The sequence below is a fragment of the Rhinatrema bivittatum genome, chromosome 5 (genome assembly GCF_901001135.1).
Source record: "Rhinatrema bivittatum chromosome 5, aRhiBiv1.1, whole genome shotgun sequence".
NCBI classification, from domain to species: Eukaryota; Metazoa; Chordata; class Amphibia; order Gymnophiona; family Rhinatrematidae; genus Rhinatrema; species Rhinatrema bivittatum.
This window is the reverse complement of record NC_042619.1, coordinates 274,458,804-274,747,161: the sequence shown is the minus strand read 5'-3', so window position 1 is coordinate 274,747,161 and position 288,358 is coordinate 274,458,804. Positions and strand designations below refer to the sequence as shown.

Here is a 288,358-nt window from a genome sequence, read left to right as displayed (position 1 = left end):
TGGGGTGGGTTTAGGGATTATTTTTGTGTGCCGTTTTTCCCGCCTTCCCCCAAAACGATAAGAGAACCCCTATGATCAATATCGTGGGGTTTATCCTATCATTTTGGGGGAGCCCCCGATTTCTGTCGATTTTGAAAATATTGTCCGATATTTTCAATCGTCCGAAGCCCGATTCACATCCCTAATATCTTTGTGAAAGTCCGGACTTAATAAATTCAAGGAAGGAGTGACTGTGGATTGCTCCTGCCCCATGAAGATTTGAATGGATTTTAAAGACTTCCTGCCATAAGATGCTCCAGGAAACTGAGAGAATCACATAAAGGTCAAAGAGGTTTTTGTTTGTTTTTACAGCAGGGCAGGGACCAGACCATTTGTTGTTTTATTTTTTTATGTTTATTTCACTTGTTGTGGTGTTTTTGTTTCAATTATATAAAATGATTAAAAAAGTAAAAGAAAAAAATCTGTGCACACTCCTAATGAAAACATCAGCAAAATAAGTTGCTTCGGTTCATGTCATTTGAAAACAAAATGGAAAAAAAAAAACCCACTACTGAAATTTCATTTTGTTTCATTTCATTTTCCATTTTTAGTGTGTACTATCTGCAAACAATGGACAGTAAATGCATTTCATGCACACAATAAATGGAAAACAAAATGAAATTTAATTTAATATGACACAATAAAATGACCCTCCTCCTACAAAACATGATTGTTTAGACTGCACACCCACAGTAATCAGATTGTTTGTTTTTTTCCATTGTAAATATTTTCTCTTGCCATTTATCCTTAATTGAAGAGATACACTGTGTCCTGTGTTGTATTTTGACAAGTGAAAGAAAATGTGTCGTCTGCATTTCACTAGAGGTCATTTGAGAGGTCTCGTTTTTTCCCCCACAAGAGATATGAACCCCAGTATTACACGTTCTTTTTATATGACCAACGAGCCAGGAAGTTATACATAGTTAAGTTTACACAGAGTGGCAGAGTGCATCAGCGGTTACCAAGGGAGAATGACGAACACACATTCTTAAAAACTAGATTATGAAACATTGCTTTACTATAATGGGATGAATATGCCCCATAAATGTTCTGACATTCAGAACATGACCTACAGCCCCTCACAAGTCTGCAAGCATTCAGAGCAGTGTCACTGCAGGGAGGTAGAGCTACCAAGTATGGCTAATAAAAGCAACACTCTTATAGAGAATGTGATAAAATATTATTAGATCTTTACTCCACCAATCTCTGAAGGTATTTAAGATCAGTTTTAGGACAAACTTATGAGCTAAGGTAATCTTTCTAAAAGCAATACCTTGTTGCTCTAAATTCTGCATTGCTTGCTTTTACATAGTAAGCTCTAATATTAAGGGACAGTACTTGTGTTTTGCTGAGCTTTTGTTTGTTTCATGAGAGGGTCTGAACTGTATGTAATCCCCAGACCTGCAGGAACTCCTATGACTCTTCTCTCCTTTGAAAGACCCAGGATGCTGATTGCAATATAAATATTTGTTTTGTTTTTCAATGTGAGACTGACTGACTGACTACTACCATCTAGCACCACACCAGTCAATTCTATCCAAGCACATATGCAACAGAAAAATGGTGCTTGCAACCTTCCCTTCAACAAATAGACCGTATTTTTAAACCTGCCAAATTAATCCTGTTTATAGATTTATGCAAACATATCCAGTGAATATTCATCAGAAAGGGGGACCCAGGGATTGGGTTTGAGAACCACTGCAATAGATGCTCACTGGGAGGGCAATTTTCAAAGACATCTCCATGGACAAATATCGATTTACCTTGGTAAATTGGCCTGTTTGAAAATCATCAGTCCAAAAATGCATGCAAAGCTTTACAATGCACAAACTTTCAGCCTGCTTCTCTGGGGTGTGGGGTGCAGAAAGCAATGCACAGAAACTGTGTTTTGAAACCTGTGCATGTTGTTTTCAAGAAAAGTTTTTCCACACAAAAAGGAAATGCAAAGTCTGTTGGTACTTTTTATCCATGGACCTTCTAGGCAGTTTTCAAAGGGAAACTATCCTCATTGTCAGGGCCAGTGGAAGCACTAGGAGGACTGGGCAGTTGGTGCCACAATCCCAGGAGTGGCAGCAAGACAGGGATGGCTTTAATTAGGCTTGTTGGCCAAAGCTGAGGCAGCAATGGAGAATAATCCTATGACAAGCACTTCTTGTCACCCCATCCCCATCCATACAGTAGCACCAAACGTCATCCTTGGGTGTCTTGAGGTTCTTAAGTGTGCAGATGCAGCAGAGAAACTTATGCTACCTGCTGCGTGCACACTCAGAGACAACAGAAGTAGGATTTGAACAGGGCAGTGCAGAGGTCTACAAAATCATGAAAGGACTTGAATGATTAAATGTGAAACAGTTATTTACCATTTTGGATAATACAAGGACTAGGGGGCACTCCATGAAGTAATCAAGTAGCACATTTAAAACAAATCAGAGAAAATAATGTATCACTCAGTGTACAATTAAGCTTTGGAATTCCTTGCTGGAAGATGTGGTTACGGCAGCTAGTGTAGCTGGGTTTAAAAAAGGGTTGTATAAGTTCCTGGAGGAGAAGTCCATAAACTGCCATTAATCAATAGGGAATGGCCTCTGAATGTTGCCAACATTAGTAGCAAGGGATTTATTTAATGTTTGGGTACTTGCCAGTAGGGATGTGAATCGTGTCCTCGATCGTCTTAACGATCGATTTCGGCTGGGAGGGGGAGGGAATCGTATTGTTGCCGTTTGGGGGGGTAAAATATCGTGAAAAATCGTTAAAAATCGTTAAAAATCAAAAAATCGAAAAACCGGCACATTAAACCCCCTAAAACCCACCCCCGACCCTTTAAATTAAATCCCCCACCAAATAACTTAAATAACCTGCGGGTCCAGCGGCGGTCCGGAACGGCAGCGGTCCGGAACGGGCTCCTGCTCTGAATCTTGTCGTCTTCAGCCGGCGCCATTTTCCAAAATGGCGCCGAAAATGGCGGCGGCCATAGACGAAAAATATTGGACGGCAGGAGGTCCTTCCGGACCCCCGCTGGACTTTTGGCAAGTCTCGTGGGGGTCAGGAGGCCCCCCACAAGCTGGCCAAAAGTTCCTGGAGGTCCAGCGGGGGTCAGGGAGCGATTTCCCGCCGCGAATCGTTTTCGTACGGAAAATGGCGCCGGCAGGAGATCGACTGCAGGAGGTCGTTCAGCGAGGCGCCGGAACCCTCGCTGAACGACCTCCTGCAGTCGATCTCCTGCCGGCGCCATTTTCCGTACGAAAACGATTCGCGGCGGGAAATCGCTCCCTGACCCCCGCTGGACCTCCAGGAACTTTTGGCCAGCTTGTGGGGGGCCTCCTGACCCCCACGAGACTTGCCAAAAGTCCAGCGGGGGTCCGGAAGGACCTCCTGCCATCCAATCTTTTTCGTCTATGGCCGCCGCCATTTTCGGCGCCATTTTGGAAAATGGCGCCGGCTGAAGACGACAAGATTCAGAGCAGGAGCCCGTTCCGGACCGCTGCCGTTCCGGACCGCCGCTGGACCCGCAGGTTATTTAAGTTATTTGGGGGGGGGGTTCGGGAGGGTGGGGGATTTAATTTAAAGGGTCGGGGGTGGGTTTTAGGGGGTTTTAGTGTGCCGGCTCACGATTCTAACGATTTATAACGATAAATCGTTAGAATCTGTATTGTATTGTGTTCCATAACGGTTTAAGACGATATTAAAATTATCGGACGATAATTTTAATCGTCCTAAAACGATTCACATCCCTACTTGCCAGGTACATGTGATTTGGATTGGCTATTGTTGGAGACAGGATATTGGCTTGATGGACCCTTGGTCTGACCTATAATGGCATATCTTATGTTCTTATGTTTTTAGGAAGAAGGTGGAGGAGACACGACCGACCAAGCACAAGAAGAGCATAGAATGGGCAGGCTTCTTTCAGGCAGTGCATAGCAACTTCCCTCCTTGTATAGTTCAGGGCCATCATTGGAGACTAAACTGAAACCCTCTGTGACTGCCAATGGAGACTAGGTAATGTCTAATCTGAGGAGGACTGAAAGCTGGTACATAGCTAGGTACCTCCTTCCTGACCTTACCTGCATGGAAAAAAAATCAGGAGGCTGGTCCTTCCACAGGATAGTTAGCTGGGCTTCTAAGTTCCACAATGGTACTTGCTTTTCTCCCTGAGTGTGTAGAACCAGTAGGGATGTGCAGAGCAAAATTTATGTTCATATTTTTTATGTCCGAAAGGGGGTCCCACTTGCGGCCAATATGGACATAAAAAAAATCCAATGAGTTGGGTATATGTACATATGTGCAAAAAAAAAATTTAAACCCCCTCACCCTCCTTAATCCCCCCCCCCCAGACTTACTACAACTCCCTGGTGATCGAGCGAGGAGTGAGGACGTCATTTCTGCAATCCTTGGCGAGAAGCATGTGACGTCGGCGGCACGTCGAGTGACGCCGGCGTCACGTGATTCCCGGCTCGTTCGCGCCGGACGGCTCGTTCGGCCCAAAAAGAACTTTTGGCCAGCTTGGGGGGGTCAGGAGGCCCCCCCAAGCTGGCCAAAAGTTCTTTTTGGGCCGAACGAGCCGTCCGGCGCGAACGAGCCGGGAATCACGTGGCGCCGCGTCACTCAGACGCGGCGTCACGTGATTCCCGGCAAGTTCGCGCCGGACGGCTCGTTCGGCCCAAAAAGAACTTTTGGCCAGCTTGGGGGGGCCTCCTGACCCCCCCAAGCTGGCCAAAAGTTCTTTTTGGGCCGAACGAGCCGTCCGGCGCGAACGAGCCGGGAATCACGTGACGCCGGCGTCACTCGACGTGCCGCCGACGTCACATGCTTCTCGCCAAGGATTGCAGAAATGGCGTCCTTACTCCGCTCCATCACCAGGGAGTTGTGGTAAGTCAGGGGGGGGGGATTAAGGAGGGTGAGGGGGTTTATATTTTTATTTTGGCTCAACAATCGCGATTTCCCACATATCGAACATATCTATGTTCGATATGTGGGAAATCCGATCGTTTATGTCGAATCAATTTTTTAAGTAAAAAAAAAAAATGAGTTGCGTTTCACTAATGCGGTCAATCCGAATGCACACCCCTAAGAACCAGTACAGTCCTGCGTTTATGAGAGCATGTGAAAAAGAGAGAACATGTGTATGTGTGTAAGAAAGAATATGTATGAGACATAAGAACATAAGAAATTGCCATGCTGGGTCAGACCAAGGGTCCATCAAGCCCAGCATCCTGTTTCCAACAGAGGCCAAAACCAGGCCACAAGAACCTGGCAATTACCCAAACACTAAGAAGATCCCATGCTACTGATGCAATTAATAGCAGTGACAATTCCCTAAGTATAATTGATTAATAGCCATTAATGGACTTCTCCTCCAAGAACTTATCCAAACCTTTTTTGAACCCAGCTACACTAACTGCACTAACCACATCCTCTGGCAACAAATTCCAGAGCTTTATTGTGCGTTGAGTGAAAAAGAATTTTCACCGATTAGTCTTAAATGTGTTACTTGCTAACTTCATGGAATGCCCCCTAGTCCTTCTATTATTCGAAAGTGTAAATATCAGAGTCACATCTACTTGTTGAAGACCTCTCATGATCTTAAAGACCTCTATCATATCCCCCCTCAGCCGTCTCTTCTCCAAGCTGAACAGCCCTAACCTCTTCAGCCTTTCCTCATAGGGGAGCTGTTCCATCCCCTTTATCATTTTGGTTGCCCTTCTCTGTACCTTCTCCTTCGCAACTATATCATGTGAATGTGTGAGAGAGCATGTGAATGTATGTGTAAGGGAGAGCATCTGTGTGTGTGAGTGTGTCTGAGTGAGACAACATGTGAGAGAGTGTGTACAGATGAGAGAGTGCAGAAAAAGTATGTGCATCTCCTCCCCCCTCCCCCTCAAACTATTAATTCAGGACAATCTCAGGTGACTGGAAATAAAAAGTTCCTTGGTATCGAGAGTGAAGAATTTGTTAATATCCTTATTAGTTTTAATCATTGTGTGTTACTTGATGGGTCTGCTCTTTTGAAATATTTTATTGGTGTTTGTGAAATTTTAAAAAATTGGTATAGGCGTTTTTAATTATTAGATGTTATTCTATTCATTTGTTTTAAAATATTTTTTTTCTTTTTATTAGTATGGTTTTACTATTATGATTAATGTTTTATATTTCTTGATTTTATATTTTTATGTTTTCTGAAGAATGGTAGTGATTTTGTTTTTCAATTGCTGCACTACATACAGAGGGGCCGATGCAATAAAAGACGTGCAGAGAAATTCCGTTCATTAGGAACGCATTCAGTTTAAACGTGCACACAATTTTTCTCCAGCACTGTGGATACAATATTTAAATTAATCTGAAATGAAAAGCACGTGAAAAAGGTGCACATGGTTTGAAACAGAGCGTCGGTAGTGCCATCGATCTTATTGCATCAGACATTCAATATTGCATCACTCGTGCAATCAGTCTCCTTCTATCTGTCAAAAACGGTTTGACAACTGTAATACAATTGTTGATGTACAAAATAATGATATTTTAAGTAGAAAAGCATATTTGAAATCAGCTTTGCTCCCCCACTTTGATGACAGCAAGCAAGTCATAATTCTATCAGCAGCAGGATATATAAATCGCTGCCACGAGGCAAACTGTCCTTTTGTGCCCAGTTTGATTGGACCTGTACTGGTTACAGACTGGTGGTGTGGTCCCTTGAATTCTTGTGATTTCAGTTTTATTTAATCTATTCAATTCCTTCATTTTCTAAAGGTAAGAACTGGTTGCTTTGTACTTATAAAAACATTTACTATATTTATTATATTTTGTTTGTCGATGTGTAGTAAATGTACATCCTTGAATATGACATATGAGGATAGAGCGTGTCAAGGATCGACGTCCAAGAATGGGGCGTCGCAAAATCAATTATAAGGGGCCCGTGATGCAAGGATATTGAAAAAGTAGATAAGAATGTTTTAAGTGTCCAGAGGCCACAAGTCCACCATCCATTATCTAACTTTTTTCATTGTCTTTATGTTACGGTTCCTGGAAACTGCTCATTTAATTTTTTTTTTTCTATTTTTCTCGGCGTGTAGTAAATTGTTTTAACCGACGCCCGATTCCTGTGTGCTCAACTCAGACATCCATTAATCGAACAACCATAAAATTGTGTTCTGCTGATCGACGTCTCATGATTGAATGTTTAAAATACTGAAGGACCAACATCCAAGAATTGGGTGTCGCTAAATCAACATTAGGGGGCTGGGATGCAGGGATGTTCCAATTCTGGAAATGCTTTATAAATGATAGGGATGTGAATCGTTTTTCAACGATTAAAATTATCGTCCGATAATTTTAATATTGTCTTAAATCGTTATAGAACACAATACAATAGAAATTCTAACGATTTATCGTTAAAAATCGTTAAATCGTGTAAGTGCGCACTAACAGAAAATGATACAAATTGACACTTTCCAGGTAAGTAAAGGTCAGTTAGGAATTAATATGTATTCCTATTGGCTGACTGCCCTCTTATCTACTGATGTTACCAAGGTTCCCACTGAGGTGATGGTTGGGGGGATGGGAAATGGAAACTGTTGGTAGTTGACAAAAAAAGTAATGTGATCAGTCAATATGACTAGAACTTGTGCCCTATTCCTGATACCAGGGGTGTTGTGATCTTCCTGCACACAGTGCCCTAACCCTGACACCAGGGGTGTTGTGATCTTCCTGCACACAGTGCCCTATCCCTATTAATACCAGGAGTGTTGTGATCTTCCTGCACACAGTGCCCTAACCCTGATACCAGGGGTGTTGTGATCTTCCTGCACACAGTGCCCTAACCCTGACACCAGGGGTGTTGTGATCTTCCTGCACACAGTGCCCTAACCCTATTAACACCAGGAGTGTTGTGATCTTCCTGCACACAGTGCCCTAACCCTGATACCAGGGCTGTTGTAATCTTCCTGCACACAGTGCCCTATCCCTATTAATACCAGGAATGTTGTGATCTTCCTGCACACAGTGCCCTATCCCTAATACCAGGGGTGTTGTGATCTTCCTGCACACAGTGCCCTATTCCTGATACCAGGAGTGTTGTGATCTTCCTGCATGCAGTGCCCTATCCCTGATACCGGGATGTGTGCAAGAAGATCACAACACCCCCGGTAACCGGGATAGGGCACTGCATGCAGGAAGATCACAACACCCCCGGTATCAGGAATAGGGCACTGTGTGCAGGAAGATCACAACACCCCTGGTATTAGGGATAGGGCACTGTGTGCAGGAAGATCACAACACTCCTGGTATTAATAGGGATAGGGCACTGCATGCAGGAAGATCACAACACCCCTGGTATCAGGGATAGGGCACTGTGTGCAGGAAGATCACAACACCCCGGAGGAGTGAGGGTCAGGCAGCTCCCCCCTGTCTGTGAAGCCAGCCTCTCACTAGTAATGCAGAGAGGGAGCTGTCTCAGCCTTCACCATCCTCCCCCCCCCCCCTCACCCACACACCATTTACTTGCTGGACATGGGGGAAGGGAGGAGTGAGGGTCAGGCAGCTCCCTCCTGTCTGTGAAGCAAGCCTGTCACTAGTAATGCAGGGAAGGAGCTGTTTCAGCCTCACCATCCTCCCCCCCCCCCCCTCATCCACACACCATTCACTGGCTGGGACATGGGGGAGGAGAGGAGTGAGGGTCAGGCAGCTCTCCCCGTCTGTGAAGCCAGCCTCTCACTAGTAATGCAGGGAGGGAGCTGTCTCAGCCTTCACCATCCTCCTCCCCCCCCCCTCACCCACACACCATTCACTTGCTGGGACTTGGGGGAAGGGAGGAGTGAGGGACAGGCAGCTCCCCCCTGTCTGTGAAGCCAACCTCTCACTAATAATGCAGGGAGGGAGCTGTCTCCGCCTTCACCATCCTCCCCCCCCTCACCCACACACCATTCACTGGCTGGGACATGGGGGAGGGGAGGAATGAGGGTCAGGCAGCTCCCCCTGTCTGTGAAGCCAGCCTCTCACTAGTAATGCAGGGAGGGACCTGTCTCAGCCTTCACCATCCTCCCCCCCCCCCTCACCCACACACCATTCACTGGCTGGGACATGGGGGAAGGGAGGAGTGAGGGTCAGGCAGCTCCCCCCTGTCTGTGAAGCCAGCCTCTCACTAATAATGCAGGGAGGGAGCTGTCTTCGCCATCACCATCCTCCCCCCCCCCCCCCCACTCACCCACACTCCATTCACTGGCTGGGACATGGGGGAGGGGAGGAGTGAGGGTCAGGAAGCTCCCCCCTTTCTGTGAAGCCAGCCTCTCACTAGTAATGCAGGGAGGAAGCTGTCTCACCCTTCACCATCCTCCTCCCCCCCCCCCCCATCACCCCACACACCATTCACTGGCTGGGACATGGGGGAGGGGAGGAGTGAGGGTCAGGAAGCTCCCCCCTGTCTGTGAAGCCAGCCTCTCACTAGTAATGCAGGCGGGAAAGGGCACTGCATGCAGGAAGATCACAACACCCCTGGTGTCAGGGTTAGGGCACTGTGTGCAGGAAGATCACAACACTCCTGGTATTAATAGGGATAGGGCACTGTGTGCAGGAAGATCACAACACCCCTGGTGTCAGGGTTAGGGCACTGTGTGCAGGAAGATCACAACACTCCTGGTATTAATAGGGATAGGGCACTGTGTGCAGGAAGATCACAACACCCCTGGTGTCAGGGTTAGGGCACTGTGTGCAGGAAGATCACAACACTCCTGGTATTAATAGGGATAGGGCACTGTGTGCAGGAAGATCACAACACTACTGGTATTGATAGGGATAGGGCACTGTGTGCAGGAAGATCACAATACCCCTGGTATCAGGGTTAGGGCACTGTGTGCAGGAAGATCACAACACTCCTGGTATTAATAGGGATAGGGCACTGTGTACAGGAAGATCACAACACCCCTGGTGTCAGGGTTAGGGCACTGTGTGCAGGAAGATCACAACACCCCTGGTATCAGGGTTAGGGCACAAGTTCTAGTCACATTGACTGATCACATTACTTTTTTTGTCAAGCTACCAACTGTTTCCATTTCCCATCCCCCATATATTGTCAGTGGGAACCTTGGTAACATGAATAAATAAGAGGGCAGCCAATAGGAATACATATTCATTCCTAAACTGACCTTAACTGACCTGAAAAGTGTCAAATTGTATCATTTTCTGTTAGTGCGCACTAACCATTGTTAGTGCGCACTAACTCCTGTTAGTGCGCACTAATCGGAAAAAACAATTTTTCTCCTGCCAGACGATTTCAATCATTAAGACGATAGGGCACACGATTCACATCCCTAATAAATGATGGGTGGCCACCCCCTGGCACTGACATTCTTATCAATGATGGGTGGCCACCCCCTGGCACTGACATTCTTATCAAATTTTCGAACAGAATAAAAACATAAGAAATTGCCATGCTGGGTCAGACTAAGGGTCCATCAAGCCCAGCATCCTGTTTCCAACAGAGGCCAATGCAGGCTACAAGTACCTGGCAAGTACCCAAACACCAAGAAGATCCCATGCTACTGATGCAATAGCAGTGGCTATTACCTAAGAAACTTGGTTAATAGTAGTTAATGGACCTCCTCCAAGAACTTATGCAAACCTTTTTTGAACCCAGCTACACTAACTGCACTAACCACATCCTCTAGCAACAAATTCCAGAGCTTAATTGTGCATTGAGTGAAAAATAATTTTCTCCGATTAGTCTTGCTAATTTCATGGAATGCCCCATGATCCTTCTATAATCCGAAAGTGTAAATAACCGATTCACATCTACTCGTTCTATACCTCTCACAATTTTAAACACCTCTATCATATCCCCCCTCAGCTGTCTCTTCTCCAAGCTGAACAGCTCTAACCTCTTCAGCCTTTCCTCATAGGGGAGCTGTTCCATCCCCTTTATCATTTTGGTTGCCCTTCTCTGTATCTTCTCCATTGTAACTATATATTTTTTGAGATGCGGTGACCAGAATTGTACACAGTACTCAAGGTATGGTCTCATCATGGAGTGATATAGAGGCATTATGACATTTTCCGTTTTATTAACCATTCACTTCCTAATAATTCCCAACATTCTGTTTGCTTTTTTGGCTGCTGCGGCAAACTGAGCTGATGATTTAAATGTATTATCCACTATGAAGCCTAGATCTTTTTCCTGGGTGGTAGCTCCTAATATGGAACCTAACATCGTGTAACTACAGCAAGGGTTATTTTTCCCTATATGCAACACCTTGTACTTGTCCACATTAAATTTCATCTTCCAGTCTTGCAAGGTCCTCCTGTAATGTATCATAATCCGCTTGTGATTTAACTACTCTGAATAATTTTGTATCATCTGCAAATTTGATAACCTCACTCATCGTATTCCTTTCCAGATCATTTATAAATATATTGAAAAGCACCGGTCCAAGTACAGATCCCTGGAAATTGATATTGTGATGCCCTTCCCTTGTAGTTTGGTAACTAGTTAAGGATGTCTGTTAACAAGCCTTTCTTAAAGGATGCTCAATCCATGTAGGCCAGTGATTCATTTTTTGGCGCCATTAAAGCCTGCCTTTTTTCTTCTTCTAGGGGAGCAATCTGGGAGGCTTTTCTCTCTCTGTCCATGTTCTCTGGGTGGCCTGTGTTTCTTTGTCCTTCCTATAGTCTATTTTTCTATCTGTCCATGCTCTCTGGAAGGCCTTTTCTCTCTGTCCATGATGTCTGGACAGCCTGTGGCTTTGTCCTTCCTATAGTCTGTTTTTCTATCTGTCCATGCTCTCTGGGAGGCCTTTCTCTCTGTCCATGCTCTCTGCATGGCCTGTGTTTCTTTGTCCTTCCTATAGTCTGTTTTTCTATCTGTCCATGCTCTCTGGGAGGCCTTTCTCTCACTGTAGTCTTTTTTCCTATCTGTCATATCTGTTTTTTCATGTATCATTGCTGTTCTTGAAATTACCAATAACTGGTATACAACACTTTTGTTTCCTGTCTCTGCTTCGGCAGTGAGCCATTGAAATGGAGAACAATGGTCGAAATGCTGGTGGTCAACTTGACGGACAGCTGAGTGGAAGAAAACAAACTTGCATCTGGAAGACAGACAGGGAACTGTGCAGGAAGAGCTTGCAGGCCCCAGTGGTGTCCATCTTCCACAGAGTGTGTAAGTGATATGCGCTTCTTTAATTCAGAGAAGGAGCAGCTCTGCTGGAGCATCTGCAAGACCTACAGGTTGCTCTTCAAATCAAAGTGTTCACAATCTACCAGAAAGCAAATCTGGGCATGAACTGCATGAGAGGTCAGTCTCCAGGTGGGTCAAGATTAGGGATGTCAAGCAGATTCAGCAGCGCTGGCGTGACGCCCGCAGAAAACAGGAAAAATTGTGGCATCATGAAAATAGTCGGATGGTGGACCTGCTTATACTCTGAGATTGACTCCCCTGGAGGAGCTAATCCTCTCAACATTGTGCCCAGAGGCGCTGGACGGAGTGACTGCACCTGACCAGTGTGACTCAGGGTGACCAGAAGGTACAATTTTCGAAATGACTACCATGTTTGCATTGGTTTTTTCTTTTGTCTGTGCTTAAGCAACCAACATAACTAATTACTGACTGTTTTATCCATTCCTGCAGCTGCAGTGGCAAACAACGAGAGCGCTCACAATATGGATGAAGGTGTGGAAGGAGATTCAGACTCTCTTTCACGCCTGAATTCATGTTCCCCGACATAACAGATGAGAACCCTCCCACTGAGACCGAAGTGGTCGAGGAGTCGCAGCCTGATGAATATTGACCCTGCAGGAGGACACCCCTCCAGAGGACATCGCTGAAACACAGTCGGCAGAGACTACAGGGCTTGAATAGAGCAACTGGAGGAAGTGGTTGGCATGCCCATCATCTGCCTGGATGAACTGGCCAACAACATTGCGACCGATCTGATCGAATGGCAGCAAGGTGACAACACTGCTGTTGCGGAAGGGTGGATCGGAGTCCAATTGGTCATCCAGCAGATGCAGCAGGAAAATGCAGAATTCCAGAATAACATATTCGCACTGGTGGGCCGACTGGCTTTGGCCACAGAGGCCTTAATCAAAACCTTCACGTCATCGAACCCACAATGACAGTTCAATACTTTTTTGTTTTCACAATAAAATAGTACTGTGTTTTTTAAAGACTGCAATGTCTTTCATTATTCCAGTGTTTTCAAGTTGTCTATTTTATACCTTCCTAAGCTTTATTCGACTATGATTAAGTGTTTTCCCAAGCATGGGAAGCCTGCAAATAAAAATACAGGCGATAATGACACATATATATCCACGATCACCAGGAATTCATTCTACAAGCTTCAACTTCTGAAACGGCTCCACCCTCTACTTTTCTTTCATGATTTCCAGACTATTCTTCAATCACTTATCTTTTCCGGATTTGATTATTGTAACTCTCTATACATAGGTCTCCCAGATAATACACTTCACTCACTCCAATTGATCCAAAATGCAGCAGCACGTATTTTAACAAACTCTTCAATAAAAAACCATATTACTCCGATATTACAATCTCTACATTGGTTACCAGTTAAATACAGAATACAATTCAAGATCCTGACCATTATACACTCTCTCATTTACACCCTTAATTCTGTTACTTTATGCTCTATTCTTTGAAAATATAAACCTGCTAGGCACTTAAGATCCCTGGACAAAAATCTTCTAGATATCCCATCACCTCGACAGGCCCGTCTCGATATTACCAGAAAAAGAGCATTCTCAGTCATCGGTCCAACCCTATGGAACGCACTACCAGACTCACTAAGATCCATATCCAATTCTAAACATTTCAAAAAATCTTTAAAAACACACTTATTTCAATCTGCATTCCATATATCACTTACTAAATAACATAATTTCATTTTTTACTTTGTTTGTAAATGATATGGCATGACATTATTATATATTGGTTTGTTTTATATTAATTAATTTTATTTTTTACAGTTATTTATTTTTCTATTGACCATTTTTTGTAATTTTATACTTTTTATAATTCTACGTTTTTTAATTTCTTTCTGTTTACACTTATTTTATTCAGCTATGTAAACCATCTTGATTAAACATTGTTTGTAAAACGGTATACAAATACTTTTAAATAAATAAATAAATAAATAAATAAATAAATAAACCTCAGATTTTCTTCCCTTTTCTTACTTCTTCCCCCAACCCCTAGACATCACCACCTAGCCATCCCTACCACTTGCCAGGTATCTTCACCTATCCTCTCCCCAGTTCCCACCCAACTGTGGAATTACCATTGTTATCATCCTCTCCCCTAACCTCTTCCCATTCTATCATATTTCTGGCCTTGCACATTACTGGGACAGCACTGGAGACCAGTGCTGGTCATAATACCGAAGAGCCAACAGGACAAGCATCAAATTTCAAAATCTTAATTATTATTTATCTATGAATAATAAAACAAATAAAAAAAAAAAAATATATATATATATATAAACAGGATGGGTGTTGGGATGGAAGACAGGGATTGAGTAGGTGTCCCTGAGGGATGAGAAGGAGTGTCACTAGTGGGGTGGTGGGGGACCACTTGGCCGGGGCTGGGACAGGACCAGCAGCGATCCAGTTCCTGCTATGAATGACAGAAGCTCAATCATCTGCTGCTGGCCTTGTACCAGCTCTGCCAAATTGACCCCCACATACACCAGGAGCCTTTGCATTATGTCCGTCCTGCAGTCCAGCTGACTGAGCAGTGTGAGCACAGCATCCAGTAATGCCTCGATTGAAGAAGGCCTTCCTTCCTTACCCAGCATGTCCTCAGATGCTGCCTCTTGCTCCTGCCAATCATGGGCCGCAAATGGAACTTCAATGGAGGGCTCCTCATCATCAATGACGACTACCTCATTGTCCCTCTGGGGCATGGGGCGGGAAATGGATGGGGGGGTATGGGGTCTCGGGCCATGATGGTATTGGGGGTGGCAGTGTTAGGGGTGGCTCTGTTGGGGGTGGTTGAGAAGCATCTGGTGGTGTTGGGGTGGTGGTGTTGGGGGTGGCGGTGATGGCTGTTCTTCTTCTTCCACCTCCTCCTCTTCCTCATCCTCTGAGTTTGAGGTGTCTGAAATAGGAAATAGAAAAAAGTGTTAAGGAAAAGGAAGATGGAAGGATGGTCAGAAGGAAGGTAGTGTTCAAGATGCATTGAGTTTACACAACAGATATAAATAAACCTTATTATTTCTACTCACAACAATAATTTTATTGGAGAAAGAGAAGTCAATGAACTAGCGTGCCCATCAATCGCTATTTTCTCAATTTAGGGGGTGGAATAATCAGCTGTAATTCTTAATATACTCACCAACTAGCTGCCCACGTCTGGCGTGGAGGGCCAGGAGCCACTCCTTCTCCTCCCATCGTAGACACTTGGCCCTCTTTTTCAAAGCCTCCACCTGGCGGCAAGAATTAAAAATGCAAATATAACTATATACAGTAAATAATGCAGGGACTGCACCTCCCACCCATTCTACAATTCAAGCTACCAATGGCCTCGCCCACAGGGTAGGAATTAAAAATGCAAACATTACTATATAGAGAAAAAGATACAGGGCATGCACCTCATACCCATTCTACAATTCAAGCTACAATTCCAGGCCTCACCCATACTCACCTTTCTTGGGTAGGATGCTTGGGCATTAAATGTCACCCTGAGTACCAGCCAGGTAGCATCTGCCCTTTCTTGGTTCCGCCAGTGCCCAGGGTGAAAGAAGAGGTGCCTTTCATTATCGATGATGAGTAGAACTAGCAACTGCACATCTCCTTCTGTAAAATTTGGCAGATGGCCTCTGCCTTGCAGCATGCTGCCAACTGCCAAGAGTTCAGCTCAAAATGGACGTTTCGGGCATGGCCACTGGGGATGGACATCATTAGACATGCATTCAAGGAATCGCGTGTGATGAAGAAAAGGGACGTCCAAGTCCAGAGTGTCCCTTAAAGGGGCAGGACAGACATCCAAAGGACCTGAAATCAGCGGCTCAAGCTCGGTACCTTTAAGGGACACCTTGGACTAAAGCATATGTTCATGCGGCCCCTCATGGGCATTGATGACTACAACATCCCTTAAAGGGGTCGATTTGGGGGCAACTGAAGGACTGTTCATGCAGCCCCTCATGGACGTCAATGACTATGCGTCCCTTAAAGGGGTCAATTTGGGCTTTCAAATGACCTGAGATCGGCGGCCCAAGTTTGGTGCATTCAAGGGACACTTTGGACGTAAGCGTCCAAGTTCAGGACATCAGTAAAGATGTTAAGAAACTACATTAAACCACAGAAACACTCTGTAGAAATGTTATTTATTAACTTAAAAGAAATCATAAAACAAAGATAACATTTGAAAATCCTGGAACATCCTTCAGTGTCTCTCAGACTCTAAGTACAACTCCTGGAATAGAAAAAACAAAAGAATGGATTTAGATTATTGGAAATATCTTAGACAGAGTTGAGAGGTTATTTGTAAGACCTCTAAGAACCTACATGAGAAATACTCCTCATGACCCTTCAGCAAACCTCCAAGCCTCGCACTGTGTTGTCCACTTCTGCAGCTGGTTGTATAGGTGGATCTGGTGGCAAGCTTTTTGGGACCTCCACTTCCAGTCCAAAGCGCAATGTGAGGTTATGTAGCATGCAGCAGGTCATAACCATGCATGCAACCTTTTTGGGACTGAACTGGAGGGTACCACCTGACTGGCCCAAGCATCTGAATCATCATTTCAGCATGCCAAATGTCTGCTTGATGACAGACCTAGTGCTGGTATGTGCCTCGTTGCACCATCTTTCCACCGCAATGTGCAGAAATTGGATGTGCAATCTACAGGTTTCATTAAAAAGGAATTTATTTGCTAATCAATGACTGTTCCACGTGGTCTGCATGGTCCTCTGGTCTTCTGTTGTTGGCAGGGTTATTTGCTATTGCCCATATGGTTGCCCTAATTCTTGCTCACAGATGCAAGAAAAAGGTCAACACAACAAGGAAGTAAACAACATCCATTAGAAAAACAAAAAACCAGGAAACCCTCAGGAACCGCCATCTACCACTAGCTCCAGCACAATAATGCCAGTGTAAAGCAGGAACAAAATTTCAAACGAAAAAAAACTCGTTAAAGACACACAAAATTTCAGTGCGCGTTACTGCATCGAGTACTAATACCTAATTGGTGCATTTAAATAAGATTTGCATGTCATTGGCACTATTCCCTATGCACAGAGTTGGCAATGCTTTATGGACACGGAAATTCAGATATTGCATACACGTTCGTTGCCCTCGAAAAATGTGCATCGACTGTGTGCTTAGTGCCATGCTAAGCCGAATGCACCTTATTGCATCAGCCCCAGAGTCTGGCTTATTGCGGTTTCCAGCTCAGTTTTGTTTGCAAGTTTCTATTTACGCTATATGGTCACTTTTTTTCTGTATTTAAAGAGAGTCTGTGTGTTTTCGGCATGTGTGCCTCAGGTGAGGTGTTCTGCTAGTGTGTAGAGATGTGGTTCGGTTTTTTCTGCCGGGTCATTTTTTGACTCGGATACCTCGTGGTAAATTTCGGGTTTTCTCGTTCCGTTTTTTGAAAACCGGAATGAGGAAACCCGAAATCAGGCCAAAAAACGAAACGGCAAAGAAAGCTTAAAAAAAACCCACCACAAGCATTTAAAATCCGTTTTCTACGTAAATACAAACTACCCCCCCATCCCGATCCCTCCCCAAGACTTACTAAGTACATCCCTGGTGGTCCAGCGTGGTCCCCGGGTTCCATTTGCCGTGCCGTGCCGTGCCCATGATAATTCAAGCCGTGCTCTGTAAAATGGTGCCGAATAGCCTCTGAACTACCATGTCACAGGGGCTACCGGCACCATTGATCAGCCCCTGTCACATGGCCATCGGCGCCATCTTGTGCTCCTGTCATGTGACTGGAGCTGACCAATGGCGCCGAAAGCCTCTGTGACATAGTATGGGCAAAGGCTATCGGCGCCATTTTGATTACTGGCAGCCGACAGCGAAATCGCTTTTGGACCCCTGCTGGACCCCCAGGGATTATTGGCAAGCCTTGGGGGGGTCAAGAGCCCCCTCCTGACCCCCCCAAGGCTTGCCAATAATCCCTGGGGGTCCAGCAGGGGTCCGAAAGTGATTTCGCTGTCGGCTGCCAGTAATCAAAATGGCGCCGATAGCCTTTGCCCATACTATGTCACAGAGGCTTTCGGCGCCATTGGTCAGCTCCAGTCACATGACAGGAGCACAAGATGGCGCCGATGGCCATGTGACAGGGGCTGATCAATGGCGCCGGTAGCCCCTGTGACATGGTAGTTCAGAGGCTATTCGGCACCATTTTACAGAGCACGGCTTGAATTATCATAGGCACGGCACGGCACGGCAAATGGAACCCGGGGACCGCGCTGGACCACCAGGGATGTACTTAGTAAGTCTTGGGGAGGGATCGGGATCCGGGGGGGGGGGGTGTTGTATTATAGCTTATTTAAATGTTTGGGGTGCTTTGGGGTGGTTTTTAATTTAAAAAAAAAAAAAAAGTGTCCCTCTCCCCATGCAAACCCGAAAACGAATTTTCCCCGAAATTCGGGGAAAATTCTTTTCGGGTTTCGGGTCTCCGAAACCACAACGAAATAGGAAATTTCGTTGTGATTTTCAAATTCTGGTGATAAACAAACCACATCTCTACTAGTGTGTAGTTTCTATGTAATGATATTCCCCAAGAGTTCCCCAAGGCTCCGCCCTATCTGCAACACTCTTCAACATTTATCTGCTCCCGATATGCCACTTCCTCTCAAACCTTAAACTGACCCACTTCATATATGCGGATGATATCCAAATATTAATCCCAATACACAGCACTCTGGAAGACACCTACAAAAAAACTGCCACTTACCTCACCAAAATAAAACTACTAACCAACATGAAACTCATCCTAAACTTTGATAAGACAGAAATAATCATACTGGACAGAAAGAACAATGCTCCTCAACTACCACCTCTCAACTTAATGAACCAAAAAGCTGCAATCTCACCTGTCACTCATGCCCGCAACCTAGGAGTCATAATTGACAATGAACTATCCTTCAAGAACCAAATCACTTCTAAAATCAAAGACGGATATCACAAACTCCTAACCCTACGCCGTCTAAAACCTTTCCTATCCCCTGACTTCAGAACAGTCCTTCAACTACTCATCTTCTCCAACCTGGACTACTGCATCTCCCTGCTATTCAACTTACCTCTCACTACCATCCGACCACTCCAAATACTCCAAAATACAGCCACCAGAATACTCACTGGAACTAAAAAACAGGATCACATTACTCCTACACTTATCTCCCTACACTGGCTCCCAATAAAATTCAGGATAGAATACAAAATACTATCCATATTACACAAAATAATATATGAAAAACAAACAAACTGGCTAAGTACATCTATAAAACTACACTCCCCAAACAGAAACCTCCGCTCAGCTAACAAAGGTCTATTAAAGATTCCACCTACTTGTTCAAAACAACTTACTTCAACTCGGAAGAGAGCCATATCCCTAGGAAGCCCCAAACTCTGGAACATCCTACCAACCGAACTTAGAACACAGCAAAATCTAAAAACCTTCAAAAAAGAACTAAAAACCTGGATGTTTACCAAAGCCTACCAAAGCACCCAATGACTCTCAGATATTACTTCACTCCTACTGGCCCTATGCAAACATGTGGAACCAATGCAAGCACATAATACAAACATAACTGAAATTGCATAGTTTGAAATACGATCTACGTTTATAAAGCCTACAATATTTATGTTGACAATCACATGAATCTTTGGAAACTCTGTTAAACATCAAAACTTTGTAAACCATTGTGATGGCAAAACCAAACGACGGTATATAAAACGCGTCAAATAAATAAATAAATATATATATATATATATATATATATATATATATATATAAATATAACAGCTTGGCTTATGGTGTATTAGTGTCTTAGGACCTGATGCAATATTTTCAGGGTTGCCTTTTCATAGGCAGTACTATTGTTACTGTTTGAGTGATGGTAGGTAGAGTTGTTTTTGGTAAGGGAGTTTTACTATATTGTAATTATAATTCAGTTTACTCATAGCTTCCTGAGGGCCAAGCCCACACTCAACATGCATTACAATAGGTTTAGTACTGTATGGGTTCTAAGTGTCTTTTTTAGCAGGGTTTTCTGATTGGCACCAAAGTAGTATATATAAATATAATATACATATTGTAAGCAATATTTTGATCTTAGATTGTCCTTTTTCATGTAAAAAAAACTATTATAACTACATAATTTTGTATGTGTGTATGGAGGACGGGAGTGGGGAAACATGCAAAGCTGTAAGGTTAGCTTAGGGTACCTAACACCCTTCCACTGGCTCTGTTTATAGATTCCCTTTAAAACTTAGCTACAAGGTCCAAAGGTAGAAAACTACTTACAGATTTTGCAGCTAGTTGAGTTGTTTGAAAACTGACCACTTGAAGATAAAATGAAAGGGCCATTGTGAGATGTAACAAAGAAGGTATGAGAATCCAGAAAGCTGAAAAATTAAGAGTTTAATGAGCTAACTGCCTGGTTGGGTTGGACACCACAGTCTTCAGATAACTGAATTTAAGAAGTAGCATAAACAGACTTTAAAACCCTGTTTGGCTTTTGGGCAATGACTCATTATATATATGTTTTTGACCTGTTTTGTTTTATATTGTATATTTTGTTTTAATTTTTATTGTTTTACTGAATGTTTAATTTATGATTGTTAACTATGCACTCTGCATTAAATTAATTGTTTTGCAAGTTTGAAAAATGTAAGATTTTAAATAAAGTCATCTTAAGCCAAAACTGAACATTTTGCCCTCGAAATCTAGTGCAAACACTTGTGAATTTCTACAACTCACTATGGAATGACTGTAGATTTTTGCCAGCATGTTATACCTATCTCTTTCTCTCACATACTGAAGCACCTGATCGCCCAGTTATTGCTTAATAATAACCAACCAAAGAGGTCTAAAAACACAAAGAGAAATGAAAGCAGATGCTTTCTTTCTGAAGACTGGAATAATAAATTGATTTAGGCTTTTCTTTCAGCAGAAGCTAAAATTAACTTTTAATCCAGTAATTAAAGAGCAGGTTTAAAGGATTGTTTTTTAATCTTATTTGACCATTCACCTTCTATGGATAAGGCTGTGAGGGCACTTGTTTGATTATCTTGCTAGTCCCCTTTTATAACACTGCAGTTCTTTCCTTTCATTCATTTAGTAGTGGTGTCTGCCAGATCACTGACTGGCAGAGTCAGCCCAGCACATGCACCACAGCATGTAAGTGGGGAAAGAGAGGTTTCAGTTGCTAGAGGGAGAGAGAGAAGAGAGCAGGACTAAAATGTGTACAGCATATGTATGACCGGACACCATACACAGGGAATTTATCAGAGTTCTGCTTAAAGTCTGAGCAAAACTGGGCATATGCACTCAATGTCAAGTTAAACTAATTAACCCTTTAGTTCTCAATGTCATATTTACTGTACTTCATAATACAAGTGTTTGGTTCCTTAATAATTAATTAGAAATATAGAATATGATGGCAGATAAGGACCACACAACCCATCTAGTCTGCTCAATTAACCATAAATAGACCCTAGCTGATCTCTGATTTTAACTTCACTTTTTCACAACTAAAGATCATCAGAGCTTACCTCACAATTTCTTCAATTCACTTACTATTTTTGCCTTTTCTAGGAGGCTGCCCAACCACACTTTCCATGAAGAAACATTTTCTAATGTTACTCCTCAGTATCTCCTTTGATCTTCATGTTATAATCTCTTATTCTTGAGTTTTCTTTCCACTGAAAGATGTTTGATTCTTGTGCATTGTTTATATCTTTGAGGTATTTGATATCTTGTATTGAACTAATGTAAGAACTATCCAGAAATTAACTCAAAAGCTTGGTATATCTTAACATTATGCTTTAGGTTCATTGCAGGTGTGGCAAACAGTGGGAATGGAAGATGTGGGTGTAGTGGAGTTGGCATGGAAAGGAGAGGAAGTGGTGACTACAGCAGTAATAAGAGTTGATAGCATGGCCAACAGGTTAAGAGGGACAGTGGTTAGAAGGCATTCAATAGCAATATCTAGGATAATCATGATTTGTAGAATCCCAAGGAGAATCCGTTGCATTTGTTTCTGATTATCTTTGCAAATTTGTCACTATGTGTTGCAAATTCAGCTTTTAACTTTGAAAGAGGTTTGTCAAGGGCTGGCCTGCTGGCTCAGTGGCAAGTAGCAGACTGGTCTGGGTTTGATTCTTTGCTCAGGGTCTTCTGATTCCCAAGTTAGCCAGGAAGGGAACTACTGCTGAGGCAGCATTCACAACCCTGACATCTAATGGTCAGATTTAGGGCCCATGAATGCAGAATTCTGGAAGGAGCCCTGGTGCATGCCCCTGCTGAGGACTGTTGTGGGCCTAGCAAATCTTCTGCCCTCTTGGATTCTTACTTGTGGAATGCCACAGGGCTCTTTTCTTTCCCCTTTTTAAGCATAAGCTTAAATTTAACCCTGCCAAATCTGAATTCCTCTGGCTGAGCCACCTTTTCCATCCCCTACTTGCTCAACCATCCCTTCCAGGAACTTCACTCCATCCGAAAGCAACTGTCCAGAGCCTAGACGTCCAACTAAATCCTAATATGTCAATGACCCCTCAAATCACCAAACTTGAAAGGCTTACAATTCATATAAAGCACAGCGCCCAGACTTCTGGTGTTAATATTTCCAGCTCACGGACTGCCCATGTGAGCCGGCTCACTCACCCCTCACTGCCTGGCAATGAGGTCCCGCCACTTCGAGCGGCCTGAGAACACTATCAGGCAACACAGCCAGAGGCATTGCCACTGTCAACTGCTGGGTGCGCTGGGTGGCCCCGCAGTGAAAACAGCATGGGCCAGTGCCTCTAGATGACATCCCACAGACAGGTATTTTAAACCCTGGCCATGCAACGCTGCAGTGCCTCGGCAACGGGTCGACTCTTCTGAAGATGCAAATTGCTGCTTCGTTGTCTTCAGCCTCATCCAGTCTTGCCCTTCATCTTCACATCCAGCCTTGTCCTGTATCTTCAACCTCAGTTTTGTCTTGTATTCCCACCTTATCTTCCTCTCTCTTCTCTCAGCCTGCCTGTCCTCAAATTGATTCTCAAAACTGACCTTCGCCTGTGACCTGACCATCCTTGCTTGTCATCTGCCTTGACCACAGCCTGATTATCAACCATCCTTGCATGCCACCTGTCTTGACCACAGTTTGACATCCGAACCCCTCTTCAGCTTACCTCAGAGACTGCCACCTAACACCTGCCAGCCCCTGGAACCTAAAGATTCAACCTGAAGGGAAAGAGACTGTAAAGGCAAAGTTCCAGCTCAGTTTCTGCTAAGCCAGCTGGTGGCGAGGACCTACAGGGTCTTCCTTGTAGGTTGTATCAACCTCACCCCAATGCTAGAGTCTAGAAACCTAACACCTATTAGGTGTCAAATCCTCAGACCATATTACGCTCATCCTTCACAATCTTCACTGGCTTCCTATTGAAGCCTGGATAAAATTTAAGACCTTTATTTATTTATTTAGACATTTTTAATACCGTTATTCCATGTGTAGATATCAATGGTTTACAAAGTGACATTAATAGTTATAACTTAACTACTAAGTAAACAAAGATTGGTTACAGAGCTGGTATTCATAGGCAGGCATTAATATCAAGTGAAATGTTCTAGTACATATTAAAAGTGATCTAGTACATAAGGCAAATAGTATGAATAATTAAAACAAAATGATAGTTTTCACATGTTAGTTAGTGGGTTGTTTTCAGAATCTTGCATTCTCTCATGCAACTTGTTCTTCATGATTCAATTATTATCTTTTATCCTTCTTGTCTGGTTCTGTATATGCTGGTGTTTTTAAGTTAAATTATATGAATTTTTGAATAGCCATGTTTTTAGTTCACATTTAAATCCTTTGTTTCATCTAAAAATGCATGTACAAACAGGAGTATCTCTTGCCTCTGTTGCGCTTCCTGGCCGCGTTGGTGCCGTGACTGGGCCTGCTGACCTGGCACGACCATCTACCAGCTCCTTCCTCAGTCCCTGCGCTGCTTGGCCATGGCCTCCAAGGGCGTCCCCAGGCCCATCGGGGCCTTCTCCCTCACAAAGCTCCTCTGGGGCTCGGCGTCCTCCTCGGTGTCGGCCCCACCCCTTAGTGCGAGCACGCGGAGCTCCTCTAACTTTAAAGGGCCAAGCATGGGAAACTAACAGGCAGTGCCCGATTCTGACATCACCTGAACCAGGTATATATAGAAGGGCTCAGTCCCTAGCCCAGTGCCTTAGCAATTGGCTCGTACACTCCATTGTTCTCTAGTTTACCTGTTCCAGTATCTCCTGTTCCAGTGTCTCCTGTTCCAGCGTCTCCTGTTCCTGTGTTTCCTGTTCCTTCGTCTCTCCTGGTAGAACCCTTCGGACTGATCTCATGGTACTGACCTTTGCTTGCTCCTGACCACATCTAACTGCCGCCTGGAACCGACCTCTGCCTGTACCCTGACCACGTCTGATTGCTGCCTGGAACCGACCTCTGCCTGAACACTGACCACTCCTGACCGCTGCCTGGAACTTGACCTTTGCCTGATCTCACTATGCCCTGACTGAATACAGGTACGGACCCCTGCTTCGCTGTCCATTCTGGACTGTTACTCTGGCCTTGATCCTCGCTATCCACTCGGACACTCTATTCTTGCCTATTCTTTCTTGGACATTGACCGCGCACCTTGTTCGTGGTGGGCACTCCCCTGCGCTTCCTCTCTAGGAGACCTTGCAAGGCCCACCTAAGACCAGGCGGCCCGGGTACCCAGAGTCTCAACCTGCAGAAACTCCGGGTTACTATTGGTGAAGCTCCAGCTAGCCTTTGTCTCCTCCTGTGCTCCGCCTCCTGGTGGCAGGCACACTCTGGGTCCGACCAGAGGGCCATACCAATCCTGCACCAGGCAAAGGGTCCACCTCCAGTGCAACAGCCTCTTCTTGCTCCCTACATCAAATCAAGAGAGCTTTGGTTCTCATAGATGGCTCTTCTTGACTCCTCTCTTCTGACATCCGTAAAACTAACCTGCAAAAGAAAAAAGGCCTTCAGCTGCTTTGCCCCCAAAAGTTCTGCTTCCCATAAGCCTTGAATCATGCTACCTCACTTTCAGGAAGAAAGTGAGGTAGCATGATTCAAGGCTATTTAACCAAACGCTATTTAACCAAACCCTTTCTCAGTCTGTTTGTTAAATTCACCTAGTCCCATCAGCCATGAGCATTTATCATGGAGTGCAATTACAGCCACTGTAGACTCTGATTCAGATCCTGAACTTCTTGTCCATTCGGAGATACTGTAATCCGTCTGCTTTCTTAAATTAACTAAGTTTTGCTGCCCTGAGCATTCGGCCAGGAGGTCAATAAAGCTATTATTTATTAGTCTGATTCTGGTTTCATTTTATACTGTATGTGAAAATTAAATTAAATTAAATTAGTTCTGGTACTGTCTGTCAAAGTTCAACCTTGCACTTTGTGTTAAGTTAAATCAAAATAATTTTGGTACTGTTTTCAAGTTCGAACATTTGCTCTGATACTGAATTGTTAAGCCATTCTAATTTATTGTAATTTGATTTGAGTCTGGTCTGGATACAAGTATAAAATGTTTGCAAATAAACAAATAACTAAATATGTAAATAAATAATTAAAGATGCATTTAACAAAGTACATGCATCTCTATCCCACAACATATGTGTGTCAGCTTGCATGCAGATACATGCAACATTGAAACCATTTATATTAATGCATTGAACATGCATACTTTTCCTATCTATTTTAACAATATACATGCATATATTTTATGTGTGAAAGTAAAGTATAACATACATGTGCAAGCTGACCTATTTCAAAATGTGCACATAAATAAAAATAGCCATTTTACCAATTAGTCTATCAGTTCAGTCCTTCTCTGGGTTATTGAGACCTTCCTGGTTTTTCAGCCTGAACTCCCCCCAGTTCAACCAGACCTCCCATCCAGTTAATACTAGGGATGTGAATCGGGCTTCGGACGATTGAAAATATCGTCGATATTTTCAAAATCGTCAGAAATCGAGGGCTCCCCCGAAACGATAGGAAAACCCCACAATATTGATCGTGAGGGTTCTCTTATCATTTTGCGGGAAGGCAGGAAAAAAAGGCACACAAAAATAACCCTAAACCCACCCCGACCCTTTAAAACTAATCCCTTTGCTTCCCCGACCCTCCCGACCCCCAAAAAAACATTTTACAGGTACCTGATGGTCCAGTGGGGGTCTCGGGAGCGATCTCCTGCTCCCGGGCCGTCGGCTGCCACTAATCAAAATGGCGCCAATGGCCCTTTGCCCTTACCATGTGACAGGGTATCCGTGCCATTGGCCGGCCCCTATCACATGGTAGGAGCACTGGATGGCCCGTGGGGAACCACAGTGATAGGCTATACTCAGATAGCAGACACGGAATGAATGGAAGGCTTTATTGTACTGCTGTAGATAGATGGTATGAAGCAGGAAGGTAAGGCACTGAGGTCCATGAGGTGCCAATATATTCAATTGTCTCAGATGAAGAATCTCACCCAGATGTTCAAGAGAGGTGGGGACCCGCAGTGGGTGGAGTTGGAGTACCGGATCGTAGAGGTACTCACAGGAGTGTAGGCGTCTTCCTGATATTGAGATGGTGGGACCGAAGGTCCATGGTACAGGATACATAGACTGATGGGCTCTCGAGGAGCGAGTACCTGATAGTCTGGATATCCTAAAAAGAATAAGAGAAACTCCCGAAGAGTGGTTGTCTCAGTTAGTAGAGGCCCCGAAGTGTGAAGGAAGCGAGAGACCCCCGAGGAGCTGGTGTCTTGAGCTTCTAAAGGAGCAAGGCCCTTGGAGTGTAGAGCGGCATCTAAGCATGCAGCTTAGAGCGGTCAGAGTAGCTTAAACCGAAGTCCTTGCTAACACAAAGGTGGTAGCGAAGCGGAGGCTTTAAATACCCGGAGGTATTGACGTCATGCGGTGGGGACGCCCCCGAGGTTCCCACATGACGTGTATTTGAGCATAGGAGATGTGCGCGAGCGCGCGCCCTAGGAGGCCACGAGAGTGAGCATGGTGGACTGGAACGCCCATGCTATGTTGGAGATGCCGAGGCCCTCGGCACTAGGCACCGGAGGCAGCCATACTTCCCAAGGAGGAGGAAAATGGAAGAAAAGAGGTATGGCAGAGTGGTCGCAGCCGTCTGCGACCGACGGATGCAACAGTACCCCCCTTCAAAGGGCCCCCTCCAAGACCTCTTCCAGGTGGTCTGGGTTTTCGTGGGTGTGGCAGATGGAATTGACGTACCAGCTCTTTATCTGTAATGTTGGCCAGTGGTTCCCAGGAGTTCTCTTCTGGGCCATAGTTCTCCCATGAGATGAGATATTCCCATGTCTTGCCTCTTTTACGTACATCAAGGATGTCATATATGGCATATTCGATTTCATCTTCAGTATCTAGACTGGGGATTTCCTGGAGGTTCTGGGGATTTCCTGGAGAATTTGGAGAGCATCACTGACTTTAATAGAGATACATGAAATGCATTATGTATCTTCACTGATGGGGGCAGTTTTAGACTGTACGTCAGATCCCCTAATCGCTGAAGGATGGCAAAGGTTCCCACAATACGAGGTGCAAATCTTGCGGAAGGAAGCTTAAGTCGAAGGTACTTGGTGCTTAACCAGACTTTGTCTCCGAGCTGAAACTGTGGTGCCTTTTGATGATGAGCATCATAGGTTCTTTTTGCCCTTTGGCCTGCATTGAGGAGAAGCTCCTTCGTTTGTCTCCATAGTTGGGTTAATTCTGCTGCAGTAGACTGGGCAGCAGGAGATGTCACTATCAATGGAATTGGCAGAGGAGGTAATGGTTGTCTTCTGTAGACAAGCTGAAAGGAGGAAGACCCCGTCGCGGTAGAAGGATGCAAATTAATGGCAAATTCTGCCCAAGTTAGTAATTCAGCCCAGTCGTTCTGTCTAGAATTGACATGGGATCACAGAAATTGTTTCAGCATTCTATTCATCCTCTCAATCTGACCTTTAGACTGAGAATGGTAGGCAGAGGTTAAATCCAAGGCGATGTCACATTTTTGACATAATGCTCTCCAAAACTTTGCAGTAAATTGTACTCTTCTGTCAGATTGGATATGCTTAGGCATTCCATGAAGGTGGAAGATGTGTTTAATGAAGAGTTTTGCTAACTCTGTAGCAGAGGGCAATCCTGGTAGTGCTACAAAATGTGCCATTTTGGAGAAGCGGTCAACCGTGACCCAAATGGTGTTATTTCCATTGGATGATGGCAGGTCCACAATGAAATCGGTTGCTATATGCATCCATGGTTCATCCAGCGATGGTAGAGGCTGTAATAGGCCCCAAGGATGCCCAGGTGTTGGTTTTTGCTTGGCACAAACTGCGCAGGAACCCACATAAACCCACATTTATTTTATTTATTTATTTAGAGTTTTTCTATACTGGCATTCATGACAAAGTCACATCATGCTGGTTTACAATTAACAAGGGGTGTCAGTGCAAATGAACCTGGAACAAGTATCTTTGTAACATAGCTAGGGTATGACTCTGTCCCGGATGGCCTGCCAGATGGAATTGTGTGCCCATTTCAACAGCTTTTTCCTTAAATTTCTGGTGACCACCATCTTCCCGGTGGGTATTGTGTGAGTGGCTGTGAGGACCACTCTTTTGGGATCAATGATATGACGGGGTTCATCCAGCACATCCTGAGGGGAGAAGGATAGTGAAAGGGCATAAGCCCGATTGTTCTTCTCTCCTGGAAGATACTTCAGAAGGAAGTCAAATCTGTTGAAAAACAGAGACCATCTTGCTTGACGGTGATTGAGTCATTGAGCATGTTGAAGGTACTCCAGATTCTTGTGATCGGTGTACACTACAATTTGGTGTTGTGCGCCTTCTAGTCAAGGATGCCATTATTCAAAAGCCAGCTTGATTGCGAGTAACTCCTTGTCTCCTATCCCATAATTTCTCTCAGTAGGCGAGAATCACCTTGAGAAGAAGGAGCAAGGATGGAGCACATTGGATTCACTGTACTGACTTAGAACCATCCCCATCCCCACACCAACGCCTGATACGTCGACCTCCACAATGAAAGGACGGTGTGGGTCAGGATGGTGGAGACACGTCTTCTTCTGAAAAGCCTCTTTGAGCATCAGAAAAGCTGATATGGCTTCTGGAGACCAATTGGCAGGGTTAGCTCCCTTCTTGGTCTTAGTGGTTAGAGGGACTGTCAATGATGAGTAGTTTTTAATAAAGGACCAGTAATCATTGGTGAAGCCCAAGAAGTGACACAGTGCCTTCAGGTCTGTAGGTTGAGGCCAGTCCTGGATACTTTCTAATTTCTTAGGGTCCATTTGAAAACCATTCTTAGAAACAATGTGTCTCAGGAAGGGTACAGACTCTTTGTGGAATTCACACTTTTCAAGCTTTGTGTATAAGTGGTACTCACGCAGGCATCTTAGGACTTTCTTGACATCCACCTGATGAGTTTGCAGATCTTGAGAAAGATCAGTATATCATTGAGATACACTACCACACATTGATAAAGTAAGTCCCTTAATATGTCGTTCATCATATTTTGAAAGACTGCAGGTGCATTACACAAACTGAAGGGCATGACGAGGTATTCAAAGTGTCCATCACGGGTGTTAAAAGCAGTCTTCCATTTGTCTCCTTCTCGAATACGCACCAAGTTGTAAGCTCCCTTAAGGTCTAATTTGGAGAATATTTTGGCTCCTTGGAGCCTATCGAACAGTTAAGAAATTAAGGACAGGGGGGTACCTGTCCTTGATGGTAATCTCATTCAGAACCCTGTAGTCGATGCAGGGTTGTAAGGTGCCATCTTTCTTCCCTATGAAAAAGAAACCTGCACTGGCAGGAGAATTGGAGGGTCTGATGAATCCCTTTTGTAGATGTTCTTGTATGTAGGTAGACATCGCTTTAGTTTCAGCTACTGACAGAGGATAAACTCTTCCTTTGGGAGGTTCTGAATTAGGTTGCAGATTTATGGCGCAGTCAAACACTGTGCGGTGGAAGAACGTCAGCTGCTTGTTTTAAGAAAACATCCTGGAAGGAGGCGAATTGTGGAGGTAAGCCAGGTAATGATGGAGTGCTGGGCATGCAAATGAGCGGTGAAACTTCCGCAAGACACCAACCATGACAGTCTGGTCCCCACCGGGACAGCTCCAATGTGGCCCAATTAAATTGTGGCATATAGTCTTGAAGCCAAGGCAGCCCCAATACCATCTAGGGATGTGAATCGTTTTTTGACGATTTAAAATATCGTCCGATATATTTTAAATCATCAAAAATCGTTATAGGCGCGATACAATAGGAATTCCCCCAATTTATCGTCAAAAATCGGGGGAGGGGGGAGGGGAAGGGGGAGGGCGGGAAAACCGGCACACTAAAACAAACCTAAAACCCACCCCGACCCTTTAAAATAAATCCCCCACCCTCCCAAACCCCCCCAAAATGTTTTAAATTACCTGGGGTCCAGTGGGGGGGTCCCGGTGTGATCTTCCACTCTCGGGCCACGGCTGCGTTAATAGAAGTAGCGCCGGCACCATTTTGGTTCCTGTTCCCTGACGTCACGAGCACAGGAGATCGCTCCCGGACCCCCGCTGGACCCCCAGGGACTTTTGGCCAGCTTGGGGGGCCTCCTGACCCTCACAAGACTTGCCAAAAGTCCAGCGGGGGTCTGGAAGCGACCTCCTGCACTCGTGCCGTATTGCAAAATGGTGCCGGCCGTATGGCCGGCGCCATTTTGCAATACGGCAATACGGCCATACGGCCAGCGCCATTTTGCAATACGGCAATACGGCCATACGGCCGGCGCCATTTTGCAATACGGCACGAGTGCAGGAGGTCGCTTCCGGACCCCCGCTGGACTTTTGGCAAGTCTTGTGGGGGTCAGGAGGCCCCCCCAAGCTGGCCAAAAGTCCCTGGGGGTCCAGCGGGGGTCCAGGAGCGATCTCCTGCGCTCGTGACGTCGGGGGACAGGAACCAAAATGGCGCCGGTGCTACCTTTGCCCTGTCATACGACAGGGCAAAGGTAGCGCCGGCGCCATTTCTATTAACGCAGCCGTGGCCCGAGAGTGGAAGATCACACCGGGACCCCCCACTGGACCCCAGGTAATTTAAAACATTTTGGGGGGGTTCGGGAGGGTGGGAGGTTTATTTTAAAGGGTTGGGGTGGGTTTTAGGGTTGTTTTAGTGTGCCGGTTTTCCCGCCCTCCCCCGATTTACGATTTAAACGATTTAAAAAAAAAAACAAAACCTTGACGATCAGATTCCCTCCCCCCCCCCAGCCAAAATCGATCGTTAAGACGATCGATCACACGATTCACATCTCTAATACCATCAGACGCATGACTTTTTCCAATACTAGAAATGAAATGGATTCTGAATGTAGAGCTCCGGTGCACAGGCCAATGGCCTGGGTGGTCAATGAAACTTCTCCAGGAAGTGGTTCTCTCAGGATAGAGGACAATAGCACAGGCTTAGCTATTGGTGTGGTAGGAATCCATAGATGTTCAACTAAGCACTTCAGAATAAAATTACCTCCTGCACCGGAGTCAATGAGAGCAAGAATCTGAAATTCAAGACCTCCGCAGAGCAGCGATACTGGTAAGGATAATGGAGGATTAGGAGAGGTGAGGCCCAGGAGAAGTTCTTCTGCAGATCCTAGGCCCGTCAGTTTCCCGGACAGATGGGACTAGTTTGGACTGTGTGACCCGATTGTCCACAATACATGCATAACCCCATGTGTTTGCGGAAATGTCTTTCCTTGGAAGTCAAGTGGCTACGGCCTAACTGCATACGCTCTTCTTCCTCTAAGGATGCAGATGGTAAGCTAGAAGCAATCGGCACAGGTTTAGGATGGTTAGCCCCCACCGTAGACTTTCGTGGACTCTTTGCCGCCAGAGATCGGTCGTGGATGCGGCGGTCAATTCTCCCAGCCAATTCCATCAGAGACTCAAGGATATCAGGCAAATCATGAGCCACTAACTCATCCTTTAAGTGAGAGTTGAGGCCCTCCATGAATATGGCACGTAAGCATACAGAGTCCCAATGTAATTCGGATGCTAAAGTCTTAAATTCAATTGAAAGTCTGTAAGCGGCATGTTTCCTTGCTGAAGATTGAGCAAAGCAGATCCAGCGACAGTCTGGCGAGCCGGGTCATCAAAAACAGACTTAAAAAGTTTTAGGAATCCTGGTAAGTCATTCAGGATAGGATCTTCATGTTCCCATAACGGTGAAGCCCAGGCCAGGGCTCGTCCTTCTAGGAATGATAGGATGTAGGTGGTCTTGGAAGCTTCACTGGGAAAGAGGGTAAGCTGTAATGAAAAATGCATGCTGCATGGATTAACAAACCCTCTGCACATCTTGGCTTCACCCATAAAGCAGGTAAGTGTGGATAAAGGTACAGTGGTCTTGAGGGTTACCACTGGGGACAGCAATTCCTTCACAGAAGGAGCTAAAGAATTCAGTTGAGCATGTAACTGATTGAAGGCAGTAGCTAGACTCTCCAAAGACTTTTGTTGTTCCGTGATCCGCTGGGCTAGGCCAGGGATGGTCTGCAGGACTGCGAGCTGAGCCGAGTCCATGGATTTAGCAATCTATTCTGTTTGTGGCATTGTGGACCCTTGGTTGCTATGGAGATGACTCCGCCCATGGGGAGGGGCCCCGTGGGGAACCACAGTGATAGGCTAAACTCAGACACGGAATGAATGGAAGGCTTTATTGTACTGCTGTAGTTAGTTGGTATGAAGCAGGAAGGTAAGGCACTGAGGTCCGTGAGGTGCCAATATGTTCAACGGTCTCAGATGAAGAATCTCACCCAGATGTTCAAGAGAGGTGGGGACCCACGGTGGGTGGAGTTGGAGCACCGGATCATAGAGGTACTCACAGGAGTGTAGGCGTCTTCCTGGTAGTGAGATAGTGGGACCGAAGGTCCGTGGTACAGGATACACAGACTGATAGGCCCTCAAGGAGCGAGTACCTGATAGTCCGGAGATCCTGAAAAGAATAAGAGAGAGAGACCCCCAAGGAGACGTTGTCTTAGTTAGTAGAGGCCCCAAAGGGTAATGGAAGCGAGAGACCCCCAAGGAGCAGGTGTCTTGAGCTTCTAAAGGAGCAAGGCCCTTAGAGCATCTAAGCGTCTAAGCATGCAGATTAGAGCGGTCAGAGTAGCTTAAACCAAAGTCCTTGTTAACTCAAAGGTGGTAGCGAAGCGGAGGCTTTAAATACCCGGAGGTATTGATGTCATGCTGTGGGGATACCCCCGAGTTTCCTGCCATGAAGTGTATTTGAGCGTAGGAGATGTGCGCGCACACACACTCTAGGAGGCCACGGGAGTGAGCATGGCATACTTGAACGCCCATGCTATGCTGGAGACACCGAGGCACTCGGCACCGGAGGCAGCCATCCTGCCCAAGGAGGAGGAAAATCGAAGAAAAGAGGTAAGGCAGAACGGTCGCAGCCGTCTGCGACTGACGGACAACAGAGGTGAGAATTGAAACAAATTATCTCAGCTTCAGGAAAAAGGTGAAGATATGGCTTTTTCCATCATAATAATAGTCTCATCATTTTCATTTTTGGGGTGGATTAAATCCAGAGTGGGTACATGATGGTTTTGTTAAATATGTTATAGGGTGTTTGTTTTAATGGGAGTTAGATGGTAATTTTTATGGTTGGAAATGATTGTAATTTTTATAATAGTATTTTGTATTTGTGAACCGCTCTGGCCAGATCTGGTATCTGTTGTGCAGTATATATGAAATAAATAAATAAAGTAAATAATTTTTACATATATAAAGTGATGAAAATTTACCCCTAAGGCTTATGCACAAAATTCTAGACCTGGTTCAGCTTTAAGCTACAAACACAAATAAGCAGGAGGAAACTGTAGGGCCGATGACTCACAGTTAATGATGACTCACTCAGAAAATATAATCTGAGCACTTATCTTAGCGATATGCATTCATATTAAACAGAATGAAAGAAGCCATTCTTGGTTCATTCAAATTGAAACAAACTGAAAATGGCCACTAATGAAAATATCCAAAATGTTTTGTGTATTTTCATTCTAATAGGGGGGACTGCTGGTTTGATAAAAGGTCTCCTGGAGGCACTCCTACACCGCCACTCCCAACAGAAGCCTCAAGGCCCAGACCACATCCAGCCAGATCTTCCCAGGACCCTTCGATCCTACTCCTATTACAAAATAAGTCTGGTCCTGGGCCTACCTTGCTTGTTCTAGCTGCTCCCCTCTGACTCCCATCTCCTTCCAAAAATGGCTAGGGCCAGGGATCCTTCCATTGGGATCTCGTGCTGGTAGCTGTAAAGGACAGTAGGGCCAGTGGAAGTGCTAGGCAAACTTGACAACTTCCTAGAGTGTCGCAATGCCGGGAGCACAGTGATGGCATCTCATCCTTCCCATCCCCACAGCCTGGAAGAGGAAGTGGTGTATCACAAGGGTGGAAAGGAGAAGTTTGCCACAGTGTCACAACTACACTGGCTTATTTGAAGATATCCCCTAGGCAGGGGTATGCAGGGGTCAGGAGTAGGCAGATCAGGCACGAGGTTTCCTGCAGGGGTCAGGAGTAGGCAGAACAGGCATAGGTCTTCTGCCTCACCAGCTACCTTCCCTTCAAATTGGGATCTCAGTTGCTGGTTAGAGGCAGTGTGCAGGCCAAGGACATTACACCCAGTAGAACAAGAAGGCAGCAAGGGATGGCAAGGTGCCCTGGCCACACTGAATGCAACTAGAGGTGAGCATGGACAAGACAGGGATAGAAAAGTAAGCAAAAGACAGAGTAGGTCCAGAGACCAAACAAGGAACCAGACAAAGCATGGATCAGCAATAGATAGGATAAGGGGTCCACTGGAAGGCTTAACATAGGATAGAGCAAAGAACTAGGCAAAGCATACAAAAAAAGGAATCACTAAGCAGCAGCACTAGTCAAAGACAAAGACCACAAACAGAGCAGAGACTTCACGTTGAGATGGGGAGTAACCTGTGAAGGATTGTTTTATAAGGTTGGCCTTGCTGCATCTGTGGCCTTCAAGGCAGAGCCTAGAGTGGGTCTGAGTATAGCCTAGTGAGGGTCCCTGCTTGCAGGGGGACTACCTAGCAGCCAATATCATTACACATTGTTAGCAGGAGCTGCAGGTCTATGGTGGCAATCAGCTGGAACTGTGCTGCAGGCCATGGCAGTCAGCGGCTGGAACAGCATGGCCATATGGCCTGAGCAAGAGCAGGATGCAGCAGCAGAGTCCCGCAACTGTCAGAAGTGGGAGTAAGGGGGCCACATGGGCCGACCCATTGAGAGCTGGAGCAGCAGGACATATGAGCAGGAACAAGCTGGACCAACCTCCATGGAGCTGTCAGGAGGAGGAGGAGGAGAAGTGTTGCCTAGGTGGCTAAGAGAAGGAGGAAGAAACTTGTCTGTGGTCAGTACTGAAGATGGAAGCTGCTGCTACAACTTGTGCTTCCAGAAATGGGAAAATATGAGTGAGTGAGTTAGAGAAGCAGACTGTGTGTTGTGGGAATGAGTGTGTGTGTGTGTGTATCTGGGTATGCCTCTGTGTCTGTGTATGTATGTGAGAGAGAGGCAGTATGAGTGTGTGATTGAGTGTATAATGTGTGTGTGTATGTGAGAGAGAGGCAGTATGAGTGTGTGATTGAGTGTATAATGTGTGTGTGTGTGTGTGTATGTATGTGAGAGAGAGGCAGTATGAGTGTGTGATTGAGTGTATAATGTGTGTGTGTGTGTGTGTGTGTGTGTATGTGAGAGAGAGGCAGTATGAGTGTGTGATTGAGTGTATAATGTGTGTGTGTGTGTGTGTGTGTGTGTGTATGTGTGAGAGAGAAAGATTTGGCCCATGTAAGTGTGATCAAGCATGTGTCTATGATGTGAAAGAGAGACTATGTATGTGATTATGTGTGTGTCTGTTCTGTGTGTGAGAGAGAGGCAGTGTGTAAGTATGTGATTGAGCATGTGAATGTGTATGTGTGTGTGTGTGATTGAGCATATATGTATATGAAAGAGAAGAGAAAGTTTATATGCAACAGACTCCCCCTCCACACACACACATACACTCTCTCCCTGTTAATCCATGACAATCACAGGGCATTTGGAAATCAAAAGTTCCCAGCGGGGAAATGCTTTTATCCTTATTAGTTTTAATTATTACATATTATTTGATGTGTCTGCAGTTGTGAAATACAGTATGTTAATGGGGTTTGGAAAATGTTTATATGAATTTGTATTAACTGGATGTTATTCTTTTGCCAGCTGTTTTGAAATATGCATTTGTTTTATTAGTATGATTTTACTATTATTGATTTATATTTGCAGTTGTTTTGTGAGGAGCATAAAGTTTCTGTTTATCCAATGTTGCACTACAGATGGAGACTGGCTTCTTACATTTTACAGTTCAGTTTTTATCTGCATGTTTCTATTTATTCTTTATTGGCTCCTTATTCTGTATTTGGTGAGGGTCTGTGTTCTATATATGTGACTGAGAAGAGATAATCTGCTAGCATGTAGTTTCTGTGTAGAGGCTTATAGTAGCTTGGCTTATTTTGTATTCTGAATAGGAGGTGTATTGGTGTTTAGAGCTTGGTGTAATATTTGCAGTGTTGACTTTTCTTAGGTAGGCTTGTTATTGTTTAAGCACTGGCAGTTAGTGTTGTTTTGGTATGGGAGGTTTACTATATTATAATTGAAATTCAATGTATTCATGCTTTCTGAAGGCCAAGCCTAAATCCAACATGTGTTACAAAAGGCTGAATGTCATATGGACTCCAAGCATCTCTTTTTCAGGGTTTTCTGGTTACCACCAGAGCAGTGACTAAAATATACATGTTGTAAGTGACAGTTTTTACCTCAAAAGATTGTATTTTGAATGTTCTTTTTCATGTAAAATCAGTTTTCATAAATACATGATTTTATTGTATGGGGAGAGTGCAACGGGGGTGGGGGGGAGGGGAGGTGCACAAGGTTGTAAAGTTCACCTAGACACCTAATATCTTTGCGAAGGCTCTGGGCATGAGTGCCAGCTATTCATTTCTGCCCTGTCACAATTTCTGTAGAAAGAGTGGCACCAATCCTGCTGAGAGGCACCAAAGTGCTGTAGATGGCTGTACCTGAGAAACGTTCCAAAGTAATGTCACTTCAGTGCAATTCAGGACAGCTGGCACTGCCATCTCTATAGAGACCACAACAGGGCAAGAGTGAATGCACGTCAATCCTGCCCTTTATGACTTTTGACATTAAACCCCCAAAGAAAGAGGAATGTGAGGTCTGGGGAGGATCCTAGCACCTGACCATTTTTGGAAGGAGAGGGAAGAGGTTTGGAGGGGGCCTGGCTAGCTCTAGCCAGGTAAGCCCAGGCCTCACTCTATTTTGAAGTAGAAGGAGGGTCAGAGGATCCTGACGAGACTAGGCCTGGAACCCAAGGCTTCTATTGGGGTGAGAAATAGGTTGCAGGGCCTCTGGGATGCTTGTTTAAATAACCTTTTGTTTTGGGGGATTGTTTTGGATTTTAATGCTATTTTTTGGGTTCGGCAAATAAGCCAAAGGTAAAAAAAAAAACATTAAAGGAAACAAAAAATAAAATAAAATAAAACCAGGAAACAAAAAATTGCAACAAAACAAAAATCTTTGGCATACACATCGCCAGAGCCTAATTTAGTTACACTTCTCATGGTTTCTGTTATAAAGTTTTTAATGTGACATGCATTGTTAAACAATGAATTATGGTTACATTAGACATTACTTAGATTTGTTCTTTATACCTATTAATCATTCTGAATCTAGAAGTGCCTTAAAACTTTATGTCAAATTAGTTTTAACTCACCCTTCTCACACAAAATGCAATATATATACTTAGCATAAAAGATTAAATTAAACAGATCTTAAATATACTTGGCAGGAGTGTGCAGGTGTCTGACAGTCTCTCCTGAAAGGGTCAGAGGTCTGGTTTCAGTGGCTGTTAGCACACACACAGGGGATCAGCTATACCCATAGCTTAGGCAGGAGACAGATCCACTACATCCATGTAGCCCAAAGACATCTCTAACGGTACAGGGACTCTAGGCAGTTCTCACAGCATTGACAGACAGCTTTTGAAAATCTTGTAAATGGCTTCCAAACGTTTAAGCAGGCAAGGACCATGTCAGATAGTACCATTGTGGTGGACAGAAACTTGGCAGGCAGGCAGGCATGGACAGGGATCCAAAGAAGTAGTTAGCAGAGAGTCTGGTTTTTTTCTTTGTCCTTTCTTAAAACCTTTAGGGTTCTAATCAGTTTCTTCACGTGAAGGTCCAGCATCCAATCTGGTTTGGATATACCGCAGTCCATTGGTGTATGTTTGGTGAGTTAGAAAATGTTTTCTTCTTAACTGGCATATTTACAGCCCGGTTCATGTGACAATGAGCACGTGCTCATCTAGACAAATTGTTTAGCAGCATATACGACTTAAAAGAATATAATGTCTGTCAGGGCCATAGCAGCTACAAAAAGTTTTTGTCCTGCTATATCAACTTCTTTCAGCTGTTCAATGTCCTGTGAATTGAAAAATAGCAGTTTTTACAGTTCTGCAGCAGCCATCATGTGTTGCTCAACTCCATTTTGTTGGTTTACGCAGCACATCTCCTTTAAGGGTGACCTGGCTAAACCATACAAAACTGCCAGGTCACAAAAAAAGGGGGTGTCTAACTCATTTGAGAAATATGGAGGGGGTTTTTTTCCATATGTTTGTCAACTCATGCTGTAAAATTTTTCAAAATGTTCTAACCTCCCCAGTAACAGATGAGAGCATATGTCTCATAGTTAGGGCTGTGCTAAGTTTAATATTTTATAGTAAGGGTTTCTCAAAATTCTCTACTAATCTACATATTTAAAAAGAAGCCTAGCAACATTTATCAGTACCCTAGTTTGAGATGTTTTGATTAGCTAGAGACATAACATTTGGGAACAGGAACGTGAAGAACAGCTTAAAATGATAAAAGAGTCAGTCATTTGCGACTACTACGACTACTACTACTACTACTTAACATTTCTATAGCGCTACACGAAATATGCAGCACTGTACAAACAAACAAAAAGACAGTCCCTTCTCAATAAAGCTTGCAATCTAATAAGTCAACATACAGGGCAAGAGACTTGGGGTATAAAGCAAGGCAATGTTGCAAAAGAAAAGAAAGTTAACAAGACTAAAAGCAGACAACACAGGCATAAGATTTAAAAGCAGTTTCAAAAAGGTGAGTCTTCAGATGGGATTTAAACATGGCAAGAGAGGGAGCATGACGCACCAGCTCAGGAAGACTATTCCAAGCACAAGGGGCAGCCAATAATGGAAGTGTTTCTTAGTGTTTATTGAGTACAAAGTGAGCTAAATGCTCCTTTGGCTTTTTTTCCTCTCTCAGATAAAATTGAGACAAATTTGTATGCTTTCCAGGATATCTTATGATGCTTTTTATCTAGTGAATGAATATTGTATGTTCTTCATCTGCTGTGAATGGTGGAGGAACAGCTGGTATACCGCTGTAGCGGGTGCTTGCAGATCATTTTTCTCATGATTTGGTGTAGCAAATTTCCATTTGCTCAGATTGGACAGGATTCAGTTTTTTTTTGGGTTGGAGAATGCAGGAGGCATGGGGTGGCAATGGTAAAAGGAGCAAGCTAGCTTACCTTGTATTGTACAGTACAATGTTTTATGGTCACCATATTCCAAGCTATGGAAAGTTATGCGGCCATAATAGTATGTATTGCCTTCAGTTATGGGGTGAGGGATGGTTGCTTTTATTTTACTGATGAAAAGATGAGACACTCTTCCAAAATCCTTTGTCCCCTCTAGAATTTCAGATATCATCCCATGTCCATGTGGCCTGTAATTTTCATAAATCTGAATCAGGTGTATGAAAAATCAAGTTCTCAGCAGGTTTAGGCTCATTAGTACTTCAGAAAAAAAAAAAAAAGATCTATTTCCTCACAGCACCTAGCAGTTTTATTAATGTGCTTCATATTTATACACCTCTCATATTTTATGATGCCATTATGAGGAAGCAAATGCACAGTTATGGCTCTAGGGCCTGTTTACTCCATAAATACTGATTGCTGAAAGTATGAATCTTTCCTAGAGCTTCTTTGTATAATAATTTGAGGCCAAATACTAAACAAAAAAACATGCTTAAAATAAATGAAATAATAACCTGCCCAGAATGACAAGTAGGAAGACGCGAGAACAATAGCACGGGTTTAAAATAAGCCCTCGGGAAGCTCTTCTTACTGACACTCACAGTAATGGAATGAACTGACCTGCAAAGCAAGTTTTCCAACAAACATGCACAAATGATCTATTGTAAAGAAGACTCATACACAGGCAGTACAAGGAGGGCAAAATTCATCAAACTCAAAACCATGCACCTTGACAGGTTAGGTCAGCCAATCAATCCCACCTAGACCCCACCCTCTCCACAGAAGAGGATGGACAGTAGCTCCACCCACTCCTACCCAACCACACCCCGTCCACCCCAAACCGTGCCCTCAATCACTTTTGATTTAAGTCAATAGTGATCACAATGCAATCAAATTTGATGAAAAATAAATAAAACTAATGCAATGACATAGAACTTTAAAAAGGGAGATTATGATTACATGAGGGAACTAGCTGGTAAAATGTCTCCAAACTGGAGCAATTTTTTGACGGTTCCTGTGTTTGCAGTTCATGTTTGTTAAGTGATTGTACATTGTTAACTGTGATTCAGTAAAAATCAAAGGAAAAACAATGAGGGGCCTAGTTAGAAGGAAGCTACAAGGAGTACTTACAAGGGTTAGAAGTCTGCACGACACATAGAGACTATTTAGAAACATCATCTTGTAAGTACAGTTAAAATGTTTTCCACAAATTAAAAAATGGTCAAGAGAAAAACAGGCAAATGCTAGTATGGCTAAATGTGCTGTGAAAGAGGCCATCAAAGTCCAAAAAGGCATCTTTTAAAAAATGGAAAGCCCGAGCTAATGAGGAAAATGGGAAGACACATAAGTAATGTCCAATTAGATATAAAGCATTAATAAAGCAGACCAAGAGAGAATTGAAGGAGAGATTTGTCAAAGAGAGGTAAAAGCTAATAATAAAAGCTTGTAAATAATAATAGCTTATTAGAAACAGGGAATCCACATTTCAAACCTGTTCGCAGGGACCCTTATACACATAGGACTTCATTTATATATGAGAGATCATGAAGATTAGCCTAAGTGTTTTAAAACTTGTGTGGCAACATCTGTGCAGGTTTTAAAATACACATACCTCTTCCTGAAAAAATACGTATGTACTCTGGGATAGCAAGTTTGAGCATACTATTTTATGCACGCATACTTCCGGTTACACAGGGGCAGGTTTATAGCAGAAAGCCAAATTTCTCTGCAGCTTGCATGGCCAGGCTGGAAGAGCTAATTACCCACAATGAGAGCATCCTGTACCCCAACACACAAGGTACAGTGAAATGACTGGCAGATGATCCAAGCGATGCAAAGCTTTCAGCTTGAATTCAGTCAGAGAGTGCTTCATAACCCAGGGAGGTAAGTACCCAGAGGGAAGCAGATGGGCAAGGAGCTCAGTAGGAAAGGACAGCCATGGTGCTGGTGCTAAACTAAATGGCCTACTTGAAGGCTCTTGCATCCTGTACTGCAGAGAAAAGGGTCACCTATGTAAAGGAGCTTCCTGTCACATGGACACGCTCTGACAGCCTGCAGCACCATATCCAGAGGTGTGGGAGAAGTACTCAAAAGCAGCACGAGTAAGGGGGTTCAGAAGACATCGCCACAATGCTCTTTCAGCATAAGAGCAAAACCCAGGTGGCAGTGGTAGGCAACAGACTGGCAAGAGAAAAACTGTTGGCATAAAAGGGAAATTACTAGAGACAGATATATATGTGGGGGGGGGGGGGGGGAGCACAAAGCATGCATAGATTGTCTAAAGGGTAGGGAAGAGCCACAGATGGGGGAGGGGGAAGGGGGTCAAAGGTAATTTGGCATCTACATAAATGCACTATTGTGCGTGGCCCATAAACAAAATATTAAATCTAAAAGAATATCATCTGACTTTTAATTTCTACTGGTGGAAGACCTGAAGAAAAAGGTCCAGGAGTTGAGCAAGGAAAACCAAATTAATTAAAAGAATAATTATTTTAAAAGAGCTGACAAATAAAATGACATTCAATAATTGTTTATTATTTTATTTGTTTATGAACATCTGAAATTCCACCTTTTCCCAAAGTCAGTCTCAAGGCAGATGACAATAAATTTCAATGAACAGAAGCATTAGAACATTAGAACAACTTACAATAGACTCTGTCTTTGCAATTAACACAGCATTAGAATCCAACATAGGAAAACCCATTTGTAAATAGTTTCAAGACCAGGTTCTGTGTAACACATTCTCCTGTCAGAAAGTTGGGTTGAAGATCAGTGGCATACTAAGGGGGAGCGAGGAGGAGGGTCCACCCTGGGTGATAAGAGGGGGACGGGTGTCATTGCCACGGTCCTGCAGTGAAAGAAGAGGCCCTGCGGTGCCTCTGACCTTTCCCCAGAGCTGGCGGCAGATGAAGAGGCCCTGCTTTGCAGCCAGTCACCAAAGAAGAGGTCCAAAATGTGTGAGTGAGAGATTAACCATGTGAGATGAGTGCCTGTGTTTGAGAGGGGGGTGAGTGTATGCGAGGGTGCCTGTGTGTATGAGAGGGTGTGTGTGTGGGGGTGCATAAGTGTATGAGAGGGTGTGTGTGTGTGTGTGTGTGTGTGTGTGTGTGTGTGTGTGTTTGAGAGGGAGCCTGTGTGTGTATGAGGGTGTGTGTGTGGGAGGGTGCATGAGTGTATGAGAGGGTGTGTGTGTGTGTGTGAGAGGGCACCTGTGTGTATGAGAGGGTGTGTGTGGGGGGTGCATGAGTGTATGAGAGGGTGTGTATGTGTGTGTGTGTGTGTGAGAGGGCACCTGTGTGTATGAGATGGTGTGTGTGGGAGGGTGCATGAGTGTATGAGAGGGTGTGTGTGTGTGTGTGTGTGTGTGTGTGTGAGAGAGGGCACCTGTGTGTATGAGAGGGTGTGTGTGTGGGGTGCATGAATGTATGAGAGGGTGTGTATGTGTGTGTATTTGAGAGGGCGCCTGTGTGTAAGGGGGGGGTGTGTGGGCATGAGTGTTTGAGAGGGGTGCCTCTTAACTGCAACTACACAGTAACTATCACACAATGGGGAGACTAAGAGCACTATTCACAGACAGAAAACCTTATAGCAGAGATGTGGTATAATAGCTATATAGGTATGTACTCCTTTAAACAACAGCCATCTGCCTCAAGTTCTAATCATTCACCTTCACCTCCCAAATGTTAGTGATGTAATGGGAAACATGGCCATAAAGGTTCCCAGATACCATGGTGCCAATGGCCAATCACTAGTTAAATGTAAGGCTAACTTTATTAAGGGCCCTGTCTACACCATCACTCTCATACACTGGGTTACCACTCTGGTAGGAGGAAGCTTTCCACTACAAGGGCCTCACCGCACACCACACACCATAGGTATCCTTAATCACCATTTCAACACATCAGGCAAGGGATGTGAATCGTGTCCTCGATCGTCTTAACGATCGATTTCGGCTGGGAGGGGGAGGGAATCGTATTGTTGCCGTTTGGGGGGGGTAAAATATCGTGAAAAATCGTTAAAAATCGTTAAAAATCGAAAAATCGAAAAACCGGCACATTAAAACCCCCTAAAACCCACCCCCGACCCTTTAAATTAAATCCCCCACCCTCCCGAACCCCCCCCAAATAACTTAAATAACCTGCGGGTCCAGCGGCGGTCCGGAACGGCAGCGGTCCGGAACGGGCTCCTGCTCTGAATCTTGTCGTCTTCAGCCGGCGCCATTTTCCAAAATGGCGCCGAAAAATGGCGGCGGCCATAGACGAAAAAGATTGGACGGCAGGAGGTCCTTCCGGACCCCCGCTGGACTTTTGGCAAGTCTCGTGGGGGTCAGGAGGCCCCCCACAAGCTGGCCAAAAGTTCCTGGAGGTCCAGCGGGGGTCAGGGAGCGATTTCCCGCCGCGAATCGTTTTCGTACGGAAAATGGCGCCGGCCATACGCGTATGGCCGGCGCCATTTTCCGTACGGAAAATGGCGCCGGCAGGAGATCGACTGCAGGAGGTCGTTCAGCGAGGCGCCGGAACCCTCGCTGAACGACCTCCTGCAGTCGATCTCCTGCCGGCGCCATTTTCCGTACGAAAACGATTCGCGGCGGGAAATCGCTCCCTGACCCCCGCTGGACCTCCAGGAACTTTTGGCCAGCTTGTGGGGGGCCTCCTGACCCCCACGAGACTTGCCAAAAGTCCAGCGGGGGTCCGGAAGGACCTCCTGCCGTCCAATCTTTTTCGTCTATGGCCGCCGCCATTTTTCGGCGCCATTTTGGAAAATGGCGCCGGCTGAAGACGACAAGATTCAGAGCAGGAGCCCGTTCCGGACCGCTGCCGTTCCGGACCGCCGCTGGACCCGCAGGTTATTTAAGTTATTTGGGGGGGGGGGTTCGGGAGGGTGGGGGATTTAATTTAAAGGGTCGGGGGTGGGTTTTAGGGGGTTTTAGTGTGCCGGCTCACGATTCTAACGATTTATAACGATAAATCGTTAGAATCTGTATTGTATTGTGTTCCATAACGGTTTAAGACGATATTAAAATTATCGGACGATAATTTTAATCGTCCTAAAACGATTCACATCCCTATCAGGCATAGGAAGCTCTACATTCTACAGGTAGTCTGCTTGCCCTTACTGGATCTTATTGAGAGCTCCCCTCTTTGACCTGATAAATTGGCAAAAGACCTCCATTAAGGCATCCAGAGAAAATACAGCTGTGAACTATATGGCACTGTTATTGCTGATGCTGAACATTCATTACATTGCCACATCACCTGACCTGTTAGAATGGAGATAGACCCACATAAAGCTGCCTTAGGAGTCCAAATGGAATCACCTGAAGTAAGGTCTGCATTGACAGTGCCCACACCAGCTCGCCATACAGGCATATACATTTACTATTTATTTAACCAATTTCTAATCTGCCAATCTGGAAATCTTGGCAGATTACAGCTTCACAGTTATACAACAATAAGACTGCATTACATAGTAATAGCATATTTGGGCTGCTGTAGCCACAGGAATAATTCAGGAATATAATGAGACTAGACCAATTTAGTTATCATGTAGATATTTATTTACAGTGATTCAAAGATACAAGAATTAAAATAGTTTCTCACCTATTAATTAAGTTGACTTAGAAAATAGCCACTGCTATTACTAGCAACGGTAACTTTTGGGTACTTGCCAGGTTCTTATGGTCTGCATTGGCAACTGTTGGAAACAGGATGCTGGGCTTGATGGACCTTTGGTCTGACCCAGTATGGCATGTTCTTATGTTCTTACCTTGCATCATGCACAACTACGAGGTATATGTCCACCGTCTGAGTGTATCATGAGGTCCTACCAGCTCTCTGGGGCCTCCCCAAACCTTTCTAGGCCTGGGTTCCAGGTGATGGGAGCCTCCCTTTTCCCATAATTCCTTGCAGTGTTCTGCCTTAAGGAGGACTGGGTTAAAACCTTGAACAGTGCTCCTTAAAGTAGAATGAGGGAGTTGTTGGTATACTCCATCACAATAATGAAATACGATAAAACATGATAATACAAACAACACAAAAGAATGCAATAGTAGTGTAACATCTGTAGTGAAATTCAATCTGGAAAAGCATGCTGAAAGAGATACATTTCTAGGGACTTTTTCAAGTGGGCAAAGTCTCCCTTAGCCCTAATTGCTAAGAGGAGGGAGTTCCAGAGTTCAGGTCCAGCAATTTGAAACAAATGAGTTTTTGTCTCAAATAAATGGCCCACTATAAGGAAAGGGATGTCCAGAATATGCTGTTGGGTTGATTGGAGAGCATGGGAAGGTTGAGTTCTCTATAATGACTCTGTCAAGCAAGGACCCAAAAAACAGAGCAGAAGCCGATCCAATATGGCTAGCAGTGATAAACACGAAGAGAAGGATTGGCAAAAAGGACTTTTATTGAATCTTGCCCGACTCTGGCCGAGTTTCGCTCTTCTAGGAGCTGCCTCAGGGACTTATCAGCCACATCTGTTTGCTCTTCCATGGGCAAGTTACTATACTCCATGAAGTGCCGCAGCTTTGCTGCTAACAAACGAGTATAAATTGGTGTTGAAACAATCATTATATTAGTGAAGTTACAAGCAATGAGTATACTTCTCATACATAGTTCCAATGTATGAAAAGATACAACTTTCAATACCTTATAATTCTTAAAAAATTGTGTGCCCGTGGAAGAGCCAACAGATGTGGCTGATAAGCCCCTGAGGCAGCTCCTAGAAGAGCGAAACTCTGCCAGAGTTGGGCAAGATTCAATAAATGTCCTTTTTACCGATCCTTCTCTTCATGTTTATCAGTCAAGCAAGGGGCAGATGTGCTATGAAGGGCCTTGAAAATTAAGGACAGAAGGTTAAAGCGTATCCACCAGCCAATGGGTAGCCTGTGAAGACTAGTCAAAACTGGGGATATATGTGCACAAGATGAAGAGCCTGTAACTAACTGAGCTGCTGAGTTCTGGATAAGTTGCAGTGATCTAATGTAAGAAATGGGCAGGCCCAGCAAGACAGCATTGTAGTAGTCTAGTGAGGCAACAATGATGGATTGGCTTACCGTACAGAAGTCGGCAGAAGAAAGTACAGGTTTTAAGGGTCTTAGAATTGGATATCATCTGCGAAAATTTTGAATGACACTCCTAAGTGGCGCAGTACGGAACATAGTGGGGCAAGGTACAAATTGAAAAGCAATGGTGAAAAGCAATGGTCAAAGGATATGGGAAAGAATATATACCATCCATGTTTATTGTATAAGAACTATCAGTTCGGAAGGAGGAAAACTAGGCCAAGACAGAAGACAGTGGAAGAAATACCCAGTGTTTCCAATCTGTTAGTCAAAATTTTATGGCTAAGAGTGTCAAATGCTGCCGAAATATCTAAGCAAACCAGAATAAATTATTTTCCTGTGTCAAATCCGAGATGGATAGTGTCAAGGCTTGATACAAGCAAGGACTCTGTATTGTGGCACAAAAAGCCAAACTGTGAATTATCCAGGAAGCCATGTAAGTCAACAAACTTCTGTAACAGGGAAAGCACAATGTTTTCCATGATTCTAGACAGGAGGGGGAAGCTAGAGATAGGATGGTAGTTGACTGGATCAGTGATGTCCTCGTTGGATTTCTTGAGAAGGGGACAAACTACAGCTGATTTCAATGGTGCAGGAACCAGACCCTCAGAGAAAGAAAAATGAATGATTTTCGCTATTACATTTTCAATGTCTGAGAGAAGTACTTTGATGAGGGAGGAGGAACAGGAACTGAATAGGCAAAATCCATCCTTTATTTTTCCTATTACCTCAATTACTTCAGAGGTGCAAGTGGGTACAAATTCAGCCAATGATGAAATATAACTGGGAGATTGCTGTGAAGGCAATAAAGGCAAAATAAATTGGCTATTACTGAGAGAGGTGCTGATTTGAGCTACATTGGACTCTTTCACAGAGAGAAGTAGAAATGGATAAGCTTGATGGGCTGGGTGCAGTGATCAGAGAGTAGACTATATGAAATAACTCTCAAAGTTGAAAAACTGCCCTGAGAATGTGACCAGAGTACCATTCCTGTTTGGCTTGGTCTATTGATGTCTTATAGGAGCATAGCTTACCTTGATAAAGGGAAAGATTAGTGTTACTCTCATTTTCCAACTACTTGAAAAAATACACACTGTGAGTGGTAGGAAAAATATAAGAAAAAAAACCTCACTCTCAAAAAAGATCAACTGTGTAAGGTTATCTAAAAGAGATCTCAAACATTTACACCTCATAACCTGAGTGCTGTGGGGAAACACTATCATCATCAGTTTCTTATTTTTCCACCACTGGCCTTCGGTTCTTCGAACCTCCCTTTTGTGACTAGGCAAGGAAGCTGAGAACCAAGGGGCATTGCTGCTTTGAACAAAAGTGAATGATTTCAAAAGGGCCATCACGTTGAAGGAGGAGTGCAGTGAATTTTTCCCATGGTTTACCAAACTCATATCTTCTTGAGCATTGACCTCCAAAAGCTCAGATAGCCAATTGTTGCATAAGTTGTCCATGTCTATAGGAGGCCTTTTAACTACCGTGCGAGGATTTGAAAGAGTAGAGCAATCAACAAGCATGTTGAAAAACTGCATTTCTATTATCTACTTTAAAGGTAAGTAGAGTGTCAATGAAGGATGACAACTGTGGAAACACCCTGGGTGAGCACAGACCAGTCCAATATACCAATTTGAAGGGGAGGCTAAAAAGAGACATTCAATCAGTTCAATGTCATCCAGGGGCAATAAAGATAGTTGTAGATGAGATTTAGCAATGATTAACAATCCTCACCCAGTTTTTCCTGTCCAGTGTTTAGAAAAGATAACATATTTAAAGATACACAGTTGGTTCAGAAAACAGAGTCAGATGCCTACAGCCATGATTCAGTTATAGAAACAATATCCCAAAGTGCTGGTACACCTGGTACTTTCTTTCAGTTATAGAAACAACATCTGGGGATTCATCTCTAAGCAGGTCAATCAAAATAGGACTCTGATAAGTGCGGCCGACCATGGGCTATCCCCGCAGCCGGCCACCCCTACCTCCAATGACAGGAACCGCCAACAAGACGCCCTCTTGATCCGAGACACAGCAGGTCGCTGCATGTCTCTGGCCACACCATGCTGGGGACCCTGCTCAGCTTCCCAGCACATAAAGGGCCTGCGGCGGAAAATACTCCACGGCGCCCTCCCACTGACATCATTAGGGCTTCCTTTATAAGCCCAGACTGGACCTGATTTGGATACCTCAGCAATAGGTCCCATTCATTGCGAGTAGCTAGTTGCTTTTCTGAGTTCCTGACTCCTACGTTCCTGACTCCTGCGTTCCTGTTTCTGTCCTGCCCTTGTGCTTCTGCTCCCTCATCTTCTGCATTCATCACCTTAGATTGGTTCTCTGGTTTGGACCTCAGCTTGCCTTGACTCCTCTTCTTCTCAGCCTGACTTCTGGCTGACCTTGGACCTCCTCTCAACCTCGCTTTTACTTCTGCCTGCCCTGACCATAGTTCATCTTCACGTTTGCTGTTCTTCTGCCTGCCCCAACCCCGGCCTGTTTGGATCTCCTCTTAGCCTGCTCCTTTCTTCATATAACCACGCTTTCCAGAGACCTGTGCCTAAGTCCAGCCGGTCTCGGCACCCAAGGGCTCAACCTGTGGGAAATGTGGGCTTGTAGTGATGAAGTTCCTGAAAGGCCTCTGCACCTGCCAAGTTCCGCCTGCTGACAGCAGGGACCTACAGGGCTCCTCTCTGTAGGTGGCACCAACCTCGCTTTGGCGCAAGGGTCCACTGTCGTAACAGAATCTTTTTGCGAATGACTTGAGTATTAATCAACAACAGGGATAGAGGAGTCAAAAAAGAAACATGATAACAAACTTGGCAATCACATGAGATAGGGATATTAAAGGCTCTCACACTCTTGGACTGGCTAGAAAATTAAGAACCATGGTGAATGTAGAAAACATAGATCAAAGGAAGCATTCTGGAAAATAATACTTTGACATCTTCTAGGAACCATCTATCATAAGATTATACACATGAGTTAATGAAGCAGATTGAAGACCAAGACAAGCTCCAAAAAATATCTCCTATAAATGTTGTGAACTAGGACCAATCAGAGAAGGGAACAAGCTTCAGATGATGGAACCATCATTCACCATGCCTTGGAATCTTCACAAAGTTGTGCACAAAAGACAACACTACACAGACTTACTAGAAAATATTAGTCAGAAAAAAAGGAGGCTTATACATACAGGGGCGGATTTTCAGAGCCCTGCTCGCGTAAATCCGCCCAAAACCGGGGGAATTTACGCGAGCAGGGCCCTGCGCGCCGGGAAGCCTATTTTACATAGGCCTACCGGCGCGCGCAGAGCCCCGGGACTCGCGTAAGTCCCGGGGTTTTCAGAGAGGGCGTGTCGGGGGGCGTGTTGGGGGGCGGGCCAGGCCTGTCAGGCGCTCCAGGCCTGTCAGCAGGCCTGGAGCGCAAACAAAAGTAGGCTATTCGCGCTCGTTTTAAAATCCGCCCCACATTCTTTTGGAAAAAGTACATGTGTATGTGTACTGCACACATTTTTATATAATAATTTATAAAAGAACATGGAATTCATACCCCCATCAGCATGCAATTAAGCATATATGCGAGTATATAATATGTGGTCTTTTAGCTAATACTCTAAAAACCACAATGCCGGCCAGAAAGGGATCTCTGAAGAGGAAGCCAAACAATTCTGGTTGCCGTATCTCAATTAAGACATAGTTGTGATGGGGAAGGTACAGAGAAGGGTGACCAAAATGATAAAGGGGATGGAACTGCTTCCCTATGAGGAAAGACTAAAGAGGTTAGAGCTGTTCAGCTTGGAGAAGAGACAGCTGAGGGTGTGTGTGTGTGTGTGTGGGGGGGGGGGGGGGGATATGATAGAGGTCTTTAAAATCATGAGAGGTCTAGAATGGGTAAATATGAATCAGTTATTTACTCTTTCAGATAATAGAAGGACAAAGGGGCATTCCATGAAGTTGGCATGTAGCATATTTAAAACTAATCAGAGAAAATTCTTTTTCACTCAACGCACAATTAAACTCTGGAATTTGTTGCCAGGGGATGTGGTTGGTGCCAGGTAGATGGGTTTAGAAAAGGTTTGGATAATTTCCATTACCTGCTATTAACCAAGCTGACTTAGAAAATAGCCACTGCTTTTACTAGCACCAGTAGCATGGGATATACTTAGTTTTTTGGTACTTGCCAGGTACTTGTAGCCTGGATTGGCCACTGCTAGAAACAGGATGCTGGGCTTGTTGGACCCTTGGTCTGACCCAGTATGGTAATTTCTTATGTTCTTATGACAGATTGGAGGTCAGTCTGGCAGGAAGAATGTGAGAGCTAATTTTAACATGTACATTCTAATGTCCTCTGAGCCTAGTACAGTCTGCATGCTGGGGTTTTAGCCTATTAATTTGGGTATACACAATGAAATTTATATCCCTTTCCCATGTCCCCAAAAATGTATTAAAATGTATGCTTAATCAAAATATTACATCCAAAACTACAAACAATTAACATTCTAGTGTCTACATTCTTGTTTTTTAATTAATTCCCTAAAGTTGCTTACTAAGGAGAATTCTGTCATTTGCAATTTTGCTTTTAGGGAAAAAAAAAGGATCTTTTTCTCTTAATTAAAAGTCACTATAAATAATAGTCTTTGATTGCATGGTCAAATACAGATATATTTATTCCAGCCAACCACATACAGAATATTCAAGCTGCTTTTTATATTATTATTTTGTTTATATAATACATATTTTCACTTATTTGTCTAAATAATGTATAAATCGCTGCAAGAGTGTTAAAAGGTAGTTGGCAGGGTCAACCCATATATTTGGAATATTTGTCATCTAATTACCACCAATAATTGTTCCCATTGGAAGGTGGTTCAAAAGGTTACCATTTGCTGTGGCTGTTCGACATTGGTTGAATGAAAAATGATTTAATGTTTACCATTGCCACTTACACAGAACACGCTAGCAGAAGTGGAAGTCTAAAGAAAAAGATGGAAAGCCTTTTTTTTAATCAAATCACATAGTCACTAAACTTCTACTTAAGACTATTTACACTAGCCAGACAGTTATATCAACATGAAAATGTTCCTTTTAAGCGTAGGAGTCTGTAATTCCCTCTTCCATAGCTATATCAATTATTTAACTATTAAGTGAAGTTAACCTATTCCTTATTCATAAATATTTTAAGGGACAAATCACCCTTGAGCATTCAAGCATATATTGTATTCGAGGTGCAAGCTAAGAAACAGCTAGGTGTTTGTGAATAAAAAATTGTGATTTTCCTTCAGAATGATGGAATATCAAATGCCCAAACAAATAAATAAATAAAGTCATGCAAGTGATTTACTAAGGGTTGCCTACTGTCTTCATTATGTTCAAAGGAAGGTGAACCAATCCTGGCATGCATGGACCAGTCATTCTGATTTCCCTAAGACAAGCAGTAAACTGCAACTGTACGGATGCATTGGAATATGAGGAATGGAAAAAACCAGGACTGGATCGGCCTGTCCTGAAAAAAAAATGGATCTAGTTGGGGCACATTCAGTTTCAACTTTTAGAAAATGTATTTAAGCATACACAGATTTCAATAGGAAAATCATTGCCTTTGAACTTAACATCAAACAAACTGTTCACCACCATTTAATGTCATTAAGGAAGCACATTTCAAAACAGTGCAGGCAGGAAAGAACTCCACGGGTACATTTATCTACAGATTTTGCACCAGTTTCCAGAGAAAATATGTGCATATTTCCCTTTTTGAAAATTGCTCAAGGAAAAATTACTTGCAGATATTTGCACCTGTTTTTCCTGTGGATATTTTTCTTGACCAAAACAACATGCATAGTTTTGCAAATCCAAAACTGTGTGCATTCTTGCCTCCCCTGACCTAAACCCATCCAGGGAGCACCTCCATAAAAATGTGGGTAATAGCTTGGAATCTGATCTCATTTCATTTCATTTTGTTTGGAAAATGAAACAAAAGACAAATGAAAGACATTTCATTAATTTTGCATTTTGTTTCATTTCCCTCACTGAGCAGTCACCAGTCCCTACCCAGGTCACCTGCCGCTCCTTGCCTTTGCTGGAAAAATAAAAAAATTCAAGGCTATCTGGGCCTGTTTCCCTACCCCCTCCCGGATGCTTCTTATCCCATCATTGATATAGTCAAGATGAGACAGGAGCAATTCCCAATCACGGGCTCTGCATTTTTAGTATGGCACAGGCCAACCCTGAGGCCAGTGGCATCTGGGCAACAAAATGTCCATGTTACCAAATGCCAACATGCTCTGGACCAGCTGGCACCATCTTGGAATACCAATCTGGACTACTACTGCTGCTTTTGGGCCTTTAAAGCCCAATAATGGGGGTAAGAGGCATTTGCAGGGATGGTGCACAGGGTGGGGGAGGACTAGAGAGCCTTGAATTTGTTAATTTTTGAGATGGTGAGGGATTTTTTTTTATTGGAGCGAGGGCACCTAATTAGTTTTGTTTTTATATTTGTTTTTATTAATATTTTCTGTTTCATTTCAAATAAATGAAAAATAAAACAAAATAAACAGTACAAAAAAATGTAAAAAAAGAAAATGAAAAAATGTAAGTGCACACTATTATTAATAATTCTCCTCATGAAAAGAAAAATAAGATGTGCTTTCATTTTCAAACTGACAGGGAAATAAAAGCATTTGTTATCTTGACTTCAGTTATTTTGCATCCAAATTGGTAGAAAGAGCTAGAAATGTACAGCTTGAAATGACCGAGAAAAATATCAACACATTTTCATTTTTCTGTATTTACTAAAATTTTAAAAAAAAGTTAGCAGCCAACAGTATACAGTCTCCCCCTCCTGTGCCAAAAATATTTTAACAAAAGGTTCCCCAGGCTTGTCCTCCCCAATCCATTCTTGCCTTCAATGCTCTTCTGAGTTCCAGGGTCCAAATGAGGCAAACATAATTTCCAGTCGTGTATGACCACTGGTGCTGTACTCCAAAATAGTGCTAACCTCAGGTCATCTGGTACCATTTTGGAATATGGAGCTGACAGGTTAGGAGTGACTGCAGATCACTCCTGTCCCCTTTGGAATCCTGGACTCAGGAAAGGAAGAGGTAGGGAAATGGCAGGTAAGCCTTGGAGAGTTTCTAAAAAACGTTAAGACATGAATTTAATCAGCAGGAGATGTGGGTGTGAAGCTGACTGCCTTCTTTACCTGCATGCTACTTGACAATACTATGCACTAAAGAAAAAACCTGGAAATATGAAAAAAAATGACAACATTAAATAATTGTAAAAACTGGAAAGTGATTTATAAATGTAAATAACCAAAAAACAGTGAAAAAGTTTAGTCTGCACACTCTTGTAGAAAAAAACAATGGAATACCATTTTGTTTCATTTTTCTAATTTTGATATATGCTAAACTGTTTTTAGTTGGTTGACCAGTGGCCATTTTGTAAAGCTGGAGCAACAGGGCAGAAGCAACTGGAGATTGCTTCTGCCCTGAAAGAACCCATACCTGATGATGAGTAAGATCTGGGTGGGAGAAGGTCAGGGGGAGGGTCCTGGACCTGGCCCAGCATCAGAGTTTTTTGTTTTAACACTTTTGCAGTGAAAATTTAAAATAAAGCAAAAAAAATAAACAAAATAAACATTTGTTTTTCTTTCATTCTACTTTGAAAATGGGATGAAATAGAAAATGTCATTGACATTTCCTTTTTCATTTCAAATGAATGCACATTCCTACAAAGTAATCAACATACATTTACATCTGCTTAATGCAGGGTGTAACTTTAAAATCTAAACTATAGAGTGAATATTCAAAAGCATATACACAAGTAAAACACCATTTTAAATGCTTATATAATCCTTTTGAAAAATGTTCCCAGGGGCTGTATGCATACAGATACACACAGAAGTACTTTCACATCTAATTTTCACATGCTTGAAAGAGGTTGGGACACTCAGCCGCAGCTTAAAATCAGTCCTTATGTTTTAAGATCTTCTGTATACTAGATTAATTTGTGAGACTGTACTCTCTGCGTAAATCTTTCCTCAGTATAATTTTCCATTTTTCTTATGTGAGGGGAGGCCAAATGTGCCTCTTACATGTGTCCTTGATAGCAGAGTCAGTGATCTCAACAGACTTTGCCCCTGTGAGTAATGTCAGACTTGGTAGGTGTATTTAGTAGGGATGTGAATCGTTTTTTGACGATTTAAAATATCGTCCGATATATTTTAAATCGTCAAAAATCGTTAGAGCCGCGATACAATAACAATTCCCCCGATTTATCGTCAAAAAATCGTAAATCGGGGGAAGAGGGAGGGTGGGAAAACCGGCACACTAAAACAACCCTAAAACCCACCCCGACCCTTTAAAATAAATCCCCCACCCTCCCGAACCCCCCCAAAATGCCTTAAATTACCTGGGGTCCAAAGGAAGGGTCCCGGTGTGATCTTTTACTCTCGGACCTCCGTGCATTGTAGAAATGGCGCCAGCGCTACCTTTGCCCTGTCATATGACAGGGCAAAGGTAGCGCTGGCGCCATTTTGTTTTTTTGTCCCCCGACGGCAGGAGCATAGGAGATCGCTCCCGGACTCCCGCTGGACCCCCAGGGACATTTGGCCAGCTTGGGGGGGCCTCCTGACCCCCACAAGACTTGCCAAAAGTCCAGCGGGGGTCCGGAACGATCTCCTACCGCGAATCATTTTTCCGTACGGAAAATGGCGCCGGCCGTATGGCAACACGATTCGACTGCAGGAGGTCATTCCGGACCCCCGCTGGACTTTTGGCAAGTCTTGTGGGGGTCAGGAGGCCCCCCCAAGCTGGCCAAAAGTCCCTGGGGGTCCAGCGGGGGTCCGGGAGCGATCTCCTATGCTCCTGACGTCGGGGGACAAAAAAACAAAATGGCACCGGCGCTACCTTTGACCTGTTGACAGGTCAAAGGTAGCGCCGGCGCCATTTCTACAAACGCACGGAGGTCCGAGAGTAAAAGATCACACCGGGACCCTTACTGGACCCCAGGTAATTTAAGGCATTTTGGGGGGGTTCGGGAGGGTGGGGGATTTATTTTAAAGGGTTGGGGTGGGTTTTAGGGTTGTTTTAGTGTGCCAGTTTTCCCGCCCTCCCCCCACTGGACCCCAGGTAATTTAAGGCATTTTGGTGGGGTTCGGGAGGGTGGGGGATTTATTTTAAAGGGTCGGGGTGGGTTTTAGGGATGTTTTAGGTTGCCGGTTTTCGATTTACACGATTTACACGATTTACACGATATTTAAAAAACCCAAACTGCGACGATCCGATTCCCTCCCCCTCCCAGCCGAAATCGATCGTTAAGACGATCGATCACACGATTCACATCTCTAGTATTTAGAGTGATCAGACACTCCCATGTGTGAAGAGTCATAGTTTTAGCAATACTCCTGCACTCGTGTGAATTCAGAGAGTCCTGGAGGGCCAGTCTGCAGTCAGCTAGGCCTCTGCAGTTCTCTCAGGCCTCTTTTTTGTTGATTCCATCATTTAAAGAGGCGAAGAAATCAAAATTGTGAAGTTGGCTGTTTTCTATGCTATTCCAGCACTTTGGAATAAGCCTCCTCTGGATATTAGGGCAGAACTGAGCTAACTGACTTTCAACAAAAAGGAATTTAAAACATGGCTCTGTCTTCCAGAAGAATAATTCTACTGCAGAGGTTGCCAAACCTGTCCTAGGGGACCCCCAGTCAGTCGGCTTTTCAGGATAACCACAATGAATGTGCATGAAATACAATTTGCCTTCACTGTCCTCATAACATGGAAATTTTACTTTATGCATATTCATTGTGGATATCTTGAAAACCTGACTGGGTGGGGGTCTCCCAGGACAGGGTTGGGGACCTCTGTTCTACTGTAACAGCTGATGGGTTCCATCATTTTCTAGTTTTGTTAGCTGGTCTGGTTTGTTTATATGCACAGTTTTTTATTTGTATTGTGTTGTGTACACCCCTATGAGCTTCCATTTTTTGGTGGGCAGGTGGTACTGAACCATTCCAAATAAAGAAAGGGTGCTACCTCTTCGTAGAGTGGTGCTGATATGTGGTCTTTAATTCCACAGGGAGGAGAGATGCTAGAGAAGAAGAATTGTTCCTGTCCTGGAGGTATGGCTGGGGCCCAAGATCAGAGATCCCAGGCCTTCAGGTTCCAGACAGTGAATTCCCAAAAGGTGTGATGATAGGAAGTAGTCTGCAGAAGAGAGCTGTAAGTCCCTAATCCTTACTTGTCTTACATTTTGGTCTTTACCTGCCGACATTTATTATGTTAATATGTTATTATGCACAATGCAGGCTCAAAAGGAAGGGTTTGAATCCACATTTATTCTTTGTCTATCAATAAACATTGTTTTTTTTAAGCTGTATTTATTTCAGTAAATATTATAATGGCTTTAACGAAAATAGCACATTTTTTTCTCAAAATGCTCAATCTTTTTCAGAATTCATCATTAAGTGCTACAGAAAGAATTTTGATTAATATTTGGCTTTTCCTTCGAGCCAAATGTTGGCCCAGCCTTAGTATCTCATGCTTTCTAAGCCACTGATGCTTGCTCTGTGTACAGCAGCAATCCTTAGCAAGAAGTTCAATTTTTCCTTGATATCCTTGTTAATGTCATAGTAAATATATTTTCTCTGAAATAAATGGAAAGGAAGATACCCTGTTCTATCAGTCTGTCAGGAATTTGATATTAAGCTTTGTTAAGAAAGGCAAGACATTGGCAAACATTTTTACTCCAAAAGGCAAAAGTAATGAACCTGGAATATACTCAATTTGCAAATTATTACTGAAAAAAAAACCAATCTATTTTTTTCCTTCATTTTTTTGACTCAACTCTTAAAAGCATGTTGTGAACCACTCATTTATTTCACATTTCCTTTAGAAAACTCATTGTAATTCTCCTACAATTACATTGCAACAATAAAGGGCTGTACATTTATTGTAACATGGTTTGCAAAATTATTACTGTAGAACAGGTTTTTTGCATTCAACCCTTTGGTGAAAGGTTTTGCATAAAGGTGAAAAAAAGAATTGTTGCAAAATTCATCACAAAGGGAAAAATTTTCTTTTGCGTGTTCTTAGTTAGGACCCAACAGTCACGCATTTCCCTATTCCAGCTATTTGAGAATTGCACACTTTTTAATTCAAAGAATTTAAAAATGGTAAAAACTGTTTATTGAATGGAAATAATAATATATATTCTTTATTTATATCAAAATTAAATTTTCTTTTTTTGCCCTGTAGCTAAAGCAAAAACAACAGGAGATTTTTTTAATCTTTGGTTTCATGCTGTGAAGGCAAGAAAGGTTGGTTTTCAATCTTTGCACTGTTAGAGCTAGATTTGCAGAACAGTTGCATGTCTTCATCACACACAGTGTACCACAAACAGAAGGAAAACAAATGATGGCATAAATACCTCACTGTGCAATGAGAACTCCTTTGCTGCAGTCTCAACTAACTTCCCTGGCAAACCAGCGCTAGAAGGCAAGACATTCTTTTAAAATATCCATACCCCTTACCTCCCTAGAGGCCCATTTGCTGCAATATGATGATGGTATTAATATAAGAACTTAAGAAATACCATACTGGGTCAGACCAAAGGTCCATCAAGGCCAGCATCCTGTCTCTGAGAGTGGCCAGTCCAGGTCACAAATACGCAACAGGATCCAAAAGAATGGGTATAGTCCTTCTTGCTCATAATCTGGGATAAGCTATGGCTTTCCCAAGTCTACATGGTTAGTTGTTATGATGCTGCTTGCGGGCCTAGCTGCAAGCAGCCTCTCACCTCCGCGGCCAGAGGCCGCCACCGACGTCGTCTCTTCTTGCAGCCCAGAGGCCGCCACCGACACTACCAGAGTTGCGGCCCAAGCACCACCGCCTGCCCCTCGTGGCGGGCAGAGCTGCCGCCAACATTGCCATCTCTTATCCTCGGCCTGGAGGCTGCCGCCGAACACGGCCTGAGCCCCGCCACTTGTTCCCGTAGCTCAGAGCCGCCGCTGCTGTTCCCAACATGGCTTGAGCCACCGCCATCGTCTGTCTTTGCAGCATGGAGCCACAGATGTGAAGACTCCACTTTGTGGTCGAGCGACTCCTCCAGCTTGATCTTCACGGTATGGCTGCAGCTATCCCCGGTCCTGGCCTTTCTCTAGGCACACGGCCGCACCTCTCTCTGTTATTTAAAGGGCCCGTAGCCCTGCCTGATGATGTCTCCATGTCATTTTCTCTTCAGCCCTATTACAGGGTTCCTCGTCAGTCCCTCGTTGCCTTCGCAAGGAGCCAGTCCACTCTTGGATTCGTCTGTTCCAGCTCATCGGTCCAGGAGGCTTCTGAGGTCCATCGCTTCTTCAAGGTTCTTTGTTCTTCATGGGACCTCCCTTGTCTTGTCCGTGGTTCCTGGTCTCCCGTCAGATCCTGTGTTCTCTTCATATGTTCCTGTCTCCAGATGTTCCTGTCTCCAGATGTTCCTGATATCCCGTGTTCCAGTCCTTATCCTGATGTCCTCATCTCCAGCTCTTCATCCTGCTTCCAGGTTCCTTACTTGTTTATTCTTCCTGGCATGCCACTGTCATGGTCCGTGACCAGCCCATGGGCGCTTCGTGGCACAGGGCCTATCTTTGCCTCTGCAGTGCAAGTCTCCGGAATGCTCCTGTTATTAATGCCGAGGTCTGTTCCTGAATCCGAGTTCTGAGTCTTGAATCCTGTTCCCAGTCTTTGGAGTAGCTTGTGTCTGCTTCCGTCCATGCCCATGACTCAAGCCAGAACCTGCTCCGCTTTAGCATGGTCCGCAACCAGCCATGGGCAGCTGTGTAGGGTGCACCTCAGTGCAGGCCTCTCTTGAATCTTCGACATATCCCCAGATCCAAGTCCCCACTTCCTCACTTGGGGACTTGGATCTGGAGTGGTCCACAACCAGCCATGGGCGGATGTGTAGGGCGCGCTATGGTGCAGTACTCAGCCCGTACTAATGTCTGTATCCTGAGTCCTTTCCTAAGTCTCTGAGTATTCTGAATTCTTGTCTAAGTCTCTGAGTATCCTGAACCCTCATCCAAGTCTCCAAGTGCCTATGTTTGTTCTTGCTCCAGTACCATCACCAGTCCTTGACCTCTGTCCATCCTGTCGCACCTGCCATTCCCAGATGGCGGGTCCGAAAGGGCTATTGAGTGGCCGGAGGGCTACCCGAGAGACCAGCATTGCATTGTTGGGTCTCTTCTGCTGTATTCAGGTTCAGCAAAAGCCCGTGCTCGGACACATCTTGCCTGCCTCGGCGCTTCTTTCTCTGGAGTCGTGCCGTACTCTATCACACTATCCTCCCAGAATCAGGACCGCTCCCGCAACACTAGTAATGGTTCATGAACTTTTCTCCAGGAACTTGTCCAAATCCTTTTTGAATCCAGCTACACAATTTTCACCACATCCTCCGGTAACAAATTCTATAGTTTGTGTGCTGAGTGAAAAAAATACTTTCTCTGATATTTTTAATGTGCTCCCTAATAGCTTTGTGGAGTGTCCCTAGTACTAGAACTATTGCAAAGGGTAAATAACCATTCTCTGTTTACCTGTTCTATCCTATTCATGATTTTGTAGATTTCTCTCACATCTCCTTTCAGCCATCTCATCTCCAGGTTGAAGAGCCCTAATCTGTTTAGTCTCATTTCATAGGGAAGCTATTCCATCTCTTTTATCATTTTGGTTGCCCTTCTCTGTACATTTTCTAGTTCTGTGATGAGATGTGTGATCAGATTAATAAAGGTGCAGGAGCACCATGGATTGATACAAAGTCACTATGATATCCTCTGTTTTATTTTCTGTTTCCTAATAATACCTAACATTCTGTTTGTTTTGTTTACTGCCACAGGGGCAGATTTTTAAAAAGTACGCAAGCGTGTACTTTTGTTCGCGCACCCAGCACAAACAAGAGTATGCTGGATTTTAATAGATATGCGCGTAGCCGCGCGTATCTTTTAAAATCCGGGGTCAGCGCGCGCAAGGCTGCGCAAAATCGGCAGCCTGTGCGCGCCGAGCCACGCAGCCTGCCTCCGTTCCGGTGCCCCCCACCTTCCCTTTCCTTCCCCTAACTAACCCGCCCTCCGGCCCTAACTAATTCCCCCCCCCTGGCTTTATTGCAAAAGTTATGCCTGCCAAAGGCAGGCGTAACTTGCATGCGCCAGGCCGGCGCGCCATGTTCCGGTCCAGGGGCTGGTCCAAAGGCCGCAGTCACGCCCCCGGAACACCCCTGGGCCGGAACCATGCCACGGCCCCGCCCCCGGAACACCCTCGATGACGCACTGGCTGTGACATGCCCCCAACACGGCCCCCAGGAAAGCCACGGGTCTTATGAAAATCTGCCCCACAGTGTACTGGGCCAAGGATTTCAAAGTATTGTCCACAGACACTCCAAGAACCTTTTCCGGGGTGGTGAATATGGAACTCAGCATCATATAGTTCGGATTATTTTCCCTTTATTTCCTTTTATTTATTTATTTAGGCATTTTATATACCATCATTCCAAGAGAAGATCACAACAGTTTACAAAAGCAATATTCACACTATAGGTCAACACAACTTCAAAACATGTTAACTACACAGTTAAATAGTAATTCATGATAAATTAGTTCCTTTTAAGTAACCTTCATGAAGTAGTCAGACTCTTTAAGTCTCTTAATTACTGTCTTTTGTTCATCAAACAATACCGTTCTGGTTTCCTACAAGTTGTTATTTTATGATAGATCATACACTTTTTTAAAGAGCCATGTTTTCATTTCACGTTTGAAGCTCATTCTTTCTGTGATCAGATGTAACGACTCAGGTAGAGAGTTCCATAACTTGGGGCCTGCTATAGAGAACATTCTGCCTCTTATTTGCATTAGATGAGTGTTCCGTGATGTAGGTATTGTTAATAGTCCTTTGTTTTGTGATCTAAGTGTTCGTTGTGATGTGTATGGTTAGAAAATCATGCCTAATATGCAGGAGTTTCTGTCATTGATTATGTTGAAGATGAATGTTAGTACTTTATAGTGTATTCTTGACTGTACTGGCAGCTAGTATATTAGATCCATCAGTGAAGGGGTGATGTAGCCAAATTTCCCTTTCCCTAACAGTAGTCTTGCAGCAGCATTTTGAAGTAGCTGTAATGGTTTTAATTGTTCTGTTGGTAGCTCTAGTAAGTGAGTTGCAATAATCTAAGAGGGTCATTCATCAAAATGTATTAACACCTGTGATAGTAATGTGTGGCACAAATGCAAATTTTTCAAAGGGGTGGGATTAGTGAAGGGCATTATGTTATTTTTTGAGAGAGAGAGAGAGAGAGTCCTTATAAGGTTCTTATATAAGTAAACTATTTATACCACTGTAAGAGGGGCAAATTGTAACTAGATGTGAGGTTTTGGTGGTGGGCTAGGTTTTGGGGAGCAGTTTTTCATGCACAATAAAAGGTAAGAAAGAGCACAGTAGACATCAGTGAAGTTTTAATGTGATTTGGAGTGATGACAGATACACAAAGATAAGATTTGTAAATTGTCCTCTTGATCTACCTTGATAGCAGCTAGGTAGAGAGTGCATCAAACTAGGTCGAGAGTAGAGATGTGAATCGGGTGCCGGAATCGGTTCTGGTTTCAGTATCGTGGACCCGCAGGAAATTCCGTTTCCCATGGTCCAGACGTTTTTTTTGGCTATCCCGAGCTGAAAAAAAAAACACCCGACCCTTTAAATCTAATTATTTACAATCCCCCCCCCCTCCCGACCCCCCCCCCCAAACTTTCCTAAAGTACCTGGTGGTCCAGTGGGGTTCCGGGAGCGATCTCCCACTCTTGGGCTGTTGGCTGCCAGTAAACAAATTGGCGCCGAAAGCTCGTTGCCTTATCATGTGACAGGGGCTATCGGTGCCATTGGCCGGCCTCTGTCACATGGTAGGAGCAATGGATGGCCGGCATCATCTTAAAAAATGGCGTGGGCCATCCATTGCTCCTACCATGTGATAGGGGCCAGGCAATGGCACTGATAGCCCTGTCACATGGTAAGGGCAAAGGGCCATCGGTGCCATTTTGATTAGTGGAAGCTGATGGCCCGAGAGTGAGAAATTGCTCCCAGGATCCCCGCTGGACCACCAGGTAATTCCCCCCCCCCCCCCCCCCAAAATGATAAGAAAACCACACAAAAATTTCATGAGGTTTTCCTATCATTTTTGGAGACCCCCGATACATGACGGATTAGAAAATATCGTACGATATTTTCATCCGTCAAAAAAACGATGCACATCCCTAGTTGAGAATACATTGTTCAAATCTCATATTTATGTACCTGTCATCACTCAAAATCGCATCAAATCTTCACTGATGTGTACTGTGCTGTTCGTACCTCTCACTGTGCATGTAAAACTGTCCCCAAAACCTAGCCCAACACCAAAACCTCACCCCCGAGTTACGAGTTGCCCCTCTTACAGTGGTATAAAATGTTGACTAATATGTGTGTCTCTGTAGAGGCTCTGGCTCTCTCTGTCTCTGTCTCTCACTCTCCATTCCTACTACAGGTTTTGTAATTTTTAGCACAAATCCCATTTCTGGCATATCAGGCATATCACACAGGATAGTGACAGGAAAAATGGTGTAGTTATTTCCAGCATTAAAACCTACAATAATGTGTGTTACGGTAAGCACCCATTATTTTAATTTACTCCACCCAAACTCCTCCCATTTCTACAATGTTCTCTCACCCTAGCTTGATAGTACCCTGGTATAGAGTCCTTCAAGCTAGGGTGAAAGAACATTGTAGAAATATCATCTTTAACAAAGATGATATGTTTCCTAACCTAAACAATGTTAAATCTTCACTGAGGAGTACTGTGCTGTTTGTACATATCACTCTGCATGTAAAACTGGCCCCCAAACCCTAAACCACCACTAAAACCTTACCTGAAGTTATTAGCTGGCCTTACTATAGTGATATAGTTTACTACTATGAAGTAGGGATGTGAATTGTTTTTTGACGATTTAAAAAAATTGTCAGATATTTTTTAAATCGTCGAAATCATTAGAGTCGCGATACAATAGAAATTCCCCCGATTTATCGTGAAAAATCGTAAATCGGGGGAGGAGGGAGTGGGGAGGGCGGGAAAACCGGCACACCAAAACAATCCCTAAACCCACCCCGACCCTTTAAAACAAATCCCCCACCCTCCCGAACCCCCCCAAAATGTTTTAAATTACCTGGTGGTCCAGTAGGGGGGTCCTGGCGCGATCTCCCACTCTCGGGCCATCGGCGCCATTTTGGCTGCCACTAACATAAATGGCGCCAATGGCCCGAAAAAAAAAACCCCACCCGACCCTTTAAAATGACCCCCTTAGCCTCCCCCCCACCAAAAAAGGTTTTAAAATTACCTGGTGGTCTAGCAGGAGCACGGGGAGCGATCTCCTGCTCTCAGGCCATCGGCTGTGTTAATAAAAATGGCGCCAATGGCCCTTTGCCCTTACCATGTGACAGGGCAAAAGTAGCGCCGGTGCCATTTTGAATACTGGCAATAGGGCCCGAGTGCAGGAGGTCGCTCCCGGACCCCTGCTGGACTTTTGGCAAGTCTTGTGGGGGTCAGGAGGCAGCCAACGGCTGCCACTAATAAAAATGTCACCGATGGCCCTTTGCCCTTACCATGTGACAGGGTAACTGTGCCATTGGCTGGCCTTTGTCACATGGTAGGAGCACTGGACGGCCGGTGCCATCTTTAAAAATGGTGTGCGCCATCTTTAAAAATGGCGTGGGCCATCCAATGGACGGCCGGCGCCATCTTTAAAAATGGCGCTGGCCATCCAGTGCTCCTACCATGTGACAGGGGCCAGCCAATGACGATTTAAAAAATATCGGACGATATTTTAAATCATCAAAAAACGATTCACATCCCTATTTAGTGTTAGCTTAAGCTGAGATAACTTTTGCTGTATTACCTTCATGTATGTTGAGAGTTTTGCTGCTGTATTTTCAATTGATTTGGTGATAGGAATGAAGAACTGTATGTCATCAGCATATAGGAAGAAGTTGATTCCTAGTTCTGCTCGTAATTTACAGAAAAGAAGCACATAGATTTTGAAAAGTGTAGTCGAGAGTGCAGAGGCTTGGGGGACACATGTATCGATTGGGAATGTGTCAGATAGGTGGTTGCCCAGTTTGACTTGGAAAGTCCTATTTTCACGTAGATAAGGAGCTGAATTAGCCTTGCTGTCTGGCTACGTTTTCCATGCCACTAGGTGACGGAGCTCTCTAAGCCTCTCAAAGTCTTTCAGCTAGGTGTTCCCTCCTGCATCCTGACAGGATTACGTCAGTCTCCTGTCAGTTTCTTTCCACGAGACCGTTAGGGTATGTGGAGCTCTTTCTCCAGAGAAAGTTATATTCTGTGAGGAAAAAAGTCTTTAAAAAAGTTGTTAAAAGAAATGATTACTACAGGAAAAAACATCTTAACATCCAAACCAGGAAAGCTTCGGCTAGGCTTAAAATTCTGTTCCTGTGGTAAGTTAATGGCGGCTACAGATAGCCACATCTCCTGCCACTTCTGCCTCAGGACCCACAACCAGTCGACTTGTGAGGACTGAAGGAAAATGTCAGGACCAGAGGCAGAGAGAACATCATGAGCTGAGATCTAGGACTTTGGGCTCTTATGCCTTTTCAGAAGTCTCTGTCATATCAGTTCTAGTTCCAACATTGAAGAAAAAGTCCCCTTTGAAGAAGAGGGCCTCTTCAGTTGACCCCCACAGGTCTGGACACCATCCGCTAAGCGCCAGCCAAAAACCGGCTCAGAATGTGGGAGATGCGTCGGGGCATCACGGCCGCATGCATCTCTGACGCATGCGTCGAGATCGAAGCATCGATGCATCAACGCCGGACTCGACATCGAAACATTGATGCACCTACACATCAACGCATTGCACCGACGCACTGCCACATCGACGCATCGACTCAGGGAAATGCAATGTTACCGATGCAGACGCCTTTGCTCGACACATTCGACTCTACATCGACGCATTTGATGCAGAAACACCCTAAGAAGCATCACTCAGGTCACAAAAGATGCAGAGAAGCTTCTCCAACATGAGATGAGTAGCGCTCAACCTACATGTCCACTTTCTATGTCAGACGAGTCCCCATCTTCACCTGGGGCACTGTCTCATATTTCCATTGACTCCAAAGGTTCGGATAATCCTCCTTTACCATCCAAGGAGCCTCTTCCCCCTGCTCTTCCACCCCATGTAAGACACTTACAAGATCAGTCTACATCGGGCTTAGCAAACCAAACTATTTCTCAGATTACTACTCTTCTGACTCAATTTCTACAGTCAATAGAGCAATCTCAGTTACCACCGAAACTACTTCCGTCTATACCACAAGAAGATCCTGTACAACCATCTAAGATTCCTCTAACGCCATGGGATGTCCCAATCTCCCCAGTGTCTCCCTTGGAGGATCCCTCCAGATTCATCCATGGGTTACCCATCTGATCCAGATGAGATACCTCCAGAGCCTTCATCACCACCAGTGGACCTTACCTACTCAGTTCATAGACAAGGTGGGTCAATTACTCAACATACAGACCAAGAAGATACCAGATCCTCGTCAAGAGATGCTGGGTATCCTTAAAATCTTGGACATGCCATCTGACCAATGGCCCTTCCACAACACACTGCATTGACAGCTTTACTGGAGAAATCTTGGGCTACTCCCTTGACAGTTCCTCCAACATCTCATAAAGTTGACCTGAAATACAGAATGAAGGATTCTTCTTTCTATACCACTGTTCATCTTCCACACCAGTCAGTGGTAGTTGAGTCAGCGATGCAAAAGGCTCGCAAATCCAGAATTCACTCCAACACACTGCTGACTAAAGATAATAAGATATTAGATGACTTCGCAAAGAAGGCATATTCCTCTGCGATGCTCAATGCCCGCATTCAAAACCACCAGTTTTACATAACACAATATCTTTTTGAGAGTCTGCAAGCATAGCAACCACATCTTCAGCAATCCTCTGCAGATACTATCTTACCTCCTCAATACCTTGAGAAAGGTTTGCGTCATTTACTGACATCCATCTACGAAGGTTTTGATGTTTCATCTAAGACTTCAGCAAATGCCTTATCAGCCAGACGCCTCACATGGTTGCGATCTAGTGCCATAAGGGATGATGTTCACAACAAATTGGCTAATTTACCATGTCATCCAGACAATTTGTTCAGAGATCAGTTCACTGATACAGTAACAAAACTCAAGGAGCAAAAAACAGCAGTTCTTGTCTTAACATCGCCGCAACATCCACATACTGCACAACATCGGCATACTGCCTCAACTTCTTATCGTAGGTCTTCTTATAAGACCTTTAGACCTTACACTTATTATAAGGCTCAGTAAAATCAGCCATCAAGGCAACAGACTTATCAACAGCAGCCAATATGCCAGCATACTAGAAATCCTAGGCAATCATGGCCACAATCCAATCCTAAATCGGCAAATGCCCAGTCGAGTTTTTAAAAATGACAATGCCACCGTCATCACCAGTCGGAGGAAGGTTATCCAATTATCTTCCAGCCTAGAATCATATTACTTCGGATCAATGGGTTTTATCAATAATACAGAAGGGCTATGCCCTTAATTTCTCAACCCTCCCATCCCTCCCACACTGGGTTTCTCAGAAGTTCGTATTTCAGAAGGAACATATCCTACAAGAAATCCAACTTTTTTTTTTTTTTTACAAAATCAGTGCATCCTGAAGCTACCTCCCCAGGAATTTCATCAGGCCTTCTATTCCCAATATTTCCTAATTCCCAAGAAAACAGGAGGTTTATGCCCGATTCTGGACCTACTTTCCATAAACAAACACACAAGGAGAAGTTCAAAATGACTTCTCTCAAATCTATTCTTCCATTCCTTCAACCCAGGGACTGGATGTGCTCACTGGACTTGAAAGGTGCTTATGCTCACATACCAATGCACCCCAGTTCCTGGTGTTACCTTTCTTTCCAGGTAGACAATCATCATTTCCAGTACAAAGTTCTTCCATTTGGCCTGGCTTCAGCCCCCAGAGTTTTCACCAAATGCATGGCAGTGGTAGTGGCGCACCTTCGTCGTCAGAAGGTGCAAATCTTTCCCTACCTGGATGATTGGCTCCTAGTAGCATCCAACCCAAGAATACTACGGGATAATCTTCTCAAAATGATTTCTTGCCTGGACAACCTCATCAACTACGAGAAGTCAAAACTGGAGCCCACTCAATCTTTACAATTCATAGGAGCCTACATCGATACGATCCAAGACAAGGCTTTCCTACCTCACCCGAGAGCACTAACTCTCTCTACAACCTCTATGACACTACTTCACAGTGCGACAGTATCAGCTTGTCAAGTGGTCACTGTTCTGGGGCACATGGCGGCAGCCATTTATGTGGTTCCACACGCCTTCAAATGTGCCGCCTACAATGGGGTCTCAAACTTCAATAGACTCAATATCTACATCCATTGTCCACGCCCGTTTCCTTGACCACCAGCATGAAACGGGACCTACAATGGTGGTTTCTCCCACAAACACTTACTTTGGGTTCACCACTGAGACCCCTTCGACATCAAGTGATACTCATCACAGATGCATCTCCCACAGGATGGGGAGCTCATCTGCAAACCTTACAGACGTAAGGTCTATGGACCCCATTCGAGCGGACACTTCATATCAACCTTCTGGAGCTCAGGGCAGTAAAAAACGCCCTTCGAGCCTTCAAAGATTCCTTACAAGGAAAAATAGTCATGGTGCACACAGACAACCAAGTGACCATGTTTTATATAAACAAAGAAGGAGGGTCCAGTTCTTGGAACCTCTGCAAGAAAACAGTGCAAATGCCGGAATGGACTCATCAAAAATCCATTTCACTACAGGCAACTTATCTGCCAGGGATTCACAATTCCAGAGCGGACAAACTCAGCAGAATTTTTCACCCACTTGAATGCAAACTGGATTCAGAGGTGAGACTCAGAAACATTTTGCGACATGGGGTTTCCCCCTACAGTCAACCTGTTTGCAATAGAGAACAACAGGAAAGTAGATACATTTTGCTCGGTTTACCCAAGCCCCCTCAGGCTCGCCCCAGACACCTTTCTCATTGATTGGTCACAAGACCTACTCTATGCATTCCCCCTGATACCACTCATCTCTTGAACACTTCAGAGATGCATCGAGGATCAAGCGGATCTAATCCTAATTGCACCAGCATGGCCTCGTCAATCATGGTATAGTTACCTACTACAACTATCAATCCATAACCCGATTCTCCTGGGCGAGAATCCACACCTTCTCACCCAGGACAAGGAAACACTGCTACATCCTCTATACTCCACGCTACACCTCACGGCGTGGAGATTGAAAGGTTCGCTTTCCAGCGTCTAAATATTTCTCCTACTCTTCAGTATATACTGCTGTCCTCTAGAAAAATATCAACCAGACTGAATTACCAAAGAAAGTGGACACGCTACACTTCTTGGTGTACATCACTAGGTATCGACCCGTTAACTTGCCCACCAGAATGGCTACTTACATATCTCCATCTACAGTATAGCAAAGGACTTGCTACGTCCTCGCTTTGAGTTCATTTAAGCGCTATAGCTACTTATCATACCCCTCTCATGGAGAGCCTATTTCATGTAATACCTTAGTATCCAGCGGTACTGTGGGACATTAATACAGTTCTCGAACAGTTGATGCTTTCACCCTTTGAACCCTTGGAAACTTGTCACCTGCGCTACCTTTCCTGGAAGGTAGTTTTTCTGGTTGCTTTAACTTCTGCAAGAAGAGTTAGTGTATTGCAAGCCTTAGTTCACTACCCTCCTTATCTTCAATTTCACCATGAGAAGGTGACCCTATGCACTCACCCCCTATACACTGGACCCCCGCTGGACCACCAGGGGCTTTTGGCAAGTCTTGGGGGAGCCTCCTGACCCCCACAAGACTTGCCAAAAGTCCAGCGGGGGTCCGGGAGCGACCTCCTGTACTCGGACCGTCTGCTGCCAGTATTCAAAATGGCGCCAATAGCCTTTGCCCTTACTATGTCACAGGGGCTACCGGTGCCATTGGTCAGCCCCTGTCACATGGTAGGAGCACAAGATGGCGCCGGCCATCCAGTGCTCCTACCATGTGACAGGGTCCGGCCAATGGCACAGGTACCTGTAAAAAGTTTTTTTGGGGGGGTCGGGAGGGTGGGGGAAGCTAAGGTATTAGTTTTAAAGGGTCAGGGTTGGTTTAGGGGTTATTTTTGTGTGCCGTTTTCCCCACCCTCCCCCAAAATGATAAGAGAACCCCCACGATCAATATCCTGGGGTTTTCCTATCATTTGGGGGGAGCCCCCAATTTCTGACGATTTTGAAAATATCGTCCGATATTTTCAATCGTCCGAAGCCCGATTCACATCCCTATTACACATTACCTGCTCAATACATCAGCTGGGGACTCCCAGACAGCATGGCTAATTCAGCTGCTTATCTACATGAAAAGAGCAAATTTTCTTACCGTAAACGGTGTTTTCCGTAGATAGCAGATGAATTAGCCATGCCCGCCTCCCCGGACAGTTCTAGCATACCTAACTTGCTTTGATACTGACTGAGGAGACTGAGGTAATCCTGTCAGGATACAGAAGGGAGAACCTAGCTGAAAGACTTTGAGAAACATAGAGAGCTCCGCCACCTAGTGGCACGGAAGACGTACCCTGACAGCATGGCTAATTCATCTGCTATCTACGGAAAACACCGTTTACGGTAAGCAAACTTGCTCTTAGCTAGGAAGGAGAAGAACCATTTGAATATATTTCCACCTATCCCAGTGTTTTTCATCTGATGGCATAGCAGTCAGATTATGGTTGACCATGTTGAATGCTACAGATAAATCTAATAGTACCAGCTTGGAGAAGAGATGGCTGAAGGGGGTTATGACAGAGGTCTTTAAAATCATGAGAGATCTAAAATGGGTAAATGTGAATCAGTTATTTACTCTTTCAGAAAATAGAAGGACTAGGGCGCACTCCATGAAGCCAGCATATAGCACATTTAAAACTAATCCAAGAAAATTCTTTTTCACTCAACGCACAATTAAACTCTGGAATTTTTTGACAGGGGATGTGGTTAGTGCAGTTAGTGAATCTGGGTTTAAAAAAGGTTTGGAGAAGTTCTTGGATAAGTCCATTACCTGCTGTTAATCAGTTTAACTTAGAAAATAGCCACTGCTATTACTAGCATCAGTGGCATGGGATATACTTATTTTGGGGGTACTTGCCAGGAACTTGGAGCCTGGATTGGCCCCTGTTGGAAACAGGATGCCGGGCTTGATGAACCCTTGGACTGATCCAGTATAGCAATTTCTTATGTTCTTATGTCTGTGCTAGGCTTAGGTTATCAGCAATATCATTGACGATTATATCCCAGGAGTTAAAGGCATAGGTGGCATTAGTTTGATTGAACTCAACTAGCTTATTTCTTAATGATTCTTCAAGGATGTCCAGTTTTATCTTCTTTCTGAAGGTGAAAGTTTGATTATTGTTTGAATGTGTTTGCTTTGTGTTGAGGAATGTTATTTCTGCTTTTATTAGTTGGTGATCAGACCAGGGCAATGTATTATGGGAGGTATTGATTAAACAATTATTGCCATTGGCAAATATTTGATCTAGGATATGACCAGCTTTATGATTGGGGTTGGTTACAAATTATCACCATCCCATTGCTTCCTTTGTATCTAAAAAGAATTCACATGTTGAAGTTCTTGGCTATCTACATGTAGGTTAAAGTCTCCTACTATTATTGTTGAGTCTGGTGATAGAAATGCTTTAGTGCATTACTGTGCATACTAAATTTTTTTGTCTTTGTTTCATAAATATGTTTTTCAGGGATTTTTTTGTTCATTTTCAGGCTTTTGTTTTCATTTTTAGGAAATAGTATAAAATTATTTGATAAGTGAAGCATTGCGGCATGGAGGAGTATCCTAGTGGTTAGAGCAACAAGCTATGAGCCACGCAAGCCAGCGTTCAATACTTGCTAACACACCTTGTAACCTTAGGCAAGTCACTCTTCATTGCCTCCAATGCAAACTTGAATTTTATGGCATCTGCAAACAGGGAAATATTTATGGTACCTGAATATAATCCACTGTGAAGTGTCACAAAGGGTGGAATATAAATAAAAAATAAACTGCCAAGATTACATGCTATTTCTCAGAAATTAACAAAATGTTTGTTTTTCTTATCTTCTGGTTTGTTTGAAACGAAACAAAAATGGCGTCATTCATCCTGTTGTACAGTTTCAAATAAATCCTAGGGATGTGCAGGCAAAAAGTTTTAGTTGCGTACGCGATACGTATTCGTGGGGGGTCAATTCCGTTTCATGCGGAAGTATGGAGAATTCAATAAGTTGTCGATCTGTAAATACGTTACTACTAAATTAACTACAACCTCCCACCCTCCTGACCCCCCCCAAGACTTACCAAAACTCCCTGGTGGTCCAGCGGTGGGGTCCGAGAACTCACTCAGACCCTCGGTGCTAGTTTCATCATGGCGCCAATAGCCTTTGTCACAGGGGCTACCGGTGCCATTGGTCAGCCCCTGTCACATGGCCATCGGCGCCATCTTGTGCTCCTACCATGTGACAGGGGCTGACCAATGGCACCGGTAGACCCTGTGACATAGTATGGGCAAAGGCTATGGGCACCATTTTGAGTCCTGGCGTCGGACGGCAGGTCGCTCCGGGACCCCCGTTGGACCCACAGGGACTTTTGGCCAGCTTGGGGGAGCCTCCTGACCCCCACAAGACTTGCCAAAAGTCCAGTGGGGGTCCGGGAGCGACCTCCTTGCACGCTGGCCGTCCGATCCCAATACTCAAAATGGCGCCGATCGCCTTTGCCCTCACTATGACGGCGATCGGCTCCATTTTGACTATTGGCGGGACGACGATTTTGAGTCTCAAAATGGCGCCGATTGCCGTCATAGTGAGGGCAAAGGCGATCGGCGGCATTTTGAGTATTGGCGGGACAGCGATTTTGAGTCTCAAAATGGCGCCGATCGCCATCATAGTGAGGGAAAAGACGATCGGCGCCATTTTGAGACTCAAAATCCCTGTCCCGCCAATACTCAAAATGGCGCCGATCGCCTTTGCCCTCACTATGACGGCGATCGGCGCCATTTTGAGACTCAAAATCGTCGTCCCGCCAATAGTCAAAATGGCGCCGATCGCCGTCATAGTGAGGGCAAAGGCGATCGGCGCCATTTTGAGTATTGGGATCGGACGGCCAGCGTGGAAGGAGGTCGCTCCCGGACCCCCGCTGGACTTTTGGCAAGTCTTGTGGGGGTCAGGAGGCCCCCCCAAGCTGGCCAAAAGTCCCTGTGGGTCCAACGGGGGTCCCAGAGCGACCTGCCGTCTGACGCCAGGACTCAAAATGGCGCCGATAGCCTTTGCCCATACTATGTCACAGGGGCTACCGGTGCCATTGGTCAGCCCCTGTCACATGGTAGGAGCACAAGATGGCGCTGATGGCCATGTGACGGGGGCTGACCAATGGCACCGGTAGCCCCTGTGACAAAGGCTATCGGCGCCATGATGAAACTAGCACCGAGGGTCTGAGTGAGTTCCCGGACCCCACCGCTGGACCACCAGGGAGTTTTGGTAAGTCTTGGGGGGGGGGGGGGGTCAGGAGGGTGGGGGGGGCTACATTTTTATTTAGGCCGAATAAAACAGAAATCTGTTTAATACGTGGGGAGTTGCGATGCGTTTAGCCTCCCCACATATTTAACAGATAGCAAAAAATAAGTTGCGGATTACAAATACGTGGAAAACGGATGCACACCTCTAATAAATCCACATTCCTATTGTACACATTAAATTACATCTGCTATTTAGATACCCAATCCTCAGTCTCTTAGTATAAACAGCAGAAAAATATCCAAGTGGTCCAACCAGTCTACCCAGGAAGCTTGTATTTATTCTTTTAAATTATTTATTCTTATTCTTTTAATGTAGTAATTTTAGCTTAGAGCCGGCTACTCCTATCTCTTCTTTCAAGGGTAGTAACTGCTGCTCCATGCAGGTTACCCCAATGCAGGTTATCCCCTATTGTAAGGTCGTCTTGAAATTCCTCATTTTTTAATTTGGACTTCTCAATCATCACTCCCATTTGTAGATTATTTATAAATATATTAAAAAGTACTAGTCCCAGTATAGATCCCTGCAGCATTCCACTTTATCTCCATTGAGAGAAAAGACCATTCAGGGCTATTCTTTATTTGACAAAGTGGACTCTGTCCTCAAAAGCTCAGGCCTCCATACATTGGTTTGTGTATAAGGTGCCACCCGACTCTTGTCATTTTTGCTACACAAGTCTAACACGGCTATCTTTCTGAAGGGCTGCTTCCTGCTTTATTAGTCAGTTACCAATCCACAGTAGGATATTACCTCCTATCCCATGACTTTTTAATTTCCTGATGAGTTTTCCATGAGGAACTTTGTTAAATGCCCTCCAAAAATCTAGATACACTGTATTAATTGATATACTCTTATGTACATTTGTATTAACCCTTCAAAAATTCTTAACAGATTTGTAAGACAAGACTTCCCTTTGCGAAATCCATGTTGGCTCTGCCTCAATAGTCTGTCTGTCCACATGGCCAGTAATTTTGTCCTTCAGAATAGCTTCTATTATTTTGCTCTGCACCAACATCAGGCTCACCATTGTGTAGTTTTCCAGATTACTCCAAAGCCCTTTTTAAAAATGGGCATTACATTGGCCACCTTCCTATCCTCAGGTACTCTATCTGATTTGAATGAGAATTTAGAAATTACTAGTAGTAATTTTTCAATTTCATTTTTTAGTTCTATCAGAACTCTAGCCAGGACAAACTACTCTAAAATGGATCTTAACGTCAAGCTTTCATGAATATTGTTTGCACTTATTTTGCATTTTGCAATATAATTATATGCTAGAATAGAAGAGAACAGGTGATTATGCAATCCATCAGCTGTTATCAAAGGTGGCAAAGCAGATGCATACCGTACCAGTTAATGGAATATCAAGATATTCATACTATGTAGGCTCCCTAATGATGCACTGTATGAGTTATACAATAACTTTAAGTCATTCATTTATTGCAGGACTTCCAGATTTTCTCCTAGTGATCCAACAGCCAGTCAGGTTTTCAGGATATCTGTGATGAATATTGTCAGGAGAAGAGTGACAAACTCCTAGCACGGCAGGATATTCTACAGGTCCCCGTTAAGCAGAGGTCCAAAGATACCAAGGGGAAACAGCAGGGGGCGTGGAGACACCCTGTGTGGACTACAGTTCCCAGAATCCCAGAGCGGCAGGGGAAGGCTCCTAACCAGAAGGAGGCTGAGGTGACGGCCGAGGGTAATCTGGAGGAATTAGAGGCAGCTGAGAGCATGCTGTGGGAAGCAGAGGGTGTGTCCAGGAGTGAGGAAGAAAGCTCAGAGAGCAGTAGCATGGAGAGTGAGGAGGAGATGGACTGGGAACAGCCGTCTGAGGATTCATCTGCGTCTGACATGGAGACGGAGTGAGTGTGTCCTGCAGCATTGGTGTTACCTGCTTTCACTACACACTTACAAGGAGGACAAGGTGGATTACCGCAAGAGATAGAGGTGAGACAGGACGGGGAGCACAACTATAGGGGAGAAGGGGTGAGTTGATGCTGGATCCCCACGCTGGGTAGTCAGTGCAAGGTTAGAAGCCTGACTACAGACATTTCGATTTCAGTGCAGAGGCAATAGTGAATTGCAATTTCTGCACACTCTTAGGAAAGGAAAAAAGACCTGGATTTTTGATAAACTATTATATGTTTGTTTGTGAATCCTTCCTCAGTGGAGGAGGAGGGGGAAGAACTGATAATTGCCTCTCGGTGAGAGCTCAGGAAAAATACCTGACTGGAGGAGGGCCAGTCAGAGACAGAATGGGAAACCTCATGCAAAAGGTTGACTCCTAAACTGTTTTAAAGAATTGCCAGAACATCTGAATTTGCAGCAGAGCCCAGCCGTTTCAGCCTTGCTGCGATGCCTAGAGGGATGACAGCCCTGTGAGTGAAGGAACTACATCTCGCTGGTGAGAACTCAAGAGGTGCCCGCGACAATATGTATAACCCAGGTGCTGCATGTTTGTTTGTTTGTTTTTATAGTCACTGTATGTTTGATATTCGGTGCTATTCAGCCTGCCTGCAGAGATTGTTGGCCCACTGGTATTTTATACTCATGGGTCTTCAAGCCAATTTTCAAAGGGAAATTCCTTGCAGTTCTTACCTTTGAAAATGTGTGGCAGCCAGTGTTGGCAGAGAGTCTTTAACCCAAAAATCCATGAAAAGTAAGCATCTGGATTGCAAAATGAAATCCCTGCACTTGCTTTTCCAGGCTCACCCTTTCCCCACCCCTAGCGATGTCTCTTTATTCTGGAGAAGGCCTGGGGGAAGTTTTAAAGGGGCCTTCTCAATGGGAAACACTCATTTATACTTGGAGAATCCCTTTGAAAATTGCTCCAATATGTAGCAAAACTGTTATGATAGAGATTGTAATATTTCAGGTAATTAAATAACCTGTCATGGACAGAGCATATAATAGCAATTAAGACAGTGTCCAGTGTAATTTCACCCTAGTCAAGGTAGTAGCTGAGAAAAAAACATTCTTTATCGGCTATGAATTGTTGCTATTATAAGATTAAATAATTTTCATATTTTCTTCATAAAAGTTTTGAGGAAGAATCGGAAAGCATGAATATTCTTTTGGTGAATGGTGAACATTTTTAGGAGATTAACACTTCGAGGTCCATTTTCAATAGGTTTAGCTGGCCAATTTAGGAGATTGGCCTGTGAAACATTACTGGTTAGACATGGCCCCCTTGGACTGTCCATATTTAACTGACTATATGTGCAAGGCACACAAATGTAGCCGGTTAAAAGATGGGAAGAGCAGAAGGCATTCCTGAAGCATGCTTATGACTTAAGTCAGTTAATGCTAATTTTCAATGTTTAACTAGCTAATAGGGACATTTATCAAAATGTGTTAGGTACCTAACACCCACAATCAATACTGTATCACAAATTGTGTATGCAAATGATTCATTTGTATTCAAGTGGGAGGGGTTGGGAGCAGTAAATGGAAATGAGGGTCAGTCAGCATGGCATGGGATAAGAGTAACTCTGGTTTTAATGCTGGAAATAATTACACCTTTTTCCTGTGCGCTGTGCCTGCATTAGCTGAGCATTACCAGCTGAAAACATTTTTATTGTGAATTGAGGTTTGGGAGGGAAAAGGGGAAGGAAGAGGAGGAGAGAGAGAGAGGGGAGAGGAGAGGGGAGTGGAGGAGAGAGAGAGAGAGAGTCTCTGTGGAGGCACACTTATATCTGAACTTTTTATACCACTTTAAGAGGGGGCATTATGAACTCAGGGTGAGGTTTCGGGGAGTGAGTTTGGTTTTGGTGGGCAGTGTAACATGCACAGTCATATGTACAAACAACAAAGTTACCATCAGTGAAGATTTAATGTGATTTGGAGTGATGAAAGGTGAAAGAAGAGTAGATTTGTACTATGTTCTCTCTACTTTGCTTGATGCACTCTTATTCTGTTCATATCTATGACTGTGCTTATAAAACTGCCCCCCAAAACCAAACTCACCTCCCAAACCTCACCAAAGTTATTAGTGCCCCCTCTTACACTGGTATAAATAACTTTTTGGTGCACCTCTACAGAGGTTCTCTTTCTCTCTATCTCTCACATGCGATGTCTCTTTTTATTTATTTCTTTTCCCAACAGCCCAAAATGCAATAAGAACATAAGAACATGCCATACTGGGTCAGACCAAGGGTCCATCAAGCCCAGCATCCTGTTTCCAACAGAGGCCAAACCAGGCCATAAGAACCTGGCAAGTACCCAAAAACTAAGTCTATTCCATGTTACTGTTGCTAGTAATACCAGCGGCTATTCTCTAAGTGAACTTAATAGCAGGTAATGGACTTCTCCTCCAAGAACTTATCCAATCCTTTTTTAAACACTGCTATACTAACTGCACTAACCACATCCTCTGGCAACAAATTCCAGGGTTTAATTGTGTGTTGAGTAAAAAAGAACTTTCATGGAGTGCCCCCTAGTCTTTCTACTATCCAAAAGAGTAAATAACCGATTCACATCTACCCATTCTAGACCTCTCATAATTTTAAACATCTCTATCATATCCCCCTTCAGCCGTCTCTTCTCCAAGCTGAAAAATCATAACCTCTTTAGTCTTTCCTCATAAGGGAGCTGTTCCATTCCCCTTATCATTTTGGTAGCCCTCCTCTGTACCTTCTGCATCTCAATTATATCTTTTTTGAGATGCGGCGACCAGAATTGTACACAGTATTCAAGGTGTGGTCTCACCATGGAGCAGTACAGAGGCATTCTCACATTTTCCGTTTTATTCACCATTCCTTTTCTAATAATTCCCAACATTCTGTTTGCTTTTTTGACTGCCGCAGCACACTGAACCAACGATTTCAATGTGTTATCCACTATGACGCTTAGATCTCTTTCTTGGGTTGTAGCACCTAATATGGAACCCAAAATTGTATAATAATTATAGCATGGGTTATTTTTTCCTATAAGCATCACCTTGCACTTATCCAAATTAAATTTCATCTGCCATTTGGATGCCCAATTTTCCAGTCTCACAAGGTCTTCCTGCAATTTATCACAATCTGCCTGTGATTTAACTACTCTGAACAATTTTGTGTCATCCGCAAATTTGATTATCTCACTCGTAGTATTTCTTTCCAGATCATTTATAAATATATTGAAAAGTAATGGTCCCAATACAGATCCCTGAGGCACTCCACTGTCCACTACCTTCCACTGAGAAAATTGTCCATTTAATCCTACTCTCTGTTTCCTGTCTTTTAGCCAGTTTGCAATCCACAAAAGGATATCGCCACCTATCCCATGAATTTTTACTTTTCCTAGAAGCCTCTCATGAGGAACTTTGTCAAACGCCTTCTGAAAATCCAAGTATACTACATCTACCGGTTCACCTTTACCCATGTGTTTATTAACTCCTTCAAAAAAGTGAAGCAGATTTGTGAGGCAAGACTTGCCCTGGTAAAGCCATGCTGACTTTGTTCCATTAAACCATATCTTTCTATATGTTCTGTGATTTTGATGTTTAGAACACTTTCCACTATATTTCCTGGCACTGAAGTCAGGCTAACCAGTCTGTAGTTTCCCGGATCACCCCTGGAGCCCTTTTTAAATATTGGGGTTATATTTGCTATCCTCCAGTCTTCAGGTTCAATGGATGATTTTAATGATAGGTTACAAATTTTTACTAATAGGTCTGAAATTTCATTTTTTAGTTCCTTCAGAATGTAACCGTCTCTTTTTTAGTCAGTAAGGAGGCCCAGACAACTGATCCGTAAAGATAGACTTTTATTGCCAGCAAGATGCAGCTAAGACAACGGCTTAGCTGCATCTTGCATGGGGTGTATACCATCCGGTCCAGGTGATTTACTACTCTTCAGTTTGTCAATCAGGCCTACCACATCTTCTAGGTTCTCTGTGATTTGATTCAGTCCATCTGAATCATTACCCATGAAAACCTTCTCCATTACGGGTACCTCCCCAACATCCTCTTCAGTAAACACCAAAGCAAAGAAATAATTTAATCTTTCTGCGATGGCCTTATCTTCTCTAAGTGCTCCTTTAACCCCTCGATCATCTAATGGTCCAACTGACTCCCTCACAGGCTTTCTGTTTTGGATATATTTAAAAAAGTTTTTACTGTGAGTTTTTGCCTCTACGCCAACTTCTTTTCAAATTCTCTCTTAGCCTGTCTTATCAATGTCTTACATGTAACTTGCCAACGTTTATGCTTTATCCTATTTTCTTCTGTTGGATCCTTCTTCCAATTTTTGAATGAAGATCTTTTGGCTAAAATAGCTTCTTTCACCTCCCCTTTTAACCATGCCGGTAATTGTTTTGCCTTCTTTCCACCTTTCTTAATAGAGGCTTGGTGGTTCATGCTTGCACTCATGGTACTGGACCAATGATGTTTAGCTATGGTATTTGAAATTGATCATATGTATTATCGGTGTTGCCACTGTTCACTTGTTTCTGAGCTACTCAATACAAACCATTGACCGTCCCACCTTTCTTAATATGTGGAATACATCTAGACTGTGCTTCTAGAATGATATTTTTTAACAATGACCATGCCTCTTGGACATTTTTTACTTTTGTAGCTGCTCCTTTCATTTTTTTTCTAACAATTTTTCTCATTTTATCAAAGTTTCCCTTTTGAAAGTTTAGCACGAGAGCCTTGGGTTTGCACACTGTTCCTCTTCCAGTCATTAAATCAAATTTGATCATATTATGATCATTATTGCCAAGCGGCCCCACCACGTTACCTCTCACCAAGTCCTGTGCTCCACTGAGAATTAGATCTAAAATTGCTCCCTCTCTCATTGGTTCCTGAACCAATTGCTCCATAAAGCTATCATTTATTCCATCCAGGAACGTTATCTCTCTAGCGTGTCCCGATGATACATTTACCCAGTCAATATTGGGGTAATTGAAGTCTCCCATTATTACTGCACTACCAATTTGGTTAGCTTCCCTAATTTCTCTTAGCATTTCACTGTCAGTCTCACCATCTTGACCAGGCGGACGGTGGTATATCCCTATCACTATAGTCTTCCTCGACACACAAGGGATTTCTACCCATAAAGATTCAATTTTGTATTTAGTCTCATGCAGGATGTTTATCCTGTTGGACTCTATGCCATCCCGGACATAAAGCGCCACACCTTCTCCCGGGTGCTCCTCTCTGTCATTGCGATATATAGCACTGCCCATTGGTTATCCTCTTTCCACCATGTCTCTGAGATGCCAATTAAGTCTATGTCATCATTCACTGCTATACATTCTAATTCTCCCATCTTACTTCTTAGACTTCTGGCATTAGCATACAAACATTTCAAAGTTTGTTTTTTGTTTGTATTTTCATTCTGCTTTTTAATTGATAGGGATAAGTTAGAATTTTTTAGCTCAGGTGAGTTTTTAGTTACAGGCACTTGGACTACTTTTCTAATTATTGGAACCTCACTGTCGGGATGCCCTAATTCTAATGCATCATTAGTATCCTTTGAAGATACCTCTCTCCGAACCATGCGCTGCTGAGCGACTGTCAGCTTTCCCCTTAGAGCAGCTTTTAAACTAGAACAATCTCCTTTTTAAAGGTTAGCGCCAGCAGTCTGGTTCCACCCTGGTTAAGGTGGAGCCCATCCCTTTGGAAGAGACTCCCCCCTTCCCCAAAAGGTTCCCCAGTTCCTAACAAAACTGAATCCCTCTTCCTTGCACCATCGTCTCATCCACGCATTGAGACTCCGGAGCTCTGCCTGCCTCTGGTGACCTGCGCGTGGAACAGGGAGCATTTCAGAGAATGCTTTAAGCTTTCTAAGAGCCTAAATTTGGCTTCCAGAACCTCCCTCCCACATTTTCCTATGTCATTGGTGCCCACATGTACCACGACAGCCGGCTCCTCCCCAGCACTGTCTAAAATCCTATCTAGGTGACGAGTGAGGTCCGCCACCTTCGCACCGGGTAGGCATGTTACCAGGTGATCCTCATGCCCACCAGCCACCCAGCTATTTACATTCCTAATAATCGAATTACCAACTATGACGGCCAACCTAACCCTTCCCTCCTGGGCAGTAGGCCTTGGGGAGATATCCTCAGTGCCAAAGGACAATGCATCACCTGGAGAGCAAGTCCTTGCTACAGGATCCTTTCCTGCTGCACCTGGTTGGTGATCTCCCATCATGAGACCTTCTTCCTCCAAAGCAGCACCAGGGCTGTCAGTCTGAATTTGGGACTTCAGACTGACTGGACCAGTAGGTGGTGAGAGTGAGGTCAACCCAACTGGAGCTTCACCTAGTCCAACCCTCATTCCCCGCAGGTTGAGCCCTTGGGTACCGGGGCCAGCAGGTCTTAGGTGAGGGTTGCCTCGGCGAAACAGGGGAGATGAGACGAAGATGTGGTCAGGAGTCCGGGTCAGGGCTGGCAGCAGAGATGCAGAATGAGAGTCCAATCTGAGGATCCGGGGCAGGCAGCAGGCAAGCAGAGATGAGGAAACCAGGCCAGTGGTCGAGATGGGCAGCAGACGAGCGAAGACAAGAAGCAAGCCAAGGGTCAGAACCAGGAAATCAAGCCGAGGAGGAGTACACAGGGACTGGAGCACAAAGCAAGGAGTGAGGACTGGAGCAGAGCAGGAACAGGAACGGGATCAGGAACTGGATCAGGAACTTCAGGCAGGAACCAGGAGACGACGGAACACAGCAACTAGCACTCCGAGGAGACGACCTGTTGCTAAGGCAAGAGGCTGAAAACTGAGGCTGGGTTTAAATAGCCCTCCTCTTAGATGTCATCAGAAGAGGCTGGACCAGAGTTTCCTACCCTGGGCCCTTTAAGAGATGGAGCCTCCCATGTGCGCGTGCCTAGGGAGAGCTCCGCAGGAAGCAGGGCTGCGGCGTTTGAGCCACGTGGGAGGCCGCAATTGGTTGGCCCCATAGCGGGGGACGCCGGGCCGACCGGGAGAAGCGCCAGCTCGCAGCGGGAAGGTAGGAGGGGCCGGCCATGGTCTGCCGCGGCCAGGATCCACAACAAAAGACAATAGTTTATTTTAAATGGTTATCTTGTTCACTTAGTGCTTGTTTGAAAATGAATTCCGTCCTTTGTGTACTAACTAGATAGCTTGAAGTCAACATGAATTTAGCTAGTTCATGCTAACTCATTTCTTTATAGTGAGCAGGATGTAGAAGCAGAGGGCAGAGCTAGTGGCAATTCCCTGTCACTCTATACTAAGGCAAATGTGTCACTCTTGGTTTGTTTCTCTAACTCTCATGGCTATATTTCCAAGGTGAAAGTCCAGCACCAGTGTTACCAGTTCCACATCAAATCCATTTCAAACTCAAAAATAGGCCACAGGGATTATCATCCTTTTCATGAGTCGATGATTGTATGCCTGAAGCTATCTGACCTCGTAGATCCTATTTGCATAAGGCAATTTCTAACATGCCAGGTTTCATGAAGTAATCAAGCAATTTACCACAGTGAAGTATAATCTTAATTTTAAGTTCCTCTCAAGTGAGTTTAAAATGCATTTCCAGTTGAGTTTCAAAGGCATTGGAGGTGAACGACCAAATCTAGTGGGAATGCTATTAATTCATCTTAAATTCCCTATTTCCACTGATTTTCACAGTAATTGTGAAAACATGAACAGTTTTTCTGTCTAGCTTTTTGGCCTGATCCTCTAAAGCTTAAGCTCAAGTTTCTTTTACAGATACAAATGGTATATACTTGAAATGTTTACTTGCTCTGAAGTACAAATTATTAAAATCCCTGTACATGATCTGTATCATTTCACAAAGAATTGCTTAATATTCTAAAAGCTTTTAGATTACTCTTGACTTAAATCTCATCCTTCTCCACCCACTCATCCTTACATTTAGAAGCCTATAAAATAAAACCCATGCTATAAATGTTTTAGTGTGTACCTTGATAACATTTTTACATGCATGTTAAAATGAGACTTAATGTGCTATATTTTTTTTTACCAAGGACACATTAAAACTTTCCATCAATAGTGTGGCTTTGCTACTAATGTGGATATTAACATACCACATTCACACTCATTGCTGAGAAATCTCCTTTGCAAAGGGCTAGTTAGCAGGGGAGATTTTCCCCACCAACCTCCGTCATATAAAAAAATGTAATGACACCGCCTACCCAACCCAGTATCACAGGTCCTCGGGAGCAGTGCTCTCCTGATCATCACCCCACTGTGACAAATAGAGGCTCCTCTCCACAACTGTGGCAATGTCAGAGCCATGTCTAGGGGCTAGCCAAGATCCCTTATCCGCCAGAATTGTCACATGCTATTCTAGAGGTGCCTTTTTCCTATCCAGCAGGATGGATTGTAGAGCCCTCCTACTAGTATGGCTATCAAACTCATGTTGATAGCCATACTACATGTCAAGCATAGTACTGCTTACTTTGTACTGAAGTGCCATTAGATAGCATCATATTGTGTTTAGTGGTTGTGCCAGCTGGAGAACTCTGAAGGTGAAGAAAGAGGCACCTCCAGAATGGTAAATGGGCCTATTCCAAGAGTCCTCCAGAAAGAGCTGGAGGACTCTTGTAGGTGAAGAAAGAGGCACTTCCAGAATGGTAAATGGGCCTATTCCAAGAGTCCTCCAGAAAGAGCTGGAGGACTCTTGTAGGTGAAGAAAGAGGCACCTCCAGAATGGTAAATGGGCCTATTCCAGAGGTAGGGCTGAAGTTGGGGGACTTGGGTAGCCCTCAGAGTTAGTATGTTAGTGCCATTGGGATAGGGAGGGAAGAGTTTGGAAGTATGGTTGCTTCAGAGGGAAATCTGTCATTGTGAGGGTGGTGAATCAGGATAAGAGTACCCTGGAGGGGATCTGTGATGCCAAGATTGTGCAGACACATTCTTTCACTTTGGGCTAGTTAACACTGAGATTTATTGAGGCAGCATGCACACTCAAAATTGCATACCTGGTCCAAAGTAAGTGTTAAATTTTTCACATTAATGAGCTATCAGTATGTGAAGAGAGCATTTAAAGCTATTCATCATGCAAACCTTAAAGCTTTATTTGTGTGTGATTTACATTTAAGTTTAGTTTAGTGGATATAGGTAATGTTTTGGTCGACTGTCTTAACATACATGTAAAGGCCTTATTATATAGCACACTATTTTTAGCATGGACAAAAAGCCCTTATTTTGCATGTTTAGCTATATTGTATAGCACCATAGAATCCAAAGTCCTATGATATGTATACATATATTATGTTAACAATAGGAGAAAAAAAATGAAGAAAATTAGTTTTCTTTAATCTAAAAGAAGAAAGTGTGATGTGTTTTGTGCCCCTCATAGGATTTTATCCTGCTGCATGCATGAAGATATTGCCTTGACTTTTATTAGGGAAATGGAACTATATCTCCATGTATATAATAGGCTTAGCCTTTAGGGGTTGACTTAGTTTTAGGATGTTAAAATGTGGTATGCTCCAAGGCTCTATCTTCTTCTCTTTAACATCCACTTGGGCATATTGGGGCAGTGATTGACAATTTTGGTGTAGATTTTTATTTATTTATGGATGATAAACAACTTGTCTATATAGGCAAAGATCAAGTGGCAGATATTGATAATTTGAATGCATGCTTGGATGCTGTGTCAGAATGGCTGTTTTGCCATAAATTGAAATTTAATCCCAAGAAATCCATAGCACTTTGGATAACAAGGAAAGGAAGACATCTTGAAATATTATTATGAATTTTGAATATATTGGACTCAAAGATTCAGAACTAGTTTGAGGATAAATCTTAATGTCCATTTATCAATAATATTGCAGATATCGGCAGAAGTTTGATCACATTTCTGCCAGTTATGTCCAATTCATAAATTGCATCCTTATGTGAATCAATCCAGTTTAGCTGACATTATTCATTTATTTGTAACAAGTAAACATGATTATTGTAGCTCTTTGCACTACAGTTTTTCTGAGACAAGTCTTAAGAGACTTCAATTGTTACAAAATATTACAGCTAGACTGCTTGTAGGGGAAGGTATTATGATCACATAACCCCAATATTTGGTTGCCGACAATAGTGAAGAGATCCACATATGTTTAATTTTTAAGTGCTAATACAAATAGGTATCCAATTTAGCAGCATCCTTAAATAGGACTGAGACTTGCTGATCAATAAGCTGTTCAGAGCAAGGTTTGCTGGTGTTACCACCTCTGAACGATATAAGGCTGACATCTACATGACGAATGGCATTTAGTTATTATAAGCCCCGGGGATTTCTATGAGAAGCTGAACTATTGGAGTTGTAGAAAGATTAGATCAGTGCTATTCAAGAAATTATATGGGGAGTTCAATGGAGTAGTACTGATTTAAAATAATGTTTGTAAAATGGGTAAAAGAATAGGGCAGGAATAAATACTGAATGTTGAAATGTGTAAGGCAGTGAGGTTAGCAATGAAAAATTTTGTTTTATACTAGGAACTATGCCCCACTAACTTCACTCGCCAGTCCTACTGGTAGGTTCCTCTCTGTGGACTCTACACTCATACCTAGGCAGAAAAAGTAAAGAAGGGCTGGGTAAGGGTGAATGACTGATTTGCACTACTTGGTGACTTAATGAAAGGAAGGGTGGGGCTTGAGCTGTAGAATTCTTGATCTCATTCCTCTTTTTTCTTCCCGTGACTGAGTGTGTGTAGTCTTTAAGGCAAAATGCCCAAAAGAGAAGCTTATAATTGCCTGCCAACTTCAAAGAGCTCAATTTATGATGCCATGACCTGGATGTGAAGGTCATAGAAGCTCTAGATGTGTGGTTGGATCAATAGGGTTAGATATGTGTGGGGAGTGCAGTAGGAAGGTGTGTGGGTTGTGGGTCTGTAGGTTTGCAGGAAGTGTGTATAGGTAGGAGTGATGGTACAAGAGGGATGTTTGCTCAGAGTGGTGGTGTAGGGCCCCTGCACTCTCCATTTCATCCCTCTACCCTGTTATAATCTCCAGTTTCTTCCCCTTTCCTCCTCCCTTCCCCTCTCCTTATCTCCCATGTGTGGTGGGGAGAGTGGTCATAGAGTAGAGAGTAAATGTGTGTGAGATGGGGGGCATTCTTTCCTTTATGTGTGGGAGTGAGTAGTGACAGAGTGGAGGAAACTTCTTCCTCCTTCCACTCTGCACTTTGTCTCCCACCCTCTATTTCCTTCCACTTTCCATTTTCTCCACATCCCCTTCTCCTCTCTCACCCCTCACTCCCTCACCTCCTTTCCCACTCATGCAGATCTTCTGCATTCTTTCCCCTCTCACTCACCTCTTCACCTCTTTTCCGTTCATCCTCTTTCCCCCTTGCACACTCCACTTTCTTTCATCCTTTCTCCCAACTATACCACTATGCACAGCAGAGTAGTGGCATAGGTGAGGTGTATGTGTGAGTGAGTGGGAGGGAAGGCATCGGTGATGTATGTGGGCTGTGATCGGGTGGGGAGGACTGCGGGATGTTGTGTATGATGGGGGGAACTCTTTCCCCCTTGCACTCTTCACTTTGTCTCACTCCCACTCTTCACTTCCGCCTAGGTGTAGAGGTGGGGATGAGAGAGGCGAGTGGCAGTGTCGGGCACTCTTTCCACCTAGAAACCTGCGACTATCCATTTTCTCTCCCTCTACATTCCTTCTTATTGCTTTCTGTGTTAACCATAAACTCATTCACGCTACTCATCTTCTACTCCTTTCACACTGCCCTTCCTTCATCCCCCAGTCCGTGTTGCCTTCCCTCTCATTCTTTCCATCCCCCTCCCTTCATGCCCCTCCCCTTGTACTCTCTTCTGTCTTTCTCTTTCCACTCCCTTTCCATCCCCTCCGCCACCATGTGCAGGGGTTTTGGTGTAGGGTGTTTGAATGCATGTTGGAGAGCATTACAAGATCAGCATACAGAACTTGCCACCTCCAGTTTTCAACACAATTGTGGTGTCAGCCAGCTTACACGGAACAGAGTAGTATTCATTGCGTGGGAAAAGCTCCTGTTGCTCCTAAAACTCTCCTACCTGGTCCTGTGAGGTGCACCACTTCAGTAGACAACCGCCTTAATGTTAATGATTGTGGTGCCAGGTGCTGCTGCTCTCCTCTTGTGTGTGAGAGGAGGGAAGCTTTGTGCGGGAAGGTTGTAAGCTGTACACAGCCACACACATGCGCAGCTTACAGGAAACAGTGGTTGTGTGCCACACAGAGACGGTAACTTTGAAAGGGGCATGCGGGGTGCACATGTGCATGCGTTCATAGTCCCGCACCGAGGGATGCGCCTGTTTTATAACTTACGCGCATAGATGTGCACGTGTTATAAAATAACTTGGCCGTGCACGCAAGTGCACTTAATTTTAAGCGGACGCATATCTGTGCGCAAAAGCCTCTTCTACTGCGGAAGTGGGGGAATTTTAAAAGGGATGCACGGTTGCACGCCAACTTAATTGCCTGTTTTACCAGCTTCTCCCCAGTTCGCCCAGTTAACAGATAGTTCCTTCAACCCCTGTCCCCCACTCTTTTTAATATTTATATGGCCCCATTATGTAGATTTTTAGCTGGATTGGGATTGGTTCATTATCTATTTGCAGACGATGCCCAGATTTTACTTCCCATAAATGATTCGATCCATGCCACTTTGAAGGTATGGGAAGTATATTTTACATCAATAAAACAGCTTCTGACACACATGTCATTGTCCCTAAATAGTTCAAAAACAGAAATATTATACTTAAGTAACAAAGTAACGGAAAAAATAAACTTAGAAATAAAGTCACTGTTGCCATTGTATGAGGTAAGAGACCTAGGCCCTATCCTTGATGCTGGGTTAAGTATGAAAGCCTCAATAAAAGCCATAAACAGAGATGGCTTTTATAAATTGCAAATCCTGAAAAAAGTAAAACCTCTGCTACATACAGGAGATTTCCTCACAGTGCTACAGGCCATTATTTCACCAAAATTGGATTACTGTAACACTCTGTTGTTGGGAGTACCAAATTCAACATTACAACCTTTACAGTTATTGCAAAATGCCGCAGCACGGGTATTGGCCAACAAGAGAAAATATGATCACATCTCACCTGTTTTGAGAGAGCTGCATTGGCTACCAATACAAGCAAGAATCCAGTATAAATGTTTAATGTTAACACACAAAACAGTATATGGTAACAACACTGAATGGCTAAACGCCTCATTGCGTATACATACCACGGCACGTAATTTAAGATCTTCAGGGAAAGCATTACTTACGATTCCCTCACCTAAATTAGCACACCTGAGCTCAGTCGGAGAGAGGACTCTCTCTCTGGCTGGCCCAAAAATTTGGAATGTCGTTGGATATAAAATCAGAACCATGCATCCAGAAGTTTAAAAAACTCATAAAGACATGGCTATTTGAACAGGCGTTTAATGAAATAAAGGAAGATAACAGCTAATTATGAGCATAGATCATTAAGACGCCTATGTCATCTCAGTATTAGCCATATTAGAGAGAGGCTTTAAGACATTAATTATGGGAGTAAAATAAGGGACATTGAGAGTTGGGAATGGGTCGAATTAGCGATATATTAGGTGATGAAATAATACATAGAGAGCAGTTATGGGGAGTGTTTTATTAAGTTTAGAATTAATTTTATCGGCTTATTGTTTTATATTTTTACACATAGTTAGGAGTATTTCATTGTTTTGTATTTGAATTGAAATGTATTGTAGGTATCGACAATTATGTGTTGTGCTGTTAACCGACTTGATATCTTGTGAGGAAGGTCGGTATACAAAAATGATCAATAAATAAATAAATAACCCCACCTTGTTTAACAGCCTGTACAAACCCCATTTACCCTAGACCTTTTACACCCCTCAGATATGGCTCATTATTTTTTTTTATGATTGCCATCCATATCAGAAGTAAAGTTACATGGCAGGGAACTTCTGTACCTGTCGGATCACGTAAGTATAAACGCATACATTTCTGGTTCAAATATCGAAATTCCCATGTACTGCCCACACCCCACCCCTTTTTCAGAAGTTCTGAGATGTGCATGCAGTGGCATATATGCGCGTATCCAGACGGCTTTTAAAAGCCGCTCGGCACGTGTGAGCCCGGCATATTCACTTATCCCTAATTAATGTGCGTCGGGCTTTTAAAATTCAGCGTAATATTTTTATTAATTTAGATGTACCTTAGGCTCAGAAAGATTGAGAAGCATTGATGTAACGGGTCTTACTGTTGAGATTTAACTCACTCAAGTAAGTATTCCTCACCTATGAGGAGAGGCAAATCAAAGGAGACATCACCAAAACGGTGTCAGTCCCGCAACATAAACCTTACTAGGAGATGCTTAAAGGGGTAAAAAGCATAATTTCTTGAAGAAAACAGGGAAAGGGAAGATGCGATCAAAACATTCAAATATATATACCATACTTTAATTACAAGAGAATTACATTTATTTTCATAAGATGAGTGGCCAAGGCCATGGGGTATCATCACATGAAGCAGGAGGAAGAATGGGAGGCTCATAAGGAATGTGAGAAGATGCCCTTTCATTGAGAGGTTGGTGCATCCTTGAAGCAGAATTCCAGAAAAAGTGATAGGTGCCAAAAACGCCCCAGAATTTAAGAAAGCTTAAGACAGACACCACAATACTTAAGGGCAGGGCAAGGGTTTGAGGGAATCAGGGTGTGCTAAATCAGGGTACAAATTATATTGTAATGATAGGGAGGATCAACTTGGCGGGGGTGTGGTACTTTATGTCCGGGAGGGTATAGAGTCCAACAGGATAAAGATCATACAAGAGACTAAATGCTCAGTAGAATCTATATGGGTAGAAATCCCATGTGTGTTGGGTAAGAGTATAGTGATAGGAGTATACTACCGTCCACCTGGACAAAATGGTCAGACAGATGATGAAATCCTAAGAGAAATCAGGGAAGCAAACCAATTTGGAAGTGCAATAATAATGGGAGATTTCAATTACCATAAACATAAATTAAAGACGTGATGTCATATGCTTTTAAGCTCACAAATGCTGTCTCTCCTGTAATATTTTACTCAAAACAATATCTTCATCCAATAACTTAACGTAAAGATATCTATATTGAATTAGGGACCATCATACCACCCACTGTGCTTGCAAGTTAAAACTTGTATTTATGCACTTTGTTGGGTCTTTTTTAATCATCGGTCCAAAAAGTGCAGTATTTGTATTTTTTAGTTTAACTTTATAATTAAAATATAGGAGATATGACTTCCCTTAAATGAAGATCGGAGTCAGTGGTCCGACGCGTGCATTTCGCGGTCCGCTGCTTCAGAGACATGATTCAGCTGACTCTCCTGGTCCAACGCTCCCCATATATCTCAGGGACGGGACTCTAGCCAAATACTTTAATCCGGTGCTCTTTAAATCGCCGAATACTGCTGAAGGCGACTGAGTAGAAGTTAAAAGTCCCTTATAATTTGTATAAGATTTAAAAACTTTATGTTAAATCATCTTTATAACATTCTTGACATTTCTCAGCATTTTCTAACATTTTTCTGAACATGTTTTAACGATGCATTTTTTCACAGTTAGGACAACATTGCTTGAAGAAGCACTTACCGGACCCGACGCTATTTCTCTGCTTTGGTATTTAGCAGGGAAACGGCCGGGACCGAGTCTGATTTTAAACTGAGTGCTCCGGATTCACCTGACATCTGGTTCATTCCTGATTTTGGCGGGAAATCACAAAGTGAAACCATTCAATTTCTTTATTCAGTCCACCAGGAGTAACTGATTGTAAATGAAAAATCCATTTTTGCTCACATTGTCTTAGCGTTTTTTTTACTCAGTTACCTCCTCTCCAGTACTGATTAACAATCTCTAAGACAGTCCATTTAATATCTTTAAATTCATGTCCAAACTCTTTGAAATGTGCAACTAGAGGTTCCTCTAGTCTATCTGTGTTTAAACAGCACTTGTGTTCTGTCAAGTAGACTCTGACTTGCCTTTTGGTCATGCCCACATATGTCAGCGGGCATGGACAAAAAATAGCATAAACCACATGTGTGGAATGGCAAGAAAAATCTGGCAGCATTACTACTTTGCCTGTTGCTGTTGTAATATTAGTCTGAGAGGATTTTAGTGGACAGACCATGCATCTGTTGCATGGTTTCAAAGGTTCCAAAATTTTTATAGGTTTAGAGCAACTTGCTCGCACGATATAATCTCTGTTGTTACTACCCCGGGAGGAAGAGATCCTTAATGGTTGATTCAATAAAGGATGAATTTGTTGGACAATTCCCCAGTGCTTCCTCATAGCTCTACTGATAGAGGCTGACATGTGTGTGTCTCAGCACAGCAGTCTGTGGGTTTGATTCTGGTTCAGTTGTTTTTGGCAAAAACAAATATTCTCTATTGGAGTATAATGCCCTCCGATAGGCATTTACCCCAATATTGACTGGGTAAATGTAACATCAGGACTTGCTAGAGACATAAAGTTCCTGGATGTAATAAATGATTGCTTCATGGAGCAATTGGTTCAGGAACCAACAAGAGAGGGAGCTATTTTAGATTTAATTCTTAGTGGAACGTAGGATTTATTTATTTATTTATTTAATGTTTTTTTTTATACCGACATTCATGAAAAATCATATCATATTGGTTTACGTGGAACAGGGGAATGATAACAAAATAACAATAACAATGCAAGCGCAGACAGGGAGTGATGAAAGTTACATTGAACAGGGGAGATGTAACTAGGGAGAAGAAGAAGCTAGTGGAGGAAAGATAACTCAAAACTAGAACAAAGTGAATACATAGTATGAGATAGCGTGTAATGGGTGGGCGGAGCTACGTATGTGACTGGGGCATGATTGACAGCAGTCTAGGTTGGGGGAAAGGCTTGTACTAACAGCCATGTTTTGAGTTTTTTCTTGAATGTCAACAAACAAGGTTCCTGTCTGAGATCAGGAGGGATGGCATTCCAGATGGCTGGTCCCGCACTTGAAAAGGCCCGTTATCTGGTGGTTGTCAGATGGGTGGATCTTGTGGGAGGGGTATGTAGAGATCCTTTGTAGGCTTCCCTGATAGGTCTTGCGGAAGTATGGCTTCTGAGAGGATATTGGAGGTCAATGGGGACCTGCTGGTGGATGGATTTATGGATGATGGAGAGGGATTTGTGAAGGATTCTGAAACTTATTGGAAGCCAATGTAAATCTCTGAGGATGGGCATGATGTGCTCTCTTCTGTTTGTGTTTGTCAAGATCCTGGCTGCCGCGTTTTGGAGCATCTGGAGGGGTTTGGTGGATGAGGCAGGAAGACCAAGCAGAATGGAGTTGCAATAGTCTACCTTGGAGAACAGAATGGCCTGGAGAACTGATCTGAAGTCTTGGAAGTGTAAAAGAGGTTTAAGTCGTTTTAGAACATGTAATTTATAGAAGCAGTCTTTGGTGGTGTGATTGACAAACTTCTTTAAATTCAGATGATTGTCGATTATCATTCCCAGGTCTCTTGCTTGAGTGATTATGGTGTTGGGTTGGGACTGCTGAAGTATATCGCAGCTTTCCGGTGAAATGAGGAGCAGTTCCGTCTTGGCAGAATTACGGATCAAATTGAGGCTGGAGAGGAGGAGGTTGATAGACTTGAGGAGGTTTTCCCAGAAATTGAGGGTTTTAGTGAGGGATTCAGTTATGGGGATTAAAATTTGCACATCGTCTGCATACAGATAGTGTTTTAGCTTAAGGTTTGTTAGCAGTTGGCAGAGGGGAAGAAGGTAGATATTGAAGAGAGTGGGAGACAGCAATGAGCCCTGAGGATCTCCAAGAAATGAACTGATGCGTGGGGACTCTTTATTATTGATTTTGACTTTAAAACCTCTACTACTGAGAGAGGATTTGAACCATCTAAGGGCTGTTCCTGTTATCTCTATATCGGCTAGTCGTTTTAGAAGAATGTTGTGGTTCACTGTATCGAATGCTGCTGAGATGTCGAGGAGCACAAGTAGGAAGGACTGCCCTTTGTCTAGGCCCATGATGAGGTGGTCGGTGAGAGAGATGAGGAGTGTTTCCGTGCTTAGTGATTTACGGAAACCGTATTGGGAGGAGTGGAGTATTTTGTGGTCTTCAAGATAATCTGAAAGTTGAGCGTTGACTATTTTCTCCATGATTTTAGCGACAAATGGCAAATTGGAAATAGGGCGGAAGTTGTTCGGATTGTTAGTGTCTAGGTTCAGTTTCTTAAGCCAGGGTTTGAGGGTGGCGAGTTTAAGAGCATTTGGGAATATTCCTTGTGACAGGAGCAATTCATGATGTCAGCCAAAAACTTGGAGATGGTATCAGGCACCAGAAGTAGTAGTTTCGTTGGGATTTGGTCAGAGAGATGAGTGGAGGGTTTCATCCTCTTTAGTATAGTTTTTATCTCTTTGGAGGGAGTCAGTTCAAAAGATTCAAATGAAGCTTCCGTGTTTGTGAGGGAGGAGACAGCAGTGGGGGTAGGTGTGGAGCTAGGGGGAAGGCGAGTTAGAAGATTTGAGATCTTGCTCTGGAAGAAGGATGCAAGATCATTGGCTTTAGATTAAGCCTGGTTGTCCGGGATGGACAGGAAGGTGGATTTTTTAAGTTCCGAGATGTAGGAGAACAAGGCTTTGGTATCAAATATGAGATCATGAATCCTGATAGCGTAAAAGTCTCTTTTTGTTCGTAGTATTGTGTTCCTATATAAGTACAGGGAAAATTTGTAGGCCATTAGTGTACTGGAGCAAGGGGTCTTGCTCCAGTACACTAATTTGATTTGGTGTACTGGAGCAAGGGGTCTTGCTCCAGTACACTAATTTGATTTGGTGAGAGAGGTAACAGTGGTGGGGCCACTTGGCAACAGTGATCATAACATGATCATATTTAAACTAATAACTGGAAGGGGGACAATAAGTAAATCTGCAGCTCTAACACTGAAGAGGTTAGGGCTGTTCAGCTTGGAGAAGAGAAGGCTGAGGGGGGATATGATAGAGGTCTTTAACATCATGAGAGGTCTTGAACAATTAGATGTGAATCGGTTATTTACACTTTTGGATAATCGAAGGACTAGGACATTCCATGAAGTTAGCAAGTAGCACATTTAAGACTAATTGGAGAAAATTCTTTTTCACTCAACGCACAATAAAGCTCTGGAATTTGTTGGCAGAGGATGTGGTTAGTGTAGCTGGGTTCAAAAAAGGTTTGGATAAGTGCTTGGAGGAGAAGTCCATTAACTGCTATTAATCAAATTTACTTAGGGAATAGCCACTGCTATTAATTGAATCAGTAGCATGGGATCTTCTTAGTGTGTGGGTTATTGCCAGGTTCTTGTGGCCTGGTTTGGCCTCTGTTGGAAACAGGATGCTGGGCTTGATGGACCCTTGGTCTGACCCAGCATGGCAATTTCTTATGTTCTTATGTAAATTGTGCAGGATCTCTGGCAGTACAACAAGAAAGTACAAATGTCCTACAGGATGGTCCAGATGTCTAGCTTTTATTGGCTGACATCTAAAAAATAAATAAATATGAGGCCAATATTAAGTAAGCCAGTGAGCAGACAAGTTATCCAGCTAAAATTAGCCGAAATTCTTGTCCCAGATATTGATCAGGGTGTTTATCCTGCTGAACATACTAAGCTACCTGTAGCCAGATAACTTTAAAATCTAATTGTCTATGTCTGAATATAATTGGCTAGGTTTCAAATGTATCTGTTCATGTGTAGTCACTTAACTGGATATAGTCTAAAGATATCCAATGGAAGCCAAAACAAACTGGGGCCTTTAGGCCTGATTCTCAAACCCCCAACTGCTGAAAACAAATAGCCAAGAATTGCTGTAGCAACACCCTTTCCCCTCTCCCCCAAACCCACCAAATAAAAAAAATATATATATATATATACAGCAGCAGCTTGTGCCTTGGCCTCCACACCCTTTCCACCAATCCACAACCTCACTTCCCATCTGACTCCCCTCCCCCAGGAACCCAGAACTTGTCAGAAGAGTTTCTGGCAGCAACCCTGGATTCCTGGCTGGAATTGTGGGGTTCAGGAAAGGGGTGGGTGAGAGATTGGTTGTGGAAGGAGGAAGAAAAATTGGGTGGGGGGGGGAGGGGCGGGTAGGAGGAGAAATTGTGATGTTAATTTAAAAAAAAAACAAATGGGGATGGAGAAGTTGCTGGCCTTGGGGCACCAGCTGCTGCTATATGTATTTTTTATTTGATTGGTTTTGGGAGAGGGGGATAGGGAGATGCTACAGCAATGATTGGTGCTTGCTTTCAAAGGTAGGAGGCTGGAGAATTGGGCCTAAAGGCCCCAAAGTTATTTTTTGTGGTTCCAGTTCACTGCCACTTAACAGAACATCTTTTGAATATACATGGTTATGTGGCAAATAATCCAGCCACATGTGCCCAATAGCTTTAGGACTGCTCTGAGGCAGGTCTAAAATTATCCGACTAACTTAACTGGATGCATCTGAAAATCAACTAAATTATCTGGATAACTTTACCCCTCCCTGGAACTTTGTTGGAATGACTGATCCAGCTAGAATCTAGCTGGATAAAGGGCCCTGGTATTAAAAAATATTAGACCCCCAACTACCTTCCCCAACTTATTAGCATTTGACGCCCTCCGCTTGGAGGGCAGTTGCCACTGCATGCCCTATGAAGTACTGGCGGACATACACCTAAGGTACACATGCACTTGACACACAACTTACGCACACATTGGCGGGAAACCTTGGCAGCCATTCCATGATGATCTCAAACACCTCTGGCTATTAATACTTGCTTGGACCAGGATTCTTTGCCTTGACAATGTTGCACCCGTCGGTCGCAGATGGCTGCAACCTCTCATGCTCACCTCTTTTTTTCGCTGCACCATCACATCTAGGAAGAGTGGTAGCTTCCGCCAGTCACTGCCGACCTCCCTGACATTCCTGGGGCGGCATGGGTGCTGCCGACCGCCATCTTGCTTCTGAATTCACATAGGCACGTGCGCACATGGGCCAGCTATGTACACATTGTGGCGGGAACCTCAGGGGCATCCCCTCCGGATGATGTAATCTCGCTACCTGTACTTAAGCAGACCGGCCCAATGCACAGACAATTTAGCAAGGAGTTTCCTCATTGCTGAATCCACTTCTCTTGGACTACCGGTTCCAGTTCATGGCTTGCTGTGTGAACGCTCTGAGTACTCGCTCCTCAGGAGCTCTTCCACTTTCCTAGGCTATCCGCTCCTCGGAGGGCCTTCCTGCCTTTGAACTTCTGTTTGTTCTACTTCTCAGGACTTCCTTGGAACCATGTCTAGTGAGTACTTTCTTCATACGTCAATTACCCTGCGCTGCAGATTGCTGCCTTAACATCTTCAGGAACTTTCTGAGCTTCCGTACCTCTGACTACCTCAGTATCACCATCATTGTACAGTCATCCTTGGCATACCCCGCGCTGTGGGCCACTACCAGATCTGCACACCTGAGGTAACTGCTTCACCACTGAGAGGGTTGTCTGACATACCCCGCGCTGCGGGCCACTACCGAATCTGCACGCCTGAGGTAATTGCTTCACTACTGAGAAGGCTGCCAGGCGTACCCTGCTCCGTGGGCCACTACCGGATATTCTCATTTGAGGTACCACCCTGGTCATACCCCTTGCTCAAGAACTATATTTCAACTGCAGTCTCCGCTCCACAGGTTCTGCTCTTTCTCCTCCCTGTGGGCGGAGACATCTCTCACCTTGGCCCAGGGTTCACATCCATACCAAAACATAACAGACAACAGTTCTCCTGAGTAGCCTGATTCTCAGTGTGTGTTGCTAGTTCTTGTCTCCTGTTCTTGTACTTCTCTTTCCTGCTTCTGTATTCCTGCTCCTTGGTTGTTATGTGCTTCACTCCTTCCCCGGCCTCTCATCTTTTTGTATATCTTGCTCCTGTCTCTTCTTGGCCCTCCTTGCTCATTCAGATTGTCTTCCTCATTTGACCTTGGCTTGGTTATGGACTCCTCTGATCACTTCCTGGACCTGACCCTGGTTTAAACCTGACTACTGCTTGCTCTCTGCCTGCCCTGTCCCTAGTTCATCTTTTGGGTTCTGTTGGCTGATGCTGGCTCAAAACTTGTCTCATGTCTTGGATTTTCTTGTTTTCCACCTGCCCTGACCTTTGCTTGGATATGGACATTCTCTTTTGCCTTGCCTCAGGATCCCTCCTAAGTCATGCTGGCCATCCGCACCAAGGGCTCAATCTGTGGGAGCGACGGTTGGTATAGGTGAAGCTCCAGCTAGCCCCATTCAGGCATTTCCACCCGTGGTTGGTGTAGGCCACACAGGTTCGCCCATGCAGCAGTCAACTACCCCACCACACAGGGGTCCACATCCCTAGCAGAAAAGTTGGAATTTAGCCAGATAACTTGTGAATTATCCCATATTTGTTTGGTATAGCAAAAATGAAGGACCCTCTGCCTCATCTCTAGAATGGCAAACAGGACGATCTCCCATGGGCTTGGTTCTTCATAGATCTTACTCTAATTCTGAGAACAAGCACTATTAATTTGTATCTGCTGCCATTTTGTAATGAGATTAATTCTGTAACCATAAATCTATGATGAGAATCTAATTCGAATCAGTATTCCTTCAATGTATTTTTTCCTAGCCACACTTTAAGTTCCTTGTGCTAATTGTATGCTAATGCATGCCAAATAAATTAAACAGCAGATTCCTCATGAAAGATTTATAAAGATGCTTAAAGAGGGCTGTTTCAACAAAGACTACTGTTTCAAAATCTTTCACTGAAATCTTCATTAAATCATAGAATTGATTATGCTTAATTTCTTTTAGCTTTTACATCCAGTTCTCAACTGTGTCAAGGGATTCAAACTCATAAATTGTAAATAGCTACATATATAGTGTTGGCTAGGAAGGCAGGGAACACACTCAGTGAGGGGGATGAGTCCTGACAAATTCTTACCAGGATAAGACAGTCTTATCCTGGAGGTATAGCCTCCCCAACGCTGGAACTCGTGACGTCACGTCTTGAGCGTCTTGAGCGGCCCAATTGCACGAACAGGGGCCACTTTCGCCCATACAGGCATCTATCTTTGCGGGCAGCTGGAGGCAGGGAGCCGCGGTCGTCCTCGCCGATGTCCGTCTCCGGAGGGGGGGGCTGCAAAAAAAGTAAGTCGCTTCATCGCTTTACACTGCCAGTCCTCTCTCCCCTCCTCCCTGAGCAAGGCTGCTTTTCGCGCCTTGCCTCGGAGGAGGGGAGAGGGAATTGGCAGTCCCGAGCGTAGGATTGCCCGTCCTCTCTCCCCTCTCTCTCTTGCAACTTTTTTTTTCGCTTTTTTTTTTTTGCTTGTTGCTTCGGGAGGAGGGGAGAGGACTGGGACTGCCCCAGAGACCAGCACCCATGGACGCGGCCAGGGCAGGTGAGCGGGGGCTGGGGGAAAGTTTGCCGCCTACCCTTACCCCTGCCTCTAACGCAGGGGTAAGGGTAGGCGGTAAGTTAGCAGGTTAAACGTGCGGCAAAACGGCAGGTTAAAAAAGTGATAGTCGGGGCGCGCGTTACTGGATGGTAGGGAATAGCTAATTCGATCGTTCACATGCAATATACATGCCGCGTGCGGAAGGGGTTGCCCGGGGATTTAAGGACGCGGTAAGAGTAGGTTAAAGGGGATTGGGGATCGCAGGAAGGGCTAATGCGGCCAGAAAGTGAGTAGAAAGTGGGTTAGGAACGGGGAAACCGTGGACGCACTTTACAGGATTGACCTGAATATGAATGTCGCTTTTGTAAACTGTTGTGATCTTCTTTTGAAATGATGAAATATAAAATGCATAAATAAATAAATAATTTTCCAACATTACTTTACTGATAGATTGTTGCCAAATGAAAAAAAGTTCTGGTTCACAAGTCCTATTCTTAACATAGTCTGTAACACTCAATATACATTCCCAACCAGATTCCCTCCCAACTTAGTCACAGTTTTGAAGTTTCCTCCTTGAGGTAGCTGTTCTGGTGGGGTGGTGGACCAAATTCAATTCCCCATTGGATGTCTTGATATTCAATTCTCATGTTCCTCTGGATTCTCTGTTAGTCCTTGTTGTACCTACTACCTATGGGGTACTTGTCCATTTGCTTTCCCCAAATATCTAGTAGATATTTGTTGTGGATCTATACTAGATGGATGCCACCCTTCTCCTTTACTCTTCATTCCTATCAGACATTGGATAGATATCCAGCCTTCCTTCCAAGCCTTTGATGGTTATATGAGTCTCATAGCGGGAGATACTCAAATGGAATAAAAAATAAACCAAATAACTATCTCCAGAAGAGGAGAAAGAGTGGATAGTAACTTCCTTCAACTGAATAAGCAATAGGGAAAAGCTTTTCTTTCTCCAAAAAGGAAACTTATTCAAAATCCTTACTATAGTTCTACTAAATCCCAAAATATAGGGCTAGAAGCACTTCACTTATTCCCAAAAGGAAACAAAGAGTGCCTTCTCTTTCCAGAATAAAATTAAAAATCCACAGTATTTCTGGGTCTCTGTCTTTTATAGAAGCAGGCAGCAACTGTTACATTGGGGAACTGGCAAATAGGTGATATGCTTTCCTCTACCTACACTGATGGAATAGTCTTCTTAATAGAGACCTAGCGGGGCTCTGCACATACTTAATCCAACACCCTCACCTGCCTCCCCCATGTTTTACCACTAAAGCATTGTAATCTAAACAGCTACTAACCTAGTGAGACTGTTGCTAGAACATCTAGTCTCTTAGGTCCTCATGATATTGTTGGATGGTACCCAGCTTTCCAGCATCAATCTACTTGGCTCCTTAGGAGTTTTACCTGTTGGTTTCAGCCGGCCTACCCTACAGCCGGTGGTGTCTCTAGGCCCTTAATTTTCTCCTTAGCAATCTTAACCTAGTTGACTACATGACCTCAAGAAATATTCATTCAAAGTATGGAGACTGCATACTTGTGAGTCAAAACACAAATCTCTGTTTTATTTCATCATTCAAGGCGATGAAAGAAAAGGCAGAGTAACCTCCAGTTCTTCTATTAGACAAAGTAGGCAGTCACCTAGAGTGCCAAGTTGAGAGGGGGCTAGACAAAATGCTGTAATGGGGTCCTCAGATTAGAACAACGATCTCACTCCATCCTTCTAGCCAGACTCATTGGGTAGCAATTCCCCAAAATTGCCTCTGGTCTGCCCCCCAACAGCTGACTGGGTGGGTAATACATTTCCTGCTCACCTCCTTAGGTCTGACATTCACTACGACTGCAAGCCCTGGCATCCTTGCTACACAAACAACATCCCTGCTTCCGTGTGCTCCTAGCCAGGACAAGCAGTTAACATGCCAAATAAAGAGACCTCTGCCACTAATGACAGCTGTTCCCTGCTCCTGACAGAATAACAGCTGATCAGGAGACTGGCTTTCTTCAGGTGATTATTTTACTCTCCCTGAAAACAAGCTGCCTCTAACTCAATGGCCTGCCTAGGCCTCTTAATGGGACAGCACTTTATGGTATTGTAGAAGGTAGACTGCATGCTGGGAGTTGTAATTAGATATGATGGAAGAGGATTGGAGAGAGAGAGAGTGTGAGAGTCTGTGATTTTCATATGGTAGTGAAGACTGATAGTTGCTGTTTACATGTCAGCCTTTGTTTCTGAAGAGTTCGTGAAACAAACTTCTTTGATATTGTTAATTGGTGGTCTGTAAGTATTTATAATTTATACATTGGCAGTGAGAATGGGATGGATCTTCTACCTTTGTCCTCCACCATGAGCTTCCATTCCACATCCAGGTGATCCTGCAATTCTGTTTGCTGTTTAGGATAAAATGTTTGATACCTTAATGCTGAATATTCACAATAAGGAACTTCCAGAATCTAGGAATGTACTCTACTCATTCACTGCCTGGGAGCAGAAGATGAGAGGATTTTCTATAATTTGTTTGTGACAGATGATAAATATGAGAGAGATTTAGCTGGTCTAAGGAACTTTTTTGTCTCTAAATTTAATATAGTGGCAGAACGTGATATGTTTTGCCAGTGGTGACAGAACAAAGAAGAAACTAAAGATCAATATATTGCTGCTCTAAGAGAAATGATTGTTACTTGCAATTTTGGAACTATGTCAGAGGAAATGATTTGGGATCAGCTAGTAGAGAAGACAGTGATGCCTCATATCAGGGAAAGCTTCTTGCTATATCTGACCTTATATTGCAAGGCAAGACAATTGCCAGCCAGATAGAAACCACAATTACAGTCAGAGGCAAAGATAATGGGTCAAGGTGTAGTAGAATCAGTACAAACTGTGCAGCCTTGCAACTGCAGACTGTGGGAAAGTCTTTGGAGAAGCATCAAGTCAGTGCAAACATGAACCTGCAGACCCCTGCAGGCAATATATTATCGATGTGGATCAAAACAACATAATGTCAAAAAGGTCCAAAAAGAAGAGTGTGCAGAAGAACAATCTCAGCAACCTCTCACTTTAGTTGCTGTACCAGAAGTTACTGTTTTAAGTGTGGATGACCTTAATAAATCTTCTGTAATGGAAATAGTGAGTTGTACTTACAGTATCCAACTTGTCAGAAGGGTTTTCCCAGGACATTGAACTGATGTTGGATACCAGCTCAGCAGTCTCCATACTTGCAATATTTCAGTAGCTCATGACTGGCTGCACCTAAGCCCTGCCTAATAAATTACTCAAGAAGCCTAATTTCAGTCCGTTACTTGTTTTAGTATTTGAAAGTGTGTGCTATGGTCCGAGTGCAGGAGGTTGCTTCCGGACCCCCACTGGACTTTTGGCAAGTCTTGTGGGGGTCAGGAGGGTCCCCCAAGACTTGCCAAAAGCCCCTGGTGGTCCAACGGGGGTCCGGGAGCGATCTCCTGCACTCGGGCCATCAGCTGCCAGTAACCAAAATGGCACTGATAGCCTTTGCCCTTAATATGTCACAGGGGCTACCGGTGCCATTGGTCAGCCCCTGTCACATAGTAGGAGCACAAGATGGTGCCGGCCATCCAGTGCTCCTACCATGTGACAGGATCCGGCCAATGGCACGGATACCCTGTCACATGGTAAGGGAAAAGGGCCATCAGCACCATTTTGATTAGTGGCAGCCGACCGCCCGGGAGCCCGAGGATGGCCCAGAGCGGGAGATCGCGGGAGATCGCTCCCGGGACCCCCACTGGACCACCAGGTACCTGTAAAAAGTTTTGGGGGGGTCGGGAGGGAGGGTGAAGCTAAGGGGTTACTTTTTAAAGGGTCGGGGTTGGTTTAGGGGTTATCTTTGTGTGCCGTTTTTCACGCCCTCCCCCAAAATGATAAGGGAACCCCCATGATCAATATTGTGGGATTTTCCTATCGTTTTGGGGGAGCCCCCGATTTCTGACGATTTTGAAAATATCGACAATATTTTCAATTGTCCGAAGCCCGATTCACATCCCTAACGGCTACTACCTGGAGGTAATACCCTTAGGGGCGGATTTTCAGAGCCCTGCTCGCATAAATCCACCCAAAACCGGGCGGATTTACGCGAGCAGGGCCCTGCGCGCCGGGAAGCCTATTTTACATAGGCCTCCCGGCGCGCGCAGAGCCCCGGGACTCGCGTAAGTCCCGGGGTTCTCCGAGGGGGGCATTCGGGGGCGGGCCCGGTCGTCGCGGCGTTTCGGGGGCGTGTCGGCAGCATTTTGGGGGCGGGTACGGGGGCGTGGCTACAGCCCAGGGCAGTCTGGGGGCGTGGCCACGCCCTCTGTTCCCGCCCCCAGGTCGCGGCCCGGCGCGCAGGAGGCCCGCTCGCGCGCGGGGATTTACTTCTCCCTCCGGGAGGCGTAAATCCCCGGAGAAAGGTAAAGGGGGGGTGTAGACAGGGCCGGGGGGGTGGGTTAGGTAGAGGAAAGGAGGGGAAGGTGAGGGGAGGGCGTTAGAGGATTCCCTCCAAGGCCGCTCCGATTTCGGAGCGGCCTTGGAGGGAACGGGGGTAGGCTGCGCGGCTCGGCGCGCGCCGGCTATACAAAATCGATAGCCTTGCGCGCGCCGATCCAGGTTTTTAGCAGATACGCGCGGCTCCGCGCGTATCTACTAAAATCCAGCGTACTTTTGTTTGCGCCTGGAGCGCAAACAAAAGTAGGCTATTCGCGCGCCTTTTAAAATCCGCCCCTAATTCAATAAACATTAGAGATGTGAATCGGAACCAGAATCGGATCCGATATCAGTTCCGATTCACATTTCTAATAAACATACACACGGTTAATGCAACTCCAACATTGCTCTAAGACTCCAATATTGCTCTAAGCTTCAACGGCAAGATGAAATGTCGAAAAAAGGATTTGCATTCACAAAAAAGCGGGGAGTAGCTTGCTTGTTACGGCAGTTACTACCCCAAACCAAATAAGTCTGATACTTCACTTTTAATGCATATCCAGCATAGCTCTCTGCTTCAACGGCAGGGGAGAAAGTCTGATACTTCACTTTCAATGCATATCCAGCATAACTCTCTGCTTCAACGGCAGGGGGAATGAAGAAAAGTTGATCTATATACAGACAACAACCAACAAGGACAGTCTGGGTAAACAAATAAGCATGGGTGTAGCTTGCTTATTGCAGCGGTTACTACCCCTAACTAATTAAGCTAGATATTTCACTTAGATGCAGTTCCAACACCGCTCTCTCCATTAATGGTGGGGGTGAAAGGGAAATAGAACCAAAAGGTTACTAAGAGCCAAGAGTAACAGATAAGTATGAGAAAAAAAAGTGTGAAACTTGCTGGGCAGACTGGATGGGCCGTTTGGTCTTCTGCATGCAGAAAGGACAGAGGCCATGGTGATGAAGGCAGAGTCAGGTGGTTTAGGGTTAGAGGCCTGTGCTGGTCCACATGACAGCCCTGACTTATGGTCCTCTCAGAGGAGTAGCTATCCTATAAGCTGTGTCTCATGTGGCTGCCCTGATGGCTTATGCACTTTCTGTGTTGGTCTCTTATAAGACACGCCTTGAGGGGCCCATGTCAATACCTGAGACGTCCCATATATGCCTCGGACAGATTTGTGTCTGGTGTGCCATGAACCCATCATACTCCTGCCTTCTAAGGCTGAATAACAAGACTTGTAGGCAAGCCTGGCCAGGCCTCAGTATAGAGTTCCTGTGCCAGCTAAATGGAAGAAGCCTGCTGGGCCTGTCCTGACATCAGAATTCCTGTGTCAGCTAGATGATGGTGATGGCCTAGATTTATCAAAATGTTATATTTATAGCAGAAATAGCACCCATGATAAAAACGGGGCATGGTTAGGGTAATTTCCCAGCTCCACCATCGTGTAGGTATTTTTTGCGTTACGGTACCACTTTGTAACAGTCATCAAACCATGGAGCTGTACCTCACAACTGCCACAGATGTCCTAGCAGAAAAGCTTCAGGCCCCTGGGATGTGTTGTGGTACATCTCCTCTTTGTTGTGTGGTGGGATGATGGCTCCCACAACATTTGGAAAATGTACATTGGCATAAAAGGCTCTCTTGATATCCATCAACTGCTGCCTATCTTGAAAAAATACTATGTAGCGATCAAGGCGGTTGGATACAGCTGTTATGACCTGGCCCAGACAGTCAAAAAAGGTGCTTTGGGACATTCCCCCCAACTATTGTTTGAAAGAAACCAGATGTCAGGAAATGCAGGGTAGCCAATAGTTTGGTGAGCCCAGGTGTAGTGAGAGACCGTTCCTTGTCCAGATCCAGATCCTCTCTGATTTCGTCATATAAATCCATGATAGCCCAAGAGATGAAGCAATATCTGCTCACCACATAATCTTCTGGAATGCCCAGGAAAGAGGTTCGTGGAGGGAAGATGCTCCCTGTATCTCCTGTGCCATGGCCACCTGTGTGGCAAACCCTGTTGTAGGCCCCGACACTCTCCCTTTGGTTCACACTCAGGTGCTGGGACTTCCCAAGGAGGGGCTGGATATTCCCTTTCATGTTATGCTTGTTGTGGTTGGTCTTCTTCTTCTTGTCTATGGTGATCCCCCTCAAGCATCCAGTATCCCCTCACAAGTACACTAGCCACAAATACAATGGATGTAGTAAGGCAGGCCAGGTAGGAAAAGCTGTTTTCATTGGCCCAGGAGGGCCTAGTAGGTGTGTTTGCAATAAGGCCCAAAATTATCATGTACAGGTATAGCCGCAAAATGCGGTATTGGCTGAATGCGCACGATAAAAACCTTTTTCCTTCATACTGCCCAAAAAAATAGGTGTGCTTATTTCTGACATTATTTTTTGCATTACTGTGTGTTAATTGGACGCTGGAAGCAGTAGAATACCCTCTTCAGCATTTATTCCTCTCACTCTCCTCCCACTTGCATAACCAAGAGTATATTTACATACTCAATTGCGTTGCGGTATTTATTACACATGTTAGGGCTTTATCGCATGCATTAGGTCATTATCATAGAAACAGAGAAACATAGAAATGATGGCAGAAGAAGACCAACAGGCCCATCCAGTCTTCCCAGCAAGCTCTCACACTTATTTTCCCATACCTTTCTGTAACCCCAACTGCTGAGTTCAGGGCCCTTATTGGTAACTTTTTTATTCCAGTTTCCTTCCACCCCTGCCATTGATGCAGAGAGCAGTCAGTGTTGGAGCTGCATCAAAGTGAAATATAAGGCTTAATGTTTGAGGGTAGTAACCTTCATAATGAGAAGTTGCCCCGATGTTTGTATACTCATACTGCTCAGATCAATGCCTTGTTAGATGTTGTCTGAATGTAAATCCTCTTTTCCTCATTCCCCTCAGGCCGCTGAAGCAGAGATCCACGTTGGATATGCATTCAAGGTGAAGTATCAGGCTTGATTGGTTTAGGGTAGTAACAGTCTCAACAAGCAAGCTACTCCCACGTTTATTTATTTAACCAGACTGTGCAATTCAGTCCGTGTTGGTTGCTGTCTGAATGTAAATCCTATTTCTTTATTCCCCCTGCCGTTGAAACAGTAAGCTGTGCTGGATATGCATTCAAAGTGAAGTATCTGGTTTAATTGGTTAGGGGTAGTAACCGCCACAATAAGCAAGCTATTCCCATGATTATTTGTTCACCCAGACTGTGCAATACAGTCCTTGTTGGTTGATGTCTGAATGTAAATCCTCTTATCTTCATTCCCCCCTGCCATTGAAGCAGAAATCAATGCTGGATATGCATTGAAGTGAAGTATTAGGCTTAATTGGTTTGGGATAGTAACCGCCGCAACAAGCAAGCTACTTCCACGCTTATTTGTTTACCCAGACTGTGCAGCACTATAGCCTTGTTGGTTGTTGCCTGAATGCAAATCCTCTTTTCCACATTTCCTCTTGCCGTTGAAGCATAGAGCAATGTTGGAGTCGCATTAACCATGTGAACGTTTATTGAACAAGGGTATTAATACCAGTTTGAATCTGTCATTCCCACAAGCCACTCCCATGCCTCTTCTCTTCATTCCCAACCTCTAGGCTTTCTGATCCTCTAGGCTTTATGGATCCACAGTGTTTATCTCACACCCCTTTGAAATCCTTCACAGTTTTGGTCTTATCCACTTCCTTCAGAAGGGCGTTCCAGGCATCCACCACCCTCTCCATGAAGAAATACTTCCTGACATTGGTTCTGAGTCTTCCTCCCTGGAGTTTTAAATCGTGACCCCTGGTTCTGCTGATTTTTTTCCAACTGAAAAGGTTGTCATTGAATTTAGATCATTAAAACCTTTCAAGTATCTGAACATCTGTATCATATCACCCTGCTTCTCCTTTCCTCCAGGGTATACATATTTAGATTCTTCAATCTCTCCTCATAAGTCATTTGATAAAGACCATCCACCTTTTTGGTCGCCCTTCTCTGGATCGCCTCCATCCTGTCTCTGTCCCTTCAGAAATATGGTCTCCAGAACTGAGCACTACTCCAGGTGAGTCCTGTACAAGGGGATAATCACTTCCCTTTTTTTTACTCGATATTCCTCTCTCTATGCAGCCCAGCATTCTTCTGGCTTTAGCTATCACCTTGACACATTGTTTTGCCAACTTCAGATCGTTAGACACTATCACCCCAAGATCTCTCTCCTGCACCATGCACATCAGCCCTTCACCCCCCATTGAATACATTTCTTTTAGATTTCCACATCTCCATATGCATGACTCTCCACTTCTTGGCATTGAATCTCAGCTGCCATATCTTCAACCAGTCTTCCAGCTTCCTTAAATCCCGTCTCATTCTCTCCACTCCTTCCGGCATGTCCACTCTGTTGCAGATCTTAGTATCATCCGCAAATAGTTGTGAAATGATAAATGACCTGGATAGTGTGCACTAACTCAGTGCACACAAAATAAAAAATAGAGCCATTGTTCGGCCCCTGTCACATGGTAGGAACAATGGATACCCAGTGCCATCTTTGAAAATGGTGCAGGCCATCCATTGCTCCTTCCATGTGACAGGGGCCAACCAATGGAACCAATAGTCCCTGTCACATGGTAAAGGCAAAGTGCCACCAGCGCCATTTTGATTAGTGGCAGCCAACGGCCCGAGAGGGAGAGATCGCTTCCAGGACCCCACTGGACCACCAAGGTTTTTAGTAAGTCTTGAGGGGGGGTCGGGATGGTGGGGGGGGGGTGTTTGTAATTAAGTAAATTTGAAGGGTTGGGGTGGGGGGGGGTTAGGTTCGAAAAATCTGCCGAAAAAATAAACGACCCGTAGGAAAACAAATTTTCCCTCGAAGTGCCTGACCCGAAGCCCGACCAAAAAGCTTAAAATGAAGCACATCTCTAGACAATCCAATTTTTCTTTTACTTTTATCCCAATGCATTGTGGTATTTGTAGTCACTGTTCCTTCAATTTGCAATCAGTATTGCAGATACTATAGTGTATCAAGTGGGAGATGGAGAGGACAATGTCAAAACACGAGGGCTGGCCTAAATCCACCTTGAAGATTCAGGGTTATATTATATCCCTGATGTACAGTAGCAGTTTAGTGGCCAGTCGTCCATCTGGGAAAAAAAAACCAGAATTAAAATCCTGCTTTGCTGAATACATCACGTATCTAATCTCTAACTAGAAATACATTTGAAAGGTCAGTGTTGCTCATTCTTCAAAGACCATTAAAGCATAAGCATCCATTACATGGCCTCCATAGCCTATTAGAAAGGTCAAATACTTTAAGAGTGCATGCCTTTTAGTTAAAAATGTAATCACATTTCCTGAAAATCACATCCCTTGAATTCTCTTCACATACTTAATTAGATTTTCATAAAGTAGCATAGCTACTAACTTTTTGAACTAAACATGGATATTAGCACTTACGAACAGTGTGCAAGACAGCCACAAATGCATGTGTTTCATATTATCTGCATAAACTAAGGTAATAATGCTTCAGCATATGCCATAGCTTAACAGTAGTTGATACTTTCCCAATCAGAAAGCAAGAGGACAAGTGGGAGAGTGCAGAGACACTTTTTTTTAAATAGATCAGCTTCCTTAGACAACAATGGACTATCTTCTTAGTGTAGACTATCTAAAGATATTTTTACCGCCTTATCATTGTTTTCTGTCTTTTGTCTTTGCCCAAGGTAGATGTTAACCAGTGAGATAATGTCTCAGACATCTGTGCATGCTAAATGGGTAAAAACCTGGTCTTTATCTGCCACCATTTACTATTTTACTATGATGTTCAAATACCAGTAGCTGTTACTATTATGTGGTGTAGTTGTAATGAGTTCATCTCTATGCTGTAGTCATACCAAAAACCTCTGGCTGTCATTTTTCACTAACACACAACACTATTTTTTGGAGGAGGACAGGGAGGGGCAAAAGATGTACGTCAGTGTTATTAAGGAAGAAAGTAAGGTCTATAAAATCAATGTTATAATTATTATGGGGACCAAGAACCTCACTGGAAACAGACTCCGGGGAAGCAGTTTAAGCTAGTGGCAAACAGTATTTGCCTTTTCAGAAGAGTTACCTGTTCACGGTAAGGGAAGGAAAAGGCTAAGCCATATAGACAACTTTAATACATGACTCAAAATCTGGTGCAAAGAAGAAGGATTTGGATATATTGGGAGCTGGGACTGTGCATGGAATAATAAATGACTATGCAGAAAAAATGGTCTACATCTATCTGTGGCAGGAAAAAGGATCCTAAGCAAGAAACTCAAAACATATGTCATAAATTATTTAAATTAAAGGATGGGGGTGGCAAAAGGAAGCCAATGCAGTTGGAAAGTTGCTCCCAACACATACAAATACAGAAAGAGAGTGGAGAGAAAAAAACAACACTGCTCCACTTTTAAGTATAATAGTAACATAGTAATGAAGGTAGATAAAGACCAAATAGTCCAATCAGTCTGCCCAGTAGGGATGTGAATCGTTTTCCATATCGTCTTAACGATAGAAATCGTGTGGCAGGGCAAGAAAATCGTCTTAGGCACGATTTTTTAGTTAAAAAATCGTTAAAAATCGTTTTTTCCGATTAGTGCGCACTAATGGGAGTTAGTGCGCACTAACTGAAAATGATACAATTTGACACTTTTCAGGTCAGTTAAGGTCAGTTTAGGAATGAATATGTATTCCTATTGGCTGCCCTCTTATTTATTCATGTTACCAAGTTTCCTACTGACAGTATATGGGGGATGGGAAATGGAAACAGTTGGTAGCTTGACAAAACAAGTAATGTGATCAGTCAATGTGACTAGAACTTGTGCCCTAACCCTGATACCAGGGGTATTGTGATCTTCCTGCACACAGTGCCCTATCCCTATTAATACCAGGAGTGTTGTGATCTTCCTGCACACAGTGCCCTATCCCTAATACCAGGGGTGTTGTGATCTTCCTGCACACAGTGCCCTATTCCTGATACTGGGGGTGTTGTGATCTTCCTGCACACAGTGCCCTATTCCTGATACTGGGGGTGTTGTGATCTTCTTGCACACATCCCGGTATCAGGGATAGGGCACTGCATGCAGGAAGATCACAACACTCATGGTATTAATAGGGATAGGGCACTGCATGCAGGAAGATCACAACACTCCTGGTATTAATAGGGATAGGGCACTGCATGCAGGAAGATCACAACACCCCTGGTATCAGGGATAGGGCACTGTGTGCAGGAAGATCACAATACCCCGGAGGAGTGAGGGTCAGGCAGCTCCCCCCTGTCTGTGAAGCCAGCCTCTCACTAGTAATGCAGGGAGGGAGCTGTCTCAGACTTCACCATCCTCCCCCCCCCCTCACCCACACACCATTCACTAGCTGGGACATGGGGGAAGTCAGGAGTGAGGGTCAGGCAGCTCCCCCCCTGTCTGTGAAGCCAGCCTCTCACTAGTAATGCAGGGAGGGAGCTGTCTCAGCCTTCACCATCCTCCCCCCCCCCCCTCACCCACACACCATTCACTAGCTGGGACATGGGGGAAGTCAGGAGTGAGGGTCAGGCAGCTCCCCCCTGTCTGTGAAGCCAGCCTCTCACTAGTAATGCAGGGAGGGAGCTGTCTCAGACTTCACCATCCTCCCCCCCCCCCCTCACCCACACACCATTCACTAGCTGGGACATGGGGAAGTCAGGAATGAGGGTCAGGCAGCTCCCCCCTGTCTGTGAAGCCAGCCTCTCACTAGTAATGCAGGGAGGGAGCTGTCTCAGACTTCACCATCCTCCCCCCCCCCCCCCTCACCCACACACCATTCACTAGCTGGGACATGGGGGAAGTCAGGAGTGAGGGTCAGGCAGCTCCCCCCCTGTCTGTGAAGCCAGCCTCTCACTAGTAATGCAGGGAGGGAGCTGTCTCAGACTTCACCATCCTCCCCCCCCCCCCCTCACCCACACACCATTCACTAGCTGGGACATGGGGGAAGTCAGGAGTGAGGGTCAGGCAGCTCCCCCCTGTCTGTGAAGCCAGCCTCTCACTAGTAATGCAGGGAGGGAGCTGTCTCAGACTGGTATCAGGGTTAGGGCACTGTGTGCAGGAAGATCACAACACTCCTGGTATTAATAGGGATAGGGCACTGTAAGAGATGACTGTAGTAGATTGAATAAAGATCTGATGTTTCTGCTCTCCTCACACCAAACAAAAACAACACACAAGCAGAGAAGCCCTTCTTACAAAGCTGAGCTAGTGAGTTAAGTAGGAGGAAAAGTAAACATACTGGTGCCAGTGTGGCTACTTAAAAAATACACTTACCAACAATCAATTACATATATTTGAACTGTGTACAGTTCCAGCCAGGACCACCTTTCTAAAATGCACAGTGATTGGCAAATTCAACATGCACTAGCATTTCAGGTGCCTGCTAACAAAAATAATAAACAAACAAGTTCTAGTCAGGTGAGTGCTGATCATTACATTACTTTTTTTGTCAAGCTTCCAACTGTTTCCATTTCACATCCCCCCAACCATATTGGTAACATCAATAGATAAGAGCACAGCCAGCCAATAGGAATACATACATACATATTCATTCCTAAGTGACCTTTACTGACCTGGGAAGTGTGAACACTTTGTTTCATTTTCTGTTGGTGTTCGTTAGTTTCCAGTTCCATTTCCCATCCCCCCAACCATCACCTCAGTGGTAACCTTGGTAACATCAATAGATAAGAGGGCAGCCAGCCAATAGGAACACATATTCATTCCTAACTGACCTTCAATGACCTGGAAAGTGTTTATTTGTATCATTTTCAGTTAGTGCGCACTAAATCGAGTTAGTGCGCACTAATGGGGAGTTAGTGCGCACTAACACGATTTAACGATTTTTAACGATAAATCGTTAGAATTTCTATTGTATCGTGTTCTATAACGATTTAAGACGATATAAACATTATCGGACGATAATTTTAATCGTTGAAAAACGATTCACATCCCTACTGCCCAGCATGTTGCTCATAGTAGTAACTGTTGCTACATGCTGGTTATCCCCATGTCTTCTGCAAAGGGTAGAAATTAGGGATGTGAATCATGTGCCCGATCGTCTTAACGATCGGGTTCGGCTAGAGGGAGAACAAAATCTGATCGGTGGAGATGTGAATCGGAATCGGTTCCGATTCACATCGTTAATTTTTTTTTAGGGATTAGTTTTATAGGGTCGGGGTGGGTTTAGGAGTTGTTTTGGTGTGCTGGTTTTCCCACCCTCCCCCAAATAACTCCCGTTAGTGGACACTAACGGGAGTACCGATTTTTCACGATAAATCAGGAAAATTTATATTGTATCGTGCACTCTAACGATTTTTGACGATTTAAAAAATATCGGACAATTTTTTAAATCGTCAAAAAATGATTCACATCCCTAGTAGAAATAACAACAAGCCAAGAAAGATAAACTGGAAAACTTTGGGGTAGATTTTAAAAGATTGCACGTGCGCATCCATGTGCATGCACTACCCGGCGTGCACACATGGCCGTACGATTTTATAGCATGTCAGCTCGGCGCGTGCAAGGTGGAAAGGATTTTCGATGTTATGCGTGGTGATGCATCGGAGCCTTTCCCAATTCCTTCCCAGTCCGCTCCAATTAAGGAGCGGACAGGGAGAGAACTTCCCAACCCGCTAGTCTGACCTCCCTTCTACTTCCCCTATCCTGCCCTCCCCCTATCCCTATCCTAAATCCCCAAATGCGTTGTCTTACCTTTTGCCCCTGCTTCAAGCAGGCAGAAGTTGCACAAACCAGCATCTTGCGGGCACCTCTATCCCCACCCTGCTCCCGGACTGCCCCTTTCACTACCCCTGGGACATACATGCATCCCGGGGGTTTACGCACATGGCCGGGCCTTTGAAAATTGGCCCAGTGCATGTAAGGCCCAGGCTTAAGCGTGTAAGTCTTTTAAAATCTATCACTTTGTGCATAAATGCTCGTAGTCTCAGCAGCAAAGTTCTAGATCTGCAGGTCCTAATGGTGGAGGAGAACTTGGATATTGTTGCTATTATAGAGATATGGTTCAATGTCTCTTATAAATGGGATATGACCATCCTAGGTTATAACTTGTTGAGGAAGGATAGAGAGGACCAAAAAGAGGAAGGAACAGTTTTTAATGTCAAAAACAGTATCCTAATAACTGAAATGCAAGGGGTGTGGGAAAAGGATAAAGCCCTGCTGCTGTCTTTAAAAAAAAAATGATGCTACATCCATTTACACCTGTCTGGTTTACAAGCCTCCAAATCAGACAGAAGAATTGGACATGGAACTACCTGATGACACCCAAAAGGCAGGAAGAAAGGGCAAGATGTTTCTTGTTAGAGATTTTAATCTGCCAGATGTGAATGGTATATCTCTGTCACAAAATCTATAAGAAATAGAGAGATTGTGGCTGCCCTTCAAGATGTTCTGCTTAGACAAATTATGATGAAACCCATGAGGGGAGGGACAATACTGCTCCTGGAGCATCAGATATTATGGTTTGATATAGCAGCCAAGACAGAGAAAAGTTGCATGAAGATCAAAATCTTAGATTTAAAAAAATATAGACTTTGTTAAAATGGGAAGATCCCTTTAGGAGGAGCTAGAAGAAGGTAAAATTGGGTGAAGTGGAGCAACAGTGGGTCAAATTAAAAGGATCTCTTATAAAGGCAACAAATCTTTATGTAAGAAAAGTAAAAAAAAAAAAAAAAGGAAAAGGAAACCAATATGGTTCTCAAAAGAGGTAGCAGAAAATAAAGGTAAAATGATTGGCATTCAAAAAGTACAAAGGAACTCAAAAAGAGGAACACAGGGAAGAAGAGAGACCAGGAAAGAAATCAGATTGCAAAAGCTAGAGTGGAAGAAATGATTGTCAAAGAGGTAAAGCAAGGTGACAAAACATTTTTAAGATATATCAGAGAAAGGCCAGAAGTGATATTGCAAGACTGAAAGAAGACAAGGATCATTGTGTGGAGAAAGAACAAGAAAATTCAGAAATATTAAACAAATACTTCAGTCTGGGGTTTACTAAAAAAGACCCTGGAAGAGGACCATTGCTGGCTGGCAAGAGTGCGGTTGGGAGTGAGATAGATATAACCCTATTTATAGAAAAGAGTGGGTGGAACTAGCAAAACTGAAAGTGGACAAGGCTCTTGGACCTGATGAGATACATCCTATGATACTAAAAGAAATCAAAGAGGTGGCAATGCGTCCACTGAAAGATGTATTGAATAGTAGAGATGTGAATTGTGTCCTCTATCGTCTTAACGATCGATTTCGGCTGGGAGGGGGAGGGAATCGTATTGTTGCCGTTTGGGTGTGTAAACTATCGTGAAAATCGTTAAAATCGTGAGCCGACACAATAAAACCCCATGAAACCCACCCCCGACCCTTTAAATTAAATCCCCCACCCTCCCGAACCCCCCCCCCCCCAAATGCTTTAAATAACCTGGGGATCCAGCGGTTGTCCAGAACGGCGGCGGTCCGGAACGGCCCCCTCAATTGAATCCTGTTGTCTTCAGCCGGCGCCATTTTGCAAAATGGCCGCCGCAAAATGGCGGTGGCCATAGACAAAAACGATTCGACGCAGGAGGTCGTTCCGGACCCTCGCTGGACTTTTGGCAAGTCTTGTGGGGGTCAGGAGGCCCCCCCAAGCTGACCAAAAGTTCCTGGGAGTCCAGCGGGGTTCAGGAAGCGATTTCTTGCTGCGAATCGTTTTCCGTATGGAAAATGGCGCCGGCAGGAGATCGACTGCAGGAGGTCGTTCAGCGGGGGTTCTGGGGTGGGTTTTAGGGGGTTTTAGTGTGCCGGTTTTCCTGCCCTCCCCCTTCCCCCGATTTACGATTTTTTTAACGATAAATCGGGGGAATTGGTATTGTATCGTGGCCCTAACGATTTTTGACGATTTAAAATATATCGGACGATATTTTAAATCGTCAAAAAACGATTCACAACCCTATTGAATAGATCCCTGGAAGCAGGATTTGTGCCATAAGATTGGAGAAGAGCAGTGGTGGTCCTGCTTCACAAAAGTGGGAGCAAAGGCTGAAAACTATAGCCAGTTATTTTAACTTTGGAAGTGGGAAAATTTAAGGAGAAACTGCTGAAGGAAAGGATAGTCACCTATCTACAGTCTAATGGGTTACAAGATTCAAGACAGCATGGTTTTACAAGAGGAAAATCACGTTAAATTAATATGATTTATTTCTTTGGCAAACTAGAAAATTAGATAAAGGATGAGCATTCAATGTGATTTATCTAGATTTCAGCAAACCCTTTGATACTGTCCCACATAGGAGGTTCATGAACAAAATGAAAAGGCTGGGAATGGATTGATTGACCTACAGACAACAAACAGCAAGTGGTGCTAAATAGAACCTAGAAAACACACGATCTCTTGCTTGCAGCAGATGTGTACTCTGTATTGTAACTTCAGTCAATATTCCTTTATTTTGAGATCTTGCTGTTCTCTAAGGTGTGTATGGTTGTGATGTCATGCCTATCAGACTGGTATTACTAGAATGAATGATTTTGAATATTAATGTTAATATTTTATACTAGATTTGGGACTGAACTAGCAGTGAAATCAGTGAAGGTATAATGTGGTCAAATTTCCTAGATCCAAATAAAAGTCTTGCTGAGGCATTTTGTAATAGTTTTAATAGTTTTAAGAGACATGTGGGAAGATTGAATATTAGAAAGTTACAGTAGTCTAGGTTTGAGAAATTTAGAGTTTGCAATCCAGTATTGAACTCAATAAAGGTTTCAACCAAATTAATATTTGCAGTTTGGCATAACCTGTATTATTTAATTTATTGATGTGCTTTTTCATATAAAGGTTTTCATCTAGCTGGATACCTAGATCTCGTACTTGAATTGAGGGAGTAATTTGAAAATTACATCCAGTTCTAGAGCCAGAAGTTTAACTATAGAAGAATTTCTATTTAACCAAATGATTTCAGACTTTTTAGGGTTTGATGTTAGTTTAAGTTGAGATAGTTCTACCTGTACTGCTTTCGTATAGGTTGAAAGTGTTGATACTGTATTTTCAAATGATTTTGAGAATGGAATATAAAACTGTATGTTATCAGCATACAGAAGAAAGTGATCCCTAAATCCGCCAGTAATTTACACAATGGGAGCATATATGCTGAGAAGACTCAGCCCTGAGGGATACCTGTATCAATATAGAAAGTATCAGATATGTGATTGCCCGACTTGACTTGGAATGTCCTATTAGCTAGAAAGGAAGAGAACCATCTGAGAACATGACCATCAATCCCAATTTGTTCAGCTGATGGCACAACAAGGTTTGGTCCACAGTGTCAAAGGAGGCTGTTAAATCAATTAGCACAAGATATTAGGGATGTGAATCGTTTTTCAACGATTAAAATTATCGTCCGATAATTTTAATATCGTCTTAAATCGTTAAAGAACACAATACAATAGAAATTCTAACGATTTATCGTTAAAAATCGTTAAATCGTGTTAGTGCGCACTAACGGGAGTTAGTGCGCACTAACAGAAAATGATACAAATTGACACTTTCCAGGTCAGTAAAGGTCAGTTAGGAATGAATATGTGTTCCTATTGGCTGGCTGCCCTCTTATCTATTGATGTTACCAAGGTTTCCACTGAGGTGATGGTTGGGGGGATGGGAAATGGAACTGGAAACTCACGAACACCAACAGAAAATGAAACAAAGTGTTGACACTTCCCAGGTCAGTAAAGGTCACTTAGGAATGAATATGTATTCCTATTGGCTGGCTGTGCTCTTATCTATTGATGTTACCAATGTTCCCACTGAGGTAATGGTTGGGGGGATGTGAAATGGAAACAGTTGGAAGCTTGACAAAAAAAGTAATGTGATGATCATCACTCATGTGACTAGAACTTGTTTGTTTATTATTTTTGTTAGCAGGCATGTGAAATGCTAGTGCATGTTGAATTTGCCAATCACTGTGCATTTTAGAAAGGTGGTCCTGGCTGGAACTATTATACACAGTTCAAATATATGTGGTAATTGATTGTTGGTAATTGTATTTTTTAAGTAGCCACAATGGCCACCAGTATGTTTACTTTTCCTCCTACTTAACTCACTAGCTCAACTTTATAAGAAGGGCTTCTCTGCTTGTGGGTTGCTTTTGTTTGGTGTGAGGAGAGCAGAAACATCAGATCTTTATTCAATCTACTACAGTCAGGCAGCTCCCTCCTGTCTGTGAAGCCAGCCTCTCACTAGTAATGCAGGCGGTAGGGATGTGCAGAACAAAAGTTTAAGTTCATAAGTCCATAAGTCGAAAGGGGGTCCCATTTGCGGTCAATATGGACATATGGAGAATTCCATAAGTTGAGTCTATGTCCATATGTGCAAATAAAAATTTAAACCCCTCACCCGCCTTAATCCCCCCCCCCCCCCAAGACTTACCAAAACTCCCTGGTGGTCCAGCGGGGTCAGGACGCCATTCCTGAACTCCTTTGCAAGGAGCACGTGACGTCGGCGTCACGTCGGAGTGACGCGGCGTCACGTGATTCCCCTCGGGTTCGCTCCGGGACCCCTCGTTGGGCTCAAAAGGAACTTTTGGCCAGCTTGGGGGGGCATCCTGACCCCCCCAAGCTGGCCAAAAGTGCCTTTTGGGCCCAACGAGGGTTCCGGGAGCGAAACCGAGGGGAATCACGTGACGTCGGAGTGACGCGGCGTCACATGATTCCCCTTGGGTTTGCTCCGGGACCCCTCGTTGGGCTCAAAAGGCACTTTTGGCCAGCTTGGAGGGGCCTCCTGACCCCCCCCCAAGCTGGCCAAAAGTGCCTTTTGGGCCCAACGAGGGGTCCGGGAGCGAACCCGAGGGGAATCACGTGACGTCGGCATCACGTCGGAGTGACGCGGCTTCACGTGATTCCCCTCGGGTTCGCTCCGGGACCCCTCGTTGGGCCCAAAAGGAACTTTTGACCAGCTTGGGGGAGCCTCCTGACCCCCCCAAGCTGGCCAAAAGTGCCTTTTGGGCCCAACGAGGGTCCCGGGAGCGAACCCGAGGGGAATCACGTGACGTCGGCATCACGTCGGAGTGCGCACTAATCGGAAAAAATGATTTTTAACGATTTTTCAACGAAATAATCGTGCCAAACACGATTTTCTTCTCCTGCCACACGATTTTAATCGTTAAGACGATATGGCACACGATTCACATCCCTACAAGATATGATTAATTTGACATGCCATCTATGCTTTCTGGGTGATTGGCTATTGGATGTAGATTTGTGCTGGAGCAGTTTTGGGCATACCCTATTAGTCTCTAATTTCTGTTACATGTGCAACGAGAAGATCTCCCACATTTTTTAGTCTTCTCTGTCTTGACTAATTCTATGAGAGGAACTTGGAAATTTTTGCATAGGATGCTATGCGCATATCTTATAAAATCCGGCGTATTTTTGTTCGCGCCTGATATGCGAACAAAAGTATGCGCGCACGCTGTGTTTTAAAATGTACCCCTTAAGACTAATTGGAGAAAATTATTTTTCACTCAATGTACAATAAAGCTCTGGAATTTGTTGCCAGAGGATGTGGTTAATGCAGTTAGTGTGGTTAATGCAGTTAGTGTAGTTGGGTTCAAAAAAGGTTTAGATAAGTACTTGGAGGAGCAGTCCATTAATGGCTATTAATCAAGTTTAGTTAGGGAATAGCCACTGCTATTAATTGCATCAGTGGCATGGGATCTTCTTAGTGTTTGGGTACTTACCAGGTTCTTGTGGACTGGTTTGGCCTCTGTTGGAGACAGGATGCTGGGCTTGATGGACTCTTGGTCTGACCCAGCATGGCAATTTCTTATGTTCTTATGTTCTTATTGGGAATGGCATCAGTGCATGCCCTTTTTAAAAAAAAAACCCTATTTATGTGGTATAAGTGGAATTTGCATGCACATGTGCATACCCACTGAAAATTTAGTGCACATGTACGTGCGGCCAGGCTGTTTTGCAACATGCATGCATATATGGTTGTATGTTATACAATAGTCTCTGGGCACAAACCAACTTAGGCACGCAAATGTGTGCATATGTGCCAGTTTGAAAGTTACCATCCCTTAGGTTTGGGTTAAGACAATTTTCACCAATGCCACTCTTCCATACAAGGAGACTAGGAGAGATTACGCCCTTCAAATTTAGTAGCAATGGGGCAGATTTTAAAAGGCCTGCGCGCGCCGGCACGCCTATTTTGCATAGGCCGCTGGCGCGCGTAAAGCCCCAGGACACGCGTAAGTCCCGGGGCTCTGGAAAAGGGGCGGGGAGGGGGCGTATCGGGGGCGTTCCCGAAACGACGCGGCGTTTCGGGGGCGTGCCGCGGCGTTTCGGGGGCGGGCACGGGGGCGTGGCGCTGGCCCGGGGGCGTATTCGAGGCCTCCGGACCAGCCCCCGGGACCGGAACATGGAGCGGGGCTGCCGGCCGGCGCGCACAAAGTTAGGGGGGGTTTAGATAGGGCCGGGGGGGTGGTTTAGGGAGGGGAAGGTGGGGGGAGGGTGAAGGAAAGTTCCCTCCGAGGCCGCTCCGAAATCGGAGCGGCCTCGGAGGGAACAGGCAGCGCGCGCTGGGCTCGGCGCGCGCAGGTTGCACAAATGTGCACCCCCTTGCGCGCGCCAACCCCGGATTTTATAAGATTCGCGCGGCTGAATAAAATATCCAATAATTAAAAAATGTTCTTCCCCCCCCCAAAAAAAATAATATTTTGAAAGAGCAGAATTATCAAATTACACCCAATGATTAAAGCTAATAAGGATTACAAAATCTGCTCTCCTTACCTGGGATCTGATTTCCAGTCACCCTGAGATTGACATGGATTGGAGGAGGTTGGGCCACCTAAATTTTATCTTCTCTCACACACATGTACACTAACACATTGATTTTCTCACACACTCCCTCTCTCTAATATAAGATGCTGTCTCTGTCTCACCCACACATGTAGATTATGTGTATGTGTGCCTGTGAGAGCCTATATTGACACATAGGCTCTCACAAGCACACAAACAAACAAGCTCTCAGACAGACTCATTCACAGACACACAGGTTCTCACACAGACACACACATAGGCTCTTATACAGTCACACACACACACACACATATATAGGATCTCACACAGATACACACATGCACACACAAACAGGCTCTCAGACACACACAGGTTCTCACTCATTCACACATACATACAAGCACACACACACACATTTACACACACATACATGTTCTCCCTTTATCATCGGGGCATGGTGGGATGAGTTCCACCAATGATCCCGTGGGCCTCCTGCTGTCTTCGGGTTGTATGGCTCACTGATCTTCCTGCTTGGCAGGGGGAGGGAGTGGAAACTGTGTGCGGGCGTACATGCACACATGCTCATACCTGTCCGGGTATGGACATGCTTGCGCGCATGCCCGTGCACAGCTTACACTCCCTCCCCCCCAAGTAGGAAGATTGGTGGGCCGCAAGGCTCAAAGATAGCAGGAGGCCTGTGCTCTCTCCTTCATCCGCCAGCTGGTTAGGCTTTGCTGGTGGCCCGCAGCTTCTCTTGCTGCCACCATCCCACTGCTTCCCCTTTTCCTTGTGTGTCGCTCCATGCAAATGCATGGTATGCAACCCTGTTGCACCAGACCTGTGAAGGCTGAAACCACATATGTGTCTGTGAATTGTTTCAAAAGTTCTTTTGCTTTAACTTCAAGGTCTAGAATAAGCATCTCGCCTTTATGACATAAATACAGTTTGCTAGATATAATAGTGTGAACCTGATATCTCGTTTTATCAGCTCCGCACAGATCGGTGAGAATTTGCGATATTTAAGTGACACTGGGCAGTGAAATCTTGAAAAAGCAATATTTTGATGCTTTTTAAAGAAATATCTTTTAACTGTCAATAGGCTTGTATAATTTGCATTTTATGTGCATAATTAAAAAATTTAACCAACACAACTCTAGGTTTAGTGAGAGAGTCTGATTTCAGTCCGATATGGAGGGCCTGTTCCACTGTTACCTGACCAACCAAATCAGAAAGATGTAGTTCCTGCAGTAGCCAAGTTTCAAAAAACTTTCTGATATGCCGACAAAGTCCATATTATTGCACTGTAAGCAATTCTCCAGGACATCTAATTTAGTATCATAGTTGGCCGCCATCTTTTCCAAGGCCAGCAATAGGGATGTGTAGCCGAAAATTTTCGTTGCATTGGTGATACGTATTCATCGGGAGTCATTTCCGTTGCATTCGGATGTATGGCGCCCCCGATACGTTAATACGTGAATTTGTTTTCCGGTTCCCATTAAAGTCAATGGGGGAAGGATTTCCAGCCTATTTTTGGCTGCAGAATTGGGGTTTTATTATCAATTTTGATGAAACTTCTGAGGAGCAATCATCAGAACAGGAAAACAGCTCCAAGGTACTTAGACTGTGGCAAAGTGGCACCAAAGTGGCATCAAAAGCCTAAGGCACTGGAAAGGTGCAAAGGGGTACCAGAAGTGGCAAAAGTGCTTTAACAGAGGCACAAAGCAGCAGCGAGAGTGTCAAAAACACACCACAGCTTCAAAAGAGAGCACCGATAACAGATGCATGAACTCTCAAAGGCAGCACGACAGGCAAAGCGGCAAGACAAGTGGCATTGACATCCTACAGCACAATGAAGGGGGAACATAGCAAGCAGAAAGACTAGCACCAACACACTGAGGAATCATGATAGTGGCAAGAACACCACAAGGAGTTAAGTGAGTCATCTGGTGTATGGCAGCAAGGCAGAGTGGCAGAAAGCTGATAGGGGCAAGACAGGCTGGCAGAGCGGAGGTTGTCTGGTCCCTGTAGTTTTGATAGGGGAAACACAGGCTGGCAGAGCTGAGGTAGTCAGCTCCCTGTGGTTTTGATAGGGTCAAGACAGGCTGGCCCAGGAGAGAGCTCCCTTTCCTTTGTGCAAGAAAGGGCTCCCTAGAACGGGTTCGCCCCTAGAGTGGGGTGTTTCCGTTGGCGTCTAGTGAATACCCAGAAGCTACTGACTGTATTTATGCACTTCAGCAGATGACAAAGGAACTTGAACAGCTCTCAGAAATAAGAAAACTGCTACTCAAGTCCAAATCTACAATATCAACCTATGTTGACTTTGTACCTAACAGTGCCTCTGTAAACAATGAGAACACAGAGGATGAACTAGAGTACAACTATCACCAGTTTTCAATAGCACTAGAAACATTAATGTGGCAACTAAGAAACATCTAGGGAAAATGGCCCGTATTATGAAGGTCATGAAAACTATATCCTAGCTCCAAGCTGGACAGACAGGCACAGCGCTAGAGGTCAAGCCCTGGTAGGGACGTAAGGCCTGGACGGACAGGCACAGCATTAGAGGTCAAGCCCTTGTAGGGATGTAAGGCCTGGATGGACAGGCACAGCAGTCCAGGACAGAGGTCAATCCCACCTAGGGACATAAGACCTGGACTGACAGGCACAGCAGTCAAGGACAGAGGTCAATCCCACCTAGGGACATAAGGCCTGGATGAACAGGCAGAGCAATCGAGGTCAAACACTTGTAGGAACATAAGGCCTGGACGAACAGGCACAGTAGTCGAGGACAGAGGTCAATCCCACCTAGGGACACAAGCCCTGGATGGACAGGCACAGCAGGTTTTTTTTCTTTATTTATTTATCTTGCTATTTTCAAATGTTTCCAGCACTTCATAGTTGATTACACTCAGGTACTGTAGGAATTTCCCTATCCCCAGAGGGCTTACAATCTAAGTCAAACCCTTGTAGGAACACAAGGCCTGGACGGACAGGCACAGCAATAGAGGACAGAGGTCAATCCCACCTACGAACATAAGGCCCGGATGGACAGGCACAGCAGTCGCAGACAGAGGTCAATCCCACCTAGGTACACAAGCCCTGAATGGACAGGCGCAGCAGGGTTTTTTTCTTTATTTATTTATCTTGCTATTTTCAAACATTTCCAGCACTTCATAGTTGATTACACTGAGGTACTGTAGCTATTTCCCTATCCCCAGAGGGCTTACAATCTAAGTCAAACCCTTGTAGGAACACAAGGCCTGGACGGACAGGCACAGCGAGGACAGAGGTCAATTCTACCTAGGGACATAAGGCCCGGATGGACAGGCACAGCAGTCAAGGACAGAGGTCATTCCCACCTAGGGACATAAGGTCTAGATGAACAGGCAAAGCAATCGAGGTCAAACAATTGTAGGAACACAAGGCCTGGACGAACAGGCAAAGCAATCGAGGTCAAACCCTTGTAGGAACATAAGGCCTGGACAGTTGACGGTCAGGCACAGCGTTTGAGGTCAGGCCCTTGTAGGGACGTACTGCCTGGGCAATGGATGGTCAGGCACAGCGTTTGAGGTCAGGTACATGTGCTGCACTGCTTATATTATCTGGAGCATAGGAGGCAGTTGGAGCTGCTGCAAGGCTTTGAATTGCTTTTATTCATCTTGCCATTCACAGGGAAAATTTGGAAACCAAAGCAAAGGCAGGTTTACTTTCAAAAACACTAGCATTTCCATCAACTCTGATGCCAGCCTTGAGCGGTGAGGGCTCATGATATCCCCTGTCATTGAAAAGACATGTTCACTGGGCACACTGGTTGGTGGACATGACAGATATCGCTGAGCCACTTTGGCTGGGTTTGGCCAGACAGTGGACTTGCATGCCCAATATGTCAGCGGATCTGTCTGCATGTTCTTTATCAGCTCTGAGAGATACCATGTCACTGACAGCTGTGCTGGTGTCTCCTTTGCTTGGGCGGGCTGAGAGTCACTCATGCCAGCTGCTTTCTCTCTCGCCCATTGCACAAAAGATGAATCTTTATGGGCATCATGCCTTGGGGGTTCTGACGTGGAGGAGGAGGTACTATCTGTTACTGTCACAGTGCTGCTCCTGCTTGGGCTAGCAGCACAACTCTCTTAAGTGCCCGCTGTTTCCACCTCTGCTTCAAGCCTAATTTGTCCCTGCCTATGGCGCTCCTGTTCACGGACGTTTGCTAACAGCAGGTCCTTCACCAATAAGAGACAATCATACTGTAGGGCAAGTTTCCCTTTCACACAGGGATCACAGACTATGGCGAGTATATATGTGTTCTGTTCTGTTAAAGGCCTTAATCTCTCTTTCACCTGCTGCTGCAAAACATCCAGACAATGCAGCACCTCAACTGTCATTCCCTCTTCCTGTTTAAAGGCCTCCAAATGTTCATCCAGGAGATGAACTATAGGTGAGTTCCAGAAGTGCCAAGGTGGCACTTCTGGAACTCAGCTCCTCCGTGACATCCTTGAAGGGCTGCAGGATTTTTACCAGCTGACTCATGACTAACCAATCATGATGCCCTAGGGGATTCTGCACACCTATGTCCATTGTACCAGAAAGTTCATGAAGGGGTATCTGCAGCTCCACTAACCTCTCCAGCATCATAAAGGTGGAATTCCACCGGGTGTCAATGTCTTGAATGAGACGCTTGTGAGGCATCTCCTAATCAGTCTGCTTTTTTCGGAAAACCTGCCCCGCCTTCACACTTCTGTGGAAGTGCGCTGCTATGTTCCTGCACTTGTGTATTAACCTATGCAGGTATTCTTTCTCTTTGTCATTGGAATCCAACCCCAGAGCTGACTTCACTACCAGGTGCAGAGTGTGTGCAAAACATCGGATGTTCTTAAAGTGCCCGTCGTTTATTGCCTTAACCATGTTTGCACCATTGTCTGTGACAAAGAACCCTGCCTGAGTTTTCCTGTCTCACTGGGGCTGACCTTTCTACTAAATGAGGTTCTGGAGGGGACTTTGTAATTTGGAAGTATGACCTTGAGAAAATGCTTGAAACCCACATTCTTCACTAACTGCAAGGGCTGGTCATCAAGGGCAATCATTTCCCCAATGATCCTGGTTACAACTTTTGAGTCTGCCTGCCTCCTACCCCGGGATAGCGTTACCGCACTCCACCCCATTTCCTCCATGGTGGATTGTCGCTTCTGCCATATGTCAGGGGGTTGCTGGCCTGCCACCTGACCGCTAGAAGGGGATGAGGGCGTGAGCTGACTCTGCTGCTTTTCTACCACTGCACACTGCTTGGAAGGGGTCCCCCGACTGATACTGCCACCATCCCCAGATGGTAGTAATCTTGTTGGGTGTTGCCTCTTCATATGATGGTTCATATGAAGAGGCAATAGATGTCCCATTTGCTTGCCTCTGCTAATAGCCCTGGCACAGTAGTTACACCAAGCATAATGCGGGTCTTCCGTCACTTTAAAGTGGCTCCATATCGCAGATGTCTTTCGGATCCTCCCCTCTCTAAAGCCTGGGGTGTGGAAGCTGCCACTGGAGCTGAGGTAGTGGGTGCACCCTGAGAAGCATTAACAGGGGCGGGGGCTCAGTCACTCTCTGTGCCTGTGCTGACTGCTCTTACTCCTCCTCATCACTTTAATCTCTCCCTGCTGCACTGAAGTGGAGGCTAAGACAGGACTAACTGATCCTACCGAAGATTCTTCACCTATTACTTCTTCCGTTTTTGATGAGAATCCCACACAAGAAGATTCTTCATCTGAATTTGAAGCGAACAGTGACTGCGCTACCTTGGCAACGCTAAGTGTTACTCGAGACTTCTGTCCCCCTGCTGCTTTTGGGTTTCTACATTTGGTCTGGCATGACTCTGCCTCCCCTTCCCTCATCTCCAAAACTACAGGGCCAGAAACATGTGGTGGCGATGGTGATGCATCATGGTCAGATTTCATTTTTTTCGGGATGGAACTGCCAACCCCTACAAAAGAGTTTAGATTGTGACAGGTGCCTTTTTAACTGTACTGGTGGTGTTGCACTAGTGTCTTTTGAGGTGCCTCCTCTGCCAGTCCCAATCACTTGACTACATCTGTCTTTCACTGTCATTATGGATTTAATGTCACTGCCTACCACTGTCATAGTGCCTGGCTGTGCACTAATGTGTGTGGTGTGCACACAGAAGCTGCTTGCTTGTAAGCACAAAAGAGGCAGACTCCCTGGGCATTTGACTGCACAGACCCACCCAATAGTTAGGTTAAGTTTGTTAAAAATACCCACTGCCCACTGTCATGGTGCCTGGCTGTGCACTAATGTGTGTGGTATGCACACAGATGCTGCTTGCTTGTAAGCACAAAAGAGGCAGACTCCCTGGGCACTTGACTGCACAGACCCACCCAATAGTAATGTTCAGTCTGTTAAACTAACCACTACCCACTCAAGCTCAGTGCACAGAGAGACTAAGTGACTTGAATTTTAAAAAAATCAGTTTAAAAAAGCTGGAATTTTTGTCACTCCAGAAAAATGGATGAAATTGAAAATAACATATCTCTCCAAGCCAGCCACAATACCCTAATGGTGAGTGGTAGCTGCTTCTCTTCCTGGCATAGCTTCTCTTCTCAGTCAGAGAAACTCAGTCACCTAAATAAACAGCTTGAAAGAAACAGGACTAGCTGGCCCTGGCACTGCAGCAAAATAGAAACCAAAATAGAAACCAAAGCAGAAACCAAGATCCAACACAACTACTAAAATACAAATCCCAACTCCACCAGTACCATAAAACTACAGATGAATCCAAGAAAAACTGTTATACAGCAAGAATCTATCAATACCAGTTCAACCCGCGTGCCCTCTTCCAATATGTATCTAGCATAATTACTCCCACCATAAACACCAACCCCATCAACGAAGATGAAAACAAATGTGAGAAACTAGCCACCTACTTCCACGACAAGGTTGCTAATATCATGGCTCGCTTCACTAATCCAGCTCCTCCAGTATCCCTACTGACCACTAACACCATGATCACCTCAACCACACTTTCAAATTTCGAAACAACAACAGTATCAGAAATTGAGGGGATCCTCAAAAAAATCAAACCTGCCATGCACCCTATTGATATCATGCCAACCAAAACACTCCTCTCTATTCCCACAAGGATTGCCACCCCCATTACTAACATTATCAACAAATCTATATCGTCTGGAGTTTTTCCAATGCAACTCAAACATGCAATAATAAAGCCTACTCTCAAAAAATCTGACCTGGATCCCTCAGAACCTGCTAACTATCGTCCAGTCTCGAACCTCCCATTCTTGTCAAAAATCTTAGAGAAAGTCATCAATAAGCAACTCACAGACTTTCTAGACGATAATCTATTACTTTTCCCATCAAATATGGTTTCCGTAAGAACCATAGTACAGAAACTCTTCTAGTTTCACTCTCAGATTCAATACTAAAAACCCTTGATTCTGGTCATTCTTACTTACTTGCTCTCCTTGATATTTCATCTGCATTTGATACGGTCAAACACAATACCCTCCTTTCCCGACTCTCACAAATTGGCATTGCTGGCACTGCCCTATGCTGCCTCCAGTCGTTTTTGAAGGACAGGACATACGGTGTCAAAATGGACTGCCATGTTTCGAAACCTAGAAAACTAGCACAAGGTAAATTCCACAAGGTTCCTCGCTTTCATCTACACTCTTCAATATATACCTATCTCCACTCTGTCAACTTCTGGTGAAACTAGACCTTCCACATTTCATATATGCAGATGATGTACAGATCCTCATCCCCATCAATGATTCATTATCTAATGCCCTAAAAACTTGGGATTCGGCCCTGATGGAAATAACAAAACTTCTTACTGAAAACTTCCTAGCAATAAACACTACCAAGACAGAGCTCCTCATCATCACACCACACAATAATATCTCCTTTAACCCATCGCTTCATTCACCTTCGGACTCACTCAATTTACGACAAGTCCGCAGCCTTGGCGTTATAATCGATAATCATCTCTCCTTAAAGAAATTCATCATGGCTACAATCAAAAACGGATTCTTCAAGCTACATACTCCAAAAAGAATTAAACCTCTGCTACATCCTCATGACTTCAGGACAGTGCTGCAAGCCACAATATTGCCAAAACTGGACTACTGCAATGCCATACTACTAGGCCTCCCTAAAAACACACTACAACCATTACAGATGTTACAAAATGCCGCGGCACGCCTACTCACTAATACTCACCGCCATGAACACATAACACCAGCTCTCATGATCCTTCACTGGCTTCCTGTAACATTTAGGATTCTTTTCAAAGTTCTCACCCTTATTCATAAGTCGATCTATAACCAAGATATGCAAAGGTTCCACGATCACTTTACATTCCACACTTCTAAGAGACCAATAAGAAAAATGCACCAAGCCAAACTCGCTTCATACTCACTTAAACACATCAAACACGCGGCCACTAGAGAACGCTCTTTCACTATAGCCGGAACTAACATTTGGAACAAAATGCCCACTGATCTGCATCTAGAACCCTGCCACAAGAAATTTAAGTAGGGATGTGAATCGTTTTTTAACGATTAAAATTATCGTCCGATAATTTTAATATCGTCTTAAATCGTTATAGAACACGATACAATAGAAATTCTAACGATTTATCGTTAAAAATCATTAAAACGTGTTAGTGCGCACTAACTCGAGTTAGTGCGCACTAACTGAAAATGATACAAATTGACACTTTCCAGGTCAGTAAAGGTCAGTTAGGAATGAATATGTGTTCCTATTGGCTGGCTGCCCTCTTATCTATTGATGTTAACCAGGTTCCCACTGAGGTGATGGTTGGGGGGATGGGAAATGGAAATGGAAACTCAGGAACACTAACAGAAAATGATACAAATTATTGACACTATCCAGGTCAGTAAAGGTCAGTTAGGAATGAATATGTATTCCTATTGGCTGGCTGCCGTCTTATCTATTGATGTTACCAAGCTTCCAACTGAGGTGATGGTTGGGGGGATGGGAAATGAAAACTGTTGGTAGTTGACAAAAAAAGTAATGTGATCAGTCAATATGACTAGAACCTGTGCCCTATTCCTGATACCAGGGGTGTTGTGATCTTCCTGCACTCAGTACCCTATCCCTGATACCAGTCTGAGACAGCTCCCTCCCTGCATTACTAGTGAGAGGCTGGCTTCACAGACAGGGGGGAGCTGCCTGACCCTCACTCCTGACTTCCCCCATGTCCCAGCTAGTGAATGGTGTGTGGGTGAGGGGGGGGGGGGGGGGGAGGATGGTGAAGTCTGAGACTGCTCCCTCCCTGCATTACTAGTGAGAGGCTGGCTTCACAGACAGGGGGGAGCTGCCTGACCCTCACTCCTGACTTCCCCCATGTCCCAGCTAGTGAATGGTGTGTGGGTGAGGGGGAGGGGGAGGATGGTGAAGTCTGAGACAGCTCCCTCCCTGCATTACTAGTGAGAGGCTGGCTTCACAGACAGGGGGGAGCTGCCTGACCCTCACTCCTGACTTCCCCCATGTCCCAGCTAGTGAATGGTGTGTGGGTGAGGGGGGGGGAGGATGGTGAAGTCTGAGACAGCTCCCTCCCTGCATTACTAGTGAGAGGCTGGCTTCACAGACAGGGGGGAGCTGCCTGACCCTCACTCCTGACTTCCCCCATGTCCCAGCTAGTGAATGGTGTGTGGGTGAGGGGGGGGGGAGGATGGTGAAGTCTGAGACAGCTCCCTCACTGCATTACTAGTGAGAGGCTGGCTTCACAGACAGGGGGGAGCTGCCTGACCCTCACTCCTCCGGGGTATTTTGATCTTCCTGCACACAGTGCCCTATCCCTGATACCAAGGGGTGTTGTGATCTTCCTGCATGCAGTGCCCTATCCCTATTAATACCAGGAGTGTTGTGATCTTCCTGCACGCAGTGCCCTATCCCTAATACCAGGGGTGTTGTGATCTTCCTGCACACAGTGCCCTATTCCTGATACCAGGAGTGTTGTGATCTTCCTGCATGCAGTGCCCTATCCCTGATACCGGGATGTGTGCAAGAAGATCCCAACACCCCCGGTATCAGGAATAGGGCACTGTGTGCAGGAAGATCACAACACCCCTGGTATTAGGGATAGGGCACTGTGTGCAGGAAGATCACAACACTCCTGGTATTAATAGGGATAGGGCACTGTGTGCAGGAAGATCACAACACTCCTGGTATTAATAGGGATAGGGCACTGTGTGCAGGAAGATCACAACACCCCTGGTGCCAGGGTTAGGGCACTGTGTGCAGGAAGATCACAACACTCCTGGTATTAATAGGGATAGGGCACTGTGTGCAGGAAGATCACAACACCCCTGGTGCCAGGGTTAGGGCACTGTGTGCAGGAAGATCACAACACTCCTGGTATTAATAGGGATAGGGCACTGTGTGCAGGAAGATCACAACACCCCTGGTGCCAGGGTTAGGGCACTGTGTGCAGGAAGATCACAACACTCCTGGTATTAATAGGGATAGGGCACTTTGTGCAGGAAGATCACAACAACCCTGGTGCCAGGGTTAGGGCACTGTGTGCAGGAAGATCACAACACTCCTGGTATTAATAGGGATAGGGCACTGTGTGCAGGAAGATCACAACACCCCTGGTGCCAGGGTTAGGGCACTGTGTGCAGGAAGATCACAACACTCCTGGTATTAATAGGGATAGGGCACTGTGTGCAGGAAGATCACAACACCCCTGGTGCCAGGGTTAGGGCACTGTGTGCAGGAAGATCACAACACTCCTGGTATTAATAGGGATAGGGCACTGTTTGCATGAAGATCACAACACTCCTGCTATTAATAGGGATAGGGCACTGTGTGCAGGAAGATCACAACACTCCTGGTATTAATAGGGATAGGGCACTGTGTGCAGGAAGATCACAACACCCCTGGTGCCAGGGTTAGGGCACTGTGTGCAGGAAGATCACAACACTCCTGGTATTAATAGGGATAGGGCACTGTGTGCAGGAAGATCACAACAACCCTGGTGCCAGGGTTAGGGCACTGTGTGCAGGAAGATCACAACACTCCTGGTATTAATAGGGATAGGGCACTGTGTGCAGGAAGATCACAACACCCCTGGTGCCAGGGTTAGGGCACTGTGTGCAGGAAGATCACAACACTCCTGGTATTAATAGGGATAGGGCACTGTGTGCAGGAAGATCACAACACCCCTGGTACCAGGGTTAGGGCACTGTGTGCAGGAAGATCACAACACTCCTGGTATTAATAGGGATAGGGCACTGTGTGCAGGAATATCACAACACTCCTGGTATTAATAGGGATAGGGCACTATGTGCAGGAAGATCACAACACCCCTGGTGCCAGGGTTAGGGCACTGTGTGCAGGAAGATCACAACACTCCTGGTATTAATAGGGATAGGGCACTATGTGCAGGAAGATCACAACACCCCTCGTGCCAGGGTTAGGGCACTGTGTGCAGGAAGATCACAACACTCCTGGTATTAATAGGGATAGGGCACTGTGTGCAGGAAGATCACAACACCCCTGGTGCCAGGGTTAGGGCACTGTGTGCAGGAAGATCACAACACTCCTGGTATTAATAGGGATAGGGCACTGTGTGCAGGAAGATCACAACACCCCTGGTGCCAGGGTTAGGGCACTGTGTGCAGGAAGATCACAACACTCCTGGTATTAATAGGGATAGGGCACTGTGTGCAGGAAGATCACAACACTCCTGGTATTATTAGGGATAGGGCACTGTGTGCAGGAAGATCACAACACCCCTGGTGCCAGGGTTAGGGCACTGTTTGCAAGAAGATCACAACACTCCTGGTATTAATAGGGATAGGGCACTGTGTGCAGGAAGATCACAATACCCCTGGTATCAGTGTTAGGGCACAAGTTCTAGTCACATTGACTGATCACATTACTTGTTTTGTCAAGCTACCAACTGTTTCCATTTCCCATCCCCCATATACTGTCAGTGGGAAGCTTGGTAACATGAATAAATAAGAGGGCAGCCAATAGGAATACATATTCATTCCTAAACTGACCTTAACTGACCTGAAAAGTGTCAAATTGTATCATTTTCAGTTAGTGCGCACTAACTCCCGTTAGTGCGCACTAACTCGAGTTAGTGCGCACTAATCGGAAAAAACGATTTTTAACGATTTTTTAACTAAAAAATCGTGCCTAACACGATTTTCTTGCCCTGCCACACGATTTCTATCGTTAAGACGATATGGAAAACGATTCACATCTCTAAATTTAAGCAGAACCTCAAAACCTGTCTGTTTGAACAAGCTTACTTTCATTGACCATTTCTTCTCCTGAATATCCGATTAATCGTTCCTGTTTCTTCCTGTTTCTACGATCCTCTTCCGCTCATCCGTTTAGATGTTTCTCGCTGCTAAAATTGACAATATCTGTCTCTGATCGCCCGGTTAATACTTAATTTGCTATTAACTATGGAATGTGTTTATCTTTGGTTTATTTTATTTGTTCTTATTCTTGTTATTAATTGATTTATATTATGTCCACTGTAGTTCATTTTGACTGTAAAGCTTATTGCTGATTTATTGTTTATTGTAAACCGAGATGATGTTTTTAACGTGCCACGGTATATAAAAAATCTCTAAATAAATAAATAAATAAATAAAGAATAATTAGCTTTTTCTTTCCTTAACTAGCCTATCTCTCAGTGCAGCCTCCTCTTACACCAAGCCCTCCTCCCCACAGTATCGCTGGAAATAAAATGCGTGGCTCTCTTCGTGCTGATCTTTATATAGTGCTGGCTCATCAGTAAAATCAACAGAAAGCACTGAATGACAACGCGATTGGCTGCATTCAGTGCATTTCACAAATTTTCAGCACGGATACGCTGCATTCCGGTATCCATGCCAACCTGTCTGACCCTTTCCTTTGAGTCACAGTGACTCACAGGAAAGGGACAGACAGGTCGGCATGGATACCGGAACGTAGGGCATGGGTGCTGCCAATTTGTGAAAATCCTAAGCTAGCTAGTAGCTAATGGGGACGAAGAAAAGCCCACGCCGCGGGGCGCACCGAATTAAACGGATAATACGGTACATACATGGGGAGTCGCGATGCATTTCGCCTCCCCACGTATATAACGTATATGGCAAGATACGTTGCGGATCGCCAATATGGCAAAAACGAATGCACACCCCTAGCCCGCAACTTCCCAGTCAGTTTGGAGGTTTCATCTTCGAGTACTGGCACTCTTGCCTCAGCATCATCCAGCCATTTGCCAATGTCTGCCATAGAGGCCTTAATCTCATGGAAATCATCATCAATTGTCTCAAATTTTTATTCAAGAGCAGAAACCACTGACTTGGCAAAGCTTGCTTTAATTTGTTCTGGTTCCATCTGCTGCACAGCCTCCCTCCAGCAGAGGGCCTCAGTAAGTATTGCTCACAGCTGCGCAGGTTGACTCCTCCCTGATCACCTGATGCCTCAGCCCCAGGCTTATTTATCCTAGCCTGTCCAGTCCCTCAGTGCCTCTTCATTGAGTCACCACAGCTCTCTGAACTGGCCAGCCTTGCCTTGTTTTGCTACTTTTAAATGTGAGCTAAAAACATGGTTGTTTAAAAATGCATATAACCTTGTTTAAGAGAGAGTGTGGGAATTCATTGAGTTATGAACAGTAAATGATGAGAGTTACATTTAAGTTGGAAGTAAGAAGGATTAAATGTGACAATCGATGTATTGATTATTATGTTTTAGTTTGTATATTTTTTACTGTATTATTGGTTTATGCTATTTTATTTTATAAATATTTAAACTTTTTATTTTTAACACTATGTATATTATTTTGTAAACTGACATGGAACGATGGTATATAAAATGTCCAAACAAATAAATAAATGAATGTCTAATGCCCCACCTCTCCGGGGTGAATTAGTAGTGACTCTCCTGTTGTGGTGGCAAAACAGCGTTGGAACAGCAATGAGGTTTCAGGTGGTATCAGAGAAGCCACAAACTGTAATTCCCTAGAGGGGAAAGGATAGAAAAGGAATTTTCCTTCTTACCGGGTCTCCCAATATTAGGAATAGGATCCGTAACCCTCCCTGCAAGTCTCCCAGGGGAAGGGAGAGAAGGCAGAACCCAAATAGAAAAAAAAAACTTGAAAGTAAGCACGTAATTTTACAAATTCTAAGCTAGGACTCAGATTTACTATCACAAGTTTAAACAATGAAAAACAAGTAATGAAAATATTATAAATGTACTGTAAGTTTTCCATAGTTAACACAACTTGGATTTCTTTCAAATCCTGGTTAATAAGTATTTTAAATGAAAAGAACCTTAAAACAATCAGATAAGTGTGGTTTGAGTATTAACTGCTATACTTTCTATATCAAGAATTTAGTAATTAATAGGGGTGTGCATTCGTTTTCGCCGTATTGCCGATCCGCAACGTATATTGCACTATTCGTAGTATTCGTGGGGAAGTGAAATGTATCGCGATTCCCCAGGAATACACGAATCTTCCCCGAATTATACGGCCACCTAAATAAAAATTTAAACAACCCCCCCACCCTCCTGAACCCCCCCAAGACTTACCAAAACTCCCTGGTTGTCCAGCGGGGGGTCTGGGAACCATCCCCTTGACTCACACCCTCAGTGCCAATTTCATCATGGCGCCAATAGCCTTTGTCACAGGGGCTACTGGTGCCATTGGTCAGCCCCTGTCACATGGCCATCGGCGCCATCTTGTGCTCCTACCATGCGACCTCCTGCACTCCGGCCATCCGATGCCACTACTCAAATTGGCGCCGATAGCCTTTGCCCATACTATGTCACAGGGGCTACTGGTGCCATTGGTCAGTCCCTGTCACATGGTAGGAGCACAAGATGGCGCCTATGGCCATGTGACAGGGGCTAACCAATGGCACCGGTAGCCCCTGTGACAAAGGCTATCGGCGTCATGATGAAACCGGCACCGAGGGTGTGAGTGCAGGGCATGGCTCCCGGACCTCCCGCTGGACCACCAGGGAGTTTTGGTAAGTCTTGGGGGGGGGGGGTCAGGAGGGTGGGGGGTTGTATTTAATTTGAATTTTAGCTTGCACACGAAAAGAAATCGCCGTATTAACGCATCGGGGCGCCATACGGCCGAATGCAACGTATCTGCTCCCTGACGAATCCGAATCACGTATGCAACGTATGGCGTCCCTCTGCACATCCCTAGTAATTAATGCTACAATGAAGAAAGTGAATCTTTGTGTCCCAATTCTGTCTTGTAGGTGCAGCAGGACAAAATCAACACACTAATTGCAGGTAAATAGATAACAAATGTTTTGTATTGTTCTTTCTGTGTTGATGGATTCTTTATGTCTATTTAACCCTTTTTTTTCTTTCTCTGTCTCTTTCCAGTGAACTCTCTAGTCCTTGTGAATTTTGAGGCTTCTATACCACGTGTCCTTCACTTATGTCTCTTAAGGATGTGCAGAGGGATGCTATATGTTGCATTTGGTATTCGTATTCATTGGGGGGGGGGGCAGATACATTGCATTCGGCAAGGGGGGCCCCCGATACGTTCATGTGTTAATTCTTATTCGTTTCCCGGCTAAAATTGAATTAACTACAACCTCCCACCCTCCTTACCCCCTCCCAAGACTTACCAAAACTCCCTGGTAGTCCAGCGGGGGGATACGGGAGCCATTTCCTGCACTCACACCCTCGGCTGCCGGTATTCAAAATGGCGCCGATAGTCTTTGACCTTACTATGTCACAGGGGCTACCGGTGCCATTGGTCATCCCCTGTCACATGGTAGGAGCAATGGATGGCCGGCGCCATCTTGTGCTCCTACCATGTGACAGGGAACGACCCAGTAATCAAAATGGTGCCGATAGCCTTTGCCCTCACTATGTCACAGGGGCCGATCAATGACACCGGTAGCCCCTGTGACATAGTAAGGGCAAAGGCTAACGGCGCCATTTTGAATACTGGCAGCCGACGGCCCGAGTGCAGGAGGTCGCTCCCAGACCCCCGCTGGACCACCAGGGACTTTTGGCAAGTCTTGTTGGGGTCAGGAGGGTGGGGGGGGGGGGGTTGTTTAAATTCATTCCTTTAGAAGGCCGAATAATTCAGCGAAGATTCGTTGTATTCATGGGGAATCGCGATACGTTTCGCTTCCCCACGAATACAACAAATATGGCCTTATACGTTGCAGATTACCAATACATAGGAAACGAATGCACACCGCTAATGTCTCTGGCACAATTACTTAGGACAGCTGCTGCAGTGTTTCTGTACTCTCTTTCTTTATGGTGTTGGAAAAGTTTCAGTCTAGCTAGACTTTTTGGCAGGTATACTATTTTAGCTTGGATTGCTGTAATTCTGCTTGCGGGCATGGCTTGAATGCCAGAAGATCCCAGATGCTGCTCCCAGACTAAGATCATCATGCTGTATTGGATATACGTTGTGTCTGGAGCAGTCAGAAACCTATCTATGTAAACTGATATGATATGACATTTGTCATGAATGTCGGTATAGAAAAGAATTAAATAAATAAACTATACTTTTTAATTAACAAAATAGTGTGACCCTCCACTACACTAACTGTGTTTATCTTCCAGAGTGTACTAGGAGTGCTCCCTCAGGGGTAGATTTTAAAAGAAGCGCGATCAGCCTACTTTTGCTTGCGCATCAGACTCAAGCAAAAGTACGCTGGATTTTAGTAGATACGCGCGGAGCCGCGCGTATCCACTAAAATCCTGGATCGGCGCGCGCAAGGCTATCGATTTTGTATAGCCTGCGCGCGCCGAGCCGCGCTGCCTCCCCCCGTTCCCTCCAAGGCCGCTCCGAAATCGGAGCGGCCTTGGAGGGAACTTTCCTTTGCCCTCCCCTCCCCTTCCCCTCCCTTCCCCTACCTAACCCACCCGCCCGGCCCTGTCTACACCCCCCCCCTTACCTTTGTCGGGGGATTTACGCCTCCCGGAGGGAGACGTAAATCCCCGCGCGCCAGCGGGCCTGCTGCGCGCCGGGCCGCGACCTGGGGGCGGGTACGGAGGGCACGGCCACGCCCCCGGGCCGTAGCCACGCCCCGTACCCGCCCCCAAAACGCTGCCGACACGCCCCCGGAACGCCGTGACGACCGGGCCCGCCCCCCGACACGCCCCCCTCCGAGAACCCCGGGACTTACGCGAGTCCCGGGCTCTGCGCGCGCCGGGAGGCCTATGTAAAATAGGCTTCCCGGCGCGCAGGGCCCTGCTCGCCTAAATCCGCCCGGTTTTGGGCGGATTTAGGCGAGCAGGGCTCTGAAAATCTACCCCTCAGTGTTTAATTGTGGCAGCTAACAAGAACTGGACTAGCTGATTGTGGAAAACAAAAGATAATTAAATATCCTTATTTTAGCTAGCACAGAGGAATTAAAGTCACACTTTCTTTCACTCTCCTCTCACACTATTAACACAGTGCACTGAGTAAAGGTTCAAGTTCTCATCAATAGGTAGTCACAACCAGTGGCTGTATATTTACATATGTAATCTGAGAAGATGCCACCAACTATTTTCATATTGGGAAAGCTATAAGTATTAGGGATGTGCAGCAGGGATAGATTCATCCCATTCGGTATTCGTATTCGTCGGGACCCAAATCCATTGCATCCATTCTCGGGGGACCCCGATCCGTTCATTAGTTACATATATATTCATTTCCCAAAAAAAACCCCATCCCAACCCTTTAAATTTAATTTACTACAATCCCCCACCCTCCTGACCCCCCCCCAAGACTTGCCAAAAGTCCCTGGTGGTCCAGCGGGGGTCCTGGAGCGAACTCCTTCAGTTGGGCCGTCGGCTGCCAGTATTCAAAATGGTGCCGATAGCCTTTGCCTTACTATGTCACAGGGGCCGACCAATGGTATTCAAAATGGCGCCGATAGCCTTAGCCCTTACTATGTCACAGGGGCTATCGGCACCATTTTGTATACTGGCAGCCGACAGCCTGAGTGCAGGAGATCGCTCCAGGACCCCTGCTGGACCACCAGGGACTTTTGGCAAGTCTTGGGGGGGTCAGGAGGGTGGGGGTTTATTCGTTAGTGATACGTTTGTGGGGGTTCGCCATACGTTTCGTGACCCCCACGAATACAACGAATATGGCATATACATTGCGGATTGCCAATATGTTGCAAATGAATGCACACCCCTAATAAATATTAAAGTACTATTATCTATACTTCTGTATACTCAGACTATATTCTCAGCCTGTGCACACCGATGACTCACAGTCTCAGACTGTTTCTACTTACAATAAATAACAAAATGGTTCCTCTTACTTTAGCAGCAGCTCTGCTGCTTTATCACCCCTTTCTTTTCTTTTAGCTTTCTCAGTGGGTTCTGTTATAAGCTTTGCTATAAGCAAGCTTACAATTTCATATATCCAGTCTGTCTCTCACTGCAGCACACCACTACAGTAAAACTAGACCTTCTCCTGAAATAGACGCTGGTTCTCCTAGATCAGTTCAATAAGAAAGAATATACTTCTTTAGAAGATATGAATATTCTCCTATATTAGGGATGTGAATCGTTTTAGGACGATTAAAATTATCGTCCGATAATTTTAATATTGTCTTAAACCGTTATGGAACACAATACAATACAGATTCTAACGATTTATCGTTATAAATCGTTAGAATCGTGAGCCGGCACACTAAAACCCCCTAAAACCCACCCCCGACCCTTTAAATTAAATCCCCCACCCTCCCGAACCCCCCCCCAAATAACTTAAATAACCTGCGGGTCCAGCGGCGGTCCGGAACGGCAGCGGTCCGGAACGGGCTCCTGCTCTGAATCTTGTCGTCTTCAGCCGGCGCCATTTTCCAAAATGGCGCCGAAAATGGCGGTGGCCATAGACGAAAAAGATTGGACGGCAGGAGGTCCTTCCGGACCCCCGCTGGACTTTTGGCAAGTCTCGTGGGGGTCAGGAGGCCCCCACAAGCTGGCCAAAAGTTCCTGGAGGTCCAGCGGGGGTCAGGGAGCGATTTCCCGCCGCGAATCGTTTTCGTACGGAAAATGGCGCCAGCCATACGCGTATGGCCGGCGCCATTTTCCGTACGGAAAATGGCGCCGGCAGGAGATCGACTGCAGGAGGTCGTTCAGCGAGGGTTCCGGCGCCTCGCTGAACGACCTCCTGCAGTCGATCTCCTGCCGGCGCCATTTTCCGTACGAAAACGATTCGCGGCGGGAAATCGCTCCCTGACCCCCGCTGGACCTCCAGGAACTTTTGGCCAGCTTGTGGGGGGCCTCCTGACCCCCACGAGACTTGCCAAAAGTCCAGCGGGGGTCCGGAAGGACCTCCTGCCGTCCAATCTTTTTCGTCTATGGCCGCCGCCATTTTTTGGCGCCATTTTGGAAAATGGCGCCGGCTGAAGACGACAAGATTCAGAGCAGGAGCCCGTTCCGGACCGCTGCCGTTCCGGACCGCCGCTGGACCCGCAGGTTATTTAAGTTATTTGGTGGGGGATTTAATTTAAAGGGTCGGGGGTGGGTTTTAGGGGGTTTTAATGTGCCGGTTTTTCGATTTTTCGATTTTTCGATTTTTAACGATTTTTCACGATATTTTACCCCCCCAAACGGCAACAATACGATTCCCTCCCCCTCCCAGCCGAAATCGATCGTTAAGACGATCGAGGACACGATTCACATCCCTATCCTATATTATGAGAACTGTAGCCCTCTCCTTGTTAGAGAAAGTTAGTGTAACCGTCTCTTTTTAGTCAGTAAGGAGGCCCAGACAACTGATCCGTAAAGATAGACTTTTATTGCCAGCAAGATGCAGCTAAGACAAAGGCTCAGTACAACTGCATGCCCCTCCCCTCCAGGAGCAGACTCTTATGCACTTTACAGTTCTTATCTTTTACACATGCGTTCTAAGCATTGCTGAGCAAGCATATTCCGGCTGAAGGGGCTACTGACCCCCTCCCTAGACACCCTGGAACTTTCGTGAAACTTCTCCCATGTTCTGCAGGAGAGGCTGCTGGGACTTGCAGTTCTGGAAAGGAATTTGCGAGTCTGCAGTAATACAGCCCATCACATAATACATCCATTGTTCTAATCTAGGTTACAGCAGTGAAAGCTTATCAGAGAATAAGAACAGCGAAGCCAAAAAAATGAAAATGTGCAATGTGCTGACAGAGAGTTTCTCAATGTCCTAATTACAGCTGTATTGCAGACTGTAAGTAAACCCGTCATGAAGCAGGGAATTCTGGTACATGAAGTCCTTTGTCAGGTTGAAGCGTTCAGACTCCTTCATTAGGATCACTTATTATTATATATTTCTTCAAAGCGATGACACAGCAGTGGCATATACTGCCATATGAAGGTATAGTGATTGGAAAATTACTCATTTTATCAACATTACATTTGTAAACTTTCCAGCCAACACTTATAATGCTGTCAATGGCTGATGAAAATTCACTGCGAAACAGACAGGTTCTTTTAATATTAACAATTAAACTGCTTACCCTGATCCTTACCTGGAATTTACCTTATTTTTAAACAAATATCACACTAACACAGTCACACATACTTCAAAAATTCTTACTGGAGATGTGTGCCTTCCTCTCTGTTCTCCACTGTTGTGTATTTCTGGGATTTCAGAGCAGTCTCTGAAGAGAACTGGCAGGTAGGGATGTGAATCATTTTAGGACGATTAAAATTATCGTCCGATAATTTTAATATCGTCTTAAACCGTTATGGAACACAATACAATACAGATTCTAACGATTTATCGTTATAAATCGTTAGAATCGTGAGCCGGCACACTAAAACCCCCTAAAACCCACCCCCGACCCTTTAAATTAAATCCCCCACCCTCCCGAACCCCCCCCAAATAACTTAAATAACCTGCGGGTCCAGCAGCGGTCCGGAACGGCAGCGGTCCGGAACGGGCTCCTGCTCTGAATCTTGTCGTCTTCAGCCGGCGCCATTTTCCAAAATGGCGCCGAAAAATGGCGGCGGCCATAGACGAAAAAGATTGGACGGCAGGAGGTCCTTCCGGACCCCCGCTGGACTTTTGGCAAGTCTCGTGGGGGTCAGGAGGCCCCCCACAAGCTGGCCAAAAGTTCCTGGAGGTCCAGCGGGGGTCAGGGAGCGATTTCCCGCCGCGAATCGTTTTCGTACGGAAAATGGCGCCGGCAGGAGATCGACTGCAGGAGGTCGTTCAGCGAGGGTTCCGGCGCCTCGCTGAACGACCTCCTGCAGTCGATCTCCTGCCGGCGCCATTTTCCATACGGAAAATGGCGCCGGCCATACGCGTATGGCCGGCGCCATTTTCCGTACGAAAACGATTCGCGGCAGGAAATCGCTCCCTGACCCCCGCTGGACCTCCAGGAACTTTTGGCCAGCTTGTGGGGGGCCTCCTGACCCCCACGAGACTTGCCAAAAGTCCAGCGGGGGTCCGGAAGGACCTCCTGCCGTCCAATCTTTTTCGTCTATGGCCGCCGCCATTTTTCGGCGCCATTTTGGAAAATGGCGCCGGCTGAAGACAACAAGATTCAGAGCAGGAGCCCGTTCCGGACCGCTGCCGTTCCGGACCGCCGCTGGACCCGCAGGTTATTTAAGTTATTTGGGGGGGGGTTCGGGAGGGTGGGGGATTTAATTTAAAGGGTCGGGGGTGGGTTTTAGGGGGTTTTAATGTGCCGGTTTTTTGATTTTTCGATTTTTCGATTTTTAACGATTTTTAACGATTTTTCATGATATTTTACCCCCCCAAACGGCAACAATACGATTCCCTCCCCCTCCCAGCCGAAATCGATCGTTAAGACGATCGAGGACACGATTCACATCCCTACTGGCCAGGTGCCTTCTGCTCTCTCACTTAGTGAAACCCAGACTAACTGAAATCTCCAAGTGCCACCCAAGAATATCAGTGCTCCTGTGCTGACCTCAGCAAAAAATAGTTCTAAGAGGCATTTAGGATCAGTTTTAATATACTTTTGACTTCTTGACAACCCCCATTTTTGTATGAAGTTGTAGAAAAGAAAAATTGGGAATTTTGAGACATAACTTGAGGCTGAAGTGGAATCTGAATTTCTCTATCAGTGAGAAACTTATATGTATCAGTCCCTTAGCCCCTTCACATAATTTTCCCTCCAACACTGGTTTACAAAATGGTGTCACCAGCTCATTTGCATAGACACTTTCCTCAGGATTTCAGTGTCAAAATGGAGTTTGATTTTTTTTTTTCTCTTCCACTGAGAAAATTTGTTTGGGAATCCAAATATTCTCTTTCAAATAATTTGGAAAGGATTTTGAAGTGATTCACAGCATTTTCCAGATTCCCTCTACCATAAAACCTACTTGTTATAATACAATAATGTATTTTAAAATTTCCACTCAAATTCTCATTAAAATAAAATATGTAGAGGGTCCTCTTTCTCCATTTCTGCTCATCTCCAGAGCATAGCCTTTGAAACTCCACAAAACCCCTCCAAATACACAGGATGTATTTAGTTAGGCATCTCTGCCCTGGTCAGTATGGATCTTCAAATCCACCTTAGGCACTCTGGGGTAACTGTGGGTACCTGTTCTAACTGGGGTATTTTTGACACATTTTGAGTTCAAGACCACCTTTGGCTGCCTGCAAATCTTCTCCAGCTTTGCCTCAATGCATATTTTGTCACAATTTTAACTTTAAAAAGGGCTCTGAGACCTATCCCCCCCAAAATTGATTTTGGAAAATTAAATTGAGGCTTTAAATGCAAAGCGGGAGCTCAAGCAGGCTTTCCCCACCTAGAATCTGCCCTTTTTTAATTTTTTCGTTGCTCAGATCCATTTTTATAAACTTTTAAAAGTTCTTCTGATCTCTGTAAAATGAGGAAGTACCTCCTCCAGGTCACTTCCAAGTTGATGGCTCAATGTCAATTCTCCTGCAACTTTATTGCATCTTACAGTTGCCTGCACATCATCTGCTTCTAATACAATACCATACTCAATGAAAGAACTGGGAAGAAAAGCATGCCATATCCCAGCAATGCTTTCTTAGAGCCCAGGTCTCAGGTCAGTAAAAAAGAAAAATGTTTATCTCCTTATTTCTGTATTTAATCTCTAATTACAAATGAATAAATAAATAAATACCTTGCCTTGTGGCCCACATTGGCCTGCTACCTTGATCTATGGCATCCCAGTTCTATCTGCCTTGCTCAGGGCTCTTTGAGGCCTTCAGGGCCTACTTTGTCTTGCTCAATGCCCTTATGGGCTTTCCTTTCCAGCCTTGCAACTATTGGGCCTTCTCGGTTCAATTAATCAGCCGTATGCCTTGTTGGACTTTCCTGTTTATTGTTGCCTGTTCTATCTAGTCCTTGTTTAAGTCCTATCCTTGTCCAGTCCTGTACTTGACCAGTTCTTATCTAGTCTTGATCAGTCCTTGTGCTGCTCTGCCCAGTCCAGTTTAATTCCTTGTCTGTTTTCCAGGCCTTGCCCTTGTCCTTTGTCTCCAGCCTGCCCTTCAACCTAGTCCTTACATTTAGCCCTGCCTGTATGTAGCCCTTGTCTATCTTTAGTACCAGCTTCCAGCCAGTGTCTGAATTCAGCTCTTAGCCAGTACCTGGATGCAGCTTTCTGCCTGTCTTAGCCTATGCCTGACTCCAGCTCCCAGCCTGTTCAAATCTTCCAGTCTGTGCCTGCTCCAGCCATGATATTCTACAGAAGACAAGTCCTACTGGCCCCAAGAATTCAAGGGCTAAACCTGTGAGGGAGGGACTGGTCAGGCAGGCGACCAGCTCCAGTCCTGCACCTCTGGTATGGGGGTGTTCCCTGATTCCTGCTTTCCAGACTGTGATATTGCTTTATCTAAGACCTTAGTCACACCATCATCATGAGAGTCCACCATCTTGGAGTCAGCTAGTTTGCTTTTATTTTTGTCACATTTTGGCACTTTAGAAGCCATCTCCATATCATTTTAACTACAAATATGTCCATATACCTGTCCAAAATAGCTTCAATTGACAAATTTGCAAAAATTGCTACAAATTTTAGTGGTGTGCATACATTTTTTTTTTTTTTGCAGTTTCATTTTCGGGTCCGAGGTTGGCCATTTTTTAAGATGGTGCCAGTTGTCCATTGCTCCTACCATGTGACAGGGGACGGCCAATGGCACCAATAGCCCCTGTCACATGGTAAGGGCAAAAGGCCCTGGCGCCATTTTGATTACTGGGAGATCAATCCTGGGACCCCCGCTGGATCACCAGGGACTTTTGGCAAGTCTTGGGGGGCTGGGGGGGGGGGGGGGTTGGGGCAGGTTTGGGGTTTTTTTTTTAGTAGATGTGCCCTTCCTTCCCCCAAAAAAAACAATAGGAAAACCACACAAAATTTTGTGGGTTTTCCTTTCATTTCTTTGCTTACCGAAATGCAATGAAATAGTAAATATCGTCTTTATTTCCTATTTCATTGCAAATGAATGCTGATCACTAACAAATATGGACCAAACATATAAAAGTCAGATGGTGGCATCCAGAGTTCTCAGCACACGTGACCTGCTGGGCTCACTGCAGTATGTGAGCTCAAGTTTGGGGTATTTTTGTAATAGCCCAGTTTTGTTTCATTCCATTCAGAACAAACTCAAAATAGCCTCATTTTTCAAATTTTCAGCATTTGTTTGAAACAAATGCACATCCCTAGTAAAGATATAGTTTACCTTCACCTGCCTGCTGATGGACCTCAGAGTCCATTTGCTACACGAGGATTCCATAGACAATGAGTCTAGCCTCTGGAATGATTTACACTTGTAGTTCACTCAGATATTAAGTACATATAGTCTTTTATATTTTCTGTCAAAGACCTTGAGCCTATTTTGCCTTAGGAGAAAAGCAAGTTAAGGGAAATGTCATGTAGCATTGTACTACCCAAGAGAAGTCATGGATACAAAATAAATTTGATTACAGTTTAGATTTTTTTTATTTTTTTACATATTTAAATCATGAGTGACAAGGTATGACACATTATGTTGAATTCCTTGGAATGGCTACAATCAAGCTTCAAGCACAGGTCTTTCACAGACACACAATTCTGTTGGAAATGGCCGATTAGTTTTAGAACAGTAATGATAATAGCAACTTCTGTTGCTAATATCTTGCTTAGAAAGCATTTGGTAGTTATGACTATGATTTCCTTTTGCAGGCATTGTGGGCTGTGAATGCTCATTGAATGCAAAAAAAAAACAAATTCAGACCTAACAGATTGATTTTAAATAGTCTACCTAAAAGTGGTTGTCTCTGGTACAAGAACAATTAGCAAAGATTTGCTGCAAGTTTTTATCCTGGGCCCCTATTCCTTTCCTTTATTACATGTGAGCTATCCAATGTCTATATCACCATCATGTCTATTTATAATAGGATATATACTGGCCTATTGTAAAAATTTATATAATTTTTATTTATAAATTTTTATTTATAAACGTTTCTAGCCCTTTATTACGCAACACTCTAATATATATATAAGATCTAGAAGGCTAACTTTAAGGGTTAGGTGCTTAGATCTAGAAAATTGAATTTATGCTATATCTGAGCTCCTAAATTTAGGTGCATTAAAAATAGGCAGGGCCAGGGTAGGGGCCAGGTTTAGGGGGTTAAGTTAGGAATGCAGCACTCATTTCCAGAATTGGGTGCCCATAGAGATGTGCATCGTTTTTTGTGTTCGTGTCGTTCTTCGTTTTTCGGCCGCCATGGAAAATGTCGTTTTTTTTCGGTTCAGGTCTTTTTTTTCGCGAAAAATCGATTTTTAGTTAGTGCGCGCTAACTCCCAGTTAGCGCGCACTAACTCCCCATTAGTGCGCGCTAACTCCTGTTAGTGCGCACTAACAAAAACCGTTAGATTTTGTTAGTTTTTGTTACTTTTTGTTAGTTTTTGTTAGTGCGCACTAACAGGACTTAGTGCGCACTAACTGGGAGTTAGCGCGCACTGACTCCCGTTAGTGCGCACTAATCGGAAAAACGAATTTTTGCGAAAAAACAGGAAAATCCTGATTTTTTTCGGGCTCCCTGAAACATGCCGAATTGGACAATTTCGTTGCAATTTTCCAATTCGGCAAAAACGAATGCACATCTCTAGTGCCTAACTCACAGAGTCATTCATCAAAATGCATTAGGGCCCTAATGCCCGCGATAATGCCATAACACATAAGTTATTTACATGCACAGTCAGAGGTACGAACAGCACTGTACACATCACTGAACATTTAATGTGATTTGGAATGTACTCAAAGATGAGATTCCTACAATGTACTCCTGCGCTAGCTTGATAAGTACCTAGGTAGACAGTGCATCAAGTTAGGGTGAGAGTACATTGTAGAAATCTCATCTTCGTGTACCTTTCCTCATTCCATATCACATCAAATCTTCACTGTGCATGTAAAACTGGCCCCCAATCCCCAGACCACCACCAAATCCTCACTTGGAGTTACTAGTCGATCCTACTAATGTAGTATAAATAGATGACAGATTACTGCAAAAGTCTAATGTTGTCCAGGTAACTCATCATCCACACAAAATGTAGCCATGTAAAAAAAGAGGCAGTGTTGGCCTATTCCAGGGGCGGAGCTTAATTTGAACCAATTAGTGCTTACAGTCAGCACTATCCAGATAAGGTTATTTGGGCTAGTCTGGTTGTGCTGGGTCTTGATAACTTTATCCAGGTTTCTCTGACTTCAGCAGGGGTATATTCAGCAGAATGCATATCCCATTTTGCTCTACTAAATATGGGGTAGATTTTCAAAAATATGCACGGGCATACACGTGTGTGCGCTACCCGGTGAAGTTAGGAATGCAGCACTCATTTCCAGCATTGGGTGCCTAACTCACAGGGTCATTCATCAAAATGCATTAGGGCTCTAATGCCCGCGATATTGCTATATCACACAACTTAACAATGTGAAAAAAAAGTGTAGTCATAACATGCATTACGCTATCACATGCAATGTTAAACACTTCTCATTTTCGTAACCCCCCAAACTCCTTCCCTTTGCCTAAATTTTCAAAATTTGCATTTGCATCTCACGATGCAAAAAATAACACACATGCGTTATGGAATTTTCATGGGTGTTAGGGCCCAACGCCCACAATAAGGCCATAATGCAATTTAAAAAATGATCCTGTTAGATTCCTAAAGTTAGTCTCTGAGCATCCTCTAAATATTGGGTTCTATGTAATCATTAAACACTGTTTGTTAGGCTTTAAATTGTGTGCACATATTCCGAACATCATGGGGACAATTTTCAAACTATCCACATTAGGACAAAGACCAGGCACACTTTTCCCTTGCAGACTTTATACCAACACTCAAAGTGAAAGTATGCATATTGTTGTTTTACATTTATATTCCATCTTATCAATTCCAATGATTTGTCCAAAGCTCTTACAAAAAAACACTAGGGAAACGCGCGCATGTTATAAAATTGGGCGTAGATTTGTGTGCGCTGGCGCATAAGTTTTAAAATCTGGCCCATAATATTTTGTACCCTATAAAACCTCATGGACAGAAGCCCTATACACTGAAACCTTATATATAAATACCATAGATAGCGGTTATCTCACAGCCACTTAAAACTAAATCCCAACAAAATTGAAATTCTATTCCTCAGCTCAATTACTAACCCCTCCAATGGTTCCCCTTCACACCTATTAAATGGTATTTCTATACCAATACTTACTTACCAAAGCCCGTAATTTAGGAGTTTTACTCAACTCTGACTTGCCAATATCCCAGCACATTTCTTTAACAGTTAAACATTTCTTTTACAAATTACATCTTTTAAAATGCTTACCTCCACTTCTATTCTATCAGGATTTCCGTTCCGTCCTTCAATCCATAATTTCTTCAGACTATTGTAATGGCCTTTACCTGGGATTTCCCGACTCGGCAATCAAACCTTTACAACTGATTCAAAATTCAGCTACCCTTATCCTAACTGGTTCATCTATCAAAAATCACATCTCCCCCACATTATTTACTCTGCTTTGGCTGCCTATTAAATTCAAAGAACTGTATAAAATCCTGTACATTCTCTACTACATAATCCATCCTCAATCTGGCTTTTCACTATTCTTCGAATCTACAAACCATCTAGACACATAAGATCTTTGAACAGAAATTTGCTAGACATGATAAAGGGAATGGAACAGCTCCCCTATGAGGAAAGACTAAAGAGGTTAGAACTTTTCAATTTGGAGAAGAGACAGCTGAGGTGGGATATGATAGAGGTGTTTAAAATCATGAGAGGTCTAGAACAGGTTAATGTGAATCAGTTATTTACTCTTTCGGATAATAGAAAGACTAGGGGGCACTCCATGAAGTTATCATGTGGCACATTTAAAACTAATCGGAGAAAGTTCTTTTTCACTCAGGGGTAGATTTTAAAAAAGTGCGCCTTCGCGTACTTTTGTTGGCGCACCAGGCGCAAACAAAAGTACGCTGGATTTTAGTAGATACGCGTGTAGCTGCACGTATCTGCTAAAATCCAGGATCGGCGCGCGCAAGGCTGCCGATTTTGTGCAGCCGGCATGCGCCAAGCCGCGCAGCCTGCCTCCGTTCCCTCCAAGGCCGCTCCGAAATCGGAGCGGCCTCGGAGGGAACTCGCTTTCGCCCTCCCCTCACCTTCCCCTCCCTTCCTCTATCTAACCCACCCCCCCGGCCCTATCTAAACCCCCCCCCCCCTACCTTTGTCGGGGGATTTACGCCTCCCGGAGGGAGAAGTAAATCCCCGCGCGCCAGCAGGCCACTAGCGTGCCGAGACGCGACCCGGGGGCGGTTCCGGAAGGCGCGGCCATGCCCCCGGGCCGAAACCACGTCCCCGGGCCCGCCCCCGAAACGCCGTGTCCCGCCCCCGAAACGCCGTGCCGATCGGCCCTGCCCCCGACACGCCCCTCTCAAAAAATCCCGGGACTTACGCGAGTCCCGGGGCTCTGCGTGCACCAGCAGGCCTATGGAAAATAGGCGCGCCGGCGCGCAAGGCCCTGCTCGCGTAAATCCGCCCGGATTTACGCGAGCAGGGCTTTTAAAATCCGCCCCTCAATGCACAATTAAACTCTGGAATTTGTTACCAGAGGATGTGGTTAGTGCAGTTAGTGTAGCTGTGTTTAAAGAAGGATTGGAGGAGAAGTCCATTGCCCGCTATTAATTAAGTAGAAAATAGCCATTGCTATTACTAGCAACAGTAGCATGGAATAGACTTAGTATTTGGATACTTGCCAGGATTGGCTATTGTTGGAAACAGGATGCTGGGCTTGATGGACCCTTGATCTGACCCAGTATGGCATGTTCTTATGTTCTTATGTTCCATTGAAATGCTTATCACGTCTAAACATCACAAGAAAAAGAGCATTCTCAGTAACTAGTCCACAAATATGGAACTCATTCCCTTCTCCCCTTTGTCAAATCATAAATCCAAAAGAATTTAAGAAATCATAAAAACCTATCTTTTTACAAAAGCATTTGTCACCCTGGATACAAATCTTTCATAACTACATTATACACAGCATTTTTCATCATGTACTCCATATCCAATTTAAATTGTCTTTCTTTTCCTATCTCTTGTTTTTAAAGTTAGATATTTTATTTTAAAATATTTGATTTTATAAAATTTCATGAGTGTATCTTTTTTCTTGCTTTTATTTTTGTTTGTTTATGTATATTGTACTGTTTTGATCAATACTTTATTGCTAGATGGTATATCAATAATTTTAAATAAATACAAATAAATAAATTAAAATGCATAGTGCTCAGGTTACTATGTCGCTATCTTGGCTGTTAACAAATAGGATTCTTTTTGGTCATTGATGGCCAATGATAGATGATTCTGATACTTCCGGATGACACATACTGGTGTATTAATGCTGGCTTCAAGTACTTCTCCCACTTCTCCTTGGGCTGGCAGATTCTGGAGGTGAGATCACCTAGAGCTCACCTTCTTTGTCACTGTTTCAAGAGGTTCAACTCTTTGGGCACTAGCCACTAAAGGTAGTGTTCTTACTCTCAATGGGCTTCTATACTAGTCCACACATCCCAGGTGGCAGAATTTCCTTATACATCATCTGACTCCTCCCCACCTTTGCTCAGTGGCAGCCATATTATGATCCTGGGCAGCAATGTTGGCAAGCACAATGTTTCTCAACTGATATTGTCTAGCAGGGGCATTAAAGCAATTTAATTTTCTCCCAAGATTATCCCTGCCTTCTCCCCATACCAAAATGTATTTATTATATTCCACTTTTTGGCACTTCAAAGTAAATTATATTCACTCAGGTACTTCCTTATCACCACAGGGCTTCTACTCTTACTTTGTGCCTAAGGTTTTGAACACTGCTTATGGGGGGGGTCGTAGCCCACCACTCTAACTATTCCTCCACTCCAAATAGTAGTTGATACAATCTACTCTTTCTTAAGTCCTGTAGTTTGGTATAAGAGAGCAGCGTATTAATTATTTTCTCAATTATCTATTCAGACTCTTGCTGCTGTGAAGTGGAAGGTCATTGCTGATTACTCAGACAAAATATAGGCTCTGAGAAGCATACCTGCAAAGTTATTTTTTAAAAAGCAGTGCCGTAAACTAGCAATTACCCCTTGGTGGCAAGATATTTTACTTAGCCATGCAGAGCCCTCTGCTCCAGGCAGTGAAGTCTTTTATGAGTTCAATGACTGTTCATTACTGCACAAACATTCTTCTGCCTTGAGGTTAATGCTTAATTAAACTAGAAGCAGTGATGCAAGGTAAATAAAATAATACTTTATGGAGATAGCCATAGCCACCAATCTAAAAACTTATCCTCTCTAACGATCGTTCACTTCAAAGATATGGGGCCTTCATCAATAAAGATTTTTATTCTATAGGCACAGAATAAGAAAAAAGTCCTTTTCTGAACAGGACTTTGTTCCATCTAACTGCAAGTTTCAGATTTTGATGAAACCATTTGAAATGCAACAATTCAATGCTAGGAATATTTAATCAAAATCCATAGTTAAAATCCATTGGAAAATAAAGATGACTAAAGGCCAATTTAGTTTTCATTACACATCAGTATAAAAATGAACACAAAAAATAATCTAAATGCCTTGCGTGTCCCATAATATGATGAACACATCATGCTACTGATGCATGATGCTGGAAAGATCTTTAATGGTCTTTTGAACAAAATGTCTATATTCAGCAACACGGGGAGTGGAACTAAGCCCATTACCTGTGTAACTGGAGAGGGGAAATTCTGCAGGACTTTCCTGGGTAAGGCGACCGTTAAATATACTCAGTTACCTGGGTAACTTTAGATGACAGGTTTTTCTGACTAGACTTACCTGCATAGGGTGAACTGGGTGGCACTCAATAATATCAGTGCTACTTGTTAAAATGAATGCCCCCTCCCCTTCCTCTTTTCACCTGGCTAACTTTTATCCTGTTAAAAATTTACCTGGATAGAATTTAGCCAGTGAAAGGGGGAAATGTTCAATTAAAGGTTTTTTGTCCAGGGAACTGAAAAGTTACTTGGACAAACACTTTTGAACATGGACCTGGAAGCATATTATTTATTTATTTATTTATTTATTTAATAACTTTTATATACCGACGAACGTTGGGAACATCTCGCCGGTTTACATATAACAGAACTTAGCAACAGGCTTTACAATTATTGCATAATTAAATAAGGAACATTAAGAACATACAAATAACAGATTAGATTATACAAGTAGAAATTAGCAAAGTGGGATACGAGCAAGAGGTTATCTAAAAAGGGGGGGGCGGGGAGATATTAAATATTGATATTAAAAATATCAATTGATATATTAATTGATATTAAAAATAATCAATTGATATATTATTGATATTAAAAATAATCAATTGATATATTAATTTTATATCAATTGATATTAAAAATATCAATTGATATAAAATATCAATTGATATATTGATATTAAAAACCAATGTGGCATCAGGTGTTAAACCTGAGCACCTGCCAGGTTTAACACCTGATGCATAAAATAATGAGATGCAGAATGTGGCAGCATTTACCCCGCCACTCCTGCCCTGCTGACACATTCAGAGTGGCGCTGGCTGACAGAATCAGTCGGCACAATTCTGAGTGACGGTGCAAGGAGGCAGGAGTGACTGGCGACATTCAAACTTCGGATTTAGGGTAAAGGGGTGGGGGGGGGGGCCAGAGTTGGGGGAGCACCGTGTTGGATTTTTTTGAGCTGAGGAGGGGTTTCAGGAAGGGGTGGGGTTTCACATACATTTGGCAGTTGAAAGAATGGAGGGCTATTGTCTTTACAGGGGAACGTGTTGGGAGAGAGGCATTGGAAATGCAGGAAAGGGGCAAGATTTCTTCCTCTGACTTACTGGCCCTTTAACTAGGACAGCTGCGGACCTGGCAAAGACAAAAACTTCATCAGTGGTATTTCATTGTTCTTTTGGGTTGTTTGGGATGTGAAATGACACAAAGTAAAACAACTATTGGTGTTTTATTGTCATTCTTAAAGGACCAATGCTGCACTCCACAATTCATATACACAATCCACAAGGAGTGCAAGAAGACTATAGGTCCAATAATTTCATCTTCAAAAATATTTATTTTAAACGTTCAAAGGAGCCACTCCTATTTTTAATTCATGCACAAGTAAATGACTGCTTCAGGGTCCCCCCGACAGGCAAGGAGGCCTCCTTGCCGCTTTAGCTGTGTGAATTCCTCAGCTGACTTTAAGCTTTTGTTAAAATTACAGACTGTCCCTCCCGACGCAGCCTTCGGGCGAAACACGGGGTCCGTGTAGAGGGACCTATAGTCTTCTTGTACTCCTTGTGGATTGTGTACATTCTTAAAGGACAACATATCACTAATAAGCACATTTGGTCCCTAGCTGCTATGAAGTGACGGAAAGCCAGAGACAAACTAGGGTCTATGGCAGCAACTGCACATGAACTGGGCAGACTAGAAGGGCTCTGCAGTCCTCCTCTGCTGTCACGGTCTGTGTTTCTTATTCCCACACGCCCACCATGTCTCCCCTCTTTTGGCCTTTTCTCTTTCTTGTTTCCTTCTTGGGGAATAATTTCCCAGCAGACATTCAGGATGCCGAATCACTTCTGGCTTCAAACCCTACGCCAAATGCTCTTTGATGAAATTCTATGTGCATGCACCAAAGCCTCTCAATAAGGAAGATAATGCCCCCGATAATGCAAAAAAAAAAAAAGCCAAATAAAATAGGAAAATGAGTTTCTGGTATCAAAGAGCTAAAAAAAAAAGACAAGTAAAGGTTGCTTAAAAATCTACTTTTAAAAGAGAAAAATTATATCAGACATTTCAGAATAATTACGTGTCTCAGAAAAGTGACAGTTCAAAAGGAAAAAAGTCTTGTGAACCCTGGAAATAAATTGCATACAGTTACATTATCAGAGCTGTATGTTTTTTTCATGGAACAATGTTCCCTTTAAAATCCTTAGACAACTAGGGAAATTATGTTTTCTTATCCCCCTCCCCCGCCCCTCCAACTGGAATGTATTTTCTAAGGATTAAGAGCATTAGGTGTCCTCCTTTCAATATCTGTCAGAAAAGTTTTACCTGAATAAAACGCCAGGCCGCCTAATCTCCTCAAGCTGTTTCTGATAGACACCATACACAAGAGTGACGGACAGGAGGTGCAGTGCAAGCTGTACCACTGGGAAGAGACTCTATTATCATCTGTCTAACATCTTAATAGCTCTTAAAATGCAGGATTCAATAGCAAAGACCAACTTGGAATGGTTCCAAAGCCATCTTTGCTTACTAATCTCTGTTACTGTAGACATTGTATTGCTTTAGTGGAAACTGTGTGCACAAATTTTCTTATTATACATGTGTTTCTTCTTTGGTCTGAATTTAGTTTGCTTTGTCATTGTTGCTGGCATCCTACTACACAACTGCTGTGTAACCTGTGTAACTTTTAGCTATGTCTGTCTACTGTGTTTCTGTCTATTTAACCATTTCCTCCCTTTGACAAGCAAGAGTATGATTCCTAATATTATCCTCTGTACAACTTTCACTCCCACTGGCACAATAGACAGGTACAAATGGGTAGATTAGGTGGATCAAGTTGTCCTTTTCTGCTGACATCTTCCATATAATCCGTTTAATCCTATAATGATCAGTGCTGATATCTATAGTTGGGGATTTCCCCCAATCATATCAACCTCAGTAAAGTGCAAATGTTTTAAATATTTACATGTTATTTAGAGCTACAAAGCTATGTATGTAATGATCAAGTCCATAACTTGTGACCTAGAGCCATGTTAAATGTCATTATCATTTTTTTGGCAATATAATTTCTTGTCTCAGGACAGAGGGCTTGTGTTCTTGTTCCAAAGCAGTAATCTGCAGGTGTGGACTGCCATGATGCTTACCCTAAATTCTCCTAAGCATGCCAGGAACATGAGTATTGGTTCATCTTATTCTGGCATATCCACTTTGCCTTATTAAATTCATTAGCCAGCTCCTAGCAGAGAGAAACAAAGTTCTTCAATGTAATGCTTGCACTAAAGTGGACCTTCTCAACCCAGTCTTCAGGGCCTGCCTGGTCAGTCTGATTTTGGGGATATCCCTAATATGCATGAGATGTATTTGCATACACTGGAGGCAGTGTACAAAAATATATCTCATACTTATTCATTAGGGGGCAGATTTTAAAACATATGCGCGGGTGTAGATTTGTTCGCGCAACCCGGCCACGCTGCCACGCGCATGTTATAAAATCCAGGGTCGGCGTGCGCAGGGGGGGTGCACAATTATGCAGCCTGCGCGTGCGAGCCGCCTGCCTCCATTCCCTCTGAGGCTGCTCCGAAATTGGAGCGGCCTCGGAGGGAACTTTTTTTCCGCCCCCCCCCCCCCACCTTCCCCTCCCTTCCCCTACCTAACCCACTCCCCAGCCCTAACTAAATCCCCCCCTACCTTTGTTGAGACGCCTGCCCAAGGCAGGCATAACTTGCACGCGCTGGCTGGCCAGGCCCCGACACAGACCGCTGTGTCGGGGCACGCGGCCACGCCCCCAGACCGCTCCGGGGCACTCAGCCACGCCCCTGGATGCCCCCAGACTGCCCCCGGACTGACCCCGGCATGTCAGGACAGCAACTACGCCCCCGACGTGCCCCCGGACCGCGGCCCCACCCACGGCCCCGCCCCCGGACCGCCCATTTTTGAAGCCCCGGGACATACACGTGTCCCGGGGCTTGCGTGCGCCGCCGAGCCTATGCAAGATCTTACACGCGCAACCCTTTGAAAATCTACCCCTAGGAGTATCCTGAAAACCAGGTTGGCCAAGAAGTCCTTGAGAACTGGGTTGAGAAGCACCACTTTAGTGCAAGCATTAAATTGAAGAACTTTGTTTCTCTCTGCTAGGAGCTGGCTAATGAATTTCATAAGGCAAAGTGGAAATTCCAGACTAAACTGAACCAATGCTCACGTTCCTGGCACGTTTAGAGAAATTTAGGATAAGTAACATGGCAGTCTACTTCTGTAGAGTACTGCTTTTAAAAAAACATCATTACTGGGCTTCTCCTTACATATATATATTTTCTAATAAATCACAGCGATTAATTTTTAATTAATGCAGTAAATTCAAGATAATCCATAAACATCCTGTTTGACACATTGGATTACGTTCTATCAATAAGAATGGATTGTGGCTAGCAGCTAATAAGAAAACCTCCCAAATTCAAGACAGAAAAGAATTATAGGCAAATAGTTAGTCTTTAATGTTGTCAAATAAAAATAATCATATTAACTACCTCCACCCAACCCACCTCACCTCATCCCAGCCAACCCCCTAGAGTTTAGGGGACCTATGGGGCAGATTTTAAAAGGGTTACGCACATAATATATGCTTGTAACCCTTTTAAAAACCTCCTGCGCGCGCTGAGCCTATTTTAATAGGCTCGGCGACTGATTGCAAGCCCCGGGACGCTCGTATGTCCCGGGGCTTGAAAAAATGGGCGCTGCACGCTCATGTTATAAAATCGGGGATAGATTTGTGCGCGCCGGGTTACGTGCACAAATCTATGCCCGCGCGTAGTTTTTCAAATCTGGCCCTATGTATATTAGGAAAAAAGAAAGTTAATGAGGCTAAAAGCAGACAATCAGGATTAAGATTGAAAAGCTGCTTCAAAAAGGCAAGCAGGCTTTTGCCACTTTTGATGCCATTTTTCCACAGTCTTTGGTGCCTTGGAGTTCTCTTTTTCCTTCTGATGATGTCTACCCACAGGCTTCATTAGAACGGATTAGAAAACCCCAATTTTGAAGCTCAAAGTTGGCTGCATTGCTTCCCCCAATGATTTTAATAGGAAATGAAAAAACAAATACAATGAATAAATGAAACTCTTTTTTCATTCAAAATGAACCAAATGAATGGAGGAGACCTATGAAATGAATACATGAACCAAAACAAAAAAAATTGCCTCTGCACATCCCTTCTTGCTAACAGGAAGAACTTCTCCTTCCAATTGGAGACCCAAGTAGCATCCCACAAAATGACCAATAACGTGTCTACCAGTCATCTACAAGCTGTTCACTGCAATAGAAACAGACTGTATATTCTATCATAGATCATATCATGGCAACAAAAGAGGAACATATGGAATTAAAGATCAGTCGATGCTGAATAATGCCATCATGGCCAACTGTAAAAAATATACCCACTCCTTAAGAGATGTCCTGTGCTTTTCTCTTGCTTTCTTGAGTTCAGATACTGTCTAGTGTCTATGACTCTACCACCTCCACCAAGAGGCTTTTCCATATATCTACTACTTTTCCTTAGTTAACTCCTGAGTCTATCCCCTTTCATCCTCATCCGATGATCGCTCATTCTAGAGTTTCAGCTCCGTTGCATTGGGGCTTGGAGGTAGCCTGCATGGAGCAACGGTTGCAACTAACCTGAAAAACTTGCTGGGTGGACTACATGGAGCATTTTGGTTTTTATCTTTCATCATTCACTATGTTTAAAATGGAATATTCCACTTTTTTCATGGGTTTTTACGTTAGCCCTTGGTTGGAATCATGTGATACTTTAGCAGCTTCATTACAATATGTGTAATCAGCGTTATTTATTTATTATCCATTTCCCAATATGCAGAGTTGCTATTTTGCTAGTACCAACATCTGAAATTGGATACAGCATACACAGTGTGCATGTGATGTCAGAATGAACTAAGGGCAAGAAACCAAAAGTGCTTACCAGTCAGTTGCCACACTGACTCATTTAAATATTGGCAGATATGGGAGGAGGAGTTAGAAGTGAACTAATCAGTATGCTTTAGATTTGCAAGATTTATTATTTTTTTTTTTTTTACAATACAATGCATTTCAGAATTGACTGTGTACATCTTGCCCTGGATAACAATGAAGAGAGAGGTTTTGGATAATTAGAAGCCTGCACTTGATTGACTTTTGACCTTAATTCAAACTGACTGTGTAAACTAAATAAAAATATAATCATACAAAGAGAGATGCTGCTTAAATTCTAAGGATCAATATGTAGCATTAAGTCAAATGCACCTTTCAGTGTAAATTAGCCCTAGGTGAAACGTACTTTCTAACAGAATACGGCCCTAAAACAGCCTTTTGATACATGGATTCAGCTATGCGAATCAAATATTCACTTTTGTGGTGATTCCCTCCATTTTTTTGTAAACATTCTTGCCTCAGGCTGTTATAGACAAGCCTGTCTTGTGCATAGATCCATTCATATGCAGCTCTTGTTCTTCCTTTAAGATTTCCCTTACCTCTGGCAACTCGATCGCTCTCAAATGGTTTCCTTTTGCCACTATTCCCAGAGAGAGAGAGAGAGAGACCTCCCATTCCCATTCGATGCATAAAAGGTGCAATGTGTGGTCCAACTTTCCTGGGCAAAAACGTATGTTCTGCCATCAGCGGGGAAAAAATGACTACCTTGGTGAATAAAGAGGCCGCTCTGAAACAACCATATGAAATCAAATGACTTTTGCTGCGATGGTATTTAGTGTATAGTCACATAACTGAGTATGGCTTGATTATTATTTACATTCAAATACAATGCAAAGTAAATATTTTAAGCTTGCTGTAGTACAGTACACTGAGGACTGAGATCAAATAATTGATCTGTCTGTGTGAAGTTTTCCGAGATATTACAAATACGTTATCCTAGGGCACAGCAAGTGCACATATTGTAAGCATATGAGATTGATGATGGTTTCATTTTCATTTTCTTAATAACTGAATATTTTTAGAAAAAAAAATCTATTATAATGTTGCAGTGGCTAAAGGTTTTATCTTCATTGCTAATGAGAGACTGCAGGGGCCAGTTGAAGAAATGATAGTCAATGACTGATTCTGGAAACTCTTACCCTTACCCCCTCATGATGTGATCAATCAGACCCAACAGGCTGCATACTTAACATCTTACTATAGCCATATGAAAATTAATCTCTCCCTCCTCCTCTATACACCTTGCTCAGTTCCAAATGTTACTGACTTGTGCTCCAGATTATTAGTGAAAGCTTGATTATGTCTCCCTCCCTCATCAGGGCTCTTTGACACACTCCAAACCTTAAAGAACAGGTGAGTCAATCCTAGCTTTTCAATGTATTCTTAGAGTTTCCTCAATGTGAAAAAACTTTGAAACAGGAATTGAAATTCAAGGACAGGCCTATCTCCTCTCTTCCTAATAATTTGGAATATGCTGGGGGTTCTACAAACCGTGTTTCTTCTACTCCCTGACCTGCTGCTCCTGATTCTCTAAGACCGCTGTGGCTCAATTCTACTGCTGCTGCTCACCATGCCTTTCCAAATCTTCTGCCTGCCTCTTCCTTGTCTCCATTGCATGGGCTGTGTAAATTACATGAAAAGGAAAATTGCAGTTTATAGTGTATGTGCATGGGTTATGTTTGAATGGAATCTTGTTTTGTGTTTTTATGTGTACAGTGCTAAACTTATTTTTTAAACATGTACTGGACTCAGTCAATGGAAAGGTGAATGCTATTTTGGAGGCAATTTTCAAAGTGTTTGCAATGGAACAAAGATTATGGATGCAAAGATTATGGATGCAGAGTTTGCATCAACTTTCAAAACGAACATATTCACATGCTTTCACTGTGACATTTGCAACTCCTTTATGTGTGAGTGTTTTTCCATGGAAAACAACACACAGCATTGAAAATGCAATCTATGAACAAGGGGGGGAATTTTAAGACCCTTTCGCGAGTCCATGTGTGCACAGTTCCCGGCAAGCGCACATGGATGCCCTGATTTTATAACACGCATGCTCCGGCGCACGCATGTTATAAAATCCAATGGCCATGCGCGAACAGATTTTAAAATCTGCGCACGCATGTGCGGGTGGCCTGTGACCTGCGCACGCACGGGAGGAAAGTTTAGCAAAATACGCATGGTGACACAATCAGGCCTCTTCCAGTTCCCTCCCAGTCCGCTCCAATTAAGAAGCGAACTGAGAAGAAACTTTCCTATCCCTAACCCTACCCTTCCTACCTCTTCCCCTCTCCTACCTGACCCTAACCTAACCCTACCTATCCCTAATTTTTCTGTTTTAATACTTACTGCTCCCGGGGAGCAGAAGTAATCTCTGCGTGCCGGCCGGCTGCCAGCATCCGCTTCCCTGGGACAGTGGCTAGTTGCGCTGTCTTGACCTGCCCCCCGGCCCATCCCTTTTGCAGGACCCAGCACTTTGGCGCATAATGGGGGTTACACGCGTGGCTGGACCCGTTCCAAAATGCGTATGGTGCGCGCAAGGCCTGGCCACATGCGTGACCCCGGATTTTTATGCGCGTGGCCCTTTTAAAATCAGGCCGATTATTTTCCTCTCCACCTAAACTCGCCCCCCAAGAAAACCAACCCTTTTCAGATATCAGTGTACATGATTAAATCACTATTTGCCTTTCCTATTTATAACATTATCTGATTTTTGCAATACCCACTGCAATTTAATCTGTACATTGTAAAGCCGCCTTTAAAATCTTATTTGTTAAATTGCCATCTTAGTGTTAATATTTGAACACAGATTTCCTGTTTCCTGGTCCATTATTCAAACAGCCACATAGTCTCTCAAGATCCACCCAGCACAGTGACCGTTATGGATGGTGGCTTGAGAGCGCCCACAAAGGTAGAACCATGGAATAGCCTTCCAGAAGAGTTGGTGATGGAGCAAAACTAGTTATGGCATTCAAGACTGCATGAGACAAGCACTCATGGTTCTTAGCAGTGAGCAATTGAATATAGAGACAGATCAAGTCGAGAATGGTGCATTGCGGTAGGAAAGAAGAATGGCTAGAGAAGCCGGGCCTTGCTGTTATCTGCCACCTTGTCTATCTTCTATATTTATGGACATCTGTGCATTAAGAGATTGAAAAGAGAGATTTTTAAGGAGTCTTATGCACTTATATTTGCCAGATCATTTCTGTCAACATAGTTCAACCAGTTTTTGGCATTCACTTTTGAATTTCAAATTTCATTGGATTAGCATTGGAAAAGCATAGTTCTAAAGTGAATTTCAGTTAAACTGACACGTTTATGACTTGCTCTCCTCTCTTTTTGATCTGCATTATCATTAAGTGATGATTTATAGGCAATAGAGTGGAACCCAATTAATTGACTAACTGTTACAGGATCAGGACAGTGGCAATAAATTTCCCATACACTGAACTAAAATGCAATAATGGAGGAAAAAGTATTTGCAACAAAACGGGAGCAGTTCAAAACTTTTCTAATGCCTGATGATCATGTTGTGCAGGTGTGCAGGTTCCTTATTTATGCTCCCATATGTGCAAATACTAAAAATTAACAAGACAACTGGGGAAGGAAAGGAGAGGGAGAAAAATGATTTGTTCTTATTGTAAATACTAGAACTTATAGTATTACCTCTGATCTCTTACTCATTAAAGATGTTGCAAAAAAAAAACTGTGATCTTTTCAGAAACAATCAGTAACATTTAAGAAAAGGAACTGATTTCTTGCACAATTAATAGCTATAAAATAGTATTGAGGAGGAAGGTATTAAAGAAGAACTTCCATAGACTCAAATTGGAGGCATATAAATTGTGGATGTCATGATAACATATTTATGCAATTAAATTGCCACTAGTTTTAATTTCAAGACTTTAAGTAACACTCTAATATGCAATCCAGTGACCATGAAGGAAGCCATTCTTGTTTATAATTTATGTCATGAATAACATATAGTATTATGGTGACTTGTTAATGTTGAAATGACACTGCCTTATATTTATACTTACAGTTGCTTCCTTTGAGCTATAAGTATTATTCAAACATGCACAAGCGTATCTTATTAAAACACACAAACCTGTAGCCATATTTAGTGGAGACATTCCCTCAGATCTCTTCCCTGGAGGAAGGAAGTAACATTTGCAGATTGCATTTTCAACTCAGAAGATGCAATTTTCAAAAAGGTAGATTTTAAAAAGTCGGTGCGTGTGTCCATGTGCGCGCGGTTCCCAGCACGCACAGATGGATGCGGTCATTTTATAACTTGTGCACATCGGCACACGCATGTTATAAAATATGGTACCTGTGTGCATATGTGTGCCAGATTTTAAAATCCACGCATGCATATGTGGGCAGGTCGGCACTCGTGCGCGCAGGGGGAGAAATGTTCTAAACCAACGCGCGGTGATGCAAGTAGACCTTCCCCAGTTCCCTCCCAGTCCACTCCAATTAAGGACTGGGAGGGAACTTCCCTACACCCCTACCTACTTCCTACCTTTTCCCCTCTCCTTCCCAACCCCTAATCCCCACCATTAGTGGGTTTTTTTTTATTTTAATACCTCAACTTCTGAGTTGAAGTAACTTCCACTCACTGGCTGGATGCCAGCGTACGCTTCCCTGGGACAGTGGCTAATGGCACTGTCCTGGCCCCCACCCCACTCAGACCACGTCCCCCTAACCTGCCTCTGTTGAGAAGCTTGGCACTTTGGCGCATAACAGGAGTTACACGCATGGCTAGGCCCTTCCGAAAATGTGTGTGGCGCTCGCAAGGCCCAGCTACGTGCGTAAACCGCCCCCCCCCCCCCCCTGTTTTTATGTGTGCGGCCCTTTTAAAATTGGGCCGAAAGGAATTACACACAGATATGTAGCATACTATCATAGCAATTTTCAAAAGCCCATTTACACGCTTGTAGTGCACTTATGCATGTAAAACCTATTGACAATTCAATGGCATATGTTGTAGCAATTTTCGAAAGCCCACTTATATGGGTAAAGTGTTACGGACCTGGAGGTGGACCCTAAGTCCGAGGTAGGGTTAGTGATAGCTAGGAGAGAATCGACCCTTTAAGGTCCTACCATCGGAAGGCAAGGCCAGGTATATCAGCAGTTGAACAGGTACATCGCCACTGGAAGCCCACGGTCCCCCCCAGGAGGAGCATGTACGGACCCAGGCTGCTTGGCCTTAGGTGAGTCACTGAAGACTGAAGATAGGTCTGGATGCAGGCACCTCCTGCAGGTCATGGAATCCAGACAGCTGATGCCTCCAGCAAGTTGTTAGTCAGTCCAGGAGTTGAGGCTGAAGAATGGTCGGAAGCGAGTCCAGTGGTCAAAGCCAGGAGAATGATCGGAAGACAGTCCAGTGGAGAATCTGGGAGAATGGTCAGAAGCCGGTCCAAGGTCAAGCCAGGAGAATCCATCCAACGAGAGAGGAGAAGCAGAAACAGGAATCTGAAGTATCGGAACCCGACCGAAGCAGACCAACAGCGGAACCAGGATCAGGACAGGAACTCGGAGCACAGGAACCAACCAGACAAGAAGCCACAATACCAAGGCAAGGTCTGAGGAGCAGACCTTGCCTTAAATACCTGAGCTAAAGGAGGAGTCCCAGGAAGAAGACACGACAACTTCCTGTCGTGGCCCCTTTAAATGTAGTCTTCAGCCGCATCGCGGCTCTATGCAACCCGGAGGGGTAGGAGTCAGCCCGGCAGGGAAGGAGCCATGTGGCCGGGCTTCAGCAGCGGCAATGGCTGCGAAGAGAGCGTTGGAGGTGGCTGCCTGCTCCTGCAGGAGCCTCGGAGATGACCTGATGCCGTGGGTGTTTGGCTCCGGTCGCAGATCACCGCAATCGGCGGCCGTGACAGTAGGAGCATCAGAGGTGGCCTGCCCCCGCGGAACGCCGCAGCCGGCGGCCATAACATAAAGTGCATTTACACATAGAAATCTGAGTTTTAAGCATGTAAATCCTTTTGAAAATTATCCCCTGTGCATGTTATTTTCAGTGGAAAAAGTACATGCACAAAATGCAGGTGGAAACATCCATGGGTACTTTAAACCCATGGAAAGTTTGCAAACTTTCTCTTTGAAAATTGGTGCAAAGTTTGAGGGTAAAAAAGTACTCACAGACTTTGTCCTAATGAAGACAATGTGAAAACTGACTGCATGTTTCATAACAGAATATTAGTCTGTTATGATTAGTAAAAATGATGTTTCTAAAGCACATGATAAGGGTTGTACCTACTGAAATGCTGATAAATGTGAAATGCTTCAAAACTTTTCACAACCATGAATTCAACCTACATTATTGTTTTACGATCATCTATATCTACTCCTCTCCTCTTTCTACTATATTTGATTGAGAGAGCAGTAGATAATTCATTCAGTTCAGCATTAGACCATGGTGCCAAAAAGCAAAAAAATAAATAAATACATGGGTCTACAGTAGATGAGAAATGTAGAAATATAAATTTAGTGCTTCCTTCCAACCATTAGTCTTTTTAATTATTCTGTACCACAACCTCGGTGAGATAACATCTCATTCTCCCCAGTGCTTGAGCCCTTGTGAGCTCCTTAGAATCCTGATTCCTGACTCCTTTCATTAAACTGAAGCCTAGATGGACAGGAAAGCTAAAGGAAATGGATTATAGGGGTTTATTCAGCGCTGTCAGAAGAAGAAGATCTCTGTCTGACTGCCAGGTGCATTAAACCACTGATCTCACAATTGCATAAAATTAGTTCTGGCATTAAATCTATGCTAATTCAACCCAGTACTGGGGCAAATGATTTAACCTACTACCCTTTTTTTTCAATGTTATTTAACCTATCCAATTAGATAGGTGTCTCTGTTCTGTGCTAGCGTAATAAGAAATGGCACTGTGACTGGATTTTATTTAAATTTAGTGTTCATATTCACCACAGGGACAGAGAATCATTTGGAGGCATTCATATGTTAAGAGGTCTGCTGTTCATGTTCAGGCATGTTCTTCCATTTGTTGCCCTGAAAAATGTTAAACTAAATCCAAAATCCTGCACCGATTAGCAGCACTGAAAGGAAAGGACCGACTCAGTTTGAAAGGATCTTCATACAGAGAAAATTAGATAGATATTACAAATTTCAGAGTCAATAATATTCCTAGTACAACTATGTATTCACTTGATATCTGTCCATCTGTTTATATACCTGTCAGATTTAAATGAAGGGAGGATTTCTTTCATTTTTACAGAGTGTACACATCTGTCTGTTATCTTTCTAAATTATCTGCCTATCAATATTTCTCTCACACATCTAACTGGATCCTCAGTGCAATGTTTCCTGTAAATGTATTCAGAATTTGTTTTCTAAAATTCATTAATTACCATCGCCTCATAGAATAACTGAGCACCGAATCAAGTATATTTATGTGTATTTTTTCAGAGCAGCTATAATCTGCTCCATGGTAAGCACTGACATGCCATCCCGGCTTCAGTATCACCTCTATAAAACACTAAAAACCCACAAAAAGGCTGTTATGTTTTATTACGTTAATAGAATAAAAGAATGCTCAATGAATTGAGGACTTTAGATAGCAGAATACTAGGCTGTGATGGGTTTATGCTTTTGTAAAATGATATCACTGAGATGGTTGAAATGAAATCTGCAGTATTTTCCCAAAGAGCGCCTTTTGCACATTCTAAAACAAAACTGAGATAAAATATTGTGCTAGCAATTTGGGATATACACTCCATTCAAATCTCTATGTCTGGCAAACGAGTACTTAAAATAGGCGGCCTAAACGTAATAAAAATTACTGCTAGAAAATCGAAGCCTATCATTCCTGGATTTTATGGCAGCGATAAAAAAAAACAAAACAAAAACAAATGCCCCCCCCTCCGAAACCTCCCCAGAGGCAGCATTGCTTAAGACAGTCTGATGAAATGTTACGTGGCCAGATGTATTTCCAGGCACAAAGGTATTCAGGTTTATATGGAAACAGATTTAAAGTTGATATGTATCATATAGATTAATATACTTGCATATTAATGAGAACTGAGCCAAAGTGCTGCTGTGCTGAAAATATTTATGGACGGACTAAAAATAAAAAAAAATGCTTCATGCCAGGGAAACACACCATTTCAGTTTAATAAGGCGAGCATGGGCAGATCTTTGATTTTTCCTCCTTTATAACATTAAAAACATACAGCATCTGTACATTCTATTTATTTATTTATTTATTTAAACGTTTTTATATACTGCACTGTGGGGTAGGAGTCTATCCGTCTAGGCTGTTTACAAGAAAAACATACGCAACATTATAACTTACATCATTTAAAATACATCACATTTACATTAAGATGTGAGTTTCTTTAAGTTGCAGTTTCTTTAAGCTTGGGGTGTGGGGAAGGAGAGTTACTAGATGGCTCCAGTAGGGATGTGCAGACCAAAAGTTTATGTTCATAAGTCCATAAGTCGAAAAGGGGGGTCAATTTCGGTCAATATGGACATATGGAGAATTCCATAAGTTGAGTCTATGTCCATACGTGCACCGGTTCCCTAAATAAAAATTTAAACCTCTCACCCTCCTTAATCCCCCCCCCCCCCCCAAGACTTACCAAAATTCCCTGGTGGTCCAGCGGGGAGTCAGGAAGCCATTCCTCTATTCCTTTGCGAGGAGCACGTGACGTCCGCGTCACGTCAGAGTGACGCGGCCGTCACGTGGTCCACCGCGGTTCCGCTCCCGGACCCCTCGTTGGACACAAACGGAACTTTTGGCCAGCTTGGGGGGGTCAGGAGGGTCAGGAGGCCCCCCCAAGCTGGCCAAAAGTTCTGTTTGTGTAAAACGAGGGGTCCGGGAGCGGAACCGCGGTGGACCACGTGACGGCCGCGTCACGTGCTCCTCGCAAAGGAATAGAGGAATGGTTTCCTGACTCCCCGCTGGACCACCAGGGAGTTTTGGTAAGTCTTGGGGGGGATTAAGGAGGGTGAGGGGTTTAAAATTTTATTTAGGATCAACGATCGCGATTTCCAACTTATTCAACATAGCTATGTTGAATAAGTTGGAAATCCGATCGTTTTCGCCTCATCACTTTTTTAAGTTAAAAAAAAAAAAAAGTAGTGTTTTACATATAAGTTCAAAACGAATGCACACCCCTAGGCTCCAGATCATCCAGGGTAGAATTGGCCAGTGCTGGTTTTGCATTTATGGACATGTAGTGTCAGTTTCTATAGGACAAGCAGGACCACAAGCCCTAGCATGCAATGGGGGCAAACCAGGATTGGCTCAGCTTGTCCCAGATGACCTGGAGCCATCTGATAAACCTCTTAAGTATATGCAGGACAATTTTAAAAAGGATTTATATAAGGAATGAAGGAAGTTTATCTTTGAAAATTAGCTTCAAGGTCTGCAACTACAAAAATATCTGTGAACCTTCAAACGACCCAGCCCTTGGAAAATTGTCCTCACATGGATTATTTTTGTTATTGCCTTTCCCGTGATCACATTTTTTTGTGGAAGGTTGACCACAATTGGACAGTACAAGTTCCTGCCAAGCCATACCGATGCACAATGACAGATTTAGGATTTTGGCACCCCTAAGCTCTATTGGTGCCCCCTGTTACTTCCCCTCCCACTTTCCTTCTCTCCCTTCCCCTACCCACCAAGGATGGAGAACAGGGAGCAGAAGGTCTTAGTTTCCTGTGACAGCTCAGGGGTAGATCCTGTGGCAACATTTTAAAAATTCTGAAGGAAATTGGAAAACAGTTCCATCTTTTATATTATATTATAAAATAAATTCATTTTATGCTATAATTACTAGTACAATTTATTTTATTTTTATTGGATGAAGAAAAGTGATCTCAGGTACAGGGAGGAGACCTCAGGGATGGAGAGAGGAAGGGAGGAGGATCAGGAATGGGGGGGGGAGGGGAAAAGGGGGGGAGGAGTATGAGAAGGAAAAATCTAGGGCTGGGGAGAATTGAGAAGATTAGGAACGTGAGATGGAGAAGAGGCAGAGGGAGGGAGGTTCTTGGATTGAGGAAGGGGAGGAGGGAGAAGGAAGGATTGGGGAGTGTGTTCCAGAATCTGAGAAGAGGGAGGTAGGAGGAAAGGATGGAAGGAAGGGAGGTTTGAGGGTCTGGGGGATAGAATCCAATCTCAAGGGAGGGAGGATTTGAATTGCAGTGGATGAGAAGAAGAGGAGGGAGGTGTCCCTACCATGCTCATGTCCTGCTTCTCCTTGCCTCCCCTCCCTAATATCCCACCCAATATCACATATAAATACATTTGGCACCATTCTGTCTCACACACACAGACACTGCCCTCCTACCCTTCTTTCCTCTCTCTCTCTCTTTCACAGACACTGCCCTCCTACCCTTCTTCCCCTCTCTCTCATACACACACAGACACTGCCCTCCTATCCTTGTTCCCCTCTCTCTCACACACACTGACACTGCCCTCCTACCCTTGTTTCCCTCTCTCTCACACACACAGACACTGCCCTCCTACCCTTCTTTCCTCTCTCTCTCTTTCACAGACACTGCCCTCCTACCCTTCTTCCCCTCTCTCTCATACACACACAGACACTGCCCTCCTATCCTTGTTCCCCTCTCTCTCACACACACAGACACTGCCCTCCTACCCTTGCTTCCCCCTCTCTCACACACACAGACACTGCCCTCCTACCCTTGTTTCCCTCTCTCTCATACACACAGACACTGCCCTCCTACCCTTCTTCTCCACTCTCTCACACACACAGACACTGCCCTCCTACCCTTCTTCTCCACTCTCTCACACACACAGACACTGCCCTCCTACCCTTGTTTCCCTCTCTCACACACACAGACACTGCCCTCCTACCCTTGTTTCCCTCTCTCTCACACACACAGACACTGCCCTCCTACCCTTCTTCTCCACTCCCTCACACACACAGACACTGCCCTCCTACCCTTGTTCCCCTCTCTCTCACACACACATACACTGCCCTCCTATCCTTGTTCCCCTCTCTCTCACACACACAGACACTGCCCTCCTACCCTTCTTCTCCACTCTCTCACACACACAGACACTGCCCTCCTATCCTTGTTCTCCTCTCTCTCACACACACAGACACTGCCCTCCTACCCTTCATTCCTCTCTCTCTCTTTCACAGACACTGCCCTCTTACCCTTCTTCCACTCTCCCTCATACACACACACAGACACTGCCCTCCTATCCTTGTTCCCCTCTCTCTCTCACACACAGACACTGCTCTCCTACCCTTCTTTCCTCTCTCTCTCTCTTTCACAGACACTGCCCTCTTACCCTTCTTCCCCTCTCTCTCATACACACACAGAAACTGCCCTCCTATCCTTGTTCCCCTCTCTCTCACACACACACAGACACTGCCCTCCTACCCTTGTTTCCCTCTCTCTCACACACACAGACACTGCCCTCCTACCCTTGTTTCCCTCTCTCTCACACACACAGACACTGCCCTCCTACCCTTGTTTCCCTCTCTCTCATACACACAGACACTGCCCTCCTACCCTTCTTCTCCACTCTCTCACACACACAGACACTGCCCTCCTACCCTTCTTCTCCACTCTCTCACACACACACAGACACTGCTCTCCTACCCTTGTTCCCCTCTCTCTCACACACACACAGACACTGCCCTCCTATCCTTGTTCCCCTCTCTCTCACACACACAGACACTGCCCTCCTACCCTTCTTCTCCACTCTCTCACACACACAGACACTGCCCTCCTATCCTTGTTCCCCTCTCTCTTACACACTCACAGACACTGCCCTCCTATCCTTGTTCCCCTCTCTCTCACACACACAGACACTGCCCTCCTATCCTTGTTCCCCTCTCTCTCACACACACAGACACTGCCCTCCTACCCTTCTTCTCCACTCTCTCACACACACAGACACTGCCCTCCTATCCTTGTTCCCCTCTCTCTCACACACTCACAGACACTGCCCTCCTATCCTTGTTCCCCTCTCTCTCACACACACAGACACTGCCCTCCTATCCTTGTTTCCCTCTCTCTCACACACACAGACACTGCCCTCCTACCCTTGTTTCCCTCTCTCTCACACACTCACAGACACTGCCCTCCTACCCTTCTTCTCCACTCTCTCACACACACAGACACTGCCCTCCTACCCTTGTTTCCCTCTCTCTCACACACTCACAGACACTGCCCTCCTACCCTTCTTCTCCACTCTCTCACACACACAGACACTGCCCTCCTATCCTTGTTCCCCTCTCTCTCACACACTCACAGACACTGCACTCCTATCCTTGTTCCCCTCTCTCTCACACACACAGACACTGCCCTCCTATCCTTGTTCCCCTCTCTCTCACACACACAGACACTGCCCTCCTACCCTTCTTCTCCACTCTGTCACACACACAGACACTGCCCTCCTACCCTTGTTCCCCTCTCTCTCACACACACATACACTGCCCTCCTATCCTTGTTCCCCTCTCTCTCACACACACAGACACTGCCCTCCTACCCTTCTTCTCCACTCTCTCACACACACAGACACTGCCCTCCTATCCTTGTTCCCCTCTCTCTCACACACTCACAGACACTGCCCTCCTATCCTTGTTCCCCTCTCTCTCACACACACACACACACTGCCCTCCTATCCTTTTTCCCCTCTCTCTCACACACACACAGACACTGCCCTCCTACCCTTCTTCTCCACTCTCTCACACACAGAGACACTGCCCTCCTACCCTTGTTCCCCTCTCTCTCACACACACAGACACTGCCCTCCTATCCTTGTTCCCCTCTCTCACACACACAGACACTGCCCTCCTACCCTTCTTCTCCACTCTCTCACACACACAGACACTGCCCTCCTATCCTTGTTTCCCTCTCTCTCACACACTCACAGACACTGCCCTCCTATCCTTGTTCCCCTCTCTCTCACACACTCACAGACATACATCCCCCACTCCCAGCTGATCCCCTTTCATCCCACCCTCCAATGATCTCTGCTCAGCCCCCCAATCTCCCCAGAAGGAACCCCCTTTTGTTCTGTCTGCTACAGGCTCTCCTGTTCCCTGAATGCTGCCTGGACGAGAGGGGCTGGATCAAGAAACAGAGGGCTTTTCTCTGCGGAGTGAGATTCAGCACAGCTGAAAGGCAGCAAACCTTCAGCCAGCCCCCCCCCAGATTTCTGCTGCCCTAGGCACAGGCCTAGTGGGCCTATTGACAAATCCAGGCCTGCTGATGCAAGTTAATGTAATGTGATAATATTCTGCTGCTCCAGTGCCTTTTTCATCACTGTCCGGGTTACTCATCTGTCTCTGCTCTGCTGGGATCAGTTGTCCAATAAGTTTCTTGGGTTCCTTGATAGTTGCCACTCAGAATATCCCTCAGTTTCTAAGACCAAGAAAAAAAAATAGCAAAGAAACTGAAAATATAGTGCAACACTTCCCCACATGGGGATTTCCTTTGTCCTTCTCCACTGTGGGCCCCAGCTGGTACAGTTTTTCAGCGAAGCAGAAAGAAAGAGGAATTAAAACCACTCTTGAAACAATGTCCCAGTTTTTCCTGCTGAGCCTCGTCTGCTGCAGCTCTCTGCCAGCCCTTTGGCTTCTTTTGTAGAGAGGAACAATACACAGTTTGAAAGCACAGTCTCTCCTCTAAGTTCTGCCCATGGTAGCTCCCTGCCAATTGCAATGTAGAGAGAGAGAAAAAAATAAACAATTAAAGGGAAAAACAAGTTTTCTTTGGGTCCCGCTCGCTCGCTGGAGCTGACTGCCAGCCCTCTGGCTACATTTGACCAAAGGCAAAGAATTCAAAGCAGTCGACTAGAGGCCCATGCCTTATTTCCCTTTCCACGTAGTTCTGAGTGTCCATTCTTTCAGTGCTCAGCTATGTCTCTCTCGCTGCACCCCACAATCCCTCTGCAGCATGGTGACAGGAAAAATATATCTCTGTCTCCCCTCTCTGTTTATTCTGTCTTCCTTTATCTACTGCATGTGTCTGACTGGAGAGGTCAGAGTTTCCTACTGCTTAGCTCTCACTTACCTACTCTCTCTCTATGTCACTTGGGAGATGTAGTCTACTCTTTATACTCTGCTTTTGCTCTGTGGGTATTTAGCTTTACTAAGCTAGGCTGACCTCGCATGGGGCTGGAACTCCTTAGTATTTTGTTGTCAGTGTCACCGGGCGACTGAGTCAAGAAGTTTACCTCGTCAGATTATTCCATGCTCCATCTACTCCTACCTGAGAGAGAACAAATATATATCTATATTACATTCTAACTAGCTTTTTGTTTTAGATAAAAAACTAAGAGGTGAATTTTAAAAGCCTGGGGTGTGCCAAAGCCGAGGGATTTGTGCAGAAGTTGGGCTGGCGCACACTGTACAGATCTTAAAAGGCACCCACGTATGCGGGTATCTCCTGGAACACGCACAAAGTTTTTTGCCAAAAAATGGGCGTGATGTGAGTGCGGTCTGGGAAGTGTATGGGCCCATACGCTTTGAAAACATCTTTTAACATACAATTAAAAAAGTATACACATGTAATTAATAATTAAAACATATTATGTATCCAATGCAATAAACCTTGTATCTATAGAGTATCAATGTTAGTCCGAAGTGTAAATTATTCGATATTTGAAATTATTGGGATATGGGATTTTATGTGGTGTGTATGTGATGGATGCATGAGTTAGAGAATATTTTTAATGTTAGATAGGTATATGTGTGTAATACAAATAAAAATTATAAACTATAAGTGTCTTCTTCTTGTGTATAGTTAAGTATTCTGACAGAAGAGGGATTAACTATTGACCCTTTGTATAGTATACCTTTTTTATTGTGGGCACTATTTCTGCGATATTTATAGCATTTTGATGAAGCTAGGTCTAAGCTGGATAAGATTGAAAATCACTTATCCAACTAAGGCCTGGATTCATCATTCATCGCTGAATGATGAATCCAGCGAAAACGGGGATGGGGGGGCGAAGGGGGGGCCTGCAAAAGCCTGCAGCCTTTGCACCACCGCAGTGTCTTCACTGCTGGCAGGCCTGCGATACTTTAGAAAATCACGCTAACGGGGGGCGGGGGCCTACACCATAGAAGGTGTAGTTATTGGGTGCGAAATAGCCGGCGAAAAGGGCCTTACCTTTCCACTGTGCGTGCCGTCCTCATGGAGTCGGCCCCGGTGACACCTCCGACTCCTCTTCCAGGGCCGACTCTGCCCCGATTTCAGTAGCACAGGCCTGCGCTATTTTCGCTAGCTATCGCAGGTTTGCGCTAACAGCGCAAACCTGTGATAGCTTTGGAAAATGAGGCCCCAAGTGGTGCTGAATATCCAGCTTTGTTTTCCTTGAACCATAAATCAAAAGACCTGAATTGATGTGACCCAGAAATAATATGTAATGAATCATATCTTAGAAGAGGAACCTATTTGGAACCCAAGTGCATCATTTTCATAGTGTAGCCAGTAGGGATGTGAATCGTTTTTTGACGATTTAAAATATTGTCCGATATATTTTAAATTGTCAAAAATCGTTAGAGGCGATATTTAATAGGAATTCCCCCGATTTATCGTACAACGGGGGAAGGGGGAGGGGAAGGGGAAGGGGGAAGGCGGGAAAACCGGCACACTAAAACATCCCTAAAACCCACCCCGACCCTTTAAAATAAATCCCCCACCCTCCCAACCCCCCCCCCCCCAAATGTCTTAAATTACCTGGGTTCCAGTGGGGGGGTCCCGTTGTGATCTTCCACTCTCGGGCGTCGGGCGCGTTGATAGAAAATGGCGTCGGCGCTACCTTTGCCCTGTCATATGACAGAAGGGTGACAGGGCAAAGGTAGCGCCGACGCCAGGGAACAGGAACCAAAATGGCGCCAGTGCCATTTTGGTTCCTGTTCCCTGACGTCACGAGCGTAGGAGATCGCTCCAGGACCCCTGCTGGACCCCCAGGGACTTTTGGCCAGCTTGGGGGGGCCTCCTGACCCCCACAAGACTTGCCAAAAGTCCAGCGGAGGTCCGGGAACGACCTCCTGCACTCGAATCGTGTTGCCGTATGGCCGGCGCCATTTTGCTGTACGGCAATATGGCCGGCGCCATTTTGCACTAACTCCAAAATTAAGAAAACTAGGTAATGAGCAGTAATGAGACTTAATGCACACTAACATCTATTTAGCGCAAACCAAAGCCCCATTACTGTGCACTAACTCTGAAATTAGGGAAACCCGAAAGAAATACCTCCCAAACCATTATAAAATTAAATGTAATAGATAATGACCCAAAACAAAATCAACATGATAAAAAAATCAGTGCATATCCCTAACAGATACTGTAAATAATTAGAGCCACTGAAAGTAAAAATTCAATTTCTTTCTTTATAAATATATACAGTAAATAGCAATTTCTTGGCAAATAATTACTGCCTAATTGAGCAGATGTAGCTTCTTTCTTAAAAGTAAAATGAGCCTGGCACTGAAAACTGTTGTAATAATTATTATTCGTAAGAAGAACTTAGGGAGGGTAATTTTCAAAGGGATTTCTGCAGGTAAAGTAGTGCTTTACATACATAAATAGCCCTTTCAAAAATTGTGTGACTGTTGTGTGCATAAAAACACATGCACCCACACTCTGGAGTGAATTTTCAAAAGTATATATGCACACTAAATGCTATTTTACCCACACATATGTTGGTCTTTCTAAAATTACCACAAAGGTTATCTGCATAAAAGTTAATACAGAAGCAAATTCAAGTCTACTTTTATGTGAACTTGAAAGAGACGGGGTAATCATTTATGCATATTCTTTCCAAAATCAAAAGTATGCGTAGAAATATAGACATGAACATTTATACCTGCTCCAATGCAAGAGTAAATGTGCACGGTTCAGCTGTGCAAGCGTTCGCATGTACCTGTTAATTTTGAAAGCAGATTTACATGCATAAGTCTGATTTGAAAATGATGACCACATAGAACAGTCTTAAGCACTGTACTATAAACTGTATGCACATACTTTTATGTTAGTGCACACACATTTTACTGCTATTTATTTATTTATTTATTTGTAGATTTTTATATACCGACTTTCGTCGGAACATCATGCTGGTTTACATTGTAACAAAATAGCAAGAGAGAGAAATACAATAAACAGGGAAGGAAAGGGGGGAGCAGTAATGAAAGATGAGAGAGGACAGCAGTAGGAAGGATAGGGAAAGAGAAAAATTTGATAGGAACATTTGAAGAAAATAAAATTAACAATAGACAATATATGTACAGGTGGGCTGGTAGGTACCAGACCAGTGATGGCAGTGACAGGGAGAGGTGGGGGGGGGGGGGGGGGGGATGATGGTAGGGTAGGCTTAAAGAAGGGTGAGGGGAAACTAATAACAGAATTTAGGCGTCATTGCTTAGGGGGGAGAAACTATATTTTGGAGTCTTTGCTTGGTGTGAAGAAAGGGGAAGAAAAGGAGAGGCAGAGAGGAGGAGGGGGAAAGGGTGGGCTGTGGGGTTAGAGTGCAAGCTAAGTTTGTTAACGTCTGGGTATGTTAATGTAAAGAGCCAGGTTTTGAGCCCTTTTTTAAATTTAGACAGGTTAGGTTCTAGGCGGAGGGCCGTGGGCAGGGTGTTCCATAGGGAAGGGCCGGCAATAGAGAAAGCCCTTTCTCTGGTTGAGGTGTGGTGAGCAGTTTTTAGGGAGGGGGTGTATAGGGTACCAGCAAGGTTGGATCTGGAGGGGCGGGTAGATGATCGGAAAAGAGGTGCATTCTCGAGCCAAATGTGATTTTGATTGTACAATAAATTGTGGAGGATGGTGAGTGTTTTGTATTTTATGCATGAGGTTATGGGTAACCAGTGGAGGTCTTTTAGGATAGGGGTAATGTGATCCGATTTACGTGTGTTTGTTAGGATTCTGGCCATGGCATTCTGTAAAAGTTGGAGGGGTTTGATAGTGGAGAGAGGGAGGCCCAGCAATAAAGAATTGCAATAGTCCAGTTTAGTTCAAATAATTGCCTGTAGGACTGTGCGGAGGTCTTGGGTATATAGCAGGGGTTTAAGTTTCTTTAGGATGTGCAATTTGAAGAAGCCTGTTTTTATGGTATTTTGGATGTGAGATTTGAAATTTAAATGTTGGTCAAGATAGACGCCGAGATCTCTAACATTGCAGGTGAATGTATCAGGTGGAGGGCTGGTGTTGCTTAAGGCAAGGAGTGAGCGAGCTGAGGGATTGGAGATTGTGAGGAGCTCCGTTTTTGTAACATTTAAAGCGAGATGTAGGATTGAGAGGAGGGTGTTAATTGAAGTAAGGCAGGAATCCCAAAACTGTAATGTTTTGGGGAGGGATTCTTGAAGCACGATGAGGATTTGAATGTCATCAGCATACATGAAGAACTTTAGGCCAAGATCAGAGAGGAGTTAGCAGAGGGGGAGGAGATAGATATTGAAGAGCGTGGAAGAGAGGGAGGAGCCCTGCGGGATGCCCTGAGAGAGGGGAATGTGGGATGATTCGCAATTGGCTATTTTTACGGTGTAATTTCTATTGTCGAGATAAGAAGAGAACCATTGCAGCGCAGAACCTGTGACACCGATTTCTGCTAGGCGGGTGAGGAGAATGGTATGATTGACGGTGTCAAAAGCAGCAGATGTGTCAAGTAGGGCCAGTATGTATGATTGACCATGGTCCAATCCCTTGAGTATAGTGTCAGAAAGGCTAAGAAGGAGGCTTTCCGTGTTAAGGGCTTTACGAAAGCCAAATTGAGCCGGGTGAAGGGTATTATGCTCTTCAAGGAAATTGGTATGCTGGGTATTGACTATTTTCTCCATTATTTTTGCTATGAAAGGCAAGTTAGAAATAGGGCGATAGTTAGCTGGGATACTGGGGTCGAGGTTAGGTTTTTTTAGGAGGGGTTTGACAACTGCATGTTTAAGGGGGTCGGGTACTTTGCCATGTGAGAGGGAGCAGTTTATTATGTCAGCTAGTAGTTATGAAATGGTGGCGGGAATGGAAAGAAGAGTCTTAGTGGAGATTAATCGGATGAATGTGTGGCAAGTTCAGCCTTTTGGAGGATTCGTTCAATCTGTTTAGGAGAGTTGAGTTCAAGGGACTCAAGGTTAGTGCTTGAGTTTTTGGGGAGGGGGTTGACTGAGGAGGGCTTACCAGGGAAACATTGAAGGACATTAGTCTAGCAGAAATCAGTGTCACAGGTTCTGCGCTGCAATGGTTCTCTTCTTATCTCGACAACAGAAATTACACTGTAAAAATAGCCAATTGCGAATCATCCCACATTCCCCTCTCTCAGGGCATCCCGCAGGGCTCCTCCCTCTCTTCCACGCTCTTCAATATCTATCTCCTCCCCCTCTGCTATCTCCTCTCTGATCTTGGCCTAAAGTTACTGCATTTACTGTTGCATTGTCAGGATAGTTTTCAAAGTAAAGTATCTGTGTACTTTTCACTTTGAAAATTAGTGTCTGCAGGTAAAACATATCCATAGGGGCATATTTTCACAGGGTTGCGCGTGTAAGATACGCGCGTAACCCGCAAAAAGCTACCCCTTCCACCCCCCTGTGCGTGCCGAGCCTATCTTGCATAGGCTCGGTAGCACGTGCAAGCCCCGGGACGTGCGTAAGTCCCTGGTCTTTCCTGGGGGGGCGTGTCGGGGGATGTGTCATGGCCGGCGTGTCATTGGGGGGCGTTCTGGGGGCGGGGCCGTGGGCGTGGTTCTGGCCCAGAGGCATTCCGGGGGCATGGCCGTGGCCTTCGGACCAGTTTCCGGACCGTAACATGGCATGCTGGGAGCCGGCCAGTGTGCGCAAGTTACGCCTGCCTTGGGTAGGCGTAACTTGTAAAATAAAGGTGGGGGGGGGGGGGAATTAGTTAGGGCTGGGGGGTGGGTTAGATAGGGGAAGGGAGGGGAAGGTGGGTGGGCCGGAAGGAATGTTCCCTCCGATTTCAGAGTGGCTTCAGAGGGGAACAGAGGATGGCTGTGCAGCTCGGCGCGCGCAGGCTGCCGCTTTTGCGCAGCCTTGCGCGCGCCGACCCTGTATTTTATAACATGCGCACACGCACCTTTTAAAATCTACCCCATAGACTTTACACCAGCTGAAAATTCTTCCCATAATGCACAGCCATTAAGGATACAGGGTAACTTAACCTAAGAGTTTGCACGCTTGTAACTGTAACCCCCCCTCCTCTTTGGGAACCACCCGGAATGTGGGGGCACACTTTTGTCCCCGGAACCATTTCTGCTGCTAATTCTCTGTGTTCACATCAACATAGTTCACAGAAGGCCACCGGGGTGCCAGGTTCATTCCAGACGGGATGGAGGATAAACCTCCATGGTCCTAGGCTCAAGGAGTGGGGACCCACACACAGTCTCTCCCTTCCTTTAAACTTTCTTGATCCACAGTTCTCAGGCTTGGCATGGCCTTGCTTTAGAGCACCTCTGAACTTGAATGGCAATGCTGAACATTCTGGTTGGGTGTCCAACAAAATTTTACTGTAACCAAAAATTACTTTAAGTCCAATTCACAACAACATTTCTCCAATTTACGTCTCACAAAAATAAACAGACCAAAAGTGTTTCTTTCTCACTTCTATTAGCTGAATCAGTGTCCTTTGAATGACAAGCAATAAGAGAAAAAACATCACATCTGGGTGATATAGAGTGGGCTCCTACTAGGGCTAGGATCTCTCTCTCCAATGGTAAAAGCTTGGACTTCTGGTGGTAGAAAATCCCAAAATGGGTCAAAATCCAAAATTTTCTCTCTCTCTCTTTGTCCATGGGCAGGAACTGGTGGCCATCAGAATTTCTCTGAAAACAACAAAAACAAAATGCTCTGCATAAATGTTGCTTTCTTCATCTCTGGTGTTCACTGTCAGGTCACTGCTGTCTCTTCTGAGCTGGGTGGAGGGAATCACAGTGTTAGAACCACTAACATGACTAGCAGGAAGTATGTGTGAGATATAAACACTAGGGGTGTGCATTCGTATTGAACATAAATGTAAAACGCTACTTTTTTTTTTTTAACTTAAAAAAGTGATGAGACATAAACGATCGGATTTCCAACTTATTCAACATAGCTATGTTGAATAAGTTGGAAATCGCGATTGTTGATCCAAAATAAAAATTTAAACCCCTCACCTTCCTTAATCCCCCCCCAAAGACTTACCACAACTCCCTGGTGATCCAGCGAGGAGTGAGGACGCCATTTCTGAAATTCTTTGCGAGGAGCACGTGACGTCGGCGCCACGTCGGAGTGACGCGGCGTCACGTGATTCCCCACGGGTCCGCGCCGGAACGCTCGTTCAGCCCAAAAGGAACTTTTGGCCAGCTTGGGGGGGTCAGGAGGCCCCCCCAAACTGGCCAAAAGTTCCTTTTGGGCCGAACGAGGGTGCCGGAGGGAACTCACGGGGAATCACGTGACGCCGTGTCACTCCGACGTGGCGCCGACGTCACGTGATTCCCCGCGGGGTCGCTTCCGGGATCCTCGTTCGGCCCAAAAGAAACTTTTGGCCAGCTTGGGGGTGTCAGGAGGCCCCCCCAAGCTGGCCAAAAGTTCCTTTTGGGCCGAACGAGGGTGCTGGAGGGAACTCGCGGGGAATCACGTGACGCCGCGTCACTCCGACGTGGCGCCGACGTCACGTGATTCCCCACGGGGTCGCTTCCGGGATCCTCGTTCGGCCCAAAAGGAACTTTTGGCCAGCTTGGGGGTGTCAGGAGGCCCCCCCAAGCTGGCCAAAAGTTCCTTTTGGGCCGAACGAGGGTGCTGGAGGGAACTCGCGGGGAATCACGTGACGCCGCGTCACTCCGACGTGGCGCCGACGTCACGTGATTCCCCACGGGGTCGCTTCCGGGATCCTCGTTCGGCCCAAAAGGAACTTTTGGCCAGCTTGGGGGTGTCAGGAGGCCCCCCCCAAGCTGGCCAAAAGTTCCTTTTTGGCCAAATGAGGATCCCGGAAGCGACCCCGCGGGGAATCACGTGACGCCGCGTCACTCCGACATGACGCCGACGTCACGTGCTCCTTGCAAAGTTGGTCAGAAATGGCGTCCTGACCCCGCTGGACCACCAGGGAGTTGTGGTAAGTCTTGGGGGGGGGGGATTAAGGAGGGTGAGGGGTTTAAATTTTTATTTGCACATATGGACATATACTCAACTCATTGAATTCTGTTTATGTCCATATTGACCGCAAATGGGACCCCCTTTGGACATATGGACATATGAACTTAAACTTTTGCTCTGCACATCCCTAATAAACACAGGCGACACCACCTAGTGATACTATGATATTTATTTATAATTCTAGTATATAACAAAGCACAAAATTAGAACCTATGGTAAGCCAGGTCCACAAAGAAGCATCTTTCTATGCCTAGCAACCACTACTATTATTACTTAACATTTCTATAGCGCTACATGACATACCCAGTACTGTATAAACAACACTCAAAAAAGACCTAAATGAACAATTACAGGAATTATTCTCTCACCCAAGCCAGGCTGTTCCCCACTTTGGCCAAAAGCAAAGAAAGCAGGATGCCAGTGACCAGTCAGTAGTTGGTTGCAGTTGGAGCTACTGCTGTTAAGAACATAAGAAGATGCCATAATTGGTCAGACCGAGGGTCCATCAAGCCCAGCATCCTGTTTCCAACAGTGGCCAAGCACCTGGCAAGTACTCAACATTAAGTAGATCCCATGCCACTAATGCCAGTAATAGCTGTGGTTATTCCGTAAGTCAACTTAATTAATAGCAGTTAATTAATTTCTTCTCCAGGAACCTATTCAAACCTTTTTTAAACCCATCTACAATAACTTCCTTAACCATATCTTCTAGTAATAAATTCTAGAGTTTAATTGTGTATTGAGTGAAAAAAAAAATTATCTGATTTGTTTTAAATGTGCTACTTGCTAACTTCATGGAGTGCCCCTAGTCCTTCTGTTATCCAAAAGAGCAAATAATCAATTCACATTTACCTGTTCTAGATCTCTCATGATTTTAAACACCTCTATAATATCCCCCCTCAGCTGTCTCTTCTCCAAACTGAAGAGACCTAACCTTGTTAGTCTTTCCTCAAAAGGGAGCCATTCTGTGCCCTTTATCATTTTGGTTGCCCTTCTCTATACCTTCTCCAGTGCAACTATATCTTATTGATGCTAATGGACTCTCTGATGCTGCTGTACTATGTGAAGTTTTCCACAAACAGTATTATAGTCCTTTGTTTCACAGGCTTGCTGTGTTTGAGGCTGGAGTTTTCCTCTTATCTTTCCAATTATCAATATAAATTCTTTGATCCATTCTTGGCTGAGCTGCTTCAACAGCTGATTATCATCTTCCAGAAACAAGAATACACTGTCCTTAAGTTAGTCATGCAATTCTTTAGCATATTGGAGGAAGAATCTTTTTGCAGATGTTATTAAACCTCCTTGTTCCATGCCAAATGCTCTTGAAGCTGTTGGCATAATATCTTTCTTCTGTGGGAAGGTATAACTGAAGATTTTTCTGCATACTGGCTCAAAGCAGGGAATGGGCTTAACCTAAATAAGCCTCACTGACCAGACCTCATGCTAATGTTCGTGTGTACCCCAGCTATTTACTAACCCTAAAATACCCAAGGCAGGGGAGAAAAACTTCCTTAGGCAGACACAGAATCCCAAGAGCAAAAGTCTCAAATCAACAAAATGGCTCTTCTTAAACTTCTTCACTGCTTGAAGACAATCCTTCCAGACCTTGGAGCACTGGCAAGTCTCTTCCCTTTGATCAGGCTAAGGGCCATCTGGATAGAGAGTCTAGAGGTGTTCATATAACAATGTTATGAGGCGAAGGCACCAACATTTACCCTGAAAACAATTAAGGTCGAAAGACTATAGGAAGATTATTTATTTCAACATCAGTGACTTCTTTAGTAGCCTGATTATCAAAGGTATATGTAGGGGTGGGGCACCTAGGTACGTGTAGGGTGGGTATAGAAGAGAGAAGAGAGGGGCACTTGATGAGAAAGAGGATGTGTGACAGGCTACTAAGCAGAACTGGAATTGGGGATAAAAATGTTAGTAAAGCCGTGTGTATTTGAGGAGGGGGGTTGTAGGAAATACGTGGAAAATGCAAACTGGGATGAAGCATCTGATGCCAGTATGATAAAGATGGGGATAACAGTAACAGGATGGAAGGAGACAAGCAAGGAAGGGGGAAACGAGATTTGGTGAAGAAGAGAGAGAGAGAGAAAAGATCTCCCAATGACGTCAGAGGAGTGTCATGATTGCAGACAGTAAACGAGGATTTACTATTGCCTAAGTCCAGTCCAGAGTAAATCAACTCATTCTGGAAGTGAAAGCATAACTAGCTGAGTTTTTGCAAGAAAGTTCTTTGGGTTGTGGGAGTGGAGCAGAGTTACGGACAGATATGTCTATGGAGTCCCTTCTACTAAAGTTGCAGGAGTATATATTAGCTGGCCAATGCCAACTGTCCTCCAAGCTTGTCTGAATAACATTTTGGTAAGCATAAGAAAAAAAAAAAGGCTACATGCCAAATATTGGGCGTTTGTGAGGCTTGGGAATTTTGCAGAACTGAGCCCCATATGAATTAAACTGTGCAATGGCCTACTCTTAAATTAGGAGTATTCAGTCCATGGAAGAAAGTAGGGGAAAATCTATACTTATCTTAATTAGATGTCAGTCAAGTTCAGAGCCATAAAATATTTGCCATCGTCATATTGATTAGAATCATGGAGCTGGAGGGAACAGAGAGGCAATAAAGACAGCAAATAATGTCCCAGCATTAACCTTTCTCTGACGGAAATATGAAGCCAATAGAAGCCCAAAATAATTGAATGGTTTTGGTTCATGACATGGGAATAACTGAAATTATGACTGCTATCATGCAATTATAAAAAAAAAAAAAATGAAAAGAATAAAAGAAAAAGAAGGAATGACTCAGAAGCTAAAGCAAATGAAACCAATGACAATCCACATTTCATTACAGTTCTTTTTTTTTTTTTAATTTCAATTGGGAAGCAAAATAAAGCACTTGAATTATTGTTTTAAACATCCTCTGGTTTGGCCACTGCTACTGTTAGGAAGTCCAAGTAAACTGAACTGCAGCTGTACTTGTCAGCAGATGCCTTTCATAGCACAGTGTTAGCTCAATGTATTATGGGAATGTAGAAAAAAATAGCTGGGTGATGATCTGATAAACTCATCTGTTCTTGTGAATGTCTATATCTACGTCTATATACTGAATACAGATAGATATAAGAACGATATTAGGGATGTGAATATATCTAAAATGAATGGGTAATCCAAACCAAAAAAACCCATTTTGTCTCAGTTAGTTTTATCCCAGACAAATGCATGGTGCCTGTGAAAAACTTGACATGAAATGAGAACATTTGGGTTGCACATCTCTGAAGGATATACATAATATTCATCCAAATAGAATCTTGAACAGAATCTTGAACATGCTTTCTAACACAATGATTCTAAAATATGCATGCAGTGCCACTTCTGGGATGGCATATTCTCAGCAATTAAATTGTAGTACATCTAAAGAGTTGAGGGAAAATGTTATTACCATTCTAATAGCAGTTAGGGTAAACTGAGGCCAAGGAGACTACAGTAACTTACACAAGGTTGAATGGTAGAAGGATGTGTATCCATAGTTCAATACCTAAACCACAAGGGATAACGAGACAGACAGACAGATTGCTAAGGAATAAAAGCTTTATAAAAGGTTGCAGAGGTTTGATGATCTCTCATCTTTGCCTATTGAATGCCTAGGACTTGTGGGTGGGAAGTTTTAAAGAGAAAGATGCACAGAACAGTTGTCCTCAACCCGGTTCTTGAAGACTAACCTATTTTTATTTATTTAAAAGCTTTTATATACCGGCATTCATAGGACACATCATGTCAGTTTACAAGTAACTGTGAAAGGAAATTACAATGAATGAAGATAGGGGTTAGCAAGGGGGGGGGAAGGGTCAAAATTGGGAGAAGGGGAGGGTGGGAGGGAGAAGAAAAGAGGGAGAAGGATAACATGAAATTGCCAAAAGGGAGAAGAAAACAGTGTCATAAACTCACAGCGCATGTCGAGAATGGGTTAACAGTATAAACTTTTGAATAGTCAAAGGGGATGATATAAAATTATGTATAGCTAAACTTGCAGGGTATGAACTCGCAGGACATGTCCAAAAAGAGTTAACAGTATAAACTTATAAACAGACAAAGGAGAGACGATAGCCTTATGTATTGATAAAAGTGATAAATGGGGGGGGCTGGGGGGAGGGTAGAATAAGGGTGAGGGAGCTAGAGGAGGTGGGAAAGGGAGAGATCAAAGGTTCATGGACGAAGAACATGAAAGTACATTTTGACAGTTCAGCGAACATAACAGTACTTGGTTGACATAATCAGCTTTTAGCAGTACATATGAACATATATGAACATATAAACATGTATCTTTATATATGAATATATATGAACACATATGACCATATAAACATACATGTTCATATATGAACATATATGAACACATTTGAACATATGAACATATAAACATATGAACTTATGACTAGTCTGATTTAAGGATCTTCACCATGAATATGCATGAGATACATTTGCATGTGATGTAGCATTTGTATGTAAGCATATCTCATGCATATACATGGTGAAGATTCTGTAAATCAGACAGTGTGGGCTGTGTTCGAGGACCATGTTGAGAAGCTCTGCTGCAGAAGAAGGGACTCTTGTTAGCTACTCAATCAAAATGAACATAGCCTTGCATTCAATGGCAAATGGCACTTTCACATGGGTTATGTATAGCATAGATTGTCTGTCACATCTGAAGTATAGTATATAAGAAAGAAATATTTTTTTTTCTTCAGTGAAATCACTCAATCAGTTTTTATAAAATGCCAAGCCCTGAATCCAGATGCAGTAAATCTTCTGGGGCCATTTGCAAAGCTGATTTTTTGCATTGAAAATGGTCTTTTAAAAATTAGTTGGGAGTTCTGTGTTGTAGAATTTTAGAAAGTTGGCCTTTGGCCTGTTTGTGCTTTTTTCCAAGGCTAAGCTAAGCTTATAGAATTTGCTTACTGTCAGTAGTAAAACATTTAGAGAAGCAAAGATTGTATGGAAGGAGAAATTATTATTCATAAGGTACATAAACTACTAAAACAATAGATAACAAACAGATTCTTTGTGGTTTAAAAGCAGAGTTTTACCTTACATGGAAACACATCATGTTGTAAGAGTATGAAAAAGTGCAAAGCTTCAATTAAGAACTGTATATAGCTACTGATTAATATTGAGCAACCAAATGATATATTGGTCTATATTTCCTGATTTCTTCAAATTAGCATGTGGATGTTATGCTATCTCCTGACATGTAAGTAAATAAAAGAAAAATTTCCAGAATCACTAGGTGGGTTTCTTTCTAATGAACCTAGCATGGAAGGAGGGGTCTGGTAGAGCAGCACGGAGTGCCCTGATTGTGGCAGTTTCCACAGCGTGTATAAGTTCTCACAAAAGTATTTTCATGCTAATTTTTATGTGCACTACAAAGAGGCATTCTGGGACAAGTTAGTGTCAGGGACATGATATTGTATATACTTTCATTTCTGGAAAGTATGCGTATAAATATACATGCACAAACTTACAACTTTTCACGTGCAAGTGTAACTTTCTGAATGAATGATGGCACTGTTTCCACACACACTTAAATTTTCAAAGAGTATTTATGCAAATAAATGTGCTTTGAAAATTCAAGCTAATATCTGCAGATAAAACATAAGCACAGATTTTAGCCTAGGCAGACTGTTTGAAATTTACTGTCTTTCAAAAGCCCTGCGTGCGCCAAAGCTGAGTGATATGTACATAAGTCAGGTCAGTGCACGCCGAGCAGATTTTATAAGCCACCTGTGTATGTGTGTATTTCTCGCTATGCTCACAAGTCAAAAGTTTATAAAAAGGGACGGCGTGTGGGCGTGGTGTGGGCGAGGTGAGGGTGTGATGGGGGAAGACAAAGAAATGTGCATGTATATACTTACATGCACAGACAAGCGTTGCGGCCCCCTGCTGTGTATCTTTACTACTGCTACGGATGGTGTGTAAGTAATAAAATAAAAATATCTAGGCTGGTCAGAGGAGTTTTGAGGGTCATAGATAACAGGGGGAAAGGGAGACTATTAAACTAGGGGTTTGAGAAGTCCTCTCCCTTAACTGGATGAACTGGGAATGAACTGAGAAAACTACCCATGGCATCGGCACATGTCCCTTATAACATTTCCACACGTATGTGGTAGATGTGGCATTTGTGTGCATGTGCGCGCGTTCATTTAAAATTGTGCACACATGTATGTGCATCCAGGCTATTTTATAACATGCGCACATATACGCACTATTGTTATAAAATGGTCGCGTCTCTGAATGCGAGCCGGCAAATGCACACACATGTGCGTCCACACACCTGTTTCAAAGTTACCATCCCCAAGTGTTGTCCCCTAGGAAACAAAGAAAATTAGTAAGGATATAATCATACAAACTGCAAGCTTTTTTTTTAAGTATTTTTCCAATTTGGCATTATTTTGTGGACTCCAAAATTTCCAGAAATCAATTTAAAGAAATAAAATTTTAAAAAAAAGAGCCTCATGTTCTTTGTTTATACATGCTTTCATAGGGTTAACTAGAACACTCTCCAATGAGAGAAGATGTATATTTATGAATTGCTAATTAACTTTAAATATTGCAAATAAGACTAAAGTAGAATCAAAACTGTGAATGTAACAGGTTAGAATTATTAGATGTGTAATCTACTGCAAGGTATGTTTGCTAGTGATATATCTTCATATTTAATTAAATGAATGTGAAATCAGCTATGAATTTCACAAGTTTAGGGGCAAAGAAATTCAGGTCTAAGAACTTGCAAGAGATGTTTTTTAAAAAAAATATCAAATCAGGAGAAATACTGCACTTATATAAATACAATCCAAGAGAAATGTGCAGTCAAACTTTATGAAGAATCCACACAGAGTCAAAGAATGGTGTTCATAAATTTTTAAATTAGTACAGCAACTCCACAATTCACAAATTGCAAGGTATCCAAAATTTTAATAGACCCCCGACACGGTCCCGTGTTTCGCCGTGCGGCTGCATATACTAAGAAAGGGGGTGAACCATTAGATTTATTGATGTGGTTATTATGGCAGGCCTCCGCCCAGGAAAGGAGGTAAGGACCAGTTATGCTGTCTTTGGTTGATGTAGGACTGCATGTGGAGATGCAGTCCTACATCAACCAAAGGTTGAGTACCCTTAATTTGTATAACCCGCTATAATTATACTGCTTTTCCTTTATCTTTATTCCCCTTTTTAGGAGCTTCTTTGAAATTGTGTAATTGGACACCTATTGTGGACTTATGGAACTGAAGAAAGATTGTATTTCTTATTTTCTTGTTGATACTTGTAAATTTTCTTTTTTTTCTTCTCTTCCTTTTCTGTTCAAGATTGTTTTCTTGAAAATGTATAAATAATGATAATAATAATAATAATAAAAATTAATAATAAAAAGTTTTGAGAGATTGATTGGTCTGTTCAGTTTGTACATTTGTCTGTGGGTAATACATGAAAGAAAAGGTCAAGGTGATCCCAAATTTGCTGCACAGGGCCCACCAATAATGAGCGGTGAACTGCCCTTCACGATCAGATCACCTTTGCCCTCACTTTGTCACAGGGAGCAACAGTTGCTCCCTGTGACATAGTGAGGGCAAAGGCGATCGGCGCCATTTTGAAACCAGTCCAGCAGCGCCGGCACCGAGGGTATGATTGAAGGGATGGCTCCCGGACCCCCCGGTAGACCACCTGGTACATGTAAAAGGTTTGGGGGGGGGGGGGTCGGGAGGGTGGGAGAAGCAAAGGGGTAATTTGTAAAGGGTCGGGCTGGGGTTTTTTTATCTACTCAGGCCTCACTAAAAATTTAACGATGTGAATTGGAATCGGAACCGATTCCAATTCACATCTCTAACGATCCAATTATTTTCTCCCTCCATCCGAACCTGATCATTAAAACGATCAGGCACACGATTCACATCTCTAATAAGTTCTATGAAAGGGTAGCACATCCACATTTTTAGGGCAGAAAACATCAAAGAATTAACCAGTACAGGGTTAATGCAGGCAGCAGACATGCAGATTCCAGAACAGTCCAAGGTCAAGACAGGCAGCAAGCAGGCAGAAGCAGCATCCAGAACCAGATATACAGCAAGCAAGTCAGGAAACAACAACAGCCAAAGAAGCCTGTTACCAAGGTGAGAAGTCCAGCTCCAGGCAGGCTAAGTAGCATGTGACATTATCATTGGGGTGACTATCCAACTCTCCCGCCAGAGTGCACAGAATTGTGCATGTGTACAGATACACATGCACACCTTATGCATCTCTTCACCAGGTCCTAGTATCACATGAAGCAGAGCGTGCAATGGTAGATCCCTGCTGCACAGTGTGTGTCCAAATCCTAGAAGTCTGGGAAGGCAGCTGATTTCTAACAGTTGCTGCATAGCACCATTGAAGGCACGGAACTCCCAATCCATATCTGCTCCTGGTTTGATATAACACCCCTCTAACTACCTGTGGTGGTTTATTTTTCTAGATAAATCTAAACTACTTTCTCTGCCATAGCTGGAAGGTTGTCTCTGAAATATCTATAAGAAGTGTCTGAAAAAAATAATGAAATCTGGATAACCGATGAATTTTTATGATCATTATTCTCCTGAACCATGAGTATTCCCCCCTGTTCTATTGAACCAATTGAATCGAAACAATTGGTCCAACTGTGCTCCAGTTCTTACTCCCAGATACTTCACCCCTCCCTGCACAACTTTGAATGGAAATTTTTGTAGAATCCCTTCTTCCCCGCATAAGTATACCTGATGTAAATATATTTTCTACTTCAGAATTTTATTCATTTATTTTATAACCGAGACCTTCCCAAACTTCTCAACTTCCTGAATCAGATCTTCTGCTTTATAAAGTTCAAAAACAAGGCAACAACCTTCAGTGTAGGTTGAGCTATCCTGAGGAAAGATTTTGTATAGATCACCAGATGTACAAGAGTTTTGCTTTATTATTTTTTTTGTGCATATTTGGAAGTCTGTTATATAGAATATGTCTAATATCATATTAGCATTACACGTTTTCCCTTAGTTTGGCTCCAGCAGGAGAACACGGAATATCTCTTGTTTATAGTATTTTGGCACTGCAGTCAAATGTGGCAATATGCATAATAATTAGCAAGTCAAGATGGGAGAAAAGCTGATTGCCTTTTACTATGAAGGCAGACATGAAGGTATTTTAAGCAGCCTAACTTTCCTCTTGAGCCCCAAAAAACGGGATGTGTTTTAATTATGTAAGGTAATAATAATGTTGATTTAGAACTGCATATTAAATCCATCTGGCGCCTAGTCTGTTGGTAGTCATCCGTAGTTATGTTTTCAAAGTTGCAGTTGGTCCTTACATGCCTTACAGATTTTTCTTGTTCAAATGTTCTGAAATTGTAGCTTAACCAGGCTCCATCTGTTTTCTTATTTCTATCCTTGAGCAACAAAGTATCTTACTTTCAGTGCTCTGGTTTGTGGAGCATCCTACTTTTAAAAACAAGCAGTATCCTCTGAATATTTTGCAGTGTTTCAAAAGCAGTGTACACAATGTATTCCCACTATAAATGTACAAACACCTTCAAAACAGTTTTGCCTAGCAATTCAATCATCCTATGGAAGCAAGCCAACGCAGCATTCAGACAAAAATAATCATTTAGGTTTGGCTTTTAGAAAGATTCTTCCAACTATCATCACACTGGCTGATTCATTTTAGGCTTTCCTGAAACAAATTGTTTGACTCCTTCAAATTTTTCACATTTCTTATACATTTTCCATATAATGGTTTAAAAAAAAAAAAATTCAACCTGGCAGATTTCCTCATTGGATCTGAGAAAACCCTAACTAGGCTGAAATTCATCTAGTCTGACTTCAACTTGTTTACACATGTTTCAATAGCACTCATCCTATATCAATTATAAAGGCTACTGTTATGTGTATTGCCAGCAGGGCCACTTCTACAGCGAGCAGGGCAATAGCTTTGAGTGCAGAACTACAAGAGTCCCCCTTGGAGAAGCTTAATGATACCACTGTGGAAGAATTTTAGGGAAACTGTCACTGGTTGGAGGAAAAATGTCTTGTTGTTTTGGTTTTTTTTTTCATTTTGGGGGATAATTCTTTATTCATGCCATACAGAGCCAAACTTTCAAATGTGTTTATTGCACAGCTTTTACTCTTCTTAAGTTAAAATGCAGAGATTAATACTAGTATTTTATAAAATGTGCAGTGGGCATTAGGATCTGTTGCCGACTTCATCTCCAACCAGCAGGTGGAACTGTGAGCTGCTTGCACTATTTATTCAGACCTCCCAACTCTGTGCATCTCATTTCTCTTCAATGTTCAGCATGTTTCATACCTAGACATGTGTTTGTACCCAGTAGGTATGGGAAGAAGTACAAATTTGCTTTAATTTTTTTCTGAGGGTTCCCCCACAAATTTTGCAGTGTATAATGATTATTTTGTTTCTTTGGTATTTTTAAAAAATGAAATTAACATTAAAAAAAAAGAAATGGAAAAAAAGAAACAGGGCCTCTCAAGGCCTCCTGTACCCCCCACCCATCCCTCTGACCCAAATAAATGTTGGGGATCTGCCCCCGTCCCAACTTACCCAGTCTGGGGGGGGGGGGATTCTGCAAATGAGGCCTTGCGTAGGGGCTAGGCTGAAATCAAGGTGATCTATTATGCTCTAGGCTCATGAAAGGCCGAGATTTTGGCTTGGGCCTAGGTGTCAGGAGCTTGGTACTGTTGCCTAGGCCCAGGCTGAGGCTTTGGCCTGGCATAGGCCTAGACTCTGGTAGGTCACCATGACCATGACCTCAGCCTAGGTCCTTCGCAAGGCCCAGGATTGGAGGCCAGGACCTGAAGCTTGGGCCTTGCTTAGGGCAGGTCCCAGGCCCTGGCCCGATGTCAGGGCCTGGTCTGGAGTCTGTATCCCAATGACTGGGCCTTAGTCCATACCCATGCATTATGTTGAAGACCATTCCCAGAAGATATGTCCCGATGCCTAGTCCTTGGCCTAAGCTAGGACCTGGGCCCAGACTCTGGCCTAGGCCAAGGCTCAAGTGTCAGGACATAATGTCAGACCAGGCCATGGTGTCGGGCCAGGGTTTGGGCTCTAGCCTAGAGTGAGGTCCAGGCATTGGGATTTGGCCTCCAGATCAAGACTCAGCATGAGGCCTAGTTCTGGCATTAAGCTCGGGCCAGGATACAGAATCAGATTTGGTAAGTGGAGAGGAAGGTATAGTCTGGAATCCCTGTTTTGAATCTTGGCCTATTGCCTAGGTGAGGCCCTGGCTTTGGGCCTCGGTCTAGGGCTGTCTGGTGACTTTCTTTTATTTTTTTTAATCGGTTTTCAAAACGAAATGAGATTCTGATGAAATTTTGTCAGAATTTAATTTGTTCTATTTTGAAAACAACCTGAAACAAATAGGAAATTTCAGGTTATTTCCTAATTTGTTTCTCCTAAATGCCCATCCCTAATTCTCAGGCCTTCCTCAGCCATTTCCAGAGCTTGGTCTGTCCTACCTCTGGGTCCTTGTACTCCGCTCCATCCTTGTTACCTGAATCCAAAAGACTTCTACCATCAGCGAACTTGCCTGATCCCCTTTCTGGATTCCTGGTTTGCTCCAGCTACTTACTCTGTTCAAGCTACCATTATTCCTCATGCTTAACTGGCCACCAGCACCTCAGGGCTCAATTTGAGGGAAAATGGTTGGCATAGGTGGAAGACACCCAACTTTTCTATTTTCACTGTGATCATCTCTCTAGATGTTAGGCTGCTTGTTCCAAGGGTAACCCACGGATGACTACAGTCTCATCAAGCTCTGGCTACTATGGACCTCATCAAGCTGATCATGGGTTTAGTAGCACAGGGTAAGCTTCTGGGAAAATTGAACTAACATTTGGAAAGCCTGCAGGAGGAAATTAATATGCTTGTCTTGAACCTCAAACCTGCTATACATTTAGTACCTGCAAAGCAGCTGCAGGTTCACTGTGTAAATGTGGTAAAAAAAAGATTCAAAGGGATGGTATTCCCCAGGCAACTTCCCTGGCAAAATCTTCCACTTCAAGACACAATGCCGATATCCTCTGGACAACGCTCCTGGCAAGATCTGCCTCTTAAAGACACAAAGTAGTATCCTGCAGGCCCTGCCCCTCCCGAAAAGAGTCTGATACTGAAGAAAACACAAAGCTACATCCACTCACACTTTGAATCAGCTAAGGATGTGTGAAGCCTGAACCTATTGGTTTGGGATTCATTTTTAGCCCACCACAAGAAATTTTGTATTTCCCGTGGTTAGGGCCTTTTACATTTGGGGAGACCCGAATTTCGTCTTAGTGCGCACTAACCCCGTTAGTGCGCACTAAACCCGAAAACAAATTTTTCACGAAAATTGGGAAAAATTCCTTCGGGTTTCAGGCTTCCCGAACCAGGACGAATGCACATTCCTAGAGTCAGCACATATTAGACACCAGAATAAGCAGTGTTTATCATTAATGCTAAGTTACATTCCAGAAAGCAAGACAGAATACACAGATAAAGCAAAAGCAATAGTTGCAATAATAATAATGTAGTACAAATACTTCTGTTATGATTAGTAGAGCTGAATTGCTTTTATTAGTTGGATTTTCTCTCTCCTGTTTCTCTGGCATCTCCCCCCTCCCCCTTCCTTTGTTAGTTATACCCTTTTCATGTGTGCATCTGAAATCATGAAATTTTCCCAAACATCATCCAGGGTGAGACGTGAGAACTACCTTTTTGGGCTGTCTGCCTCCCTCTCCACCCCCAAAGGTACATTCCCTCTCCATCCCAAAAACCACAGTACTCAGGGCTACACAGAATGTTCTCTCATTGAGCTAATCCACATCTGTTGTTTACTACTTCTGTTTTCATAGTTGTTACAGTCACAAACAACAGGAAGTGGATGCAGTTGGCTTCTATAGTTCTGGCCTCGGACACTTGGGCAGAAACTGTCCATGTAAACCCAGGTCTGGTCAGCACTGATGTCACAGGAGCAGATTCCTTTTGACCTTCCCTCAATCATGTAGCCCAGCATCTGTCAGCCTTTGGGTTCTTGCACTGGCCATTTGTCAGTGGAGATCCTTTCTCTCATCTCCTCCATGAAAGTGGTCAATTTCATCAGCTACATTGTGTATGTCACCATGAAATTCCTATCTGACTCAATTCTACACCAGTCTCCATCATTGCTATTGATGGTCAGCACATGGATCAAGGGCAGGGGAATCACGGTGGAGCTGAATTTACCAGCGGGTAAAGTGGCACTCTAAAACCATTTCATTCTGGGACCACGAATCACCTTCCTGTATGGTTATCCTGCGGTTACTATGGCTTCAGTTGTATAACCTACTGATTAATAAACATTTGGGATAGATTGTCTCTTGGTTGTCTTCTTGCTCCTTTTCTTGTGCTCCAAACCCAAGATCTTTAGCTTCTACCTTTATGGCCTCTGTAATAGAAATACCACTGGACTTTCTGATGAAGTAACATCATTTCACAGATGTTTTCAAAAGCAAACAGTGATGAACCCTAGATATCAGGCATATGATTGTGCCATCAAACTGCTTCTTGGAACCATGCCACCACATGCCTGGACATATATTTTTTCTAGCTCAGAAACTATAGCCATGTTTGAATACATTAAGGAAAATCTGGATGGAAACTTCATTTGAGCATTAAAGTCACCTGCCAGCACATGATTCTTCTTTGCACAAAAGATAAATGGATCGTGTAGGCTGTGTATTGACTACTAGGGCATCAATAAGATCACAGTTAAGGATTGTTATTCCCTAACAATAATCTCTGAACTCTTTGATAGATTTCAAGTTGCCCAGATTTTTATCAAGCTGGACTTATGGGGGGGGGGGCTAAAACATTATTCAAATTCAACAGGGCGATGAGTGAAAGACTGTCTTCAATACTAGGGATGGTTACTATAAATATACAGTCATGCCCTTTGGACTTTATTACATTTTTCTGTATTACAAGCTTTGGTCAGTGATGTATTTCTAAACCACCTCCCTCACCTTAGATTCATCAAAATGCATTATTAATGCATAGATAACACCTGCAATAAGAAAAAGGGGCCTCTACATCAGTAGTATCACATCCCATGATAATATGGGGGAAGAGGAAGAAAGAGAGAGAGAAACTATCTACAAAACCTTTATAGTAATGAAGTATATGTATGTATGTATATATATATATATATATATATATATATATATATATATATATATATATATATATATATATATAGGAGGGGTATCTAATAGCTCGAGGTGAGGTGCTGGTGGTAGTTTAGGGTTTAGGGGCCAGTTTCTCATATACAGTGAGACATACAAACAGCACAGTACACCTTGGTGAAGATTTTACATCATTTGGAGTGAGGAAAGTCTCACAAAGATGAAATTTTGAACTATGTTATCTCACCCTAGCTTGATGGTACCCTGTTATAGAGTCCATCAAGCTAGGGTGAGAGAACATAGTAGAAATGTCATCTTTGTGAGACTTTCCTCACTCCAAATGAAGTCAAATCTTCACCAAGGTGTACTGTGCTGTTCACACATCTCACTCTATATTAGAAGATAGCCCCTAAACCCTAAACCACCACCAACACCTCTCCTCGAGCTATTAGAGACCCCTCCTATAGAGATATATATACTTCACAACTATGAGGCCCTTGCGGATAGCCTCTCTCTCTTTCTCATTGCATTACAGCCATTTTGGGCTTAATGCCAGGAAAAAAAAGGTGTAGTTACAATAGCACCCCTCATTTTCCTAAATCCCATCCCTTCCAAAAATTTGCATTTCTGCCACGCACTAGCATTATTATCGCATGCATTAATGCCGTAACACATTTTGATGAATGACCAGTATCTGTATGTAGTGGTCTACTTTGACAACATTCTGATCTTCTCCTTGGAACTAGCCCCCATAGACAGTTTGTAGTGAAGGTCAATTCTCTTCTTGGTCAGTACCAACTTTTTATCAAGTTGTTTTTTTTAACTATGTATTTAAAAGCATACAGAAATCAAATAATGGGTACAGGAAGCAACAATGTGAGCCAACAAAATTACAAACTTTGCTTTTTAGTACAGGTAATGATGCTACTATAAAAACATGTCAGTAGAGAAATAAAAATATAGAGAGAAAACAGAAAATCCCTTCCTGTGTTAGCCAAAGTTATTGAAAGAGTAGTCTTAAAGACTGAGTCTTTAATCATCTTCAAAATTTTCTTTCTGGTAATAATGTACTCTATGAAGCACAGTTCAGCTTTCACCTTTTACCTACATTTATTAACACAATTAGGGACAAGTTTGATAAGAGTCTGCAATACTTCTTAGTCTTGATCGATTTATCTGTGGCTTTTGACACTTTAAACCATTACATTCTTCTTCACCATCTGGAATCTCTGGGTATATGTGCCACAGTCCTTCACTGGTTTTCTTCCATTTTAAGAAACTGATCTTTCAGAGTGGTCTTAGGCAACTCACCTTCCTCTATTAGGTCTCCAAATATGAGTGTTCCTCAAGGCTCTTCGCTTGCTCTTCGCTTTCCCCTACTCTATTTAACATCTATCTCCTTCCCTTAGGTTACATTCTCTCACAGTTAGATAAAGATATCTCTTTCAAACTTTATGCTCATGACTTGCAATTTTTCATCCTTATCAAGACCAGTACAAACTACATTCACAGCATTTGACAAACTGGAGTACTGTTTTTCAAAAATCAATGAATTGCTGTCTTGAAGCAGACTTGCGCTGAATCTAAAAAAACCCGGGATTGTGTTTCTCTCGTGCTCTGAAACCAAAAGTGTCCCTCCTAATTGGGCCTTTAAAGATATTACTAACCCAATTAAATTTGAAGCACGGGACAAAGGAATTCAGCGAGACTCATCTCTCTCCTTATGCCCACAAACCCAGCTATTGCTTCGCAATTGTTTTTTAAAACTTTGCATGCCGTGCACTAAGCAAGCCTATGCAAACTCTATCTGATTTCTATCTTGTTACACAGTCACTACTTCTTAGTTCATTAGATTACTGTAACTCTCTCTATTTTAGGTCTCCCATAGTCCACTCTGACAGCTCTACAAGCCACTAAAAATTCAGCAGCTCGTTCGGTTTCTGGAATGCATCTTCATTCTCACATTTCCCCAACTCTAGCCCATCTGCACTGGCTCCCCATACCGTAGCATATATGTTTTAAAGTTCTCACACTAGGCTTCAAAGCAGTTAATTATCTTGCTCCCAACAGTATACGCAAACCTGTCAGAGATTTTCTTATGCACCATTTGCGTTCTGCATCAAAGGGTTTACTTGTCATCCCCACTGTCAACTTGATACGCCTGGCCCAGTCCCATGAGAGAATGTTCACCATTGCTGGCTTTCAGTTGTGGAATGAACACCCTGCCTTCCTTAAGGCAGACAAGGACCTACTATATTTCAGGAAACTTCTGAAAACCCACTTGTTCCAATCGCGTTCATACCTTAGTTGCTGCACTCTGCGGGGATGTGATATTTCTCAGGTTAAATGAAAGGCTTTCATGTACTTTTACTTTGTTCTGTTGGTTTTAGTTGAATTGTTTTAATTGTAACAGTTTTATTTTACATATATAATATATAATGTTCACTGTAACCCGCTGAGCTCTGTGGATCAGTGGGCTATAAATTTTATAAACAAGCAAAAAACAAATAAGAAGAGACAAAAGAGAGAAAAGGGGATATTTCAAAGATGTTGCCTCCTCTAGTTCCAGTATGAACACCAAATCAGGTGATACAAATCAGACTTATCCTTTAGGATGTAAGTAAGCTTGTCATTAGGGCTATTTTATCAAGCATATTAAACCACTGAGACATCTGTGGAGAGGTTTTCCAGAAGAAGGCTACAGTAATCCTGGCAGCATACAAACAATGACCAACTAATAGTTTGGCTACCCTAACCAGTTGAATGCCCCCCCAAATTACCAGTAAGCATAAAATAACAGAGATAAACCAAAAGAGAATTCTCAGAAAATTGAAAGTTTAAAAAAAGGTTTACTTGACTGTTTAACAATTCAAACACATGCAGACAATTTGTGAGAATAGTATAGCTGTAACTTTAGATAAAAACATAAGAACATGCCATACTGCGTCAGACCAAGGGTCCATCAAGCCCAGCATCCTGTTTCCAACAGTGGCCAATCCAGGCCATAAGAACCTGGCAAGTACCCAAAATCTAAGTCTATCCCATGTTAATGTTGCTAGTAATAGCGGTGGCTATTATCTAAGTCAACTTAATTAATAGCAGGTAATGGACTTCTCCTCCAAGAACTCATCCAATCTTTTTTTAAACACAGCTATACTAACTGCACTAACCACATCCTCTGGCAACAAATTCCAGAGTTTAATTGTGTGTTGAGTGAAAAAATAACTTTCTCTGATTAGTTTTAAATGTGCCACATGCTAACTTCATGGAGTGCCCCCTAGTTTTTTATATTATCTGAAAGAGTAAAAAACTGATTCACATCTACCCATTCTAGATCTCTCATGATTTTAAACACCTCTATCATATCCCCCCTCAGCCGTCTCTTCTCCAAGCTGAAAAGTCCTAACCTCTTTAGTCTTTCCTCGTAGGGGAGCTGTTCCATTCCCCTTATCATTTTGGTAGTCTTTCTCTGTACCTTCTCCATCGTAATTATATCTTTTTTGAGATGCGGCGACCAGAATTGTACACAGTATTCAAGGTGCGGTCTCACCGTGAAGCGATACAGAGGCATTATGACATTTTCCGTTTTATTCACCATTCCCTTTCTAATAATTCCTAACATTCTGTTTGCTTTTTTGACTGCTGCAGCACACTGAACTGATGATTTCAATGTGTTATCCACTATGACGCCTAGATCTCTTTCTTGGGTTGTAGCACCTAATATGGAACTTAACATTGTGTAATTATAGCATGGGTTATTTTTCCCTATATGCATGCAGCACCTTGCACTTGTCCACATTAAATTTCATCTGCCAGTTTGATGCCCAATTTTCCAGCCTCACAAGGTCTTCCTGCAATTTATCACAATCTGCTTGTGATTTAACTACTCTGAACAATTTTGTATCGTCTGCAAATTTGATTACCTCACTTGTCATATTTCTTTCCAGATCATTTATAAATATATTGAAAAGTAAGGGTCCCAATACAGATCCCTGAGGCACTCCACTGCCCACTCCCTTCCACTGAGAAAATTGTTCATTTAATCCTACTCTGTTTCCTGTCTTTTAGCCAGTTTGTATTCCATGAAAGGACATCGCCACCTATCCCATGACTTTTTATTTTTCCTAGAAGCCTCTCATGAGGAAATTTGTCAAATGCCTTCTGAAAATCTAAGTACACTACATCTACCAGTTCACCTTTATCCACATGTTTATTAACTTCTTCAAAAAAGTGAAGCAGATTTGTAAGGCAAGACTTGCCTTGGGTAAAGCCATGCTGACTTTGTTCCATTAAACCATGTCTTTCTATATGTTCTGTGATTTTGATGTTTAGAATACTTTCCACTATTTTTCCTGGCACTGAAGTCAGGCTAACCGGTCTGTAGTTTCCCGGATTGCCCCTGGAGCCCTTTTTAAATATGGGCGTTACATTAACTATCCTCCAGTCTTCAGGTACAATGGATGATTTTAAGGATAGGTTACAAATTTTTACTAATAGGTCTGAAATTTCATTTTTTAGTTCCTTCAGAACCATCCAGTCCAGGTGATTTACTACTCTTGTCAATCAGGTCTACCACATCTTCTAGGTTCACCATGATTTGGTTCAGTCCATCTAATCATTAGCCATGAAAACCTTCTCCAGTACAGGTACCTCCCCAACATCCTCTTCAGTAAACACCAAGAAATCATTTAATCTTTCCGCGATGGCCTTATCTTCTCTAAGTGCCCCTTTAAACCCTCGATCATCTAACGGTCCAACTGACTCCCTCACAGGCTTTCTGCTTCAGATATATTTTAAAAAGTTTTTACTGTGAGTTTTTGCCTCTACGGCCAACTTCTTTTCAAATTCTCTCTTAGCCTATCTTATCAATGTTTTACATTTAACTTGCCAACGTTTATGCATTATCCTATTTTCTTCGGTTTGATCCTTATTTCAATTTTTGAATGAAGATCTTTTATTTATTTATTTATTTATTTATTTATTTAGAATTTTTGTATACCGACATTCTTGATACAAATATCAAATCAGATCGGTTTCCATTATAACAGAACAGGCGCGGCTAAGGCGTTACATTATAACAAGGTGTCCGAACAATAGAACGTAACTGTTAAGAAGTTGTAACTGAATGAATCGAACAACGTTAATAAACAAACAGGATAGCTAGACGTAACCAAAGAATTAAAAGGAACAAATCTGAATGTTACATGTAACAGCGAACAATGTTAATGGGCGTGTCATGACTTGATGCATCTTGATGCATCTACTTTTGGCTAAAATAGCTTCTTTCACCTCTCCTTTTAACCATGCCGGTAATCATTTTGCCTTCTTTCCATCATGCTCAATATCCTGTTTCTAAGAGTGGACAATACAGGTCACAAGTATCTGGCAGGATCCCAACAGGTAAATAAATTCTATGCTTCGTATCCTAGGGATTAGCAGTGGATTTCACTAAGTCCAGACTTAATAATGGTTTAACTTGTCCAAACCTTTTTAAAACCCATCTATACTAAGAGCTTTCACCATGTCCTCTGATAATGAATTCTAAAGCTTAATTATGTATTGACTGAAAAATATTTTATCCTATTTGTTTTAAATCTACTACTTAGTAATTTCATTGCACATCCCTTAGTCTTTGTACTTTTTGAAAGAGTAAACATTCAATTTGCCTTCACCTGCTCCATTCTGCTCATTATTTTATAGACCTCTATCATAGCGCCCCTCAACCATCTCTTCTCCAAGCTGAAAAGCCCTTTGAAAGAGTGCCCCTATTGTCCTCTATAAACCTGTACAGGACCAGGCTGGATGCCTGGTCCACCTTAAATTCCACAGAAGGAGAGAACTCTGTGGATGGGATCCTGCTGGGCAGGAGGAGTCTGAGGGTAAGGATAAGTTTGTGACCCCAGCAGGGATCAGGAGGACCACATGTTTCCAGGAACAAGGAGCTCCTGACCCTCTGTGGCAGGCTGTATGAAGGTCTGGAATGCTCATTGTCCAGAGATAAGACATCTACAATGTTATTGTTTGCTGTGATATAAATACAAGTTTAAGTTTGCATTTGGAAAGGCTGGAGTCAGTGTGGCTTTGTGCTTCCATCCTGGGAAACTCTGCTCAGTCTCCCACATATGGTGTTAGAAGTGGGATTGTTTCTAATGCTGAGCACAGAAAAATACAGATATCCACAGGAGGACTGTAATTGAAGTTGGCTGTATAGCCTGCCAAAGAAGTTGGAGGGAAAGCAGTGATGCCAGGGCTGCAGAAACACTGGAATTTGGAAGCTTGCTGGCTCATAGAAGAGTGCAGAAGAAAAAAAATATGAAAACTACCTTTAAATCAGAGAGATGTATGTAAGGCCTGGAGGCAGGTTAGGTTTTTTTCTTTATAGTCTAAGGAGAAAATCTCTGTCTGAAGATAGAACAGTAAATTCAGTGCTGGTGAGGCAGGGATTATTATTATTTTTTTTTTACATTTTGTTTTCTTTTAAAGAGAAAAAAACACAGGAAAAAGCAGTTGTGCATTATGGCTGGAGCAAGGTGTAGCCTCCAGCAGTAAGCAGGCTTTGCATTAAGCACCTGAGTGCAGCATAGTGGAAGCATGTTGGGAGTTAATTGACAACCATCGGCTCAGACCCTCCTAGAAGGGCAGACGGAGCTGCAGCAAAGTGTCCTGAAGTCCCAAAGTCTCTTGACAAACCCCCGGAGAAAAATAGAAGCAGACAGGATCTGTATAGCTATCAGTATGGCTAAAATAAAACCAGGTCTGGACTCAGTAGAGATAGGAGCAGGAGATGTGCAGTAGCCATTTGAAGTATATGACTGGAGCTTGACCTTTAAAAGAGACTCCAAAAGAGAAATTGGGATTCCCAGGGCAATCATCCTGTAGTGGCTGAATCAGAGAAAATAGAAATCTCATGGGGGAGCTTCATAGCCGGGCCTGGAGAAGGCAATATCCACTACATAGAAAGGGGTAATTCAGAATGGGCTCTGGGGTGCACAAGTGAAGAGGATGGAGGCATTCCAGGGAGATCTGAGGATGGCACTACAGAAAGCCCAGAGGGAGGCACTGTAGGTTGCCGCAAAGTAGGAGAAAACCCTGAGACAGGGGCTGTAGAGATCTCTGAGAGAGAGGCCATGGGATGCCCAGAAGGGGGGCAATATTGAATAGCCTGCTGGGTGCAGCACCAATGGGCTTATGTAATGCAGCAGGATGGAGCCTGAGAGAGCCAAGCAGAAGGGCCACAGAGGCCATGGAGACCCCAGCATGAATGTCTGCCAATATGCCAGATGGAGGCACTATGATGAGTCTGGATAGGTGTACCATGGAACCCCAGCAAGAGGCACCGCAGAGGATCCAATGCATGATACTTATGAAGGGTCAGTGAGAGCCACCGTGGAGTCGCCAGAAGGTGCTATTCATGATGGTGCTGAGGAGGCACAGTTTACTGCAGAGATGAGTGCGGAGTACTCACCACACGTCCCATAGCTAGTCCAAAGAGTCCCGCTAGGGTAGAAGTGGAACCCAGAGCTACAGATGGATTTAGATAAAGCAAGGGCCACAGTGGGTGGTACTAACAGTGTTGTCTGGGGTAACCCTAATGTGTGGGGGTGAATTTGACCCTAGATTCCCAATCTCAAGTCTAGCTGGTCGGAGGCCAGATGAAAGGGAGTGAGTGTGGAGTACTTCCCTGGATGGGATCCAAGGGAAAGTAGTAATACTTGGACTGATGGGTCCAAGTTGGAGGGTATGTGACAGAGTGCCCTTATTTTGCAATGTAAACCTGTGCAGGACCAGGCTGGGCAGGACCAGCTAGGGCAGGACAAGTTTGTGAGCCCAACTGGGATCAGGAGGCCCCCACATCTCCAGAAGCAAGGAGCTCCTGACCCTCTCTGAGAAGCTGTATGAAGTTATGGAATGTACACTGTCCAGAGGTTAGACAGTCTACTATGCTAAGTATTGTTTGCTGTGATATAAATAAACGTTTTAAGTTTCCGTTTGAAAAGGCTGGAGTCAGTCTGGCTTTGTGTCTCCAGCCTGGAAAATGCCGCTCAGTCTCCCACAAGCCCTAACCTGTTTAGGACTTCCTCATAGGAGATCATTCCATCCTTTTTATCATTTTGATCAGCCTCTTCCCTTGAAACTATTCAGACATGCTTGGAAACCTCTTTCCTGAAGAATGCTTTGTGATTTTTTTTTTTTCTTCCAGATATGTTTTTTCAAATGGATCCTTTTTTTGTTTCATTTAAACTGTACTTCCACAACTTATTTATAACCGATGAACTTGCATTCCTTTTTTTAAAGGTGTAGATCCAAGCAGCAGAGTTAATCCAACGTGTCCCTGGGAGTAGGATGCAGAAGTGAACACAGCAAATAGTTCAGTCCTGGTTAATGGTTTGCATTCTTTATAAGGACAGGCTGACTTATTTAGTTTAAAAAACATTGTTATGTCTAAACCACTTCTCGCAAGGGTCACCATCAGCTGCAGAGGTGGTGAGTGAAACTACTGCAGCCCCAGAATGGATTCAGGTCCACCAGAATTCACCAAATGGGGAGCAGATAACTTCTGGGGGAGGCCAAAGGAAGACATACACAAAACAAAGGCCACACCTCAATTATAGTTCCAAAAGAAACAATAATTTTACTGTTGACTCCAAAATAAGGTTCATATTTAGAAGGCGAATTAACCAAATACAGTCGCTTACAGGTGCAGTACAGTTCTCTATCCACATCACAAACTTCTCATCAGTTTTTATTTCAGGGCCTCAGGCTTTAATCCTAGGGTCCTCTCGTTTCCCCAGCTAGGTTCAGCACCTATTCCTCTTACGGCTTGAGGAGGGGCTCACGATGTTTTTTATCCTAAAATTTCTTATCCTCACTGCCTCTTCACACCTGGGAGGGTGTTGGTAGCTAAACTTTATTAAGTTATAAAGCTAACTTGTCACTTCAATACCCAGTTGGACTCCTGGGTTATGAATCCCCTAACTTGAAGTTTAGAATCATCATCTACAATGATTTATTCCTGTGATAAGAAATATGTTAGCTCTTTCATAAACATGTTTTTTGTAGTCAGGTTATGTCTAGGTTAAGTATTATGTACTTTATTTTTGTGCTTGTTTTAATACTGTAAAACGACCTTGATCGCTGGAATGTGTGGTAAATAATTTTAAATAAATAAATGCCTTCAACTCAGCTCAACTCTGCGGTCTCTGTACCTCTTGCTGAAGCTCTATTTATACCTGCATCCATCCTTCAAAGGGAGGGAAGAAAAAATGACCTTGCACTTTGCACAGCAATGCTTGCACACAGCCCTGTGCACTAAGGATGTGCATTCCTTTTAGACGAAATAGACAATGGCAACTAAATAGTCTATTTCATCTTGTTTTGGGAGCACACAAATGAAAAAAAGAAAAAAGAAATTTCGCAAAATTTGTATTTTGAGTTAGTGCCCACTAAGGCCTGGATTTTCTAAAATCGCAGGCCTTAGAGAATCGCATGGTACCAGGGGGCAGGGGGACAGGCCTACGAAAGCCGGCAGTGATCGCACCTCTGCGGTGTTATCGCTGCCGGCTTTCGCACCCAATAGCGCCATCATAAAATGTGGTGCTATTGGGCGCACTACTGGCAGCGAAAAGATTTCTTACTTTTTCGCAGCCAGCGATCTTTCCGCCGTGTCTGTCTCGACGACGCCCTGACTCTTCCTTTTCCGGGGCTGACTCCGCCCCAAGTCCCTTTTCGCGTGCGATACGCTACGAAAATGACCCCCTCGGTGCTTAACACCCACAAGGAGCTTGGGAGTCTTTTAACACAAGGGATCCACTGGCTCTTGAAAGGCTCAGAAATAATGAATCTCCATTTATTTCTAGGAGGAGGAGAATTTGGACTTCAAAGATGACTAGTGACATCTATCTGGTGTTGACCATTATGATATTATCTGGATACTGAAGAGAAAGAGTGGGGAGGAAACCTTCAACTACCATCAAGGGCTGTGAGGGGAATAGATAGGAAGTAAGAAGTAATTTCAGTATAACTGGATAAAGGTATGGTACTTTAATTTGTTACATATAAATTGGATTTAAGAATCCTATTCACCAAATTTTGGGAGGGAGCTCTACAAATAACTTTAACATTGAAAAAAAATAAACAACACAGGAACAAATTAGCTTTATTTATAATATCACAGATTTATGGGAAGACATCAACAGTGTAAATCGACTGTATTGAACAAGGAGTTGTAAAAGATCATTTATATAAGTTTTCAGCTAATTATCAGTAAAGTTGGAAACCATAATCAGCTTCCAGTGTAGTGTAAATCTTACTGTTGTATAGAAAATACTGTGATGTGTAAAATTGGATTTATCAATGCTCAGGGCCTTGGTTATAATCTCGCCCCCCCCCCCCCCCCCCCACACACACACCCCACCCTCGACAGGGAATTCTGGACTCAGAGGGACTTAATATTACTAAAGAAAATTCAAACCATAAGAAGCCCTTAGATATAAAGATGCTCCTTAGGATCCTGTAAAGCAGGGGTCGGGAACCCATGGCTCGCGAGCCAGATATGGCTCTTTTGAGGGCTGCATCTGGCTCGCAGACAAGTGTCGCCACACTTCACGGTTCCCCGCTGACCCAGCTGCTCCCCGGTCCTCCGCCACCCGGGCTTAAAATGCTGTCAGCCCGGGCGGAACGCGGCAGGACAGCTGGAGTCAGCGGCACCGGCGTGCTCTCTTCTCCTCCCCCCCCCCCCCCGCGGCCCGGAAGAGGAAGTGGAGAGCATCGGGTGCCTGCGCGGGAAGAAGAGGCCACGCTAGTGTGGTCTCTTCTTCCCGCCCCCCGCGGCCCGGAAGAGGAAGTGGAGAGCATCGGGTGCCTGCGCGGGAAGAAGAGGCCACGCTAGTGTGGTCTCTTCTTCCCACCCCCCACAGCCCGGAAGAGGAAGTGGAGAGCATCGGGTGCCTGCGCGGGAAGAAGAGGCCACGCTAGTGTGGTCTCTTCTTCCCGCCCCCCGCGGCCCGGAAGAGGAAGTGGAGAGCATCGGGTGCCTGCGCGGGAAGAAGAGGCCACGCTAGTGTGGTCTCTTCTTCCCACCCCCCACAGCCCGAAAGAGGAAGTGGAGAGCATCGGGTGCCTGTGCGGCAAGAAGAGGCCACGCTAGTGTCCGACGGGAAGAAGACTGCAGCGCTGCTCGGAGGAAAATGAAGAGTTTCAACCGCGGCCGATGGGACTCCGCCTTCGCCTCCGCGAGGGCTGAAAATGAAGGAGGTTAGCGTTGGGAGGAGGCTGCTGCTGCCGCGAGTTCCTGGGGTGGGGGTGGGAGAGAGAGAGAGTGAATGAGCGAGCAAGCATGTGTGTTTGAGATCCTGTGTGTGTGAGTGAGAGATTGCAAGTGTGTGAATGATTGAGAGCCTGTATATGTGAAAGAGAGTATGTCTGTGATTGAGAGCCTGCCTGTGAGAGAGAGAGCATGAATGTAAGTTTACCATTGGGAACCTGTATGTGTAAGTTTGTGATTGAAAACCTGTTTGTGTGAAAGAGTATGTGTGTCCTTTGTGTGTGAGAGAGATCATGTGTATGTATGATTAAGAGCCTGTGTGTATAAGTAAGAGAGAGACCATGTGTGTCTGTGTGTGATTGAGAGCTGGTTTAGGTGATGGAGCATGTGAGTATGTGATTGAGAGCCTGTGTGTAAATGAGAGAAAGAGAGGACATGTTTGTAAGCATGTGAATGAGAGTCTGTGTGTGAGAGAAAAAGACAGCGTGTATTTATGTGATTGAAAGCCTGTGTGTGTGTGTAAGCGTGAAAAGATAGACAGCATGTGTGTAAATGTGTAATTAAGAGCCTATATAAGTGAGAGAGAAAAAACATGTGTATATGTGAGTACTGAGAGCATGTGTGTATAGGTGTGTAATTGAGAGCCAGTGTGAGAGAGAGCGCTGGTATGTGACTGAGAGAGGAGAAAGTTCCAAGCAAACCACCCCTCCTCCTGGTAATTCAGAACAATCTCAGGACACCTGGATATCAAACGTTCCCAGGTATGCAGAGCAAAACATTTTTGTATCCTTATTATTTTTCATTACTGGGTCTTTGTGTCTGCTATTTTGAAATATTTTGTTGGTATCTGGAAATGTTTTATATGAGTTTTTAATTATTGGATATTCCACTCATCAGCTGTTTCGAAATATGTTCTTTTTGTTAGTACAGTTTTACTGCTGATGATTTTATATTTCTTGATTTGTTTTATAAGGATGGGTGATGTTTCTTTTTTCCTTTGTTACACTGCATACAGAGACTCTGGCTTGTTGCAGTTTGCAATTCAGTTTTTTTCTGCATGCTTCTTGTTATGCATTTTGGTCTCTTTATTCTATGTTAGGTGAGGGACAGCACGTGATTCAGGTGAGGTTTTCTGCTGGCGTGTTGTTTCTGTGTAGGACTCTATAGCAGCCTGACTTGGTCCGTTTTCCTAATAGGAGATGTATTGGTGTCTTAAGGCCTGGTGTAATATTTTCAGAGACTTATTGTACATTAAAAGTGTGATCTTACATAAAATGCACACATTTACTTGTATTTAGTTTTAAACATATTGTATGGCTCTCATGGAATTACATTTTAAAATATGTGGCGTTTATGGCTCTCTCAGCCAAAAAGGTTCCTGACCCCTGCTGTAAAGGGACATCAGACCAGGGTTTACAGAAGTAAAAACGCATCAACCGTAATGCAGTTAGCTCTCTCTGAGGAGAAGACAACAGGAAAGGAATTACCCTTTATTCAAAAGGTGGGGGCCTGCTGGGGAGAAGGGTGTGTGCCAGGTTGGTGTTACAACTGTCGCTGCCCGACATCTCCACTCCGCCCACCTTACCTGTTTTGCGACTCCTCCCGCGGTTGATGGATGTCTGGCTGCCGCGGCGTCTGCCTGCCGTCCTCTCTGGTGTCCCCGGTCCATCTTGGGCGCTGCATCCCACCATTTGTCCAGGTACCATAGGGCGCGTGCGCCATGTGTCCCTACTTCTTATTCTCTCTTTGGCGTGAACCTCAGGGGCATCCCCCTGTGATGATGTCACATAGTCCCGGATACAAAAGCATATAACTTTTGCTAGCTAATCGAGTTAGCAAGTTCGGGATCTCCTTACGGATGGGATTCGCTCTCCGTACCTAGCTACTCTGCCTCTCCAACTTTTGGACTTTATCCTAACAGGGAACCCACTCCTCGGGGGCCTCTCTCATTTCTTTCAGGTCGCTATCAGGAACCGGTACTCACGCCTCGAGGGCCCATGTTCCCTGACTTGCTGCCTGAACTTATCGCTTCTGCTTGGAAGAAACCGCTGCCTACATCATCAGTGAGTTACCAACTTTATTTCCTCAGAGTTGTTCCCTGGAACTAGGTACTCACTCCTCAAGGGCCTGACTCTATTCCAGCTTCTGTGTCACCTTCCGGGAGAAACCGCTGTGTGAGTAACTTTACCAACGAGGCTCTATACCAGAACTCTGTGTATGCTCCACTGTACTCACTATCTCTGTTTTCTCCACTACAGCACAGCCATAGAGCGAATCACTGTTCCAGTATCCTGAGGAACCCTAGTCCAGCCGGGCTTCATCTCTACTCACTACTGCCACCTCTGGTGGCTTCTCAAATCTGTCTAATAAAAGATATAATTCTGTGATGAGTGTCCCAAAGCTGAGCCTGACCTGTGGCCCCTCACGGGATTCCCCCCCCCATGGGCGTGGTCAGCTGCTACAGTGTCCAAGGGTCCACTCAAAACCTTACAAACAATAACAGTTAGTTTGAAGGACAATCAATAAATCTCTCCTAGGATATTCCTTAGTCTATAAGGGCCCTTTGGAGCAACAAATGGAAAGGCAGCACCTGTGAATATTTTAGTTCATCAAAAACTGCTTAGCATAAATTATTTTTAAAATATTCTATAGTACTTGTGTCAAGTGTGGCAAGAAAGGTCCAAGTGAATGAACAGATGATTCCATTACATTCTTTTGGCCACATTTACTATGTTTTACGTCTTAAGATGTGACTCAACATGGCCTCAGTCATTCCCCACTAGCAGGGCTATTAAAATATATAGCTTTATAAACAGATTTACTAGTTAAAGTTACAGAGAAACATCAGCCCATATGAACAGAAAACAGAGATCTGCTATTATTAAAATATGTGTTTTTGTGCTTCACTGTATATGTTGTAGTAGTGAGGTTATGAGGGTGGAGGGGGTCTCCTGATGCTTATGGCTAGAATTCATTTTAGAAATTACCTTTGCACCTTTTAGACCCTTCCACCACATATACATATGCTCACCTACCACCATTTCTCCCCATTTGATATCCTACATCTTGCTGGAAGCTTCCACACTAAATGTAAAAAATGTTTGAAGAATAATTGTACAAAAAGTCTGCCTTTCTCTTTTTTTCTGTAACTATTTGCCCATAGTATGTGTTTCATTCTGTCAACAACATTGTAAGGTTATAATTGCTATATGCCTTCCCAAATGCATACATGAGATTGAAGCTGTCAGAAATTGCTTTTGTAGCTGAACCATGAGCATTCCAGTAAGCTTAGAAGAAATGACTAGATTTGATACAGACTGAAAGTTTAAAAGTACCCAATAGTGAGGCTGCTGTTTATAAAATTGGGGTCATTGCAGCAGGCTTTTGTTTAGAAAGAAAAATCCACGCTGTCAAAAAACATATGTATATTGTGTAGACTACAGATTCTTCTGCAGAGTATGGTCAAGGCAAATAATAGGTGAATAGAAACAATGGTTGACCTTCTTCACATTGCCCACAAAGGATCTGATTTAAGGCTTAGTTAAAAAAAGGAAAAAAAAAAAACATTTACAAATACTGCAGGTCAGGCTGCTTGAATACATTTTGAAAATGTGTATATCCTTTCCCCAAGGATTCAATTTCCTGCAGCATTTGGAAGAGTAAATATGCCACAGCAAAAAAAAAAAGAAAGAAAAAAAAATATATATATACATTTGTAATTGTGCAAGTAAAACATCTTTGTGCAGTGAGGAACTTTTGTACAATTCAAAGTTAAGCACCTGATTTGCCTTGCTCTTGAAATTGCTGAAAATAAAATAGCAAACTACAATATTACCAAATTGTACAGCATTTTTTTTTAATTTTTATAACATTTGCTTTCTTTATGCCCAAAACTTAAATCTGACTTCAAAAGATTTCATGTGACATTGCTTTGAATATGATTGCTTCACAGAACTGCAGGGGAGTTCTGGGCCCTTTCCAGGAGGAGGCTAACCCAGTAATGGATTTTGCCCCATTACATGCATGGATTTTTTTTTTTAAGAAATCAAAATTATTAGTAAACCCAGGACTGGCTAAACCTGTCCTGAAGCTATCTAGTAACCCTAGCATCTATCTAGCTGTCCTGAAGCTATCTAGTAACCCTAGCATAAGGCAGCACTTCTTCCACGATGCATATCCAAATAAAACTACCAAGTTATAAGGATGCACTGTCATTTTAAACAACTATGAAAACAGTGATATCAGTTATATCATCTTGTGTTTTTTCCCATCAGAAAGGACCAAACAACTAATATTTAGTTTCTTGACATTATGTAATTTTTAATAGGTGTTGAAACTTTTGAGCTATTAGTAAATATGTACACTTTATAAAAGTATGAACATTGTCATTGTATAATTACAGTGTGCACCAAAACAAAATAAGCAAACAAAACAATATGCACAGTAATACAAAACAATAGAAACATAAATTCAAAACAAATTTGTTTCCATGTACATACCCTTACTATTTATTTCAACTTTTGAACTACCCTTTCAAAATGCTCAGAACAGTGTACAAAAGTAAAATATAATTAAAATAGACATTATATATATATATATATATATATATATATACATAGGAAAACTATAATTTTCAAAAACATTTCTGTAGTTAAAACTTTGTTTAACCTGCAGAAATGTGCTTTTTTAAAATTGCTTGCCCCATATATGAGCCTTTAAAAAATTTCATTGGGGTTTTGTTTTTGGTCCAGGGTGGGCCATTTCGGGCCCACCCTCTTTTTCGTTTAGCAGGTTTAGTTAAAAAAAAAACCAAAAAACCCAGAACCCACCCCAACCCTTCCCATTGTACGCCCTCACCTACATTAATTTATGTGCCTACATGTAAACCGTTGCGATGGTATATAACTTAGCGACGGTATAGAAAAGATTTTAAATAAATAAATGTATTAAAATATGCAGCCTCCACATAAACAGAGTCCCCTGCCCACCCTAGTTCACCCTTCCAACCTCTCTTTGGTGATCTATTGGAGGGCCTGGGAGCAACCTCCTGCTCCTTGGCTGGTGGCTGCCATTAGTCAAAATGCACATAAGTGACAACATCTTAAAGCTAATTGCAGTTCTACCTATAGGGAAAAAAATGTGGCAAACACTTAAGGAGACAGTTGCACAGGTGTCTATGGTTTCCATGTCTATAATTTTCCAAAGACTGTTAAGCATAAAGCAAACAGAAGGGGGGGGGGGGGGGGGGGGGGAACTGTCTACACATATGTCAGATTTGGTATCAGTGTAAAAGACTCTTAAAAATAATGATGTCATCTTGTCAGAAAAAAACTCATAGGGGCGGATTTTAAAAGCCCTGCTCGCGTAAATCCGGGCGGAATTACGCGAGCAGGGCCTTGCGTGCCGGCGCGCCTATTTTCCATAGGCCTGCCGGCGTGCGCAGAGCCCCGGGACTCGCGTAAGTCCCGTGGTTTTTTGTCGGGGGCGTGTCGGGGGCATGTCGGGGGCGGGGCCGATCGACGCGGCGTTTCGGGAGCAGGCCCGGGGGCGTGGTTTCGGCCCGGGGTGGTCCGGGGGCGTGGCCATGCCCTCCGGAACCGCCCCCGGGTCACGTCTCGGCGCACCAGCGGCCCGCTGGCGCGCGTGGATTTACTTCTCCCTCCAGGAGGCGTAAATCCGTGGACAAAGGTAGGGGGGGTTTAGATAGGGCCGGGGGGGTGGGTTAGGTAGAGGAAGGGAGGGGAAGGTGAGGGGAGGGCGAAAGAGAGTTCCCTCCGAGGCTGCTCCGATTTCGGAGCGGCCTCGGAGGGAACGGAGGCCGGCTGCGCGGCTCGGCGCTCGCCGGCTGCCCAAAATCGGCAGCCTTGTGCACGCCGATCCTGGATTTTAGAAGATATGTGCGGCTACGCGCATATCTACTAAAATCCAGCGTACTTTTGTTTGCGACTGGTGCGCCAACAAAAGTACGCGAACGCGCATTTTTTAAAAATCTACCCCGCAATGTTTTTAAAGCAGAAGCAAGAGATGTTGCTAGGAGTTTTAGCACTTACCCCACTCAGTCGCCGATGCTACTGGGCTTGGGCCCATCTTCGTGGCAGAGATGCCACCACCATGCTGCCCCACTGCAACTCTCCTTAGGTGTGCGTCCGTGTGCGTGCATATTGCGCAGTGCCTCTTGTGGGATCCCTGGTGGGAATCCTGAGTACCGGTGTCTCCTGATGACATCAGCGAGGCTCCAATTTAAACCTCAGCACTGTGGCAGACAGATGCCTCAGCATTGTGTGTCCTGCCTAGCAATTCATGTTGCCAGCAGTCCTGACTCCTGAGTCCAGCTTTGCCTCATCCAGCTTGTCTTCCAGCCTCTCTCATCTTATCCTAGGTCTTCAGTGAGTCTTCATCCCCCCTTGGCTTGCTTCTCTAGATCTCACCCCTTGCCTGGACCTGAATGTGTTTGCCTGCCACCTGGATCTGACTCCTTGCATGAACCAGATTTTTATTGTTAGCTACCTGCCCTGATCTTGGCCTATTCTGACTCTGTTAGCCCGTTGCCTGCCCTGACCCTGGTGGTCTCTGGACTCTAATTATCATCACTCTCCTAGGGACCCACCTAAGACCTTCCAGCCTCCAGAACCCAAGGGCTCAACCTGTGGGGGAGGTGGTTGGTAAAAGTAAAGCTCCAGACTGTTCCACTACAGGGTGCATTTGCCAGCTGTCTGCGTAGGCTTCTTGGGTTTGTCCTCCAGGTTGTGTCATGTATGCCGCAGCACTATGGGGTCACACATCCACCACCCTTCACAGATATGATGTATTAAGGTGTGAGGTGAAAGGGCATGAAAACAGGGCAATGTTAGAACTGCTTCTACCAGCAGAAAACCAAAGCCTTTTGAAGATGAGAAGGGAAAAGGGAAGCTTCCTTTCTGAAATAAGTTTGAAACACAGGTCAAAAAGAAAATATGAGTAATGATGTTAGCAGGCAAATGCTTGATAAAGAGAGAAAACAGCCCAAGTGAAGAGAGCAAGTAGAAGTTTTACTTGGATTCTAGTGCCTCATACCAATATGTGTGCAATGAAAGTGTATTCACTTGTTAGACAAAAACTACAAAACAGAGATTTGTCTTGCTGATGGCAGGTCTTTTGAAGCAAAGGAAAATTTCAGAAAAGTTGCTTGAATGATGAGGGAAAGCTATAATTGTTATGGATGCTTACTGAATTCCTGAACTGGATGGGAATTATCAAAGTCTTTGCTACATGATGCAAAGAGACAGTAAGATCCAGCTGAAAAAAAAAAATGAGGGCTAGATTTTAAAAGCCCTGTGTGCGTAAATCCTGCCAGATTTATGTGGGCAGGGCATTCGCGCGACAACGCGCCTATTTTGCATAGGCCGCTGGCATGCGCAAAGCCCCGGGATGCGCATAAGTCCCGGGGCTTCGTAAAAGGGGCGGGAGGGCCGTGTCTGGGGGCGTGGTGGCAGTCTGAGGGCATGTCCTGGGGGTGTGTCCGGGGTCAGGGGGCGGTCCGGGGTGGGTCCAGGGGCATGGTGATGGTTCGAGGGCGGGCCAGGAGAGCAGTTCCAAGTCCCCCGGCACTGCGGCCTGTGCCGGGGGATGCTGAGGTGGTGCGAGCAAGTTACGCCTGCTTCAAGCAGGCGTAACTTGCACAACAAAAGGTAGTGGGGGATTTAGGTAGAGCTGGGGGGTGGGGTAGATAGGGGAAGGGAGGGGAAGGTGGGAGACACGGAGGGAACGGAGGCAGGCTGCGTGGCTCGGCGCATGCAGGCTGCCGATTTTGCACAGCCTTGCACGCGCCGACCCCGAATTTTATAAGATACACACGGCTACACGCGTATCTTATAAAATCCAGTGTACTTTTGTTCGCGCCAGTAGCGCGAACAAAAGTACGCGTGCCCGTATGTTTTTAAGATCTACCTCTGAGTGTATAGCGGAAGGTGATGGTGATATTTTTCTAAAAGCAAAGAAGATCAGTGCAAACTTGCTTGAATTGTTGCAGCCTATAGGCAGGTGTAATGTAATTAAAGATTGTTCACATGGAAACTTGGATCAATTTATGTCTGCAGGCATGTTAATTCTGAATACCTAAAAAGGATCAGGACGGGGAGCGAGACATCTAAGAAAGAAGGAGGAGGAGGCGCGTGAAACTACCTGGATAAGGAAGAAATTGCACTGCTGTTTACCATTGGCACTGACCACCAGGTCTCCTTTTCCTTCCCTGTACTGATGTCAGCTAGCAGCACATAGCCGCTGTCGGCACACTGCCGAAGCCATGAGTACCAAAGGGGCACGTGACTTGTACTCAATGGGGAGAAAAAGAAAAACAAGATAATTGCCTCTTCTCTAATTCAGGACTCACTTAGAGGGCAATGGATGAACATGTTCTATGCTTGGGTAATTCACCAACTTTGGACAATAGTTCAGAAACCTCTATAACTGAAGTTTCTGTAAGTCTAGTCTTTGTTGAGCCTCCACCACAACCATCTGGGCTACTTCCTAACTCTGATCTGAATTCTTCTTCTTTAAGAACATAAGAACATGCCATTCTGGGTCAGACCAAGGCTCCATCAAGCTAAGAATCCTGTCTCCAACAGTGGCCAATCCAGGCCATAAGAACCTGGCAAGTTCCCAAAAACTAAGGGCCAGATTTTATAACATACGTGCACAGCCGCGTGCATGTTATAAAATCCGGGGTCGGCGCGCACAAGAGGGTGCACACTAGGGCAACTTGTGCACGCAGAGCCCTAGGGGAGCCCCAATGGCTTTCCCCGTTCCCTCCGAGGCTGCTCCAAAATTGGAGCAGCTTGGAGGGAACTTTCCTTCTGCTTCCCCCCACCTTCCTCTCCCTTCCCCTATCTAACCCACCCCCAGCCCTACCTAAATCCCCCCCTAAGTTTGTTGTCCTTTTTATGCCTACTTCTGGCAGGCGTAACTTGTGCACGCCAGTCAGCTGCCAGCGCATGATCCCTCGGCATGGCCACCGTGCTGGAGGCCTCGGTCCCGCCCCTTCCCACCCCTTTTTCAAAGTCCCGGGACATACCCGCATCCCGGGTCTTGCATGCGTCACCGAGCCTATGCAAGATAGGCTCGGCATGCACAGGGGCACTTTCTCGGGGTTATGCGTGTAAGTTACGTGCATAACCCTTTGAAAATCTGCCCCTAAGTCTTTTCCATGTTACCGTTGCTAGTAATAGCAGTGGCTATTTTCTAAGTCAATTTAATTAATAGCAGGTAATGGACTTCTCCTCCAAGGACTTATCCAATCCTTTTTTAAACACAGCTACAGTAACTGCACTAACCACATCCCCTGGCAAAAGATTCCAGAGTTTAATTGTGCATTGACTGAAAAAGAACTTTCTCTGATTAGTTTTAAATGTGCCCTATGCTAACTTAATAGAGTGCCCCCTATTATTTCTATTATCCAAAAGAATAAATAACCAATTCACATTTACCCATTCGAGACCTCTCATGATTTTAAACACCTCTATCATATCCCCCCTCAGCCGTCTCTTTTCCAAGCTGAAAAGTCCTAACCTCTTTAGTCTTTCTTCATAGGGGAGCTGTTCCATTCCCCTTTTTCATTTTGGTAGCCCTTCTCTGTACCTTCTCCATCGCAACTATATCTATTTTGAGATGCGGCGACCAGAATTGTTGCAGTTTTCAAGGCGCAGTTTTACCATGGAATGATACAGAGGCATTGTGACATTTTCCGTTTTACTTACAATTCCCTTTCTAATAATTCCCAACATTCTGTTTGCTTTTTTGACTGCCGCAGCACACTGAACCGACGATTTCAATGTGTTATCCACTATGATGCCTAGATCTCTTTCTTGGGTGGTAGTTCCTAATATGGGACCTAACATTGTGTATTTATAGCATGGGTTATTTTTCCCTATATGCATCACCTGCACTTATCCACATTAAATTTCTTCTGCCATTTGGATGCCCAATTTTATTTTATGTATTTATTTATTTTAACATTTCTATACCGAACTTCATGACAAGCTTCATATCAGACCAGTTTACATCAAACTTAGGGATTAACTGAACATAACCATATAACAGGAGTGCCGAAGCGCAGTTACAAATAACAGGGATAATGAACTTGGGGGCTAGGGTAGCCAGGAAATAAAGGACAGAAAAATACTGGAGGATGAGAACGTATGTCTATACAGTGGTTGGGTCGGTCATTTAGGTCTTCCAGCAATTTATCACAATCCGCTTGTGATTTAACTACTCTGAATAATTTTGTATCATCTGCTAATTTGATTACCTCACTCATCATTTTTCTTTCCAGATCATTTATAAATATATTGAAAAGTACAGTTCCCAATACAGATCCCTGAGGCACTCCACTGCCTACTCCCCTCCACTGAGAAAATTGTCCATTTAATCCTGGCGAATATTCAAGCACCCACTAAGATACAACATGCTGTTTTTAAGCCACTTGTAGCTAATATAGAGCAGGGTGTTTCTGTTGCAGTGTCTGAGCCTTCTCTTTGTTTTTTTACTTACTGATATACCAGCACCATTGGCTATTTCCTTGGAGATGCGTAGTAAAAATGTAAGATTTTTGAATTTTCCTATTACAAGACTTTTGTCCCCCTTTGAGATGTATAAAAATATTTTAAAGATATTTTGAGTTTTTCAGAAGATCAAACTCCAAGTCTATCTAATATTTATTATCTGCCCAAGCAATTAGCACATTCGGATGGACTATTAGAGGCAGCCAGGCAGAATAGCCTGGACGCCATCAGCCTTCCAAGAGTCCTCTTCTCATTTAGCCCCAACCTGGGCAACTTTGTTTCTTTCAGCTTAGATAAAGATAGAGATATTGTTTTTCAAAAATATTGCTTGAATAAACATATTTCCTTTTGTGGTCATAAAATACAAATGTTTCCTGATGTATCACGAGAAATGCAAAAGAGAAGGAAGCACTTTCTTTCTTTAAAAGAGAAAGTGTTGCATTTGGACACCACTTTCTTTCTTAAATTTCTATGCAAATGTTTGGTTTCCTTCCAAAATAGTAAAAATATGTTCTATGACCCTCTTCATTTAGAAAAATTTATCTCAGGCAAGCCCTGAGATATTATCGGGATTATTTAGGGTGTATTAGTCTGAACAAGTAAGGTTATACCCTAACTCCTCCTTCTCTCTTACGACTTATAAATTATTATTTTAGATGCTGAGGTAGATCTTTAAAAAGTACACACGCGTGGACTTTTGTTCGCGCAACCGGGTTGCACAACCGGGTTGGCGCTCGCAAGGCTGCGCAAAATTGGCAGCCTGCGCACGCCGAGCCGCGCAGCCTGCCTCCGTTCCCTCCGAGGCCGCTCCAAAATTGGAGCGGCCTCGGAGGGAACTTTCCTTCCGCATCCCCCCACCTTCACCTCCCTTCCCCTATCTAACCCACCACCCAGCGCTACCTAAACCCCCCTACCTTTGCTGTACAAGTTACGCCTGCTTGAGGCAGGCGTAACTTATACGCGCCGCCTTGGCATCCCCCGGCACAGGCCGCAGTGCCGGGGAACTCGGGACCGCCCTCCCGGCCTGCCCCCAAACCGTCACCACGCCCCCAGACCCACCTTGGCCCGCCCCCTGACCCCAGACATGCCCCCGGACACACCCCCGGCCGGCCGACATGCCACCCCTGACACGCCCCCCCCCCTGCCTCTTTTACGAAACCCCGGGACTTACGCGCATCCCGGGGATTTGTGCTCACTGGCAGCCTATGCAAAATAGGCATGCCGGCGCGCGACTGCCCTGCGTGCATAAATCCAGGAGGATTTACACGCACAGGGCTTTTAAGATCTACCCCATTGTTTTCTGTGGTCCTCTCCCTGTTTAATGTGGACTTGAGTTATTGAGATTTGTGACCTGATTTAAGTATTTTGATGAGGAGATTTACTTTGTAAAGAAGGATAATCTTATTTTATTTTGTATTATCTTGTATTTTCTTTGTTTCCTTTTGGATTTTGAATAAATTCAATAAAAATATACATTAAAAAAAAGCATCAGGAGACAGGAAATTGAAGATGGGCTTAACCTTTGGAACTGAAACGATGATAAAACATGCTTTAAACTCACTGGGGCGGATTTTAAATGCCCTGCGCGCGTAAATCCGGCCAGATTTGCACGAGCAGGGCCCTTGCGCGCCGGCGCGCCTATTTGGCATAGGCCGCCAGCGCGCGCAGAGCCCTGGGATGCGCGTAAGTCCCGGGGCTTTGTAAAAGGGGTGGGGAGGGGGCGTGTCGGGGGCGTGCCCGGAGCAATGCGGCGTTTTGGGGGCGCGCTGGGCTCAGCGCGCGCAGGTTTCACAAATGTGCACCCCCTTGCACGCGCCGACCCCGGATTTTATAAGATACGTGCGGCTACGCTCGTAGCTTATAAAATCCAGTGTACTTTTGTTCGCGCCTGGTGCACGAACAAAAGTACGCGATCGTGCAAATTTAGAAAATCTACCCCATAATGCTGTATAAGAGCAAAAGCAAAATAAAGCTCATTTCCATTGCTGCAAACAAAAGATAGCAAACAAACATTGGATCTGGTTTGTACGGATGTTTGTGGACCCCCAACAATAAAAATAAAGGGTGTCGAGCTATTTACTTGTTTTTGTGGACTGATTTTCAAAATACACAAACACCTATCTGTTGTCAAATAATACTGAAGTTTTTTAAAAGTTTAAAATGTACTGTGCCTATGTTGAAAATACATTTCAGAAAAAAATTAAGAGATGTAGAACTGACAATGGAGAGGAATACTGCAGCGAAGAAATGGAGGAATTTCTAAGAGAAAAAGGCATAACACACGACGAGACAATGAACGAGCATTGAACAGAATGGATCAGCAGAAAGAAAGAATCAGAGCTTGCTAAACATGACTGGATATCTACTGTTGGATGGACAGTTATCTAATGACTTTTGGAATGAAGCAATCAGTGTTGCCACCAATTTATAGAATTGCCTGCCAATGAAGGGTGCAGAAAAAAACACCTTATGATCTGTGGAATGGATGCCAGCCTAATTTATCTCATTTGAGAGTTTCTAGCTGCAAAGTTTATATGTATAGTCCCAAAGAGAAGAGAAACAAACTGCAATGCATGAATGAATTGGGAATCATGCTGGGCCATGCAGTAGAAACTAAAGGTTATAGAATCCTGGATTTCAAAACAAAAGAAATACAAAGTATTCAGTGTGGAATATTTTGATGAAAAAAGAAAGGATGAACTAGGATGAATCATTAAGCCTTGCATCTGAAATAACAAAAGCAAGATTCACAAGTAGCACATGGCTCTACCCCCAGTAATTTGATCAAGAAGGGGATACCGAGGAAGAGGTTATTGATGCTGATATGCAAGCAGAGGCATGCACAGCTGCCGTGATAATGACCTACAAGAAGAAGAACATTCAGATGCTGATGATGTTTCTTCTCAAACACATAATTCATAATCTCAAAACCTGAGGAGCATGATAATGGTAATCAGAAGGAAGAAGATGCAGTACTTACAGTATAGAAACGGAGCCAAAGCTAAGGAGATTTAAAATATAAGATAAAGGAAAACCACCATAAACCATGTGTTGTGCAAGTCAAGAAAATGTTCTGTCTGACCCAACTTCATTGAAAGACAATGAGAACCTGCTTCCTGCTAAGACAGAAAAACTGAGAAATGCAGCAAAAGAAGAAATAGAGGCTCTTTATAAAAATAAAGCATGGACACTGACTAAATTGCCAAGAGAAGGCAAGCTGTAGGATGTTGCAAGATTTTTGAAACTAAGAGTGATGCAGAGAGAAACGTGCAAAAACACAAAGCAAGATTGGTGGTCAAACGCTACATGCAAAAAATATGTCATTAACTTGAACAAAATGTTTGTGCCAGTTGAGAAGCATACCACCATAAGAATCCTGCCTAGTGTAGCAGCAAGCAAACATTTGCAAGTGCAACATTTTGACATAAAGACTGCTTTTCTACATAGTAAGCTTAAAGAAGAAATGTATAAGTATCAGCCACCAGGATTTGAAGAACCAAGCAAAATGGGGAATGGTGTGTAAACTAAAATTCATATACGGCTTAAAGCAAGCTGCTGAGACAAGGGCTGATAAGCTGAGTGAGATGTGAGAATAAGATAAATATGCAGTTCAAAGGTCCCAGGAAATACCTTTGATAGTATTTCCTATCATTTGAGAGGTCAGCCGGACCCCGTGTCCGGCTGGCCAGGGTAATGTGGGCCCAGGCTCACTCTGGGAGCAGGCCCAGTCCCGTGGCAGGCGCCTCGAAGGGGGGGGGGGGAGAGTCAGTTAGGTCAGGCTAGGGTCAGGAAGGTGGGGGGGCTCGGCGGGGGGAAAGTTGCCCTGCGAAGGCAGGGCAGGGATAGGAAGGCAGAAGAGCAGCTGTCATGTTGGCCGACTAGGATTGGTCGGCAGGCATGAGGGCAGTCGAGGGGGGGCGGAGTCTCGGGACAGCGCGGCGTTGGCTTTGCATTTCGCCGCGACTGCCCCTAGAGCCGGCCGGCCGTTTTTCCCTCCCACCCGCCCTTCTATTGTTTTGCTTGTATTTGGTGTTGTTCTCGTTCGTCGCAGCTGGAGGGGAGTGGTGGATGTGTGGATGGCCCGAGCCGATACAGCTTATGCATGGGGTATCTAATAAGATGGAATTATGTGGCAATTTGAGAATGGCGGACAACTGGGGTAGTTGTCGGTTGCGGGCTCCCTGCTGGCAGGCAGCAGGAGTCTCCTGGCCTGGCTCCTTGCTGGTCGGCGGCCGGGGCCCACCGCGTTGGCTCCTTGCTGGCAGGCTGTGGGGGCCTGAACTCGGTGTGGGCCGAGGGACGAGCCGTGTGGCTGGCAAGGATCGTCTTGCTAGAGGAGTGGCGGACGATTGGTTGGTTTTGTTGTTGAAGTTGTAATGTTAATCCCGAGGCTCGGGCCTCCAGGTTTATTAAAGCTGCGGCCCTGTTAACCCATAACATGTTGTCTGTGATATTCATTTGGAGTGTGAAAGGGCAGATGTGAGCGAGTGATGTCCTGGATGCCCGCATTATCCTATTCACGGGTTTAAGACCTTTTAACTCTAATCACATCAAGAGATTCTATCTAGATATGCTAAGTAACACACAGATATCAAGCACTGTTATGATCTGTACCTCAGGAAGCAGGAATATAGGACAAAGAAAGAACAGGAAGTTTATACCATATAAGGACAAGGAGGGAATATTGGTGTGAGAAAGAAAATAACTGTATAAAGCTGTGCTCTACGAAGAAACATCTGGCTGACATCTTTTTTCTGCCTCTTTGCTGGCAGCAGGCAGAGACTAGATCCCAGTCCCTACAGATCTCTTTGTACTTTATTTGCTTTTAAACAAGGCTTCTGTAGTTTTTCCTTCTACTCCTCTTGACAATAAAAATTATTTAATTGTAAGAAGACTGTCTAAATTGTTCATTTAATAAAAACTGGATTAACAGATGCTGAAAAGCATGAGATTCAAGCAAGGAAAAGTTGACCCATGTCTTTATTCTAGACACAAAAATGGAAGAATGACAACAGTTCAGAGATCATAGATTGTTTAAACAAAGACGTAGAAGTAATACTCCTAGGAAAAATAAGTTTCTATCTAGGTATTGAGATACAAAAGGATAAAGATGGACATTACCTGTTGAACCAAAGACAAAAGATCAAAAATTGTAGATTTCTGGGTCTGCCTGAAGCCATTTGTTTGTTCTGCACTTGTTAGGCGGGGCGGGGCCAGCTGCAGCGGATCGCCGGCATCTCCCCCGAGGAGAGAGAGATGCGACGGAGGCAGTACAGGCCCGAGGAGGCCTCGAAACGGCCCAGGCCATCCCCGAGGTAGATGGAGGGACCGGGGCATGGCCCGGGATCATAACAAGTGCAGAACAAACAAATTCATGTATTCATTTCATTAGTTTCATTTGTTTTCCATTAAAAAATAGGGGAGAATGATTACAGTATATAACAGGCTCTAGAACAGTTAATTTTATATCAATTGTAATGAAACTTGGGAGAAGAAATCATCAAAAGGGGGAAAGAGTCTCATGGTACTTTAGAAAATGGCAAAGTGGCATCAAAAAGTGGCATAAAGTAGCCTAAGGCTCTACAAATGTGTGTGAGGATTACGGGATTGACAGCTGTTCTCTAATGCAATGTAGGTGAAGCAAAGAAGCAGTAAGAGGAGGAAGAACACCTCTAGATTTAGAAAGAGGATGGCTGCCCTACAATAGTGCCATGAACAGCTGATGGCAGCATGAGAGGCAAAGTGGCACCAAAAGTGGCATCAGGACCCAAAGGCAACATGAAGGGGGAATGAAGCAGAAAATGTAGCAGAAAAATTCCCAAGGTACAGATAAGGGACCAAGAATCAGAAAGAGTGGACTCAAGATAAAGAATTCAAAAGCATGGGAGAGGTGCACAGCAGCACCCCAGATTGGTAAGAAGTTCTCAAAGTGTAAGAGCTGGAATGTGCCAGGAAGGTGTAAAATCTGTGCATGGCAGCAAGGCTGAAAGGCACAAGTATCTGAAGGTGTAGGATTAGGGGCATAGTATTAAGGCAAAGTGGCATGGGAGATATCAGTCATTCTGTTGGAGCATGCAGAGAGGGCGAATGACTCTTCCTGTTAAAGTATGGCTGCACCAGGATGATCCACTAGTCCAGTAGGATGTGTTTGTGTCATGGAGTAAGCCACACACGTCATAGCTAGGTAGTAGGTAGACACCCAAACGCAGAGTACAGAGGAACTGCGAGTGGGCCATGAAATCAGTTCTGGTTCATGAAGCGGTGCCACAAGTGTGTAAAAGAATGGATAGCCGTGGCAAGAGCAAGAAATGGCAAGAAGGTGAATACCGTAGATGAAGAATGGTCTTAAAATCCTAGGAGTGTTTCAGTAAGTTTGTAATGCAATCCTTAGCTAGGGCCTCAGTGGTAATGATTTGAACATGGCATGCATAGCTGTAGGTGAAAGGCCTCAGTGGTTAGGGTTAGAAAATAGTATGCCATAAGTGTGTTAGGCCTCATTGTTAATGGTTGGAACATGGCATTTCATAGTTACTAAGTGACAGGCCTCATTTTTTAATAGTTGGAACAGGGCCGGTGCAAGGTTAGAGGATGCCCTAGGCGACTTCTGCCTTGCGCCCATCCCTCCTCCCCATTTGCACTGCACCATGCCACACCCACCCCCCATTTGTGCCACCCCCGCCGGTCTCGGGCCCAAATCCTCCTACTTTGTTCGCACGCCCACTGTATGCTTCTCAGGGCCGTGAGCAGCACTATGCCAGGACGAAACTCGGCCTGAGTCGGGCATATTTTACCATTTCCGTAATTTTAGTTATATAATTAATAAAGTTATCACTTCAGCTAAGACGACTGGTCTTCTTTTACCGCATTTGCCTTCTGGCTCTACCTGACCATCTTCCTTGTTGTTTTATTGGACCGATCTACTTTAATACTCTGGCCCAGTCATAGTTTAAGAGGAGGCTGCAATATCAGCCCTTTTAGAAAGAAAAATGTACAGCTGTGCAACCCTGTGAGACAAAAGAAGGCACAGCTGCATGGCTAGATGCAGCCTTAGATTAGTCAATTGGCACCCATTATGTTTGTGCCTAGGGCAGCAAACATTTAGGAACAGCAGACTGGCTAAGATTTGCCATCTTCCAGCTCTGCTGATGCTCATTCAACTGCGAACAGTCTTCTGCTACCTGTAAAAGATCCTTACAGAAGATGGGGGAGTGAAAACACCAAAAGTCTCCAGAAGCAACAAAATCTTAAATCTATTCCTGGCTAGATGGAGGCAAAGACAGTGGCTCACAAGGTCTAGAGGAAGGAGGAAGCCAATATGGTGGCGGAATTGGCCCATGTGGGCCAGAGGTGGGACTAGGTGACATCCTCAGAGGTTGGAAGAGGAAAAGAGGCATCGTTCTGGTGTTTGGCTGGGGGTTGAGAGGAAACGTGTAGGGGATCAGGTGGGGAAATAGAAGACTGGGAAAGGGGAGAGATGGTGAGAGAGCTAGGGGTTAGGGAGAGAGAGGGCTGGGTCAGACACGGGGGTAGAGGGTTTGAGGAGGAAGAGGAGGGATGAATGAGATAGGAATTAAGGTAAGGGAAACTGGAAAAAGGGGAGGGAGGGTAAAATGGGAGAAATGAGGGGAGGGGTAGAGGCGAAGGAAGAAGAAAGGTAAGGGGGAAAGGAGAAAGGGGTAGGGCCACCAGAATGTGCATGCAAAATGTTTTACAGCTTCTGCTAGTCTAATAGGTTTTCTGTTTACTGCACCAACTGTGGACCCCAGCATCACTTCTTTGTGCACCTCTGCAGGATGAAGCTTTTTGGCTATGGTAGCTATTAATTGAATTGAATATTTCCTATAATTTTAATTTAGCAATACTTAATTTAAAATGTTTATGAAGTTATATGTACTTCTCTATATGACTCTTTTTGCCAGTGCTTGCAGTTCTGAAGAATATATTTTTCGCCATCCTAATGTTAATTAACAATAATATCTGAAGTGACCGAGTTAATAAAATTGTGTTTTATAGCTCATGGTTCTTTATTGGAAATGTCAGCTCTCACAGTTTTGCTAATAGTGACATTAGTGATACAAAGGCAAAATGTAAACTCTATGCAGAGTGCTTATGAGATGAATGTATAATTCTTATTAATAAAGGCAGTAATAACCAAACATGTCTTGTTTTAATAAATGAAATCAGATGGGAAGCGGGGTGACGTTCTTTCTATAAGACATAATGATCAGAGCAAACTGTTTTGCCACAGTTATGTCAACTAGATTGTGTTTATGTAGATGTTATGCTTTGAACATTTTTACCCTTTTTTTGGTTGTCATTTCACATATTTCCTAGCAAAAAGGCAAATTGTATTTCATAGAAACTCAGAACTCGCCACTGCTGACCATAACATGGCTGCCAATCAGAAGGCCGGTGCTGCCTGCCCTGAAATCAATGGATTTTGTGGTGTGACACTCCCTCTCCCATTGGATCAGATGCACATTTTCACAGGGATTCCCTTTTTTTTTCTCTTATGCCCCATTTCCCATTTTCATCCCTTCATCAGATTTCTGCACAATTCCAGTTCTCAGGCCAGGCCTGCTTTCTTTCCAAAATTATATTCGCTGGACAATTTTCAAAGCCATTTATGTGGGTAAATAGGTACTTACCCAGATAAAATGCTCTGTCTGAAAATTATCCTCTTCCTGGTTAAAAGTACGGGTGGGCATGCTTAACTATGAAAAATAAAGCCATGAATATACATTCAATTCTCAAATGTGCATGTACTTATATTGTAGTGATGTGTATTTGTTTGAAAAAAAATGGAAAACAGGATAAATGAGCCCGTTTTCATTTTGTGTCAATTGAAACAAATTTGACCTCAGAAAAACAAACGTTTTCATTTTTATTAGTTTTTTATTAGTTTATTTGTAATACTTGCCAAAACTTAATAAAAATGAACAAAGAAAAAAAATAAAAGCCCCAAAATGAAAAACAAATGGATTAATGTGTGCATCCCTATTGTATTGCTCTACTTAACTGTCCAGTTAAATAGCATGTGCAAAATATATTAGTGTTGTATATTCATTTGAATCTAATGGGTAAACACAACAAATGAGTCTATATTTGTTTTATTCATGGGCGCCAAAATGAATTGTAGGGACCTACAAATGAAACAAAAAATATTGATCTCATTCCTTTATTTTTCCCAGTCAAGCCCATGGTCCTTTGAAGTCTATGGCTGTGTACTGCTGAGTGAAAATAAAACCTTGCTGGTAACAGCAACAACCAGCTCTTGCTTATATGACCTCATAGCCTTGTCATAACCAAGGCAGGACAGTTGACAAGGAAACCACACAGAGAAAAAATCACAGTGCATCATCTTTTTAAACAGCCTATTTCTGCTATCTGGGATATGTAAAGCTGTAAAGCCTGAGCATGTCCAAGAAGCAGTCTGTACTTCCTTTCTATTGACAGAGATAGACGAGGTTGTAGAAGCTCTCGTAGAGTTTTAAAAAAAAGCTTTGAAACTTTTGGATTTGGCATTGGTAAAGTGCTGCTTCTAATATTCTCTCTGCTTCAGTGGTCTTACTCACTGTACCAGAAAGACAGCAGTGTACTGATGCTGATTTTGATTTTTCTCTTCACTGGGAGAAGATCAAGATAGGAGACAGTGTGGAAATTATAGCAGTGCTAGCGATTTTTATGTCTGGACAGCGAGGTGAGCACATGACACTGACAGACTGGAGGATACTGTTGTATTGGAGGTGGACCCTTGGGCAGATGTGGGGTTTTCACAACCCATAGGTAGTGACCTATGGGTCCCCACCATCGGCAGGTGGGTGGGCTGAAGATAGAGGCCGCTGGAGCTTCACCTATACCAGCCCTCATTCCCCGTGGGTTGAGCCTTTGGGTGCCGGGGCCGGCAGGACTTAGGTGGGCCTCGAGGTTGGTTCATAAAGTAAGGTGGTTCAGCTCAGAGACAGCAGTCGATAGGTGGCATTGTCCTACCCTGGACTGGGTTCGGTACAGAAACAGGCACCAATGGAACAAGAGGTAACTGGAGGCGCCTGAGCAAAGAAAGGCTGGAGCCTTGTAAGTTCTCGTCCAGGAAATAAACTGGAGGAGGCGTCACTGGCAGACTGGAGTCAGGGCTGGCGGCAAGCGAAGGTCATGGCAAGTAATGTAGAACTCTGGACACGGAGTAATCTGTAGCGTAGTCGATCAAGGCAATGGTCATGGCATGGAGAAGGCAGGCGTGGTCAAACATAGCAACGGTCCGGGATTGGAGACAGGCTGAAAAGTAGTCAAATGTAGCAAAGGTCCAGGGTTGGAGACAGGCTGAAGAATAGTCAAACAAAGCCGAGTTGAAATCCAGAAAGTCAGTCCAACACATAGACAGGACAGGAACGAGGAAGACTGGAACCGGGAACCACAGGAAACAGGAACACAATGTAGAGACGATTCTCTATCAGCAATGAGTACGAGGAGTACGAGGAGACCTGTTTCAAAGGCAACGCTATGGAGCGAGGCCTGAGCTTATATACGCTGGAGGTCTGACGTCAGCATCTGGGGCCGCGGCCAGGTTCCTGCCGTGGGCCCTTTAAAAGAATCAATGATATGCACGCACGCGCCTAGGGAGGGGTGTGGCGCTGATGACGGCGTCTTTCCATGGGCCATGCAGAGAGGCCCGACAAGCAGGGACATCTTGGCTGGCAACACTGGGGACCATGGCAGAGCTGGAGGCACCGGAAGCGACCTGAGGTCAGAGCTGGCAGCCCACCGCTGCCAGTGAAGCCGTGGTCTGCAGCGGACGGCACGCATAACAGATACTTACCAGGCTGCCAATCTTTTTGGTTCTGTTTCACTAACATTATTTTCATGTATGAAATCAGTTAAGCACAACACACATACAGTGTGACTGACAGTTCTTTATACAGGAATTGGTACTGTGAGTAGGGGTACAATTACATTATTAATCAATAAATTAATTTATAATATCCAAACACCCAGTATCAATGCACTTAAACAAATTCCGTCATGTCAGGAAGAGGGAGAGATTGAAGGGAGCAGCAGCCTTGACAGAAGAATTGGTGTAGATCCAGCCCTGTCTGTAACAGTGATAAAAAAAAAAGGCACTAATCCTAACAGCACATTGAAAAATGAATGTTTTAGCTGTAGAATGGCAGGAGTGGAAAGCACTGGCAGTTCAAGGCAGAAGCTGTTAAAATTTGGAAAGCATATGCCACTATCACCTGCTTCTCACCCTTTTGCTTTGGAGGAGAGGGAAAAGGAGGGAAAGCAATCCAAAGCTTGCATTAGCAGGGTAGGAGGAAAAGAAGTGGAACATCCAAAACCCACAGCACAAGCATGCACTTCCATGACTACTGCTTCTGAAGCAATGAAAGCAGTATTTTCACCGTCTGAGGAAAACTCTTGTCTGGGATTCTCTGAATCAGAACTTGGAGTGCTAGTAGCTGAAAAAAAAATATGAGAGGATTTAGTCAATAGCATCTTAACCTCCAGTGTGGTGATGGGGGGAGATTAATGATACTGATGGTGCTGAGGAAGATCAGGCAGCACAAGTAGAGAATGTGAATGATTCCCCTGGTATTATTCCTCAGGGTCTACCTTCAACCTCAACTCCAGTGCAAGCATCAGTCTCCAAGAATGTAGAGTAGAATGTTTTATGCTGTTTGTATTTGACTGAATTTGTTGTAAACTGCACCATCCAGAGAGTCATCTGAGGGGAGGGGAGGAGGAAGGGGAAGGGGAAGGAAGGGACTTGTAGGCATTTTAAAGTGAGAGAGGACCCTCATTTTGCTCAGTGTATTCACTGTAGTAAACATATCACTTGATAGAAGAAAGTGGAACATCTGACAAATTCTGGTATGCAGCATGTGCCCTGCTAGCACTGGCAGCAGGAGAGGATGACAGTACTAGCGCAAAGGTAAAGCCAGAGGAAAGGGTCTGAAAAGGGAAATACTTTTACTCAAGTTGATCCCATGGTCCCTTCCTGCAGTCAGGTGGCCAGCCAGCAGCCCCCTGCCATGCATCTGCAGTGGCAACTCACCACAGAGGAAATGGGATGGGGTTCTGTAGCACTGCCGTGGGGCAAGAGGCGTCATCTAAAGAAGTAACAAGGAGCATCATGAAAATGATTGCCCTAGATGACTAGCAAGTATTGTAGAACATGGGCTTTAAATCTCTCTTGCATGTGTTAGCCCCCACAAAGTACCCTCCAGGACTACATTTAGTAGGAAAGTCACCTCCACTCCATACAACCAGTGCCAGTGACACATAGAAGGTGCAGTTGGCTAAGGAGGAGGAGATTAGGGGTAGATTTTAAAAGGCGCGCACACACGTCCATGTGCGCGTGGTTCCTGGTGGATGCGCAGATTTTATAACATGTTCACCGGTGCGCACATGTTATAAAATCCGTTGGCCACGCGCACATGTGAGCTGGATTTTAAAATCCGTATGCACATGTACAGGCGGCACGTGCGGGGAGGGGGGGATTTTAGTAAATTATGCACTGTGATGCAATCGGGCCTTCCCCAGTTCCCTCCCGGTCTGCTCCAATTAAGCGGACTGGGAGGGAACTTTCCTATCCCTAACCCTACTCTTCCTACCTCTTCCCCTCTCCACCCCGTCCTCAAACCTAACCCTACCTATCCCCATTTTTTTTGTTTTTTTACTTACTGCTCCGTCAGAGCAGAAGCAACTTCTATGTGCCGGCTGGCTGCCTTCAGGCACTTCCCTGGATCAGCAGCTAATGGCAGCTAATGGCTGCTGTCCCGTCCCGCCCTGCCCAGACCACAACCCCCTGGCCCATCCCTTTTTCAGGGCCCGGCACTTGTGTGCCTATCATGACTTACATGCATGGCCAGGCCCTTTTGAAAATGTGCGTAGCACGCGCAGGGCCCAGCCAATGTTTACGTGCACATCCCTATAAAAATCCGCCCATTAGTGTGCATTTCACCAGTGATATCTGGACCCTCATGAATGCCACACATGCTTCTCTCTCCCTAATGGAAGATTGGTGGGACCTGACTGAGGCAGGGGCAGGCAGGAGATCTAGCTTGGACGGAGCATGCTGCACCACCAGTTGATAGATAGCTGCCATACTTCATGCAGTACTTTATCAGCCATAAGAAAGAAGCTGAATGCCTGGCAGTTAGATCAGAGAGGCAGGATTCTTCAGGCAATCTTCTGTGTGACACAGAGTGGTTCAAATATGGTAAAGGCAATAGAAGATGGGGGCTTTCAGTTTTGCACACTTGCTGCACCTAGCAGTGAGGGATGCCTTGGGGCTGGCACCCAAGGACCACAGAAATCTATTCTTGAAAGATCTGATAAAGAAGGGCAAGAAAAGAGCAGAGCATTTCTACTGAACTCTGAAGGCAGCTTCTCTGTGAGAATCAGGAAGAATTTGGATGCTTTCCAAATGTCAGATTCAACTTGTTAGCAGCCACTGGAATTTCACCTATATGATACTGAAGAGTTAAATAGAGCAGCAGACACCCCTTCCTGATCTGTCTCTGGAAACATAAAATAGACATGGACCGCCCCCGGGGCATCATGATTGGGGAGTGTTTAGGTAGCTGATGGAAATTCAGAGTCACATCAAATATACCATGGAGGTAATAAGTTCCAGAAGCACTCCTTTGGGTGGAATCATTCCTATAATAAATATTCTGGAGGAATGTTAGAGGGGCTTCTGTGTGCAAGAGAAAATGGAACAAGAGCTGTAGCAGTTTGTGGACTCCTTGCAGGTGCCAGAGAAACTCAAACTTCTGACAGAAAACAATGCACATATGCTTGCCACACTTTGTGATCCGTGGGGAAAAGGGAGTCTCGCCCTCCAGTCCCAGCATCTTATATTCATGAAGGATGTGCTGGTAGCAAGGGTGTCTGAACAGGAACAGCAGAGGCACAGTGGGGATGTAGTACAGGAAATAGTGACTGCCTTAGAGAGTACTGCAAGCAGAAGCAGCGCCCTGTCAGTTACCATTTTCTTGCCCAAATCAATATGCTAAAACAACATTGCCCACAAAGAATCATCTCTCCTGCTGAGGCCATAGCTAAAGCATCTGGCAAGAGAGAGCCTTGGCCCATCCCAACAAAGGATACCCCAGCACAAATGTTTGTCACATGCTGTCTCGTAGATCCCATTGAGGACGTGGACACAGATGAGCTGGTATATTGGGCACAAATGTCCACAGTCTGGCCAGAACCTAGACAAATTGGTTCAGTGTTATCTTTCCTGCCCGCTGACCAACATGCCCATGAAAGTGTCTTCTCAATGTTAGGAGACATAGTGAGTCCTCATCACTCAAGGTTAGCACCAGAGTTGATGGAAAATCTGTCTTTTTGAAAATCAATCTACCTCTGCTTGGGTTTCCAGAATGTCCATGTGAGTGGATAATACCTGAAAGTACCTTGAAAGTCTTGCTGCCTCCCTGTTATGCCCCAGATATACTACCTTAGGGGTCTTGCTACTATTACTTTCATGTACCTACTATGCCCCGAATATACCACCTTAGAGGTCTTGGTGCTACTGCTCTGCCTATCTGACATTTCCTAGAAATACCACCTTAGAAGTCTTACTTCTATGGCTCTACCTACCTGCCTTGCCCTTGATGTACAACTTTAGGAGTCTTACTGCTGTACTGCTTATCTGCTATATTCATGATATACTACACTGGTGATCATACTATTGATATGCCTAACTGCCATGCCTATTATGTACCAGCATGAGATTTTTTGGTGCCTCAGTGTTTTTTGCTGTATGGATCTTAACCTATCTCTCCCACCTTGCTCCTTTGTTGGTTTTACTGGGGTGTTTTGTCACCAGAAAAAAAAATGTAAAAAAAAAAAATACAAGTTTATACTCCCAACTTACTTCAATTCTGTTTGTTTTTTCTATCTGTTTACAGTCCTAGTCTAGTTCACTCACCCTGTTTCTTTGTTGAACAAGGGTCTTTTATCCTGAAAAACAAATTTTGAAAAAAGAAAAAAATATATAAGTTTCTTCTCCCATGTACCTCTTTTCTGTTTTACTGTCTTGCTGTCATTGCCTGTCTAGGCTTTTGTGCAGTTTGTGATTGTCCACATTTTATGCTTTGGGATTTATGATAACTTGGTGTTTACATTGGCCTGCACTCTAAGCTTTGGGAGTTTAGACACCTTTGTGCTTTTTGTGATGGACTACATTCCAGGTTATAAGTCTATACAACTTTATGCTGTTTGTAATGGACACACTCCATGCCTTGAGGCTTTAGACATATTTGTGATGTTAGTGATTCTCTGATTTGTACGTTTGGGAGTTTTGATGTTCTTGTGCTGTTTTCTATTCCCTGCACTCCAGGCCTGAGAGATTTGATGATTTTGTGCTGTTTGTGATTGCCCACACTTTAACTGTTGGTGGGTTTCACAACATTGTACTGTTTGCAATTTCTTGTACTATATATCTTGGGCTTTTGACAATTTCATGCTGTTTGCAATTCTCTAGGTTTCATGCCTTTGAGGGTTTCATGACTTTATGCAGTTTGTGATTCCGCATACTTCATGCCTTGGGGGTTGTGATGAATTTGTGCTGATTGTGATTCCTCACACTGCATGCCTTGGAGGAATTTGAGGACTTTGTGCTGTTTGCAATTCCCCGCACTGTATGCCTTGGGTTTTTTGATAACCTTGTTCTGTCTGTGTTTCCTCAAAATCCAGGCCTTGGGATTTTTGATGAATTTGTACTGCTTTCAGTTCCCTGTTGCATACGACTTGAGGGTTTTGATGACTTTGTGCTGTTTGAAGTTAGCCACACTGTATGCCTGGACCAAGGTGGGATTGGTGCAACTTGCATGGAGGAGCACTGAAGGTCCTCCCTTTGACAGGCAGACACAGATGAGATAGAAGCCCAAATGTACCTTTGCCTATATCAGCTCACATTCCCCTTAGGTTAAGCCCTTGGTTTGCAGGGCTGGCAGGTCATAGGTGTGGCCTCTGCCAAAGAACTGAATATTCATAGAGGAAGCTGGAACAAGAATACAATGTTGAAGGCAGACTTGGGTCATAAGCAGGCAGAGTTCAAGCAGAGTCCAAGAAGAAGGCCAAGGTCAAATACCAGGAAATTCATCCAAATTAAGATGGGATGGATAGGAAGGCAGGAAGGCAAGGAATGGCACAGGAGGCAAGACATACTGAAAGTCTGAAGTGTTGCTCATAGAGACTGATGGAGAGAATGAGGACCACAGGAGCAGGGAGATGAAGACACCAAAGAACGCTGGAACTGAAGGAGGACCACGAAGGCTGGGGACAAGGACAAGAATGCTGGGACTGAAGACCGAAGTCACTGGATATTAGAGCTGGAGACTGAAGATGAAGACAGATGCTGAAACTGAAGATGAAGACAGACACTGGAGCAACTCACACTACTTTAGGAAGTAGAGGATCTGTTGCTAAGGCACTGGCTGCAGGGACAAGGGCCTTTAATAGGCCAGCATGTCTGACATTATCAGCAGCGGCCATGAGAGATTTCCCTCCATGGTCCCTTTAAATCTCACAGAGATGCATGTATGTGCCTAGGAGAATGCGCGGTGTAGGTGGCATCCAACTGCATTAGAGTCTTCAGTGGCATCTTGATGCAAGAAGGAGTGACAGGCCCAACCAGGATTTCCTCTGGTATCCTGCCTCACGCCAGAACCGGGCCTATAGGTAGAAGCAGCGGTACATGGGGCGACCTGTGAGCCACTGAACACAACAGTACCGCCCTCATAAGCTCCCCTCCTGAAGCCTTGGTTTTGTGGGGGTATGCACTGTGTAGGAAGTCAGCATCGTCCAGCTGCATCAGAGTCTTCGGCAGCATTTCAGTGCAAGAAGGAGTAACCGGTCCGACTGGGATTGTCTGTGGCATCCTGCCGTGCACTGGGCTGGGTCTATAGTTAGAAGCAGCGGTCCTTGGGGTATCCCTCGGACTACCATTCATAACAATGCCTTGGAGTCAGCACTTATTGGCTTGTATTATCTCTACAATCATTTATTTATTTATTTATTTATTTTCTATACCGACATTCCTGTAAAAATACAAATCATATCGGTTTACAATGAAACTTCAACATTTGCTCAGGGGCGGTACAAGGAACATTGGTGCCAGTTAACAGCGAAAACAGGTCAAAAACTCGCCTAAACATATCCTGAAAATCATATAATTCATCTTAACATGACTTAAAATAAAATCCTCTCAAATCATCTCTGAAACAGAAGAGATGGTAGCTGGAGTAAGCAGAAGAACTGAGGTGTGAACTGAGGTGTCCAGCTGGAGTGTTCGCTTGGGAGAGAGAGGTTGAAGACGAAGGTCGTTTAGGTGTCCTGAAAGGCTTGGCTAAAAATCCATGTTTGAGTCTCTTTTTGAAGACAGAAGGGCAAGATTCTCGTCTGAGGTCGGGGGGTAATGCATTCCATTGATGTGGTCCAGCTGTCAATAAGGCGCGTTTTCTAAGTGAAGTTTTGTCTTGGGGGGCATATAAGGTGTCTTTGTACTTAGTCCTGATTGGTCTGGACGAGGGTATCATCACAGTTATGCACATAACAGATTGAACCATAACTGATTTAATGAGCCATTCGCAGTTTCACTATACCGGCAGTGTATGCATAATACATGCATGGCCCAAACTTTACAGTTTGATAGAAGCATATGTTAGTCTACCGGTAGGATCAATTGACACAGTCCTCATACTAAGACAGGCATCCTCCACTCCAGCTGTCTTTGAGGTTCTTTACAAACTCTCTTTCCTTATGGTACTTGCCAACGCTTGGTCTTGCACTGGCCATCCATTGTTTTGCATACTTGCTGCACCACTCCTTGTGCCGTTCAAGCCATTCCAGTTACCACTTGATCTCTACAGTTTGACTGAACAATATGTTACTGTTAGTATCAAACACGTAGCCATACTTCTGACTGAAAAAGACATCCCCCATTCAAACTGTCTTGGAGATTTGTTACAAATACCCTTCTTCTACATTACTTGATGACTCTTGGTCTTGCCCTGGCTTTATACACTTGCTGCACCACTCCTTAGGCTTTTGATACCATTCTTCCTCCTCCTAACTCAGCCGCCAAGGAACACCTGGGGGAGGGAGGGGGATTCAGCTACTCTTCTTGCTGTTTTGCCCTGCTCATACAGTTTCTGATTCTATTCACCAGTGCCATGCTGCCACCACTACAAGCCAGCCTTGGTACCTTAGAGTGCTTCCTCCACTTCTCTGGCTGCCTTCTTGGTGTTTTCCAAATCCCCTTTTCCTATGGTGCTTGCCAACTCTTGCTCTTGCCCTGGCATTCAATCCTTTTTACAGGCTTATCCACCAAGTTATCTTTAATAGTTTCATGACCTCTTGTTCATTTTCTTCAAACTCCTTACATAAGAACATAAGAAATGTCATACTGGGTCAGACCAAGGGTCCATCAAGCCCAATATCCTGTTTCTAACAGTGGCCAATCCAAGTCACATGTACCTGGCAAATATCCAAAGATTAGATAGATCACAAGCTACTATTGCTTATTAATTACTGTAATAGCAGTTTATGGATTTAACCTCCAGGAATGTATCCAAATCCTTTTTAAACCCAATAACACTAACTGCTGAAAGCACATCCCCTGGTAATGCATTCCAGAGTTTAACTATATGCTGAATGAAGGGCTTTATCCTTTCCAGTGATTATTGGTTTCATCCAGTATTTTGTCTTTGATGGATTATACCACAGCTAAACACAAGGAGTACAGAATTGCAGCACCTAGAATCATGATCAAATACCTCCAAGATTAGTGTTTCTGAGGTTATAGAAGCAGAATCTGCATGAACTGATTCAGAAGAAGAATCATGGGAGGAATTGACATTACAGACACTGATGGGAGCCTGATCAGATTGCTCCCTCTCACACCACGCTATTTTATTACTTCTTGGACCTCCTGTAATGACTTGCTCCTCAATTCAGGCTTCTGAATGATCCTGGAATGGAATCCAATGGCAGCAAAACATAAATTGGTGAATTTGAGACAATATTCTTATGGTGTAGCAACACCGGAGGATGAGGAGCGAGACAAGATGGCTGACGAGCGTGGGCTTGTGTCGACTGAGCTGTCGATGGTGCAAATTTCAAGTGATCATTGCTCCTCTCAGCCAGTGGGTTTGTCTCATGCTGATTTTACATCATGGTTCACAGAGCTGAACACAAATATTCAGGGATTAAAAGCAGAGATTCCTCACACTGTTGCAGAGCTGAAATGCGATATAGGGAACATTGGGACGAGAGTAGATAAGCTGGAAAACCAGGTTGAGGAGAAAGCTAAACAAAATGCTACATAAAAAGTTGATAGATTTTGATTACAAGCACTCTGCAATACAAGAGAAACTGGAAGACCTAAAGAACAGGTCCAGGAGCTGCAATTTCTGCTTTAGAGGGATCCCTGAGCATGCAGATTTCAATGATGCAATGGCAGTGGGGCAGCTGCTGAGCTGATTCATTCTTTCCAAAGAGAGTGAAGAGGAAGACTTTAGTGACGTCCGAATTAAAAGGGCTCATCAGGCTTTAGGTCCAAAAAGAGGTAATTTAACTAAAGATATAATCGCCTGCTTTCAGAGCTACCAGGTAAAGGAAAAAAAATCCTTCGCGCTATGAAACAGGAGGGACCAGTGACCTGGTGGGGTCACAAAGTAACCATCTACTCTGATTTGTCCCCACTCACCTTGCAAAAAAGGAAGCATTTAAATGTGATCACCGAAATTCAAAGAAAGGAGAATATTAGATCCAGATGGCAGTTCCCTTTTGGGGTTACTTCTCTTTTTGGTTGATTGTTGTATACTAGTTGATTGTTCTTTTGTTCTTTGAAAAGGCCATGCCTATTTATACTTTTGTTCTAAGTTATCTGTGATCCGATACGATGTGCAAACGGTTGTCGGTATCTAAAATCTTTAAAATAAATAAACAAATAAATATTAAAACTTCGCTGAGGCAGCAAAGATTTTATGATCTGCAGCAATATATACTTATATAGTAGTGGAACCCTCTGAATCAACAACTGAACTTCCTGTGGAGTTTCCAAAATGGGAAAGAGCCACTAATGGAAGGCATCATTTATGAAGGCAATCTGGAGGGTCCACTACCTCTAAATTATCTGAGACTTGAGACTTTAGCCACCTACTCTCTAGTGGTTACATTTTTCATACTTGACTACTGACATTTCAGTATGTGGTTCCAGTTCTGGAAGGTTATTGGTGGTTTCGACTTCCGCATTTCTTTTTTTTAATTATTATTTGTATATTGCTCCGAGCATAAGTTGCTATGTGAATAAAAGTGGATAAAGGTGAACCGGTAGATGTAGTATTCTTGGATTTTCAGAAGGTGTTTGACAAAGTTCCTCATGAGAGGCTTTTAGGAAAAGTAAAAAGTCATGGGATAGGTGGTGATGTCCTTTTGTGGATTACAAACTGGCTAAAAGACAAGAAACAGAGAGTAGGATTAAATGGACAATTTTCTCAGTGGAAGGGAGTGGGCAGTGGAGTGCCTCAGGGATCTGTATTGGGACCCTTACTTTTCAATATATTTATAAATGATCTGGAAAGAAATACGACGAGTGAGGTAATCAAATTTGCAGATGATACGAAATTGTTCAGAGTAGTCAAATCACAAGCAGATTATGATAAATTGCAGGAAGAACTTGTGAGGCTGGAAAATTGGGCATCAAAATGGCAGATGAAATGTAATGTGGACAAGTGCAAGGTGATGCATATAGGGAAAAATAACCCATGCTATAGTTATACAATGTTAGTTTCCATATTAGGTGCTATCACCCAAGAAAGAGATCTAGGCATCATAGTGGATAACACATTGAAATTGTCAGTTCAGTGTGCTGCGGCAGTCAAAAAAGCAAACAGAATGTTGGGAATTATTAGAAAGGGAATGGTGAATAAAACGGAAAATGTCATAAATGCCTCTGTATCGCTCCATGGTGAGACCGCACCATGAATACTGTGTACAATTCTGGTTGCCGCATCTCAAGAAAGATATAATTGTGATGGAGAAGGTACAGAGAAGGGCTACCAAAATGATAAGGGGAATGGAACAGCTCCCCTATGAGGAAAAACTAAAGAGGTTAGGACTTTTCAGCTTGGAGAAAAGATGGCTGAGGGGGATATGATAGAGGTGTTTAAAATCATGAGAGGTCTAGTATGGGTAGATGTGAATTGGTTTTTTACTCTTTCGGATAATAGAAAGACTAGGGAGCACTCCATGAAGTTAGCATGTGGCACATTTAAAACTAATTGGAGAAAGTTCTTTTTCACTCAACGCACAATTAAACTCTGGAATTTGTTGCCAGAGGATGTGGTTAGTGCAGTTAGTATAGCTGTGTTTAAAAAAGGATTGGATAAGTTCTTGGAGGAGAAGTCCATTACCTGCTATTAATTAAGTTGACTTAGATAATAACCACCACTATTACTAGCAACGGTAACATGGAATAGACTTAGTTTCCAGGTACTTGCCAGGTTCTTATGGCCTGGATTGGCCACTGTTGGAAACAGGATGCTGGGCTTGATGGACCCTTGGTCTGACCCAGTATGGCATTTTCTTATGTTCTTAACCTTTACCTGGTGAAGTCACCTTCTCCACGATCCCTATTCGCCTTCGCACCGGATCTCTCCATTCGGAGACAATCTCTTTTCTAATTCTGGACAAGACTATACATCCAGTTGTCCTGGGCCTACTCTGGCTAAAAAAGCATTTTCCTCAATTTGACTGGACCACCCTCCAACTCTCTCACTGGGGCGAGCCCTGCCATAAAAATTGTTTAAAAACAATATCATCGATGCCTTGCCTGACTACGCAGCCATTGATCCCAGGTCCTCCACCACAATATTCCTCCTTCCAGGACGTATTTTTGAAGAAAGCTGCAGATGTATTACCTCCACATCGCTCCTTTGATTGTGCAATCAATTTCTTGCCCAATACCGAGCCTCAGCAAGGAAGAGTCTATCCATTTTCCTTAACCGAAATTCAAGCCATATCCAAATACATAAAGGAAAACCTGGCCAAAGGCTTCATTCATCCCTCCAAGTCCCCTGCTGGAGCAGGGTTCTTTTTTGTAGGAAAGAAAGATGGCTCTCTCTGGCCGTGCATAGACTACTGTGGCTTAAACTAAATTACACAGAAGGATCGCAACCCCTACCACTAATTTCTGAACTGACAGGCTCCAGGGGGCTAAAATATTCACCAAATTGGACCTTAGGGGCACTTATAATTTGATCAGAATACATCAAGGCGATGAGTGGAAGACTGCTTTTATATCCGCGACGGCCATTTTGAATAACTGGTCATGCCATTTGGCCTTTGCAATGCGCCTGCAGTGTTCCAGAACATGATGAACAAAATCTTCAGAGACATGCTCTACAGCTGTGCATTGGTCTATTTGGACAACATCCTGGTTTTTTCAAAAGTCCTTCAGAGCCATCATCGGGATGTTATCAATATCCCACAATGCTTAAGTGAAAACCAACTGCCAAGCTAGAAAAATGCTCTTTTCATAAGGAGTGTGTCCCTTTTCTGGGCTATGTGGTCTCTAGCTAAGGATTTCAAATGGATCCACAGAAGACGAAAAGCATCCGAGACAGACCTCAGCCACAGGGTCTCAAGGCACTCCGAAGATTTCTAGGCTTCACAAATTACTATCGATCCTTCATCAACCACTATCCACACTAAACACCCCACTCACAGCCATGACACGAAAGAGAGCTGATCCATCTCAATGGTCACCTGAAGTTGTATCCGCTTTCCAGAAACTTAAGGACACATCCCTGCAAGAGCCATGCCTGTGTCATCCGGACCCTCGACAACCCTTCATCGTTGAGGTAGATGCTTCTGATGTCGGTGTTGGGGCTATGCTCAGTCAACATTCTCTCAACCATACATTACATCCATGTTCTTTCTTTTCCCTGTGCTTTTCCCCAGCTAAGTGCAATTATGGGATTGGGGACAAAGAATTGCTTGTGATCAAGTTAGCATTCGAGGAGTGGCATCCCTGGCTCGAGGGAGCACAGCATCAAATAACCGTGTACACGGATCACAAAAACCTTGAATATCTCCATCATGCCCAATGCCTGAACCACAGATAAGCATGTTGGTCTCTCTTTTTCACCTGATTTAATTTCCTGCTTTGGTACTGACCAGCAGACAAAAACGTGCAAGCAGATGCTCTCTCTTGCTCATTTACTACTGATGATGTCCTGGACGATCCCTGGCACATCATCGATCCTTAGAAAGTACTTCTTCCGCTACTCACACTGTGCCATCTGGGAAGATGGCACAGTGAAGACTGTGGTTCCCCAGCCTCTGTGCAAATGGGCACATGATTCTCTACTCTCTGGTCACCCCAGGCAAGCAAGAATGCTCTCTGCACTTCAGAGGTATTATTGGTGGCCCATGAAACAAGACGCTGAGGCCTTTGTGGAATCTTGTCCCACATGTGTTCGCCAAAAGCTGCCGACAGACTGTCTATGGGGCCTCCTACAACCTCTCCCGGCACCTAGCGAGCCATGGACCCATATATCCACGGACTATTGTTGACCTACCCTCCTCCAGTGGTAACAATACCATTTGGGTAACCGTAGACCGCTTTTCAAAGATGGCTCACTTTGTGGCATTACCCAGCCTGCCCTCAGCTCCAGAGCTGGCCAAATTATTCATCTGACACATTTCCCGTCTTCATGGACTTCTAAAGCATATCCTGTCAGATAAGGGCATCCAGTTCACAGCCAAGTTCTGGAGGTCGCTGTGTAAGAGGTTTGATATTGCCCTGGACCTTACATTGGCCTATCATCCACAGGCCAATAGACAGACAGAAAGATCCAATCGAACACTGAAGCAGTTCCTCCAGGCATTCGTCAATTCCTGACAGAACGATTGGCCTGAGTTATTGCCATGGGCCGAGATTGCCTTGAACTCCCAACAATATTCAGCCACAGGATCATCCCCTTTCCAAGTGGTGTACAGAGATCAGCCTTTACCTCCTCTTCTGATTCCTCTGTGTGTCCCCTCTCCAGTGGCACAAGCCTCCACTCAAGAACTGCACCAACTCTAGGAGCATACCAAGCAATTGTTACAACAAGCAGCCCTAAAGGCAAAAAGATTCTATGATGCTCATCACCGGGCAACCCTTCAGTTAAACCCGGGTGACAAGGTGTGGCTCAGCACCGTTTCATTCATCTAAAGTTGCCTTCAGCTCGCTTTGCTCCCAGATACATCGAGCCCTTTTCTGTACTTCTCCGGCTGGGGCCGGTCACTTACAGCCTTCGCCTATCCACGTCCCTCAGGATCAACAATGCTTTTCATATCTCGCTGTTAAAACCACTCATCCTATCAGAGTTCTCAAAGGAACCTCCTGAACCACAATCCTTAACCTCAGAGGACATCACCTATCAGGTTGAGGACATCCTAAATGTCAGGAAGCACAGGAAGCATTGGGAATACCTGATCTCATGGGAAGGATTTGGTCCCAAAGAAAACCATTGAGAGCCTGCTAAAAACATCCTTGACAAAGATTTAATTCGACAATTCCATGCTTCTCATCCTGGAAAGCCAAAACCTCCTGGGAGGGGCCCTAAGAAGGGGGGTACTGTTAAACCCGTCGGTCACAGACGGCTGCAACCACTTCTGCTCACCTCTTTTTTTACCTCCCTAACTCCATAGGGTAAATTGGCAGCATCCGCTAGATACCTACGACCTGCCTACCGCTTCCAGGCCTCCCGGGTCAGCACAGACACCACCGACCGCCAACTTGCCATCTGATCTCTCTAGGTGGCGCGCGCACATACAGGCCGGTCTTATCCACGTCATGGCGGGAACCTCGGGGGCAATGTCAGGATCTGTGGATATTTAAACCTGCTGGCCCTCTCTAAAGACGATTTGGCAAAGAGTGATAACCTTGCTATTTCTGCCCCGCTTCCTGAGGACCCTGCATTCCAGTTCCAGTTCTGATATGGACGTCTCAAGTACCCGCTCCTCGAGGGCCTCTCTCTCGTCCTGGCTATCCACTCCTTGGAGGGCCTGATGCCTTGAACTCTGTCTGCTCCTTTCCCTGGGGCTTCCTGGAACCAATTCACTCCTTGTGAGTACTCCGTCCTGCGGATCACTTAAACCTGCCAAGTACCTATCAGGTGTACCCCGCGCTGTGGGCCTTTACCATTACTACAGAGAGTTCCATCAGAAGTGCCTGCTCTATGGATCTTTACCACGCTATTGAGGACCACACAGGTGCACCCCGCCTTGTGGACCACTACCAGACCGACCGAGGACCCTCACTGGGGTACCCCGCACTGCGGGCCATTACCACCTCCACCTAGGGCCTAGACTATGCTTTCTCTCTACGGACCGCTGTCACCCCTTCTGAGGACTTCATCTGCATTACCTACTCTGTAGGATTTACCATCTTTACTGAGGACATCATTGGTGTACCCCACCCCATGGACCACTACCATCTCCTTCAAGGTCTCTTCGGTGTACCCCACTTTGCAGGGCACTACCATCTCTGCAAGAGACCTCTCCAGTATACACACTTCACGGACTAGCACTATGAAGGTATTACCTCAGGGCACTACCTATCTCATCGACCCTGTGTCTCAGGGTCTGTGTGGACTCTCTCTCTCACACTCTCTGGCACCCCCCACCCCACGGGTAGTGTTTCTGTCTCTTTAATAGACTCTATTCATCCTGTGCCTTCCTCTGCTGAGACCTAGCCTCCCAACAGTGAGACTGATGGGACTCCTCCCCGTAGGCGGTACCACCTCTCACTTCGGCTCAGGATTCACACCTCTTCTGACATCACAGAATCCTAACAACAGGGACATAGCAGATTTAAAAGTTTTAGAAGCTATAAAGGAATTGAAAGTGGGGAAATTACCAGGGTTAGATGGATATATAGGTCAATTTTATAAAGGTTTTGCTGATCAACTTGCACCATTATTGACTAAAACATTCAATTATTGGGTGAAACGTCTTTGGCTCTGCATACCAACATTGCAGGCATTACTGTATTACCCAAACCAGAGAAATATGCCACTTTATGTGGATCATATCACCCTATAGCTCTGCTTAATATAGCCCTTAATGTATTAGTAAAAATTTTGGCCAACCATTTAGGGAAATTATTACCTGCTATTGTTCATAAGGATCAATCTGGATTTATCCCTGGGCGTATAGCTTCTGGCAATGTCAGGAGGGTTTTCAATTTAATTTGACAGGTGAGTTATTGATCTACTCCCTCTGTCCTGATGGTGGTAGATGCCTAAAAAGCCTTTGACAAAGTTCATTGGGCATTTTTATTTCAAGTTTTAGAAAAATTTGGTTTGGGCACCAATTCATTGATAACACAGGTGAAGAGAGAATTTGAAATGAAGTTGGCCATAGAGGCAAAAACTCATAATAAAAACCTTTTAAAATATATCCAAAGCAAGAAACCTGTGAGGGAGTCGGTTGGACCATTACATGACCGAGGGGTTAAAGGGGCTCTTAGGGAAGATAAGGCCATTGCAGAAAGACTAAATTAATTTTTTGCTTCCATGTTTACTAATGATGATGTTGGGGAGATACCGGTTTCGGAGATGGTTTTCAGGGGTGATGAGTCAGACAAACTGAATGAAATCACCGTGAACCTGGAAGACGTAGTAGGCCAGATTGACAAACTAAAGAGTAGTAAATCACCTGGACCTAGCTTGATGTTACCCAGGTAGAGAGTCAATCAAGCTAGGTTGAGAGAACATTGCACAAATCTCATCTTTGGGTGAGTTTCCTCACTCCGATGAGATTCCGAAGAATTTATCCAGCAATATCTGACAAGTGTTGAAGGCATTATGGATCTGATGATACTATGTTTCATATTTGGTGGAGCTGAATAAAATGATCTATATTCTGGGATAGCATAATACAGTTTCTACATGAACTGTTACAATGTGCTGTGCCTGAAGATCCACTATTTTATTTGTTATCGTTTCCTCCTCTGGATCTCAACAAATTTCATAAAATATTGTTTTCTCAAGTTATAATAGATGCACGATTGATGATTTCAGCAAATTGAAAACAGGTGGATTGTCCAACTCTTTATCAGGTTGAGGAAATTATTTTCTATATTCTACTTGGGTAAATTAATGGTAATCAGATTGGATAATTTGGACAACTTTATGAAAATCTGACAACATAAAGATTGTTCAGCAGGTGATGGAGCTGATAGACTAATTTTCACATTTTTCATTCTTGCACTTTTGAATTTTTGGATTGGTTAAGTGGGGGAGGGGGTTGGGAACTGTGGGAAGGGATATTGAATTGATTTCATGGCTAAAGAACAGACAAGCTTTTATTGTGTTCATTCCTTTTTGTAATGCTTCTGGAATCAATAAAAATTGAAATTACAAAAAAAAGAAGAATCATGTCCTGGGCGGGGGTCTGATTATGTTAGCCCAGAGTGTGTGTAAACAGACACCAAAAGAAATAGTGGCAGAGAGAGAAGCTAGTCGTTATTATGTGGATTTATGGGTGAATAGGTTATCTAGATGGACTGAGGACAGGAGAGGAGATATGTCCCTGTATCCAAGACAGGGCTCTTTATCTTCCAGAGATATGAATGTAGCCCGCCAGTGTATTAGAGGTCCTTATTTATATTCTAATTAGAAAGGTTACTGAGTTAGCTAATCATTATTTTTGTTTTCTTCATTAGTAATAGATTTTAGAAATCATGTATCTATTTGTTTTTTATTTACTCTGCTCTCTTCCTTACTCTTTTACTCTTCTTTCCCCTGACCTTTTGCTTAATTTCTCTTTACCTACACATACACCTTTTTCTATTCATGGCCTGACTCTATATTTTCCTGGCTTCCTTCAATCTCTTGGCTACGTAAGTTACTATTTTCTATATTTGCTATTTTCTTTATACTGATTTTTGGCTGTTGTTGTTTTCAATGTTCTTATTCTCTTCTATCATATATTCGTACTCGTTCTTCCCTACTACACGTACCTACTTCTATTCCTGGTTCTCAGTATGAAACAGTTCTCCTTGCAGAGACTCATCCATTATGAACAGTGCAACAAGAATACATATATACTTTCTTCTCTAATGATTCTTTTAGTTCTTGCTTTATGCTAGTTATATTAGTATGTGATTCAATATTAAGTGATTAGTAACATATAAATTTCATTGCATAAGGAGGAAATACCATACTTAAACTAATAGTATGAAGAGAATGATTTGTTCCTACTAGAAAACAGTCTATAAGTTACTAATCACTTAATATTGAAGGTTGTATAGGAATTGCAGAAACACACAATGTAGGTGTATCAGAAGTTCCACAAATAGTCCATTTTTCTTTCTCTCTACAAGAATAAGTAAGGTAACTAAGCTGACGAAGAAAATGCTGAGGACACGAAGGGGAAGTCTCATTAATAACAGATGCATTCTACAAGGAAAGCATTGTAGAAGGTTATCTGACTCACAGGATATTAAACAGCTACAGGCTAAATAGCATTTGGTGCCTTGAATCAGTAGCATCTTAGCCTCCAGTGAAGACCAATTCCAAGCCTGAAGAGCCAGTGGCTCCACCTAATGATGCCGTATGGAAATGAAACAGATCCTCTTCCAGGAATTTCCTGTTTTTCCCTAGTTAGGGCTTTCTACCAATTTGGTGGGTGCCCTTTCCCCTTCATTTGGAGCCCTCTCACCACTCTGAGTGGCTGCTTTTGGGCCTTTATGCCACGCTCTCTTTCTTTCACTCTCTATCACTGACTTGGAGGGTTTTATACCTCTTTGAAAATGTTGTTCCCATTTCCTGGTGCCTTGAACTCTTCGTACCGCATTTGATGCCTTTGCCCCACTTTTGCAGCCTTGAAGGAATGTTTCCACTCTTGCTGCTATTCTGCTTTTCTCACGGTGCTTTGGAGCAGTCCTGCCCCTGCTGGTGCCGTTTTGCCACATTGAGGGTCCTTGGGTTCTTCATGTCATTTTTTATGCCACTTTGACATAGTCTTGCTGCGTTTGCATCCGTTCACCCTTCTGATGATGTCCTTCCCAGCAGTTTCATTAGAAATGATTGGAAAATCCCAGTTTGGAAGCCCAAAATAGCCTGCATTGTTTCCCCCATTGACTATGATGGTAAACGAATGAACAAATAAAACAAACACTTTTTTTTTTCATTTGAAGCAAACCTAACAAATGACTGTGGCCTACAAAATGAATGAATGAAGTAAAACGAAATATTTGACTCTGCACATCTCTAAAGAAAATGGGGTGCTTTCAGAGCTTGTACTTTGTAGTTGTGAACTTTGTAAAGGAAACAACATTGACGGTTTCCCCTTGAAAGCCTTCTCTGATATGTGGGATAAAAGCAACAAGGGCTATTAAAAATTGTCCATTCATTAATACTCATAAGACTGAACAAGGCTGACACTGTGATCTAAGCATCCACTTTACATTGAAGAACTGCAAAATATTTATTTTAATTTGCTGAATTTATTTCTCACCTATCTACTAGGTGTACTATGAGAGATACAACATGAAAATGCAGCATCTTTTAAAAAGCCATTATTTGAGGTAGAAGAAGGCTTGTCAACCTCACTCTCACGTGTTTCTTTCTTTCTTTCTTTCTTTTTTTTTTTTTGTACCCCACATGGCCATCGATGAAAATCTGAAATGTTTGGCTGGGAAAACCAGGCCCAAGCCAGAAGCTAGCTGGTTTTCCAGTCAGAGCATGTTTTGCTCATCACTGTTTTTATTACACAAATGTGATTTAATATGAGGCAAAAGTATGCAGATTGAAGTGACAGAAGCTGAACTGCAACTTACCAGGGACTAGCTCTGCAAATGGGAACAATCTCGCAGCTCCAATATTTACATCTTTACTGTTTCACAGCAAATGTAATGTAAACAGATGTCAGTCCTTTACAAAATTTCCACTTTGCTAGCCCCGCTGACTATGCCCTTTTCACAATGATGCTGGATGCTTAAATTCAAATGTCAACTAAAGAATAAACAATTATATATAGGTCTCCGTGATTTACAAAGAGCATAAGGAAAACCTCATGAATACATGTGTTCCCAGGAAGGAGTCAGTGGTGTCCAGCAGTATAAGTACCTATTGCTGCCTTTGAAAATTAGCTGGTTGTCTCATTTGGAAAACTGACCAGATGGTCAGCTGCAGGGTCATTTTGCATACGGAGAAAAAGATCCACATTTGTGAATATATCCCAATCTCTGCAGATATGCAGGCTTTGACTTACTCTGGCCATATCCTGTTTACATTCGTAGCACAGATAAAACTGCAACATAACACATGAAGAGTAGCTGCTGAAAAATACGATTCAATTATTTTATTTTATGTTCACCTTATCAGGACTTTTTTTTAATGATACCAGTGAAATACTCTCACAAGTGAACTTGAGACTCAGAAGGGAATTTGTTAATTAAAAATAAAAAATAGTCTTTGCTGATTAAGCAGATGAATTTTCATAGAGACTGAACTGATGGCTGAAGTCAGTCAGGACATGTTGATTTTTAAGTACCATTGCCTTGTCATGAACAGTTAGTTCTTTCATTAAAAAAAAGTGTTCCGAAGGGTTGCATGCTACAGTGCAAATCCCTCTCAATAATATTAATTGTTAATTAGCATACGAAAGGACAAATGACCTTTGCATTTCCTTTATGTTGCCCCTTGAAGGCTAGAAATGTTCCTTGCTATGGTATCCCATCTGTTATTTTTAGGGAAACAACCTTTTTAAAAGTAAATACTTCCCCAGGAGAATTTAATTTTGTGTACTGCATATATTAACAGTGGAGCAAGATAGAATATTGAATTAATATGTTCCAGCTTGACCTTCATGAATACAGTTTTGTTCCTCCAACTCCTGCCCTCAACTTCATTGCATTTTAATTGTGGGTTGTTTGTTTGTTTGGGGAGGGTGGATATCTAAAGATCCCATACATTTTTCCAGTCTATTTCTATTACTACTTAGCATTTCTATAGTGCTACGACATACACAGTGCTGGTCTGTTTTCCTTTGGGTCAAGCCAATCGTCTCCCAACTGCGACGGGAGTGTATACAGACATACAATAAAATGGCACTGACCTCAGGGCCAACTGACACCATTTTGAAAATGGGACCCAGTAGAGTAGGAGTGAATGCCCTATTTCAAGACTGGAAAAGCCCACAGAAGGGATAAGAGAGAGAGGGTAGACAATATAGAAGATAGCCCAGGGGAAGAGGTTCCATTTTTAAATCCATGGCACTGGGAAGGCAGGGGGGAGGGGTGGGATTTGTTTCTGAAATGAAAGGAAACTAAGGGCCTCATTTTCTAAAGTATCGCAGGCCTGCGATACTTTAGAAGATGAGAGGCGGGGGGGCGAAAAGGGGGGTGGGCCTGCTCTAGCCGGCAGCGATCGCACCATCGTGGTGCGATCGCTGCCGGTTTCGCACCCAATAGCGCCACCATAGGAGGTGTAGCTATTGGGAGTGAAACAGGCAGCAAAAAGGCACTTACCTTTTCGCTGTGTGCTCTGTCGTCGCGGAGCCGGCCCTGGTGACGCCCCGACTCCTCCTCTTCCGGGGCTGACTCCGCCCCCATGTTGGTATCGCACGCGAAAAGGGACATTTCGCGTGAGAAACATCCCTTACTGCGTGCGATACGCTTGGAAAATAAGACCCTAAGAAAATTCTAAATTTCAATGGGATTTTTTCATTTTGTTTTCTAATGAAACAAAAAACAAATAAGGTTTTTCATTGCACTTTTCATTTTGTTAGAAAATGGATGCACATGCCTAGTTACTGTATTTTTGCTTTCCTTACTTTTTATGCATGCTTGATATATATATATATATATATATATATAAACTTCTATAATAATAGAATTCTTCCTGACTCCAAACCAGTTTATCACGTTGGCGGAGAAAGGAGTGATGGATTAATAAGCCATGTGAAAATTGTGTTCACAAGATATCACTATCATTGGGGCCTACTGAGCAGTAAATTATCCTTGAATAAATTGCAGAAAGATTTTATTAAGTACACATATTTCCATACAAGAGCCCAAGCTGAGTCACCACCATCAAAAACTACGTAAGCATTAAACCTGAAACTACCACATAAAACAATCCGAGCAACAGAAATATAAACAGACTACAATTCTTAGATTTTCCTTACCTTGGAAGATATGTTTTGGCTTGGCCTCAGAGTAACTTCTTAATTTGGATATGTTTAAAAAGTTTTATAAGTTGTACCTGCTTGTGGGAGTACCCATGCCCTGAAGGAGCCCCTGGGGAGCCTGGAGAAGCAGGCAGGCAATTGAAATAAAACTAAAGTAAAAAGAGATAAGAAGCAAAATAAAATAAAAGGAGAAGGGGTGCAAGAAGTTGCAAAGGGACTGCAACAAGCCTCTTCTGAATGGAACAGAACCCTCAGCCCCTCGGGACTCTGAGTAATGCACTGGTGTTCAAGGAGAGATGGGATAGCAGCAAGGGACCATGGGATAGTCCCTGCTGCAGCTACTTGGCTATATAGGAGAGGGATTCTTGAGAGAGAGAGAAGACCCAGGAGGTAAGTCCATGTAGCCCCAGGGAAAGCAATTTAAATTGAATAATTGGGCAATTTTGAGTGTTGGGGAGCCCTGTACTAGCCCCCATCATATATGCAAAGGTGTTTTGAAAGTTTTTTGTGGCCAAGGGTCAGTTCCTGTGCTGTGACTCCAGTCCAGGCAGGAATCCATGCCAAATTTTCTTGCAGGTACCCGCTGGGGTACATTTTAAAACACAGCGCGCGCGCATAATTTTGTTCACGCACCAGACGCCAAAAAAAGTACGCAGGATTTTATAAGATACTTGCGTAGCCGCGCGTATCTTATAAAATCCGGGGTCAGCGCGTGCAAGGGGGTGCACATTTGTGCAACTTGCGAGCGCCGAGCCCTGCGCGCGCTGCCCGTTCCCTCCGAGGCCACTCTGAAATCAGAGCGGCCTCGGAGGGAACTTTCCTTCCACCTCCCCCCACCTTCCCCTCTCTTCCCCTACCTAACCCACCCCCCCCCCCCAGCCCTATCTAAACCCCCCCTCCCTTTGTCGCACAAGTTACATCTGCTAGAGGCAGGCATAACTTAGCGAGTGCCGGGCTGGCTGCCACGTGCCATGTTCCGGTCCGGGGGCTGGTCCAGAGGCTGCGGCCATGCCCCACGCCCAAGGCACCGCCCCCGGATGACATGCCGACCACGTCATGCCCCCCCCCGACATGCCCACCCTAAGAAAGCCCCGGGACTTACGCTCGTCCCGGGGCTTTGCAGGCGCCAGAAGCCTATGCAATATAGGCTCGGCGCGCGGAGGGTCGTTTTAGAAGGATTACGAGCGTACCTTATGCGCGTAACCCTTTTAAAATCCAGCCCTGTATGTTTACTGTTATAAGCTCAAAAGCATGGGGGCTAGCGTTGTGGCTTTGGAGGTGATTTTACCAGCATAGAGATACTAAAAGTGAGGTGATCAGCCCCTGGAAACCTATATAAATAAATTAGAAGTAGCTGACACCTCTGCCCTGTAATCAGAATGGCTGAGAGTGGCAGTGCTATTCAAGCTAAGAAGGTTTATAAAAGCAGTATTACTTAGACAACGTCAGAGGATGAGGGATCTGCTCCCTGCTGAAAAAGGGTCTGCAAGTGGGGACATTGGGGAAAGAGCAAGAAAACCTTGGAGAAAGCAGAAGTGCTGATAATCAGATCTGTCTTCCTTCTGAAGATTTGTGGTGGAGCCAGCCTGCACAAGAGGGGAACAGCTACAGAACCAGTAGCATTCCTATTACTGTGGTCCTGAGGAGATTTGGAAGCAGTTGAAAAAAAAAAAGTTTGAGTCCAGTTTCTAGAGTGATTCCTGTGCCTTGCAAGGTAAAGACAAAAGGGAAAGGGAAGTTAATGGTAATATCTGAACAGGAACACAGTTTAATACAACCTGTTCTAGTCAGAGAGAAGTGTTAAGATTGAAAGTTTGAAATATGAATATCGTTCTCCTGAAATTAAAGGGAGGGAATTTTTTATTATCCTTTGTTTTCTGTAGCTAGATATATCCAGTTCCATCAAGCTGCTAGACATCCTCACTAGAAAGATCTTAGGTTGGCAGAAGATACTCAGTGCCAGGAAGGCAGTCTTTATTATTGATTTCTTATAGATAGGTAGTAGGTTCCCCACTCTGGAGGTAGACGCTGATGGAGGAAGGCCCTATGAAAAGAACACAGGAGCCATTACTAGAGAAGACATGACTCAGTATGAGATGATCGCACAGTGACAGACAGAGTTCAAAGACCTCAGGGCCACATATAAGTGTGTGACATGCACCTGAGGGAAAGTACCTAGGTCTTGCCAGACCAGTAAAGGTTGATGAGCTCAGTAGGACACTGACAGAAAAGACAGACAATACAGAGAAAAAGACAAACACATACAGGCAGGCAACACAAAGATACTTATCATAAGAGGGACACTCTTTTTATTTCAGCAGAGCATGGAAGAGAAAATATAACCCACACAAACTCAATTTCTTAAAATAAAAATTATATGTTTGGATAGAAGTTTGGGACACAGGTGGCGTAAATTAAAAGTGATACTTATCTGACTCTGAGTTGAATTTAGTTGAGGTTCTACAAGAGAGAAAATAAAATTAATGATATTGGTTTAATAGTGCTAAATGTGAAGGAAAGGTTTACAAGTATTTATATTCAAAATATTTGTTTAATTGATGTTTAATGTAAAAGAAGACAAAGAGGAAATTTTCTTCTAATATTGATTCACTGATTCCTATTAAAAGAACTTGAAAATTTGTTATTGTTATTGCAAGTCCTAATCCTATTTTTTTTTTTTTTTTGGTAAAAATAAAATTGCTAATTCTTTTTATCTCAGGAATTCTTTATTACATAGTCCTCCAGATAACATCCACCCTCTGGATGGTCATCCTAGTTTTTGCCTGCTTCCCCTCCCTACTCTTGGGAGACTTTGCTGGGTGGATTTAGGATGACATTTCTGCACAGGAGACCCAATAGAGAAGAGGGCATCAAAGAATACAAACTGTGAGATTCCATCTACAGACCTTACAACACAGAGACATCTCATACCCCATCAACCTTGGCCATAAGAACATAAGAACATGCCATACTGGGTCAGACCAAGGGTCCATCAAGCCCAGCATCCTGTTTCCAACTGTGGCCAATCCCAGCCATAAGAACCTGGCAAGTACCCAAACACTAAGTCTATTCCATGCTATTGTTGCTAGTAATAGCAGTGGCTATTTTCTAAGTCAACTTAATTAATAGAAGGTAATGGACTTCTCCTCCAAGAACTAATCCAATCTTTTTTTAAACACAGCTACACTAACTGCACTAACTTCTTCCTCTGGCAACAAATTCCAGAGTTTGTGCGTTGAGTGAAAAAATAACTTTCTCTGATTAGTTTTAAATGTGCCACATGCTAACTTCATTGAGTGCCCCCTAGTCTTTCTATTATCCGAAAGAGTAAAAAACCGATTCACATCTACCCATTCTAGATCTCTCATTATTTTAAACACCTCTATCATATCCCCCCTCAGCTGTCTCTTCTCCAAGCTGAAAAGTCCTAACCTCTTTAGTCTTTCCTCATAGGGGAGCTGTTCCATTCCCTTTATCATTTTGGTTGCCCTTAGCTGTACCTTCTCCATTGCAATTATATCTTTTTTGAGATGTGGTAAACAGAATTGTACACAGTATTCAAGGTGCAGTCTCACCATGTAGCGATACAGAGGCATTATGACATTTTCCATTTTATTCACTGTTCCCTTTCTAATAATTCCCAACATTGTGTTTGCTTTCTTGACTGCCACAGCACACTGAACTGATGATTTCAAAGTATTATCCACTATCACGCCCAGATCTCTTTCTTGGGTGGTAGCTCATTGTGTAACTATAGCATGGGTTATTTTTCCCTATATGCATCACCTTGCACTTATCCACATTAAATTTCATCTGCCATTTGGATGCCCAATTTTCCAGTCTCAGAAGGTCTTCCTGCTATGTATCATAATCTGCTTGTGATTTAACTACTCTGAACAATTTTGTATTATCTGGAAATTTGATTATCTCTCTTGTCGTATTTCTTTCCAGATCATTTATAAATATATTGAAAAGTATGGGTCCCAATACAGATCGCTGAGGCACTACACTGACAACTCCCCTCCACCGAGAAAATTCTCCATTTAATCCTACTCTCTGTTTCCTGTCTTTTAGCCAGTTTGAAATCCACGAAAGGACATCACACCTATCCCATGACTCTTTACTTTTCCTAGAAGCCTCTCATGAGGAACGTTGTCAAATGCCTTCTGAAAATCCAAATATACCACATCTACTGGATCACCTTTATCCACATGTTTATTAACTCCTTCAAAAAAGTGAAGCAGATTTGTAAGGCAAGACATGCTTTGGGTAAAGCCATGTTAACTTTGTTCCATTATTTCTGTGATTTTGATATTTAGAACACTTTCCACTATTTTTCCTGGCACCGAAGTCAGGCCAACTAGTCTGTAGTTTCCTGGATCACCCCTGGAGCCCACTTTAAATATTGTGGTTACATTAGCCACCCTCCAGTCTTCAGGTACAGTGGATGATTTTAATGATAGGTTACAAATTTTTACTAATAGGTCTGAAATTTCATTTTTTAGTTCCTTCAGAACCATGGGGTGTATATCATCTGGTCCAGGTGATTTACTACTCTTCAGTTTGTCAATCAGCCCTACCACATCTTCTAGGTTCTCCGTGATTTGGTTCAGTCCATCTGAATCATTACCCATGAAAATCTTCTCTGATATGGGTATCTCCCCAACATCATCTTCAGTAAACACCGAGGCAAAAAAATCATTTAATCTTTCTGTGATGGCCTTATTTTCTCTAAGTGCCCCTTTAACTCCTCGATCATCTAACGGTCCAATTGACTCCCTCACAGGCTTTCTGCTTCGGATATATTTAAAAAGGCTTTTACTGTGAGTTTTTGCCTCTATGGCTAACTTCTTTTCAAATTCTCTCTTAGCCTGTCTTATCAACGTCTTATATTTAACTTGCCAACACTTATGCATTATCCTATTTTCTTCTGTTGGATCCTTCTTCTAATTTTTGAATAACGATCTTTTGGCTAAAATAGCTTCTTTCACCTCCCCTTTTAACCATGCCGATGCTCGTTTTGCCTTTTTTCCACCTTTCTTAATGTGTGGAATACATCTGGACTGTGCTTCTAGGATGGTATTTTATAACAATGACCACACCTCTTGCACACTTGTTACCTTTGTAGCTGTTCCTTTCAGTTTTTTTTCTATTTTTCTCATTTTATTAAAGTTTCCCTTTTGAAAGTTTATCACAAGAGCCGTGGATTTGCTTACTGTCCCCCTTCCAGTCATTAAATCAAATTTGATCATATTATGATCACTATTGCCAAGTGGCCCCACCACTGTTACCTCTCTCACCAAATCCTGTGCTCCACTGAGAATTAGATCTAAAATTGCTTACTCTCTTTTCGGTTCCTGAACCAATTGTTCCATAAAGCTGTCATTTATTCCATCCATGAACTTTATCTCTCTAGCATGTCCCGATGATACATTTACCCAGTCAATATTGGGGTAATTGAAATCTCCCATTATTACCGAACTACCAATTTGGTTAGCTTTCTTAATTTCTCTTAGCATTTCATCTTGACCAGGTGGACGGTAGTATACTCCTATCACTATAGGCTTCCCCAGCACACAAGGGATTTCTACCCATAAAGATTTGATTGTGCATTTAGTTTCATGCAGGATGTTTATCCTGTTGGACTCTATGCCATCCCGGACATAAAGCGCCACACCATCTCCCGGGTGCTCCTCTCTGTCATTGTGATATAATTTGTACCCCGTCATAGCACTGACCCATTGGTTATCCTCCTTCCTCCATGTCTCTGAGATGCCAATTAAGTCTATGTCATCATTCACTGCTATACATTTTAATTCTCCCATCTTACTTAAACTTCTGGCATTAGCGTACAAACATTTCAAAGTTTGTTTTTTGTTTGTATTTTCATTTTGCTTTTTAATTGATTGGGAATATTTTAGCTCATGATAGTGGAAAAAGGTCTCTGCCAGAAGGAGGCACTATTTGGATTAACTATATAAGTTAACTGTATATTAAGTTAACTATATAACCCTCTGACATTATTCTACCTGCTTCACAGCCCCTTCCAGCAGAGGTCATCAGTGAGTCTTGCTCATAGCAACTCTAGCCACCTTCTTGCTGATCTCATGAGGTGGTGGCTTCATCTCTATTTAACCCAGCCTGTCTACTCTCTCCTTGCCTTTTCAAGTCACCTCGGCTCCTTTTCCTGGCCATCCTTGCTTTCTTTGCCTTGTGGCCTTTCCAGACTTTCTGCCTTGATATGTGGCCTTTCAGACCACCCTGCCTTGCTTTTGGCTTTCCCAGCCTTCCTGCCTTGTCTAAGGCCTTGCAGGTCTCCTTGCCTTGCTCTGTGGCCTTTCAGGGCTACCTGCTTTGCTCAGTGGCCTCTTGGGCCTTCCTGTTCCATCTTACAGCCTTCAGACCTTCTAGATTTGCCTAGCCCTGCGTTCTGCCCTGTTTGGGCCTTCTTGATTACTGTCTGCCTATCCTAGTCTTTTCCTTGTCATTATCTAGTGTTCTCTTGTCCTGTCCTATCCTGTCCAGTCTCTGTCTCTAGCCCTGCCTGTATCTAGGTCCCATCCTATGCCTAGTTCCAGCTCCCATTCTATGCCTGGTTCCAGCTCCTAGTCTGTGCCTTGTTTCATCTCCAGTCCTGCTTCTAGATCTAGCTTGTCCATTTCCAGGTACCAGCCCCTAGAACCCAAGGGCTCAAGCCTGGGGGGAGGTGGATGGTCCTGCTTCTAGATCTAGCTTGTCCATTTCCAGGTACCAGCCCCTAGAACCCAAAGGCTCAAGCCTGGGGGGAGATGGATGGTCCAGGCAGAATACCTTGTTCTGCCCTGCCTAGAAGTCCTGTGCTGCCCTTGTGGGGGTTCCCCATCCTAGCTAGACCTCTGGTTGTGACAGTATAAAGAGGCCTAACAAACCCCACAGGCGTGGGTCCAGGACTCCCTGCCTGCCTAGTAAGTTGAGTAAAAACATTTCTGAGCCACGTTCAACCTATTTATGCTACTGGGTTTCTAAAGAATGTTAGTGTTGAAACTTACCACATTTCCTGGAATGCCTCAGTTGTCTTTCACTTAATCCTGCCATTTGGGAGTATAAGGAATGCTAGATTATGAACCCATATCAGTGAACGCATGTCTAGGTGGTCTTGCATATAAACCAGATCCCAGGTTATTGATCCCATTTCCTGACAACTTGTTGTTTGTTACCCAAGAGACTCCTCATTGAAAATGCAGCAGATGACCAGATAGAAATATACTGCATTGGTGTGGAGTTCCATTAATCCTACCTGGTGGGAGTATAAGAAGTGGAGTGGTTAGTATTCCCCTTCTGATTAAACCTGTTCAATATGCCTTGTATCTAAGCCAGTTCCTGTGCCATAGACATTAGCCCAGCATACCTCTGAAAGAATAGAGACTTGTAATACACAATCAAGAGGTCAGCATTTGGCAAAAACATCTTCTTGCTTCTGTAACAACTAGAAGTAATTTACAAGCCATGCCAGTTTACTCAGACTCTACTTTAGTTCCTATAGAATCTACTTTATTACAGTCTCAAGCCCAGCCAGGGAATATGCCTATCATTGCCAAAGTTGCTCAAAGGAATTTAAAAGTAATACCTGTACAATTAAACCTTGCTGAAGGAGCCAGTCTGGCAAAGGCTTATAGAAAATAGAAAGATAGAAAGTGACGGCAGAAAAGGACCCTACAGCCCATCCAGTCTGCCCAGCAAACTCCCATAGTTACCAGTTTCCCATACTTATCAGTTACTCAGACCACCAAGGTCAGGGCTCTTGTTGGTTACTGTTGGAGTCCAATTTCCTCCTCCCCCTGCCATTGAATCAGAGAGCAATGTGCAATGTCGGAGTTGCATCAGCTTTTTGGTTAAGGGTAGTAACTGCCACATCAAGCAAATTACCCCCATGCTCTTGTTGGTTACTGTTTGGGTTCAATTTCCTTACCCCATCTGCAGATAAAGCAGAGAGCAATATTGGAGATGCATCAGAATTGTAGCATCAGGCTTTTTGGTTAAGGGTAGTAACCACCGCATCAAGGAAGTTACCCCCAGGCTTATGTGTTTTTCCAAACCATACAGTTCAGTGTCTTTGTTGGTTGTTGTTTGAATCCAATTCCTCTTTTCCTCTTTTTCCCCTGCCATTGAAGCAGCGAACTATGATGGAGTTGCATCAAATTTTGAAGATTATTTGTTAAGGGTAATATCTGTCACAGCAGCAAGTTACCCCCATGTGACAACTTATTTGTTAAGGGAAGTATCTGCCTTACCAGCAAGATTCCATGATGCCTTACTTCATTCCCATCCCCCTTGCCTTTAGGGATCCACAGTGTTTATCCCATGCCCTTTTGAAATCTTGCACCATTTTTTACTTCACCACCTCCTCCGGCAGGGCATTCCAGGTGTCCACCACCCTCTCCATGAAGAAATATTTCCTGACATTGCTTCTGAGTCATCCTCCTCGGTGTTTCATTTCATGACCCCTAGTTCTATTGGATTCATTCCAGCAGAAAAGGTCTGTTGTTGATCATGCAACATTAAAACCTTTCAAGTATATGAAGGTCTGAATCATATCTCATCTCCTCCTCCTCCTCTCCTCCAAGATATACATATTTAGGTCCTTCAACCTCTCCTCATAAGTCATTTGATGGAGACTTCCCACCATTTTGGTCACCTTTCTCTGGACCGCCTCCAGCCGGTCTCTGTCCCTTTTGAGATACGGTCTCCAGAATTGAACTCAGTACTCCAGGTAAGGCCTCACCAAGGACCTGTACAAAGGGATTATCACTTCCTTTTTCTTATTAGATATTCCTCGCTCTACGCAGCCCAGCATTCTTCTAGCTTAGCTTTAGCTATCATCACATTGCTTTGCCATTTTTAGATTGCTAGACACTATTATCCCAAGGTCTCTCTCCTGTTCTATGTGCAGCAGCACTTCACCCCCTATTACATACAATTCCTTTGGATTACCTTGTCCCAGATGCATGACTCTGCACTTCTTGGCATTAAATCCCATTTGCCATATCTTCAACTACTCTTTAAGCTTCTTTAAATCATGTCTCATTCTCTCTACTCCTTCCAGCGTGTCGACTCTGTTGCAGATCTTAGTAATATCCACAAATAGATAAACTTTACCTTCTATCCCTTCTGCAATGTCACTCACAAAGACGTTGAACAGAATCGATCCCAACACCAATCCCTGCAGCACTTCACTTTATACCATTCTCTCTTACAGTAGGTTCCATTTACCATCACATTCTGTCTTCTATCCATCAACCAGTTTGTAATCCACACCATCACCTTGGCCCCCACTCCCAAGCTTCTCATTTTGTTCATGAGTTTTATATGCAGGACTTTATCAAAGGCTTTACTAAAATCCAAGTAAATCACATTGAGCGCTCTTCCCTGATCCAGTTCTCTAGTCACCCAATCAAATAAATCAATCAGATTTGTCTGACAGAACCTTCCCCTAGTGAATCCGTGCTGATGGATCAAGCAAGCCACCATATTGTAGGTTGTTTACTATCCTTTCTTTGAGCAGAGTCTCCATTAATTTTCCCACCACCAAGGTGAGGCTAACCAGCCTATAATTTCCAGCCTCCTCTCGGCTCTCACTCTTTGTGAAGCAGGATCACCACAACTCTTCTCCAGTCACTCGGCAGCACTCCCATTTCCAGGGATCTATTGAACAGGTCACTCAATGGACCCCAGCACATCTCTGAACTCCCTAAGTATTCTCAGATGAATCTCATCAGGCCTCATGGCTTTGTCCACTTTCAGTTTTCCTAACTCTTCCCATACATTATCTTCCATAAACAGGGTTGCATCAAATCAATCCCCATCCATAGCCTTATTAACCAGCGACTGTCATTCCCCAGGGTCTTCCTTAATGAACACCGAACTGAGGTATTTGTTTAATATTTCTGCCTAATCTTGGTCTCTTTTCACACATTGATCCTTTTCACCTTTCAGATTCACTATGCCACTTCAGACCTTTCTCCTTTCTCTGATGTATCTGAAAAAAGTTTTGTCACCTCTCTTTACCTCTTTGGCAATCCTTTCTTCCGCCAGATATTTTGCTTTCCTGATTACACTGATAAACACATTTCTGGAAACATTTTGTTTCCTCCACAACCTTCAGTGAAACAAGTTGATTTTAACAAGCGTGATACAGACATAACAAATATGCATTTATTATGTCTGAATCTCGTACCGTTTGCCAGAAAAGTGCGATATACATTAAGCATTGTTACGTGTCTATAGCGGCATAAGCTATAATGGCAATGTTGGCACCAGAAAACAAAACTAAAAATGTTTTGCTGCAGATTTTCATTTGGAATCACTGTCTGACGCTTCGCGGATGAGAGTCTAACAATAGTCACCCAGCATGGAGGGGTTCCACTTGCCTTGATATTGTTTCTCCATTTTGACAATGTCTTGATGAAACCTTTTACCATGTTCATCACTCAAAGCACCAAGGTTGTCTGGGAAGAAGTCCAAGTGGGAATGAAGAAAATGTATCTTCAATGACATGTTGCACTTCATCAATTTGTATGCCTAAAGCAGATTTTCAACTTGTTTGACATAGTTTGCTGCCTTATAGTTGCCTAGAAAGTTACAAATGACATTCTTGAAGGCTGTCCACGCAACACATTCTTGTACCTTGCAGAAGACCATTAAAGTGGCTGTCCTTCAACACAGTTCAGATTTGTGGGCCAACAAAAACACCTTCTTTTATCTTGGCATCACTTATGCGTGGAAACATTTGTTGGAATCTTGCAGCCCAGCTGGGGCTTGCCTGAGCAAGTTCTGGCATGATCAGATTTTTTAAAAAGTTAGTCTCTGTTACATGTTACGTTGCTTATGGCCATCAAAAATACAACATGAATTTTATAAATCATAAAAACTACTGTCCAGCAAGAAAATATATGTATGCGAGATTATGTTTTAAAATTTCACAATTATTGTAACACAAAATTGGCCGTTTCTCAAGAACCTTACTTGATGTACAAATTTCAAAGTAGTATCTGATTAGCATCAAAAAATCTATTTGGAACACCAAAAAGCCTGAAGGAAACAAAAACTTTGTTTACCAGTGTTACTTTCTTCGTCTCTCTCAATTTAACCAGATATTGTTCCCTGTGTTTCTCTTTTTGGGATCCTTTATATTTCTCGAATTCTGTTCTTTTTATTTTTATTTTATCAGTCACTTCTTTTGAGAACTGGATAGGTTTCTTATTTCTCTTGCTTTTGTTTACTTTTCTAACATAAAAATTAGTTGCCTTTGTCATCGCTCCTTTTAGTTTGGCCCACAGTTGTTCCACTTCTCCCATTTTCTCCCAGTCTTCAAGTTCCATCTTCAGGAATTTTCCCATTTCGGCAAATTCCATATTTTTGAAGTTCAAAACTCATGTCTTTGTGTAACTCCTCCGTATCTTATTTGCAATATCAGACCATACCATTTGATGATAACTGGTGCATTTGAGACATTTGAGACGCTATCCCCATTTGTGAGCACTAAGACGAGAATAACTCCCTCCCTCGAGGGGTCCATTACCATTTGTTTGAACAGAGTCCCTTGCAGGGTATCCACCATAGGCCGGAATTTAATACCTATGCGCGAGCGTACATTTGTGCGCAACCTGGCATGCACAAATGTATGCCCGATTTTATAAAATGCATGCGCAGCCGTGCGCATGTTATAAAATACAGGATTGGCACGTGCAAGGGGGTACACAATAGTGCGTCTTGCACCTGCTGAGCCCTATGGGAGCCCTGCTGGCTTTCCCCATTCCCTTCCAGGCTGCTCCGAAATCGGAGCTACCTCTGAGGGAACTTTCCTTCCCCCCCCCACTTTCCCCTCCCTTCCCCTACCTAACCCGTCCCCCAGCCCTACCTAACCCCCCCCCCCCCCCCCAAGCTTTATTTTATAAGTTGTGCCTGCTTCTGGGCGGGCATAGGATGTGCGTGCTGGTCGATCCCCCGCACAGTGGCAAAAATAGGCCCGGCGCGCGTAACCCTCCTATGCGCGTAAATCTTCTTGGATTTACGCGTATAGGGCTTTTAAAATCTGCCCCTATTTCTCTACTTCTATTAGATTCTGCAGAAGGGATCCTCCAGTCTACGTCCGGCAGATTAAAATATCCAAAAATCAACATATCTTCCTTCCTTCCCACCTTTTGGATGTTTTCAATCAGTTCTCTGTCTAGTTCTTCCATTTGAATTGGAGGCCTGTAAACCAAGCCAGCAAAAATGGATGCACCATCTTCCTTTTTTAGGATGGCCCATAATGCTTCTTCTCTACCCTCTATTCCTTGCAGTTCAGTTGCTTGGATATTGTTTTGTACATAAAGAGCTAATCCTCTCTCTTTTCTGTCCTCTCTGTCCTTCCTTAACAAGTTATAGTCCGGTATGGCCGTATCCCAATCATGAGATTCCATGAACCACGTCTCCATGACAGCAACAACATCCAAGTCCACCTCCACCATTAAGGCTTGTAGGTCTAAGATTTTATTGCCCAGATTATGAGCATTTGTGATCATAGATCTCCAGTTTCTGTCATTCTGTTACTGCTTTCCTTGGACTTGTTTCTTATTTATTTATTTATTTTTAATTTTTATATACCGGAATTCCTGTATGCAATACAAATCAGTCCGGTTTACAAGTAACGAAAAGGTTGCCCTGGTCTGGTAGATTAGACTGGGGTTTTTTACATAGAACATAGAACAATAACAATCAACTATTGAACATTATTACAAGGAACAGTGAAAGTAACAATAGTATTTAACATACATATAATATTATTATAACATTATTCGTGTTCACATTTTACAAGGAACTTTGGTAGCGTAAATAGTCTGCAAGTAATCGGTTAAATAATATAATATGAAAAGTATGACTTAAATAAATAGATATTGTGAATAATCAAGTCCGTGTATGAAATTGAGTGTCAATGTGTTTGTGACACCTTGCAATGGTTGGATCTGAAAGACAGGAGGAGGTGCCTAGTTTCACTCTGGGAGTTGGAATGCTTGCCTGAAGAGCCAGGTTTTTAACCTTTTTTTGAACTCTGGTAGATTGGGTTCGAGTCTTATGTCTGGTGGGAGCGCATTCCATTGATGTGGTCCCGCAGTGGATAGTGCTCTTTTTCTTAACGTTGATTTGGCGGGAACTGCGACTAATGTGCCTTTGTAGGCACTTCTGATGGGTCTGGCCGATGATTGTAGGCGAAGTTGGGTTTGTAGAGATATAGGTGCGACGTTATGAATTGTATTATGGATAATGGTTAAGGTTTTGTATATGATTCTCTGTTTGATGGGTAGCCAGTGGAGGTAGCTCAAGATGGGGGTAATATGGTCTCTCCTATTAGTGTTAGTTAGGATTCTGGCTGCGGCGTTTTGTACCATCTGTAGGGGTTTGATGCTGTTGGAGGGGAGGCCCAGTAAGATTGAGTTGCAGTAATCGAGTTTCGAAAAAATAATGGATTGAAGAACGAGGCGAAAGTCATTGAGGTGAAGGAGTGGCTTTAGTTTCTTTAGTTTTTTTTTCTTGCCTTATTCAGTTGACTTTTGTTATCCCCTTTACCCGTTTCCTTTGTTTTTATAGTCGGCTTTATTTTTGTTTTTGTTGTTGTTGGGGGGTGATGATCCACTGTCCTCCTGCCACCCTCGTCATTTAGTTTAAATGCCTTATGGCATAGGATTTGAATTTATCCCTTAGTATCCTTTTCCTTGCCACAGACAGATGTAAGTCATCTTTGACATAGAGCCTTTTCCTGTTCCATGCATGGCCCCATCCTCCAATATATCCAAAACTTTGTTCCTTACACCAAGTTTTGAGCCATGTACTGATTTTATGTATATTGCTTAGTCTCTCTTCCCCCTTTCCATGAACAGGTAAGACTTCTGAAAAGGCAATAGTCTTCGCCATATGACTAATCTGCTTCGCCAGAGATTGGAAGTCTCTCTGTACCACTTGGATGCTGTTTCTAGCAAGGTCATTGCCTTCTTCTTTGATCACGTTGACTATTTGAATAGTGTTTCTATAGGCCAAAGATCCTGGTAAGCTTTTAAATATAGTGTTCCCCTTGAAAAGAGTTCCAAAATTAGTGCCTGTGATGATTGAGTCTCCCAGCACAATTAACTTGGTCTGATGGTTATTGTTTGTATTCTGGAATTTTTGCATGCACTGGGTTTCTTACTTCTTGTCAGATTCCTCTTCAATTTCCATTGGTTTAGCTTCTTCATTATGTAGTACAGAGAAGGCATTTTATATTTGTGTCACTTGAGAGGGAGTGTGTCTCCTCATTGCAGGTCTTACTCTCCCAGAGCCCACAGAAATCCATTTGTTCCTGGGTTGCTGTTTGCTACTTGTAAGTGTGTGCGTGTGTGTGTGTGTGGGGGGGGGGGGGGGGGGGGGGGAGACATGTGGGCTTCACACGTGAAGGATGGGTGTCTTTGGGTCACATGTCTTGTCCTACCTGTGCCCACTGTAAACCACTTTTCATGGGCTTTTGAGTTCTCCTTGGTAATGGTGAAATGGTTCCTGAATTATACTGTAGAGTGAGTGTGGATAACTTGTTAGTTTCTGATATTTTTTTTATTGCAGCTAATTCAGCCTCAAGGTGAGCCAATTCCTCTTTCATGGAAGAGAGTTCTGAACAAATGGGGCAAGCCGTAAGTTTCCAGATGGTTTGCCTCAAAATAAAGGTTCCACAATTGTTACATTGGATAGTCCTCATTTTGCTTAATTCATTTGGTGGAGAACCTAAGGAATTGCTGAAATTCTAAATTATATTGTTTCCAATTCTTTATCCAGGTGGATTATATTAAAGTAAGAAGCCAGGGGCTCCTGTATCCTCCTCCCAGTGTGCAGCAAAGCTTTGAATATCATTAATAGGGATGTGAATCGTTTTTTGACGATTTAAAACAATCGTCAGATATATTTTAAATCGTCAAAAATCATTAGATCCGCGATACAATAGCAATTCCCCCGATTTATCGTCAAAAAATTGTAAATCGGGGGAGGGGGGAGGGTGGGAAAACCGGCACACCAAAATAACCCTAAAACCCACCCCGACCCTTTAAAACAAATCCCCCACCCTCCCGAAGCCCCCAAAATGTTTTAAATTACCTGGGGTCCAGTGGGGGGGTCCCGGCGCGATCTCTCGCTCTCGGGCCACGGCTACATTAATAAAAATGGCGTCGGTGGCCCTTTGCCCTTACCATATGACAGGGAAAAGGTAGCGCCGGCACCATTTTGGTTCCTGTCGCCCGATGTCACGAGTGCAGGAGATCGCTCCCGGACGCCCGCTGGACCCCCAGGGACTTTTGGCCAGCTTGAGGGGCCTCCTGACCCCCACAAGACTTGCCAAAAGTCCAGCGGGGGTCCAGGAGCGACCTCCGGCATGCGGGCCGTATTGCCAATATTCAAAATGGCACCGGCGCTACTTTTGCCCTCACTATGTCGACATAGTTGCCCTCACTATGTCGACATATGCTACTTTTTTGCCCTCACTATGTCGACATAGTGAGGGCAAAAGTAGCGCCGGTGCCATTTTGAAAATTGGCAATACGGCCCGCATGCAGGAGGTCGCTCCCGGACCCCCGCTGGACTTTTGGCAAGTCTTGTGGGGGTCAGGAGGCCCCCCCAAGCTGGCCAAAAGTCCCTGGGGGTCCAGCGGGGGTCCAGGAGCGATGTCGACATAGTGAGGGCAAAAGTTGCGCCGGCGTCATTTTGAATATTGGCAATTTGGCCCGCATGCAGGAGGTCGCTTCCGGACCCCCGCTGGACTTTTGGCAAGTCTTGTGGGGGTCAGGAGGCCCCCCCAAGCTGGCCAAAAGTCCCTGGGGGTCCAGCGGGGGTCCAGGAGTGATGTCGACATAGTGAGGGCAAAAGTTGCGCCGGCGCCATTTTGAATATTGGCAATATGGCCCGCGTGCAGGAGGTCGCTTCCGGACCCCCGCTGGACTTTTGGCAAGTCTTGTGGGGGTCAGGAGGCCCCCCAAGCTGGCCAAAAGTCCCTGGGGGTCCAGCAGGGGTCCAGGAGCGATCTCCTGCACTCGTGACATCGGGTGACAGGACCCAAAATGGTGCCGGCGCTACCTTTGCCCTGTCATATGGTAAGGGCAAAGGGCCACCGGCACCATTTCTATTATTGCAGCCGTGGCCCGAGAGCGGGAGATCGCGCCAGGACCCCCCCACTGGACCCCAGGTAATTTAAAACATTTTGGGGGGCTTCGGGAGGGTGGGGGATTTGTTTTAAAGAGTCGGGGTGGGTTTTAGGGTTGTTTTGGTGTGCCGGTTTTCCCGCCCTCCCAGATTTACGATTTTTTACCAAAAAAACCCATGACAATCAGATTTCCCTCCCCCCCCAGCCAAAATCGATCGTTAAGACGATCGATCACATGATTCACATCCCTAATCATGAAGCCATCAGCTGTTCTTAGCCCAGTTTCCTGGCATTCAGACAGTTTAAGTTTATTGCTGAATTCACCCCAATCTGCTTATCTGAGCCCTTCCAAGCCAGTTATTGTTAATTAGGGCTTAAAAGAACTATTCTAGCCACTAAAAAGGTAGCCTGTATCTTTCAAGGTAAAGCAGCTCTGATTAAACCATCTGTTCTTAACTCTGGCCCTGTTGTAAATATCACTGCAAAACAGAATCCAGTGCCAGCTACCAGGGCAGACTTTGAATCTCTTCCTTTCACACAGAGATCTGCACCTGAAGATACCTTGGTAAGTAAAATCCAAAATCTGCCTCTACTTGCTGAAAAGGAGGGTAACCATGATCCTGAGTGTAAGCCTAATACAGAGCCTGCTCCACAGAATTCATTCCAGGCTTCTGTTCCAGCTCATCCAAAGATTCAGTCCAAGCTTCTTCCTACAGCACCCCGCTCTGGATGTGGCCACAGCACATTCTGAGACTTCAATTGTAAATACTCCTGCAATCCTGGCCAGGAATTAGTTTAGATTGCTATTCTCATGAAATCTAAAGTTCTGTCTACAAAGAAGTCAAGTACCTCTGTTAGGCCATTGAGAGACATGATAACATCTCTGATGCTTTCTGGCTTCTCTATGTTGCTTTTCCAGCCTGAACGAACAGTTTTTGCAATATCCCTATTATAAGGTATGCCAGTTATTGCTGTGCCTCAGCACCAGACTGAACCAGCTTGTGTTCCAGCAGTTCAAGTCCAAAGAGACTCCAGTTCCACCACTCCACTCCAGAGGTCCAACCAATCCACTCCAGGAGGAACCTGGTCCTGCAACTCCACTCCAGGAGGAGCCCAGTCCATCTGATCTGCTCCAGAAGGAGCCCACTCCTACCTTTCTGTTCTAGGAGGAGCCCACTCCTCCAACTCCGCCCGAGAAGAAACCCGCTCATACAGCTCCATTCCAGAGAGACTCTAGCCTAGCACTTCAACTCCAAGTGAGTTTTTCTCCCCCCAGAATCTGGAATATGCTATCTGTGACCCCAGAAAACCCTGTACTTACTGGCCAGTCACATAAAGTGTCTGCCTTTGCCTTGACCTACCAACCTATTGGCTACAGCTTCCATGACAAATGGAATCAAGGAGGATGTGGATCTTAAAAGGGGGGTACAGTCATGATTCTGCCTACTACATAGTCTCCCCCAACAGAGGTCATTAGCAAGTCTCACTCACAGTCACTCTGTCTTCTTACTAACCCCATGAAGTGTAAACTTCAGTCCTACTTAACACAGCCTGCCTATTCTGTCCTTGCCTCTTTATCGAGTCACCCCAGCTCCTTGGCCATTCTTGCTTTCTTAGCCTTGTAGCCTTTCCTGCCTTGTTCTATGGCCTTCCAGGCATCTATGCCTTGACTTGGGATCTTCCCAGTCTCTCTGTCTTGCTCTGTGGCCTTCCAGGCCTCCCTGCCTTATTCTGTGGCCTTTCAGGTCTCCCTGACTTGCTCTGTAGCCTTAGTGGCATATTTGTCATTCTCTGTGGCCTCTCAGGCCTACCTACTTTGCTCAGTGGCCTCTTGAGCCTTCCTGTTCCACTTTGTAGCCTTCAGGCCTTCTAAGTTTGCCTAGTCTTGCCTTGCGCCCTGTTTGGGCCTTCTTGTTTATTGTTTGCTTGTTCTAGTCCTGTCCTTATCCAGTCCTTATCTAGTCTTGTCTTGTCTTTGTCCTGTCCTTTCCTGTCCTGTCTAGTCTGGTCTCTGTCTTCAGGCCTGCCTGTATCCAGCTTCTAGCCTGTGCATATTCCAGCTCCAGCCGTGCTTCTAGACTCAGCTTGCCTGGTTCCAACCAAGTCCTTCCGGCCACCAGAACCTAAGGGCTCAACCTGTAGAAGAGGTGACTAATACAAGCAGAAGATTCAGTCTAGCTTTGCCCCAGAGTCTGGCCTTGCACTTGCAGGAGTAATCCCTGATTCCAGCCTGCATGACCATGATGCCCTCATGTCATTTGAAATATACAAAATATATCAGCATTATTCAAATGTCATATTGAAGCCTGCATATTTTGCAGTCTTTTGTTCAGCAAACAATTGAATTAAAGCAAAATGGCAATAAACTCCCTAGAAGCACATCAGCCGAGAAATATGGTCTTTGGCAAGCATCCTAATTATATAGGTTGTGTTCTAAAAAGGCAACATCCATTTTTGCTTTTCAAGTTTAGAAAACAATTTCATTTTATCTTCAGTTGTTATGTAATCTTCTTAAGTTTCCATCTTAATATGCTTAAATCTAAGCAACACCACCTAAATGCTTGAGATCCCTGGGGAGAAAAAGGCCAAGGTGCGAAAAACTCTTTGAAATGAGTTTGCTGAAGAATTCAATGAACCTGAACAAATTTCAAATGTTTATCCATTTGTTTTGACAAACCTATTCTGTAAAAAAAATAAAAAAGTTGAAAACCCTCTTCCCTTCTTTGAAAAATCAGCAGTGGACTGTGTTGGATTTGTTGAACTTACATAGAATTTACTCAGATATCAAAAGATTTCCTCCAGCAGATCTTGGAAATTTCTTAAATTTCTTTCATACTCAAAACAGGCTGAAATTCAAGTTGTTCAAGCTTGATTGTGAATTTTGTGAGGCACAATGGGTGATTAATGCCTCCTGGCAGTAGAGGGCCTCAGTGGAGCCCGAGACTCCCAGTATTATGACCTACTCTATGGCCATCTTGTTCCTGTTTGGACAGCTTATATTTCCAGGCAACATTGCCAGAGCTTGGTCCTTTGTGGGTCTTCATCTTCTGGTTTCATCATTAAATTCTTGTTTCCAGAGTTGTCTTGCTATACTTTATTCCAGTCTTCCTATTCTGTCCTTTGTTGCCCCAGGCTATACCCTTGTTTTTTGATTTCCTATCATAATCCTTGATATCCCTATATGTGTCTTGGTTTTCCAGCCCTCCTAACATGGTCTTACACTGCTTTTGTGGGCAACTTTGTGTTTCCAGGTTTATTCTACATTGCCTTAATGTGTGCCTTCATGTTTCCTTTTTTTCCTGTTCAAGTCCTGCTGGACCCCAGTACCCAAGAGATCAACACAAGGGGAAGGTGGCTGGGCCTGGAGTTTGACGGCGTTGGGGGTTTGAGTGGCAGAGCTGTGAGTGTTGGGACTGGGCTTTAGTTCTCATCCTAAGACCTCTGCCTTTGGATGTCTGTTTGGACAAATTAGGAGGATTTTGCACTGGGAGTAAATTATTGCCCAGCCTTTTCCTGTTGTCACCCTGTTTACTCCGGTGCCCGTTGTTGTGATGAAAGGTTGTACAGCAGCACAGTGGACTAGAGACTGGAGGATCTTTTATTGTTGGCCCATTCACTCCAGGAGAGAGGGGGTGCCAGCATGGCCATTTGGCTAGGGCATACAATGTTCAAGGGGCCTACTTTTGTTGGGCAAAATTTTTAAAAAAGCTAAATATATCTATTTCTAACAGGTATAAATAAAAATTTCAATTGTAATTGAAGAATTTGCAAACAAAAAAAAGCTCATAAAGCCTTCTTAAATAAATAAAAAAAAAATAATTGGGAAATTTAGAAAACAATTTCTCTTATTATCACATCAGAACCTAACATAGGGGCCTACTTTTCTTAGCTGGCACGGGCCTAATTCCTGCTCTCTCCAGCCCTGGACCCTTATATTGTTGTTACATGCGCATTGGGGAGTCAGCTTTTCACACTGAGTATTTCAGGGACATAGAATCCCGGTGAATTACAGGGGGTGAAATCCCTGGGGATACAGCCTAGGTGATAGACTGGGACAGTCTAGGTAAACAGAGTAGGATAAGTATGGGAGGTGAATCCCTGCTTATGTGAAATAGAAAATAGGCATGCCTACCTGGGAGGTTCCAGATGCAGTGTGTATGTGTCTGTGATTCGAAAGGGAGTGTGAGTTGCTAAGTATAGGGGAGTTATCACCCAGGAAAGAGATCTAGGTGTCAATGGATAATACATTGAAACAGTTGGCTCAGTGTGCTTTGGCGATCAAAAAAGCAAACAGAATGTTAGGAATTATTAAGAAGGGAATGGCAAATTAAACGATGGATGTCATAAATGCCTCTGTATTGATGGTGAAACCGCATCTTGAATACTGTGTGCATTTCTGGTCACTTCATCTCAAAAAAATATAGTTGCACTGGAGAAAGTGCAGAGAAGGGCAACCAAAATAAGTGGCATGGAATGGCTGCCCTTTGAGGAAATGCTAAGGAAGTTAGGGTTGTTCAGTTTGGAGAAGAGATGACTGAGGTGGGATATGATAGAAGTCTACAAAATCATGAAAGGACTTGAACAGGTTAATGTATATCGGTTATTTACTCGCTCAGATAATAGAAAGACTAGGGGGCACTCCATGAAGTTAGCAAATAGCTCATTTAAAACAAATCAAAGAAAATTCTTTTTCGCTCAGCACATAGTTAAGCTCTGGAATTCATTGCCAGAGGATGTGGTTACAGCAGTTAGTGTAACTGGGTTTAAAAAAGGTTTGGATACGTTCCTAGAGGAAAAATCCATAAACTATTAATCAATAAGGAATAGTAGCTTGAGATTTATTTAATGTTTGGGTTCTTGCCAGGTACTTGTGACTTGGATTGGCCACTGTTGGAAACAGGATGCTGGGCTTGATGGACTCTTGGTCTGACCCAGTATGGCATGTTTTTATGTTCTTATGACTCAGGCATAGGATGACTGTCTCTGCACTTGTTGGAACTCATCAGACCTGCCCTGCAAGCATACTGCCTGCTTCTGGCTTTGGGATCACACCTCCAGCTGCCTTTGCCATTACAAATTGTTTGCAACCCTCTGCTGTGATGTGATGTACTTGTATGAATATCATGGGTCTAGCTTTTCTTTGGGCTAACTGCTTTACCTTATACTGTCTTCAAATATTGAGATCACATATGGGGAAAATATCTCTCAAGGACAAAAGAGGAGATGCTATTTTATTAAGTAAATACACCATGTGTAAACTTTCTAAAATAAGATGACAATGATTAATTGTACAAACCATAGACTACTATAGACTTTCTTATTCACATTTTCTTAGTATCTTTCTCAGGAAACCAATGCGCATGAGTTTAACAAACCATATAGGTCTCATCTTCAGAAGTCATCTGCCATCTGAAAAAGGGACCTGGGTGATCTCAAAAGCCGTTATATATATTTTTTTTTTATTTTCCCTTTTGAAGGTATCACAGTCTATGAAAACTCCAGTTTTCTCCAGAACTAAAAGAACTGCTAGAGCTTTGTAGTCATAAGAAACAAAACACCAGGCAAATCTGTATATCATAATTATAATAAATTCTTTGTCTTTTTTACTAAGTTCCAAGCACAGGGGCTATGCCCTGAGCTGAAGACAGTTCCTTCCTGGTCTTTTTACTGACATTGAAAACCTATACAATATCAAGGGTTAAAGCCCCGATAGCCAACCTCTAGGTACTAGGGATGGGCTGTGATTTTAAAATGGCAGGGGAATAACAAAATCCCCTTTGGTGTTTCCCATCTGAAACACCAAAAACAATTATTTTTAAATTTGGTTTGTTTGTCATTTTATTGCTGGCTAAATGTTCTAACATGCACTAAAACAGCAGAAATAAAATAAAACAATACGAAAATGAAATGAAATCAATAAATGTGAACTAAATAGAAAGACAAAAAACAAAACAATTTTTTTTTCATATACAACCCTAAGAAAGACATGTATGTTACAAACATGATAAAGCAGGAAGAGTAAACCTGGCTAGGAAAGTTAGCTGCCTGGAGATTCAGCAGCACGGCTGTGACACTGAAATTCCTGGATAAGTTTGAGTTAACTGGATAAGTCTATCTGGCTAACTTTAGATCTGTTCAATAGCTGGTCTAACTTACCTGGCTAACTTACCCCTAGATGCAACAAGCCATGATGTTTGATCATGGCTGGGGTCCCACTATAGCAGGGGGGTATCTCTGTGATAGTGGGACCCTCCCCACCAAAAGACCCCATGTGACTAAGGTAAGGTTCGAGGATTGGACTCAGGCCACATGGCTGAGATCCAATCCCTGGACCTTACCTCGGTCACATGGCTGGGGCAAGGTCAGGTTGGTGCTATTTTGGAAAATGGCACTGACCAGGTGGGCTGCTAGGGGTCATCCCAGCCCCAACACGATAGCCTCATCTGAAATTAAAGTTTGTGGTGCAGGAAGGGAGTTGAGGGTGTGGGAGAGTGCAAAGAAGTGGGATAGGAGAACCTAAATTATTTTTACTTTGGGGTGGGTATAGGAAGGGACCAGGACCCTATTGTCAACTTGGGAGGGAGGTATGAGAAGTTGGCCGGGACCCTATTGTCGACTTGGAGATTGTTTCAAATTACCTGGGGTCCAGTGGGGGGGGGGGGCCCCCGGCGCGATCTCCCGCTCTCAGGCCACAGCTGCGTTAATAGAAATGGCGCCGGTGGCCCTTTGCCCTTACCATATGACAGGGCAAAGGTAGTGCCGGCGCTACCTTTGCCCTCACTCAGACCACTGTAGCTAGTCCAAAATACAGCAGCAAGACTACTCACAAACAGCAGAGGATCAGACCACATCTCACCTATCCTCAAAAACCTACATTGTTTACCCATTCAATTCAGAATACATTATAAAGTCCTCACCCTCATCCACAAAGCTCTCTACACTGACAAGTTTAACTGGATGAACACATCCTTCTACTTCTGCAGCCCAAAAAGGAACCTCTGCTCCAACAACACTGGTCTCATCCCAATTCCCTCTCCAAAAATAATCCACCTGACCACAATAAGAGAATCCACTCTGTCTGTGGTCGGACCCTCTCTCTGGAATAACTTACCATTACATCTAAGGCTAGAAACAATAATGCAAACCTTCAAAACAAAACTTAAAACATGGCTTTTCCAAAAAGCTTTCACAACAACCACCTAATATCCCTCCCGATGCTACCATGCAAAAAGACACTAGATAAGGACTTATAAGTCACATATAAGTCACATCTCAATATTCATGTTATTATACGACAAGACACTCAACAAGACGTATTGTCGTAAACGACCCATACAACATCCTTTCCAAAGACTCTATGTAGGACGTACTGCCATCACTGTTTCAGGTTTAATCTCCTAGTAAGAATTTAATAAAGTGTAAAGTTACAATGTTAAATAAAAGTTAATTACAATGTTAAATAAGAACTATTTACAATGTTAAATAAGACTATATTGATGTTATAATGTAAAACAGGAAGCCCCTTCTTCTTGAATACAGTTACAATGTAAACCGATGTGATATTCCAAATTGAACACCGGTATATAAAAACTAATAAATAAATAAATAAAGGAGGAACTTTGGCTCATCATAACCCAACAGTTAATTTTTGCCCCCCTACTTCTCTCAGTAGTGCAAAGGTATGTGAGCACTGGATGGCCGGTGCCATCTTTAAAAATGGTGCGGTCCATCCAGAGCTCCTACCATGTGACAGGGGCCGTCCAATGGCACAGATACCCTGTCACATGGTAAGGGCAAAGGCCATCGGCGCCATTTTTATTAGTGGCAACCGACGGCCCGAGAGCGGCAGATCACTCCCGGGACCCCCACTGGACCACCAGGTACCTGTAAAAAGTTTTTTTGGGGGGTAGGGAGGGTGGGGGAAGCTAAGGGATTAGTTTTAAAGGGTCGGGGTGGGTTTTTTGTTTATCGGCTCGGGCGCAGCTGATAAAAAAAAACCACGATGTGAATCAGAACCAGAATCAGAACTGATTCCAGTTCCAATTCACATCTCTACATATCATGCACAATTCACATAGATGTTCCCACACCAGCCCTCAATTTTTATCACTCCCTCTGTGCTGGGCTGCTAGTGCTGTGGACTAGGCAAATTTTCACAGACAGGCTGCCATGCCTGTAATGTCCTGCCTTTGGGATCTGGATGCTACCTGTAAGGTCAGCCTTACCTTACACATATTATACAGACCCCCAAGTCATGCCAGAGGGAGCCAGAGTGTGGAAGACTGCCTGGTCCCCAGCACCAACAGCACCCTTCTAGGCCCTCTGGTGCTTGCCCATGGGACATTGTGAGCAGATGGTACTCTATCACTCATCATCCTGACTTGTGAGGCTGCTGCTCAGAGTGTGCACCAACACTGGACACAGCAGCAGGCATTGCGAAGACCTTACGGGGAGCATCTGGACCTGGGGCAGTGGAACTGGAGGATTTCATGGTTTGGCAAACGAGGAATGAGATGGGTGGAGCTGATATCCTTCTTCAGGAGTGGGTGGACATTTGGGGGGTACAAAAAATCATATTAATACATTTGGGGGGGCAACGATATAGGGAGAGGGTCATGTAGAGAATTGGTAGCAGGTATGAGGAAGGACCTAGTGAGGATTTATTTGAAACTTTTATATACATTCATTAGTATACAACATCATACTGGTTTACATTATCAACTAAAAGATGGAAAATACAAAGAACAGGGGGGGTAACAGGGGTGAATATAATGCAAAACGACATAAAATAAGGCAGAGGAGAAGATAGGTCAACTTTGCAAAAATATCAAAAAGGGCATTGGAGGTAACATATTTACACGATGGGTGCATAGGTAAAGGTATGGGAGATTTATTTATTTATTTATTTATTTAAAGATTTTTTTATATACCGGGGCACGTTAAAAACATCACCCCGGTTCACAATGTAACGTAACATAGCAACAAGCTTTACAATAATTTAATGTAATGCAAACAGTAAGAAAACTAAGTCAACTTGAGACAGGTGGTTACATAATTTTTTTTTTAACTATTAACAAGGTGACAGGATATAAGGGATGAGTGAAAGGTGGAGGGGGTGAGGGGGGGGAAGGGGAACAGGAGGGGAACAGGAGGAGGTGAGGACGAGGGGGGGGCCTGAGGTTGTTAAGTTGCACTGGGGGAAAAATTTAAAGGTGTGGGAAAGGGGGAGGTAAGAGGGTTTTAATGGAAGGAGAGCTAGAGGGATTAAGGTTGCAAGGTGGAACAGTACATGGGGATTAGTCTGGGAAGGCTTGTCTAAAAAGCCAAGTTTTTAGTTTCTTTCTAAATTTCACGGAGCAAGGTTCCATTCGGAGCACTGTGGGGAGGGAGTTCCAGTGCTTAGGACCAGCAATGGAGAAAGCACGTTCTCTTGTGGTAGTAAGATGGGCCTTTTTGATGGAGGGTATTTGGAGGGTGCCTTTATTGATGTCCCTGATTGAACAGTCCGAGTGTGTAAGGAGGAGAGGTTCGTCAAGCCAGTTGGAGTTATGGCAGTATATGGATTTGTGAATTATGGACAGTGTTTTAAAAATAATGCATGCTGGGATGGGGAGCCAATGAAGGTCTTTGAGTATGGGGGTGATGTGAGCCAATTTTTGAGTATTTGTGATGATCCTAGCTACTGAGTTCTGGAGCATTTGTAGGGGTTTTATGGTGGTGTAGGGTAGGCCAAGTAGAAGTGCATTGCAGTAGTCAAATTTGGAGGAAAATATGGTCTGGATGACAGTCCGGAAGTCATGATAGTGGAGGAGAGGTCTGTTTTTTTTAGAACATTAAGCTTGTAGAAGCCCTCTTTGAGAAGGGAGTTAATATATTTTTTTAGGTTAAGCTGCTGGTCAAGGAGGACACCAAGGTCTCTAACGTATAGCTGGGAGGATAGGGCATTGAAAGCAGGGTCATTGGATATCAAGAGCTTAGAGGTTTGGTTTTGTGTTATAAGGAGGAGTTCAGTTTTGGATGTGTTTAGGGCTAGATGAAGGTTTGAGAGGAAGTTGTTTATGTAAGTAAGGCACTTTTACCAGCGCTTCAGGGCATTAGAAAAGGAGTCGTGAATGGGGATGATAATTTGAACATCGTCCGCATAGAGGTAGAATTTAAGTCCGAGGCTAGTAAAGAGTTGGCAGAGGGGAGTGAGGTATACATTAAATAAAGTGGAAGACAGAGAGGAGCCTTGTGGTATGCCTTGGGATAGAGGGTAGAGTGCGGACTCGGAGTTACCTATTTTGACAGCAAATTTTCTGTTGGATAAGTATGATTTCAACCATATGAGAGCTAGACCGGAAATGCCTATTTGAGACAGGCGGTTTAGGAGGAGGGTGTGATGAATAGTGTCAAAGGCAGCAGAAATGTCCAGGAGCGCCAGTAGGTAGCAATTGCCTTGATCCATGCCTCTGATGATGTGGTCGGAGAGGGTGAGTAAGACCTGATTCGATACTTGTATTGAGAATGTCGGTATATAAATCCGAAATATTGAGGTGCTTTCGAAAGCCAAACTGGGCTGGATGCAGGATCTTATTGTTTTCGAGGTAATCAGAGAGTTGGGAATTAACTAACCTTTCCATTATCTTTGAAATAAGAGGGAGATTTGAAATAGGCCGGAAATTGGCTGGGTCTTTGGGGTCAAGAGAGGGATCAAGATTATGTGGTCTAGCGTTAGGGTGGGATGGTTGGACATAATTGTTCAACTGAAATGCAGGGAAGAGACCTTGTGGAGAAAAGGGGTAAAGAAATTGAACAGACAACTAGGTAGGTGGGTGCTGTCACAAAGGGGGTTTTGGGTCCGACATGAATGGGCATGGGATGTAGATGAGGGGCTGTTTATGGGAGATGGGGTCCACCTATCAGAGGTGGGCATGGATCTGTTCAACAACGCCTTGCAGGAAGGATTGGAGAAGGTGATTGTAAGATGCTAAAGGGTCACAGTGGGGGAACAAGGACGACCTAGGCCTTCCTTGTTTGTGGCGGAAACCCGAGCCCAAGTTGTATTTGTCAATAATGCACTGTTAAAACGGTGTGGGAGGGGTTGCATCTCATGTAGTTGGGGGGGGGGGGGGGGGTGCTACACGAGATAGCCAGCAAGCAGGGGGCTGAAGCTCAAGGCCACGGCTTACCCTCGCTGGGATGAGGCGGAGTAAGAAAGGAAGTGGAGGGATTATATGCTTTACCACTGGGACATGGTGGTACAGGCGCCAAGGAGGGAGGGAAAAAAGGGGGAGAGGAGAGAGGCTTGTTGATAATTGTTATAAGGCTATGATCAGAAATGTTGTTGTGAGGGCTCGGGTTAGGAAGAATAAACTGCAGCCTTTTGTAATGACACAAAGTATGTGTTGTTTTATTGAGAATGAGGAACGAGAGAGCCAAGCACATGTCTTGCCTCCCTAGGTTAATGCATCTATCAGATGAAATTCATCACTTACCAAACTCGGTCCTTTAGTAGCTCAGCCCGGTATGGTTTTAAGAATATCTTCAAAGAATATTTATATGCTCGATTTGCATGTATTTGATGGAAATGTCAGCTATGGTTCCCTTCTCTGGAAGGTTTTGGGGATCAAATTTCAGCAATCCCGTTAAATTTAACAACACCTCCCAATATGCACACACAAATACACATACATGCTGCTGCTTTTCTTTTGTGGTCTCCATCCTGGACTTTCCTATCGAAAAGTCTTGCTGTAAAGAAAAAAATCTGAGAAAGATTAAGGAGTGTCCTATAGCACAGCCAGGAAATCATCTAAACAGCCAATTCCTCCAGGGCCCAATTAAAGAAGGAGCCACCGAACCAAAGGAATGGGAAATGTGCTGGATTTCAGACTGCTCCAGTTTCTATTCACTTTACTGTTGCTCTCCAGACATTAAAAACAGAGGAACAAGTACAGCTTCTCTTTTATTTTTTTGACTCAATTTAAGTTCTGGATGATACTACACTTCTTAGAAAGGTCTTTCATGTTCATCTGCTATATTTCACATTTAAGATCCCCCTTTTACAGTTTGATTTTAATATCATTTCTGAGACATTAGTGTTTACAGAGATGGCAACTTTCAAATCAGTATCCGGGCACACATACGCGCACTGTTTTATTGCTTCTTTGTACATATGTGCGCAAGATGTAAAATAGCCTGGCCGCGCACATGTACATGTCCACGCCACTGCCAGTTTCACCACTTCCGCCCAGTTGAGAGTTTGGTCCTCAAAACTCCCCTGGTTTAATAGCCTGTATTCCCCCCAGATACCCCAGGCCCTTTAAACCTGTCTAAAATGGCAGTTTTGTTTTTTCTTAAAGTTACAACTCCTCCTTAACAGAAATAAACAGTACTGGACATGAGCACGCACACTGTCATGTAAGTATTTATGCACACATTTCTTGGCTTCACCCTGGAATGCCCACACTCCACACATGCCCTGCCGATGCCCCATCCAAACCATGCCCCTTTTTTGATATCATGAGAACATAAGAACATAAGATATACCATACTGCGTCAAACCAAGGATCCATCAAGCCCAGCATCCTGTGTCCAATAATGGCCAAGCCAAGTCACAAGTACCTAGCTAGTATCCAAACATAGATCCCAAGATACTATTCCTTATCGATTAATAAAAGTTTATGGACTTTCTTCTAGGAACTTATCCAAACCTTTTTTAAACCCAGTTATGCTAACTGCCATAACCACATTCTCTGGCAATGAATTCCAGAGCTTTGCACTGAGTGAAAAATCATTTTGTCCAGTTTGTTTTAAAAGAACTATTTGCTAATTTCACGGAGTGACCCCTAGTCTTTCTATTATCTGAGAGAGTAAATAACTAATTTGCATTAACTTGTTAAGTTCTTTCATTATTTTGTAGACTTCTATCATATCCCCCCTCAGTCGTCTCTTCTACAAGCTGAACAGCCCTAATCTCTTTAGCCTTTCCTCAGAGAGCAGCCATTCCATGCCCCTTATCATTTTGTTCGCCCTTCTCTGTACTTTCTTCAGTGATTTATATCTTTTTTTGGGATGCAGCAACCATGAGAGGCATTATATCCACCATTTTATTGACCATTCCCTTCCTAATAATTCCTAAAATTTGCTTTGCTTTTTTGACAGCCACAGCACACTGAGCTGATGATTTCAATGTACCATCCACTATGACACCTAGATCTCTTTCCTAGGTGAGATGCACATGCATCTGGGCAGCTTTTAAAATTCACTGGGTGGGTGTCCTAGAGGCTGTGACATCGAGCTCCTGCTTACCTGATATTTTTTTTCTAAACTACAGTTCTTTCAGACATGGATAGGAAGAGGAAAGGGGGAATTTGTCCCCCTTTGCCCCATGCTTCCTCTGGTTCCTTAATGCAGACATTGATTTTGATGTTTGTATATTTGGAGCTCTCTACGTCGACTCCCGGGTCAGAGTTTCTTGTTGCCAGGAGTGGAAAAGAAGCTTCCTCCCAGTCCAAGACTGAGGTGTCACTCAGCCTGGATATGTGGTCTCTTCTTCCATTTCCTGCACTATCTGTGAGCCTGGGAGTGGTGGCTTTTGGCCCCATGGCTGACACGGAAGAAGTGGAGCCATTGGAGGAAGGAGCACAGTTAGTTCTCCAGGGTACGATGAGGCTGCTGGATTTGGCTTTGTTGTCCAGAGAATCAGGGAGTGGTTTGAGGAAGGAGTCAGCTGGAGTGCTGGTAACGTTGAAGCCCTCCGGTGTGTCTAGTTTGCCCCCTGATGGGATGAGCTTTCCTCTCCTGCTCTTGCCGCCTGGACCCAGTGTGGGTGTTACCGGAGGACAAGATGAGATCTATCTAGAGTCATCTGGAATGCAATTAACATTATGAATGTTTCCATTTCTAAAAGGCTTAGAGAAGATAAAGACCGTATCGATAGGGTGGACCAAATTGTTAATATCCATACTGAGAAAAATCAAGTGTGTGAAGGGACTTTAGCATTTGTACAGGCTTCTCAAATGAAATCAATGAAGGACAGTAATAAATTACAACTCAAGTTTGAAAACCTTGCAAACAGTCTGATGGCATTGAATCTTCAGATTTTGAATTTCCCTCATTTTTCATTGATTAAGCTAGAGGAATTGTTTAAGAGGTATATAACTGAAGTTTTGAAAATGCCTCAAGTCCTACTCTCCCTTAAATAAAATATATTATCTACCTCAAAAGAAATGGGTTGTGAATCCTGCAATTCAATTCATATGACAGGGGCTACTGGTGCCATTGGCTGGTACCAGTAGCCATTGGCTGCCACCGGTAGCCCCTGTTACATGGTAAGGGCAAATGGCCGCCAGCATCATTTTGATTTCTGGCAGCCGACGGCACGAGAGCGAGAGATCGCTCCCGGGACCCCCACTGGACCACCAGGGACTTTCAACGAGTCTTGGAGGAGTTGTATTTAATTAAATTTGAAGGGTTGGGGCAGGTTTGTGGTTTTTACTGTATGTGCCCTTCTCCCCCCAAAAAAATTGATAGGAAAACCAGACAAAATTTTATGGGTTTTTCTTTCATTTCTTTAACTTCCCGAAATGCAATGAAAAAGGAATTATCGTCTTTAATTCCTATTTTGTTGCAAATGACTGCACAGTGCACTCCACTATTAGTTATGGCATTAGCTTGTAGGGATGTGCAAAGCCCAAACCTTTTGGTTCGGGCTTTGTTTTCGGCCTGCCTTGGGAAATATCGTATTTCCCACGGTTCAGGCCTTTGAAATTCAGGGGGGACCCAAATTTCTGGTTAGTGCACACTACTTCCCCATTAGTGCGCACTAACTCCTGTTAGTGCACACTAACATTTAAACATTAGCGCACACTAACTCCCATTAGTGCGCACTAACCCGAAACCGAATATTTCCCGAAATTTCGGAAAAGATTTGTTTGGGTTTTGTAGTCTCCGAACCTGAACTAATGCACATCCCTATTAGCTTGTACCACAGGTATCTCACCTCTTACATATGTGTTGCAGGTTTCCAGGCAGCTACATACCAGTAGCATTTGCTGAATTGCGAGGGCCTGTCATGCAATATTTCCAATAGGCACATCAGATGCTGTAGTCATGAACAGATCAGCTCCTTTTGGCTACAGCTTGTCTGCACATATTGCACACAACAGCAATGTTAAATGTTCTCAGGCAGCGCTAATCGAGGTTTGAAGGCTCAGGATAGGTATGGGCTACCTTACACAGTCTTATTGGATGTTGTGTTTAGCCAGTCACATTTGCCAGTAACAGTGCAAACATTAATGCCTTTCTTCTGTCATTGTTGCAAGAGACTCAGGGTATGGTTTGAGGCCTTGGCTTCTCACCCTCATATACATGCCAAACACGCCAGCACAGATGAGATACGTGGCCTTGTGGGCTACCTGCTCTGTCATAGAATGCATCTTTGGCCTTCTGAAAAGCCATTTTCACTGGACAAAACAGGTGGAGCTTTAATGTATGCCCCACCCAAAGCTGCAAATATTATTTTGCTGTATTGCGTTTTCCATAATGTGGCTATATGCCAATGGCTTCCAATGGATCTACGTCCAGATCTCCCATGGGACTCCCCATGTTCCTGTGCACGAGCCCAGGAGACCACACTGAGTGGCAGCCAGACTTGGCAAAACCTTATACTAACACACTTTGCCTGATAGGCCTCACACACCAATTCTCCTTCCAGGGGAGGTCCACCTGAAGCATGTTAGCTGCTCCTCTACTCCTTATCCCTTTCCTTTCTATCAGTTCTTGGCTGAGTCACCATGTAACATACAAACACATATGGCTACTCAGGATTTGTGTTGGCGGTGCAGCATAAGTGTTCTTTAAATAAAATTTTCACCATTACCATTACATCATAGATATGTGGCAGCCACCATGTATTCTGCTTATTAGTGACAGAAAATGAGGCACGTGTGGTATTAATCTTGGTGGCCTACCTAGCATGTTGTGGCCTGAGAGGCATCATCTGCGCACCTCATTCTCCCCCTCACATGTGGGTGCCATAGTGTGATAAGTGTGCTGGTGGGCCATATGGTCATGGACCCTGGAGAGTAACAGCAATAGTAATGCAGTAAATGTGAAATTACACTGAAGGTGCAACATGCATAGCAAAGTAAGGAAGGCACACTTAAATGTTTTACTGGAAGAAAGCAATTGTTACACCCTTGTTTGGATGTGATTAAAGGTCTGCATTGGAAGTAATACCCCTGTAATGGGTATGCTTTATGTCACAGGTGCATTCGCACACCTATCTGACACCAGTGTTTTATCACTTAAAGAGTGAGGAAACAGTAGGATTTAAGAACATAAGAAATTGCCATGCTGGGTCAGACCAAGGGTCCATCAAGCCCAGCATCCTGTTTCCAACAGAGGCCAAAACCAGGCCACAAGAACCTGGCAATTACCCAAACACTAAGAAGATCCCATGCTACTGATGCAATTAATAGCAGTGGCTATTCCCTAAGTAAAATTGATTAATAGCCATTAATGGACTTCTCCTCCAAGAACTTATCCAAACCTTTTTTGAACCCAGTTACACTAACTGCACTAACCACATCCTCTGGCAACAAATTCCAGAGCTTTATTGTGCGTTGAGTGAAAAAGAATTTTCTCCGATTAGTCTTAAATGTGTTACTTGCTAACTTCATGGAATGCCCCCTAGTCCTATTATTCGAAAGTGTAAATAACCAAGTCACATCTACTCGTTCAAGACCTCTCATGATCTTAAAGACCTCTATCATAGCCCCCCTCAGCTGTCTCTTCTCCAAGCTGAACAGCCCTAACTTCTTCAGCCTTTCCTTATAGGGGAGTTGTTCCATCTCCTTTATCATTTTGGTTGCCCTTCTCTGTACCTTCTCCATCGCAACTATATCTTTTTTGAAATGCAGCAACCAGAACTGTACACAGTATTCAAGGTGCGGTCTCACCATGGAGCGATACAGAGGCATTATGACATTTTCCGTTCTATTAACCATTCCCTTCCTAATAATTGTTAACATTCTATTTTGTGGGACTGCTCCAGCCTCTAGGCTCCTCTTCCTCCTCCCACTGAGCATCTGCGTCCATCTGTAATGGCCTCCGGGACATAGCTATTTAGCGACTGGTCCCTCGGGCTTCCCAGCTGGGTCCTGGGCATTCCTGGTTGGGTCCGGCAGCTTGCTGTTCAAGAGCTGTGGAAACAGAGAACAAACACAAAATAATATATAAGGACATATACTAGCAAGTATGGTTTATTTGTTTGGCATCAGAGACGCATTCAGGTTCTTCGCAATGCCAATTTATGGGGCCTATTTACTTAAGGGTTTTTCCAATTTTGTGTTAATAGGAAAAAAGCCTAGTAAAAGCCCCCCATGTCTACACCCGTTGCTGTCTGCCCATTTATGCTGAGGTGAACTTACCAGCGGTGGCTTGTGTGGTGTCTATCCACTCTTCCAGACCCTCGAACACTTCCGGTCCTAGCCTTTTGATCAGTCGCTGCTCCATTTCAGTGGACAGGGGGCCCCTCCTCCAGTCTGCCGCGTATATTTGTATGTGGCTGCAAGCTTGGCCTTCAGCTGGCCCTTTGCGTCCTGCAAACGATGCGTGACCTGCTCCCCACTTCTTTGCACTCTGCTGTGGCGGGTGATGGCCTGAGCAATGTTTCTCCATATTTGCTCTTTCGCTGCCTTTGAGGACGGCTGCACGGATTCCAAATAACATTGCGTAGTGCTGCAGGACACCAGCGATGAGAAGCTCGTTCTCTGCCATACTGGTGCTGCCTGGCTGCCCGAAGGGCGTGCCATTTCCTCTCCTGGAGAAGTGTCCTCCCTGTCCTAATGCTCTGTCCCGCTCTTTTCTCCCCTCCCTTCCACCCACTCTCCTCACCCTGGCCTACCAACTCTCTTCCCCTCTGTCCCCTCTCTCTCTATGCCTATCCTGCCCTACTCCTCCCACCATCCTTTCCTGCCTAACCTCTTCCCCCACCCCACCCTCCTATCCCTTCCCTGCTGCCTCTACCTCTCCCTGTCCCTACTCCTACTCCTCCTTTCCCTGCCATTCCTGCTCTCCTCCTCCCACTCCCTCTGCCTCCTCCTCCCACTCCTGTCCTCAGACCTCTCCTCTCTTCCCAGACCAATCACACTCTATGCTCTCACACACTCCTCCTCTGCCCCTCCTCACACTTACACTCCACTTACACTCCTCCTTCACTCCTGCTCACACTCCTCCACTCCTCCTCCACTGTTTCTCACACTCCTCCACTCCTTCTCCAGTACACACAAAAAGACAAACTGTACTTACTCACTTTCACTCCACCAAATATCATAAAAGACAAAGGAAAAGGGAAACAGATGACAATACAAAACTGCACTACTGTTACTCAGAAATCGCAAAAAATGGCACCACTTCTCCTCTATCCACACTAAATTCCTCTCCTCTCACTCCAATGCCCGACACACCCTCAAAGGAAGTGGTGCAGGAAGTCAGTATTTATACTGTGGAAAAAATAACGCGCTGCACGATGACGTACCACCGCGAGCAAAATGTATCTGTGTGAGGTGGCAGGCCATCCATTTTAATAAACACCCCCTTTTGTTTCTCGTGCACGTTAGTCACATGATAAACATAGCATTTTGATGAATCTAGCTGTAAGTGTTTTGGAAGTTCCCTTTGCTATACCATTCAATATAAATTTGAATGACAGCTTGCCGCTTTGCTGATCCTCATCAGAAATTCACAGTGATACATGTGTAATATATCATTACAGCTTGAATAACTGTCCAATGGACACATAGAATATTTTAATAAATAGGAGAAGCTGGCCATAATGATACAATAATAACAAGGATTTTTGTGACAGAGTAGAGTAAGGGTCTTGATCTGAGCAAATTGATCAAAAATAGATAGGGTCATTCTACAAGTTCAACCTAAGGATTTGCTTCTTTAACACAGCACTAGAGTCCCAAGTTTAAATTCCAGGATGCCTAGTAGGAAAAGTGGACCATGGCACTGAGGCCTACATAGTACAACTCAAAGCTTTATAGGTTGAGAAACTAGAATACACCTAAGATTCCTTTTAACCCCATTTCCTGTCTCAGATCATGACAAGCAATAGTATGTAAGAAATAGTATATGCGAGGCAATCATCTGGCAAAGTGGCAAAAGGCTGCCTAAACATTCCTTCATGCATTTTTTTTTTCTGTTAAACTCTTGCAGAATTTATATATTTTATTCCTTTTTTAGGCCATGGGCAAAAGGAAGATTAAATATCAGTCCTGCCTTTTTGAGGACCTGACTTGTCCTGCCGTTTTGGGACCCCTGGAACAATTTTTGTTTAATTTTCTTGAAATTGGGGTTGGGGCTGAGCAGGTTAAGGAAGCTTTTGGTGCAGAGTCACCAATGATAGGAGAGGTGGCTCTCAATAAGAAGAGGTGGGTCCTACTTTTGCTGTCCCTGGGACAAGTCTAATGGCCACTGTCCCGGCCAGCCACCACCCAGCCCCTCCCCGCCCCTCCCCATCCAGACCACGCCTCCCAGCTCACTCCTTTTGAAAAGTCTGACTCTTCTGCGCATAACCCCTGGATTTTACACGCGTGTGGGTTTTAAAATCAGGCCGATATTGTATGCGCACTGAACTCCAGACAATTTTGTAAAAAGCCATTTATGTACATAAAACCAGGCTTTAAGCGCATACATGGCTTTGAAATGCAGTCCTGTAAGTATATATTTCACAAATTGTCAGTCCCTAAACAGCAATTTTGAGTTATTTTAAAAGCTTACTTTCTCCATATAAAAGTGTTGTGTTCCGCGGCCGTGGAACCCACAGCTGCGGACCCCCCACCTCACCCGCAATGGCGTCCCGCTGTGGGAATCCCGGGGGAGGACCCCGATGCTAGGCCCTCGCTCCGGCATGGGTCCCCATGCCGACCGCCGCAGGAGGAGCCGTCCCTGCTCCTCCCTCGTGGCATCCTGCAGCGCTTCCTCCACGAAGAAAATCCAAGATGGCCGCCAACATCTTTAGGCGCAAGGCCGCGCCCCCTTCCTAGATTTAAAGGGACCTGATCCCTTTAACCAGCTGCGCCTGTGCCTAATCAGCCTGAGCAGAGGAAATATAAAGGAGGGCTTCCTCTACTCATTCCCCGACTTGGCAACGTTCCTTCGCTGTCTAGTCTGCTTGCTTTGGTGAGTTCCTGGTGCTTGGACGCTGGTTCCTGTTTCGTCTTGGTGTCTCTGGTTCCTGACTTCGGATTGGCTTACGGTGACTCTCTGGTTCCTGACTTCGGATTGGCTTACGGTGATTCTCTGGTTCCTGACCGGATTGGCTGACGGTGATTCTCTGATTCCTGACCTTGGCTTGGCAAGCGGTGATTCTCTGGCACTCAACTTTGGACTGGTGAGCGTTGACCCTCTGGTACTCGACCTAGGACTTCTTCAAGACTCCGTCTCCAAGGGCCCATCTAAGTCCCAGCGGGCTCCTCCTGGGGGGACCATGGGCTTCCAGGGTGAAGCTCCAGTTGGCCTTTGCACCATTGCCTGACCTCTCGAGGTCCACCTAAGTCTCAGCAGTCGGGTCCCTACAGGCTCCTCCCGGGGGGACCGCAGACCACCAGTGGTGAAGACACAGCACCTCGTCCCGACTCATCATCGCCTCCGTGTTCACCTCAGCCTCCAGTGCCAAGGGTCAACTGGTCTTACCTCCTGTCCTGCCTCGCCACCCGACGAGAGAGCCTACGGACTTCCGGAAGGTATACCATCCTCTCATCGGCCAAGAGTCCACAAGCCTGAGCATAACAAAAAGGGGTTCAAGCAGCAGACAATGGAGACCTGACTTTACACATGACCCATGAACTGCGAAAATTACTGTAATGTTTTGATGTTATTGTAAAATAAATATAACTTTTAAAACGAAATGTAATTGGTAATCATTTTTTTGGATCCTGTTGGATAAAAGAAGTTATTTTATTCAAAAGACACAGAGCTAGTGCATACTTTGCAGTGAGACTAGTTAGTTCTGTTGCAAGCTGAATGCTAAAAAAAAAAAATCAATGTTTTTTTTTCCCTTACAAAAGGCCACCTGGAAGAGGAAAGTAGTGAGGCATGATTTTCTAAAAGTACTATTGTCTAGGAATCATATGAGAATAAGATAATATGTTTCATGTCTCTGATTCCTAATTAAGATCCTACGCATATCTTTGAAACAATGGTGTTGGCTCCAGTTGCTTTGAAAACCTACGCAAAGGCTGCAAAATGCTTTTAGTATCATCTTCTATTCAAACATTAATTGTCTTTAATAATCAAATGGAGGCATTTTAAGGCTCAGATTTGCAGAGAACTTTCTATTTTATCATTTCCAGTTTTAAAAAAAATTGAATCGTGATCTATATACCTTATGTCCAGTGGTATTACCATGCATGCTATTTACTTATGTATGCTATTTTCTAGGGATGTGAATCGTTTTTTAACGATTAAAATTATCGTCCGATAATTTTAATATCGTCTTAAATTGTTATAGAACACGATACAATAGAAATTCTAACGATTTATCGTTAAAAATCGTTAAATCGTGTTAGTGCGCACTAACTCGAGTTAGTGCGCACTAACTGAAAATGATACAAATTGACACTTTCCAAGTCAGTAAAGGTCAGTTAGGAATGAATATGTGTTCCTATTGGCTGGCTGCCCTCTTATCTATTGATGTTAACCAGGTTCCCACTGAGGTGATGGTTGGGGGGATGGGAAATGGAAATGGAAACTCAGGAACACTAACAGAAAATGATACAAATTATTGACACTATCCAGGTCAGTAAAGGTCAGTTAGGAATGAATATGTATTCCTATTGGCTGGCTGCCCTCTTATCTATTGATGTTACCAAGGTTCCAACTGAGGTGATGGTTGGGGGGATGGGAAATGAAAACTGTTGGTAGTTGACAAAAAAGTAATGTGATCAGTCATATGACTAGAACCTGTGCCCTATTCCTGATACCAGGGGTGTTGTGATTTTCCTGCACTCAGTGCCCTATCCCTGATACCAGTCTGAGACAGCTCCCTCCCTGCAATTACTAGTGAGAGGCTGGCTTCACAGACAGGGGGGAGCTGCCTGACCCTCACTCCTGACTTCCCCCATGTCCCAGCTAGTGAATGGTGTGTGGGTGAGGGGGGGAGGATGGTGAAGTCTGAGACAGCTCCCTCCCTGCATTACTAGTGAGAGGCTGGCTTCACAGACAGGGGGGAGCTGCCTGACCCTCACTCCTGACTTCCCCCATATCCCAGCTAGTGAATGGTGTGTGGGTGAGGGGGGGGGGAGGATGGTGAAGTCTGAGACAGCTCCCTCCCTGCATTACTAGTGAGAGGCTGGCTTCACAGACAGGGGGGAGCTGCCTGACCCTCACTCCTGACTTCCCCCATGTCCCAGCTAGTGAATGGTGTGTGGGTGAGGGGGGGGGGAGGATGGTGAAGTCTGAGACAGCTCCCTCCCTGCATTACTAGTGAGAGGCTGGCTTCACAGACAGGGGGGGAGCTGCCTGACCCTCACTCCTGACTTCCCCCATGTCCCAGCTAGTGAATGGTGTGTGGGTGAGGGGGGGGAGGATGGTGAAGTCTGAGACAGCTCCCTCCCTGCATTACTAGTGGGAGGCTGGCTTCACAGACAGGGGGGAGCTGCCTGACCCTCACTCCTGACTTCCCCCATGTCCCAGCTAGTAAATGGTGTGTGGGTGGGGGGGGGGGGGAGGATGGTGAAGTCTGAGACAGCTCCCTCCCTGCATTACTAGTGAGAGGCTGGCTTCACAGACAGGGGGGAGCTGCCTGACCCTCACTCCTGACTTCCCCCATGTCCCAGCTAGTGAATGGTGTGTGGGTGAGGGGGGGGGGAGGATGGTGAAGTCTGAGACAGCTCCCTCCCTGCATTACTAGTGAGAGGCTGGCTTCACAGACAGGGGGGAGCTGCCTGACCCTCACTCCTGACTTCCCCCATGTCCCAGCTAGTGAATGGTGTGTGGGTGAGGGGGGAGGGAGGATGGTGAAGTCTGAGACAGCTCCCTCCCTGCATTACTAGTGAGAGGCTGGCTTCACAGACAGGGGGGAGCTACCTGACCCTCACTCCTGACTTCCCCCATGTCCCAGCTAGGGAATGGTGTGTGGGTGAGGGGGGGGGGGATGGTGAAGTATGAGACAGCTCCCTCCCTGCATTACTAGTGAGAGGCTGGCTTCACAGACAGGGGGGAGCTGCCTGACCCTCACTCCTGACTTCCCCTATGTCCCAGCTAGGGAATGGTGTGTGGGTGAGGGGGGGGGGGGGATGGTGAAGTCTGAGACAGCTCCCTCCCTGCATTACTAGTGAGAGGCTGGCTTCACAGACAAGGGGGAGCTGCCTGACCCTCACTCCTGACTTCCCCCATGTCCCAGCTAGTGAATGGTGTGTGGGTGAGGGGGGGGGGAGGATGGTGAAGTCTGAGACAGCTCCCTCCCTGCATTACTAGTGAGAGGCTGGCTTCACAGACAGGGGGGAGCTGCCTGACCCTCACTCCTGACTTCCCCCATGTCCCAGCTAGTGAATGGTGTGTGGGTGAGGGCGGGGGGGGGGGGGGGGGGGAGGATGGTGAAGTCTGAGACAGCTCCCTCCCTGCATTACTAGTGAGAGGCTGGCTTCACAGACAGGGGGGAGCTGCCTGACCCTCACTCCTGACTTCCCCCATGTCCCAGCTAGTGAATGGTGTGTGGGTGAGGGGGGTGGGGGAGGATGGTGAAGTCTGAGACAGCTCCCTCCCTGCATTACTAGTGAGAGGCTGGCTTCACAGACAGGGGGGAGCTGCCTGACCCTCACTCCTCCGGGGTATTGTGATCTTCCTGCACACAGTGCCCTATCCCTGATACCAGGGGTGTTGTGATCTTCCTGCATGCAGTGCCCTATCCCTATTAATACCAGGAGTGTTGTGATCTTCCTGCACGCAGTGCCCTATCCCTAATACCAGGGGTGTTGTGATCTTCCTGCACACAGTGCCCTATTCCTGATACCAGGAGTGTTGTGATCTTCCTGCATGCAGTGCCCTATCCCTGATACCGGGATGTGTGCAAGAAGATCCCAACACCCCCGGTATCAGGAATAGGGCACTGCGTGCAGGAAGATCACAACACCCCTGGTATTAGGGACAGGGCACTGTGTGCAGGAAGATCACAACACTCCTGGTATTAATAGGGATAGGGCACTGTGTACATGAAGATCACAACACCCCTGGTGCCAGGGATAGGGCACTGTGTGCAGGAAGATCACAACACCCCTGGTGTCAGGGTGTGGGCACTGTGTGCAGGAAGATCACAACACTCCTGGTATTAATAGGGATAGGGCACTGGGTGCAGGAAGATCACAACACCCCTGGTGCCAGGGTTAGGGCACTGTGTGCAGGAAGATCACAACACTCCTGGTATTAATAGGGATAGGGCACTGTGTGCA

General features: G+C 44.0%; 1 long non-coding RNA gene across 1 annotated transcript; it reads left to right on the top strand.

Annotated features, from left to right (window-relative positions):
* The first annotated feature begins 75,222 nt into the window (after positions 1 to 75,222).
* On the top strand, positions 75,223 to 186,872 carry LOC115091624. The gene is made up of 3 exons (XR_003856785.1): positions 75,223 to 75,603; positions 135,489 to 135,522; positions 186,766 to 186,872. It is a non-coding gene; the product is annotated as an uncharacterized LOC115091624 (long non-coding RNA).
* The last annotated feature ends 101,486 nt before the right edge of the window (positions 186,873 to 288,358 follow it).